Genomic DNA, 288,358 nt, shown 5'->3' on the forward strand with positions numbered 1-288,358 from the left:
ACACCAGAAAGGATCCAAACAGTTTGGAAACACAAGTAAATTAGAAACCTCTTGTCCAATTTTGGTAACGTGGATGAAACAACAGGCTTCTCTCCGAAAAGTTGTGGAACGTTGGTTAGTTGCAACACAGCGAAAAAAATTGCATTTCACGATGATAAAAGGGACTGTCCAGTCAAGGTTGTATACAAATATCTACTTTATTATTATCACAACAAACAGTTTTAGCACACTTCAAAATACAACCCACCCTGTATAGGAATGCAAAGGACAGACAGTTTCAAAGAAGGAAAAGGGATGCACTCTGGATACTGACAGGAGGGTAGTCGGGATAGTAATCAATTGCAATAGTTCAAGTATACTTGGTTTCAACACAAAGGGAGCAATGGTTCATAAAATGTCACTAGGGGCCTTCGGAGAAGGAACAGGGGGGCAGAACAACAATGTACCTTGTGCTGTAGGAGTTCTTGGTGCTCGACAGGATTGAGTCGCTTTCAGGGCGCATTGCAGCTTCTGCGACAGAGTTCAAGATGGGAGACAGCATAAGGGAATCAGGTGGCAGGCAGTTCGGCAAGCAATGCTTGACGAACAGCTGCAGGTTGGCCTACATGACAGTGCAGGATCAGGAATCGTTGTCTCAGTGCTGGTTGGCCTTTCTGAATTACCGGTCAAGGTGTCTCAGACTGCTTTAGCGACTGTCAACAACGGTCAGTGTTGCTGTCGGTTGCAGCTTGAGGGTCACGACTGTCCCAAAAATGTCCTTTAAGGCAAACATCAATAGATGCTTGGCGATGCACTCCTCCTAGCGTCTTCATTGGGCTTCTGTCATCCTTTAAGGCAGACAGCCCAAAGCTGGGGCGAGTGTTGCAGGCAGCTGCCTTGTCCTTGGTTTGGTTCAGAGACTTTCTGGCACGTCCCACCTAGGAAGCTTGCTGCAGAGCCTAGCAGGGAACAGGTTCTGGATCTTCTAGAAGGTCATCTGGATTCAGTATCTCCCTATGTTCAATGGAAGATAATTAGCAGAGGGATCTTGCCTCCCTCTTGGAGGTTCTGGCCTTCCTTCACTGGTGGAAGATGTAAGGCCGACTGTGCCCTCAGCCAGGGTCCAATGATGATTTCTTCCTTTTGCTTCTGGTGAAGCCTTGAGATGATCTGACAAGAGGGGGTCTCAGCCCTCTATTAAAGCCAAATGGACCCCAGGTACTGGTGCGGGCTAAGCCTACCTTAATTAACTAATCCTGTGTCCCCACCAACAATCTTCTTTATGCATGATGTCATAACCAGAGTGCTTTTCAACAGAAAACATGTAAACATGAAACATGAAAACATCTAATACTATGTCCCACCCATCTTCCTGTCTGTTGTGGATCAAATAGTCTCTCTGGTTAATGGAGCTCTCTGTGGCTCCTTATTAAAGGGGCAGTCCTCCCTTGAAGCTGCAACAAGACCAGACTTTCTGTCTCCGTCAAACCACATACCCGTCTCAGCAACCTAACCCAGTAGACATTTATCGGGTGAGTCTACCCTCCTGCATTGACTTACGACCCCCTCTCAACATATCCAACGTCGGCCGCACCATACTAATTCTACCACCGCGTGTATTGTGCTGAACGTTCATATGTATTCTTAATATCTCTCGACATCCCTACACCGCATAATAGTTTGCCTTGAGGCTCCACTCTTCGTCAGAGTATACCTGGCAACCCATACTTCATGTTACGTTCTATGCCTCACCACATATGGCCTCCTAGCTAATCGCACAATCCCACATGGCATGTTTGCATTTGTATTAATGGCCCCTGTGTTTTCATGTGGCCCACCACGCTGATAGCATTTAATGATGGTAACATTAACTACTCACTGCTGAACAAGTTCTATTTTGTGTAACGCTATCTGCTATCTTTTTCTCTACATTGAACCAAGAATCTCCTGTACATTTATGCCAGACAGCCCACATTGTATTTGTACTGGAGTGAAAATTGTATCGCCAAGCTAGTCATTTGCTTATTATTTACCGAACATACCATTGCTGTTATTGCTGAACCTACCTTTATTGTATCTATGATTAAGCATATTCTGCTTCGGCAACTACATGACTATGCTACACGACAAAGTGGAGCTATTCCTGTATTTGTGCTCACTTCGTAAGTGCTAACACAACCCACTCTTGTAAATGGTGCTTTCACTGTAATGTTGAACTAGCCTATTGATACAGACAATTACAAAATTAGCCCCCATGCACTGCTGTATTGGCCAATATTGTACCAACCCTCCCACCACGACTGAACCAACAACTTACTGGCCCACTGCTATCACTAGCATTCCATCTCCACACCTACCGCTACCCCTTAGCAAAACATGCTCACCTCAGGACAAACCCCTTACATCCCTAGTACAGCATCTACATTCTACCTCCTAATGTGCCTAGTGCAACCCTTTCTTACTAACGCACAAGCCCACACCACAATGACCAGTGCATCAATAGACCCACCCTTTATTGGGCACGTGAACTATCCCATATCTAACTCACTGCTAAGCAGTCCATGCTCTCTAGCCACTAGGAATTCCAGACTCCGGGCTAGATTAAACAAACTTTATGAACCCCTCACCAGATCCCTACCTAGGGTAAATAAGAAAACTAACCTCACTACCTATCAGTGCACAATCAGTGATAACCTCACCACCTCAGCACAGACCCCTACACCTCCACCAAGTATAACAAGGTGCATAAACCGAAGAAAGCATACCCAACGACCAGTCCCTCTACTGTCACCAACTCTCTCAAAGGGGCATTCATAAACGCAAGATCCTTGACTGCCCACGCCACAGAAATTGCTGACTTAATATTGGCAGACAACCTGGACTTCCTCGCCATTACGGAGTCATGGCTGCATAAAGCAGCTTGCCAAATGCTATCGTTAGCAGTCCCAGACTATTTTACCATACTCAGACAGGACAGAGACAATACCGAGGCTGAGGCATTGCTACTATAGCCAAATCTTGCCTCTCCATGAGACTCTCGCCAACCCAAAATTACCAGTGTTGTGACTCCTTAACAGTCAAACCTCCACCAATCAATTCCCAGTCTCTTACTATCCAGTTAATTTACAGACCACCCGGCCCAATTGGGACATTCAAGGAGGATATCTATACCCTTCTCTCTAACACCCTTAAAACCACTTCTCAGTTACTACCCCTAGGCGACTTTAACCTGGGCTTCAATGACCCTCTAGATAAACACGCCAGAACTACCTCCAATATTCGAACCGAACTTGGACTATCCCAAAAAGTCTGCAAATAAACCCACAACAAAGGGAGAACCCTTGACTTGGTGGCAGACTATAACTGCATAGCCAATATCAGCACCATTGACCCCTTACTCTGGACAGATCATTTCCTCCTGTCCTTTGTACTCTCTACGCTCAGACCCCTTCCTCCAGTTAGCCTTACAGCTCCACCCATCCTAACTAAAAATAAGAAGAGCATCACGGCGGACAAAGTGATTCCTGCTATCCTCCCCACCCTTAACTCACTTGCTGACAACCTAGATCCTGCGACGCTTGTCGATTAATTCAATAAAATCATGCAAACGTTACTTGACACCATTGCCCCATCAAAACTCACAGCCAGTAAGCCCAAAACGCATCTTAATAAATGGTACACCCCACAGCTAAAAGACCTATGTCAACTAAAAAGGAGCTGTGAAACTTCTTGGAGATTACTCCCATCAGAAACTAACAGAAACAGACTAACATACATTTCCTCCAAATATAAAAAAGAAATCTGCCTGGCCAAACCCAACTCAACCAACAAACGTATCTCTAATGCTAACTCCAGTATGAAGGAATTATTTACTATCCTTAAAGAACTAGAGTCTCTGATTCCTATGCCTGACATCTGCACTAAAGATAAAACCTGGTGTTCTGACATTCAACAAGCATTAGCTAATAAAGTCACCACCCTCCAAAATAAAATTGCCCTAAAAAAAGCTTCACTAAATTCTCAGCCTGCCTACAACCCCTCGCTCCAAAAACACTCTACCTTCCGACTCTCCCACCTGCTTCACTTTCTCTAAAAATACTACCCGTGAGGTAGAAAAAGTTATTCTCTCACTCAAGCCCTCCAATTGCCAGGGCGACCTTTGTCCAGCCCAGCTCATAAAGGATGCGGCAAGAGATCTGTCTCCCTTCATATCCAAACTTGTCAATGCCTTATTTGCTTCTGGCACCATCCCCACCAACCTTGAACAATCCTGGGTGCTCCCTCTGCTAAACAAACAAACCCTTGACCCACTTATAGCTACTAATTACTGCCCCATCACTAGAGTCCCTTTCCTATTAAAAATACTCGACAAGATGGCTTACCTTCAAATAAAAAAAATTCTGGAAGACCATAAACTGCTAGGGGCTCAACAATCTGGTTTTTGGCCTCAACATGGAACTGAAACTGCCCTTATTGACCTCAAGACACAGGTTGATTGACTAAGAGACAGAGGTAAAACAGCCCTCTTCTTACTACTAGACCTATCAGCCGCATTTGATCTTGTGGATCGCAAGGTCTTATGCAGTCACCTGGACTCTGCTACCCACTTCTCAAAAGCAGCCATTCGTTGGATTGAGTCCTTCCTGGGTGACAGAACCATGAGGGTGTTCTCCCCATCTGCAGCGGCTGACCCCATCCCCATCACATGTGGTGTCCCACAGGGCTCATGTGTTTCCCCTTCCCTATGCAATATATTCACCAAGCCCCTCTTCGACGATCTGGACCTTCTGGGCATCACCTACACTAACTATGCAGATGATACTCAGATTCTCCTCCCACTTTCCGGGGATCATGTTGAGGATTCGGCCTTGGAGAATAGAGTGTATCTCATCATTCAGGCATGCATGGCAACCCATGGACTTTGCCTGAATGATGATAAAACCGAGCTTATCATCCTGGGTACACAAATCAACTTTAAGAAACCTGGCCAGGAGTATGCATCTTTCTTAATAAATGGTAACATCATCCAGGTGGCCAATGAGGTGAAGACTCTGGGGATTTACCTCAACTCCACACTCTCCTTTGCTAAACAAGTAAATGCCATGGCCTCCAATATGGCCTACACATGCAAGCTCATTAGGACAGGCAAACCATTCTTGTCCGATGACAACTGCATGCTTCTAGCCAGAGTCCTCATACTCTCCAGGTTGGATAATTGTAATGCCCTATACATTGGGGCCAACAAAGCAACTGTCCAGAGGATACAAATCCTACAAAACAACGCCCTAAGAGTGGCACTCAGGGTGGCAAGAAGATCTCACATTTCTGACATCAGGCGCCGTAATAATTGGCTCTTTACTCACAACAAAATCCTGCTACAAACAGCCTCCCTCACCTATAAAGCTCTCAACAACGCTGCCCTCAGCTACCTCACCGACAGATTCCACAGGAAAACCTCTATCAGACCCATGAGACTAGCCCACACCAATTGCCTCACCATCCCAAGATTCAAGCTCTCTAAAATTGGTGGCTGCAGCTTTCCCGTTAAAGCAGCCCAACTGTGGAACTCCCTACCACACACCATTAGCGAAAACCAACCTTATCAGAATTTCAGACTTAAGTACATTAACTGGCTTAAATCCACAGATCACTAAATCCCACACATGTCTACAGACTGGCACTCCTCCATCCTTCCTCCCATCTAGTTCCACCAGATTTGTATATAGATCATATATATGCTTATAATTTTCCTTGATGTATGTCAATGTATGATCACGATGCACCCATATTTTTTTTCTGTAACTTCTGTACTCAAGCTTTGCATATTCTTGTGACTGCTGCACCCTGATACCCTTGGGTCTGGAGCACATTACAAATGATTAAACAAACAAACAAGCAAACAAACATACTCCTACCTTCTGAACGAAGTCTCCTTGCTGGGATGACTATTGTACACACGCAGTGCCAGACATGACATTTCGATATTGAAGGTGGGAGCTGGCTTCAGGTTGACACAGTGGATATGAAAGGGTGTTGGGGGTTTCCTGTCTCCGTTGTTAGCCTCTGCAGCCAGGCCCCATGTGGGCATGTTTGAATTAAACACTGATTAGTATGTGAATGCTGCCACCAGCTACATGGCTTAACAAAAGGACAGGGCGGGTCCATGGAGCCTTTGTTAGTTAATTAGGCTGGCCATGGCAGGGGGAAGGTTTGGCTCTCCCCTTTGAGATGGCATTCTGTCATATCTCAACTTAATATGACAGGGTGGAATGCACCTGTAGGCTGTTTCCACCCAAAGTACACAGGTATATGTCTATGGTGTGCAGTGAGCATAAGAAAATGTGTGCGAATTAGGACCACGTATTTACCGCAGGTTGATCTACCATCATTCAATTTCATTTCAAATTTCAAAAAAGCACAGGCAAGCACACACCAACCGTGTGGATGGTAACATTCCTCAAATGGGGTTTTCAACCCCACACACCACATTTAGCTCACCCTTCCTCCCTCACTCATCCCAGTCTCACTACACATACAGTGCACCCCCACCACATACACACATATAGCGCACTCGCCGCCCCCCACATTCATACATGCATACATACACAGACACAAACATACACCCACGCATGCACTTACCTGCTGTCCACACCTGCATCTTCCTTCTTCTGCAGACCGTTGGTGCCTGCCAGCCCTTGCAGGCACTCGTGTGCAGTGTTAGGTGGAGCTTGGCCAGCCTCAGAGGTCTGCAGCCTTCAGTTTGCAGCCTATTTTGCCAGCGGTATTTAGATGGCAGGTACAAGAGGGCCTATCTTACATGTATTTTCATTTTTAATACTTCTCCTTTTTTAGCATCGTAAATGTATTCTCACCTTCATTAGGAGCTCTCATTTTTCTGGTGGGTTGTAATTGTACCTGTTAGCGATCCAGAAAACGAAAAGGAGCGCTTTGGGACCCCATTTGAGCGTGTGGCATGGGGGGTTTTAGGCATGCCAGTCATTTGGGTGCTGAATGTTCAGTCTTCATTTAAGGAGGAGCATCCCGAATAGTGAGGGAGTAAAAAAATGTAATTTGGCCTGTTTCCTCTGGGATATAAAAGGTTAATCCTCAAGCAAGTGGTTCCAGGGCCCTGTGGTCTAGGCTTATCAATGATGAAGATTTTGAAGAACCTGTTTTGGTAAAAATGCTTATGTCAATAAGGCATTTAAAAGAATCCCTGCAATTTTGTATCTTCTCTAAAAATTCATATTGTTTCATTTTTGTAATTTTTGCCGTCTAGATATCCTGATTAGTGATGTGAGTCACTCTTTTTGGTCATCAAAATTTGCAATCGATGTGTCACTTGTATTTCTCTATGTCCTATGTATCTACTTCTCTTGTACACCTAACCGCCCTCTTTTTTGGGCAAAGGCTTGCTGTGCTATTTCAAATAGTGCCTCCTACGTTGCCATTTGTTGACACCGTTTATGCAGGTTGAGGAGGTATCGTCCATGCTAGTAACGCAATCATTGATATTGGTTGCAGATGGTGCTATGATGTCTTGATGTTTGGGGCTGCTTCCAAAGGTTATTGATATGTTTTGGGGGTCTGGACCATACCAGTACTGAAGCCATTGGTAGTGGTTGGAGATGGTAATGTGGTGTCTTAAAACTGGAGGTTTGAAAGGTTATTCAATACGTTTTGGAGGTCTGCGCCATACTAGTACCGCACCCATTAGTATTGGTTGGAGATGGTACTCTGGCGTATTGAAACTGGAGGTTTGAAAGGTTATTCCATGTGATTTGGAGATGTGGGCCAAGCTATTATTGTAGACATTAGTATTGGTTGGAGAGGGCATTATATCATCTTGTCATTGGGAGATAATGTATAGGTTTATTCAAACTGTTGTGGAGGTGTGGTTATGCTAGTACCACAGACATTAGTATTGCTTGCAGAAGTTGCACTGATGTTTTAACATCGTGGGATGGTTTGAAAGGGTAATATAGTCTAGTGTTCATTCTACAGCATTTTAGTGCCATGTGTGACGATTCAAAGGTATCTGTCCCTTCTCCCCATGGGGGAGCAACCAGCTTTGAGGTTAGGGTGTTGAGCCTGCTTTGCAAGACCCTTCCTAGGAGTCTGGGAAAGTGGGACCTCACTGGGTTTGACTCAAACTTAGGGGACAAGGACTTTCATACCCACAAGGAACTCTCTCGGCCATCCACCATATCTGCATTAATGGGTCTGCCTTCCATGAAGAATACTATGTCCTCATTTTATTTGATTTCAGACAATGTGGAGTTAAACAAGTCATTTCAAGAATAGGACAATATCTCTTTAGGATGAGATGTGTTTAGAACTTGGATGAGTGGCTCCTAGAGGAAGAGAGAGTACGGTACACAGAGGAAGCCACCTGACATAATCATGCCTTGGAGAGCCAGAAGAGAGGGAAGTGGCAGAACCCTCCGGGATATGAAAACTGAAGAATACCAACTCAAGAAACCAAAGGAGCGCCAAAGAAGAGGAAAGAGAAGCCGTTTTGAGGATGGGGAAAGAAACACTGTCGGACATGGTGGCGTAACCATGACCATACCATGGTGGAACTAGGTGCCTGTCTAAAAATGATGAGGCCATTGCAGAGGGAATTGCTGATAGCTTCCTCCTGTCAGCGTTCGTAGAGCAAAGTGGACCACAGAGACGCCAGGAACAGGAAACTGAAGTAACTCGAGACCAAGAAGTGAGAAAGCAGAGCAGGTTACCTGATTGAGTGCCGAGCCCGGCTACATCACTAAGGACAGATGAAGGCTGCCGCAGGACCCTATTGTGAGGAGAAGAACATGGAAAAGTCAAGAGGGCAACATTCAATCAGTAAACCAGAGTGACCGACAATACGAGGAAAGAGTAAATAACATAACAAACAAGACTGGGTGGGAAACTGAAGAAAGATGGAAATGAATAGCCTGGGTAGAAGGGAAACAGCCACCTGAATTCAGGGTAGAAGGGGGTGAAACATTACATCCGAAAGTGTAATGGGGGATGCGAATTGAGAAATGCCAAGTGAATTGAATAATAAGATAAGAACACAGTAGAGAGAATCCAGGAGAGAGCGGGATTCCTAATGTGGATCAAGTCATACAAAACCCAAGAAAGGAAGGATCTCAAAAATGTGAGGAACCCAAAGCCAAGCCAAAGGGGGTCATTCCGAGGTTGGAGGTAAGTAACGGTCCTTACCGGCATGGCGCAAATAGCGTGTCTGTGTAGTCAATAGCCCGCTAATAGAGGGCTATTACGACTTTGCGGGCACGAGCTTTGCTGCCATGCCGTTAAAGGCACGAAAAATGCCCTTAACGTCATCATGCATAGTGCAGAAAGCACTACCGGCATGAACCAATGCAGCATTAGCGGTCACCGCTAATAACGGTCACCGTAAATAAGCGGAACCGGAAGTAGCGTCATTGCACAGGAACGGGAAGGAGAACGGCGGCGATCTTTAAAAACACAATCCATTGCGATCCTCAGCACACAGGACCTGTGGAACTCTGCTGTTCATTTGAAAACCTTCATCCAACACACCACAATGCCCAAGGCCCTAAGAAGGGAGCTGCACACCTGCGCAAGGAGCGCTTCAACGAGGACGAGTTGGAGATGCTAGCAGGGACACTGCAGGAACATGCTGGGATTGTGTTTGCCAACATCATGAAGAGGGATGCCATCCTAAAGAAAAAAGAGATCTGGGCACTTGTGGCACAGAAAGTGAGTGCAGTTGGAAACACCCCACGCACCACAAAAGACTGCCGTAAGCGCTGGGACAACCTGCGGCTCAGAGTAGGGAACATACTCTCCGGCAACCAATATGTCCGTCCAAAGAGGCAAGCCATGGCCCAACACACACTCACTCCCAGCAAAGTAGCCGGACGCATCACTGACACATGCAGATGCCTGCAGCAAGGCAATGCCGTACCTGACACATACCACACAAAATGTAAATGCCATAAGTCACACAGCATGCAGGCCCCAACAAATATGCATGTCACATAGCATAGGTCTTGGCCAACATGAGTGACCCCGACGTATGTCTGCATAACCCACCCATCTATCAAACAACGTGATCATCCAAACTCAAATGCTTATTACCCTCGATTGTGTGGATGATCAATTGTCCAAATGTATGTATGATGCCTATCAAAACATCACTCATGCCGTCCCTCTCTTCGACCCCCACAGGCTCTGACTATGACAGCGATGGCCAGGACTCAACCCCCGCAAAGACCACACCCCGGAAGAGGTCCCGGGATGACGCCAACCGCCCTTCCACCTCGAAGGGCCATCCCCCCAAATCTCATCCCTTGACAGACCACACCACCACCCCTGGGAAGGAGCAAATTGAAGGGCACTTTAGTCCAGTAGTCGACTGCATTGAGGTGGAGCAAGACACCCAGGAACCATCCACCTCCACAGGTGCACCAGCAGGGCTGCAGCGTGCAGAGCATCTGACTGCCCTTGTGCGGCAGTTCGTTGAAGACAACGCACAGGCTAGGCAGGAGTGGTGGGAGAACATCGCCTCTCTAGGCAGGACCATCAGAGAACACCGCCTCCATGGGCAAAATATTTGGCGAGAACACTAGCCGCCTCTGCAAGGAGGTATCCGCCCTGCCCAAGGTACTGAGCCGCATAGCCAATGCTATGGTGTCAGGGCGTCCGGCAACCCAATGCGAGCAGGCGGCCACACCATCATCGTCTAGCTCAATCCAGACGAGCCTGCTCCGCAGGTGATCACGCACCCTGCGTCGGCCAGACATGCCGCCACCAGGCCCAGGGAGTGCTAATTAATAGTCTGGCCAGCCTGATGTAGGCATTAGAGACTTGATGGGGCATGTGTGGGGGAGTTATGGGGCGAGGCAGAGGGGGGTTAGGGTGTGTGGGGGAGTTGGGGGGGGACACAGAGGGGGGTGAGGGTGGTGGAGGGTTATTGCGTTTACATTGTTAAATTTAATACACCCGTTGTGTCAAAAGCAAGACCTGAGTGGACATTCATCATAGCGCATGTGTCATTTATTCATATACAGTGCATAGTTTGCATGTACCCACACACCCAGTGGCCTCAGTCAAAATATCATGTCACCCTCTGCAGCCATGTGTGTCAGTAATATTGTGCAATCACTGACTGACGCACAAGCACCTCCCTCCTGTGCTGCCACTTCTTCTTCATCCCCTTCATCATCACCAGGTGGTTGCAGTTCAGTGTCAGGGCTCAGGGGCATGTTGCGTTGGATACACATGTTGTGCAGCATAACACATGCCATGATGATCTTGGCCACCTCCTCATTCCTGTAGAGGAGTGCCCCACCTGACGGGCTAAGGCAGCAAAACCATGCCTTCAACAGGCCAAAGGTCTGCTCAATGACCACACGGGTACGGGTGTGGGATCGATTGTAGTCCTCCTCATGCCTGTTCTGTGTGTTTCGGACAGGGGTGATGAGCCACGGCATCAAGGGATAGCCACTGTCACTTGCATGGGAGGCATAATAAGCAATATGTCAGTCGATTGATGATGGACAGCTGTACTAGTCACACATGCCGGCAGATTATCGTTGGTCACATGCACATGTCCCTGGTTGTATGCACGCCATTTTTTAGGCCCTCAATGTGTCCTGTGCCATGGAATAATGGTGTGGGTTGCATCTTCAAGATGATCCACGGCATGCTCTGCCGTCTTATTGCTCATGCATTGTGTACGCATACAGCTGTGTCCCTGTCCATTTAGTGATGTGTAGCTTTCTGTAGGATTTTCTGATGGGGAGTGTTGGCAGTAGGCTCTGCAATGTTAGACATTCTGTGCTGATTTTTCCCATGGTGATATGCAGCATTCCTGCGGTTGATCCGGGATATCACGCACAACAATGGGTGATGATCTTGCTGGCGTCGCCTACCATATGCACCTTGTTGGAGTGTTACTGCTTGCGATTGCAGTAAACCACCTCCATGGCAAGCGGGGCCACCAACTCCACGTGGTTGCAGTCAAGGGCACCTATAAAATTTGGCATGCCTGCCAGTGCATGGAGGCCACCTTTTGTTTCAAAAATCTCCTGGGGAGTCTGTGGTAGGGATATGTATTATGTTGTGTGCTTGAGGAGGGCATTCAGCACTTGCTTCAGGATGCGAGTGAATAAGGGTGGTGATATGCCATGCATGTGCCCCACTGTGTGCTGGTAGGTGGCTGTGGAAAGGAAGTGGGGCACCGACACTACCTTCAGTAGAGGGGGGATGGCGGTGCATATTTCAATGAGGCTGACAATCGTGTATCATGTCCACGATGGTGTTGATGGTGTCCCGGTCCAGACGGTACAGGGGGTGGTTCTGCTCCAGGGTTGGGTTGAAAGGACTGGCTCTGATGTTTGGGATTGGGGGCTGCAAGCGTGGTTACGCTGGCTGGACGGGTGGAGCATGCTGGGCCTGTCTCACCCTCCTTCTCCTGCTGCGTCTTCTCTTGGTGCCTGCTGTTGCTGTTGGTGTTGTTGCTGGTGTAGCAACGCAAGCATGTCCTCCAGCTGTAGTATTGTTGCTACTATTGGATTGATCTTGGTGTGGAAAGGAGTGTGGTGTGTGGGTGTGCTCCTTTTGTCCAGGCCTAGACTCCATTTCCTCCACCTGTGCTGATGGTGAGCACCTGTGGCAGTTGGGAACACTGCATATGGCATTTTACGGTTGGTCAGAGATGCTGGTATTTACGGCATGCCGGTATCCACTTTTAGCGCCTTTATGATGCCGATATTTGCCTGTCCGCTTGACATGTGATGTCCTCCAGTTTACGGCATGCCACTATTGGTGGTATGATGGGCCCCATGCCCGCGCCCATGCCGCTATTAGAGGCACCATTATTTACGGTGACGCTAATAGCGGTTTGGCTGGTAAGAATAGCCCATAGAGGTAAAAGATGCCGGTAATCCTTTACCGGCATCGTTTTTCCCTTACCTTCAACCTCGGAATGACCCCCAAAGACTGTGAGACAATCATTGGGCCTCATTCCGAGTTTGGCGGTAAGGGTTAACGGTCACTGGTAAGGAGACCGGTGCCGTTAAACCCTTACCGCCCAATTCGAGGTCCCTTAGCGGGAGCCGCAAACAACGTGCGGTCTGACCACACGTTCTTTGCGGGTCCCGCTAAGGGACCAGGGCGCTAATTACGGGCCCGTAAATAGCGCCTTCCCCATTCCCATTGAGCCCTATGAGGGCTCAATGGGAATGGGGAATGGTTGGTTGAATGGGGACTTACTGGGTCCGCACAGGTCGGAATGTCCCGGTAAGTCCCCATTCACCCAGACCGGATACTGACCCGGGTTTGGAGGCAGCCATGGCGCAAATAGCGCCATGGCTACCTCCAAACTCGGAATGAGGCCCAGTATCACAAGGAAAGTCGATATAAGCATAACAGTAAAGAGACTACAAAACCGATGAACAGTTGGGATGCACTACAAGAGCACATGAGGAAAACCTCAAGAGGGTATCAGAGAAGGTGAGCATAAGAATCATATTTCTAAACAGAGACATTTGTTGACAATACAAAGAGCCAAGATCAAAGCCCTGAGAGAAATTCACAACCAAGAAGGCATAAAGGGAAATGACCAAGAGATGAAAGACATTAGTTTGGGTCTTTAGTTGTTCATATTAGCGGTAGGATCAGGTAGTGTTAGGTTTGGGACTGAGGACATTTACTTTGAACTTCCTGGCGGCAGGCAAGCACCTTTATTTACGTTAGATAGGCAGGGAAACCCCTTTAGCAACAGGGAGAGATAGGCCATTTCTTTATAATTTCATTTTTATAAAGTTAACATGTCCTGAGTGTGTCTGACTCCTTCTTCCGACCCGCAACACGTGGCAGACCCTTCAGAGTAGGATGCATGAGATGAATGTTCTTGGTTCTCATTCAGGCTGCACAGATGCCAGGGCTTATTTTGCCAGTGTTTTATGCAGGTTGTGCAGCTGGCACAGGGTGTGCGAGCAAGCTCTACCATGTTTTTATTGGAGATTGTGTACCATATGGATATGCAAGTGTTCATTAAAGCAACGGCGTGGGCCAAGGCACGTGCAGCCAGACGGTCTCCTGATTGTGTGTTACACCTGAGCAATTCCCCAACTAGGTGTATTATTGACGCACTGTCCCGCCTTTCTTTCAGTTATGTCAGAAGGAGGGGGGAAGAGACACATACCAACACAGGTGCATCTCGTGCTGCACCTGATTCCTTCTCACATGCTCTCAAACTTCAGCCAATCCCGCACCAGAGCTCCGCAATGAGTGTCCAAAGAAATCTATTCTGCCAAAGGGGAACTCCCTGCTACATTATGATAATGTATGACGTGCACAAGCCTCAAAGGGAAAATAGGTCAGTGACATTCCCATTCGATGTTTATGTGACCTAATAGATAATTATACAACTCGTGTGTGCTCTAGGATGAGGGAGAGTTGTCCTCATTGCCAAACTGCGAAAAGCTGCTTGTTTTCTGCAAATTACGTGATCCCTTATAGCACCAAAATAATACAAGAGGAAAACAGTAGTTTTTAGGATCGTAAAGGGTTGGTAACAATGCCAGGAAACAGGGCCAGTGCCATGGGGTCCGTCTGACACTTCTCCTGATGGATTTTCTATGTCTATGCTCCTGCGATACACAATCGTCTGTTGTTTGAGAAGACAAGCCTCTTTTTGTTAAACAAAATGTTTTGTGTTTCTTCTATGTTTAAAATATAACACTATTATTTCCTCACCCACCAAATTCTCTTCTGCCTGCCCTGCTTGTGGCATAAATAAGGTTTTACGCACGGGCCACTGTTCTATTGGTCCCTTCATTGCACAACCTTACTCTCAATTTGGGGGTGAGTGTCGCCTCCTTAGAAACATACCAAACACTGAACGAGACAAAAAAGGCTTCAAGTAGACTTATACTTCTCGACTGACCCTCATTTGGAGGATGTCACCCACATTTGACTCATTTTCACTCTCACAACAAGCCCCATGTCTTTCATATGCTTTAATGGTAATACACTACGCTATCAGACCTTCATCACCCTTCAGAAAGTGCTCAAACCAATATTTTTCATCGGGCATAACCTTCTTTGAAGAGTGAACGAATTGAGATGTAGTTGCAGCTCAAGAAGACATCACCTTCCCAGGTAGAAAACTTTGACCATTTATCAATACCCTCCAACAATTATTCACTGGCTTCATTGATTTATAGATCAGTGATCTGCTGCACAATTATACAATTATTAATACAGGTAGTGGCAGGTGTGTGTGTGTGCGTGTGCGCACGCAGGCGTGCTACACTATTGAACATGAATTTTCCATTCGTGTTGGTGGACTGGTAAGGATGGCAATGCCAGTTCACACTGATCCAACCAGGTAACTACACTTTGGCCCTCACCTCTCAGCATCCACTCTCAACATGCACCTCCCATCCCACACTTGGTCTCTAAGAGTTGGGTGACATGGTATGGCTGGCCCAGCGTCAGAGTCTAGTTACATGCTGGAAGATGAAGTCCCTCAATAATGCCCCACATGCCCAGCAGGTTTATTTTCTTTTGTTATTATAGCCTTATAGACTGAGGAATGGTCATTATCACAGGATAATGACCCACCACCAAATTATGTGGGCCCTGCTAATATTGCGGACATTTGTACTGATTGGAGAGGGACCTATGAAGTCTTGCCATTGGGAGATGGTTTGAAGGTTTACTCAATTTGTTGTGGAGGTGTGTTCCATGTTAGTACCAGTGACATTAGTACTTCTTGCAGATGGTGCTATAATGTCTTGAGATTGTGGGATTATTCGAAAAAGTTATTATATTCTAATGGGCATTTTAGTGGCATGGTTGACCCTTCGGAATGAGATGCAGACGATGGATGGTCTTGGTTCTCTTTCAGGCTACATAGATGCCAGGGCTTATTTTGCAAGTAACTCATGCAGGTTGTGCAGTTGGAACAGGTTGTGGGAGCAAGTTCTACCATGTCTATTATTGGAGAGTGTCTACCCTCTGGATATACAAGTGTTCTCTAAAGGCACGGCGTGGGCCAAGGAACGTGCAACCAGATGGTCTCCTGATTGTGTGTTACACCTGAGCAATTCCCCAACTAGGTCAGTCCATTGACGATGTGCACTGAATCGCTTTCAGTAACTGTGCCAGATGCGTCAGAAGGTGAGTGGGAGGGAGGGAATGCCAACAAGGGTGTGCCACGTGGTGCACCTGATTCCTGCTCACATGTTCCCAAACATCAGCCAACCCTGCACCAGAGCTCAGCAATGATGGTCCAAAGTAAAAACTAGTATGTGAAAGGGGAACTCCCTACTACACTATGGCAATATATGAAGTACACAAGCCTGGAAGGGAGAAATAGGCCAGTGGCATTCCTTTGTGATGTCTGTGTGGCCTACCAGATAATTACACAACCTCTATTCTCTCTGGGTGGGACAGTGGTGCTGCTAATGGCATTTTCTGAAGCGAGCTTCAGCAAAGATGGCTAACACATTCTCTGCAAAGTTCACAACTCTTAGTGGGATTAAAGTTATGCAAGAGGAAAACTGGAAAGATAGTAGTTTTTAAGGAGGCTAAAGGGGAGGTAGCATTGCCTGGGATTTGGCAAGCATTGTAGGGCGTATCTAACACTTCTCTCGATGGAGTCATTATATATGTTAATGTAAAGGCCCATTTGACACACATTGGGCCTTATTACAACCCTGGCTTAGGACCATGGTGCTATTAGCACCTTGGTCCATGCCGGTAAAATACCGGCACCGCCTTGGTGGAAAGGGGAATTACCGCCCTATTCCAAGGTTGGCGGGGCGGTAATTCCCCTTTCCCCCATTGCCCTTCCCCATTCCCATTTTTGCCCCATAGGGCTCAATGGGAATGGGGAAGGTGCTAATTACGGTGCTGCAAATTGCGGTACCGTAATTAGCTCCCTGGTCCCTTTGCGGGTTGGTTTTTAACGCCTGCAAAAAGCAGGCGTTAAAGTCTCCAACCCGCAAAGGGAACTCGTAGTAAGGCGGTAAGGGTTAACGGTCACCGGTACCATTAACGGTGACCGTTAACCCTTACCGCCGTCCGTGTAATGAGGCCCTTAGTCTTTTGCCTATAGTTTGTGACCAAAAGTTCATTTTAAAAGTACACTTTTAGTGTTTCTTTTCCACTTAAAACAACTCCTTCTTTCCACATCCACCGGCCTTCTTTTCTTTCTTCCCTTCATGTGGCACCAGTCTAAGAATGCCACGCAGAGAGAGAACTGAAAACTCCTGCCAGTGCAATAAGCAGAGAGGAAAGTAAACCAATGTGGGAGGAATATGTCTCTGTTATAAAATATCAAAGTAGGTTTCCGTGATGGTGATGTCACAGAGACGAAGAGTGACTAAGTGGCCTCCCAAGTGTGTCGGGTAACTTTTACCCGTCGCCTAGAACTCAATTTATTTATTTTGTTCAGTAGATTATATCAGGAGTTGTATGAAAGTAGCTGCCCAGGTCATGCCAGCTCTAAAAGACACCATGAAAACAATGATTGTATTTGAAGGTTTTGTACAGTGCAAAACCTATTAGAAATCAATCGAGTGCTGCACATTATGTAGAGGGTAACAAATGAGGTAAGGATCTGGGGTTACAGTATGTGTCATGGGATACTCCGGCCATGGGCTGGGATGTGATGTAGGAACGCAAGAAATCTAGGAGGCATAAAGGAATTGGTCTATGTGGATATAGGACTGAGTAAGGTATTGAATTCCTTCTAGAACTGAAATAACATCAGCGCGGTCCAGATTTTCAGCGGGATGATGTTTCAGTTGGTAAGGGTATTTTTGTTTTCATGCCAGTTTCATTTCGAACCTAGCAATGGCATGGCACCTGAATGTGCGCCTCTCAACTGAGCTACAGAGTTTTGCAGCTAGGTAAGTAGCAGTGTGATAGACGTAGTATAGAGGAACGGATCTCTCATTTTTAATTTTCTATCTCAAATGTCGTCAGGCCGAGTACCGTAGTCACCTTTCTGTTTCCATTTCCTTCCCACTCTCCCCCTCCCTTCCTTATCTATGTCTTAGCTCGTGCACTATCTGAAACGTCATCAGGCCGAGTACAATAGTTAATTTCACATCCTTACTGTTCATGGCCTGTAAGAATGTCATTGTATTTTCCCTAGTTCCCTCTATTGCCTTGAAGCGCTTTGAAACACATTGTGTATAGGCGCTATATGAATAAACTATTGTATAATATCCATTTATAACCATTATGTGGTACATTTCACTGCCTCACGAGGACTCCAGAGTACTTAGTAATAGCTTATTTTTAAGGTATCCCCCTTGCGTTCTTCCTCTGCTGATTGTAGGGTCCAGACCCCCATAAGGTTCTAAATCAAGAACATATAAGAATCCTGGAATTCCACAAATTATACATTTCAGGGGCGCTTACTGGGATCGGAAAATGACAAATTACCTTTTATATAACACATTTGCAAACTACTAGGAGTGCACCTGGACACACCTTGTCTCTATTTGTATTTTTCCAGCAGAATTACCACCAAACTCATAATGAGGCCCAAATTCTACACAGACAACAGTGAAGAGCATCAGGACCTTACATTGAGGTCTTACACAAACAATATGCCGATGGATGACATCATCAAACCTATCAACCAAATCCAACCAACTTTACAGACAGAACATCTAACAAGAAAGAAATCAACCCATAATCCCAGGGACATACACACAAGCCTGAGGGATCTACCAAAGAACCAGAGGATCCCTCAATGTATGTGACCCGCCCAGGCATGCCCATTCTTTGGCGCTGCCACCTACCACTGGATGAATTGATGGATTTGAATTACACTTCCGTGGTTCTTGCTTCAGCTCAGATGCAACTATTAAGCCTACAAACATCCAGCCGCAGCCTCCTAGCCTGTCCGTCCCCACGTTCCTTTAATTGAACACCTTGCAAAGAAATGTTGTCTCTCACACCGACCATACACCTTGTAATACCATACCCTGTAAAGTAGCCAGTGTCCACCCACACCATCTCCTTGACCTTCATACCACACACTAAACATCCAACAGGTTGAGACACCCACCAGCTACAGTAATCTACCAAAGAACCAAATAATTCTTCTATGTCTGTGACCCGCGCAGGTATTCCCATGCTTTGGTGCTGCCACCCACCATTGAACACAATGATGTATTCAAATTGCCCTTCAATGGTTCCTACCTCTGATTCAACTTTTAACCCAACTAGCATCCCACCCTCACCCTCCTACCCTAATCGTCCCCTACGTTCCTCTATCTAGAACCATGCAGAGACGTGTTGTCTCTTGCACCCGTCATCTACCTTGTACTATTATACACTTTAAGTAGCAAGCATCCCACCAAAAGCGTGCACATGCTTACACTCACACCGGTTGAGATGATGAGCCTGGGCACTAATCAGCATGCAGCAACTCCATAACCCTGAAACACACATACCCACACCTTTCTTAATGCATGGACTTTAACCTGCATACAGAGCACAGTTTCTCTGATCCGATTCACTCTCACAATTTAGCAACCTTGCTTTTCTCTTTACCCCCACTATTCAACCCTTCACCCCATTGCAGGATCCCCAAAAGCGAAGAGGCTGTACAAATAGCAGAAGCTGCACTAGATCAAACCCAATAGTGTGACACATTCTTGGGATTCCATCTCGTACCATGTTGACTTCTTTGCACTGGCTTAGAGTTTGTTTTTCCACTCAATGACTAACTCTCCATTTCATGCATAGAACAAAACAACGATATTTGATGTTTCATGGAAAGCTTAGAAGAGGCATATCCACAATTCCTAATTAGAAGGCTTGATATTTTTGGGTAAAATTGTACAGAATGGACAGACACCATTACAAAATATGAGTGCAACAGAACAGACAGCGCTTTCACCTGAGGAAGAGTGCTCTGATATGCGTTTGGGAATGGGTGACTGGGGTTGGTGAAAGCCTAGGCTCTTGTTATGCTGTTGTCCATAAGACATGTATTAGTACCAAGATGTAAGGATTCAAAAATTACTGCAGTTTAATACACATTTGGTGATAAACATTGCTCAAATATGGAGGGATTTTAACAACACCTTAGATCAAGTGTTTGCAGCCATTGGCGATGCAGATGATTTGGACTACACTTCCCACCTGTCCTATCCAGTGTAGTCCACGCTGAGGGATCATGGGAGTCAACGTCCTAAACATCTGAATAGCCAGAGGTTGCAAACCCATGCCTTAGATGGGGACGTGGGTCTCCCAGGATGTCTTTTGTAAAGCTATGTCCAGTTGCTGTAATTTAAAGCACTTTGGACTAGTAAGCAAGGTAGAACATGTATGTTGTGAAGAAGGGTGTGGATGGTTCTCGCTTAAAGAACGATACTTACCTGTGGACACTGGGATGCCGCATCTCGCTGTAACAAGACTTCCTTCCTCACAATCCACTCTGACTCCCACTCCCCTGCCACGCTAGCTGCCCTGCTACTATCTCCTACTACCCTCACCTATCCAAGAATGGCGACTGGATGGGGGTCTACCTATCAGCAAAGAGACCCCACCCTACCCTTCAAGCCATTTGACTCCAACAGCCTCCTCCTTTGAGTGTATTGGTGTTCAACTCCTTTCTCCAATTCCCCTCACTATTGCCACCCACCATCCACCCCTGCCACAGGTGTGGTCCATGCTGGTACCATAGACATTAGTATTACTGGCAGATGGTGCCATCATGTCTCAACATTGTGGGACGATTTGATAGGTTATTATACTTTAGTGTTCATTTTACAGCATTTTAGTGGCATGGTTGACCCTTCGGAATGAGATGCGGAAGGTGGATGGTCTGGGTTCTCATTCAGGCTACACAGATACCAAGGCTTGATTTGCAAGTGATTGATCCAGGTGGTGCAGTTGGCACTGGTTTTGGGATCACGCTCTACGGTGTCTATTATTGAAGGGTGTCAATGGCAGTTGTGTACCATCTGGATAAGCAGGTGCTCGGTAAAGCCCCGGCGTGGGCCAAGGAACGTGCAACCAGATTGGGTGTTACAACAGAGCAATACCCCAACTAGGTCAGTCCATTGACGATGTGCACTTAATCACATTCAGTAACTGTGCCAGATACGTCAGAAGGTATGGGGCGGGGTAAGGGAGACAAATGCCAACAAGGGTGTATCTCGTGCTGCACCTGATTCCTACTCACATGTTCCCAAACATCAGCCAACCCTGCACCAGAGCTCGGCAATGAGTGTCCAAAGTAAAAACTAGTATGCGAAAGGGGAACTCCCTACTACACTATGGCAATACATGAAGTACACAAGCCTGGAAGGGAGAAATAGGCCAGTGGCATTCCTTTGTGATGTCTGTGTGGCCTACCAGATAATTACACAACCTCTTATGCATTCTCTCTGGGTGGGACAGTGGTGCTGCTAATGGCATTTTCTGAAGCGAGCTTCAGCATAGATGGCTAACACATTCTCTGCAAATTTCACAACTCTTAGTGGGATTAAAGTTATGCAAGAGGAAAACTGGAAAAAGAGTGGTTCTTAAGGAGGCAAAAGGGGAGGTAGCGTTGCCTGGGATTTGGCAAGCATTTTTGGGAGTATCAACCACTTCTCTTGAGGCAGTCATTATATATGTTCATGTCAAGCCCCCCTCCGCCGCTGCCCTTCGTTTCCATTTTCCTTTCATCTGGCACCACTCTCGGTTCCATGTGTTAATATCCCCGCAAAAATATCGCAATACAAAAATATTGCCATATGTTTGCGGCGATATTGACTCATGGACCCTGCGGGGGACACCCCCGCAACCCCTGCATTATTTTAAAATGTGAGGGGGCACCCCCGCAACCCCTGCTCCCACAAATTATCCCCCAAAAAAATATCACCTATGGCGAGACAAACGCCATATGTACAGCAATATTTTTGGTGGGGATATTTTGTAGGGATACCCCACTCTCGGCTTTATGTGACGGAGGCAACAATGCCACGTAGAGAATTGAAGACTAAAGGGGGTAATGGAGCCACTATGTACGGCTATTTTGCCGCCAGTTTAAGGTAACATTAGACAAACACACATACGTATATGTGTGAACTATTGCAAAAGGATTCTGTAGTCACATTTGGACTGGAAGAAGCATACACACGTATAAATCAGAATCAATGTGTTCTGTATTAAGTATAATGAAAATAATTATATATCACATAGAACTCAAAATGAACATCATATGTACAATCTGTTCATTTACATAATGTACTTTCCTGTTTCAAAAGAGTTCATGAGAATGTTGTAACACATAACATAATTAAAACATGTTGACATATAGTTGACACACAGCTGTTTCAACGCTAGGACATGCTCATCATCACAATGTACGCTATTAATAAATGTTGGCCGTGATCATTGCATGTTTGTTTATTTGTTTATTTGGTAATGCGCGCCAAACCCTTAGGTAGCTGGGCGCAACAGATACAAGAATACTTAAGGCAAAGTTACACAATGGCATAAGTGCAGTAAAGGCAACAAGGAGAATGCAGTCAGGTACAAAATGCAGTCAGTTACAGTGATCAGAGTACAGTAGGTAGCATACATAGGCAGGTACATAGGTATATAATGCAGAATCTCCAAGGGATCACATGTCATTAGCTCGCAGCCATTTTAGAGTCTTGTGCCTAAAGCTGAGGTAGGACTGGTTAGTTCTGAGAGCCGGGGGTAATGCGTTCCAGGATTGCGTGGCTTTCACCGGGAAACTTCTGCCTCCAGCCTTGGATAACTTGAATATAGGTATCTCTAGGCAGTAGGAGTTAGCCGCTCTGGAGGGGCGAGTCAAAGTTCTTCTAACCATTCTCTCTGTAAGGTATGGCGGTGCTGTATTGTTAAGGCACTTGAAAGTGAGTGAGAGTGTTTTGAGAAGGATCCTGTCACTTATCTTTAACCAATGGTGATTTCTTCTGATGTTGGAGATATGTTCTCTGTTTCGTATGTTAAGGGCAGTTCTGAGGGCATTGTTTTGTAACATTTGTATTTGTCAAGGATATATTTGTTCGTTCCTAGGTAAAGGGCGTTACAGTGATCCAATTTTGGCAATATTAAGGCGTTGGCGAGGATGATGCAGCTGGCTTTAGTTTAGAAATGGTCTGCAGGTTCCAATGAGCTTGCAGGTGTAAGCGGTAGAGGATGCCATGGAGTTTACCTGTTTCCTTAATGCTAAGGTGGAATCGAGGTAGAAGCCTAGTGTTTTTACCTCTTTAACTACTTTGATTGTGTTGCCATCTATATTGAATGCAGAGTAGTTGGAGTTTAGTTTTTTTAGGGTGGCATCGGAGCCAAGAATCAGGATCACTGTTTTATCGTCATTCAGGCAGAGGCCATGGGATGCCATCCATGCCTGAATGAGGAGGTATATTTTATTTACCAAGGCCGTATCCTTGTCAAAATTGCCCGAAAGGGGAATGAGGATCTGCGTGTCATCCGCATAATTTGTGTAGGTGACACCCAGTCTGTCCAATTTGTTGAATAGGGGCTTGGTAAATATGTTATACATAGTGGGGGAGACACATGATCCTTGTGGGGTGCTGCAATTAGTCTGGATTTGGTCTGCTGATGCCGAGGGAGAAAAGACTCTCATCGTTCTATTTTTTAAGAAGGACTGGACCCAGGCTATTGCATCACTCGAGAAGTGGTCTGCCGACACCAGGTGTTTACACAAGACTGCGTGGTACTCCAAAATGAAGGCCGTTTTGCCTTTGTCCTTAAGCTCATCAATTTGGGTTTTTAGGTCAATTAATCCAGTTTCCGTGCCATGTTGTGGCCTGAATTCGGATTGGCGGGAGCCAAGTGGGTGGTTTGCTTCAAGGTAGTTCTGAATTTGCATGTATCACACAAATAATGTTATGGCTATTAGTGAAACCCTCCACGTCTTCTTCAAGGCAGGGACGTCATTTCACCAAAATGCCAGGGGTAGCAGAAGTGACATCGCACGGCCCTTTACCTCTGATGACATGACATGAAGTGATGTCATTTGACCGCTCCCCGAAGTGACATCACGGTAAGCAATGGAACACGACCTTTCACCCCTTGACAAAACTGGAAGTGGCATCACATAGCATTGTTCCTAAGTACACTACCAAAAATATGGTTAGGATGTCACTGTAATGTGATATACATTTCATACAAAAATGGATCACCATATGTATCGTTAATATCTGTCTATAGGCCAATATTACCAAATTACTGTGAATGCAAGCAGATGTCCAAGGCCAAATCATGATGTGTTATTATATAGTACTTACGATCACGTACACATCCCAGCAGCGAGCGCTCAGCTCACTGAGCTACCTTACCGGCTATAGTAAAATGAGCAATTACAAGTCTGAATGTTCTCAAAGTCAGAAAGCAAATTACACCCTGAAGTGGATACCATTAAACTGGTAACTGAGATTTAACAGCAGGCCAGTTCATCTGCAGGTCTGGTGCAAAGTTGGCCACATGTCAAGCCTCGTGGATCTACTTTTCCGGCTTCAGAGGTTGGCAACATACATACCATTGGGAGGGTGCTGCGACCCCTGGTGACCCCCAAATGACGTCCCTGCTTCAGGGTGGTCGTTTGTCTTTAGAGAATTGAAAACTCCAGTCGGTGCAGTAAGCAGAGAGGAAATGCAGACCAATGTGGCAGCAATATGTCTCTGTTATAAAATATCAAAGTAGGTTCCCGTGATGATGATGTCACAGAGATGTAGAGTGACTAAGAGGCATCCCAAGTGTGTCGGGTAACTTTTACCCTTTGCCTCTCATCTAGGGCAAAACCAGCAACCCTGGGATGTTCGGGCCATGGAATGGGATGTGATGTAGGAACGGCACACAGGTATTGGCTGAAGAGTAAGGTCTTGAATTCCTTCCTGAACTGCAAGGGCGTTGGCGTGATCCAGATGGCCCCCGGGATGATGTTTCAGCAGGCAGGGGCATAGCAAGAGAAGGTCCTTTCCTGTTTTGGTTTGTTCCATGTCAGTTTCATTTTGAGCCTAGCAACCTTCGTGAAGGGGGCGCCTCAACTGAGCGTCAGGGTTTTGCAGCTAGGTAGGCATGTGTGCGATACAGATGTCAGATCTCTTGCTTTATTGTACACCCTGATGTGGTGCATTTCACTGCATTGGGAGGAATTCCAGAGAACTTAGAAATAGGTCTCGGCTTCTTTTAAAGGTGCCCAACTTCCTTCCATTCTGCCTCCGCTGGTCAGAAGGCAGAGTCCACCAGTAGGTTTTGAATCCACTGGGTTAATGCATAAGAAGATACGAATCCTAGAATTCTACAGATTACACATTTCAGGGGCGATACCTGGGATCCAGAAAATGCAATATTTCTGAGATTTCACTGATGAATCCAGGGATGCCCCATCCAGCTTTAATACTCAACTCAGGTGCCATTTCCTTATTTCCATACCGGAAAATAATCCTGCCATGTTGTTGCATAGTCGGCAGTCGTTTTTATTTTCACTTTCTTGTTAGAAGTTATTTTCCTGAACACTCATGCCTTATATTCTGAAGGAGGGACTCTATCATTATACCACTGGCTTTCAAACCTGGAAAACCAAAATGATGTTAAAATTCTGTATCCCAGAATGAGCTTTCTTGACCCCTTTTACGAAGAAGGGGACAGTCCCCCAAAACCCAAGGTCAACGACCCCCTACAATGCCCTACCATGAAATAATCCTGGAAAGCAAGCAAAACACCAGCACCAACTCACCCAAACAAGTCCCCCCGTGACGCAAATGTCTGGTGCGGTTGCGCGGCCGTAAATCATAACACATCTCTAACCCTCTGCACCAAAGCCGCCCGATGCCACTGTCCCCCCCGCCCCCCCGTCACCCCCCCGGCAACACAGGTGCAGCCTCTCCTTCCACTCTCCTTTCACCTACCGTTCTCCCTAAAGTTTGTGTTTCAACGTCCACAGGTTCCTGGAGTAGAAACCTTGTTACTGGTAAGTGCACAATCTCTGTCAGCGGAGGCCTGTGCATAGTCTCCAGGGTGTGAAGTTCCCAGGTGTTCTCTTCCAGGTACAAACGAATAAGTCATGTAAATACAGTAAAAACGCATACTCACTAATGAAGAACATTTAAATGAAACCACTGTGTGTGTGTTCATTTCTACCACTAACCTCCCTACTGCCCTAAATCTAGTGCTGCAACTAGGCCTGTGTCTATATACAACTCCATATATGACCAGGCCCGTTAGGGCCGGGGGAAACACATGCATCTCAAGGTAAGTGGTCCTGTGATTGAACACTGCCTCCTTTAAGATTTTAGAATAGCGCAGGATAAGGGAAACAGGTCGATGGTTTTGGCTGATGGGGTCAACTATAGGTTTTCATGAGAGGCAAGGCAGTGGCCATCTTACAGCAGGGGGAGGAGATGCCAGACGACTGCGGGAGATTGAAGAAAGGCCTGGTAAGCGCAATTAAGTAGTGTGATTTCCTTGATTGTCTGGGGTGCAAGGATCCGCAGGGTTACAGGCAGGATTAGCTGACGAAAAGCTGGGTGCCAGTTCAGCCGGAGTGGTGGATGAAGTGTCAACAATGGAGGAGGAGGTGAGAGTGGTGATTAGAGGAGAGGAGAATGTAGTGGGAGGGAGGGTAGCTGGAGTGCTGCAAATTGTTGAGTATATAATAGAGAATAGTAGAGAGGTTGCTGGCATAGCCATCAGCAGAGAGAGAGAGAGAAATGGAGAGCAGGCAAAAGGGTGTATGTACGGACTGGGGGGCCCTAGATAATGTGGGGATTAGAGTAGAAAAAGGAGCTGAAGTTGGTGTAGTAGCACAATTTGGCTGACTCCAGGGAAGAAGGTAGCATGTGGCCATATTCCGCATATGTGGTAAGGAAAGCGAGGTGACCTATATGGCATTCGCCTGCCTTGGGGACAATCAGTGCAATAGCGAGGCATGTAATTACCTAATGTCACATGCAGTCCCTGGCTGCTCGGTCCAACGTAGTCAGTGAGTGCCAGGCGATTGCGCGGAACCCGTCAGTGTCCCCATGACGAATCAACATCCGGGGCATCAGTGGTCCAGGGATGAATATCAGTTTCTAAATCATCAATCAGCCCCACACCTCTAATATACCACAAGGGATCCGAACAGATTGGAAACACAAGTCAATTATAAACCTCCTTGTCCAATTTTGGTAACGTAGATGTTATGGTAGGCGTATCTCTGAAAGGTTGGAGATTGTTGGTTAGTTGCAATACACTGAAAATACAATTATTACCCAATGATAAAAGGGACTGTCCAGTCAAGGTTATATAACAATATTTACTTTATTATTATCACAACAGACAGTTCTAGCAACTAAAAAATACAACCCACCCTGTAAAGAAATGCAGAGGACAGACAGTTTCAAAGAAGGAAAAGGGATGCACTCTGTTTACTGACAGGAGTGTAGTCAGTATTTTGATTACTCAAAATAGTTCAGGGACACTTGGTTTCAACACAAAGGGAGTAATGGGTCGTAAAATGTCCGTAGGGGGCCTTCGGAGAAGGATCAGGGGGACAGAAAAACAATGTACCTTGTGTTGTAGGAGTTCTTGGTGCTTGACACGGCCGAGTCGGCTCAGGGTGCTTTGCAGCTTCTGCGACAGCGTTCAAGACAGGAGACAGCTATGGGCATCAGGCGGCAGGCAGTTCTGTGAGCGAAGCTGGATGGATGGCTGCAGGCTAGCCTACTCAGCGGCTCAGGAGTCATTGTCTCAGTGCTGGTCGGTGGTTCTGAAGCACTGGTCGAGGCGTCTCGGACGGTGTTAGCGGCTGCAGTATAACAACAGTCAGGGGTGCAGTCGGATGCAGCTCAAGGGGCTCGACTGGCTCAAAAACGTCCTTTAAGGTGGAAATCGGTAGATGCTTGTCAATGACCTTCTCTTAGCTTCTTCACTGAGCTCATGTGGTCCTTTATGGCGGACGGCCAAAAGCTGAGGAGATTGTTGCAGGCAGCTGCCCTGTCCTTGGTTTGGTTCAGAGACTCTGCCACTTCTCAACAAGGAAGCTTGCTGCAGAACCTAGCAGGGCACACTGGGTTCCACTTCTGGAGCTGCTGGAGAGTCTTCTGGATTCAGTATCTCCCTCTGATCCCTGGGAGATGTTTAGGGGAGGGATCTTGCTTCCCTCTTGGAGGTCCTAGCCTTCCTTCACTGGCGGAAGATGTAAGGCATACTGTACCTTCAGCCAGTGTCCAATGCTGAGTTCTTCTTATTACTCCTTAAACAGTCTTCAGATGACCTCCCCAAAAGAGGGGCTCAGCCATCTTTTAAAGCCAAATGGACCACAGGGCTTGGTGTAGGCTTAGCCTACCCTAAAAACCAGTCCTGGGTCCCCACCAAGAATCTCCTGTATGCATGAGGTCATAACCAGAGTGCTTTGCAACAGAAAACATGTAGTACTAAGTCCCACCCATCTTCATGTCTGGTGTGGATCAAAAGGTCTCTCTGGTCAATGGAGCTTTCTGTGGTTCCTGATTAAAGCGGCAGGTCTACCGTAAAGCTGTGCTGAGACCAGACTTTCTGGCTCTGCCAATCAACATGCTCATACCTTCTGAATGGGGTCCCCCTCCGGCGATGACTACTGTAAGTATGTAGTCCCAGACATGACATTTCACTGGCAATCAATACTAAGGGCGCAAGATGACTTCAGGCTGACACAGTGCATATGGAAGGGTGTTGGGGTTTCCTGTCTCCTTTGTTAGCCTCTGCAGCCAGGCCCCATTGGACCTGTTAGACGGATTAGTATGCACATGCTTCCACCAGCTAGATGGCTCAACAAAAGGACAGGGTGGATCCATGTAGCCTTTTTCAGTTAATCCGGCAGGCCATGGCAGAGGGAAGCTTTGGCCCTCCCCTTTCTGGACATGTCTTGTGTACGCCACCTGTCAGATCCCAACTAAATACGACAGGAGCGACTGCGTCTGTAGGCTGTGTCCACCCAGAGTACAGAAGTCTATGTGTATGCCATGCAGATTAGCCCCACACATTTTCCAGAGCTTGATCTACCATCAAACAATTTCATTTAAAATTTCAAAAAATCCAGGCGAGCATGCACCCACCTTGCGGATGGTCAAATTCCTCACAGATACCTCTGTGGATGATACACAGATTACTCAAAATCATGCATGGTGGCCATTGACCAATGTATATGTGAAAACCGCTGGAAGCTTAGTGACAGTAAAGGTGAGGTACTACAGATTAGCAGACCATTGGTCTGCATATGTTTCGTCACTGTGTATGGGGCTTTGTCCAAGCTCAGTCAAGCTGGTAAAAAACCTGGGAATAAAAATGTATGCCCCACTCTCTAGGTCAACGTAGAATTCCTTTGTAGCGCAAGCAGGCTTTTTTCAGCTAAGGCTGCTGCATTCGATTCTCAAGCATTGCTCATTAGGTGGACAGATTGCTCTTGTAGATGCCCTGGTTTCTTCCAGGATTGATTATTGCAATGCAATATACCTCAATCTTCCTGAGTCATCTATTCATAAGCTCCACTGGGTACGGAATTGAGCTGCACACTTGCTTAATAAACTGGGACCCTGCATCCACGTCTCTCCTGCCCTACATTCTTTGCCCCAGAAGTACAGAACTCTGTTTAGGGGTCCCTCCTTGGTCCCTAAAGCCATATATGGCTCTGTTGGGACAAACTCCCAAGTATGCCAGAGAGCCACTAGGAGTTTGCAGACTCTCAGAAGGCCCAAAACCTTCCACAGGATAAATAGAGGACTCTGTCAACAGCAAGTTCAAACTGTGGTTTATTACAGACAAAACCAACAGGGACAGGAGAAATCCATGCACGTCTCAAATTCTCCTGGCTCGCAGACCAGTTTTGATGCAAAATTATGTCACTGCTCCATCATTACATGGGCATTTTTCCACAAACCTATCGGCCCTGATAAATGGATACTGCACCTCTTACCACCTATAGTAGACACTATACATGTTATTCTGCTGGTCCTCGCATGTCAGGTGGCTAGCCTGGACCATCCCCAAGTCACTATCTATAACAGTGTTCCAGTGTGGTGGGCCTACCATTGGTTGTGACCCATTGCTACCCACTCCTTGGATACTGAACTGTGGTGGGCTGGAGCTGTCGTCCCCAGGCCTGTGATCTGTAAAGGTTCTCAGCTCTCGGTGTACCTTTTCAAGGTAATAAGAATGACTATGTGTTTGCATTGTGACTTGTGTGTACCACCTTAGTTTATGAGAGTGCTCTTTTGATCAGTGTTACACATGCCTCACATTGTAGCATATTTGTTGCAGTCCTCTGGTAACCTGAGATCGGCTCCCTTTCCCAGCGCTGCTTGCTGTCCATTGTCTGCGTTGGCCAGGTCACATGTTCAGAGATCCTGATTTTGAGCTATGCAGCTCTGAATTATGAGGAATTATTTGTATTTACTGCAGCTGTTGACTTTGTCGATCAGGTAATGGAATGTCATCTGTATCTAGTGGCCTTGGCAGCGGATCCTGTCTCACACGTTTTGCTCTTTGTCCGGGCTGAATTAAGCTCAGCTTGGCTCTTGCTGAGAGACCTATGGCCTGCTGTAATTTTCCTAAACCATTATAATGCGGATTATACAATGTTCGTGCTATCATACATTCTCCATAGTTTAGTCACACTTGGTTCTGTCAGGTCCCATAGGTGCTCCTGCAGTTTCAAAGGGTTATTTGCATGTAAGCATCTGCAAGCTTTGCTCTGGATCTCTTGCTTCTTTCGGTCTCTGCTTTGCTGCGTTTAGTTACTGGCAAAAATAATAAAGCAATAGTAATATGTATATGTGTCTGTACTCTAACTATAGAACTGTATGCTTGTGTTCTTCATGTATTCGAATGTGTGTTTATGTCTCGGAGTGCAGATGGCACGTGTGCTTCATGTCTAATGCTGCTAGGTCGTGGTGTCTCTAACAACGTCAGCAATCATGGCTTCTTGGCGATTTAATCGAGACTATCAATTGAGGTGTCTTTGGTTATAGCCTGGGGCTCCTCATCCACTCTGGGGTAAATTTGTACCGCAGCTGATCTGTAGGGCTGGTTGTGGACATATGGCTGGCTGAGGGGTTATCTCCCGAACATGTTTGTCAACCATTGGTCCGTTGGGAATTCGTCCGAAATAGAATGGGTGATAGTGGTGTTTCCTGGCCTTCTTCCGTGTCATGAATATTGTAGGAGGCGGAGGGCGGGGTAGGCTTCCCCATCCCTCTTCAGTCCCCCCTCTGCTCGATCTGTCGACCACATTCTTATATGACAGTCCTGTTGCTCTGGGCTGCCATATCTTTGTTATTCCTCCAAGATGTCCACAGTAGTTTGTGTGGTCGTCGAATGACCAGTTGCATGTAGCAACACACTCCTTCAGGCTTAAACCAAAGCCACCTCCCTTCATAGTACTTTGGGTCATGCAGATTGTCAAGCTTCATGGATTCAGTGGGAAATAGTTGCCACTGTGTGATTTTTTCTCTGAGCTTGTCCCTCTCTGCTACAATTTCGTCTTTTGTTCCTCCTATGTTCACATCAATCAGGATCTGCATTCCGATAGCCTCTTCTGCGGTTTTCTTGCATCTTGCCACGCAGAATTTGATCCTGCACATAGATGCTGCTCCCAACACGAAAGTTCCCGCTATCACCTTCAGTCTGTCTGACAGTCATGATGGCATCCATGACCATATGTATGCTAGCCATGCTCTTGTGCTTCCCAGTTCCTCCTGCCTCATTTTCCATTTTGGTGTGCATCTGTGTCATTTGCGCCACTGCAAAACCTTGAAATTCAGTGAAAACCTTTAGTTGAAGCACCGGTAGGGTGAAACAATCTTATGCAACAAAACCCTTAAATTCAGTGAAAAAACATTTGTTGCAGTGACGTTTAGTTAAGGTGCTGTTTAATGCAACAAACCCCTTGAAATTCAACAGGTGCTGGAAGCTATACCACTGTAACTATGAGGCCTGATGACATCACACATTACATCACTGATATGACATATAACATCACCTATGGCATCATGAGTAACATCACTGGTACAGCAGATCACGCGAGAGATGCAACATTTAAAAAGTGTGCTTCTGATTGTAAGGGGGATTCAGGAACATTCTCCTTTCATGGGTGGGTTTTTCTTCAAACAGGGTTTTGGAAGAGTTTCTTGTCTCCCCTTTTCCCCTACCAGTTTCAGTCCTTATGCTGCTGCCCCACTGCTTCCATGTGGTCCATTTGGCCTTTTGGTGGGTTTGGTGTATGGTGCTTCATTTAGCCTTGGAACTGGAATCCCCAGTCCATCCCCATTTTGGCAATAACTCCATTACTCTTGCTCCAGGCGTAGGTTTGTTGGGCCCTGATAGCTTGTGGTATTGGTAGTCTGCAATTTCATTCAGTGGTTCCTGGTTCCATGGATCCAAGACCCATGCCAGATTATTGGGTGCTCAAGTGTTTGCTGGACTTCATGTTCTCTGAAAAGGAAGAAAGAAAGTCTTCACCAGGACAGAGGCTAATAAGTATTATTTCAGAGAGAGCGGCACCAATATTCATACACAGCTCCAGGCCCTCCAGGGAGCCGTGCTTGCTCTCAAAGTGCCTCTCCTTTGACAGGGTCACAGCCATGACCCTTTAATATCTATTAGTCAAGAGAATTAAAACTTGAAAAAAGGAAATAAGAGCATACATGGCGTTATCATTATCATCTTGGAACACAGAGTCAAGCTTATAAGAATAGCCAGAGTCTATAGAAGACATTGCTCGAACTAGGAAACGCTATTATCAAAAAAAGATTTTAGCAAGCCACCTGAGTGCCTATGGAACAGTTCAAAATCACCCAAACATTTCAAAATTCAATGGCTACAAAAATTAAGATTGCACAAAAAAAACACTATGTAATATTTCCCACTATTTAAAAATAAAGTTGTAGCTATACGGAAGGAAACTGCTTTGAAGTTCCCTCAGTGCCCTACCTCTGCGGAACCAGAAAGTGGAGTTGCTGCATATAAACCCATCCCCACGTTTAGCATATTTGATCCACTTGATGATGTACACTATATTAATCTGGTAAAGAATAGCACAGGCTCTTCAAGATTCTATAAGGAGTTGGCAGGTATGATATGATATGGCATTTGTAACGCGCCTATACACAAGTGTTTCAAGGTGTGACCAGGCAAGGAAGGGGGAACAGAGAGAGGACAGAGACAACGATCTTACTAGGCTAAGTGACATTGAGATTGCGCAAGTGCAGGGCAGGGCGGGGGGGGGGAGTGCCATGGGAAAGGGGCGGGGGCAGTGCTGTACATGGGATCAAAATAATAACAAGAAATGCGGCCAGCAGGGTGGCAGGTGCAAGGGTAAGTGCAGACAGCAGGTGTCCAAAAGTGCAGGTATGGGGACTGTAGGGTTACAGATACAGACCCAAGTACAAGGGTTGGCAGGCGGCTGTGCGAGTGTGCAACTGGGGGGGCAGGGACCTGGGCCCGAAATCAGGTGGTAGCCAGGTGACCAGTGCAGGAAATCAGCAAGGGAGAGGAAGAGAGAAGGCAGAAGAACAGAGATGGTTCTCCTCATGTTTCAGAGAGGCAGGGAGGCTGTTCCAGAGGGAGACTCCAGCCGAAGAAAAAGATCTATCACCAAATTGTTGCTTGGAGAAGGGACTGACACTGAGGGAGTTGAAGGTGGAGGAGCGAAGATCTCCAGTAGGAACGTATTCACGAAGAGAGAGTTGGAAGTATTGAGGACCAAGGCCCCAGAAGGCCTTGTGGACAATGCAAGGGTCTTGAACTTAATCCTTGCAGCCACTGCGAGCCAATGCAGAGATTGCAGTGCTGGAGAGACACAATCCCTGATCTTGAGGCCAAATACAAGTCTTGCAGTCCTGTTCTGGGTGAGTTGCAGAGGGCGGAGAGTAGAAGCAGGCAGATTTAGAAAGAGGCTGTTGCAGTAGTCCAGCCTAGAGAAAACCAGAGCTCTAGAGACAGTGAGCTTCTGGGTGAAGGAGAGGATAGGACGAATACCTCTGAGGAGGTGCAGTTGGTAGTTTGACCTCTTAGAGACGTCAGAGATGTGTGGAGAAAAGGAGGGTGTGGAGTCGAAGATGACCCGAGGTTCTTAGCCTCACAGGTGGGAGCAGGAAGAGGGCCAAGGGAGGCTGGCCAGAGAGTGACAGGAAAGGAAAGGAGGGTGCAGGTGTGCCGATGAGGAGAATCTCTGTCTAACTGGCATTAAGGCAGAGATTGGAAGCCTCTTATCTGAGAGTATCATTATTACATTGCCAATAACAGGTGCAGTCCCTGATGCATTGAAACTTGCAAACATTACTCCACTTCAGAAAAAACATCTTCTGATCAGAAATGACATATCATGTTACAGGGCTGTAGCTAACCTGACCTATCATGCAATTGCAAAGCTTTTAGAAACGTCACAGCAGTTACAAACCTACTTGGATACCAACGTCCTCCTGAATGACGTCCAGGCTGCCTTCCGTCCATTGCATTTCACAGAATCAGTAATTACATAATTGCTGGAAGATATGAGATGGGAGCAGGGAAGATGGGGCTGTTAGATCTCTCAGCTGCTTTCAACACTTACATCTTGCTGACTCGGCTGGCTCAGATTGGAATCAGGGATCAAGCAGGACCTTGGTTTAAATTATTTTTTACAAGACAAAGAAATTCCAGCTCCTTTTGAGTGCAAATTAGGATGCATGAGTTGTGGAGTTCCCTTGGGTTCTGGATTGTCTCCCTTCCTTTTTTCTATTTCTCTTACCCATTCGTATCGCTCATTAAAAACACAGTAATACAGATCTGTAAATTATATGAATAATACCCAGCTGATATTTAAGATGACTATTACCCCAGAAACCCCCAAACAGGATTCAGCATTGTGCATGCTTACAATCAGCAATTAGACAGGCCGTAGCAACCTCAAGTTAAATCCTGCAAAAGTAGAGATCATAGTAGTTAGAAATCCACCTGCAATATAACCCAAGGAGATCTGGCCTGCAACTTGAGGTCTGTCTCTCTCCAGTCACATAACTGATGCTGAACACTCGATGGCCCCATTAGTAGGGGCCGTAGTGAAGAAGTGTTACTTTCATCTAAAAATGATTAAAGATATACTTCTGGTCTTGAAAATGCACGTAATTATCACTTGAGTGCAGGCACCTACAAACTATACTAATAGCATGAATCTTGGTGTTCCTCACTACCTGGGAGCCCTCTTGCAAAGGTAACAGAAAGTGACAGCAAGTGTCCTACTGAAACTTAGGACATTTGCATACACTTTGATTCATGCTTTGGTCACACATCAGAGACCAAATTTTGTTGAATACGCTGTGCATGACACATCGGGTATATTATCTACATGACTCCAAATTCCTCAGAAGTAAAGTAAAATAATACTAACAGACATGTTCTCTACGGACAAACCATGGTACACTCCTGAGCGTAACCTAGATTCAGAAAGTGTGGAGTGGGTGTGCGCTCCTTCACGGTTCAAGACAGCAGATAATGGAATGATCTCCCAAGGAACCTATGAAATATTGTAACAGTCTGCAAATCTGCTGTTTATATTAACATCCCCAAACAGGATAGTCCCCTCTTCATCCTGAATGGAGTCAATGATCTGAGTATTTTGCTTACTCTTGGGGGCCTGTGCTAACATATGTGAGGGCCCGTCAACTTCTGCGTAGGGTTGAGTCCTTCTGGTAAAGGATTTCTGTGGTAAAGGATTTCTGTGCACGGACAGTGGAGATATGTGTGATTTCAGAGCGAATTTGAACTGTTTGTGCATGGAACTTAGGGATGTGCGTGTCTTTATGCACCTGCTCAGCCTATGCGTAGGTCTGAAATCAGTTGAGATTCATGAGCCGCTCATGATTTGCATTTGAGTGCCCACCGTAAAATGCACTGTCCACGCAGATAATACTTATAGGCATCCCATCATCTGTGAGCAGTGTATTTGCCCGTCTCATTGAGCTGCCAAAAGCTCTGCGTATTATGTCTCAGGTGCTCGATGATGTCTGGGGCCCTCATTACGACCCAGGCGGTAAGGGGTTTACGCCGGCGTAAACCATGGCGCCCCTTACCGCCTGAGTACGAGTTCCCGTAGCGCCATGGTGATTTTTACGCCTGCTTTTTGCAGGCGGAAAAATCCATGGCGCTACGGGACCTTGTTGTTAATTACGCCACCGTAATTTACGGTGGCGTAATTAACGCCTTCCCCACTCCCATTATGCCCTATGGGGCCAGAAATGGGAATGGGGAAGGGTAAATGGGGATTGGGGACTTACCGCCCCGCCAACCTCGGAATGGGGCGGTATGTCCGCCAACCCCCATGGCAGAGTTGGCAGCTTAGCGCCATGGACCATGGTGCTAATTGCACCATGGTTCTCCGCCAAGGTCGTAATGAGGGCCTGGGTGTTTAAGGACCATCAGATTAAGCCTTCAGGACGGAGTACGAGGAGTATCCTCTGGGAATGCGAGTGTCATGATGACCGGAGCCTGATCTGAGATGGTCATTGGTAGTATGTCACAGCTAGTAACCGTGTGTATGATATTGGATGGAACCAGCCAATAATCAAGTCTCGAGTAACTGTTATGATGATTGGAATAAAAAGTATGGTCCATCCCCTCTGCGTGCCCATGTCACAAAACGTCGACCAGCCGAAGCTCATTCATCAGAGTGCGGAGGGTTGTATTTTTCTCAGGAGTGTGCTGGGCATTTTGTTCCCTACCCCGCGGATCTAGGTCTGGAATCAGGGCAACATTAAGGTCCTTGTACAATGAGTATCAAGCAGCCCATGCAAGCAGCGCATGATGCAAAGGTGTGGGTAAAGAAGCCAGAAGAAGGTGTCAATAGAAGGTACATAAATGTTGAGAAGCATGATATGTTGTTGGTATAAGGTCCTGCGTAACAAAACATACCGGTCCTCTTAGTCTGATATGGTGTCTAATACTGTAATGGGGACATGCTTATGAATCAGGATTGAGACACCCCGCTTCTGATGGTAAGGCGAGTGGCTGCCACTCCCACCCATCCCTCATTCATAGCCTTTCTATACTTATGGAGGTCAGGACTGTTCCAGCGCCTAACTCAGTACAAAACTGTTCTTAGGGCCAACATGTGCTCTACCCGGGGCAATCCTGTTTCTTCGTGTATGAGGAACGTGGATGTACCAATTAGGAGACCTGCGGGCTGTGTAGCTTGGACTTTATATTCCTGCATTGGTGGTCCCATTGCTCCATCACCTTACTCAATGATAACTTGGTGATGGCCCGCCATATCTGGAGAGCGATGCTCCAGATCTATTTATATGCTTGGTCTACTTGGCAGAGCTGGCGAACGTCACTCCCAAGTAATCATAGAATCCCACTTGTTCAATCCTTTCCTCCCTGAGAGCTTTGTCTCCAAAATGTAGTGCTGGGTATCTTTCCCCATCTAGATATGGGACATCTACTGGTGCAGCCAAGATTGTATCTATTAAATTATTTACATAGAGCAGAAATAGGGTTGTGACCAGCACACAGTGCTGGTGCACGCCCTTTTCATTTTGAACAAGGCACTATTTTCACCTCTATGCCCCACCTAACTACAACTTTGTTTTCTCTGTGTAACAATGATATAGTCGAGAGATGGGCATGAGGGACACCATAATCCTCAAGTGTTTCCAAGAATTTCAAGCAGAGTACTGCATTGAATGCTGTGCGTAGATGAACAAACAGGACAAAAATATTGACTTTTCTAAGGACAACAAACTTCTCAATTATTAGCGATAGTCTGTAACACTGGTCCACAGTACTTATTACCTCCTTGAACCCGGCCTATCGATGGTTAATAAGGGCGAGACTTGATATCCAATTATTCAAATAGTCAAGAACCACCTTAGTGTAAATTGTCCCCACTGAGTCGATTAAGGAGATAGGTCGGTAGTGTAAGGAAGGCAGGGTATCAACAGTAAGACAGACACAAGTGCCCACAGTTCAAGGGTGTTTATTGAACTTCAGAAAGGGTTTGAAAAACACCTTTATAATCCTAAATCTACATATGGGAGCAAGCTACAACCATCAAATAATAATAATGCAGTCCTAGTGGTGTCTCATCAAAAGAAAAGGGCCTATACTAATAAACCTATTGCTAATCCTTACCTCTAAAAACAAATAGTGTGGGAAACAATGTTATGTAAAAGAAAGAAGTGTTCTCTGTTGGCCTCCCTTCCCCATGTTTTCAGCACTGGATAAGCTGGTACACTTGAGCTTAGTACAGTCTCTGGCTTCTCTAGCATGAGGGTGCAGTTCAAACATTAGCATCAGGGCCTTTTGTGCCCAAGTTTCTTTGTCTTCCAAAGTCTCTTCTTGCAGCGGGCCTGTTGCGACAAACAAAAATATGTTCTATTTCTCTCGGAATTTCACACATACTCAATTTCTCAGGTTATTGACTATTCACCTCGGATCCCCGTCAGCCGGGCTCAGATCACTTTTAACACAATGTTCAATTAGTCTCCCTCTGGCAGGCTTGGATGAATTTCATTCACTTTAATCGTATCAACATCGAAGACTTTAGATTGTGCACAGGATTTTACTTGACGCGTTGCAGGACCACTTCTATGTACAATTCCTTTTAACACAATGTTTAATCAGTCTCCCTTTGCTGGGCTCGGACCAATTTAATTCACTTCAACACAAACTTGCTTAATCCCAAAAGCTTTCAATTGATCTCCCTTGTTCGGGCTCAGACCAACTTTCTCTATTTTGTCATCAACTTGCTTGGCACTATCAACATCGAAGACTTTCGATTGTGCACAGGTATTTAACTGGCCCGTCTCAGGACCACTTCGATGTACAGTTATTTGCCACTCTTTCACCTTTCTCAACTCTGAGTTGGATGCCTTACAGAGACCTTAGAATGAGCATGCAGGCGGTGTCGGACCGCTCTGTCAAGAGTATCGTATCTTGGTTTAAGTTCAATCACTCATCTGTTGTGTTCAGTTTTTACTCGCATTTGTTATCACATGCGTTTCATACACTGTTTGCTTCAGCGCTCACCATACAATGTTGCTGCTTGCAACCTTGGCTCCAACACAGACCGGTCTGGTATCAGTCTCCACATTTTACCGGCTCTGTTGATTTCACTGGTGTTGCTTTGTTGTAGAGGCGAAGGACAGTAGCACGGCAGAATGTGATTCTCCCCGCCTTGATTGTCAACGCGGGAGGGCCCAGAGTACCGCCAGCAAACAACACAGGATAATTCAGTCTGGTTTCCTGGTCTTACGCTTTCTATACTTGAGGCTTTGTTAAAGTAACGGTTCTTCGTCAAAAAGGTAAAGGGCACTTCCCTTGTTGCGAAACCCTTCTGTTTTGTCGTCTTTCTCCTTATGTTGAACTGCCATTTAACTCAGAGTGTGCTCTCATGCACCGCCTTTTATCCAATTGGGGAAGTGTAATGGAAGTCAGGTATGTGTGATGGTCAGTAATTGCCTGACCCTGCCTGACCATTGTATTGGGACATGTCAGGTATGGTGTTAGTCCATTTTCTCTCATAGCAAGCTGTCAGTGAGAAAGTGTTTGTGTTGTGAAGGGGGGTTTGAGTTCCTAAATATCCTACATGGTAGGATTGGGTAAAGGTGTTACAGGGCAGGGAATACCTCATTTCACCATCTGGTGTCCCACTACCTGAAGACCCCTCACCCAGGTGATTCTCCCGCACTGGTCCACCCCCAGGAACTGGATCCAAAAGAAATGGCTGTGTCCTGGACACCTTGATGACAAATCCCCAGGCACTAGCAGGTGAGACACCTTCAGGTTTCTCACAGTAGTTATATTTATTTGCATTTATAAAGCGCAGAAGCAGGCCAGAGGCATTGTGGCACTGTTACATGGAATCAGCTTAGTTACAGGTAGGTGAGCATAATTGGGTACATGATGTGCTACATGGGTGGCAGTACGGTTGGACATGAGTTACATATTGTAGAGCATATCAAACCCTAGCAAATTTCATAAACATGGAGTCGGCTTACATGGGTACATGATGAGTTTTAAGGGTAGCGATATGGTTACACAGCGGTTACATAGTGTAGAGCATATCGTGGCATAGCACTTTACATATAGCTGCAATGACATGTGTGAAATCGGGACGTAGCATGGGAAACTGCAGTGCTTGCTAGAGAGTTTATGGGAATAGCCATGTTTTGATGGCTTTGCGGAAGGCGAGGCGTCAGGGTTCCGATCTGAAAATGAGCGGGAGAGAGTTCCATTGTCTGGCCGCAATGAAAGGGAAGCTTACCCCACCCTCCTCTAGTCTGCTTGTCTATGGGTACAAGAAGCAGATTGGTGTAGGGTGTTCTGGTAGTTCTGGAAGAGGGGGTTATGTTAGCTCTCTGTGAGACGTAAGGTGTGGCTGTGTGGTGGATGCACTTGTGGGTGAGGGCAAGTGTTTTAAAAAGGATACGCTTGCAGACAGGCAGCCAGTGGGCTTGTCGTCTGGCTGAGGAGATGTGTTCCCTCTTAGGGATGCCAATAGCAGCGCAAAGGGCATTATTTTGGATGGTTTGAAGTTTGTCAAGGTTTTTTTTCGAGGTGCCTGTGAAGAGGACGTTGCCGTAGTCCAATCTCGAACCAATAATGGCTCTGGCAATAGTTAAGCAGTTTGCGGTGGTGAGGAAGAACCTGGCTACGTTTAGCAGTTTAGTGTGGTAGGCTGCAGAGGAGGCAATGGTGCTGATTTGCTTGGACATGCTACTCAGAGACTCACGGCCACCCTTATGATAAAGGCGGAACCTTTCCACCGTTGGCCATGATTTGGGGTCTAAGTTCATGATCATTACTACAGTCAACAGTTGCTATAAGGAGAATACCCAAATTGTCACTTCAGGCTATATGTCATCCGGGATTTTCTCGGGTCACAGGGCTTTATTCGATTTTTCTGCCAAGAAAGCTGCAGTGACCTCATTGAGAGTACAATTTAAGGCATCATGTGTTTGGGGCTTGAGATAGGGGATTTTTGTAGCTGGGAATACTCTTATTTCTTTCTAGAGATTACCAAAGTGCTCACGCCAGCATGTTTTGCTAATATTTCCTTGTAAAGCATTTCTGGTCTCACTTATCAGTGCTGTCATAAGGTGCCAAGACTTACGTGAATCTTTATTTTGGATCGCTTCATTGATTTGATTCCAGATCTTATCTGGATGATCCTTTTTTTCCCAGCTATAATTCTTTTATTATTAAGTCTTGCTTCAGAGAGCTCATGTCTCCCTACCCCATTTATGTTTTTTGGAAAAATATTTAAGCTCCCTTTTGCCTCCCTGCATTCTCCATCATATCAGGGGGTTTTCTCTATTGTTTCCTCTCTGTCGAAAAGGATTCTAGGATTTTAGGATCTGTTATATTGTGGTTACCCAAGACGCGAGTAAGAGTTCATCATACAGACCAGGTAGTACTTGCTCCAACTCCAAGTTAGCCAATCCGACACACGGTCTGGCATTCTTCGCTATTTCAATTGGAGCATAATGCTTAGTATTAGGGGATTGCTGGGCGATACCTGTAGGTAAAGACGCTACTAATCGTTTGTGGACACTTTCACACCTGGGAATCACCTCACATTTTTCAACCATAGCCCAAGATTGTACATTAAGCATAATGTAATCAATATGGATAGTACAAATATTTATCACAAAGGTGGGTTTGGCCGGGACCTCACGTTTTAACCTCCCATTACATGCTCTAAGATTTAAACTAAGCCATATGCGTCCAATCTCCAGGGCATGTTTGTGCTGCCTCTTAGAATATGAGGCGACTGGGTCCGGTATGTCCGATACTAGATCTTCTTCATCTGCGCGGCCGTCAGTTAAGCGGAGAGGCTCAAACTTAACATTCTGGTCGCCTGCTACAATGATGGTCCAAGTGTTGGTATGGTTTGCTTGACAAGCCTGTATTTGCTCTTCTGCAAGAAGAATTCCTCTAATTCCTTGTCCAAGTTCCTGCCTGTTATGTAAGTAGTAACACACCAGTTGCATTGTGTAATGCAATGGATGCTTCTTGGAGATCTCTAGAATCATGTTCTACCTCAACAATATTTGACATAATGGTCAAGTCGACCCATATTACCAGAAGTCCACTTGGTCTCCCCCTGCATAGCCTTGGAAACTGCGACTGCCCGTTGCCCAAGTCTCCTACAAGCAAACGATATGGTGCAGCCTAATACAGTTTCACCAGTCATTGTCCTCTATATTCTTTTAGGCCTGGAATGTTCCAAGAGAGGGAGCATACCACGTGCAGCGCAGGAGTGATCGCTGTCCTAAGCAATCGGGTACTTTCTGTTGGCATGGGGCACGCAATGCATCATTCCCCCTCCTCCAAGTTCGAGAATGTGCTAGACTCCAGAGGCAACATATGAGGGTCACTTCTAGCAGGTGGAAGGGAAGCTCTTACTTGAAGGCTTACTCCTTTGAGGGGAAGTGATCTTAACTCTAGCCCAGAGCATCCCTCCACCAGATAACTACCTACAAATGAAACACTAATATTATCTATATCTTTCTCAGTTGAGCGGGGGATACGGGCAACATCTATAATATCCTTTGTAATAATTTCACAACAACCGCTATGGGATCTGATCCAATGATTTACTTTGATTTTTAAAGCATCTTTGGTTTCCCTTATGTTGCAATTTAATTTGGTTACATTCATCAGAAAAACAGTATATGGTTGTAGTTTTATCAGTGCTTGTGCTGGGACCTTCTGGGAATACCTCCCATACTGGTAAAGAGGCCCTTTGTTTCCATACCTTCGACCTCCAAGAATAGGGTTACCAGATTTTTTTTTTTAAAAGGGTCAGGCAATAGATTTAGAAGTGGGACTAAAGTAAACACAAATAAAACGGTAGTCCTACTTCCGCTCAGAAGTCTGGAGATCCTCTTCTTACTAATGCCATAGTAGATGGCGTTGCAGTTATCTAGGCCTAGGCCAGCCCCAATAATGGATCAGTAAGGGTTGCATGAATTATTTGGCGAAATTACATTTTATTTGACCACTTTTACAATTTTGTTACTGCAAAACGTGGGTGAAAAAAGCCTGCAACCCCTCTCACCTAACCCCTCATTCCCCTTTTTATATACCTACACCAAATCTATCGGTTTTGCATATTAAAAAAACAGTACAGATGCAGCAACATGTAATTCAGCCAAATTGTAGTTCAGCAAAAGTGTGTAATAGCCCAATCATTGCAATCAATGCCAGTATCTGACTTGGCCACGCTGACTCAGATCGGAGAGAGTTGAGAGCATTCTAAGTCCAAGGCAGGATTAGCACAAGTTGTCCAATGCACGCATGAGTAGCTCATGCAGCACTAATGCGATTCTTCAGATTCCAGTTCTTTTATTTCATTAGCAAGCAAAGCTCCAATGTTGTATCTCTTGGCACAATAGTTGGCATTAGTGTAAACTCTATTGGTATAAGATGTGTGAATGACATTTTTCCATGGTGGTAGTGGCACACTCTATCCGGTGGTGCTTCAAACCTGAGGCACACAGCCATTTGTTTACTGTGCATGAAGTGTTTAAAATGCACGATGTTCGAGGCACATACATTATTTCCTGAATTGAAATGCACTTCTGTGCTGTTAAAGGCTACCATCCGAGGAATTGTGCTTCAGTACTGACCATATACACTCATTCCGAGATTGGAGGTAGTCATGGTGCTATTTGCGCCATGACTGCCTCCAATAACTGTACCGGCACCGGTCTCGTTCCAGTTACCAGTGTAGTCCGACCTTTGCGGGACCAGTAAGTCCCCATTGAAAAAGCCATCCCCCATTCCCATTTGAGCCCCTATAGGGCTCAATGGGAATGGGGAAGGCGCTAATAACGGTACCGCAAATTGCGGCACCGTTATTAGCCCTGAAGTCCCTTAACGGGTCCCGTCCATAACGCCTGGTCAGACCAGGCGTTAAAGGAGGGACCCGCTAAGGGACCTCGTAGTAGGGCGGTAAGGGATTACCGGCACCATTCTCCTTAACTGTGCTTGGTATCCCTTACCGCCCTACTCGGAATGAGGCCCTATGGCTTTTTATGTTACGTGGGATTCTGTATAGCGCACTTCTGCCATTTACAAAACCTTGACACGCGGACAATCATCCCATGCGATCACTACATTCCTAAGATGTAATAAGCAGTCATGCTTAATGTCTGAGAGTGGATATGGGGGCATCCCTCTATTAGGGTGAGAAAGAAGTAGGAGGGCCTTGCCACCACCTTCCAGATGTTTTGTGAGGAGTTGGTTCCAGCCCACCAGAAAAGTAGTCACGCAGTAGCACGCACATCACCTCATTAACTCATCAAACCCAGTTTCCAGGTGAGGCCAGGGACCTGATAACTCTGCAGTCACCCTCAGGCCCTGGTTTGATGATGTGATGTGATGTGTGTGCTTTTGCAAAACTACCAGTCTGATGATGTCAGATAAGGGGCCAAGGTACCTGCAGGGGCCTCCAAAGCCTCAAAGAAGTATGGTGCTGTGTGGAAAAGGGGTCAGTGACAGCTGTTGAGAGTGGACTGGTTTGGTACCCCATGGTAATGGTTGCAGTGTAAGTGGCATTACGTAAGTGTGAGGAATTGTCATCTGGTATGGATGTACAAGCCCTTACTTTTGAAATTTTTGTTAAATAATAAAATGATGCAGGTAATTCCATCTCAGAAAGAATGGTCTGCTAACCAGAGCCCCCTTTCCTTAAAGTCCAAAAGCATAGTATACACCTTTGACCGGCTGCACCAGTATTCTGATCTGCAACTCCTGCTCTCGAGTTGCACAGGGCAGGTGCAGAGTTCACAGGTGACCTTTTTGAAAGCTGCTGTGTCAGCCATGTCACTGCAGTGCAGAGGTTGCATTTAAGTCTACACCTCGGTTCCAAACCCATCAAAAGCATTATAGACTACCCACCGCGTGGCAGGATAATCTGAAATTAAAAGCCATACCTATTCTGTATGGTGGTTGGTAGTTCACATAATCATTAAAGCCACCTCTGATTTGTAGCATACCAGTGTCAACCCTGTGAATTCAGGCAGCTATGGGAGGCTATGTGGATTTTAGGCACCTGCTTGTTTGTATTCCAGGGAATGAGACAAAAGGCAGGATGCATGCCTCTAATACTCTCTGGAGGAAATGTAACTCCTCCCTTGCCAGCCTGGCATCTCCTAGGTTGAGACGCCTTGAGAGGTTGGCTTCAAAGAGCCATTTCCATAGCAGAATACTGCCTCAAACTGTAGGGCTGCACACCATAGAGGCCTTGTGGCTGCAGGCTGGAAAAGGGGTGGGGTTCAGACAGTCAAGGAAGCTCAAGTGGGTTTGAGGAAGGGATCCTACATCTTACATTTCAGTGGCTTTTCTCTGATTCCTGTCCCCTCCACTCCCTGCGTAATAAGGCACTTTGGGTATGAGATCAGAATGCAAGCGGCACTTGTCACAAAGGACAGAGACTGGATCCCTTAAAGCAGGCTTGTTTTCCTCCAATTATGTGTGGCATTTTGCCTATACAAGAAGGGATCTCTGACTCCTTCTTTGATCCTGTTTTGCACCTTCAACGACTTAAGAAAGAGTTGGTCTTGATTGCTCGAAGGTACAGGAACGTTCTGCTCTCTATCCACATCCAGGGCTCATTGGAGGTGACTCTTGTTGACGATCAAGGCCTACAACTCTGCTTACAAACCTCTCTTGGCTGGAAGAAGAGAGACTGAAAAGGGCCCAACTTGTCCTGGAGAGCCCAGCAGTAGGTCTCACAGTATCCTGAAAGGCAGAACATCCAGAATACCTGTTTACGCCATTCAACCTGATTTGATTCATCTTTGAATCACGTTTGACCTTTGAAACAACAGGACCCAACGGTGCTGCCTTTGGCACTCACTCAACTTAAGAACTGCAACTAAGAAGGACCTCCCTGCCAACCTGAACTCCTCAATCAATTTGTAAACACAGCCAGCATGCACAGAGTTGCAATTTAGCAAACGCCACATGTTGGGACGAAACACAAGCAAATACCGCCAATCAACCTACAGAACAGCATGGGCAGCTGTGTCGAGAACCTCAGAACCAACCTCATCACCTTATTATGTGGAGTCCGACCTATTATGGAGTCCAGCACAAAAACAGTACTTATCATGGCATAAGATGCGAACAGCTAAGTGGTGGTAACGCTCAACAAGGAGAGAGCAAGAGGGTTTGTATGATGTATTAGTACAGGAACACCTGCACAGGTTTCATTATAATTGTAATACAATATGTATCGGCTTGGAATGCCAATCCTCAAATTTTTCAAAGAGTGTCTTTTTCAACAACACATGACCAAGGACTAATCCCAGTGGACACACAGACCAACGCACACACCGTAGCTCACAGTACAGTGGTACTTGTAAAAGATGTCAGGCCAAATGCTGACTACCCACACATTAGATAGCGCTCGACTGCTCTCAAGCAAGGTCCGCAATTTAAGCAATAAAATAAACAAAAATAAATTAAACGCATTTACTGCACCAAATTTCCCTGCAACAATTTTGAAAAACATCCACTGAGGAAAGGATTACGCATACTTATGCCTTGGCCATGGCAAGGGCAGCATGTTATTTGCAACCTGTATTTAAGCTCTACAGCCACTTTTGCTTGAGAGTCAGTGCGAGACAGTCATTATGCCATTAGTCGGCCTAGGTAGTGCACGAACATATCAATGGGAAGCTTAGGTTGTGTGGGATATGTAATGGTGGTGGCTGACTCAACAATGGTAGGGGAGGCACTGGTTCACAGGATCTACTCAAAGTACAATGAGAAATAAGAATTGCTAGGGTCTGAAAGGGTTTGGGTACAACTCTCTGGATGGTGTGCGTACAACTCCCATGATCCCTCAACATTGACTATGCCGGCTACGGATAATAGGGGTTGTAGTCTAAAAAGTCAGAGTAACAAAGTTTGGTGACCCTAGTTTGTTTATGTTGCGCCTGAAAATAAATGTCCTCGTTGAGTTACGTGCTCGTTCCAGAAATCTGTGTGCAACCTGAACTCACGGATTTTAATAGCACAGGGCAGACTCAGCCCTTTATCCTTCCAAGGCCCAAAAATCTAGTTGATTTAATATTAATATTAACACCTTGTTTAACAGCATTTAGAGACTGTACGAATTTGGTATGAAGCGCTATATGAAAATGTCATATAATGATTATTATAGCCTATTGCAAATATTTTTCACCTCCCTTGATTAAATGTGTCAGGCATTTCAGAGCGTGAGAGGAAGGGACATACATTCGCAAGTCTTGTGTTGGAGCTGAATCCTGCTGCCGTGCTACTAAACTTTAACCAATCTCAGAGCACCACTAAGGAATTAAGAGTCTCTAGTTAAAGTATTCAACAACCGGGAAACATCCCTGCTACATTCTGATAACATGTGCAGCCAACTAGGAAGTAACATTCCTGAGGAATGTGTATGTGACCTACAATACAGTTACAGCACCTCTTAGCCATTCCATGAGTGGGGTAAAATGCTAGCATTGCTAACGTGTATATCATTTGTGTCTCAGGAATTGAGAGAATTATAAAACCCCGTGCAGTCTATACAGCTATCATATTGTGTATGGACTTTGGCATTTCCCTCTGGTTTGTTATGAGCTTTGGCACTTGTCTATGTACTACTATCTACTACTTGACTCCGCTCAACACATAGGCTACTGTAAACTATAGAAGGAATATGGTCTCAGGATCCCCTGATTCATCTATGCAATCTTTTTCATGTCTTTCTAGCCAAAGGACTCTGATCCTGAGCCAGCAACCAATAAACCCATCATTAGTGTCAAAGTGCACGATTACTCGTACAAAATGCATTTTCATATATTTCTGAGGATTGCCCTGTTTCTCTCTCTTGTATGATTAGTGATAGACTTCCAGACATTGGGTTCCCCTATTAGGAATTGTCTTCATTCCTGCATCTCCGCCTTCTATTGGATTGCAGCAGACCTGAGCTTTCCCCATAGCGTGTGAGGTTAGAGCGGTTTTGGAAGGTAGTTGCAATTATGCTGGTGTAGGATATATGTATATGTGTTCTTATTTTATTGATTTATAAAAATCTTTAGCTAAAACGCTGTACAGTAAGATAGCGATGCAAAAGGTAGCAATGCAAACATATAGATATAGTCCACATTATGCCAAAGAGGAAAGAAAGTGAGCTCTAGGACTAGAGCAGAAGGAGGAAAGAAAAGAGAGGATGCAGACTTAATAGAGATGGGTAAGGAATTATAATGCTCAGGGGCAATAATTGACAATAGGCAGACATAGGAAATTGTTGTATATTGACTACGGGTTTCGAATTGCCCAGTCCTCCTCTGGTTGTGGTGTCTGAGTTTTTAGAGCTACAGTTATTTGTTGGATAGGTTGAAGGGTAGGAATAATTTCATTGTCAATGTACTCTTTATTCGTTGTGCTATCATCGTTTTTTAAAATTCATTTAGGCCATGCATGTTGTAGTTTCTTGGCGATCATGTTTGTATTAATGTCTACTTTGCAGCACACAAGCTTTTTATGCTCATCTCTACTTATCTCTATGTTAAGATGGGAGGTAATGGGGCAGCCATTGGGTGCTGCAGGTAAATATGCCATTGCAAGTTTGGCGATTTTGTTCATTGATATGATCAGCACCGTTTCTATTTTGTCCCAGTGGGAGATCAACTCGTTTGTATCATTTCATCTATTCATTGCATCCAGCACATGATGGATAATCTCACAAAAAACCGAGCAGAAGGGCCAGGTGAAAAATGAGTAGGTGAACTGGTAATTCCAGCTGTGGTCTGAGGAAGACCGTGGTCTTCAGTACAAGTGTCATATTCTACAACCGCTTATTTTAAGGTGATCGCCCTGAAGGAAGCATTTTCAGTCACTCACAGTTCTTTGAAGTCACCAGGGTCTGGGGACCCACATGCAAATGTTGCTTACCATTGTATGCCATGCGGGGCATTAACCACGGGCATTAACCACTGAGCATCCAGATGACAGTTGATTTCTTCTCCATCTATCATCAGTTTCCTGCCAACACATTTCCTTGTTGGGATTATTAACTTGCCCAGAATGTGGACTATTGTTCTCAGTTTGAAAGGCACTTTCTCTTTCTCACCCACTCTTGCTCTGTCTTTATCTTTTTGTCTCCATCCGTTCTCTATATCTATCTCATTCTCTGTATCTTCAGCTGTCTGTTTCTCATTCTCTCTCGGTCGCTAAGCGTTTGCCCCAGTCATTGTCTGTGCCAAGGTCAGTAGGACTTTCATCTTCTCTATCACGTATACCCTGGGTGAACCCTCTCTGCCCCACTGGTTTCACCATCTTGCACGCAGCAGCCCATCTAGCCATTTGCCCTGTTAGCTTGGGCAATGCTGACTGTCGGCATCAGGCCTCTGTCCACTTCCTCCTTTGTGACCATCTTCCATCTCCTCTGTCCCTTTCCTCTGATGTCCTCCATCCCCTCTCCTCTTCTTCTATCACCTCCTGTTGTAACTCCTGTTGTAACTCTCCTTCTCCTTCTTCCTCATCTATCCCTCCTCGAAAGCCAACCATTCCCTCACAAAATTGCTTCTCGCTCTCTCTCTCTTTTTCTCTCTGTCTCATGTTATTGGTCTGCTCTAGTTGCTGGTGATGTCATCGCCGATGTCACAGGTGATGTCATCTGTGAATTTATCAGTGTTCTTATGGGCTTCGTAATGGGGTGGAAGATCAGAGTTAAGGTGATGTAGCTTCAAACACTTATCGAATTTTAAGGGCTTTCTTGTGTTAAACCATCACCTAAATGTCACTTCAACAAATGTTTTCTTCACTGAATTTGGAGGGTTTTGTTACACTATATCCCATACGGTCTGTAGTATTCATTCTTTTTCTTTTCATAGCACAGTTGCCCTTTTAAATATTATTAGTATGTGTATGAACCGCATACCATATACATTTTAGTCATTTCGGGTCTGTGCCACATTTTGATAATGAGGAACTGGAACGAGAAAGCCTGTGATATTTGCTTTTTTTGCATCCATTTTGAGAATTGTTTTGTGTGACGCCCCATATTTTCTCACAAAGCAAACGTTTACTGTGAACATTTCTGAGAGACCTCATGCACAGGATTCCATGTTCCTGGATATACTATTTGACTCTCAACTTTAGTTCTATTCTGTTGTAATTCTTGTGCTTCTATTTTTGTTGGTGTTCTTGATGACACACTTCTCCCTGGCCAATCTGTGTTGCATTCCTCAGGCCACATTTTATATTATCTTTCCTGTTCTACTCATCTTTCTAACTTTTTGCCGTCTAAGTTGGCTTCAAATTCACTACCATTTTCACTTTCTCTGTGTTATCTTTTAGTACATTCGCAATCTTGCTCTCTTTTGTCTTTTTTTCTTATGTCACTCTATCATCCTTCCTGCGCCCTTTGGTCAGCTTCTCTTGGACTACTGATAACCCCAACCCTCTTTGTGCTTGGTCAAGGTTTCACTCGTTTTTTATGTTTTATTTTAGCACCCTAACTATGGAACAATCTACTGATATATTTATATTTGACATTTTCTGTCTTTATATTCAAGCCTCCTCTTAGGTGCTGTCTTATTTCCCAAGCATTTCACCATCTCCCTTCCTTTTGCCTGTTTCGTTTCTCAAATTTGTTTGGAATTTTGTAATGGACTATGTCCAACGATTTGGATAATAACGCAGTATTAATTAAACAAATAAACAATTAACAACATGTTCAATGGTCATTTGATATCACTTTCGCTGATGACATTGGGAAGGGATCAAAGGCACATGATGTCAGTTTTGCTGCCACTCTCACTTTGGTGAAATGATAACAGTTCCCCATGGCAGATGCCTGGCTGCCAAGCAATGATGGAATTAACAAAGGACCTACTTAGTCATTTTCATTTTTGTCTCGCTGTTGGGGTGAATTCCTTTGGTATTGCTATATATAGTTTCTGACTCAACAGGCTGTTTTCGAAATGTTAGGTTATAGCCTTGCTTGACATCCTCATCCTCATTGGTTAGCCCCGTGTGTGACAGCTGTAGCAAATGAGGGTACCTATGACTCATCTTATTGTTCATGGTCTAGATAAGGTTCTCCTGCAACTGAATCAGCAATATACATTTTTGTGTGGCTATGGACAAGTGACCATTTTGAGTGGCAATATGTCCTAAGCACCTAAAGGTGACAAGCAGACATGATGTGAATGTGCAACATCTGTCAGGATTACCGGCTTCTCAATGTCATACTTGGTTAGATGTATCTTTGCCTTGGATGGAATGGTTCACATATATATAAAGAAATGCCACTGAGAACAGCTACCCCCCTACACACATCGTGGGTGTGTCTATTTGCAACAGGTGCTATCAATCATGTAAGTCAATCGATCAGAACATGAGAGATAGAGATAAACATATTTTAATTTATAAGTATAAAAACACTCAAAATATTTCATAAAAAAGACAAAAATGCATTTTGTTTACACGAAACATCACATAAAAAAATACACAATTTATGAAAGTCGATATTTTCTAACAAACCAACCCTAACAAGATTATTAAATTGAAACAATATTGTGAGGTTAGTAAGAATGTGAGGTAGACATGTTGCTATTACATATATCCTCAATTAATCATTCATTTGTCCTTGACTCTGTTAGGGTTGGTTTGTTAGAAAATATCGACTTTCATAAATTGTGTATTTTTTTATGTGATGTTTCGTGTAAACAAAATGCATTTTTTTCTTTTTTATGAAATATTTTGAGTGTTTTTATACTTATAAATTAAAATATGTTTATCTCTATCTTTCATGTTCTAATCGATTGACTTACATGATTGATAGCACCTGTTGCAACTAGACACACCCACGACGTGGGTAGGCGGGTAGATGTTCTCAGTGGCATTTCTTTATATATATATGTTTACACTTGGTCCTCAGCCACACAGCCCCCTAAAAAAGAGGACTCCCTAGCTCTAATTGCTTTTTCTACTTGGATGGAATGGAACATTGTTAACAGAGTCCTTCAAGTGATGATTTCAGTGTAACATGTCTTGGCATATTCATGCTTCTGATGTGTGTGCATTCAAAGGATGTTGATCCCACTGACTCTGGGGCAGAACGGAGGGAGAATTTAGAGATTGCATCTACTGACAAGTTGGGAGAAGCAAGTGCAAAGGTGCCGGGATATTGGATGGTCCTCATCTCCTCCACCACCCACAACCACTGATGAAAAGGAGGATAATGAGGATGACGACAAAGATAAAGGTGATGACCAAAATGGGTTCTGGAGGCAACACTTCATTTGGACAACCAGTGATATAAGCAGGAGAAGGAGAAGGTTAGTACGACATATACAGAGATGGGAGGCGTGACAAAGTCTCCTGCTTTGAGCAAGGCCACAGGGTGGTAAAGCCAGAGCAAAAACAAAACATCAAATTGTATGGTTAGAAGGGTTTTATTCTCCTCTTTAAAATTAGGATAAGGGTTTTACACAGTCATTTAAGTACTAGGGAAATAGTTTACAAACAAAAGGGAAACGACTAGGAAAAACAATGTTCAGGAGGGCGCAATGTAAAGTATGATGTTTTGGTGTAACAAACAATTAGGTCTGGTCAGCATCTTCATGATAAAGCTCAAAACCTATCTCCACTAGTCGTTCTCCCTCCAGTGATGTTCTACTCTTCAAAGAAACATTCCCACAATGCACAACTGAAAGTTAAAAATAGTCTTCAGGGAGTGCTCTTAGCCCCCTGGCTATCCCCAAGTGTAACAAAAGAAATATTCCAATTCCTTGTCAATGGCTTCTCAGGGCCTCACCCCTCCCAGGGCTTGTGTCTTCCTTCTGGTAGACCTCTCCAAAATCACTTGATTTCTTCCAGAGGGAGTAGTTCTCCACCCTCACTCAGGGCCCTCTGATAAATCCTATGGATCCCTCACTAAACTCCTGCCTAAAGTCTCCTCCCAGGTGTCCAGGGAAAGGCAGATGCTTTCTGATCCTGACCTTGTGGGTGGTGTTCTGCGGGAGTATCACCTGGAAGGAGAAAAGGCCCAGAGGGGTGAGTGGAATCTGTGTGAAGAGACACAGAATTTGCTTCCTCTGAGGAGGATGGCTCCGCAATACCCAAGTATAAAATGGCTTGTTGTAATAACCATCTTGCTGTTCCACAAGCTATGCATATAAATAGGGGTGAACTCAATCATACACTCCTAGGACTTAGGAACATTCAAAACCCTTCTAAAGTTCAGGAGATTTCTAAAACTGTAAACCTCCTTAACACCAAAAGGGCCAGTGGAAGGAAATTTGGGAAGAACATCAGCATAAACTAATTGCCTTCCCATATGCAATCAAAGCTAATTACTAACTTGTCTGATGTCCCTTTTAAGAATGTGATAAAAAAATAAACTGAGGTTTAAAAGTAAAACAACAGAAATGAGAAACTCTGACCTGCTTGCTGGGGACATCAAGTCCCATAATTCGCTTAGTACTGGGACCAAGAAGAGGGATGAAGAGGCACAATGTTGAAGGTGCGATGGGTTAATTTGAGCAGATTACCCACACCTGTGGGAGACTGGGAGGCTTAAAAGCCCCCCTTAGGTGCAATCCAGAGAGTTGGTGTTGTTGGTGGATAGTAGGAGAAGTCAGCAGCAGAAGCAGCATGGTTTGTGCAGTCCTCCCAGGCCAAAGCTGGAGGAGCAAGAAGACACCGGGACCATTGCTGGACAGATATCAACTGCCGGTTCTGAGAGGGTCTCTGCCCCCAGAAATCTGAAATGCAGAGGTTGTGCAGCAGAAGGAATATCGAAGGAAAGCTTTCCCCCTTATGACCTGATCTGCAGAGTTGGCGTAGTGGGAAGCATCCAGTAGGCTGTCTCAGATGGCTGGTGCGCACCTGAAAGCCTTGAGGCTGTCTCAAGTGGCTGGCGTGCACCAGAGAGCCTCAGGAACAGGAGACACTCCAATTGAAAGTGACGTAGACGAAGGCAGACTGACCAGAGTGGATAGCCACAACAGCTGAAGCCCTGTGATCAGCGAGGGAAACAGGCACGTGTCTGATCCGGTGAGCGCACTGCTTGTGAGTTACCCCGGAGTACTCTGTACCCGCTCGCGTTGTGAAAGCAGGCACTCGGCGGGTAAAGTGCGCTCACGTAGAAGCTGTATTGGTAGAAAGAAGCAGAAGCAGAATGTACATGTGACAAAAAGTGAGTCACACATTACTGATACATATCAAACTATTGGAAAACAGAAGCAGCAGTATTCCTTTGTGAAGTGATTCCCAAGTTGGTTATAAACATCAAATCAGAGAAAAACAGCAAAACCATTGCAAATCAAAGCCAAATGATTGTAATTCTGAAACTGTGAGGCTGTGGAGAACCCAACCAACTGTGGAGGCGACTTTGTTAAGAGTTGACAAGCATTGTCCAAGCCAAGAAAATCTGAAACCAAGAAAACTACCATTTAAACAATATTGCCAACAGCAGAAGGGGGTTGATGCCAAGTATATATATACACTCTAAATTGTGTTCCCCATATTATATACATCATAGAGTACAAGTTGTGATACCCACACATTGCCAAACTCAGGGGAGAGACAGGAAGAGACTCTATCCTTATCATATCATTCCTTGGTTGCTTGTGCAGTAGGAAACCATGCGACGCCAAAGGGCTATCGTTCTTGGAGCAGTTAGCCAGAAGGAAAGAAGCATCATTTGCAGAAAAGTATTGAAGAGCATCAATGTGAATCTTGGTTTACCCGAAAAGTTTGGTGAAAGTTTTAATGTTTTTTTAAATGTATTATTTATTAATTTGTTTAGTTGAAAATACAACTTTTCAAATTATTTTTCTTTATACAAAACAGACGTAAAACAGACACGAAAGATGAAAAGGAGAAAGAACAACATAATACATTTTCAAATTAATCAACCAATATGTGAAAATATAAAATTATCAAATTAATTTTCCATTTTGGCATAAAAAGATATCAATCCTCGATAAAAGCCATCAAATAATTAATTAGGGCCATCATATTATTTACATTGCATTACAATCTAGCAGCTCCTAAATGAAATATCAAATGTGTCCCTTTCTATATGAGTTGGCCATTTCCTAATCGTTCTGATTTTCTATAGCTGGTAACACTATGTCAAGATATTGTACTATCGCTATTTGTATCATGACTCTCGGATTTGAGAATAAAAGATGCCATAATTGTTCTCTATCCAGATAATCCTGCACAACCAATTTCCCCTCAAAACATTTCCCTCTTACATCATTTAGAGCAGTACAATCAATTATGAGATGTTGCAATGTCTCCCTTTGATTAATGTTCAAGCAATAAGGACAAAAGTTCAACTTGAAGGTAATCTTCTTCCTTCTGCATAATATATCCCTGGTGTTCCACTGATTCAATCTGAACTTCAAGAATTTCCACCGGAAATACTGGGAAGGGCATTTTGTGAGATAGTCAGCCATAACTCCATATTATTTTTTAGTACCAAACAAATATGTGCTAAATTCCTTATGTTTGGAGCACTTCGCCAAGTTACCAGACCAATCGTGTTGAACATTTTTAACCTTTGCTTGATCTGGGTCATCTATGAGAAGGTCAATTGTTACAGCAGCATCGGCTGCGGCATTCAGGAGATGATTTCGCCACCTGATCGAAAAAGTTTTCTTAGATGTGATTAAATCAAGCGCTATAATTTTCAAGCTAGCCCTTCCAACATTTTACGGAGGAGAGCGCACTGCTTCCATGTCACCTGTGAATACAGCGACAAAAGACCTAATTCATATCGCAAAATCGCTATTGGGGTACTACAAGGCAGTTGCAGAACAGTTATCCAATACTTGAACTCTATAACATCCCAGAACTTGCGATCTTGAGGGAGTGAGGCTTCCACTCCATACAAATTGATTGGTGTGACTTTCATTTTTATAAAAGGTTAAAGTGTGTTTTAAAGAAAACTTTCCAAACTTTGCTTGGAGTATCTTTGATTGAGATGTTAAAGATTGTAATTTATTTTTAATCTCACAAGTAAATTGCCTCATCGTTTTCTTGTGCTGGATTCTTACACCTAAGTACTTGTATTGATACACACTTGAAAGTTTACATAGTTGTAATTGCCATTTATATTTATATTTTCTCGACAAGTTGCTATTATTGCAAACCACGATTTGTGTTTTTTGGGTATTGATGACTAAATTGTTGTCCAATGCATAGGAGCCTACTTGATCAAGCATATTATGAAGCCCCCTAGGGGTTTGGGACAACAATACCAAATCGTCTGCATATAGTAAATATGGTATTCTTTGGACACCTAATCGCGGGGGGTCACCCAGACAACTCATAATCGACTTCCCTATGTCCAATATAAAAAAATTAAACAAAAAGGAGGCTAAGGCACAACCTTGCTTCAATCCTCTTTTGGTCGCCATTGCCAGGGCCAATTTTCCATTAAAGTTAGTTCTCACACGCATAGATGTATCTGTGTGGAGCAACATTATTAGAGCTAATAAAGAAGAGGGATATTGATGTTTGTGCAGTTTTGCAAATAATAGCATCCTATCTATCGAATCGAATGCAGCTTTGAAGTCAATAAAACCCAAAAATAATGATTGACCACAAGCTGCTTGCTGCGATTGTATCATGGTGAGAGCTAATATATTTGGAATTGTACCCAGTCCCTTTACAAAGCCCGATTGGAGGGGATCTTTCACATTTTTTGCATCAGCCCATGCATTGAGTTCACTCAGAATTATTCTGCAAACATTTTTTCCCGGGGCATCTAATAGAGAAATTGGCCGATAACTGACAGGCAATTGACGGTCACCCTTTTTATAAATTGGGACCGTGATTGATTGAGTCCATGTTTTCGGCAATTTCTGTTCCCGGTTTACGGCAGAGAATATGTTGAACAATAAGGATGCCCAAATCTCTGGATGAGCTTTCATAACATGATTCGAAATGCCATCCGGGCATACAGCTCACAAATTGCTCGCTGATTTCATTAATTGCATAATTGCACTTCGATCCAGGTTAAGATGGAAATCAACTGATGACGATAATAGATCTTGAACCCTGCAACCCAGAGGAGGTGAATACAGATGTTCAAAATATGAGACACACTGCTAGGTGTCGACTATAGAGATTTGTAGATCTAATTGAGGCACACCAAGTGCTTGATTCAATACAGTCCACAGTTTAGCAATGATTTTCTCTGCCAAAGTCTTCAGCATAATGGCACCATCTCTCTGATAGAGCATTGACCTGTGTACTTTCATCCAATTATTATGGGCTGTTCGAATTGTGAGAATCACTCTGATTGAAGGAGGAAGCCTTGAGAGCTTTTCTTGTGTGAACTAATTTGTCAAATGTATGCAGATGACTCTTGTAATTTGTTGAATGCTGTGCAGCTGTTATAAACTCTTATCAGTTGACATTGACCACAAAAGGACTTATAGTAATGAAAAGCTGTTCAGGTAGGGGGGTATATAGCCAGATGGTCAACCTTTAAGCCTGGCAGGGAAGCAGGCCAAGGGCGCGAGTGCTAGAAGGTGGTCTTGATACTTTATGTTGTTTGTGGAGTCTGAGGAAATTTGATCACAAAAGCACTTTTAGTAGTGAAAAGCTGTTTGGGCAGAGTAGTATACCCGGATGGTCAACCTTCAAGCCTGGCAGGGCAGTAGGCCAAGTGAGAGAGTGCTAAAAGGTGGTCTTGACACTTTATGTTGTTTGTGGAGTCAAAGGAAGAGCCAAGCAAGGCTTTTACAGAGATAATTTATTTCTTAAATTGTTAAAGTGGCAATTCATCCTGACAGAGACTATCATTGTTGCTATTGAGGAACTGAGAACTAAGAAGAAGAAGAAGAAGAAGAAGAAGAAGAAGAAGAAGAAGAAGAAGAAGAAGAAGAAGAAGAAGAAGAAGAAGAAGAAGAAGAAGAAGAAGAAACCTATATCTTCTTTGTTGGACTTAATGTTAACAAGTGGAATCAAAATTGAACTGTGTTAGAACTTTTGTTGTGTTATCGCTTGAACTTTGAAGCTGAAGTATGTTTGAACCTGTGGAAAGGGAGTCAGCCCAGATTATGAAAAGAGACATTGCTCATATTTCTAATTAATTCATTATTGTTTTGTACTGCCATATATTTTTCTTTGTTTCTTTGGTGTATGTATAAGTGTGAGGGACAGATAGCCTCTGTTAGAGTGTTTCCTTTAGTTTATTTTAGGCAGGGAAACCTTGTCAGGTTAGGGATAGGGATGCGTTTATCCAACCTCATACTAAAACAAAATACCATTTGTTGAGAAAACTTCACAATGTGGTCCGCCTCACATTTCTGACCCCTCACAGCCCTTTCAGGCAGCTTATATTACTCTCCTGTCAGTGGTCTCCTCTTTAAACCTCCTGCAAATCCCATTGTTTAGGTCTTCCTGCCTCTCTGAGGATTCTGGCATAAAGGCCTACTGTGGGCTCCTCCACCTCTTGCACACCAATGGGAGTGGCAAGGACCCTACAGTGGATTTCTATCCTTGTTTAATGCTGTGTACTTCCTTAGATTTACATTTATCTTTGATTTTGAATTAATAATCACACCTTGATTTTTGTAATGACAGAAATATCAAATCAAAATGAATGAGTCCCGTCCGATACCACAACAAGTTGAGCCCTCACTTTGACATTTGTGCAGAGCCTGCTGACGCAGGTACGAATCCCGGCAGAGCCAAACTCAGCTTTTCATCCTTCCGAGGTCAATAAATGAGCACCACACACCGTAAGTGTGGGTAAGCAGTGCTCAGATGCCTGAGGGTTTGTAGCGCCATATAAATGCTAAATTATTATTATTATTATTATTATTATTATTATTATTATTATTATTATTATTATTATTATTATTATTATTAATGAGTTATTTTAAGCATTGAATGTTGATGAGTATTAATTTATAAACAATTGTCTATTTGATGTCTACTAGTGGATTCTGTTCATAATTAATACTTATGACTACTTGACGTAGTAATTTCTCAGTAGGAACGCCTTTCTGTGTGACTAAGGACTCTACCTTGCAGCAGGCAGAGTAGGCTGCAATGCATCCTAAATCAGGCCACCTTCTTCCAAATATCTGGCACCCCATGCTCCCAGGGAATGTAGAGCAGCACATTTGCTTCCTCCAGGTCCAAGACATTGACTAACTTGTCCCAGCCGCTTTTCTACAAAAATGAATGTGGGTTTGTTTGTGTGGGATTGGTTTCTCCCTCTGGAAAACTGTCTCAGCCTTTCGAATTGACCCCTGTCTACTTGGTTCTTTAGGTGGTGGCCATGTTTTTCATTACTTCACCATTTATATTGGGTATGGAGAATATTGTCATAATTAGCGTTAAGGGATGGCCGAGTCGCTTTAACTATAGCCCGCAGCCTAAGCATCATCTTGGCTTCTCTCCTTTGCTCATGACATAAACATTACAGGTGTATTTGCAGAGCACACGTTCCCCCCTAGAGGGGTGTCCTGGTACTAATGACAGATCAACAGATGTTTATTGTTATCCAACTCAATGTTACCTATTATATTGATCTCAGAAGAATGAAAGATGATACATGGTTCCATAGTGCTCTACCAAAGTGGGAAAGCATCTTGCAAGCCTAGCGAACAGCAAAGACCTATGTATTTGACCTATTTATCCATCCACACACTCCAGTGGGTAAGCATATCTATTTGCTAGCAGTTTTTCCCTTTGGGTCTGCAGTTCATTCTGCTTAGTCAGGTTTATGCCTACTGGGATGTGTGATCCTTTCCCAGCATGTTCTCTGCTCACACACTCCTTATATTTCTGTCTGACTCCCCCTTGGTGTTTCTAGAAGAAATCTGCCCAAGTCTTTCCTTGCTTCACAATAAATGTGTAGTGCTGTAGGCCCAGTGATCAGCTAATCACCTAATTGTATTCATGGGGATAAAGCCTCCTGCTGGTGTAAAGAATCTGATGTTGCTTCACATCATACGTTTGAGACAACACAGCTCCCAACCCCACTTTGAAGGTATCTGTCTAGATCAAAAACGCTCTGTTCAAATCTGGCATTCATAACAAAAGAGGGCTACATAGACAGTGGTTTTTAATTTGTCAAAGGCAGCTTCTCCAGTTTATCCTTACACTAACGTAGGCGGCTGATAGTTTCTTAGCGTATATGTTAGTGGGACTACCACCATGGAGAAATCTGGCACAAACCTTCCATAATAACCCAGGAAGCCTAAGAAGGCTTTGTGTCACTGGTATCATGCACTCCATCCACTTTCCTTTCTTGAGGCTGTAATAAGACATTGCCACAAAGAAACCTATGGTCTTGACTGAGCTTTGGGACAGATGACACTTTGTTAAAGCACACACCAGCACATCTTGCCTGCGGCAGTGGGGCTCTCCCACTCTGGGGCATAGGAGATGTCACTGCCCAGGGGCTTTGCCGTGTCTGTCTTCGACTTCCCTGCAAGCCCACTACACAGCGCTTGGGTCCTTGATAATCCTTTGTTGCTTCCAGAGGGTATACTGACTGATTCCAGTTTCACTTCTTGCCCTGTCCTAGTCTTGTCTTGCGTCCTTACTTTTCCTTTTCCTCCTTTTCCTTCTTGCTTCTCTTGGACCGTACCTTGGTCCTTCTTCTTGCTTCTGCCTCGTCCTCCTTGGCACTATTCGAAATGAAGATTTCAATTACACTGCTGCTGTGCAGTGCTTTCACTCTGCTGCCACCATGTAAATCAGGATGGTGTTGCTGTTGGAGAGTCACTGAGCCTCATTAAACGTGTGCCAGTCCACAAACAACGGTGCCGGTAAGCCTACCGGCACCGTTGTTTCCAGACCAGCACACTACAACTCTAAGGGTGGGTGCCGTCCTGCCCGCCAGGGTCAGACCTGCTGGGCAGGACAGCACCCACTCACAGAGTTCTCATGGAAGCACTGCCACTGTTGTTAATGGTGCCGGTGCTCCTCTGTCCCCATTCCCATGGAGTACTATTGGACTCCATGGGAATGGGGACCATCAAAATTACCAGCGCCTGACTTCCCGGGCACCAGATTCGGAATAGCCGGTGGCACCGGGAAGTCAGGCGTCGGTAATTTGTTTCGGATCTGGCAGCAACCCACCTGTAGCACTGGCAGAGCTACCGCCAGACCCGTAATGAGGCCCACTGTCATCTCTGATGTGGGTTATTGCACTCCCAATCAGAAGTGTGAAGGGTTCTACCATGCTGCCTGTTCACCAGGTTGGATGAAAAGCACCTTCAATGTGGAGCCATCGGACCGCCTCCAGAGCTGAATAGCTGATAAGAGAGTGCAGCGTGGGGCACAGTTTAACACACTTGCTGGGATTGGCTGTCAATCCTGCTACTCTCAGGGCCCTGGTGATGTCCTATAAATAAGAGAAGGGTTCTGGCCAGGTCTTGGCTAAATACCACAATGTGATCAATGAATATGCTCCACGGAACGCCTGATGATGTCTGAGCAGGAGATCCATAAGACGACCAGAGCAAGGGGAACCTGACAATATCTCTTCAACAAAACCAAGGTGAAGATCCATTTGTCATTGTGGGCTTCATTTACAGGCCCTTACAGAAATCTATGTCACCTGAAAAACTACATTAAACATTGCCACCAAAAATGGCTGTGCGATGTTCCCTGGCACATGTGTGGCAAGAATTTGAACCCTGCATTGAGAACAAGAAGTTATGCACTGCATTGAAAAAATGGCCTTGTGTTTGCGGTATTTCCTCTGAATGTCAAAAAGTATGCACTCCCTCAAACAAACTGCCTTCTCTGACTGTTAATTCACATGAGGGGCAAGGATTTCATCAAAATGGAACCCGACACGGCTTTTGTTTTCCCTTTCATGCAAACTGCAGTGCTCAAAACACTGCAAATGTAAAAAACGGGTTGGCTTTTCCTTTCTATTTCAAGTCACATCAAAGAACCCTCTGCTCTGTACTCCTCCATGTCCATGAACCAACAGTTATTGCAAACCCACTCAAAAGGTCAAACTAAAAGAAAATCCCATGACCTACAGAACCACATTTCAAACATTAAATGAAATAGGGCTTGCACACGTGTGAAAGAACATAAGGAAAAATGTTGTTTAAAAGCCGATGTCAAATGGTAGCTTTTGCTTGCACAGAAATGTCAGTGTGGGTGGGGGGTTGGCTACACATGTACAGTATGGTCTCCCTAACAAAACATCAATCACCTTGAGACTCAGAATACCAGTAAAATCAGTTTTTGGGCTCAGGGATAAAACTCAATTGAAAGCCTGGCCTCCCACTGGTAGTCGCATTAATAAGTGAGCCATTCCGCAATGACATGTGATGTGGCGGAGGGCATGATGATCCTCTGCTCTGCCAGACTAGAATGCAGTACTGGCAGAAAAGACAAAGAAAGCAAGTGTGGCTAGTGCTTGACCAAGAAGTGTGAGTTCCTTTTGCACCCACTCCCAAGGACAAACTGACAAACTTCAAAGGGTACAATAAAAGTATTTTTTTGCAAGATGAGCCAAGGGGTAGACATTTGGCTGTCGGGAATAAAGCACCACCCTCCCATATGTGACAGATCCTCCAAATTGACATTAAAGGATTTATGCATTTTGGGCATGTTTCCCCAGCACTCAGAATAAGAAATAATTTAATTTCATGATATTTGTCCTTGTGATTTCCAGGCGGATTGTTAGAGACTAAAATGTATGTTTCTAGACTTTGTGTACTGAAAAGGCCAGTCAAGATTTGTTTCTGGCTGATTTTAAAATGGCATAAATATCACAGTTTGTGGAAAGATGGAGATGCACATTATGAATATGCTTGATCATTTGTAAAGTGATAACTATTATACATTTTATGAAAATGACCAAAAGGTGCAAAGGGGCCATGCTACCTCGCACAGAGTCAGCGACTGGCTTGTCTAATTCCCAAAGACCCCCTGAAACCACCTTTCTATTTCTTATGTCGGTGTCTAGTATAAGTTGTAAGTTATGATACATAACTCAGTTTTGTAAAAAGTTGGCCAAGAGAACAAAGAACTGTCATAAATGCAAAATAGACAGATGGTGCCTCCTCCCCTTGAACCAATGACGCCAGTGGGCGGGGAAGGAATGGTATACTGTCCTATACCCGAGGTAGGAGTAATTCTAGGGTACTACCACCAGATTGTAAAATAAATGATGTCATTTGGCTATTTAAGGGGGGACTGTACTAGACACACAAGGACAGAAGAATCCAGTGAGACAGGAGAAAGAGGACGGAGAGGAGGCAGATGATCCCATCCAAGAGAGTGCAGAGACCAGACCCTTGCCTAGCTGACCCCATCCAAGAGAGTGCAGGGACCAGACCCTCGCCTAAACTGTCCAGAGAGTCCTGAGATCCAGCTGGATGTCCAGAATCCTATCCACGAGAGTGAAAAGACCAAACCCTTTGCCTAGCTGTCCAGAAGATCCTGAGATCCAGCGGGCTGTCCAGAATCCCAAACCAAGGCTTACTTTGTAAGCAGCAAATAACCCCAGCCCAAAATTACATAAATCTCTCACTTTGTAACATAAATCTCATTGAAAATCCCATTGTAAATCCCAAATTGCCAGTATAATTCATTCACCTTTCCATAGAAGAATCTGTATTAGGCTGTGTATGTTAGCACATTCCTTTGATAAATCTCTTAGTTATCTGCATAAATCCTTAGCATTATTTTGAAGTAAATCAATTAATTCCCCTATAAGGAAATTCACAGTGTAAGTTGGTTAAAATTCGAAATTAACCCCATTGTGCCTATTTCTTTAATAACTATAGTAATCAAAGTATAGCCTCAACAGAGTTAGTCTCCTTGTCACTGAAAACCGAATATGCCCATGTACTGTGGGCATTCCTACGAATTCCTAATTTGCATATGTCCCATTGAAAAACCCAAACCCTAGTCCCATTGACAGCAATCCCTTTCTGTTGGAATCCCATCTGTTATGTGCCTCTGTCCTTGTCCTTAAAACCGATTTCCGATATTGACAGCTAATCCCTTTACTTAGCTACCTGTCATTACAAATCCTTCGTAAACCGAATTTCCATTTGCTGTTTATATTTCTCTTTTGCATTTGCTTTCTTCCCCAAAATTGATTTGCATTTTGATTAAATCCTTGCTTCTCGTGTCAATTAACAGTCAGAGAAGGCTGTTTTTTTGATGGAGTGCATTCTTCTTGACATTCAGAGAGAATAAAGCAAACGTACCTTGGTCCTTCTTCTTGCTTCTGCCTCGTCCTCCTTGGCACTATTCCAACTGAATTGAAGATTTCAATAACACTCCTCCTGTGCTTGCTAGAACTCTCCTGCCACTATGTAAATTCAGGGACGGTGTTGCTGTTGGAGAGACAATGGGCCTCATTACACTTGTGCCGGTCTGGAAACAACGGTGCCGACATGCCTACCGGCACTGTTGTTTCCGGACCCGCACACTACAACTCTGCGGGTGGGTGCCATCCCGCCCGCCAGGGTCAGACCTGCTGGGGCAGGACAGCACCCGCATGCAGAGTTCTCACTGAACCGCCGCTAACGTTGTTAACGGTGCTTGTGCTCCCGTGTCCCCATTCTAATGGAGTCCTATGGGATTCCATGGATATGGTGACCATCCAAATTACCAGCACCTGACTTCCTGGCCACCGGACTTGGAATAGCCCGGTGGCACCAGAAAGTCAGGCACCAGTAATTTGTTTCAGGTCTGGCAGGGTTATGGCCGGACCCGTAATGAGGCCCACTGTCTTCTCTGATCTGGGTTATTGCACTCCCAATCAGAAGTGTGAGGGGTCCTGCCATGCTGCCTGTCCACCAGATTAGATGAAAAGCACCTTCAATGTGGAGCCATCGGACCGCCTCCAGAGCTGAATAACTGATAAAAGAGTGCAGCGAGAGGCACAGCTTAACACACTTTCTGGGATTGGCTGTCAATCCTGCGACTCTCAGGGCCCTGGTGATGTCCTATAAATGAGAGAAGTGTTCTAACCAGATCTTACTAAATACTACAACACCATCGGAATATGCTGCATGGAACACCTGATAAGGTTCAAGCAGGAGATTCCATAAGACGACCAGTGCGAGGGGAACCTGACAATATCTCTTCAACAAAACCAAGGTGAAGATACATTTGTCACTGTGGGGTGCATTTACAGTCCCTAAAAGAAATCCCTGTCCCCTGAAAAACTACATTAAACATTGCCACCAAAAACGGCTGTGCTTTTTTCCCTGGCACATGTGTGGCAAGCAATAGAACCCTGGATTGAAAAATTACCATGCGTTTGCTTATCTTTCATCTGAAAAACAGGAGGCTATGCACTGTATTGAAGAAAGGGCCCTGCGTTTGCTGTAGTTCATCTGAATGTTTGCTTCTCTTTCATTGGCATAACAAGAAGTTATGCACTGCATTGAAAAATGACCCCGCGTTTGCTTTATTCCCTCCGAATATCAAAAAGGATGCACTCCATCAAAAAAACAGCCTTCTCTGACTGTTAATTCACATGAGGGGCAAGGATTTCATCAAAATGCAACCCGACACAGCTTTTTTTTCCCTTTCATGTAAACCGCAGTGCTCAAAACACTGCAAATGGAAAAAATGGCTTGGCTTTTCCTTTCTATTTCATGTCGCATCAAAGAACTCTGTGCCATATTCCTCTGTGTACATGAACCAACAGTAATTGCAAACCCACTCAAAAGATCAAACTAAAAGAAAATACAATGACCTACAGAACGGCATTTCAAACATTAAATGAAATACGGCTTGCACACGTGTGAAAGAACATAAGGAAAAATGATGTTTAAAAGCCAATGTGAGATGTTAGCTTTTTCTTGCACAGAAATGCCAGTGTGGGTGGAGGGTTGGCTACACATGTACAGTATGTTCTCCCCCACAAGACTTCAATCACCTTGAGACTCAGAATTCCAGTAAAACCAGTTTTTGAGCTCAGGCATAAAACTCAATTGAAAGCCTAGCCTCCCACTGGAAGTCGTTTAATAAGTGAACCATTCCCCAATGACATGTGATGTGGCGGAGGGCATGATGATCCTCTGCTCTGCCAGACTAGAATGCAGTACTGGCAGAAAAGACAAAGAAAGCAAGTGTGGCTAGTGCTTGACCAAGAAGTGTGAGTTCCTTTTGCACCCACTCCCAAGGACAAACTGACAAACTTCAAAGGGTACAATAAAAGTATTTTTTTGCAAGATGAGCCCTCCCATATGTTACAGATCCTCCAAATTGACATTAAATGATTTATGCATTTTGGGCCTTTTTCCCAAGCACTCAGAATAAGAAATAATTTTGTTTTGTGATATTTTTCCATGTGATTTCCAGGCGGAATGTTAGAGACTAAGGGCCTGATTCATGGAACGTTTTCCTATGGGATTGTGCCATTATTAAACACTTCCATGAATCATGCCCTACGTGTATGTTTCTAGGACTTTGTGAACTGAAATGGCCAGGCAAGACTTGTTTCTGGCTGATTTTAAAATGGGACAAATATGACAGTTGGTGGAAAGATGGAGATGTAAATTATGAATATGCTTGATCATTTATGGAGTGATAACTATCATACATTTTCTGAAAATTACCACAAGGTGCCAAGGGGCCATGCTACCTCTCACAGAGTCAGCAATTGGCTTGTCTAATTCCCATTGACCCCCTGAAACCACCTATCTATTTCTTATGGCGGTGTCTAGTATAAGTAGGAAGTTATGATACATAACTCAGTTTTGCCAAAACGTTGGCTAAGAGACCAAAGAACTGTCATAAATGCCAAATAGACAGGTGGTGCTCCCTCCCCTTGAACTAATGATGCCAGGGGGTGTGGAAAGGAATGATAGGCTGTCCTTCACCCTGGGTAGAAGTAATTCTAAGGTACTACCACCAGATTGTAAAATAAATGATGTAATTTGGGCTATTTAAGGGGGTACTGTACTCGACACACAAGGACAGAAGAATCCAGGGAGACGGGAGAAAGAGGACAGAGAGGAGGCAGCTAATCCCATCCAAGAGCGTGCAGAGACCAGACCCTTGCCTAGCTGATCCCATTCAAGAGAGTGCAGAGACCAGACCCCTTGCCTAGCTGTCCAGTGGGTCCTGAGATCCAGCAGGGCTGTCCAGAATCCCAAACCAAGGCTTACTTGGTAAGTAGCAAAATAATTCCATCCCCAAATTGCACAAACCTCTCATTTTGTTACTTAAATCCCATTTAAAATTCCATAGAAAATCCAATTGAAAGTTCCAAATTGCCAGTATAATTCATTCACCTTTCGATAGAATAATCTGTATCCGATTTCCGATTTTGACAGCTAATCCCTTTCCTTAGCTACCTGTCATTAGAAGTCCTGTGAAAAAGGAATTTCCATTTGCCGTTTGTATTTCTCTTTTGCATTTACTTTTTTCCCCAAAATCGATTTTCCTACCTTGTTTTCATGTTGCCCTGGTGTGCTGATTAGTAGTCTTGAAGCTTCCTTATCTCCTCAAGTGTAGCAACATGAATTTCCTTTCTAAGCTGTCCTCACAGTTGTGAGTTGCTGAGCGAGTAATAAGCAAATCCAATTCTGCCATTTTGCCCTAGAAACAGGTTTTCATTTTCTTTTCTGTCTTCCCATCTTCTGGTGGTGGGCTTGATTCTAAATCCGATTTTCTCTCTTTATCCTTACTACTTGCCACTGCCTTCCATCCTAAGGGAATTAAGTTAACTGATGTTTGGGTGTGAGTGTTGCAGGGGGAGTGCTTCTCCTTGGTGCTATAATTTGCCTTAAAACCGTTGTTCCTGTTTTGTCATTAAAGATCCATGTGAACTGTGTTAGGATTTTGCACCCATTGTTCTTTAGGAATCATTTCATTTGTGTTGCCACAACATCGGTGGATGTTGTAAAATAGTATTTTGAATATTTTTCCTTTTTCCATTAAATAATACATTAATAAATATCTTATTGATACACATCGGCCTGGTTCCTAGTCCATTGTGGCACAAGGTATTTGTGAAGGTTGGGTGCATGACGGGTTGGGGGCCTACTCAAATAAATGAACACGTGGGTTATTCAAGATAAAAAGCTTTTTTATTGTGCGCCACATTGATTGTCAGGGGAACAAGTCCCTAGCTGCAGTGTGCCGTGTTATAAAACCGTGACATTATGCCTTTGCAGCTTAATCAGCTCTTCTCTTCTAGGCATGAGATTGTCATCAAGTGCTGGGAAGGCATTGACCCTAACAAAGGCTAGAAAGAATCTCCCTGACCCGATCAGCTTGCTCACCATGACTATGTGAGAAAACCATAAACTGGACGAGGACTCGATCACCTGGAATTTTACCATCTTCTCCACTTCTTCCTTAATGACTTATCACTTCGATTTAAGAATTCTGAAGGGCTTTAAACAGACTATCTGGCCTGTAAACGTTTTAATGTAGTGGAGAAACCCTTTCACCCTTCCTGAATCCAAAGAGAAGACATCAAGAAACTGGTTAATTATGTCCTGCAGGTCTTGTTCCTTTGTTGATCCAAGTCTCCTAAGATCAAGGAGGATGTAACTTCCATGGGTAGTAACATGGCGGTACATGGAGTGGTCATCCCACTCTTTCAGCATGTTGGCATGACAGACCTGTTTTTTTAAATAATCTATAAGGTTGTTTAATTCGGTAGTTTACTTGTCCTGCCACCTCCATTACTTAGGCAACTTGTTTTCTAAAGTAGGCAAAACGACCAGAACCCGAACTTCCACCTCAAAACACAATAGAAGGGCCCTGCAGTCATGAAGTGTCATTGTTTTCTTGCGCCATACTGTGATGTTGTTTCACAAGGTCCCATATGAGGGGTATCCAGGTTATGGCGGCTGGGTAAATCCTGCTATATTTCCCCTTTGATCAGTCTTGCAATCCCAACTTTCGTTAAGCATGTCTAATATAACTCTGCATTCTCTCCCGTATAATAGCTACAATGGGAAGGAGGGGATAGAGCTTTTGGAGATCATAAATATTGCTCAGGGAAACAACACACCCCAATTTCTCCAATCTATTTTCCCCAGTTTCCTCAGTACAGTGTTTAGGGTCCTATTGAAATGCTCCACATGTCCATCAGTATGGGAGTAATACACAAATGCTCATAATGTCTTTCATCTTTCTCATCAGGCAAGACAAAATTCTCTCATGATTCACGAGGATCTCTTCAGGGAAACCTACAAAAAAGAAAAATTAGAGGAGAGTTTTACAAATGTGCCTAGAAGTGTTTGATCTCAGTGGGAGGACCTCTCGGTATCGTGCACCAGAGTCCACCAAGTTATGAATGTATTTTTTTCTTTACTTTGATGGTTCCAGTGGACCAACTATGTCCATGGAAATTCTGGAAAAAGGTACCTCAATAATGAGTAAGGGTTGAATGGGAGATGGAGGGATTTCTGTGGTTGTGGTCTTCTGATATCTCACAAGAGGCTATGCACTGTTTGATATATCTATAGACGTTAGGCCAATAAAACCTTAAGAGGGCATAGTCCTTGATGCCTGTAATAACGCGCACCAGCAGCTTAGCATCCACTGAACTTTGACATATATTCAGGCTCTGTCTGTATTGGGGCATCATACGCTCACTGTATTAGTGCCCAGAATCCCACAGCTGACACCACGGTTGATAAGGTGACCAATGATACAACACCAGAGCATATGGTTACAATGGTTTTGTTCTCCTTTTTAATATTAGGGGTAAGGATTGGACAAACGCCTAGAGGTAATATGAAAATCATCTACAAAAAAAATGGACACAACTAAGATAAACAGTTCACAGGGAAGGCCAATTAAAGTGGGATCCATTAGTTTAGCCAAAACCTGGGTCTATTCAGCATTTTCACCATAAAGTTCAGAACCTCAACACAAGTACTTAAGAAGACCTCTTACACCCCTAGTTAGGCCCAAGTCTAACAAATCAAATTTTTCAAATTCCAGTGAACGTCACTTCTGGGATAGAGACTTGCTGTAGGCACCTCCTTCTCCTGCACACCAAGAGGTAATGACAGTGACTACACCTTGCCGCAGACAGATGGTATTCCACTGTGTATTGAGCAGCAAGGACACTGTCTTCCACATAGTTGGTTCCCTATGCTCTCAATGAGCATTGGAAAACATGTCACTGACTGACTTGTTATCACACAATCAAGGGACAATGCCACAAATATTTTATAAAAATTGCAACAACAATCACGTTCTTCCAAATGGGATCCTCATAGGAGAACCGATGTGGAACACAGCATGGTGAGCCCCAACTTCAGCTTGCATCATAAACCCAGACAGAAGGGACAGAAGGATATACGGAGGTTCTAGCTATCCCTACCTAGTGTCCCTCTTATTCTAGGTTGCACTGGTGTGCCACTTATCTAAAAGCAGACAGTAAACGGAGAAGAAATTGAACACAATTATAATAAGCAGCTGATGGTGGAATGCTGGTGCTGAAGCTAACCTCTGCTGAAAAATGACGTCAAACACACTGCTTTGGAAATGCTATGTGTGGCGTCATTGGCAATATGTAACAAAGCACACACAATTGAATGATCTACTTCTGGCAACTGATTTCTTTTTATTAGCCTGTAGACCCAAGCTGGTGTGTGCTACTGTATATAAAAAAGATAATTTCGTGTATCTATTTTCTTTCACTGTGCAGGGTTTATATTAACCCAAGAAGGTTTTTTAACATAAAACATGTTCAGACTGGCATAAGATAATGCAGTCAGTAAAGAAGATGTAGGAAATGGTGTCACACACTCAATGGCACCTACAAAATGCAGTGCTCAAGGGGTGTGGCAAAGCAAGAACCTGTCATTTCTGTTGGTTCTCATTCTACCGGTTTCAGTGGTTTTCTAAACAAATTTACCCACTTTCTTCAGGACTGTCTTCAATTCACTATGGATAGGTGAATAAGTATGGCAAGGACAGAAATCATGGAGCTTCAATCTTCCTCGCCACTCTTGCCATCAAGCACGTGAATATGTAGTTTGTCCCTGGCTACGCAAGGTGTTGTCATAATCAGGGCTGACTGCAGTGCTGGTAATTAGTGGCTCAGCAATCTGTAAAGAGCACTCTGCTCATGTCCTATTCATGGCAAATGGCAACTCGTAGAATGGCCCTGTAGGTGGCCACGTCCAAAGTATGGAAAGAATGAAAAACCAGACCGTTTTATGTGCATTGGGCTGTGGGTGTGCTTATGTGGGATTTGTCCCTGCCTTTGGCAAACTGTCTCAGCCTCTCTGATTGGCCCTTTCCACTTTGGTTTTTTAAGTGGTGATTATTGTGTTGATTAGTTCTCTATTCAGATTGGATATGAAGGGGATTGTCATAATTAGCGATAAGAAGTGGCCCATTTTGGAGACTTTCTGGTGCTCTACCATGGTGGGTAAGTGCCAAGTGAGCAGCAAAGATCTCTCTAACTGTGATATTGTTGATCTTCACTGGCATCCTCTGCACACTCGAGCAGATAAGTATCTCCGTTCACTAGCACATTTCCCAAATTATTCTGCAGCTCATTCTGCTCAGTTAATTTCAGAGCCTGTTGGGACTTGCAGTCCTTTAAAAGCATGGTCTCTGCCTGCAAGCCTTTACAGATCAAAGAATTACCATGCCTCAAAGAGGGTGACATACTTGTCACAACATTCTCTGGGTACCCAGACATGAGACTGGCCTTTTAAGAGCTTCAGTGGAGTACGGGTGTCACCACATTGCCCTTGATCATTCCAATCCTCCCCTGTGCTTCCGTGGAAACAATGGAACAAGTAGAGAGGCACATTTAAGGGAATCAGTGTTCCCAAAGAGCGGACAAACCTGGGTGCTTAGTTCCCTTCCCAGTGGTGCATAAACTGTTCTTAAATCCACAAATAGAGGAACATGATATTATGCCAAGGAACCCAGGAGGCAGTCAGTCAGCCCCATGTCACGCCTCCTAACTGGAAACCACCATCAGTGGATGGACCTACCATTCAGCTCCGATACTGGCATCCTAGAGGAAGAAGTAGTTCAAAACTGCAAGTAGGTTAACACAGACTAGAGACCTACCCAGGCCAAGAGAACTATAGCTCCAGAATTTCCTATACCAAGCATGCATAACCAAATACCCTTACCACAAATAGAGGCTTGAAGGCAGGACAAAGGCCTTATGAAAATTGAAAGGATCCCTCCATTGGTGTGGGAGTTTGAAAGGAGGTCAGAGTTTGGAGGTGGTGTTCAGTTTGGAGCAGTGTGGAGAGAGAGGAGTTTGAAGTAGGAGTAAAGAGCGGGGCCCAGAGGAGGAGACAGCCATGTAGACGTTTGGTAATTATAAGAATCTGGTTAGCTTTACTAAGTAAGGATTGGTGAGATATCAGGAGACTATGTCAGCAGATGTTAAGGAAGTGGTTAGTGTGTGTAAGAAGGATTCTATGTTCATAGATATTTGCTTTACTTTACTTTAATTCATTTGTATTGTGAAGCCATGGGCCCTGAGGAGTGAGGGCACAGACAAGATCAACTAACAAGAAACAGAAAGGGACAGAGTCCCGGTGGGTCAGACTAGGCCACCTAAGCAGTATCTAAATGAGGGATCAATAGAATAACGAGGTCTTGAGCTCCTTCTTTAACAGCATCAAGGAGGACTGTTGTCTTAGGTTCAGCGGTAACGAGTTCCACAACTTAGGGGCAGCGAGGAAGAAGGCACCATTCTCCACCTTCTTCAGTTTACAATGTGGAAGCACCAAAAAGTTTTGCTTGCTAGACCTTAGAGACCTGCTACTGACCTTCTCAATAATAGGCTCTTGCAAGTAGGTTGGCATAATTATAAGTCTACATTTGAAGACAATGGTGAGTAACCTAAACTTGGCTCAGGTCTCGACTGGAAGCCAGTGTAGGGCATGGCTGGCATCTGAGACATGATCGCGGCGGGCTAGACCAGCGACCACTCTTACTGCTCCGTTCTGAACTACTTGGAGTCTATTAGAGTAAACCTTGCGGACTGACCAAAAGACTGCTGCAGTAGTCGATCTTTGCCCCAATAATAGCTCTGGCTATGGATTCCGCATTGGCCTGTGAAATAAACGGTCTCAAGTGGGCAAGAAGTTTCACGTAGTAAACGGCTGCTGAGACAGTATTGCTCACGTGGGCCCTCATGTTAAGCATCTGGTCTAGAACAACACCCAAGATTTTTAGTTTTGTTTGGGGGAGAATTTTGACCGACCCTATCATGAATGATTTGTAGGCAGAATCCTGTTTCGCTAGGTTCCTAGAGTTACCCGCTTTCATATTGCTCAGTTTTGCCTTTATTTAGAGCAAGGTTACTGTACATCATCCAATTTTCGATAAGAGCAAAGATTCTATTGAGCTCCTGTTCATCCCGAGAATGCACGCCAGATAACAGGACGACACACTGGGTGTCATCAGCGTAATTCGAATAAGTGATCCCTTCCTGCTCCAGCATATCGAAAAAAGGGGCCATGTAGATGTTATAAAGACAGGGAGAGGTTCTAGCTCCATGTGGCACTCGAAAAAGCACAGAGACAGGAATGGCCTCGGCTTCTCCGAGGCAAACCCTGCTTTGTCTATTATCCAGGAATGATCTAATCCAGGATGCTACATAGGGGGAAAAGGTGGCAACCTCGACCATTCTGGCCCCCATACTAGAATGGTCGACCAAGTCGAAGGCTGCCGACAGATCCAAAGAAACTAGAAGAGAAGATCGCTCTTTATCCATACGTCCTAAAAGTCAGGACTTCAGATCCAACAAAGAAGTCTCAGTGCTGAAGCCCTGTCTGAAACATGTCTGAAACCTGACTGATAGTCGTTAAGGATTGATGACTGCTTCAAGTGCTGGGAGATCTGCATATGGGTGACTCATTCCAGGATCTTTAACAAGATAGGGGTAACCCATGCTTGTTTAAGATCATCCAGAATCTGTCCCTCGAGTAGAGATCCATTCACAAACTTAAAGACTGCCTTTAAGAGTACCGGGGGACAAGATTTAATAATCAAGGAGGTGCATTTGGTTGCCTTGAGTTGCTCAACCACGATCTTCAAATCAGCCTCTGATATCGGATGGAAATTAAATAGAGAGATTAATGGGCTTCTGACAAAGGGCTTCTGACGAAGGGCTTATGGTAGCTCAGGACTGGAGCAGATGGAAGAGTGTCTTTTTTTGCCTGCGATATACTCTCTAATGCCTAAGAGTTTTTTCTGCATTCCATTTTGTACTTGTTACCACCAATTGGCGTCAAGTAATGGAATAAGCCCCTGCGACTGGAGTGGACTCTAACTCCTTTAGGATCCTGAATAGTTCCTTAGTATCGCTGTTTTATATAGCTTGGCAGCTAATCTATAAGCAGCCAATGGAGTAGGACTAGGATTAGCTTTCCAGGAGTGGAACAGCTTCATGGTTGATGATTTATGTTTTTGTAAGTCATGGTTTACTTCTTTTGTCCCCTGTGACTTTTTTGAATTTCAGAGGGGCGAGGCATGAGGAGATGTGGTCTAAATTGGTAGTTAGGTTTCTGGACATGTCTTGAATGGAAGTTGATTCTGTAAAGTTAATTGCTGGATCCAAAAGAGGTTCAATTTTGTCCAGAGTAAGGTGTTTAAGGTTACGAACCCAGATGACTTTGGACATTTTCTTTTTGATTTTAAGAGGGAAGGCAACCGTAATGGTAAAGTGCACAAAGGCATGATCTGACCAAGGACAGGGATGATATGGGTGTCTTCCCAGGTGACGTTGGCCCCTGAATCCCAATCCAGGGTGTGACCCAGAAGATGGGTAGGGGCGTAAATATGTTGTGAAAAGCCTAGATCGGAAAGAGCCTTTTCTATTTCTGCAAGTAAAGGGTCCTCAATGTGTCTAAGCCAGTAATTTAAATCTCAGAGGAGAATCGAACACGTATTGGGCTTCAGCAACGGTAACAGATAATTAGAAAGGACAACAGAGATGTTAGTTGTCAGCGAAGGCGAGCGGTATATTACTAAAACATTCACTGTAGTTTCTGCATTCATTCCAATTTTAATGTGGAGCAGCTCAGTACCTTCAATAGTTTGACCTTGAACTTCCCAAATAGAAAGGGTATCTTTACAAATAGAGGCGACACCGCCACCTCTCCCCTCTAGTCGGTCGTAATGTGACATAGAATACCCATCAGGGGTTGCTAGGTTGAGAAAGGGACCAGAAGAGCTAGTAGCCCAAGTTTCCATAAGGGCACTGACGTCTAAATCATTATGTTCAATATAGTTGTTAACTTCGTGGGCATGCTTATTCAGTGAACGAGTATTCAATAGCATGCAACGTAGATTTATTATTGGGAACAACTGGTCGACAGAGTCCGTGGAGAGGGACCGCATTCGGACAGAAGGGGGGAGGCGGGTGCATAATCACATCCGTAGACTGAGCCTGTTCTCCAACGTCTCCAGCCGCTGTGTCGCAGGGCTTCGGTGGCAGGGGAGGAGTCGGCTTAGCAGCAACAGACAAGAATGCCTCACTAGGAGCACTGGGCATGGGAATGGCGGCGGACAACATAATAGGGGGCACAAGTGTACCTGTCTGAGCTGCCACTTTAGGCCAAAAAACTAATCTAATTGAAAAATATATATATTTGGGGGTTCTGGGGCCTATTCCCCACATTCCCTACCGCTTATATTGTCTCAAACCCCGACCCCATATTTTTCAGTGAGTTTTTTCAATTAACGTTTTTGCCAAAAAAAGTCAATGGAAAAAAGCCTGTTGATGTAAAAACGTTGTACTGTAAGAAGGAGGTTGGAGAGTATAAAACAAAGGTGACAACATTGTCAGAAGAGATTAGCAGAGTCAAGGTGAAGATCATGAGGTTATTGGCGGAGGGGGTGTTCAAGTTGGAGGAGGAGGCTGGAGAATGTAAGGATATGTTTGAAATCACTGAAGCCGTAAGTGGCCACCCAAAAGAATTGCTTGTGCAGAGTAGGGAAGGTGGTAAGGATCCTTACGAGGCAGTTGGTGAGCTTAAACAGCTTATTATACGTTTCCTAGGAAGGAGGTTGTTACATTTTAGGAAGAGATTATTGAGATTGAAGAGGAGATTTGTGAACATCAGAGGTAGGTGATTTTAAGGAGAAGGCTGCTAACGATCTGGAGGAGGCATTTGGTGAGAGTAAGGATGAAGGAGGATATTGTAAGGAGGATGTTGATGAGATTGAAGAGGTTGAGTAATATTTAAATTAGAAGAAGCCATTTGGAGAACATCAGAAAGAAGGCATAGGAAATACTGAGAAAGGGCCGACATTTGAAGAACGTCAGAAGGGGATATTGAAGAAGTTGAGCAGAAGTTTGGGAGACTTCAAGAGGAGGTATAAGGAGATACTGAAAAGAAATGTGGAGACTATAAGAAGTTGGTAGCAGAAAATAACATGGCGATGTTGGCGGAACACCGGGAAAATGGAACCAGCATAGGAAGGTTCTGTTTAGCACTAGCCAGGTATTGGCGGTGGGAGGAGAAACGAGACGCTGGAGTGATGGTTAGGAGTGAGAGTACGGCAGGTCTAGAAAGGTGCTAAAGGTGAAAGAATCCCACATATTAGAAACTGGAAGATGATGGAGCCTTTTGGCAGAATCTGTAAAATTGAGAAAGATTCACTGCATCTAGCACCTGCTCCTGCTCAACCAGAAGCTATTCCTATCCCTCAAACTGCTAGAAAGACACCCAAAAGAGACTGGCAAGATATTATTGAGGTGAACAACTCGAGCACACCTTGAGCATACAAAAAAGGAGCCAGTTCCAAAAAGGTTGCTTGTACCACTGTGAACTCCCCAGCCAATGAAAAAACAAACAGGAGTGACTTATTGGCACCTCCAGAAGAGGGCCCCCCTCAGAGGATGGAGAGAATTTGTTGTTTTCATCATCACTTGGAACATTAATTGGGGTCCACCCTATACTGAGATACCTTGTGTTGCTTTCATCAACCTTTTCAAACCTTAGTTTGGCCCACCCTGTACACTTTATACCTAAAAATTTGGTCTGACTGGTCTGTTGAACCCCAACACCTATATTTCAGAGGGTAGGACAAAGCTCATCTTCTACCTTTCAAGGAGAGCCTGTCAGATTGGAAAGTCAAAACATGAGTGTGGGGTAACCACAACACCAACTCCACCATTGCCACCAGCACCTTCATGGCCAGAAGAGTGTAGGAGGACATGTTATCCTGCTCCAGCAAGTGTGGAGGTTCTTCATTTTACAGGACAAAGAACAACAGAATATTCACAAAGCTAGTAGCACATATTTAAGGTACCATATGATGCAACATCATGGGCAGGACTGGGATGGACCCAGATGCCTATACTGCAGTTCTCCCACCAGTAGCCAGGCACCAAACAACCCCAAGTCCATGCTATCACCCCACAAAATGTTGCTTATGTTCGTCATGGCTCTAGTGACTGGCTAGTTATGGATACTGATGGTATTCTGTTCTTGAGTGCCGCTTATTCAAATGTATATCCACAGTAATGCACAGAGAAGCACCTTCCAACCGGTAGCACATAAGTACTGGTATTTATTTCAGTTATTTGTGTGAAATGAGATCTGTAAATCTAAACATTTTATTCTACTCTAGTCTCTGATGCACCGGAGCAGAACAGTTGGACATGACAGCAATAATTTGCTGTGGTGAATTTTCATGTTCTACAGTATAACCCGTTTTCTTGCGCTTTTCTAAAATTGAAAACATCTAAACTGTTGCTTAAAAACATACTGTCAGACCCTGGTCATAAATGACAAACGATTGCTAATTTGCCCAACTAACCAATATGACATTCAAGCATTCTTACTAGCTTTCCCGTGTGTGATTTCACCTCACACTTAAAAGTGTTACATTTTTGATTTCTGCTTTATTCACCCCAGGTAATACGGGTATTGAATTCCATGGCTAGCAGATTAATTTCTCCACCATGTCAAATACACATCCATGACAGAAGACGGAACATTGCAAGCCGCCATTCCTGGCCAGCAGTGTTTTGCGTACTACCAATGAAAACTGAAATTATGTCCAGTAAAACCAGGTGGAATGTAATTCATTGTACTTTTCCATCAGAGAATTTTGTCACTGTGTTGCAGTGCGCAACTTGGTGCTATCACAGGACAACATGTGGGGCCTCATTCCACGTTTGGCGGTATTTCAGCTGTAAATGTGCTGAAATACTAACAAACGGATGTATGTTACTGCCACTTGGTCATGCAGAATTACCGCCAGAATGCAAGTGCCCATTTATGCAGTCCATAGGACTTCATCTGGGGGGAAAAGTGGAATTACCACCAGCAGTAATTCCACCGGCAGTAATTCTGCCCAACTGGCTGCATTTTGGCAGTAAGGTGGTGGAATTACCTCCAGCATTTTGCTGGAGGATTTTTCTCCACCTCACCTCCAAAACTACAGTTGGGCGATGCGGTAATGCGGCAGTAATGCAGCGGTAACTCTGTTACTGCCGCCTTACCGACTATTTTTGCTGCACCGCCCAACTTGTAATGAAGCCCTTCATTTATCAATTTGATTCCTGTCTTCTTTAACTCCAATTAGTACCCGGTGAGGGTCAACCAGAATGTAACAAACATTCTGATTGGCCCTCGCCGGGGCATTACCTGACTTGGAATCCCTTGGCCATGATTCCATTCCTTTGTTCCCGGCGGGGGGCGGGGGACATGGCAGCCCCTCAGCCAATGAGGATGCTCGAAACGGGGCCATCCCAGCTCCGAGCCTCCACACAGCTGGAGGCTGCCATCGTCCCCGCCGGGGATTCAGGTAAGTTCCGCCCCTTCGCCTGCAAAGAATTCCCTCCCTGCCCTCCGAATCCCACTTACCTTCTTTTTTCTTCTTTTTCGGGAGCGAACACACTACGAACACTTCTGTCCCCAGCACGTCCGCTCCCGATGGCCGCAATGGAAAGGGAAAACAGACCCCGTTTTTCTTTTTCGAAATGCCGTTTCATAACAGAAAAAATGCTATTAGTACCACGGTCTTGCGGGCTGGGGTACTAATAGCAATAAGCCCCTCCACGCGGGGGCATTACCGAGTCAGGTAATGCCCCGGGGCCTTTGCTATGCCCCTCGCTTCACTCGGGCCTATAACTATGGGCTTATTGCTTAATTAACTCCTTAATGCCTTTGTCAGCTTTGTTTCACTCCATTTAGAACTCTACAGACTGTGATGCAACTAGGCAGCTTCATTTACTCACTGTGACCAACGTGCAGAATTGGAGAGCCACACCCTATTTATTTGGGGACTATCCTGTTGGCTCTTAGGGCAGTTATTCCAGCGGTCCTTTTGCTAACCTCTTGGCCAATGCCCAGTCACTCACCTACAAAGGAATCGGGTGGTGCTGGAGCATGTGCCCATCAATCACATCCTCCACTGCCATGGGGCCCAGCTCCCCTGACTAATCGTCATCTGGCAATACTAGCAGTGCATGCTAGCATGACAACGTTCCTCCATGCCTGTCCAAATAATAGCACACAGGGAAAAGGACACCACACTGCAGTGGTGGTCCTGGGACAAGGCCCTGCTGGTGGATAGTGAGTGCCTAGGGCCCAGTATCCATGGAGGGCAGACATGCTTGTGGAGGCTGACAGGATGTGGTGACCGGGGGCTGATTCTAGCAGTGTGTCCAGTACTGGAAAAAGGCAAGCATGTCCTCCTGTGAGAACACTCTCTCGTTGCCATCCCCATCGATGGCGGGTGCTGCGGATGAGGGTTCACTGGAAGCTGTTATGAGCATAATAGGACTAGTGAGGCCATGCTTTTATTTGATGTGGTTTGCCTTACCATTGTATCCAAGGAGCTACTCTTCCTGTGTCTACCCCATTAGACTTAGGTTTCCTTATGTTTTCATTATGTTGCTCCTTCACAGTCTTACCCCCCAGCAAGATACATTGGTTCTAGGCCCATGATGAGGTGGGGACTGTCTGGTCCCTGTGTCCCATGTGTAGCCTTTCCTGCCCCCGCCCCTTTGCAAGAGCAGGCACAGGTGCAAAGCACACAGCCTTTTGCATCTCCACAAGCATCTGCTGGGGTACCACCTTTGACTCCTCCACTTCCTCCTCCTCAATCTCCCTGTGCAAACTTTCTCCTCATCCCTCCATATCCAGGTATCCAAACACGTCTGCTACACCCACTTCCTGCATTACCACAATCTCCTCACCAAGTACAAAGATGATTCAGGCAATGTCCAGCAACAAGTCCACTATAGACCCATCCACTACAATATCGTTCCCCTGTATCAAGTCAAACATCCATGCCCAGTACTCTCCTGACACATCCACCACCTCTGGCACAAGAACTCCGTGCACCTGCCATCTCTACCTCAGTCGTCTACCCTTATGGTAGGAGAAAACCCTCCCTTGTCAGATCAGCCTCCTCTCTTCTTCCTATTCCATCCTCAAATTATTCTCCCACCTTTGACAACATATGTTGCGTCTGTGAGCGTCTGGCACCTACAGGGCACACATCTTTCTTCGCCCTTACCTCCATTTGGCACTTAACTTCCTCGACCCTCAATACATCTACACCCTTCTCCTCCTTCCACTCCGACTCCTCTGAATACAAATTATTACCCCGCTTCATGATATCAATTTGTTTGTTAGTACACACTAACACTAAAAAGAACATCAAAGGCAAGTGACTAACTACGGCTAACAAATGGATTCCCACAGGTTCTAAGACATCCAAAGGAAGGTGACTCAATCAGGAATGTTCTCTGGTCCGCACACAAATGGGATATCGCTTTATGTTTCACAAACAAGTTGAAATCACAAAATTGAACAGTTTTTCTATTGTTTTTTTAATTGGGGTTTAAAAGAATGTTTAAGGAAACAAAGGGCAGTTATACAAGGACAAAAAGACATAGGGCCTCATTATACGGTAGGCGGTAAGGGTTTACCGGTACCGGTATTTTACCGGTACCGGTAAACCCTCACCGCCCTACTACGAGGTCCCTTTGCGGGTTGGGGAATTTAACGCCTGCTTTTTGCAGGTGTTAAAAACCAACCCGCAAAGGGACCAGGGAGCTAATTACGGTACTGCAATTTGCGGTGGCGTAATTAGCGCTTTCCCCATTCCCATAGAGCCCTATGGGGAAAAAATGGGAATGGGGAAGGGCAATGGGGGAAGGGGTAATTACTGCCCCACCAACCTTGGAATAGGGTGGTAATTCCCCTTTCCACCAAGGCGGTGCCAGTATTTTACCGGCATGGACCAAGGTGCTAATAGCATCTTGGTCCACCGCCATCCGTGTAATGAGGCCCATAGCCAAATGCGGTCAAGAATACAAAAGTAAGGGTAAAAAGAAAAAAAATATAAAGGAAGTCAAATAAACACACACAAATAGGTGCAAACAGAGATGAATTAGACCCATGGTTTAACGCACTGGCAATAAAGACTACCAAACCCCGCTAAAATCCACCAAAACCCAATCTAAAACATAAATCGTTGACTTGTCATGGACACTCCTGTCTTGCAGCCCAGAAAAAGTCAAAAGGAGAAGTGACAATGATTGGGTACCTATGTAGGGCCCCCGAACCACCAAGAGCACACTAAATCTCGCTGGGTGATTCATTGAGTCTGACGGCCTGCCAAGCAGAACCCCGCCCACTCATTATTGGCTGCTGGTGAGTCCCGTGGGATCCTTTGAGACGTCTAAATACATAGGACTGTGTTCTGTTCCATCCGCAAGGTGCGCCAACTTTAATTTTGAATGGTCTTTTGAATCGGCATCTTTACATGCATAGCCAAAACATGTGAAAAGTTAGCCTACTGGCTGCGAATTGTAAGTATGTTGGCCAGTCTAGTGTGTGCCCAGATTCCCAGCTGCCTGGTGCGGTTACCTTTCGCAATGATCTTGCGCACACATTGAACATGGGAAAACAGGATAGAAATGGGACTATAGTCAATAGTTTTATTGACTACTTTTGGCAACCCTATAAGTTCTGGGCATGAAAGTCAGATTGCCTAATTTCCCAGATGTTGATTTTGCTGCAGCATAGGATCATCTGCCGTCAGATTGGAAGATGATCCAGAAGCATGAATCCAGATGATACACAAGCAATACAGCCCTTCTGGCTGTGTGCCACCACAGGATGTAGCCATATCTGTGCACTCTTGAATGCACTATGTGTAGTTATCAGTTCAAATTATAGAGGACATTTAGTTGGTTAGTTTGTGACAGCTTTATCATTGATTTACAAAGAGAGCATTTGCATCCATTTGCTTACACCATGAAAGCAATCGATTATATTTCCATGGCTGACAGCGTGGGGTGGGGGGATGAAAACTGTGGACTAGCTGGATGGCCGAGCATTATTGTCAATTTCCTGGGAGGGAGCAAGGTGTGACAGGTTCGTCAAATCGTTGGTAAGGAGGCAGCATCAAAGTGTCATTGGGCTGGGAGGCAAGTGAACGAATGCCAATGGACAATTAGGGGAGTTGAGCAGGACTGTCGATGGGCTAAAAGGTAAGGGGGCAGGAAGGGCAGATGTTGGCAAATTAAAATAATAGGGTGGCATAGTGCTTGCCATCCTTTTTTTTATCTCAAGAGGAAACAAACGTGAAGGCTTTCTTCAATGGGGATCCCCCAAGTGTAAAAGGATTTGATGAAAAAAGCAAAGGAAGGCAAGATGAAAGGGATCCACTGGTGTGTTGTCGGTGTGGATGGGGGTGTAGGTTTGTAGTGTTTTGAAATGTATGTTCGCATGGGAAATGTACGCACATTTTGTGGTGCGTACATTTCCCATGCAAACCTTTCTGTCGCTGACTTTTTCCGCGACAGAAATATCACGTAGATCCCTATTTGGCAAGGTCTTGGAACTCTAACATCAGTTGTTCTGAGGGTATTGATGTACCTTGTCAATGATAGCTCTGTACGATGTGAAGGGTGTGGGTCGTGTATTAATGTATAGGCTGTAGAGCTCCAGGAGCATGGGCTATGTGGCAAATATCTATTTTCCACCCCACAAAAATTAAGATACATTGCTCATTCTACAGAGCAAGTTTTATCCAGTCCTGCGCATGACCCATTCTCGTTCAGCAGATCCCAGTAGTAATCAGCACCAATGCTTCAGTGTCTGAAGTAAGTGAAGAATGGCTCAAAGGTAGGTAGGTACATTGCTTCTGATTTTGCAGGACTGGTTCCAACATTTGGCGGTACATGTTTGGGGCTTCAAAAGATGGAATTGCTTTGTTTTTCTTGTGGCTGGTAAATGTCCTTGGTTCTAATTGTAGCTGCTGAAGACCTGGGACCTATTCTCTGCAAGTATCGAGAACTAGTTCTTCAATGTTTGTTACATATGGAGTGTACTCATTCTGGACCTTAAGTCTCTGTTCAAAGAATTGGAAAGTACAGGGGTCCACTTCTCCTGTACTACTGTTAGGTCCACCTCTTCTGCCTATTCCAGATTTCATAAAAGGTTGTAGGAATGTTAGCATGAGGGAGTAAGCAGCAGCAACTGACAGGATCATCTTCGTACACAGGTCACAAGCTACCAGATTTCCAACCATGCTGGAACAGAGCTTAGGAGTGGGTGTCACTGGTGCAATTATGTATCAATAGGGAAACACCCCAAATGAATTGTAATAATATACGGAGCAATCTAGGCCTGATGAGTGATACAATGTAGTAACATTTTGCTGTAATGTGTATGCGCCTTAGACATAGCTATACAACGTCTTAATATTTTCATTGGTGGAGAAGAATAGGGAAGGACACAGTGGAGGGCTATCATTACTAACAAGACAATAGTCAATACAGATGACACAGAGATTTTTGTGCGTTTAAATAACTCCTCTGACTCCCTTAACGTATTTCTGACTCTGCATAGGAAATAAAACGCTGGCTGATGTCCAATATGCTGCAGTTGAATCCTTCCAATCCTTCTTTTTGGCCCAAAACATCTTTTGGATAATCCATTTAAACTACCTTCATGTCCCATTTTATTTAACCTTCCAACATCCTACGCACATCAGATAAACAATCTTTGCTGCGTCTGGCAGCCCAGTTTGGACTGCAATTAGCAGGTCAGCGAAACAGGGAAGTCTATCTATTACCGCCCCAGACTTCTGTGCCCAATCCTTCCGCTTATTGCAGAGATTGATTGTCCAGTGGTTGTTGGCTCAATGATAATCCCAAATTGGATTACTGTAGTTCCATCCTTTCAGGGATTCCCGCAAAATAAATCCATTATCTTCAAAAGCCCAAAATGCAGCTAAAAGACTTCTTTTTCATGTGCCGAAATATGTATCTATTTCTTTTCACCGTAAAGCACTTCACTTGCTGCCAGTGCAACAGAGGATTCTTTTTAAGATCCTCTGTCTTGTTTTCAAGTGCCTTCATGGCATTGCCCCCACTGACCTTGCAACTAAGCGTGTGCCTTACCACCTTGTACGGTCTTTACAATTTTCCGATCAACACCTCTTAGTTGTACACTCTTCCCACTTTGTGCACAGAGGCACAGCGGTGATAGGTGTTTATTCGTGATGGGTCCCCATACCTGGTACTCGCTCCATTGTGACAAGCTCATTGTCCCTCGCCGGGTACTAATGCAAGATCAATAAGTCATCAAAAACAGACATGAATGGGCACCACGATAAAGTTACAAATATTTATCTAAAGTAAATAAATGATATGGTCCTGTAGACAAAGACGGCGGCTATCTTTGCACTGGGAGCCCAACAAAAAGAATACATTGTATCCTGACTATGTAGCCAGAAATGTTGGAAGCCCCTTATATGTATATATATGTGACAGTAAATAAACGGAATTGCCCTAAAATATCGATGAAAAAAAGCTGAATGTGCATTTACTATGCATTGAGCAATGACCCAAAAAATTGAATGCCATAATGCCGAAAAGGGAAAGCGGGGGTGTCTGTCGTGTCCCCTGCTCCCCTTGTACGGCATTATGGACTTTAGTGGTTGCGGGGGTGTGCCCCGCTTCCATGGCATTGAAAGCGGGGGACAATAAAGAAAAAAGAACAAAAAAAGAACAAAATAGTTAAAAGCATCCTGCGGCGCCAGCTTTGGCCCACGCTAGTGATAGGGAACTGTCGCTGCAGGGGTACATGAGAGTCGGCGGCACATAGTAAGTGGGGGGAGGTGTAGGGGGATGCAGGATGGCGGATAGTGATCTATGTGATCACTGCGCAACAGGATTTTGTGATTCGATCTTTTCGGATTCGCAATTCCCCGATGTGCAGTATTTAAGTAGATCCAAATAAACTATCTTTTAACTCTGTTCCAAAAATCTTCTAATGATATGTTCTAGTCGCTGTCGTACACAACAACATTAGCTAGAGGTACATTCTGTAACGATGTCACGTGATTGCTAACAGCCCTCAGATGTCCAGAGAAACAGCACCACGATGCCACGTGGCACTTTACAGAATTTACCTCTACCAAATGTTGCATACGACACGATGAGAGCACATCGTTAGAAGATTTCAGAAAGGCAGATCTTGGTCCCTGAGGATGGACTTGCGTCCGAAGTTTATTGGACCTAATTCTATGCCTGTGTCCCGGAAATAAATATATTGCCTTTTAAACCTGGAGATACGTTCATCATTTCATATTGATTGACTTTTCAGAGAAGAGCAGTAACCATTCTGGAAATGAATTAGAAAGATAGTTTATTTACTGGCACACGTATTTACAATGCAAGGGCCTTCCTACATGTCTGGCTACACGGCCAGGATACAGTGCATGAAGATCAATAAGTCATCCCACGCTGGAAGATGAAGAGTGTTTGCCCTCAAATATAAGGAACACAAATGCGGAACTGTGAGCAGGTATCCTTTGAACATGGATAACAAATGCGAGCGCAAACCCATTTGGTGCGGCATCTGCCCCACCACTCATGTTTTATGTTGAGCTACATATGACTAATGTATTTGCAGCAATCGTGGCTAGAAATTCATTTCGGTAGGTTTTCACAAGTATACATGGGGAAAAACCTAGGGGTTACAATCCAATTATTTTTCCAGGAGTATGTGAAATTTACTATGCAAAAATGTGGGAGCACGCATACTAAGAAGGAACACAGCCAAATTGTCCTATGGGATGGTTCCCACTCAGAAGGGTCTAGAACCCTGTTTAGCTCACTGGAGGTTTTACTCTTCTGGACAAGAGTACCATTAGCAACCACAGTCACGCGTTTCTGCCTGGTTGGAACGCAACAAAGACTGCCAGAGAGTCCCTGAGAACAGGATCGCCGTTTGTACTCTTGTTCAAAGGAGAATTCCCTAGCATTTTGGTGCAGTACTGTCCTTGCACTTTTTTAAAATAAAATGTAGCGGTTAGCCCTAGGTTACTACCGGGACCCGGGACCCCTTGATCACTGTGTTTCGAGTGGCATAGCGTCACCTCACTGATGAGGCCCGACTAGGCCGAAACACGTGCCTGGTCTTGCTGTTGGTATTCTTATACAGAGGAGTGAAAGGTACACTGACAAAAAAGGTTTTTCTAGCACCTCCTGAGTAGGCAGGTACATTTACAGGGACCTCAGGGTCCATTAGCGCACTCCTTAGGTCCTTTCCACCAACTGCCTTCAGCCCCTGCTTCCTTCGGATTCCCGCCACTCATTACATACACCCATGGTGATGATAACGTGCCAACGTGAAGACGGAGTGACACCATGAAGATGGGGTGACACTGCGAAGATGACATGACGCCGTGAAGACATGGTGCGCCAGGCCTCGCTATGTTCATATGAGACAGCATTACAAACCCTAATTGATTTCCTTCTTTGATAAATCGCAAAAAATCACTTTTGGACATTTATTAACAAATGTTCATCTTTAACCCCCATGGTTGCAGTTGAAGCTGCTGCTATCTGATGACTTATATGGAGCTAAATAGTACAGGTTTCAAATTGAAGGGTTTGAGAATGCGGATTGTGGGACATTTGCTGTTATTAATGCACTGCAGTGCATTCTTTTTCACATGTTACTACAGCCACAATGCCAAACCAACACAGCTGTTCAACAGCTGAACACAGGATATTCACAAATGATGCATTTACACACGCAAGCGCGGGATGGAATTGTGGGCTTGTCTTTTGTAGACGTGTCTACTTGTTTGTGAGAAACACTGTTAAAAACGGGTACCCTCCCTAGGGAAGCCACTCTCACAGCTGGTGGGCCTTGTTCTTGGCAGCCCCTTTTAAGGGAGCTCTCAACTCGGGGTACAGCCTTGGCATCCCTATCCTTGGGGTCTCTGGTCTTGGTGAGCTCGATCTTGGGTGGACTTGCTTTGAAACCTCAGACTTTTAGAACCCCAAAAAGACCCGGCAAGAATTTGGGAATGCAACCATATTCAGTTGCAGTGTAAATACATCACACTAATATGAAGCACAGTAAACTCTAAAATGAAAGATCGGACAGTAACATTCCTCTGTAATGTCTCCATGACCTACTTAACAGTGTTTGGCGAGTGGTGATATAATTCCTAACGCGTGAATCTCTGCTTTTGTTCTGCACTGTTGTTTGTCAGGTTGCCCCACATCGTTGTGTGGGTGGACCCCTGTTGGGTCCTCAGGACATGACGTCCCGGACGTGACGTCAGGGGAAGGGGGAGGGATGAGGGAGGTTTCGGCAGTTCCGCCGATACAGTTAATAAAGAAGGTTGAGCACAGTCCCGGCTCCTGCGTACTATTCCGGCATGCGCCGGATCAGCTGCCTGGGCCCGCTTCAGTGCGGAGCAGGGACCCAACACTGGCGACGAGCGGGTGCGGACCCCGCAGGCGCCGTGCCGAGGTCTGCAGCCGAGCCGTTTAGCGCGTCGGCGTGCCTCGGGTGCCTACCCTGCAAGCCCCCCCCTCCCGCGTGACAGATGCCTCACATTCAGCCCGTTCACCCTCGGCAACAACGGGTGCACCGTGTGAGCGCGGCCCCGGCTCCCGCGTGACATTACTTGCAAGCCGGGACACGGGCGCTCCGGCACCGCCGGGCACGCGTCACGAGCGGCCCCGCCCCCGAGGTCGAGCGCGCCGTGTGAGCGCGGCCCCGGCCCCGTGTGGCACAGCAAACACCCGATCAGAGACGCCCACGGGACACGGGCGCTCCGAACCCGCGGAGGCACCCGCCACAAGCGGCCCCGCCCCCACACGCGGGTGTTCAAAAGAAGACGTGCTGGCACCCTGCACCCAGCAGGAGTACAGGCCAAAGGCCACAGGACAGGCCAAAGGCCACACCACGAAGAAGCACCAACGTAGGTGCACACAGTGCATCTCACATAGCACAAAGGTCAGTGCCACAACACCCTTACTGCGGCGCAGTCATGTCGGACACTGCGACCACCCCGGCGTCCTCCTCAGGAGGAGCAGGACAGGCATCTGGAAGCGCCGACACTGCGCAGGACAACAACCTGCATGCACACCAGGAAGGAGCAGTCCAAGTCATGCAGATGCCCAACCCATTTGAAATCAGAGACACCTCCAACCTGGGGCCCAGATGGAACATATGGTTACGAGACTTCAAGTTCTACACAGGGGCCATAGGATTGTCGGACGACACGAGGCTGAAAAACACACTGTTCATGGCAGTGGGACCGGCGGTAAGAGACATTGCAATACTTCGCTCCGCATACAAACGTGGATTATGAGCGCCACATGTTCCACACAACAAGACAGGAAAAAGGGGAGTCCATAGACAGTTTTGTGATGCGACTACGCATCAAACTGAAACATTGTGAATTCCACAGGTACTCCAACGAAGAGGCGCTCAGGTCCCAAGTGATAGCTGGATGTCTCTCACAGCCTTTCCGCAAACAACTGTTACAGACACAACGGTCACTAGAAGAAATCCTGGCGCTGGCCCGCATGGAAGCAGCGGTGGATTCGCAACTGGACAACCTCGGCAAGGTGTCCATTCACCAACCCAGTGACAACGCAGAAGTAATCAACAAGATATACACCCACCCAAGTCTGACCAACAAACACCCCGACGCCACGTGCTTCAAATGCGGCTACGAATATCCACACACAGGTACATGCCCAGCCATAGGGCAGAAGTGCGCCGCGTGCGGGGGAATGGACCATTACAAAGCCATGTGCAAGAATGCCCCGACCCACTCAACGCCCAAACACCGATACCAGGAAAGGCGCAGGCCCACACCACAGAGCCCGCCCAGGCCGCCAGCAGACAGCGAAAGGCGGCGTACCAGGAAAGAAGAAGGAGACAGCAGAAGTCGCTACACACGCGAAGACAAACGGTCATCGGAGGACACTAGAAGATCACACAGGCGGCGTTTCGTAAGATATGTGGAGACCCGATCCCCCACCAGCACGGATACCCTCTCGTCAGTGGAGGATCAGAGAAGGAGAGGGTACGTGTGGGCCCTATAGGACAACACGACGGCCACCCAACACAGCCCCATTTTGACACTCCAAGTAAACGACACACCACTAAAGTTTCTCGTGGACACCGGAGCGATGGTCAATATCATCAGCGAAAGCGCATATCAGTCCTTGACCGCCCCACCAAAGATCCGAAAAGCCACAGTGGACATATACCCCTATGGATCCAGGACACCCCTGCCATGCAAAGGCATGATCACAGCCACATGCACACACAAAGGACACTCGGCGAAGATCCCACTGTACATTCTAGACACAGAAGCCAACAGCGGGTGCATACTGAGCTTCCGGACAGCAGTCGACATGGGACTGGTACACATCTTATACCAGTTGATGGCCCACAAGTACTTCGCGAAACCGGACTCAATTGAACAATCATTCCCCAGACTCTTCACAGGTCTAGGCAAACTACGCAACCGGAAAGTGCACCTCCACATCAACCCTCAGGTCAAACCGGTAGCCCAACACTACCGAGGCATCCCGTTCAACATCCAGAGACAAGTAGAAGAGGAATTGGACAAGCTCATCAAAATGAATGTTATAGAACCCGTTTCAGGCCCGACACCATGGGTTTCACCCATCGTCCCCGTCCTGAAGAAGTCACCAGAAGGATCCATACGGCTATGCATCGACATGCGCAGAGCCAACACAGCCATCGAAAGGGAGCGACATCAAGCGCCGAGAATCACGGACATGATTCACCTCCTCCACGGAGCAAGGATATTCTCCAAATTAGACCTCACAAAAGTGTACCACCAGATCGAAATAGCACCGGAATCCCGTTACATCACCACGTTTGTCACTCATCTCGGCCTGTTTCAATACAAAAGGCTCAGCTTTGGCATATCCTCAGCCGCTGAGATCTTTCAGGAGGAGATTCACAAGGTGATCAGGCACGTTCCCAACTGTCTGAACTATTCGGACGACGTCCTGGTATACGGCAAATCGCAGGAAGAACATGACCTGGCACTGCACAGAGTATGTCAGGCGCTAGACGACGCAGGGCTCACCCTAAACAAAGCAAGTGCAAATTCTCCAAAGGATCGCTGAGGTTTTTCGGGCACATCTTCTCAGATAAAGGCATGAGGCCAGACCCAGAGAAAGTGGAGGCACTGCTGTTAATGTAATCCTGAAACTATTTTAAAATAAAATTGTCAAACTAGAACATCCTTAGTTATATGAGATGAAAGAGAGGGTTCGTCAGGTTGCTTCATAACAGGGATCAGGCTGCAGAGCGTGTGAGCAAGAAGGTGTTTATACACTGAATGGTTTTTGCGGGGAAGAGGGTCTAAAAAGCTGGTAGAGCATTGGCCCACCAGGACCTCAAGTCTCAAGTCTTGTTCAAGGTCATTCTGTGTGCCCGGAAGCATGCGGTGGGGTGTCCTGCTGCTTGTGTGTTAGATCTGCAGAAATTCACGAATAGCTTGGCTTGTTGTGGGTGTGGACCGCCTATATTTTGGTAATTCTATTAGGCACATCAGAGGGAGGAAGAGGCAGAAACTGACACGGTTGTTCCGTGTTAGACCGGAATCCAGCTCACATGCCATGGCGTCGCTTGGCACCAACAGCGGACCTCTCAACTAGTTTGTGAACATATTGAGAGCAGACTAGTCTCAGCAGGCAAAGTAGGTCAGTGACATAACTCTAGCAATATCTACGTGGGTAAGTTACACAACTTTTCTATGGAGTAATATTGCAGGTGACGCAGAGGTGCGTTCTTTTGTAACATGGCATCCGGTCCAGCATTGGCAATAAGTACATTCAGTAGAGCTGCCAAATTATGACAGCTGTGTGGTTACATGAAATGAAAACTATGCTGCCATAAGAAGTGCTACAGTGGTAGGTTTCCTTGCAATCTGTCCGCAGTAAGACGCCCATCTAGCATGACTCTTAACTTTTCAATAGGTATGTTAATGTCACCGTTTTTGCGCTATACCTTAAGGGATTGATATGATGTGATAGGTTATTTATAACGCGCTTAAAACCAGGAGGTTTCTTAGTGCGGACCCGGGGATCGAACCTGTGTTGCTCCGTGTCGTCTTGCTTCCAAGGCGAGCATCCTCCCGTGATTTGTTAGTAAGTGGTCACTAACCGTTTACTGCACATCAAATACAGCTTCCGCATCAGCCTCCTTTGCCTAAACACATAAGGAAACGTGGTCTTCCTGCCTAGACCCATGGCTCTAGGTCCCCTTAGATTTACGCGAACCACTGAACTGTCCAAACCTCTCAAAAGACAACTCCGAAGGTGGTGATGCGAGCTCCTACTTGAAGCTGTCCCCAGACTGCAAAGCAATGCTGTCACAAAGGTGATTTCCCACTTCTTAAGCGTTGGGCAGGGTTTCGTTCTCCTCCTCCTGAATCACCACAATGTTCTTCTGGTCCTAGCAGTAGCCTTTCCACATCTTGGTCCCGATTTTGATGGTAATCGCTCGTTATTTGACTCCTTCAGTATTGCCATTTGATTTTTACATAAGTGTCAGAGTAGTGCAGGTTACTGCGTTTTCAGGGTTGGTCTGTTCCACGCCGACACTGACAGCGATTCTTTTCTGAGTCCGCTAGAGAAATGACTGTTGTTGGTGCCTTGTACTAGGCAGCTTTTTTTAAGGATGTCAGCAAAGTGCCTACCGTGTGTGAGCATGCACTTTCCCTGGTCGATACAATGCAAGCTACTGGCTCTGTAGCCCCAGGACTTCAGGCAAAGAGGCCGTATAAGGAGGGGACATACAGGGGGAGGATGACTTCGTTTGGGATGGGCTCTGAGCAGGTGCTGAAATAGTGCAGAATGGACACCTCCTTAATCCCGTTTGAATTGGACATGGTGCACTATTTGAACGGTGGTGTCTCCCTACTTGTGAAAGTATTGTCTTACATGTATGCAAACAATTATTGTCATATTCTTTACATTTTCTGTGCACGTGGATCTTTCTAGATGTCACTTGCAATAGCTGCTGATTTCAGCCAGTCGATATTCTCTAAAGACCGGACACAAGTTTGGCATCTATGATGAAGCGTATCAATCATTTAATCAAATTTTCAAATTTTAGATTGGTGCCACCCTAAACAGGTCAACAGGTGGAACAGATGGAGAGTATGACATTTTATATCTATAATTCGCTATGTATGCTTATTTTTAACTCACTTACCACTGTATTTGTAACCTGGATGAAAAAAAAATAATGTTATTGTTTAATGGTGAAATCTGAATAACACTCTTTGAACTGAATTGGAAAATAATTTAGATGACTCAATAACTTGTAACACATTTGAAAATAAATAATCTAGTGCATTACTACAGTAAACACACACAGGTGTCTGGTAAATACAGTGTGTACATTTCACTAGTTTTGTATCTCATGGGGCCAATGGTTGGCCTTGTGGTCTTGTCTCTAGGGGTGATGCTTAATATATAATATTAAAAAAATCATGCTACCTTTTTTGTATTAAGGATTTTCTGGGCTCAAGCTGCACAATGTGTTTGACCTATTCTCCCCTTGTTGTAGGAGATGCTTCTTCAATGTATGTTTTATATATGATGCACTGTTTCTGAGATTAAACGTGTATTGTACCAAGCATCGGGCACAAGGGTAGTGCACTTCACTTGTCCTATCACTGAACAGATCCCCCTTTAGGGAAGACTAGTTAAGATTTAGGAAACTGTGTTAGTCATGAGAGAGTGAGGTAGAAAGCAACATGAACCAGAATGAATATCTCTGGTGTTAAATACTGGCCACCTGCTACCAAACTTCAAATCTTCCCAGACCAGAGATTTGGAATGGGTGTCAATGGTGCAAATATTCAGTCATAGGCGAACTTGCCAACTATATTAAAATAACATATGGATCAGTCTAGCCTTGACGAGAGATAGAGGTCAGTAACGTTTGACCCTTTGGTTTGTGGCCTAGGACAAAGTTACTCAACTGCTTAATATTCTCATGGGTGGTTAAGAGTAGGTAAGGGATTGGTGAGGGCTGTAATTGGTTAAGAGTAGGTAAGGGATTGGTGAGGGCTGTAATTGGTTAAGAGTAGGTAAGGGATTGGTGAGGGCTGTCATTTCAAATAAATCCATATCTGATTATCTCCAGCATTGGGGGCGGCACATTTTATAAAGCTTTGAAAATCTAATGAAACTGTAGCTAAATGGGATATGAACTACCATTCTCCAAGATGCCCCATTATAGCTTTTGGTGGTGGGTGCAGAATTTTGAGTGGAAGACAGCGCGTGGCAGAGATACTGGGACATGAGCTCCAGCAGAACTCACTGATGCTCTATGACATGTAATGTGCATTTACAGGCGCCATAAGTGCATTGAGGAGCTACAACACAGACCTTCCCACCGAGATACTGCTCGAAACAGAAGTCTAGGATATATTGGCAACCAATGAATAACCTACAGAGGATCCAGGAAGTAGGGAGGGTATTGGGCGATGACGGTTAGTGGGATCCTCATTCCCACAATGGATTATCTTTTTCGTTTTTTTCACTCTTTTCTTTTTTGATGTCCCACTTGTTTTTACCTCCCCTAGCGTATCCACTTCTTTCGCTTCCCTGGGTATCCTGGAACGTGCACTGGACTGGTTGACCTCTTTCCTCACTAACCTCTCTTCCCAAGTCATCCTGGGCTCCTTCTCCTCTCCTCCTTCCCTCTCCACCTGTGGTGTCCCCCAGGGTTCTATACTCCCCCCCCTGGCTCTTTAACATCTACCTTGCTTTCCTTGCACGCCTCATCGCCTCCTTCTCCTCCAACTTCCAGTGTTACACAGATGGCACACAGCTCTTTTTCAAACTCCATGCTGACCCCCTTGCACCCTCCATCATCCCTACCTGCCATCCAGTCCTGGTGCGCCTCCAATGATCTCTGCTTCAACACTTGTAAAACTGAGATCCTTCCCATTGTGACCCCTGTTCCCTCCTTCTTACCCCTCACTCTGGCCTTCCTTCTTGGACTCTCCCCTTGCGCCTTCAACTGAAGCCAGAAACCTTGGAGTCATCTTTGACTCCTCTCTCTCCTTCCTCCCTCACACTCAGGACATTGCCAAGAAGTCCCACTTTCAGCTCTTCCTTTTCAAAGGAATTTGACCTATTCTCACTTTCCCTCAGAGGCTCAATGTGACCCACGCCCTGGTTCTCTATAGGCTTGATTATCGAAATCGCCCTATCCTGAATATTCCATCTTCCTCTCTGCGACCCCTCCAGCTATCCAGAATAGGGCAGCAAGAGTTATCCTTGGCCTTAAGCCCGGGGACCGCATCTCTCCTGCACTAAAAAGTCTTCACTGGCTGCTGGTTACTGCACGGATTAAATTCAGATCCCTCTACATCATCCACAAGGTTGCCTGGGCCTGGGGACCACACTATCTTCAACTTTATCTCACTAAATACTCTCCCTCTAGACCACTACGTTCCTCTGGCACCAACTCTTTGTGTGTAACACATTTTGCTAAACAGAGAGTAGGTGGTCGTTCACTTAACTCTACAAGCTCCCTCCTATGGAATAGCCTCCCTCTCCCTCTCCGCCTTGAGGAGGACCTTCTCAAATTTCAAGAGCTCCTTAAAACTTTCCTCTTTTCCTCCTCCTTCCCTTCTTCTATCCTCTGCTAATACCACAGTTGCTGTGATCGGGTCCTGGGCCCTTATGCATCCGCAGGCCCCTGACAATCCACATCAATTCTGCCCAGCTCCTGTCTATCCACAGCACTTGCAGCTGCGCACCTTCCGCCCTGGAGGTTCGCACTTACACCTCCTGCGGCCTCAGTCCGTGAAGCACTCAACATTCCTAGCACTTCATCTGTGGCTCACCCATGACCTCGGACTCCCGAGCACTTACCCCCTCTTCCTTCTTCCTTGCTGAATACTCACAAGGCATAGTAGGTCCATATCTTCTACTTTTTCCTCCCTCTGCTCTTAAATATTGTGTTTTTAATGTATTTCCCACCCTTGCCCCCTTCCTGCCCTGTGGGAGCTTTGAAACAATATTTTGTTATTGTATAGGCGCCTAACAAGCAAACAATAAAGAAAGAAATTCCCTTGACACATAATCCAGTAATCTGATCGCTTGGATTCAGTAACCTTTTTTTTTCTTATAACACTCCTAATTCAGGTTTCTAAGTACAGATCCGGGATTCGAACCTCCCTTGCACTGCATGGTCTTGGTTCCAAGACCAGCGCGTTTTCCCTGTACTATTGGATCATTGGATGTTGTAAGGAGGTGATACAGTGCAAGACAACAGAACCTTTGCAAGATCCAGTTATTCACACCTTAGACCATTTCACCACAAAAGGGGCATGTACCGCAGATGCTGTTCCCTCATGACATTTTATGTCTAACGATGACTAATATGCAAGAACACTGCACGTGTTGGGCTCAGTACTGGGGCTTTGCTTTCTGTCTCTCCCATTGTTTTGGCTGTTGACAAACAATGCTGATCGCAGAATTAAATATAAGATTGTAAAAAGTAAAAAACCCATTGTTCAAAGTGCAAAATCGTCTAGTTTCATGCATCTGAACACCTAGAAGAATCTATGTTGATGGGTGAATTTTATCCGTACTCTAGAACGCCACCTGTGATTCTCTTCCTACGCATCTCCCCCACACTATCCTTATGTCTTATCAGAATCCTCTTGCATCAATGGTTAAGTTAAAATCTGTTTTTAAGAAGATCCTGGTGCAGAGCCCGAAGTAAAGAGGTGGAGGAAGTTATTTCAGAAGAACTAAAACAACAGGTTTGTTAGTTAATCTTATGGGTTGCACTCAGAAAAGTATAAGGTAAAAATAAACTACTGAAAATACCACGATTTATACTGATACATATTTTAGGGGTATTTGAATATCCTGATCTTGTTAATTATCATAAGGGTGTTTTACTTAAAAAATCTGCACACTACTTTGTGCAAATTATGATCACCCCTCCAATCTGGAGTGATGTAGTAGTAATAGTTTGTCATTTATATAGCACCTTTATCCCAATTTTATGTCCTCAATTCGCTTGTGGGAGAACGGCCTCCGGGACCGGTGTCCCAGTATGTGGATTGCTGGATTTAGTAGAATGCGGGTGTGCATTTGGCTGAGATGGGGATTAGGTGGCCTGGACATGCTCCATTAAGCAACCCAAGATGGTCAGGCATATGGATGGGTGCTGGGGGAGATCAGGAGATTTAGATAGTTCAGGTGATTTGGTATGTGACCAGCTTGACCAAAATCTGCCATAGGTCGAAGCTGCATGCCAGTGCCGGAGATTCATTATGTGTCCAGCTAGACCGAATTTTGTCGTAGATCGTGGCTGCAGTCGTGGCTATTGTGCTTTGTGCATTAGAGTGGAGTACATGTAGGTTGATAGCTGTGCCTGTGGCTGGTGTCCACCTAGTGCTGCTTGACTACGTACCATGATGCCTCGCTCAGCACTTTGCCTTTGTTTTTGCTGAGCGAGTCCGAGTCTTCCCGACTTTCTGAGAGTTGTACTTTACCTTGCAGTGGGAAACATTCTGGATTTAAATGAAACTGTAACAGAGGCGCATGGTGCCATGAAGAGGGCCATTCTGAAGGAGAGGCAGTCTTAATTGCAGCAGATGTGTAATGGAAAGGAGTTCCAGATGGTGAGGGCTTGGACGGAGAAAGTGTATCCTCCCATTCTGGTGGAGTTGTAAGGGGGATCGCAAGGAGTACTTCAGAACCAGATCTAAGGTTTTTGGTGGGTTGGTAGCATGTGAGCTTGTCCTGGAGGAATTCTGGGTAAGTATTGTGGATGGTGCGGTTTGTGATGCACATGGCCTTAAAGGATGCCCGTCGGCTGATAGGAAGCCAGTGAAGTACTCTAAGGGCTAGTGTGAGGTGTTCTCTGGGTGAGAGGGCAAGGCAGAGTCCGGTGGCAGAGTTTTGGATTTGTTGGAGTTTCCTGCGCTGATACACTGGGGCGCATGGATAGAGGGAGTTGGCATAGTCGAAGAGGGAGAGGACAACGGCAAGGATTACAGAGACACGATGTGTGTAGGAGAGGTAAGGGAAAATTTGCCTGAGGACGCGTAGGTGGAAGTGGCAAGTTCTGGACATGGTGTTGATGTGGTGAGAGAGTGATAAGTCTGAGTCCAGCATGCATCCAAGATTCTTTACAGAGGTGGATGCTGCAGGTGGGGCCCCTAAGGAGTGTGGCCAATGGGTCGGTTGGGGAAGGAGAGATCTTTTACCACATATTAGGATTTCGGTTTTGCCAGGGTGGAGGAGGAAGTGGTTAGCTGTCATCCAGTGGTCGATTTCAGAGAGGCAAGAGGCGAGGTCAGGGCTTGGGGGAGAGGGAGCAACTTAGGGATCTTGAAAATGATCTGGGTGTCATCTGCATAGTTATTGCAGGTAAGGTTGTGAGAGCGGATGAGTGCCGGGATGGAACTGAGTAGTAAAGGAAGTGATATCTCCTTTAATACTAAGCAATATATAACCGATGGAAAAACTGCCAAATAATGGTACTAGCTTACCTACAATTACAGCCACACAAGAAGCCTTAATTTCATGGTTAGAAGATAACAATCACAATATATGGTTACATAGCAATGCATCAATATGGCATAACCCAGTGCTTCAAATTGAAAACAGAACATTATTTTGGCGGAGCTGGGTCACAAGAGGAGTGATAAAGCTTGGTGACATTTTCGAGAAGGAACAAATAGTAAGCTTTACTGCATTATGTAATAAATACCATTTAGGAAAACGTGAATTGAAGAGATATACAACACTCAAGTCACTTTTGTCACAGAGGTTAGAAATGTTGAACGCCCCTCTGATGTATAAACTAGAACTTTGTAAAATATTTGATGCCGCTTCTAGAGGCCACAGGGAAGGGTTGCAGAGCAAGATGGCCGCGTGAGAGGAGAGCTTTGTGTCTGTAACAGCGATGTAATACTATCTATCACCCACAAGAAGCCTGAATTGTACCCATAACGCTTCTGCTGGAGGCCTGAGAATCGAAGGGCTCACCGAGAATGAACTGCAGGTATTTTGTGCAGATCAGTGTGACCAGAGGCACCCCACCCCGCTCCCCTGCACCGCGTGTAGAGAGCTGAAGCAAGGAGCAGTTGGATAGAGGCAGAGTTGCGCTTCCAGAGCAGGAGCCGCGTGGACGAAATTGATCAGTGACCCCCTGAGACTGGGTGGTTACCCCCAGACCATAGTGGGGTACCGCCGCCAGGAGGAAGAGAGGACAGAAGGCCTGTGAAGTTGGTGAAATAGAGAGGGGTCCTCAGTGAAAATGTTCCAACATCTCTCTTCATACACCCTGGACCATAGACGAAAACGCAGACCCCTGACAAGGTTGCTCCAGAAAGAATGAATAAGGTATTGTATCGTATTTTCCCACTCGGTAATTCCTGAGGTAGATGCGTTTTCACACGCAAGAGGGTTGATTAGCAACCGCGAGCGGCTACAGTGTTTAAATCTATTGGATATATTTTTGCCGTTGATGATGCCATCAACGGCAAAAACATTGACATCTTTTCCCCGACTCGCACTCGTAGATGCATGGAAGCTTCTTTATCCCGATTCCCGCTCCTACTCCTTCTACTCCTCAGTACACAATTCATACTCCCAAATTGATAGATGGCTAGTGTCTGACATACTGATAAGGAACGTGGCTCATTTAACGATCCTCCCCAGAACCCTCTCTGACCATTCACCTGTGACTATCTCCCTTTGCTGGGGCCCAGACCACGACCGTATTAGTCAATGGAGAATGAAACCTCATTTTCTCCTCGACTCCGTCTTTAGCTCCAAGTTGGAGACTGAGGAGTTCTTCGAAATTAACACTGACTCGGTGTCGTTGCAGGCCACCCTCTGGGAATCATTTAAAGCTTATATTAGGGGTATCTTGAGAGCAATTCGAGGGGATATCGCTGAGAGCGAGGTCACACTTTCCACCCTGGAATCTCAAGGTGCACTACATCAAACCCTTGAAATCCTAGCATCCATAGGCACGGAACTCGACATGTTTCGCTCTCTCGCGGACTGTGAGCTGAAGTTCTTAGACAACCCTGGCCTCGCTAGGAAATACGGTGAGGGCGAACGTCCGGGCCGCTTTCTAGCCAGGCTGTTCTGCCGCGAGTCTGGCTCCCCACACATCCCTGGAGTGGAAAGACCCGATGGCTCCGTAGCCACTTCGCCGCAAGACATCAACTCCGAATTTCTAGCCTTTTACAAATCCCTGTATGCAAACGCGGACAGTGTGCCGACAGTGGAGATTGTCTCCTACCTCGACAGCTTTCCCCTCTCGATCCTCTCCCCTGAAACCATCAGTTCTCTCGAGTGTCCGTTCACCCCTGAGGAATTTTCAGAGGCCATAGATTCACTGTCGTCAGGCAAATCCCTGGGCTCAGATGGCATCCCAATTGAATTCTACAAACACTTCAAATCGCTCCTACTCCCTCACCTGATGGCCCTTTGGGAGGAATCAGTGGAGGTAGGTAAATTTCCCCCCTCTCTTCGTGAAGCCACAATAACTGTCTTACTTAAGCCCGGCAAGCCCCCCACCCAATGCGACTCGTACTGTCCACTGTCGCTCATTAACTGCGATGTCAAAATCTACGCCAAACTATTAGCCCTACTCCTGGCCCCCTTTATGCCGCACATTATTCACCCAGACCAAGCAGGTTTTATTCCGGGACGCTCCACCTCCCTGAACTTGAGGCGGCTCTTTAACATAATAAGTAGGATCAACCCATATGTTCACGCAGTAGCTGCCACGCTCGATATGAAAAAAGCATTTCACTCTGTATCGTGGATGTACCTCTGGCGGATCCTTGAAAAATGCAAATTCGGTCCCCACTTCCTCTCCTGGGTCAGGCTGCTATACTACGACCCAGTTGCCAGGGTCCGCACTGAGGACAGATGCTCTACCCTTTTTTGGATTGCTAGAGGGACGAGACAGGGCTGCCGCTTCTCTCCGCTAGTCTTCGCCATACCGATGGAACCATTTGCGAACATGTTGCGCCAATCCCATGCACACAGAGGCTTACGAACTGCCAGCCAATCGGATATAGATTCCCTATATGCTGATGATGCCCTTCTCTTCATTCGCTCTCCGCCCACCAATTTAGCTCCGATATTGGGAGATGTTGTCCATTTTGGGCACATCTCCGGACTCAAAATGAATTGCTCCAAATCTACCCTCTTCCCACTCACTGACTGCACACGTCCCTTCCCTGACACCATGGGATTTACATGGGCCCAGTCAAAGTTTACCCATCTCGGTATAGAGGTGGCTCGGTGGTTTGAATTGGTTTTTGAAAAAAATTATCAAAAATACCTCACAAACCTTGCAGTAAAGACACTAGGCGGGGGTAGGCTCCCAATTTCCCTTGCGGGCAGGATAGGGATACTAAAGATGGTGGTATTACCCCAGCTTCTGTATAGGTTCACTAACATCCCCCAGTGGCCAGGTGAGGGGTTCTTCCAGGCGTTAACTCGCACCCTTAACACTTTTTCGTGGCACTCAGGCGCGGTTCGACTTAAGCTCGGGACCTTAGCCACCCCAATGGAGTATGGTGGCTTTGGTGCTCCTGATTTCCTCAAATACTGGCTTGTAGCGCAGGTCCAATTTGCCTCGCACTGTTTCAGCACATCGGACCCCCCTCCCCATGTCAGGTTCGAAAGGTTGGCGGTCAGCGATCGTGATGTCTGCTCCCTAGTTAGCACACCCATGCCAATAGTCATAGACTCACTTGACCTGGTAGCTTGCACGTCTCTGGCCTTATCTAAGACATGGAAACTACTAGGCACTACCCACCCCTTTCATGGTGACCTACCAATTTGGAACTTCCTCCCGGAGGTCCCGCATGTACCACCACTCATCATGCGCCGATGGGCTGAAGCAGGTTATGAACTGATCCGGGACGTCTTTGAAAAGGGCAGCTTTGTTGAATGGCCAGACCTCCCATTGTCCCTGAGACGGAAACCATCCGCATGGCTCCAACACTCATGCCTCCGAAAAATTCTTAAACGCAAATACCCCACTTTCCCAGCGATACCACCAGATGATCCTGTGGTCGCAGAGCTAGTTGCTCACACTCCCTCGAGGGGTAAGGTATCCAGACTCTATGACATGGTCCAAGCCAGATCTGCCCCTGCATTCACTAAATTGAGACACGCATGGGAGGACGACCTAGGGGTGGAGGTGACCGATGAACATTGGGCCCTTATGTGTGCATGCATTCATGGGGTATCTTTCAATTCTCGCTTCAAGCTGATTCAGTTTAAGGTGCTGCACAGATATCACTACACCCCGAACAGACTACAACATATGTCGAATGACCACTCCCCAAGATGTCCCAGGTGTGGCTGTGGTAACGCTGTCTATATCCACATGATCTGGTCCTGTCCCGTCTCTGTCAAGGGTGGCACTCTGTCAAGAGTGGTACTGGGCACCCAGGTAGGTTTTGGGTGGCTGTGCTGATGTAAGGTGACAGATAAGCACACACAGCAGGAAGCTCAACAAAAAAGAGGAATAGGTAACAGTAGCTGTGAACAAAAAGGGGCAGGGAATACAAAAGGTACAAACAAACTGGATTCCCTCTTGGGGTGTATGCAGAAATGGGAAAGAGTGTTCCACAGACCTTTAGAAACCCCAGCCTTCTGCACAGATTGCTATTACAGGAGCCCACTCTGTATGCTCATGGCTGGGAACAACAGCTGTGGGTGTCTGTACAGAAAACAGTATAACTGAAATGGATAACCTAAGGGAGGACAAAAGACTCAAGGAAGAGAAGGACAGGGATCAAGAACAGGGGGTTGAAAATAAGGAAGAGAGTAAGGGAGCAGTAGCCAGGCAACAGGGGGGTTGCAAACAAGGAAGCAGGGCTGCAGTAACGGATGGCACAAGGTGCAGGCAGACTGTTGCGGACTGCAGAGGGCTGTAGTAGGCTGCAAGGCAGGGAGTCCAGAGGAGCAGGTCAGCAAGGAGTGAACCCACAGGAGCAGGGCAGCGAAGCAGGAAGCCCAGAGGACCAGGGCTGAAGGCAGAAGAGTGTAGCAGGCTGCAAGGCAGGGAGCCCAGAGGAGCAGGGCAGCAAGGAGTGAGACCACGGGAGCAGGGCAGCGAGGCAGGGAGCCCAGAGGGACAGCGCTGAAGGCAGAAGAGTGTAGCAGGCTGCAAGGCAGGGAGCCCAGAGGAGCAGGGCAGCAAGGAGCAAGCCCACAGGAGCAGGGCAGCGAGGCAGGGAGCCCAGAGGACCAGGGCTGAAAGCAGAAGAGTGTAGCAGGCTGCAAGGCAGGGAGCCTAGAGGAGCAGGGCAGCAAGGAGCGAGCCCATGGGAGCAGGGCAGCGAGCCCAGAGGGACAGGGCTGAAGGCAGAAGAGTGTAGCAGGCTGCAAGGCAGGGAGCCCAGAGCAGCAGGGCAGCAAGAAGCGAGCCCACAGGAGCAGGGCAGCGAGGCAGGGAGCCCAGAGGACCAGGGCTGAAGGCAGAAGAGTGTAGCAGGCTGCAAGGCAGGGAGCCCAGCGGAACAGGGCAGCAAGGAGCGCTGGAATCAGAAGCAGAAATAATAAGGCAACAGGAACAGCGTACAAATCATGGCTCAAGGCAAAAAGGTTCTGGGAGAACTCTTAATGAAAGAGACTGAGCTCCTGCAGGCAGCTTCTTAAATACAGCCCTGCCCTGTACTGAGGCAGGCTAATTGCCAGCACCTGGAGCAGCACACCTGAAGGTAATCTGCCTCCTCCCTCTCTGGTCCTGAGAAGGTGGAAGCAGCACTGATCGCTAGGGCTTCTGGGAATTGTGGTTCCAATACTGATGAATGAGAATAGCCAGGAATTGATAACTGTAGCAATGTGCATTATGGTTCATGTAGTTAGCTGGATTAAATAAGCAAGTACCAAAGTCGTGCAAATGGAAATTAAGGACCAAAGTGTGAATAGGGGTTCATCAAAGAGTATTATGAAGATAAATGAGTTCCAAATAGTCCATGATGGTTGCCAATGTGTGCGCCAGTGGCACAGGCATGACAGTCTCGCCCAGTTTTGGAGTGCAGTATGCTCCACCATGTCAACTATTCTCGAACACCACATCACCCCATCCCCAATGAGGTGTCTCTTCCATGACTTTCCTGAGCTTCGCCGGGACTCCAAAGAACTGGCTGGCCTCTGTATGCTACTCGCAGTACGCTGCATTTTACTCTGCTGGCTCCGACCTGCACCACCCACCCACGCGCAGTGGCTCAGGGTGGCCACATTGTTGTTTATTTGTTTGTATTGGTTATTTATTTATAGAACGCACCTGGCCGTTAAGCAACTGGGCGTTTGCAAGGAATAAAAGCTTAGGTTACAGGTAAAAGAATATTATACATTTCTTAAATTACAGGATCACATATCAGGCATTTCTTATGTTACAATGTCACATGACTTGCAGTGACACAGCACTTACAAGTAAAATGTGTTGCAGTTTCAAATATCTACATTAAATATACATAATGTTAGGTGCAGTTGAGGCATTTAACAGTCGTTAGTGTGAAGCCAGAGTTTGGCGTTAGCTTTGAACACATGGAAGGAAGGGGTAGCTCTGAGTGAGTCTGGGATAGAGTTCCAGAGATGAGCTTCTAGTACTGGAAAGCTGGTCCCTCCAGTTATTTTCAGTTTGAAGTTGGGGAATTTGATACTATTTGAGTGGGCCTTTCTGATGGGGCGTTCGGAAGTGTGCTTTGTGAATTTCTCTGTGAGGTGTACAGGTGCTTTATTGTTCAGACAATTGTGTGTGATGTTCAGAGTTTTAAGTTTAATACGGTTGTTGATAGCCAGCCAGTTGACAGCTCTTCTTTGGTCAGATATGTGATGCCCTTTGGGAATTCCTAGAACTGTTCTAAGGGCATTGTTCTGCAGAGTTTGGAGTTTGTTGGTGTTGTGTTTACTGGTGCCTAGGTATAGTGCATTGCAGTAGTCTAATTTGGAGAGGATGAGGGCTTGTGCTATGGTGGTACAACTGTCTGTGGATAGGTAGGGTTTGCAGGCGTGAATAAGTTTACAAGTGGAGCTAGTTGCTGAGGCTGTAGCATTAACTTGCTTGTCGAGGGTGAGAGCTGAGTCTAAGTAGAATCCTAAGGTTTTAACTTCCTTGGCTACCTTGATTTTGATACCATCAATAGTGATGGAATTGTACAAGTGGGATAATTTGTTGAGTTTGCTGGTAGACCCGATGATTGAGAGCTCAGTCTTGTCGTCGTTAAGACAAAGGCCATGTGTGGCCATCCAGGTTTGGATGATTTGGTAGATTTTGTTTATGAGGCTGGGTTCATTGTCATAGTCTCCCTGGATTGGGATAAGAATCTGGGTATCATCAGCGTAATTGGTATATGAGACCCCTAGTTTGTCCAATATGTCAAAGAGAGGCTTTGTAAAAATATTGTACAAAGTGGGGGAAACACATGACCCTTGAGGGACACCACAGGTGATGGGGACTGGATCCGCTACTGATGTAGGTGAGAAGACTCTCATGGTTCTCTTATCCAAGAATGAGTTTATCCAAGTCGTGGCTTTTGTGGAGAAGTTGGCAGCCGATTTGAGGTGGTTACAAAGTACCTTGTGATCTACCAGGTCGAAGGCGGCTGATAGGTCTAGGAGTAGGAGAATAGAAATTTCTCCTCTATCTTTGCGTTCATCTAGTTGGTTTATGAGATCAATGAGAGCCGTTTCGGTCCCATGTCTCGGTCTAAATCCTGATTGTCTGGTCCCTAGTAGATTGTTGATCTCCAGGTAAGATTGGATCTGTAGATATGCGGCTTTATCTAAGATTTTGAGGAGGAACGGGACAGTTGTTATAGGCCTATAGTTCGTTGGGACATTAGGGTCCAGGTTTGCCTTTTTCAGGAGAGGTAGTATCCAGGCATCTTGGAGGTTGGTAGGCACAGAGCATGATTTAAATGATGCGTTGATAAATGCTGTGATGAAAGGGGCTAGTTCATGAACAGCCTCTTTAATACTAAAGAATCCTGGGCTGTGCAACAGCCAACTCACTCAAGGCCCAGAGACATTTGGTCAAAGTTTCAGTCCTATATGACCTCCAAGGATGCTGCTTCAGACACTGAATCTCCAGTCCCCCCCTCCCTGCACCGCCTCCTGAATTACTGTTTCTCCAGCCCCGCTCTTCATGTATCCCCCTCGTTCATAATCAAGTTGTATATTGGCTCTCTATACCTGTACTGCCTGCACTGCTTTTAATGTGTACTTGCCTTGAATGTTGCTCGCCTGTTCTTTGTGCTGCCAAGCTAAATAAATAAAAGTAAAAAAAAAAAATGACGATAATGCTGAGATTTCTTTACCTATTCCAGATGCTCCCAATCATGGACGAGGCTGTATACAGAGACGCAATAGTGAGGCTGGTGTTATACCGACAATAGTGAGGGGATGTTCTACTGAAAAGGGGAAAATGGGCTAAGAATCTGCACAGAGAAATAATGGACGGAATGTGGTCCAGTATGGGCAGGGGAGTAGCATATTCCACGGTCTCATTGCGATATAGGATGCATGCCATCTAGCTCTTAGACCGAGGCATATTCACCTTCTGCATTTGCAAAAATGTACCCAGTGGCAAACTCCCGATGGTGGAGGTGTCGGCCAGGGACGTCATTTAGGGGTCGCCAGAGTTCACAACTCCGACCTCTGTGGTCTCCCCTTGCGACCTCTGAATAAAAAAGAAACAAAAAAAAAACATTTGTAATGCAAGCTCCTGGGGTGTGGCCAGCACTATTTGGCTCTTTAGTTCTGGGGTGGCTGGCTTTCTTGTTTAGGCTCCTTTAAAAAAAAAATGAGAACAGAAGTGCCACAAGTCTAACTTTCAGCACTGACCCTAAATAAGAAAGAATAGGAATACCAAATAATGTGTCTTTCTGGAATTCTATACAATAATTGCAGGTTTATTTCAGGCACACTTCAGGGGGTGAGTCACTGATTTAGTCTGCTCTTAAACGCCTCAACTCAGCCTTTCATCCTTCTGAGGTCGATAAATGAGTGTGGGGGTGGTTCAGGGTGGGGTTACAAGCATTGGGGAATGGGGGGTTGCGGAGGGGACCCCCATGGGGAAATGGGGGAGGGGGCTTGCAAGACCCCCTTTCCCCCCAATACAAAAAACATTTTCTTCGTTAAAATTGCATTCGGTAACATCACATGGAACCGGGCCCATAGTCTGATGCATCACACAATCTCACATTTTGGCTTTTCTTAACAATTGCGTGCCCTACACTATCATAGTTTCAGATCAAGCATCCTGGTATCGGGCGACCGCGCAGGTGGTACGATCCTTAACCGTGAGGAGGTTGCAATTGGGAATGTGGATGAGGTAACATTTTTTGTTCGCAGTGGATAGAAGTGAGATTTTAGATACATCTACAACTGCAAAGCCGGACCGACAAACCAACAAAGCTGTTTAACAATTATAGGTTGTCTGCACGTCACGTATGGTCGCACACACACACGCAGATAAACCCACTCACCCACACAAAACAGTACCCACACATACATATGTCATGGCTAATGGACTTGACTTTTTGAGGATCTTTCTCTCTGGTGGAGGCATTATTAGAAGCTAGTGCACTATGTGGGGCTGTGGGGTATATGGAACTGTGGCCCCTATTATTGGCAGCTATGTATTAGGGATCTCTCAACTTGGGACCCAAGCCTGTCCATGGGGTGCCAGTCCACGAGACCCAGTCATCACAATAATATATACAGAAAACAAAGCTCGAAGGGAAAATACGACAATAGCAGTCCTCTGTAATGGCTCCCTGACCTACTAAACAGTAACAGAGCTCAACATCTATTTTTGGGGGGAGGTCATGTCATCCCTAAAACATGACGCTCGGCTTACCTATGGCTAGGTGATTAAAGAAATTCCAGGTACATTCTGTACAGTTGCCAAACTAGAAAGAAAAGCCTCGTCTACCTGCGATCAAATGTTCTTCAAGATCAATAACAGAGGGCTGGATGCACAGTGTAAGGACGCACAGTGTAAGGATGCATAGTGTAAGGACGCACAGTGTAAGGATGCATAGTGTAAGCCGTGTGGAGGAGTGACAACAGTTCATCTTTTCTTGGAGGGCATAGGCGCTAAAAAGCTGGAGAACTCTTCCATCAAGAATAGGAGTATTCAGTGAAGTCGCTATAGGTGCCAGGAAGTGTGTAGTGTGGTGCCTTCTCATTATGTGTTGCACTTGAATTAATTCCCTAATAGATTAGAATTTTACATCTGCACCACACCTGCCTTTTGTCAATTCAATTAGACACATAAGAAGGAGGAGGAGACAGAAACTGACATGGATGTCCCGTGTCAGATATAAACCCAGCTCAGATCTCCTTGGAAAAATAGATAAACGCCTATTTACCTTCGAAAATAGAACAAACGATGATCACAAGCAAACTAGGCCAATGACATGATTCAGTAATATGTATGTGATCTACAAGAAAGTTGCACATCTTTTTAGGTATTGCCATAACGAGGTAGTGGTGCTTTCATTGCTAAGAATTGAAGGACTGCTTATATCCAGTTTGACAATAAGGAATCCTGCCAAATCCTGGAGCGCTGCCAAATTATTCCAGAACTGTTGTTATGTGAAATGAACACTCTGATTCTTCAAGAAGCGCTACACCAAGTGCTTGGTTTCCTTGTAAAATGGCCTTTCTAATATGTGTGTTCTATGGGTTTGTTGATGTCAAAATATGTGTCTTGCTTGTTTTACAAGAGCATCGATGTAGATACTTGGAACTGTTTGGTTTAACTTAGGGAGGCGGTCAATAACTATTTACTAATTATAAGATGATATCTTTGGTCTTCCCTACTCAACTCTATCTACAATGCCTCTGTCCATCTCCTATATTCTTTGTCTGTCCATGACTCCATCTCCTCCGCACTTTCCTTTCTCTCCGCTGGCTTCTCTTTCATACTCGGCTTAAGTTTAGCTTTTTATGCCTGGTTTTCAAATCTGTCCATAACCTTTATTCTCCCCATCTCTCTTTGCTGCTTTCCTTCTATTTGTCGTCTCGCTCTATGCGCTCGCAATATCTATTTTTTCTTACCGTCCCCAAGACCCCATGCCCCTGCGTTCCTTTACTCTATTAGCCCCTCTCCATTGGAATGCGCTCCACTGGCTCTTCGCTCTCTTTCTTCTTACCCTTTGTTTCACACCCGTCTTAAAGAACACTTCCTTTCCGCTTGATGATTTTATTTGTTTTCCCATATTGACTTTTGATGTACCATTTTTATTGTACAGCACTTTGGTGCAATGCGCTATATCTAAATACAAATGAAATACAAATACAAATAGAAATACTTTTGCCTAAATACATCGAAACACTGGTCTTGTTTCTTGGGTCAATACAACAACACCCTCTTCCATTTTCGAAGTTCATGCTACTTGACCCATCAAGAATAAACTTCGGATGGCGATGTGACTTTCAACATGCCTTTAATTCTTCAAATGAACACGTTCAGGAGGCCACCAGGGGGTGCGAGCAAGATGGCCGCCTGAATCTCAAGCTCCCCGCATGGCCCCGGGAAACTCACGGAAAAACATGCCTTAAGTGCTTTTTAACCCCATCTATCAGCGATCGTTGAGAACGGGAACCGCAGTAGACCACCCAGAAGCTGGTCCAGACTTCGGAGATGCCCCTGTTCCCGAGATAACGACCTGTGAACGGCGACCCCCCTGCACCTGAGGGAAGGCCCTGCGTGGGAGCCGCACATTGCCTAGCTGCGTAGCGGTGGGAGGAGTCGAAATCCCCACCCGCTATGACTCGTGCACCGAGGCCTGAGGTCCTCTCGACGGCTTGGGCGGGCCCTGCGGAGATCCCCTTCAGCGGCTTGGGCCGCACGGCTGACGGCCCCCGCCTCTCCAGACATCTCAGAGCAGTCCCCACGCCGGATGCGACGGGTCATCCGACCCTACCAGAGAGGAGTAACGGCCCGTGCGACCGACACACAGGCCCCAACGCCGGGCGGGCCTTCCAAGAAGAGCCAACGGTTGCCGGCGAACGGCCCACCCATCATTGGTGATACGGGGGCACCACTGCCACACCTACCGCTCTCACCACCAGTGATTCGTCTCTGCATGAGCCGAAGCGGCGGCGCATCGCGGAACCACCTCAACGGCCTACGTTTCCACACCTGACCACCGCGCTAACGGCCTACCTCCTCACAGCCCCCACGGGGCTCCGGATTAGTGGCAGAGGTGACCACCCGACCACCGGAGAAGGCTCAGGCCGTCGCGGGAGCGCCCCTGGGCCACCCGCCACCCGGCGGACACCTCAGGAGAACCTTATAGCTTGGTGCGATCGATACCCCATGAACTGGAGGGAGACCCTTGCGCAATACCAATACACGCCTGGGTCCCTCGAAATGGAGACCGGCCCAGCAGCCTCGCCACCCCCGGACATGAATGCCCTACAGAGCAACATCCAAACGATCTTAGAAGAGATTAGGGGTATGAGGACAGACATGGGAGCCAAGTTGGCTGACCTCACGGCCAAGGTTTCAATGCTGGAGGATCGGGTAGAAGGGGTTGAGTGTAACCAGGTATCGACGGACATCCTCGAGGCACAAATGGAAACTAGATTTCAGGAACTGAGCCGCCGCGAGGAGGACCTCCAGCTCAAGGTCGACGACATGGAGAACTGGGAGAGGAGAAACAACTTGAGAATTTTTGGCCTTGAGGAGACGGAGGGAGAGACCCCGGCTGGACTCGAAAGCAAAATCCAAGACATCATCAGGATTGTCCTGGGGTCGGACTCGGGGGAGACTCTCCTGTTTGATAGAGTCCATCGGGCCTGTGGGGGGGGGGCAGAGGTCCACGCTCAGTTCTTGCAAGATTTCACTATTATAAGGACAATATAGGGTGTTGGAGAGGGCTAGAACCCTACGGGATATTCAACATGGTAACTCCAGGGTGACGATTTACCAGGATCTCTCGGCCCTCACTCTCCAGATGCGAAAGAAATGCGGCACTATCACCAGGTGGCTTCAGGAAAAGGGGACACGCTATCGCTGGGGCCACCCATTCCACCTAACATTTGAATGGCAGGTCCAGAGGTACCAACTAGTCACGGAGGCGGAAATCCAAAGTGCCACCGAGGATCTCACAGGCGACATCGCGGGACCATCAGAAACTCGGGATGAAACCAACGGTGACCGCCCTCGTGCCCCTCGAGGCCCGGACCTCTCCCAGGGGAAGCTAAAGGTCAAAGACTCACGTAAATTCCGAAAAACCAGACATCCACCCACAGACCGAGGAGATCCTACATGAGCGTACGAGCAGCAACCAAAGCCCGCCGTTCATAGTGTTTTCGCCCCACGACCCGTGGGGAGTTCTTTGTTTAATCGACTTCGGTCAGGGTTGAAGTGTTGCCCATTTAGAGGCTATTGTATGGTTTCATAGGAAGTAACACGGCAACTCCACACGGACAACGGCCGACGCCTCTCCGGGCCTCATGTCGTGATACGCCTCACCAGGGGCAAAGGAGACACGACCAGGTACCAGAGCCGGGGGGGCCTGGCTCGGGAGTCGCTACAGCCAGTTCCCCACTGCGGATCAGAAAGGGCCGGTACTTAACAAAGAGAGACAGGTTGGAAAGCGCTACACCTAAGAAAATGTTTTCCCGGGGCCAGGGAAGCGACCCTGGTGGTTCTTTGCCAGTCACATCTCCACCCGGGGACCAGGCGGCGAATGCCCCACAAGACGGGTAAGGGGAGGGGAGGAGGGGGGCAGGGGGAGGGTGGGTTGCCCCACGGGGGGCTCGAGGGGAAAGGGGAAACCAGCTCAAACTATGGACACTTTTTTTGCAATGGGCTCCGTGTAGCGGACACTTAGAGGCGATATCAGTGCGCGTAACGAAAAATGACAATGATTGAAGCAAAGATAGGCATGTTGAACGTCAAGGGCCTTAACTCCCAGAATAAGAGATCTCTCACGAGCAACATGTTCCGTAAGCAACACCTACGGTTCTTTTCCTACAGGAGACACATTACAGGCAAGGCAGGGAATCGAAGATCAAGGGGAAAGACATTGGGTGCAATTACTGGGCCTCACACAGAAGTTCTAAGAAGGAAGGGGTGGGAATCCTCCTGAGCAGGGCATTCCATCTCACAGACATAGACACCATGAGGGGTTTTGGTGGTCGTTTCTTGGGCATTAAGGGAACCTGTGAGGGTGAGCGCGTTACCCTGGCCACTCTATACGCGCCCAACTCAAAACAAATACACTTTCTCACCCAGGTCTTTCATGTCATGGATTGGTGGGCAGAGGGAGCCATGATACTGGGGGGGACTTCAACCTTATAATGGACCCAAGGCTCGACTGGTGGTCCACGAGAGGGGGGACACCCAGGGGCATCTCCAAGGACAATCTGGCCCTGCAGGCCCTCCTGAGAGAGCACTATTGGGTGGACATCTGCCGAACAGCAAACCCGAACCAGGGTGGGTACACCTTTTTTTCACCCCCTCATTGCACCTACACCAGAATCGACCTTTTGTTAATCTCGGAGGAGGGGAACGGGGTGGCACAACAGCCGAAGGTGGAAGCCATAACTTGGTCGGACCACAAACTCCTCATAGCGAATTGGTCACTGCCCATCTCCCCAAGATCCTCCTGATGGCGTTGCAAAGATACACTCCTCAGGGACCCAGTATTTCGTGATTTCATGAGGCAGGAAATGCTGGCCTATTTTGAGGCAAACAATACCGGCGAGACGGATATGTCCATGGTGTGGGATGCCGCAAAAGCCACCTTCAGGGGCCTTCTCATAGCGGAGGGTTCGAGACGTAAACGGGAGAGAGGCCTAATCGAGGGTAAACTCTGCGCAGAGCTGGGTGCTCTGCGATCCAGACTGGGCCTCCCTGGGGTGGATCGAGGGGCTCTCCTGGAGGAGATGCAGGGCAAAAGAAAGGAACTCCATACAGTCCTCATGGGGGAAGTCATCAAGAAAATGAGATACACTAAGCAGAGCTACTATGAACGGGGAGATAAGGTGGGGACCCTACTGGCGCAGAGGGCTCGGGCTGCAGGGTTGAGAGGGGAGTCACTCGTCTCAGGGATGGAGCGTGCGGGATTCACTGGGGCCGCGAGGAAATAGTGGGGTGTTTCGCTGACTATTACAGCAAACTCTACTCCAAAAAGGCAGGCGAATCACTGGAGGATATCCGTGCCTACCTGGCGGAACACCCTCTGCCTAGGCTGTCCGATGTGGAGCTAAAGGTCCTGGAGAGGGAGATATCGGAGGAGGAGGTGGAGGGCGCCATCAAAAGATTGAAGGTGGGAAAGGCACTGGGGGAAGACGGCTACACAGCCGACTTTTACAAACAGTCCCAACCCGTCCTGCTGAAGCCCCTGGCCAAATTGTTTAACCAGATCAGGGAGTCCATCCCACCGACATTTTTGCAGGCCCTCATCACTGTTATACCCAAACCCGGCAAGGACCAGACGGAATGTGGGTCTTACAGACGCATCTCACTCCTCAATCTGGACGCTAAGATCTTTGCCAGAGTCCTGGCCACCAGACTTGAGGGCTGCCTCCCGCGCCTGGTACACCCCGACCAAGCGGGATTTGTCTTGAACAGGCAGAGTTCTGATAATATGCGGAAGACGCTCCATGTGCTTGCCTCGAGAGGGGTCCGCGACGAGGGCGCGCTTCTACTGGCCCTTGATGCAGAGAAGGCCTTTGACAGGGTCAGCTGGGCCTTTATGAGGGAGGTATTCACAACCCTGGGTATGGGCCCGAGGTTGCTGGGTTGGATCTCCGCGCTCTACTCCTCCCCCTCCGCTAGAGTGGTGGCAAATGGGACCAAGTCGAGGACATTCCCCCTCGAGCGTGGTACACGGCAGGGATGTCCTTTGTCCCCCCTAATTTAGGCGCTCATGATGGAACCATGGGCAATCTCGATCCGCAACGATGGGGCCATCAGGGGGGTACAGGTCGGAGAGATGCAGTTCAAAGTCTGCCTTTTTGCCTACGATGCACTGCTCTATATCACAAACCCATCCCAAACAGTCCCCCGAATGCTGCAGGGCCTCTCGCGATATGGGGACCTATCGGGGTACAAAGTTAATCTGGAGAAATCGGTGGCGTTCGTAGGGGGTGATTTACCAGACTCAGAGATGACTTTTGTTAACGGGCTCCCCTTCAGGCTGAGAGACGACGGATTCCGGTACCTTGGAGTCCAGGTCACCCGTGACCCCGAGGGCCTATACCCGGCCAATTTACCCCCCCTCTGGTCAGCAATCCGGAAAGACATAGAGCGATGGTCAGGGTCGGGGCTCTCCTGGATGGCACGTCTCAACCTCATAAAAATGGTAATCCTCCCCAAGTTTTTATTTCTTTTCCAAATGCTCCCTGTGCTGATCCCCAAAACGTTTTTCAAGGAAACGAAGCAAGTCCTCCTCAACTTTCTCTGGTCAGGGAAGAAACACAGAATCTCCTACAAGGTGCTGACCAGACCGAAGGAGGATGGAGGGGTGGGATACCCTGACCTTGAAACATACCATAGGGCCTCCCATCTGAGGGTCCTGGTCGACCACTTTGCCCCGGGGACGAAAAAACAATGGGTAGCCATGGACAACGGGCCTCTCGCGCCCGTCACCATAGAGGAATGGCTCTGGGTCCCGAGGAAAAAGATCCCCAGAAGTGTCTTGTGTCACCCAGTCCTAAAAGTGTTGTGGTCCCTATGGAAAGAGGGAGGGGGTTACTACCGCTGGCTCACAACCTGGCCCTCCCCCTTGAGCTGCATTTGGGCCCCCCCCTTCCTGGCCAAGATAGCGGAGCCAGCGGCGTACCAGACGTGGTTCGAGGCAGGCCTTAGCAGGACTGGTCACCTCTGGGTGGGGGGCTCTTTCTTACCCTTGAAAGATCTGCCGGGGGAGGTCCTGGGGATAGGCACCCTGACCCCCTTTCGCTATCTCCAGCTTAAGGGAGTCCTCACCGGACCATTCTGGGGGGGACCCTCAGGAGAGACCTTACAGACTTTGAAAAATTACTCCTTTCGGCGAGGGGCTCCGAGGGAATAATATCCCGCCTCTACAAGCTCTTCCTCTTTTTGACCCACATTGCTGGAAGTGTAGGACCGGAAGGAGGGATTATATTCACATATGGCGGAGTTGCCCGGTGGTCCAAAAGTACTGGGAGGAGGTTTTGACATGGATTAAGGGGATAGATGGGGTGGAGCGACCTGCCTGCCCCTGGCTTCTCCTTTTCGGAATTGACATTGGGGACGATCATGAAAATACCCATGACCACATGCTCCAGGTTATGTTGGTGGTGGCCAGGTGCTGCCTGGCACAAAAATGGAAGAACCCCGGAATGCCCGAGGAAAAAGCATGGGTAACCAAGGTACGGGCCATTTACGACATGGAATTCCTCACGCATTTACTCGACGAATCTAGATCCAACATCGAGGAAATATTGCTCCCTTTCTTCGAAAAATACGGCCGCACAGTGTAATCCTAGGCTCCAGACCCAGGGAACCCCCCTCTGGGGACCTCGGGCCAGCGTTTACTAGTCCAACTCCGAGTCCTTCAAAGCTCGGCCCATGACTTCGGTGTGCCAAGTGCACAAGACGTAGACTTTGCTATGCTCTTTTCGGAACCCGTCAAATATGCAATTATTGAGAACTTGAACTGGTGGAGGATGGAGGGGGTGGTAAGGGGTGGAGGGCGAGGGGTTATAACTGGTTTCCCGTTTATTCATGTTTAAATATGCTCTGCATTGTTGTAACACTGGTGCAAAACCTAATAAAATTTGATTTAAAAAAAAAAATGAACACGTTCGCTAAGGTGGCTTTCAATCACCTGAGGCCCATGTGGTAGGCCATAGGCCTCTTATTGAAATGCCACATTAATTTGCTGCTCCTAGCCGTAGACGCTGCGTGCCTCTAGTACTGCAAGGCCACCTACTTGCTGTGGGAAGACGAATCCCCGAACATTATAGAAAGTGCCCATTTAACCTTAGACCTAAGAAGTTCTAATCAGATCTCCCCAGCAATGTTCGTCGGTTGTCCACAATACGGCACATCGGCTTCAGTACTCTCCGGCCGACCCACATGCCATCTACAGCTAAAGGCTGAGCATCTTTACTGGTCTAATAACACAGTGCAGCTCTATCAAAAGGCATAGGTTGGCATCACAAAACCGAGTCAGTATTGCCAGTCAATGAAGAAACGTTGCATTGGTAGAGGCATCCTCTACCATTCCTCTCCCTCTAGAACTTTCTTCCAGATGCACCCGAACACTACAAGAGCACTAGAGTCATCTGCTGCCTTCCAATCAAATGCTACTGACGTTCTGTTAAATAAGATTCTCCACACCTGAATCACTCTGTTGTTCATTTAACGAGTATACTTATCAGAGGTGGGCCTTGACCTCCATGTTCCTCACATATGCGACACTCTCTACAAACAACAAGAAAACTTGTCGCCAGGCATAATACGTTGATTGTTGTAACCCCCACTTGAATTCAACATAACCTGTTGTTCATTTAGCTGCCTGCCAAGGTCTGGCCACATTGTAGTATTAAGAACTAGCCTTATACTAACATATGTATCCCATAAAAGCTCATGATCAATAGTGTGATGTAGTTTGTGAGTGCACTTAAAACTAGGGGTGTGCAAAGTTTTTTTTACTTCAGCTGGCGTGATAGCAAAGTTTCTGACTTCGCAGATACATGAAGTTGTGAAGTTTGCCTGTTTATTTGTTTATTTCCACCTACTATTCATGTAGCAGATCAAGTCTCCTGCCAATTCTCTTTGTAGCTAAACATCATCACACACATGCATGCATGTGAAGTGGGTCAGAATACATCTTCATGAATGGGACAACGAAGACCCGTACCTCCGCACAGGCCTACTTACTAAAAGCAGATTTCACTGAAGACTCAAGAGCATCCGAATTTCAGGCCTGACCATTGAAAAGCCTTATGCTAATCAACACATTTTAACAAAATTAAAATGCTATAATCTCGCCTATCACTATAGCAACTGGATCAGGAGGTAACGACCTGAAGCCCAAGTTGTAGGCCTGAGCGCAGCAGGTTTTATTGCTATTAGCACCCCGGGTTTTCAATCTGAAAATCCAGGGTGCTGACAGCAATGTCAGCATCCCGGCTCGTGGCGTCCAGTTCATTCAAACAAAATACTTACCTAGGATAGCCGCTGTGGCGATGGAAGGAGCAGAGCCCCTCTCCCTTATCCATGGCATCCAGGAGGCTGGAGCGGTGGTGGCAGGCATGTGGGGTAGGAGGGTGGTGCAGAAAGCATGCAGAGACTGGAGGGAAGAAGAATGGGGGGGGGTGTGGCAAGCTCCAAGCTGGTTCGGAACATAGGCTTTGATTGTGGGATTCAGCCCACGATCTGAGGAAACTGATTGGCTGTGGCGCCCAAGGAACTAATACAGGATACCAATTGAAACGTGTACTAATTAGAGTTAATTAGACCCGACGGCATCAACAGGCCTAGCCATTATCACAACAGTAACCGAACGATCACCAAGCTCTCTTCTTCAACCCTATCACGCTCTCCCACATCAGTGGCTAATCAGACCCAAAGTGCTGTAGACTATTAAACACTGATGACATACTCCCACGTCTCTCCACTAAACCCATAGAAAGCAGATGGCACAAAGGATTCAGGTTCGTCCGACCTGCACATATCAACACCACAGGATCCGCATCTGCCTCTCCCGCTGTTCCATCAATGTCCCTGCTTTTTCCTTTGGAACCACGCATAGCAAAATCACCAAATGGGATTGGAGGGCATTATACATGTTTACTTAGGTACCATCATGTTCCATAAAATGGCATTCCAGCCTGACACGAGTTCCATGTTATATTTGCACCAATTATCAAAATGACTTGTAAATACCAATTTCCATGTCCTTGCATGACTGACAGAATGTACCTGATTCCCTATGAAATACTCCCGGTTGTTGATGGAGCATGATATTCCATGGGGATTCGTGCATCTCCGCATGCATGAAAATTTAATGCAGGAGGATATGCTTGCGGTTTTTGTCACATGGAGCAGAAGGGGAGGATGTATTGCTCTTTACATGATGTTGTGTGACAGAATCATGAAAATCGCATGGCTCGTAAATTACAGGCGGAGACCATGTTCGTGCCAGAATATTATTATCTGCTCACTCGCCATCTCTAGGAAAGTGAATGCCTATGAATGTGACGCTGAAGTCCCGGAACCAAAGTGGGCCCTGTATCATAATGGAGACTAGTGCGACCCTGACAAAGGATCTAATTTCCCTGAGGCTGAGGGACTTTGCCAGGATAGGGAGGTAGGGGGCCTAGTCCTCGTTAGTCCAGGCCATCATCGCGGGACCTGTACACTTTAAGGGGCAACCTAAAGGTGAAGATCCATCATTTACACAGGGGCTCACTTATTTGTCAATGGGACTCATTCAGAAGAGGCCAGAACTGGATTCCATTGAGGGTGATCCATATGGAGTAATGAAACAGTAGATCTATTTCCAGAGTCTATTTTCAGAAACTGCTACTGGATTCGGAAATGGGCTGATGAAAGAGGGTTGTGGTGGGAATATTACCGCCACTAAGGCTCAGAGGTGGTGGTAGCTCCTTTCTTTCTATGCACACTGTGCCAGGGAACTCTTGAGATTCCCTGATGGATGTGGTGGGAAGGGGGCTGCCTCGGCCAGCCCAGAACAAACAACCTTTATTCTGGGAAATGGCATGGGGTCCAGTGGTACTGGGAATCTGCCTAGCAGAAATACTTCATCCAAGATGGTTCCCGTCTTGTGGACACACGGCCCATTATTTGCGGAGCAGCGATCTGGCTGGGGAACTCTAAATCACAGACTAAGATTTCACCAAGATTTCAGCAGAACTAGTAGTACTTATTATAGTGTTGAGTTTGCCTATGTATTAACACTATGGGCTGCTTGTGCCTTCTTGGTATCGAACCTTGGGCAGACTACTTGGATCCAGGCTTCAACATTTGGGAAGAAGGCTGCCAGTGGAGTAACTTTGCTGAAAATGTTTGGGGGGACATGACATCTGAAGAAAAGTTTACCCAGCCAAATGAATGGGGACAAAGTGGGGTGCCATGAAAGTTGCGGGGGACAAACACCCCTGACCCCTCCTACAATTCCGCCCATGAATGCTGCCTTCTCTGGCCACTTCCTCTCCACCCTGCTTGCCACACTGTTTCAATACATGTAGTGCTGGAATTGGTGAGATGTAGGAGGCTATGTGGGGTGGCTTGTAAGAGTGTCACTGCACACATTAGTGTGTGACACAAAATGCAGAAAAGGATACAAGTATATACAAAATTAATACAAAATGTTCCATAGATTGCATGGTAGAGCGAATGCAATTCACTAGTAGATCAGAGCATTGCAGAAATGTGTTCTGCCCTCTCATTGCCTGATTCAGACAAGGGAGAAGGCGGGCGCAAAGAACAGAGTAGAAAGTAGCACATATGACTCATCTTTTGCCATTGAATGCTGCACAAGCCTTGACAAACTGCAACCAACGCCTCGGGTATAGACGCCATTAGTAACAATATTCAGCGACGGGGGAACTCCCTAGTAGTTGCAGTCTAATCATGGATTACATAATTCCATGTAACCAGCATGAGTCAGTCCGAAACATTGCCCTGTGATATCCCTGTGACTTGCTAAGTAGTCACACTTAGGTGCCAAACATGTAAACTATTCATGGGGGAGTGAGAAAGAGAGAGAAAGAGCGAGACAGAGAGAGAGTGCAACCTGCACCCGTTGAGCCTATGCCCCTTCCCTACCATGACATACATGAAAATCCGATGTGTTAGGCTTGGAGCGCAAGGTTTGTGCCTAATGATACTCCCAGTTTGCCTCTTGACAGAGAATCTAAGAGGTTGGACTTGTTAGAGATAGAGTTTGAATCAGACACTCTATGCCTTCCGGCTGGCAGTGGTTCATATACTTTATTGGGGGACTACCATACCTTACTGAGAGGCTGCCCAACCTAACCATGAAGAATTTTACAAACTCTGCTGGAGCGGGTGTTTAACCACAAGCAGTCGTGATGCTGTTGCATACATGTGTACATCTATGGATACAGGTCTGGCCGTTACGTGTCATTCCAGGATTTCCTGAAGATGTTCAAGATATGCCGATTGAGAAGCCTTTTTATGGAGTGCATCATTTTGAAACTAAGGCTCATGAATCCCTGGAGAAATGTACAATATGTAGAGCTACTGCGAGATAACTGAGGTTGCCCACTCCTGCTTCAAGCAGGACTAGTTCTTTTAGACTCTTCTCAATTCAGAGATACTGTTTCCCGTACTAGGAAGCAGGGGCTGCCCAAACCTCAGTAGTGTTTCGGGCTTGCAAGATCAGAGGTCCCAATCATGCCCTCGGGGATGTCAAAACGAAACCTCTTTGACGAGAGCACTTTCATCACCATAGGCTGTGGGAGCCAGGAATCATAGGTTTCTGAGTCAGTGGGAGCAGACTGTTTTGAATTAGTGGTTATTGAAGATAGTTTGGTATGAAGTCTAGGTTCCATCCTAGTTGTGGCTCATCTCACAGCCATCCTCATGCTCCTCCCAAGACATCCTTCCTCTCATCGTCATTAGAATTATCGTCATTAGAACGAAGCAGTCTCTTACTCTGCGCGACCTTAAGTCGGTCTGAGAGATACCGAGGTGCGTTATCGTTCTAGCATTTGTGAGTCAATGTCAATTTTGTGAGCTATTTTTTGCTTTATTGACAACTAAGGAAGAGCTAGTCTGCCTTTGGTAACATGGTCCTGCCCGCCTATGCCTCGAATGGTCCTTACTGACCCATTTTTAATGGTCTGCAATTTTTGAAGATTAGCAAGAGAGGTACCAGACACCAGGCTATTACAGTAATCCAGTTTGGAATTGATTAAGGTACAGGCCAGACTGGATCTATTTTCTTCAGATAAGTAATGTCTAATCTGTCTCAGTAGTTTAAAGGCATAGGCACAGGAAGTCCGCAGGAGAGAATTATGCTTCTTCATAGATAGCTGGGAATCTAAATATACTGCTAATGCTTTATCAAAGGGAGCCACTGAGATGGTACAGTCGCCTGGACATTTTGATTTGCTTGATTTACTCACTTTAAATAGGATTCTTCTGTCGAAGGAAGAGGAGGGGGAAAGGGAAAAGATTCTTCATTCAATACATCAAACCACTCTGAATCCTCCTGAATGCCTATTTAGAGGCTGGGGTGCTGCCAGTAGGGGTTTTCAGAAGGTGTTCCTGATGTGAGGCTGTCAATCAATGCCCATAGATTGAAGATGATTTCCTGTAAATGTCGTGCTAAGGTTATTGACTTAGTCTTGTGGTCCGACCTACGGCTGCCGATTTAGACCTTTTTAAAATGTGTCATATGTTGGAAATCTAGTTGCCATGCAGTTATTGAAAATATTTATTAACGCCTTCCTGTACAAGTAATTTGTTGTTAGATTTGAATTTGGCATTTACATTCTTGATTATGGATTTTTTCGAGCCTGTGAATTGTGTCCCCTGGGACTCCTGGTAATGGAAAGGATTTTCTGGCACCTATCACTTTTGCCAGGCACGTGAACGAGCTACAAGTGCTGTTTATAAACCTTCAGTTTCCATGAAAAGTTTCCTAGTAATTAAGAGTTGTGTTTGAGGGCGACACAAATCTTTCTTTCAAAGACAATCTCTGATGTGTCTCTTTCCCAATAGTTTTATCTTCTTCAAAGAAGGTGGAGGAGATGACTCATCATTTTGACCCCAAGAAGGCATTCAGCATTTGTGTACCTGTCCAATGAGTACCGGATTGATAATCCCATTTGTTGCAGTTGCTGTGCCCTAAAAGATCAAAGCCATTAATAAATAAACCATCTCCCACTAGAGGATCGTGTGCATCAGGACTTTATCTTAGCTGGTGAGCAAAGACACTTATAGAGGCACTAGGGCCCAGTCAACCATGGCACAAGCAGCTACTTCTGCCTTGTAGAGGGGGGTTGCCATGCTGGACATCTGCCGTGCAGTGTGGGTGTTTTTTCAGCGCGTGGGTGTTTTTTCATACTTTTTCAAGAATTACAGACTGGGCGTATTAACAGGTGGGGCAAAGAGTTAGAGCAGTTTGTCATTTTTCTTGCACTGGCTCCTTGTAATCTATTGTCCACCATCATTCCCACTTGGGAAACCTTTCGAAAGAGGGGGATACTATGAGAGGAATGTATCTATTAGAAAAACAAATTACGTACCTTCTGTAAATATAGTCTTCCTCCCACATATTCCTCATCGCCCTCCGTTCAACCCATCATTTGATTGGCACTCAATAATTACTCACATCATGCTTGCTGCAGCCATGTTGCTTTTCAGTTCAGCCATTTCTATACTTGTTTAATATCCCTGCCACTGGTAGCTGATCTTGCAGCAGTTTACCCAGCCTGTGGGAGATTTCTGACCTATCGAGGGCTTCCAGTAGACTTTCTCCTTTTGCTGGTCTGATCATTTTCCATGGATTAACCTTTCCTCTATTGTTCTCAGTGAAATAACATACTGTACAGCTGTTCCCAGTTGGCACAATTTATCTGTTTGAAGTTAGGGCAACCACGTAACTAGCCAATGTTACAATTTATAAGTGTTTCTTCACGTTTTGAACCTTGTAAACATTTTCTAAGTGAGATAAAACAAATTAGGAGAGTACTCCAGGCTGGAATTTGTCATTTATTCCCCAATGGTTATTTGCTGGGCTTTGAAGCATGAAATCATTGCGAGAGGTCTCCATCCATCAAAAGGCCGCACATGTCATATAAATGAGGGGTCAGTAAGCACCTGATGCATTTGACCTATCTTTTCGAACTAGTACGTTTTCCATTTTTCAACTAGTCGACCGAGTGATCATATTAGATAAAACATTCTCATGACAGGCATGATGGCCGTGTCAGAAAAGAGAATGCCAATGTTATATGCTTGTTTTCAAAGTGTGTATCTCCTGAATGTAGTGGTTGATGGCATTGGGCCTCATTACACGGTAGGCGGCAAGGGTTTACCGGTACTGGTATTTTACCGGTACTGGTAAATCCTTACCGCCTTACTACGAGGTCCCTTTGCGGGTTGGGGTATTTAACGCCTGCTTTTTGCAGGCGTTAAAAACCAATCCGCAAAGGGACCCAGGGAGCTAATTACGGTACCGCAATTTGCGGTACCGTAATTAGCGCCTTCCCCATTCCCATTATGCCCTATGGGGCAAAAATGGGAATGTGGAAGGGCAATGGTGGAAGGGGGAATTACCGCCCCGCCAACCTTGGAATGGGGCGGTAATTCCCCTTTCCACCAAGGCGGTGCCGGTATTTTACCGGCATGAACCATGGCGCTAATAGCGCCATGGTTCTCCGCCTACGGTGTAATGAGGCCCATTGAGTTGGCGGCATTGTTTTCAGTGGGTAGATCTTAATTGCGGATTTCTAAATGTGGACATTTTGCATAGTAATAATTTTGCTTCTCATGTGCTGAAGGAGAGGCTTCACCCCCTCCCACATGCAGAAACTCGAGAGAGAATGCTCTTCCCTGCTCAAATCACAATACCCATAACGGCATTGCACTACCCAAAATTGCATTTCTGGAAACAGAACAGACTTTTTACCACTACCCTCAAGATGCCTTTGCACTTCTAACTGCTTAGCTCCATAAATTAACCGGTGTAAATTCCTGGGTTTAGCCCTGCGGCCAGACATTGTCATGACCACTGACTTTGCAGGATTACATTCCAGATTATTATTCCTTAAATATCGATCTAGACTTTCAAGAAGACAAAGAAGCCCCATCCAGGTCTTATCCAACAGGATAATGTCATCCACAAATAATGCCTGATAGGATGATATCCCAGCTTGGGTGCAAATCAGTTGCACCAGGACAGGCGCGCTATAAAATCAGATAAATATAAGATGAAAAGCGCTGGGGCAGGGACGCAGCTCTGCCTGAGTCCCAAAATGTTTTCTAAGTGAGTGCCATAGTGCCTGTGTTCTTCAATCTCACCTGTATTGTTGTTTTAGAGTGGAGATGCACAAGCAGACTCAATAGCCCCCCAGGTATCCCCTAGTCGTATAACTTGTTCCACAGTTCCACACGATCGACACAGTCAAAACCACATGAGCGGTCCACTGATGCCATATATAAATTCTGACCTGTGATTTTATTTTTCCACGCTCGACTGTGGAGTATGATTACCAACAGGCCATTCAGAGATGTATCATAACATCCCTGACAGCCTGTTTAGAACTTTGACGGGTGATTTATTGTTGATTCTCCAGGTTATCCAGAAGTAATAACACAAAGAACATTTAAGAGACATTTTGTAATGCAATATGACAATCATTTCCTGGGCTTTGACATCCCCCTTCTTATATATTGGCACAATATAGGAAGTGTGACAGGTTGATGGTAAGGAAACTCCCGCTAAGATATTGCTGAAAAGAGCAGCCAACACCCCTGCCCATAAATCTGGACATTGCAGGAAAACTATAATTGGGATCTCACCTGGGCCCTTAGCTGGGGAATTTCTAGATTTCTTGATCTTTCCAACAATTATCTGGTGTGTATAGTGCCCAGTCCAGGCAACCAAAGTATTTATATCAAAAGTTAGGCTAGTAGACCTTGGGGTGCCAAATGTGTTCTTAAAATGGTTATACCAGACAGAGTTGTGTATTACGTTGTCGATGGTGGATGGCAGTTGGACGTAACTCATGTCTGTTTTAACAATATTCTTTCAAGAAGATTCCTGTGTCAAGTGTATGTAAAATACACAGCATATGCTGGCTATCAAGTGAATCTAGTTCGATCTTGTGCCGCTTTACCCAATTCCTATACGTTTGTTTGAACAGCTTGGATTTTGAGATTTCTTCTGGAGTAGATAAGTCACAAGCAATTCCCCTCAAGTTCCTGTGAAGGACCTTCCTCATATCGGCAACAGTGCTATCATATTTATGTCTATGTGTACATTTCCCACCGGACCCCTTGAGAAATGTGTTGGATACAACCTTCAGGACTGAAAGAGAAAGACAACAAGCCCATACTCGCTCTCCTCACAGACTCTTTGATTCCCGGAAGATCTCAAAGGATGATCCCATTAAAATTCTTAATAGCTTTGTAAGACCAATATAAAATATTTCTTTGGATTGAGATTGCCAAATCCTTGGGACTCTGGGTATTTTGCAGTTGGGATGTATGCACGACAAACTGCAAGAACAAGTTTGCATGGTCACTTGATTGAGTTGTGATGATACCTAGAGACCTTATTTTAGCTAATAAAGGTTCTGATGCAAAAACGAAATCGATCGTAGACCTGCTATTGCTTCAGTACCAGGTAGGACTCCCTGGCATAACGCCGGCTGCATTGCCATTCACCTTATACATATGCCAATTTGACCTGAACTCATTCCAAACTATCCCACTCTTGTTGTGAGATACATTAGGCTGGGCCATAGTTTGGGAAATGCAATTTGTATATGTGTCAGGTATTGAACAATTAAAGTCCCGTTATTATCATTTTTATTTATTTATTTATAATGCGCCAAAAGCCCGTAGGCATCGGGCATTATTAAATTGTCGCCCACCCCGTCGGCATCATACCAGTCTAGGATAATGTTTTCTAGTGACGCTAGAAAGGGGAAGAGTTTGGTTTGCATGGGATTCCAGTTAAGTTAATTATTAGAAAAGAGGTTGACTTTTCAGGGCTTAGATAACATTGTGGCCATTATGGAGACGGACGCCAAATCCCATATTTCCACAGGGGGGCAAAAGGAGTTTTTAGGCCAAATGTATAGTCCACCATAATATCGCTCTCGATCACCTTTTCTCGCCTTATTCAAATATACAGTCTAACCATCCAGGATAGGGGTAACAGTCAACCAAACCCCATTGGAATGAGTACATTTTATAACTAAATCAAGCAGACCTTGAGAGCGAGTAGTAAAACTGGAGAAAACCCTGGTGTTCCATGATAGAAGAGAACAGTCCGTTGGGCCAAAGATGGTTTCGAGGCCACCAGGCCTCTCACTTTTTTCAGTGAAGAGGTTAACCACCGACAATCATTTTCATAAGGTGCAACGGGTGGTTTGTGCAAATGTTTTTGTACAACTCTAGTACTGTCCCCTTGGAGTTTGCAGTGTAAATAACTGCACAGACCTCCAGAGGGAGCAGTTTTCACTAGAATAAAGGAATGGTTATTAGATGACTTGATGTAAGCAGGGACATCCAAACCCATTCCCGATAGAGTTGCCATTTTCTTCAAGATCAGATTTGAGATCAGTTTTGATTTTAAGTGGCGCACAACTCTATCTGTACGATGATTGAACCTGATGGAAGTCAGAAGAATCCAATAATCTCAGTGACGGAATAGCAGCAAAGAGGTCCAGGATCTGTGCTCTGTTTAGAGGTAACGAATCTGATTCAGAAAAAATGTATTCTTTAAGGAAAAGCAAGGGCTCTGGTTTCTTGGCCCCCAGCTTTTGCCTCTGCTTGGCAGGCTCCATAGAGAAAGGTGCCCCTAAAAGTTGACTGGCTGGCTTTAGGTTCCACAGGTGGCGTTTCGGGATAAGACATTCCTTGGATAGACAATGCCACCGTATTCAAGAGACTGGTGAGCTAATACAAGTGGTTGCAGTGGTTTGTCCCCCTTCAGAATATTTTGTCGTGACCACCCTAGGGTCAGCCACTAGACAAGAAGATGGTGTGGGGCTGGCCAAAGGAAAGCCAGTTTCATTTAACTCTGTGCAGGGGACTTCCGTTAAGCAATCTTGGCTGAGGCTTGTGCCGTGAAGTAGGCCAGAATAGAGTTTTTCCAGTGGTAGCTTTAGTGACTGTACCCTTTCTGGTAGATTTAGTTTTCTTTTTCTTGGTTTTCTGAGTTTGAATACCCACAGCTAATGTGAAAGGGTTGACGGAAGCTTTCCCTGTTAGAACCATTACTTTCTAATCTGCTGGATTTAAGGACCGTAGGAACTTTTTCGAGTGATGCCTCTTGCGAGTTTGTCTCTGTTGGATTTTCTTTGCTTTGGGTTGTTTTTCTTTCCTAGCATCCGGCACTGGGGCCGTGTCAGACCCCGAGTAGGCAGGCCACTTACAGTGACACTAAGGACTTCCATTACACTGGTATTGACGTCACAAGTTCTTGTAAAAATCAGTGGATGAGGGAGCCACACAAGGAGGATCAATTCTGAATTGATCGGAGGAGGGAGTGCCAGTGATAAAGGTGTTGTCAAAGGTGGAGCAAGCTGATAGGTAGGAAATCCCCGATAGAGGCAGGGTTTTGGGGACCATGTTTATGTGCCCAAGTTGTTTGGGACTAGTACCCAAAGGATTCCCAGATTTTTGTTGTGATCTTTGAATTGGTTCGTATATCATCACTCATGGTATCGTAGAGCCTAACAAGAGATTGAGGTGTAACAAAAATTGCCATGTCCATTAGGTTATCTGCACTGATTTTTTTGTTGGTGAAAAGTCCACTGTGCGTTTTACCATCTTTTTAACAGTAGACTTTACTGTTACCGATGCAGCGAGAGTGAAGTTCTCAAATACAGCTGGAGTAGCGAGGAGGGAGACGGTCGCTCTGTGGGGACCAGACTTTTGCCCTTCATTGTTCAGGCTCATACAGAGCTCCCAAAAAGAATGTTCAACCTCCATTAAGGGTTCATTTTAGGGACGGATCATTGATCCTCTGTGGACTTGAGCCCCTAGTTTCCCTGGAGTTGAGCGTGTGGCAATACAAAACGTGGATGTAATGGGATCCTGTGACCTGAGGGGCGACTCTGATGTTGTGGTTACCGCAAAACTTCTTGATGGAGATTTCAGAGTCACAAAAGGGAGAATTGTAGAGCCTGTAGGAGATTCCATGGGGCGGCGGGAGGGGTGATGGTTATACTTGGCCCGCTTCGTAAATTATATCTTGGCAACTTTATAGATGGCATGAATGAGTACTGTGGCAACAAGCAAAAACAATCAATGAGAAGGCTTTCATACCAAACTCCGTTTTAAGATTCCCACGTACCCATCCCCATTAATAAGACCACCACTCACACAGTGGGGGATTCAAAGAGCACTCAAAAGAACTACTGTGAAAATCCGGACTCTAATGATACACGGTTCAGGTCTCGCTCTTTTCAGTTCTCCACACATGAAAAGGCTACAGGAGACGATTACCTTGCATGCTGGTCATAGTTCAGCTCTTACATCGGTGCTGCTTATCTTAAGGACCAAAAGCCGGCTACACTCTGAAACCCGGATGCTGATTCGCCTCCACATGGTCCAGGATGGGTAATCAGGAGTTGGAAGGAAGAGCTTCCCCCCTCGATAGTCTGTGCCGACTCAGTTGATATCTCACTGCAAGCCCTGTTTTGACACAAGTAAGAATTGGTCCTGCAGTCATCGGCTCAGCCTCAACTTAACGGGAGGTATCTCACTCACCCACACGGCCCTTCAGGGGAACTGCCTGCTACTGCTGATGGTTAGGATACAGGCGTTTTTAAGCATCAGGGCAGCAGGGCATCAGTGGGTTCACTCGTTTCTCTGCTCCGCTCCGTAAAATGCCAAGTGATTAAAAGAGCTTGTTCTGCTAGAAAGGTTCTGCTCTGTTGGAACTGCCCGCTACTGCTGCTGCTACGCTGCACAGATACTTAGGATCCAGGCATTTTTAAGCATCAGGCTATATGGGCGTCAGTGCGTTAACTCATTCACTCATTCCTCTGCTCTGCTCCGCAAAATGCTAAGTGACTCAAAGTGCACACTCTACTAGAAAGGCTCTGCTCTGCTGGAACTGCCCACTATTGCTGCCGGTCAAGAACCAAATTTAACATGGGGCCACAACAGATACCCATACAGACAAAGTGCTGGCTCTCCACCCTATCAAGCTCATCACAACAATATTGTTGTCCAACTGAGAACTGCACACCCCAGAACCACACTGAGCCCACTGCCCTCATGCTTAAACCCAGTCATGACGTTCCAGATGCCCCTTGGGCTCGAACTTTCCAGATTATCTCATGGAACAGATGCCCAGACATAACAATATGTCCCTCTCCCCTTCCCAGGACATTGTGCCCATCAGGAAATGGTATGACCAATTAAGTGGGGTGAGTTTAAAAAGTATTAAAACTCCCAAGATCAATCATGATTGGGTAACCAATGAATTTACTGCAAACAACACTGAAACATCCAGACATCAAAAACGATTAAACGATCAAACTCCTACCTGCACTGAAGGGGGCTCAAAAAGATCCTAATCCGCAGGTTTCCCTGGGGACACATGAACAACGAATGAGTCATTGAATTAGTCAGCACACATAGTCGAAAGCCAACAGGTTAAATAATTCTCTTACCAACAAAAGAGACTGTAACAATGCAAACCCAACTTTACAAGCAAGAAGGGTGCAGGCCGAGAGAGTGGAGACAGACAAATTCTGTCACCAAGAGACTATTCGGGTGCAAAACTACTCGGCCTGCACATATTCCTCTTCAAAATCTCCATGACTACATACAAATTCTCAGCAACCATGCGTTAAAGGAACCACATGAAGAAAGACCCGAGATTGCATTGCACAGAAGCAGAAAAGGGGGATTCCTAAGTGCGAAGATATACAGAAGAAGTATATGACCACTCTACGGTGGGAGAGAGGATCTTCTCATACATGTTAGCAACTTTGAAATAAAACGCAATATTGCATCAATATCTGATTTACCAACTCTGGCAATGAGCTTGAGTTTGATAGACCGCGGAGGGGGTCTAGAAATAAAATGGGCGCCTCTATCGCATATGGCCTTTCTCGGGAGACCATGACAGAATAACTAAACCAAAAACACAGGAGCCAGCTCTGTAGTAGGCGGGAGCTTCTCCAAAACGATATACTGTAACCAAAACACCTGAACGTACATCAAAGATAGGTTAATGCCACAACACTACGTTTAGCTATACTATGGCAGAGGTTCGGTGCTATTTCCAAGCGTGGTCCAAACCCCATCTGTCATTGATGAAAAGGCATCTATTGGGCACATATAGGATTAGATGTAACATACATGTGGGCACGTAATGGCCATATCATGTTCCTCGTCTTTGGACCAGCACCAAACTAAACTTTTCCTCCAATTCTCTTAAGGAGCAGAAGCATGATGTCATTGCAGCACATCTGACTATAATTCAGGGTGCACAGAGATCTAATTTACACTTTCTCGCTCAGTCAGGTGCAGCTTTGAGGTGATAGGAGATCAAACTCCTCGATCCATATTTGTCACCCACTTCACCTTAGTGAGAAAAGAGCATGCCAACCCAATAGCCTATTCTGGACACAGTATTAACAGAGCTGGACCATCTTTGCCAGCCAACTCTGGGTGCTTCCTGTACAATGAGCACTAATGCAAAGCATGATCAGTACCTTGGAGACAGTTTAGGGGTTCTCACGGAGGAATGATGGAAATTGTAATGTTCTTCCAAGCCGGGATCTATATAAAGGAATGGTCAGACTTTGCACCCCCCACTTGAAAATGCATTTTTAGTTCTGCTGAGCTGCAGTGCCTATTTTTGTTTTTTACATGGACCCACTGGGTTTTGCACTGATTCTTCTACAAGGTTGGAGTTTCTGGTGGAAATGTACGCTTGGCTGAACGACTTAACTGCACCTTTGTTTTCTTCAGGGACAGCGCAATCCCCTCTACTGGGACAGCATGCAACATACATTCATAGCTAAATCTGAATAAAACAGGCCGCTGCTAATCTACCATATACAACATGCAGAAATGCATTAAAGCTCAATGCTACCTTCTGAACATGCTTCTTGCTTGCTGTACGGCCAATGCTTGGTTGTGTGTGTTTAGTCATTGTTTAGTACCTGGGTGTGTTTTTACACTGTTTAAAGGCTGCCATAGGTGGCACTTTGCCCCAACACCACTGGGTGTTTCACTTTCAATTTCAGCCAGTATATGATGCCTTAATGAAGGGCTTTCCCTGCTTGCTCTATGGTTAAGCTGTAGCATGGCGTGAGGAGCTCACTACAGCTATAAGTAATAACCTGTCTCATGGTCAGCCTCCTAGTCCGACTATGGAGAGTCTGCAGGAGATATAGACAAGCCTTCTGCTGCTGTAGTGAGCTATAGGTTCCCTGCTACTGACAATTAGCATCCTACCCAAGACAGCGCTGTGCATGCTGAGGCTCTCAGGACCAGCTAAGTAGTTTTAGAAGGTTTGGATGTGGGAGCTTCGAAGGGGCTTGCTGATCTATAGTGAATTGACAATCCTCAGCATGCAGGGTGCTATGATGAGGCCAGTGCAAGAATGATCCTAGCTAAGAATGCAGGGGAAGATGCACACTTCTTCTTGGAAAGGTTAAGTGGTCTTCTGACAGAGTAACTATCCACCAACACTCTAGTCTAAAGTGGCCGATAATGAAAAGGATAGGAAAGTCACCATTAGCGCTGCTTTGGCAAATTATGGTGTTTCTTCAATATAAATATTGCTTTGAAAGCTTATTCTACATTTAGATTCATTTCATTTTAAAAGACATACTCATACATCTGAGAAATTGTTAATTTCTGATCATTGCATTCCTTTTTATGCTTCAGCTGTTATGCACACAGTGGCTCTTCTTTCCAATCCTCCCATCCCCTCTCGGCCATCGTTCCTTCAAACCCAAGACTCCCGAGGCACGTCAAGCGCTTCTTCTACATCTGGCACACACACTGGTTCTGCACACACACACTGGTTCTGCACACACACACTAGTTCTGCACACACACACTGGTTCTGCACACACACACTGGTTCTGCACACACACACTGGTTCTGCACACACACACTGGTTCTACACACACACACTGGCTCTGCAGGCTCTGGGGGGACGGGCTGGCTCTGCAGGTGTTTGAGACCTAGTTCCACCCTAGCTCCACATGCTCTAGGGAAAGTTGACTGACAGGCAATCACTTCTCACCCAACGTTAGGAGAGGATGGAATCCCTAGTTCTGCAGATATGGAGGCTTTGAATAAAAATGTGCTGTGTGAGTCTCTCATGTAAACATGTTACTTCATGTTACTTAGCAGGAGGCGGGGGCGACACACGACTCCACTTAAAGATGAGGAGGGCTCTTTCTTGAAGTGACAGGTGCATGTTTTGCCTTCAGTGGTATCTCTTGGTGTTGAGACTGAAATAACAAAGATGCCATAATTGATTCTGCAGCGGATTAATCCAAGTTATACTGGAGCTCATTTGGAGTTGGGCATACCTTGTGTAAGGCTTTTTTGCATTTCGTTTCTGTTCCGCCCCATTTACATTCATTTGTATGGCAGAGAGGAGGGGTGGATCGCACCTTACGATGTCATCACCTCCTTCCTCTCTACCATACAGATACTACAGCATGTGTGCCTACATAGATTTTCATTCCGGCCTAAATGCTGGGGATTGCTTTTCACCACCAAAAAAACAGGCTGACTCAATAGGAATCCATTGTAAATGCTGCCTGCCTTTTATGCATGGCAGGCAGCGTTTATTTAATTTGCATGGCAGCAGTGGTGGAAATGGAAAAAATGTGGTGGGGGATCCCACAAGTGCCGGGGTGGGGGAGGATTTGGGGGGGACAAAGGGGGTGTGGCCATCCGGTCAGATAAATACTTCAAAAAAGAAAGAAAAAAAAGCGCCCCCAAAGACAACATTGCCTTTTACCGCCGGCCAGGGCTTTAAGTGGGACGGGGCCTGCCGGGGCTCAGTCCCAGCAGGCTCCGAAATTTCGATTTGAGGCGGGGCACTGTCGGGCCCACTAATCTCCCCTGCCAGCCCCAGCCACTACACGAAAATTATTTTTTTCTGAAGCCTGAAGCACTCCCTCTGTGCGAAAGCTTCAGGCTCCAGAAAAAAATGCCTTTCAGCCATAATGGTGGCGTCGCACCTGCGAGGCATCCCTTTAATCAAGTGATGCACGTCGGCCGGCGCCACCATTATGGAGAAAACGTGAGGCCACTGGAAGCAGAGACTTTGCTTTCTAAATACTGAAGCTCCCGCGGATTCACCGGAGTTTCAGTCTTAAGGAACAAGGCCTCTGCTTCCAGGGGCCTCACCTTTTCAGCCTTAATGGTGACGCTGCCCCTACCCAGCTGGCAAGGGGCAGCACCACCATTAAGGCTGAATAGGCGAGGCCCTGTCCCCTGCCAGGCAAGCCTATAGAAAATAAATGCAGAGATCAACACCCTCTCCCCAAAGGGGAGAGGGTGTTGATCAATACAAAAGGCTGCCTGGCAGGGGTGCCAGTGGCCCATTGAGCCGGGGTTCCTCGGGGGAGCGTGGCCTAACGGGCCAGCAGGACCCTTGCAGTTAGGCCAGGCCCCCTTGATGAGCCCTGGCTCATTTTGTTGTGCCAAAAAAAGAAAACGAAAAAAAAAACGCCCGCGAGGGCAGCATTGCTTTTTATGCAGCTCTGGCACTGGTGTGTAAAGCGCAATGCTCGCTACATGTACAACTGACTCCTTTCAGTTGTACATGTAGTGAGCATTGTGAATTACACATCAGTGCCAAAGCCGCGGTAAACGGCAATGCTGCCGTCGCAGACGCTTTTTTTTTTCTTTTTCTTTTTTCCAGCGTGGTTCATGGGCTTGGGTGGCTTACTCCTGCCGGATCCCGAGATCCGGCTCCACATCTGGTGCCGGATCTCGGATCCGCCGAGAGCCGGCCCAATGACCAGCACTGCATGGCAGTGTGCAAAAGGGCCAGCGGACAAGCGTGCATGCTGACTTTTTACATTCCCCTTTTGCACTCTGCTGTGCTCCTAAAATTTGGCAGCGGTGTCCTGTCTACGCTTCAGTGTAAACTTAACAGGTCCCCACTGCCAAATCACAGAGAACTCGAAAAAAGCCCTGTTGTCTGTGCAGGTGGTGATAAATGGTGATAATGGTCTTACAGACTTGGTGATTAGTCTTGGTTCTGATTTAACTAACACAGAGGACAAAACCTTTATGTTATGGGCTTTTGTAGAGCACTATGAACCTAAAGACACTAGTGCCCTAAAAGCAGATCAGTGACATTACTGAGCACCTAGCGGAAGGAGCGTTTCCTAAATAGGTTGGTCAATTGCAAATGAAAACGTTCTGCATTTTGGGAACTATCACAGATGTCAGAGAAAAAAGAGGAAGGTACCAGGGATGCGTGCCTCGTGTTTGGCCGGATTCCTGATCACATGCTTTCAAACTTCAACCAATCCTTGAGCGAGGCATGCCAATGGGTGTGTGCAGTATAAAAACATTGAACAATAGGGGAACTCTCCGCGAACATTAGATTTATCTATGAAGTAAACTGACCTCAAATGGAACAAGCAATGACAAGGCCAGCTGTTAAGGGCTTGCGGAGGGGGCCTCACAGCATTTGTCCAGGTACCTTGCAGAGAAACCTGGGACCATCAAAGACTCCCCACTTTATTATCCAACACAGACAGGGATCTAACAGGACAAATAATTCTCTAGCAGTCTCAGCTTCTGAGCCTCTGTCACACGGTTTTATGCATGGATAATATCACAATAATCGGGTCCACCCCAAAAACCTACAGGGTGTCCTCATAGGTTAGTTTGGTCTAACTATGTATATAAAAACTATACATTAGTCTGTTTATTGGTCCCCCATATCAGGTGGCTCGGCCTGAGACTACCCCTAAAAGTTACATACTACACTGTTGCAGGGTCACAGAAAGACCATTGGCCGATGCAACATTTTATACCAGCTCACAAAAGGAGATTCTGAATTAGCTAGAGCGGGTCCTCCCAGGCTTGGGACCCTTTCTGGTCACATAGCTCGGTGTACCTTTTCAAGGTGGTGTGAAGGAATATGGAGGGCTGTCTGTTCTATGTTGTTGCCACTGGTCTGATCACCTACCCTGAGAGAGTGCCTACGGGTTGCAGTTTTGGTGGGCAACACTTAAATCATTCTGCTCTGTCTCACTAGGAACAGCTTCTCTTCCCATCTCGAGTAAATGAGCATAGTCCTGTTCTGCTGGGTCACCTGTGAGGGGGCCGCAAAGCGAAGTCCTTCTGTCTGCTTTTATGAGGATTTAATTCTGAATTCTTGCAGGTGCCTTGCTTGCTCAGGAAACGGCCATTTTCCAGCTGCCCTTGTCCTTGCCTGTGAACACCATCTCTGCGAACACCAGCTCTGCGACTTGTACTGCAGGGATTTTGTCTCCACTTTCATGTATCTGAGGCCTGTCTTTCCAACCTGATTCACTTCAGTTTCCCTAAAGGATCCATGTGTGTCTTCATGGCTTCTTATGGTTAGTTGCAATTAAGCATCTGCAAGCTTGGTCCACAGATTTTTTGCATCTTGCTGTTTTGCTTTGGCGAAAGAAAGGAAAGGTTCTTAGCAGTATGCAAATGTATCCCTCCTCTGCGTACAGTAGTTATAAGCATGTTTTTCATGTCTATAAGTAATAAACTAGTGTCTATCTGTGTAACTACATGAATGGATGCATATTTGCCTCATTGCTAACGCGGCTATGTTGTGATGTCTCTAATGATGTCATCAATACCTGGCTTTGATGTCAGTCGATCTAGTCCATTGATGAGACCGCTGTCTCCTCGAAACCATCAACTGGATATGGTTTAAATGGCTGTCTGAGAGAATATTTCTTGTCATATCTGGGATACATTGGTGCAGTTAGTTACTGGCCAAACAGCAAGTTACACTTTTCATTTTTCATTCTGACGGGTTGACAGTCGCATAGGGGACATAAAGGCCATTCCTGGCACCTTCTCTTCAATCCCTCCTCCGGTCGACTTGTCGACCACACCTCCAACTCTATTCAGCTTCAGTTTCGGGAGCCAGATCTTTGTCACTCCCCTTAAGTGTCCATATAATCTCGGATGATCAACCAAACTACATGTCACGTAACTGCAGTGTCCTCCATGGTTACACCAAACCCATTTTACCCAATAGTTTTTAGTGTCATAGAGACACTCGAACAATACTCCCGCCGGAAACAGAGTACAGTCTGTTATCTGGCCCCTTAGTGTATTTCGAGCCTTATTATATTGTCATCGTCCGCTTCCAAGTCTACTAGCACTTTCATCCATATACTCTTTTCAGTCGTCTTTTGGCATTGTGTGATGAGATTATTCTGATAACCAGAAAGTCAGTAATACTAATACTAGTACTGCTGCTAATACATTCAGTCCGTTAGCCATCCATGTTGGTACCCATGAGAAAATATATGCCAGCCAACCTTCATCTTTTCCAACAGCATTTGTTTCTGCCTCCATTTTGGCATACATCTCTGATAACCTGATAACCGCCTCAGTGAGTGTTCCATTGTCTTCATCATTTTCTGGAAGAAATGTACAGCAAGAACACCCGAACCTGGTGCAAACTCTGCCTTCCATTGCTGTTAGTAGATCTAAAACATATCTATTCTGTAGCACCATTAACCTCACTGCACGGAGCTCTTCTTTGATTGTATTGAACCCCTTGACAGTCAAATGTATTACCTGCATCAGCTCCCACCTAGTAATCTAGAGCTATTTTGCATTTGTGTTGGCCTGCACTGCTGGAATGATGGGTGCAAAGAATATTTCTGTTCTGCTAAACAGTCTATGCCCTGGTGGTATTGCATCCAGGGACTCGTCCATTTTTGATGATGCATAGTTATCCCTCTTCACACTTGTCAGTTGTAGAGACCTCTTCTTTCTCTTGCTAGAGTCCACCTTGGGGAATCCATATACTTTGACATCCTTCTGGGGGTACTACCAGCGCTGGTGTGTTCAGTTATACTAGTTAGCACGTCCTCCCCATTTGGGTGGTAGTTTCATGTATGCTTTTGATCCGCAGGCCCAATTACGATCCATCAATACTGCTGTTCCAGCCTTCATACTTGGAACTTTTACTTTCTGCTTACATTCCTTGTTTTCTCAAACCTTTACTGGACCATCGTTCTCAAAGCATACTACTGATCCTTTGATTGATATTATGGGCATTGGTCCAACTTAGTTCTCCACCCATATTAGTACCTTCACACTTGCTTCCCATTCCTTCAGGAATGTGTCATTTTCCTCTCGTTCTATAGGAACTGGAATTGTTAGGAGTGCATGTGCCTTGCCCCCCACCACTCCTTCTTTCCAACTGCGCCTGTGTATAATTGTCCATACACCAGTATTTGAGGTCTTTCACAGCATCCTGGTTCTCATCCTATCTCTACTGGTCCTCTTTTGGGACATGGTAACTCTTTTTGTGTCACTACCCTTGTTTATCCCTTTTGTGGACCTTTTGTTATATATTCTACGGCCTGATCTTTCTTCCAGTAATCATCCACCATTTCCTGAGTCTACATATAGTTATCGTCATATGGAAAAGTCTTTTTGGACATCCATCTAAAGGTAGCTCTTTTCCCTTGAAATCTTCCCGCTGTGGTGGAAAACGATAAATGCATGAGGCATTGTGCCCTTGCTGCTGGGATTTCAGTTGCCACAAACGTTTTGGAGGCCCTCATGGCATAGGGGATGAGAGAGCAGGCCTAAAAGCTCTCTCCAGTGGTTTGTTTACCTTCTTTGGTCATGTGCTTGTACCACATTTTATTAGACACCCGGCCAGAATCAGTTAGATATTAATCAACCTGACTTATATCTAAGTCTGCATTGCATCTCCTTCTCTTTACTGGTTTGGCAGTGCTTATCGCCCGTCCTGATATGGTGGCCATGTCTGCCTGGATTGAGTTGACATTAGTAGGGGTCACAGCTTGTGCATCTACAATAAATAATCTTCGTACGAAGATGAGGGTAAAGAGGTCGAGACAACAGAAGGCACAAAATATCACAATTGTACTTTTAATAATGGTACCAATATCTTAAAAGCTCTTCGGTATCTTGTGTTGCTCCAAATGTAGTGAAGAACCCGCCTGAAATTCCTCAGAAATGCGTGATTATATTGATAATGTATGTTAGATGAAGCTCTATGGGTGTAGTATTGTGTGAGTGCGATGAAGAACAGTTGTTCCCACACAATACAGATTCTGGGGTCACAGAGCACTTTTATGACAGATGGGCTTCCACAATCAAGTTGTGGATAGGTTTGGGCCAAATAAAGCAAAAAAGCATAAACAAATAAAGCAGCAGGCGCCTTTCTCTCTTGTTCGGACTGTATGACGAATTGGATAAAGTAATCCTGGAAAGTTAGGGACCTTTGGGAAATCATGGCACACAGGAATAAAAATGGTTACTTTCAAGCTATTTTAAAAAGAAAGACAGTGGGGGTCATTACGAGTTTGAAGTGCCATGGCTGCCTCCAAACCCAGGTCCTGACCTTGGAGGACCCGGTAAATCCCCATTCTGTAGACCATTCCCCATTCCCATTTGAGCCCCCATAGGGCTCCATGAGAATGGGGAAGGTGCTAATTACGGTCCCGCAAATAGCAGGCCCGTTATTAGCACCCTGGTCCCTTAGCGGGACCCGCAAAGGACGTGTGGTCCCGCTAAGGGAACTCGGAATTGGGCGGTAAGGGTTTACCAGCACCGGCATCCTTACCGGTGCCCATAAACCCTTACCGCCCAACTCGGAATGAGGCCCAGTGTGCCTAATCTGGATGTACGGAAGTCCTTGCCCAAGTTCTCTTGCTCTAGAGCGTGTGAGCCTCGGCTGCAAGTCGTCTGCCTATCTTTGTTTTGGTTTGGTATTTTGTTCTTCCTCTTGCCTCGAATTGCCCTCTTCTTCGCAGCTGGGAGAGGTCTCTGTCCGACAATGTAGTCCCAGGCTCTCTTTCCTCGTATTTTCACTGTTCAATCAGTTGCTTCCTACACGGTATAGGGGTCACTAAATCTGGGCTTATACTAGGTTCAGGTAAAGTTCTGTAGCAGCACAGAATCCCCAGGGTAAAGTGGTGGCAGTGCCAAGTGATTTTCGTTGGCCTCTGGGATGTTGTCCTCCTCCCGCTTCTTTGACCTCTCCCGCTGTGCCTGCAGTTGGTGAGAAAGAAAAGATGCACTAGCCATCAAAGAAGCCACGTACTCATACACCTCTTTACCGAACAGATCAGCAACAGAATTGGCATCTGTCAATGCCCTAGTGCGAGGAGCCAGGGCGTTAAATGGTGGTCAGCCCAAGGCTGGTTGCGCAATGTGAACAGGGCTAAGGGCAGATAATGTAGCCAACTCTTATTTAGAGTTGCTTTTATTTTGGCTATTTTTTCTTTCAATAGGCCATTTAGACTGTAGGGGAGGCATGGTATCACATGTATGGCACTGACACAAAGGATACAATTTTTAAAACCTTTATTGAAGTTGTTGGGGCTGGAGAAATTCCTACTTTGCCCGTTAACTTAGATGGGAGTAGTCTTGACCATCATACAATAAACAAAACTGTCCTAGTGCAATGTGTCAAATCAAAATGGCCTATGCTAACAAAACCTAATGCCTGCCCTATCTCTTGTACAAAAAGTGTAAAAAGCAAAAATGTATGCAAAGGCAAAATCAGTGTTCAAAAGAAGAAATGTGGTTGAACCAGCTCTCCTCCCCATGTTAGACCTCACGGAGTATGGCTGTTCCCGTAGGCAGGATGAGACACTCTGGCTCGGTTTTTTACACAATGAGCAGTTCCAAAACGTGGCCCAAGGCCGCCTGGCATTCCACATTAAAGTCTCTTTTCCTGACATCCAAATAATGTTTCAGCAAAAAGTTGAGACCCTTCACAACAAAGTCCATGTAGGTCTCCTTCTGTTGGGCTCAGATCTCACGCATAAAAAAGTTCAACAAAACTTGCAAGGGGGCTCCCTTGCCCACGCTTATTATACTTCAGGTATCCCTCTGTTGGGCTCGGCCTGCTTTCGAATGTGCATGGCTTTCTTTACAGACTAGCACAAGACCACTTCAACTCAAAGTTCATGTTTTAACTTTCCCTTCTTTAGGAGTTCATCTTGCTTACTTCACTTTTGCTGTTCATTCGCTTTATTGCTTCAAACAACATACCTTTCACTGAGACTTTCGAGTGGGCTACTTATTTTCACCAGACCACTATGTTTCTTAGTATTGCTGATCTCACAGCTGTCCTTACTTTAAATTTCATTCACCGGTCTGCATTTCTTGGTGTCTCATCCACACGTGTGCAGCCTTCACTTGCGATATAATGTTACTGCAACAAACTTTAACACACACCGGGCTCTCAGGTCGCTTGCCAGTTTACCGGCTGTATGCATTTCTTTACTAGTTTTAAGATTTCCAATTCACAAGTCAAGGTTAGTACTGCAGGCTTGGCCTTGTTTCCCCAACTCTGCCGTTCACATTGGAGGGTCTCTGGCATCTTTGAAACACAATGCAGCCTTCTGATGTGAGATCTGGCCTTCTTCACGTGTCTTTCGCATCATGTCAGAGCCAATGACCTCCATTAGGGAACTCTTGTGGTTTTCGACCTGCTGCTCTCGTCCCTTGGTCTGTCGCTCTGTTCCAGTAGGTTTGCCTTCATCCCAGAAGTTCTGTTCGTACTCATGTTTCACCTTGAACAGAGTGTGTGTGTCTCTAGGTTCTGCCTTAATTCATGTGAGGCGAGCTAATTGGTATCAGGTGTATGCACTTAGAGTTAAGTGCCTGACTTCGCCTGAGCCGATTAGCGGGACATGTCCAGTACGATATGGTGAAGGTTATTGTTGTTACTCTCCGTCACCCTCTTCCTCAGCCCAGTCTTTGTGTTAAAAGAGTTGGGGGGAGTTAGGACCTCAGAGTGTCCTAAAAAATAGGATGGGTTAGATTCACAAAATAGGGGGGAATACCGTGTCTCTCCATCGGCTGCCTCACCCCCACTCTCCAAAGTCCCCTCACCCAGGTGATCCTCCCGCCCTGGTCCAACCCCAGGAACTGGATCCAAAAGCGATGGCTTTGTCCTGGGCTCCTGGATGACAAGTCCCCGAGGAACAGCAGGCGAGACACCCTTTGGTTTCTCACACTACCCTCAAAGTATGCCCCACAGTAAAACTCTTACAGGTAACACAATTGTCTACAAGGGCAGTCACATGTTCCCCTAAATTGGGACAAAAACATTATTTTCCATTGTGAGCAGCAAGTACATCTTTCCCCATGTAGGTAGGATGGTGTAGTTGTGTGAATGCAGTCTGTAATAACAGTGGCATCACCAGCTTGCCAGTGCTTTCCTGTGTCCATAGGGCATCTGATGGAGATATAGATTGTCACCTTCTCACCCATACTTCTTTTTCCTCCCTGGCTTTACTTCCCTGTAACTCCATTATCTGTGTCACAGGTAACCTGATGTACCCTTTCTGTAACACCATCGTGCACACACGAATACATGTGTGGGATGGAGTGTCAAAGACTGGACTATCAACAAAATATGCTGTGCGCTTCGCTTCTGCATCTGCTGCTTTGCTGCCCCTGGGGATGGGGTCCTCCCCCCTCGTGTGGGCCTTGCACTTCACTACCGCTTTGCCTACTAGGAGTTGAAGTGCCTCTATGAATCTGCCCAATAGGGGCGCGTGCTGCACTGACATGCCTGTCAGCACGTCAGAAGCCCCTCCTCTGCCACTGTGACAACCCAGAGTGTACTGTAGACGTCAGGTAAATGGAATCCAAATAAACCGCCACTTCCTGGTCCTTGCTCTGCCCTAATGCCAATATTAGAGCCACTAATTCTGCTTCTTGCACTGACAAATGTGATGGTAACCGTGTGCATGCTACTACTTCAGCTGTCCCGCCTGCCTTTATTTTCACTACCGCCGTCCCAGTGTGTCTCTCCCCCATGGTCTGATCTATCGTTGAAGAACCGTCAATGTAAAGCACTTCTCCTCCCTCAAGTAGCTTTTCTCCCACTCTCGGAATTTCATCATACTGCTCCATGAATGTCGTGCAATTGTGCATGTAGTCTTACCTCGTACCCTGAAGACCTCTATGTGGTCAGAATAGTCTTGGGCCTTTCGAGTATTGCAGAGATGGCATGCTCCACAAAAAGGGTGGTGCTACACCCCATTGTGATACTCGCTACCTTCTCTACAGCAAATGCAGAAGCAGCCAGTGCTTGCTCGCAAGAGTAATGTCCCCACATTACTGGATCTACTTTCCTACTATACTATGCCAATGGCTTGTGTCCTAAAGTAGAGTTCTGTGTGAGCACATCGGTCATCACTACCCCATTGGAGTGTGGGAACAAATTAAATGTGTCCTGTTAATCTGGGATCCCTAACACAGGAGCTGTGCATATTGCTTCCTTCAGCTCCTCAAATGAATCTGTCATCTCTTCTGTCCATTGTAGTGTGCCCTCCTCTCTTTGTGCTTCTTTGAGGGCACTTAACAAAGGCCTTGTGTAAGTGCTGTAGTCAAATACCCAAACTCTGCAGTAATTACAAAGACCTAAAAACTGTCGCAACTGTCTCACTGTCGTAGCCATCGTGTCCTACGGATTGCCTCCATCCTTTCTGCTGTCCCTTTCCGCTCTTCCTGCAATATTAGCTGTCCAACGTACAGCACCTCCTTCTGGCAATACTGTAATTTTGCCTTATCTACCTTGTACCCTTTCTCTGCTAATACTGTCAACATGTGCACTGGGTCATTTCTGCACTGCAGTTCTGACTTGCTGCAGATCAAAATGTCAGCAACGTACTGTATGACGGTACTTTCCAACTGTATGTTGTCTAGATCCACCTGGAGGACCCTATTGAATATGAAACGTGACTCACAGTACCCTTGTGTGAGCCTGGTGTGCTTCCACTTCCAGTTTCTATATAAGAAGGAAGTCAAGTCCTGTGACTCTATGTGAAGTGGTATAGAGAAGAAAGCATTCTTCAAATCTATTACCATGATGTGGCAGCTTCCATGGGAATGCTACATAGAATTGTTGCTGGGTTTGGAACTAAAGGACATTTTGCCTCAACAATCTGGTTCAAGACCTGTATAAAACGCCATGAGCCCCCCTGTTGCCTTTTTCACATGGTACACTGCAGTATTGCACTGTGATTCTGATGATACCAGAATACCTTCTTTCACTAATGCTGCAATTGTCTCATATATGCCCTCATCCACCTCTCTTGATAAGGGATACTGGGCCTCATTACAAGCCTGGCGGTTATCCTGCCGGTGCTACCGGCATGTTTGCTGCTGGACTTGCAAGATTTACCGGCACCTGGCTTGCCGGTAACTCCGGGGGATTACAACTCCAGCATTCCAGAATGTCAGGCACCGGTAATGTGTAAATCCCCATTCCCATTTGTGTCACATAGGACACAATGGGAATGGGGACCACGGAAGCACCGGCACCGTTAATAACGGTGTTGGTACTTACGTGTAACTCTGTGGGCGGGTGCCGTTCCACCAGCCTGGTCTGACCCTGGCGGGTGGGACGGCACCCGCCCACAGTCTCGTACTGTGCCGGTCCGGTAGCAACAGTGCCGGTAGGCTTACCTGCACTGTTGTTATTGGAACAGCACAGTTGTTATGAGGCAAACTGTTTTGCCCTTGGAAAAATTTCTCCTGGTTTAAGCTTTATCTTTACTTCCCCCATCCATTTCAGTATCCTTATGTCTTAGGGACTTGTGGTCCATAAGACACTGGGTACCCTCCCCAAGTCTTCCTCGAGAAATTTTGATGGTGCTTTCTGTAACATAGCCATTCTATTTGGTACTTTCCTATAGTGTATTCGCACCCAATATGTAATGCTGAGGTCAAACACCACTTTGTGATCTGATCGATCGTCCTACAACAGTTCTTCATCAGTCACGTCAGTCAACCTGTAGCTTGCCCCTACTGCAACTATTGTCCTCCAGGATAGTCCTGTGTCATCTTCCCCATGTAATTATTTCCTGTCTTTCCCACTATTACCGCCCTCCGAGTTCTACTGACACCACTTTCTGGCTCATCTAATGGAACTTGTGGCCTGAATGCATACTTGTTGCATAATCGCCATAGCTTTCCCTGAATCCCTGCAAGCAATGCTATCAATACCTCCACTCCATATTGGAGCAATTCAATGACTGCTGGCACTCTGTACCATGTGCCCAAAATATGCTTGAATAATCTCTCTCACATTCATGTAATGAATTCCTGGTGTTGAACACACTACCCGTGGTCTGTAAATGAGATGGTCATATTGAGCTTACTGATTATGTCTCTTCCCATTATGTTCACTGGTATCTGTTGGGAATATAATAGTGGTAAAGCTAAGTCATGCTCCCTTACAGAGAGTGAGATTTTATCTGTAAAAGCAACCAAATCTGTCACCCCAGAAAATCCCTGCGCATTCATGGCATTGCCTGACATTGGGTATCTCCCTTCCTTAAAACAGGATCTAGTTGGCCCCATGTCCACGTGAAAGAAAAAAGTCTTGTCACCTATCGTCACCCCTATATGTGGTGCCTCTGCCGAGTTGGGTGTAACCGATAGGATTGAACACATCAGGTCTGTCTGTGGGATGTCCTATTGTGGGTATAATGACATCCCTGTCCCTGTAAACAGGTTGAACCCAACAACAGTCACTTGAGTCTGTGAGTGTCAGTGTCGCAGCATCTTGCTGAGCTGTTTGTAGGGGATGCATGTGTCTCTGCATCTGCGGTGCAGGTGGTGCCTGTGAGTATGGCTGCATGAGTCCCTGCATTTGTAGTGCCTGCATCATAGGCTGATATGCTTGCATATACGAGTCTTGGGTTTGTGCCTGTCGCAGTGTTTGGTCTTCGGCATAATAGTCAGTCTGTTCTGCCTGGTATGTGGTTTGGTGTTGCATCCCCCCATTTTGTTGCATCCAACTCTGCTTCGACACACTCGGGAAATGTGCCCTATCTGTCTGCACACCCAACACTGTGATGGTAACCCCGTTGGTCTCTGATAGCCCCCTTGGAATCCCTCTGGTTCTTGCTGTATTTGATGTCCATACCCTCTTCCCCTGGCTGCTCTTACTCTCCCTCTAAGCCCTTGGTGCATGTCTCCCTGCCCGCGAAGCCTCTCCTGCGGGTGATGGTCTGTACAGCGCATGCAGCACACCTGCTCATTCTGCACTGGTTAACATTGCCCCTTCTGTTGTATACTTTGATAATTTCTCTGCACTAGCTTAGCTTCTTCCTGTTTCTGCCTGCACACTCTTGCATTCTCTTGCATTAGCCTACAATAGTGTACTATAGTAAGCTGAATTTCTGAGCAAGGTTTGGCCTCCACCCCCACTAGTATTTTAAGGTGCATTTGCACCTGTTCAGGTAACCAGTGACACAATATATGATCAAGTAAAAATGAACGCGTCCCCAACATCCATTTCTCTTGAATAGCTTGAATATATTGAAGTGGATCCGCGTCACTACCATCATGTGAGGCCGGCACAAGCAACACTGGGGTCATCCGACAAGGGGGTTACTATGAGATGGAAGCATATCCTCTCTTTTGTTTCCTGGGGTTTAGGGAGGGAGTCGTCAATCTTTCCAGGACTATATCGTTAATGACTGTTAAACGTTGTTTGGAGGTCGTGAGGCTGATGGTCAGCCCCCACGATGATGGGACGTTTATAAATAGTAGTGGGGAAAGAACATTCTAAGACAGTGTAAACATCCTCGCATGGGGAATAGGTGTCTGAGGTGAGCATGTTTTTTATGGGATCCCCAAAAAATACTGAAATGAACAGCCAGACCTTGGGGCTGTATACCTGCTACAGATATGTCAGCCTCACTAGAACGAAAATGTGCTCATGGGTATGGTTGACATTTTGTGTAGGTTTGTAAATGGTGGTCAAGACATTTAGCGGGGTATGGATTTCTACAATTTGAATTCCTAATACTAATGTAGGCCAAAGGTATGAGAGTGTTCCGGGTCCTGGGCCCGGTCCAGACAAAATGGTGCACTGATGGGCTTGCTATGTGTGCCCGTACTGTAACGAGGATTGCACATATAAGTGATAAACTTTAACAGAATGTTCACCCCGCATCATGGTGGGGGATGCCAAAGACTTAGAGAGAGAAGGCAGATAAACTAAGCCGGATGCTAGGGATGGGAAAAAAGGGATAAACAAATGTAATGTAAAATCAATTTAAAACAATCCAAAAGAATTGGTGAGATCAGGCAATCACCTTAATACAAGGAAAAACATGGAATTAAAATAAAGTAAAAACAGAGCAGTAAAATGAACTGTAACGAGGCGAGGGAACGCAAAAAATACAAGGTAAGCACCATGGTGAAATTAAATCTAGAAATTGAAAGTTCAAAAATGCACCTATTTATATACTTTGCATTGGCATTAATTTGAATTGGAAAATGTAAATTTGGAAATCGTTTTTTTCCTGGTGCATCTAATTTGTTTAGTTTTTTGTATATGTAAACTATGCTACAGTTTTCTGTTCCCGCACTCCTGACAAATCCTTGCCCCATCCTCTCTCCTGTCCCCTAATTAATTTATGTTGGATATTGCATAGCCCAGGGGCCCCGACAGGCATGCCTTGCCCACCGCCGTGCCCATCTCTAGAATGCAGACCAATGTGAGTCCTAGCTCCCGCAGTACCTGGCGGCAGAGTTTTCCTAAGGTATACCCTTTTATCAGTTGGTTCCTGACCATGCCCTCTTCGTTCTTCCACGCACATGTTGCCGCCAAATGGCTGAGCCTGCCATAGAACTTGTCCAGGGACTCCTCCTCCTTGTGTTTGGCAGGGCACATGACAAACCTCTCATAGTCCTGGTTTGCCAGCGGTAGCATGTGTACTTTCAGGCAATCCTTTGCCACCTGATACGAGTCATCCACTGGGGCGAGAGGCTTGAAAATGTTGCGTACCTCGGAACCTGCGGAATAGATGAGGGTGGCTATTTTGGCCTCATCATCGGATTCTCTGGTGGCTTTAAAACACGTCCAGCTTTTCTATCCATAGGAGCCACTTGGGCCCCAGACCGGATGGGTTCCCTGAAGAATCAAATTCTGGCATAAGGACCAATGTGCTTTGTTGATATGGGGATCTCCTCACCCGCAGGGGTCTTGGTGCAGGACCTTGTACTCCTGGTTGCTGATCTTCTTCGTCACTCATGGTAGTGATTGTGTGTCACTGGTGTATGATTGGTCCCACAGGCACCTCCTGTGAGTGTGGAGGCCGCAACTTACACGTGTCTCCGCACCCAGGGACTGGCCGGTCTCAGTAGGCCACTGTTGCAAACTCACACTTCCCCCAGTGCCGTGTGACTGGACCACCACCCTCCACCGTAAAGACATTTTTGTCCCTCCCATTTTTTATTTCTTGAAATGAGCTCGTATTGGCTTTCAACCAGCTCCCTGTCCTGTGGGCACGGATTGAAATGTCCAAAAATGTACCACATGGTGTATGAGCACTCCACATGTGAGCCGCTACCGTTGGAAATACAATATGGTGGCTAGCCTCTTACCGCGATCGTTTTGCATCTGACAGACGTCAGAAGGAATCATTGCTGCTTCATGTTATGCCAGCACACCTGAGAACTCCTTCTCCCCGCCCAGGTGCATCCTCGTCGCCAGTGTTGGATGCTGCATAGTCCAGGGGCCCTGACATGCAGGTTTGCCAACCCCTGTCCTGAAAGGAACACAGGTCATGCTTTGTCAGGCTCCCGACGCGCACTGACTTTGTGCAGGACCACCCACTTTATTTCAATTGCGTGCAACGGCTCAACGCTGCCGTCGCACGCCACGTAACAGCATCACTATTTACTTTCCTGTAGCCCTGCTTTATATTTCAAAATTACTGGGGGAACACGCCCCACAACCCCGCCCACCCCCCTTTTCCCTGCAGGCCATGCCTACATCATTCCCCAAATCTTCGTGTTATTTTAGCCCTCTTTAAAATGCAATTCTTTTAACATTCGTGTTGTCAAACATTTTGTTTCCCCAACTGTTATTTCCCTAACTGTAATTCGTCAATTTTTTCTTTTTTAATTTAGCAACATATACTGCATTAATCTGGATCAAGCGGTGATGGATGCTGGTCCAAGATGCAGTTCACGTTTGTTCCACAGGAAGCCTATGCGGGTTCCAGACACACATGGCTGATTCGGACTCCATGAATGACCAATGCTAGCTACACAGGTGGATCACAAGGTTCCCCAGGTGGGTCCAGGATAGTGCTTCATGCTAATTGCACAGACGATCCATGCAACTGCTACATGTTGTTCATGCTGGCTCCACAGGAAGGTAATGCTGATTTCACACGAATGCCAAGCCTGTTCTAGTGGCCAGTGGAAATTGAAATATAAGATTATGGAGGCACTCAACACAACCTCGCTGGGCGTGCCAACTTGTTAGGTCTGGTCCGGTCTGCAAAAATGTTCTCGCCCAGAAGTGACATCAAATTAAGTGATGTCACAGAAAAGGGTCTTCTGTCCATAAACAGGTCAAGCTGGGGCAGGGAAGGAAGGGGATGGCACACCTATTTGGGCATCAAAATCATCGAATTGTATGACTTTTTATCCTGGCTGAACTAGAAATACTTTCCTTCCCTCCAAATCTTGATCCTACAAATACCAATAGACTGGAGGAAGGGAGACTAAAGGCTATGCCACCAAAAGTGCTGCCTATTTACACTGAGTTTTATAATTCTGTGGTATGGAACGAAGTCTCATATTATGCACGACTCTTTTTTTTCTAGCAGCAAGCACATTTTGTGTGAAAAGAAAACACGACCACTTCTACAGCCCTTTGCTTCATTGCCTCCCCCCCTTTAGTGCCCTCCAATGATGCACCCTACGGAGAGCGCCAGCATCCTAGTGAATACAGACATTAAACTGTGTGCCTGTAGGTGTCTGGCCTTTCTCAGACTGTCTCTACTTCCATTACCTGAACATATTGTCTCAGACTGTCTTCACCATTTAACTGCTCCTCCTTTCACTGGATGCCTTCTACTTCTTTAGCTGTCACTACTCTCGCTAGATCTAGCTTCAATTAATTTAACTAACAACTCCTAATGATGCCTTGCCTTCATCTCTCTCTGCATACGGCTTTGTATTTTTTTCAATATAATATAAACAATGATTTACTTGTTAGGTCTGCTTAGAGGAAGCTTTAGCTTTCTGTTAAAGCTCTTGACGGTATATGACGGGTGATGGGGGGCTAGTGTCAATCAGCTGCTCCATGATCCAGAATCTGTTATGGTAGCCATTTTCTAGAATTAAATAGAACTGTTGTTGATGTTGATTTTAACAGCTTATTATGTTTCCATTTGCCTTGGTACCTGGATGTGTTTTTCGCTATTGTGGTATATTACATTGTGTTTGTTATTTTTGTTCTGGTCATTATTATTATTACTCATACATATGGTTGTGTCTGTTTGCATGGTTAACAATACTGGCCAAAAAGGACTCAGCCCAGCACCCATCTGCAGGGGAAAGGTGTTAGGGAGAATTCTCTCTTTGGGCTGAATTTCCTAACCTAGTGAGTCCCCCAGCAGCTTTGCTGGATTTCTGGAGTTGTTTTTTTTTTCCTCTTGACAAGAGTGAGACTCTTTTTCTCCCACTCTTGGACATGATTTATGGTATTCCTTTGACTGGTAATGTGTTTTATGGGCTATGGGGTCCTTTCTCCATAGGGTCTCATGTGTTTTTCCTATGTGTGTTACACAGCACCCTCCGTGCAGTAACACAGGGGTGTCATAGTGACACCCCACCATAGACTCCATACCCTGGGACTGACTACTGTCTCCCAGGGCATGTAAAGTCACCATTGGCTTTACTAGTCCCAAATTATTAACAGAAACCAGTACAAACCATCATATTGTGGATGTACTGGTCGGGGCAATTCGATTGCCCCGGGGTCTGTTAGTCGAGGGGGCACGTCTCCTTCCCCCCTGATCGAGTTTTGGCTGGTGGCAGTGGAAACTACTTTTTATATTTGACCGCAAATATTTTCCTATGGGATTTTCCCATTGTTCGAGGCTACCAACTTTAATTATTTAATTCTCATAGCCTCGAACATACCGCCGGTTTATTTGATTAATATTAATTTGCCGGTTGGTATTTTTTGCCAAGACTCGATTCTAAAATGGCGTTTGTGTTCTCTTCTGTGACTCCAACCCAAGTCGAGCCCTTTGTTCCACTTTTTGGCGGGCTTCTCCACAGAAGCCTCCAAAAGTGGTGCCACTCTGTCTGGGTACCACAGGGGGTGTGGGAGGGGGTTTAGGCACCCTGGACTGCGTTACCTTGGTAACTCAAGTCGCACTCTTGTGTGATTGGCCCAAGTGGTGAGCCGGCCGGCTCACCACTTAGCATGTTTGAGAAACAGCTAGGCTGAGTGAATGGGGGTTTTCTGCATAAAAGCAGGGCTTTGGGGACTGGAACTTCAGAAGTCGCCACAGGACCTGAGAATCCGTCGAGGGAGAAGCTGAGCCGACCTACCACGACGACACCACCGGTGGAGCCCTGCAGAACCGACTCACCACTTCCCGACGACAGAGAAGATCTCCTGGCTGGAGAGGCTTCTTCCCCTGACTGGTGGGCACAACCAGTTTACCCTCCTTTCTTCGCACCCCAGCCCGGTTTGTGGTCGAACTGCCCGTGCCAAGCACCCCGGCAGCCGGATAGCCACTCACCACTGAACCGCGAATCACCGGACCGCTCCTTGTACCTGAGAAACTCCGCGGCTGGTTTCTTCTCTGGCAGTGCAACAGGCTCCTGTCTTCCTCCATGACGAGATGCCCTCTTCCCCCGGACGAATCACCGACTTGCACCCGCTGCCAGGAACAACTGCCCCCGCTGGAGCGTTCTCACCCCTTTAAGGTACCGTGTCCGCCAGGCCTCCCTTTCTAAAGATTGCTACAAGGTAATAATAACCCCTTAACCTTCTGGACTGGGCTGGCCACCTTGACCCTCTAACTGGTCCCCTTCTGTGGTCCAACTCCTTTTTTAACCTTTACAAGACTTTTGTGCACTGCAACCGTGTGACCTTGGACACATTTCGTTTGGATCCTCTGAAAGTGGATCCGGCCTCTTGAACTCTAACTTCACGGTTTTACTTTGCCTTCCTCACTTGTTATGTTCTGGTAAAAGTGTTGGGATCTGTTTCAACTTGTTCTCTGCTCTTCTCTCCCTTTTTAAAACAAACAATTAGAGTGCCATCTACGTTAAGCGCTCACCGCTGTCTGAAAATAAGTGGGGCTTTACTTAAGACTTGTCTAATATTCTTTTAAGGGAGTGTATATCTTTTAGTGACCGTGTTTTTGTATTGCTTAGTATTAGTGCCTGTGTGTTTTTCTAGATGTGGTTTTAAATAAATAATTATATCTCTTTTACACCAAGCCCTGGTCAGCTTTTACTTGTTCTACTGTGTTCTCTTGACCTATTGTGAACACTCTGTATACTGCCTAACTCTTCTTGAGGGAAGTCTGACTGCTCAGCCACAGCTACCAAGTGAATTTGTGTGGTACAGACTGCTACCAAGTGGGTTTACTGCCAAACACCTGTAGTCCTAAATCTTTTGCAGTGGTCCCAGAGGGACCTGCACAGGTTTCTGCCTAACACTGGTGTACAGCGGTGGGATTTGTATTGAGTATACACTTTAGTGTGCTTGTTGGACACTTTAGGACAACTAACCACAGAGCTTAGCACTAAAAAGCTGATTTTCTAACTATGTCTACTATGGAGAGTTATACCCTAGAATCATTGTCTGCCAAAACTGCTGATTGCTTAAAAGTATTGTGTAGACATAAGAATCTCTCTGAGAAGGGCAAGAAAATGGAACTTATAGAAAGATTGTTAGAAAACCAAAGTATGGGTGGTACAGAGGAATCTACCCCCCCCCCCCCCCCCGCAAATGTAGAAAACAGTAATGGTATTGATCTGAATCAAAGTCTTGAGAATGAGTCAGAAGAGGAAAGTGAACCTAATGAAGTTAGCCACTCTGAGCCTCTGTCTGCCTTACCTACTGTACCTACTGGGCCCATACCAGGTCCCACATGTAACCCTGCTTATTTTGAACTTGAAAAAATGAAGCTTGAATTAGAGTACAAACGTTTTTTAGCTCAATCTGAAAGAAACCAAGAGCTAGAGTTCAGAAGAATGAATGCCCAGGCTGAGCAGAAGCAAGCTGAGTTAAGACTCAGAGAAATAGAGCTTAATCATGAATTAGAAATGAAAATGTTGTCTGTAGAAAATGTTTCTCTCTCCTCTGGTTCTTCTGGGAGTTCCAGTCCCAAAAGACCCCGGATGCCTAAAGAATGAGTGGGTATGTATGAACCTAGATTGGATGTGTTGGATTGGTTGAAAATGTTTGAGTATAATCATGGGCTCCAGGACATTACAGGGAATGAGTTACTTCCCTGGTTGTTCTCTAGGCTTCCCCCTGTTGCAACTGATGTGGTAATGGAGTTGGGGGAGGTGGATAAGAAGGATTATGAATGTGTGAAGCTAGCTTTGATAGCTAGATTTGGGAAGACCCCTTAAGAGGTTTAGGACCCTCAAAAAGCATGATGGTACCCCTTGGGCTACCTGGGTGAGTGAAAGTTTGAAAAACTTAGAGGGATGGATTAAGGGTTACAGAGTTAACACTTATGAAGGAATGAAGAATCTTGTTATGTTGGAGTCAATGTATGATGCCTGCTCTCCTGAGCTCAGACAGCACTTGGCTGATTCAAAGGAATTAGATTCCAGGAAGTTAGCTAAGGCTGCTGACTTGTGGGTTGCCAACAGGGCCACTCACAAGGATTCTGGGGATACTCAGAAAAAGGATGAGGGAAAACAGACAAAAAAGGACTCCAAAGAGAATTCCAATAATTCCAATTCCAAAGAGGGCCCAAACAGAATCAAAAGGGTAAGCCACCAGGGAAACCAAATCAGGCTAGTATGCCTCCTGGTGCCAAACCAGAAGGACGTCAGAACAAGCCACCATTCCAGAAAGCATTTGGTAAATGCTTTGTTTGTGGCTCTACTGACCATGTGAAAGGATATCCCAGGTGTAAGGGTAAACCTTCAGGGGTCCAGCTTGTCTCCTTAGCCTTTGCTCCAGAGGAGGAAGTACAAATGGCAAGTGGAAACTTTCTATTACTGGCTGATGAACCCATTGGAGTCTCAGCCAGTGTTTCTTTAGTGTCTCTGGGCCTGTGGGAACAACAGATCTTAGATGTCTATAATTCTATCCCAGATAATACTAAAGAGTATTATAAGGACAGTGTCCAGGTGAATGGTCAGGAGACTCCTGCCATCAGGGACACTGGGGCCAGCATAACTGTGGTGGACAAATTGTTTTTTCATGCGGAGGATGTTGCTAAGGCACCCAAACGCCTCACCAAGTTAGCTGGAGGGCCTGTGCAGATGCTTCCCCAATTACCAGTTCTCATCCAGTGTAATGACATGACTGTGAAGATACCTGTCAGCATACAAAGTGAGATGCCAGGAAGGGGTCTGCTGGGTAATGACTTGAAAACTCTTGGAGAAGTGTCACACACCCCCAGACCTCCTAGTAAAAGGTTACAGGAGCTCACCAGACCTGCAAGGGAGAGAACCATGAGAGGTACTCCCAAGGAGATGATGAAGAAAGAGATCACTCCTGCTCCACTGGAGATGTCAGCTGCTGTCTCTAAGAAACTAGAAGAAAAAGGGAAACCTAAAACTTCTAAAAAGAACCTCACAGCCATCACCCCAGTGCAGCCAACAAGGACTTCCCCTAGGTTGTCTAAAGTTACACCAGTAACTCCCCCTCCAGCTGAGGCTGAGAGGGAGGTACAACCCTGTGTGGTTGAACTAGACTCTGAAGAAGAGCTAGTGGAAGGCCAGGAACTCATTGGAGATCTGGATCCTGTTGACCATCCTGAGCTGCAGTCTTTACTGGCAGAAGGTGGACCCAACAGGGCAGACTTCAGTAGGGGACAGAGAGAATATCCAACTCTGGAAGGTCTTCGCCACCAGGCAGATGCTCAGGCTGAAGGGCAAGAGCCTGGGAAATATAGGTTACACTGGGAAGATGGCCTCTTCTACAGTGAACCAACCGAGTCTGCACCTGGGGACAACAAACGACTTGTAGTACCCCAAGAGTACAGACCACAGTTCTTGCAGTTAGCCCATGGGATTCCTTTGGCTGGTCACTTGAGTTTCAAGAAGACTAAGGAAAGGCTCTCACTCTACTTTTATTGGCCAAAGATGGGGGCCGAAAGTAGATAAATACTGCAGGAGCTGCCACACATGCCAGACTTCTGGTAAGGTTGGTTCCAAGAATGTGGCACCTTTAGTGCCTCTCCCAGTTGTGGGAGTCCCATTTGAGAGAGTAGGGATTGACATTGTTGGTCCCCTTGATCCTTCAACTTCCTCAGGCAACAGGTTTATACTTGTTGTAGTAGACCATGCTACTAGATACCTTGAGGCAATTCCTATGAGGACTGTTACAGCTCCGGCTGTGGCTAAGGCCCTCCTTGGTATTTTTATCAGGGTTGGGTTTCCTAAGGAAGTAATCTCTGACAGGGGGTCAAACTTTATGTCCCACTACATGAAAGCCATGTGGAAAACCTGCGGAGTTACTTACAAGTTATCAACCGTATACCACCCTCAGACAAATGGGCTAGTTGAAAGGTTCAACAGAACCATGAAGAGCATGATAGGTGCTTTCGAGGACCCCCTTAAAAGAAAGTGGGACCTTCTACTGCCATGCCTTCTCTTTGCTTATAGAGAAGTCCCTCAGGGGGAGTAGGTTATTCTCCCTTTGAACTTCTCTATGGTCATCCGGTCAGATGTCCATTGGCCCTGATCAAGGAGGGGTTGGAGTGTGCTCCTTCCCCCAAGCCAGTCAGAGTGACTGACTATGTGATAGGTCTCCGGAGGAGAATGTCAAAAATGAGGACAGAAGCTAGTGATAACTTGAAAGCTGGACAAGCATTGGTCAAGCACTGGCATGACCAAAAGGCTAACGTGGTTGAGTTTACTCAAGACCAGCTAGTTCTTGTTATGATTCCAACAAGGCAGAGGGCCTTGCAAGACAAATGGATGGGACCCTTCAAAGTTGTGGGTAAACTTGGAGAGGTCAACTATCTGGTGGACTTGGGCAACCCTAAGGAGGCTCCAACAGTCTTCCACACCAACAGACTAAAAGCGTATGTCTCCAGACCTGATGTAGGAGCTTTGCTTCTAGCATCATCAGAGGAAGAAGAAGAGAGTGAAGCTCTTCCTGATCTCCTCAGAGGCTTACCTTTAGAGGAAAAGATTGAAGGAGTAAATCTCTCTTCAAATCTGACACCAGAGCAACAGGAAGAGTGCAAATCTATGTTGAATCAGTTTGCCTCTCTGTTCTCCCTTTCACCAGGCTTGACCCCTTGGGGACAGCGTGACATACTCACTGGTGACTTTCTGCCAGTCAAAAGCAGAGGATATTGAATGTCAGAAAATGTAAGAACCCACATCAAAGGTGAGGTCAACAAGGTGCTTGATCTCGGGGTAATAGAGCCCTCTACTAGTCCATGGTCTAGCCAAGTTGTGTTAGTACCAAAGGCAGGATCTAAGGAACTTAGGTTCTGTGTGGATTACAGAGCTCTTAATACAGTCACTAAGACTGATGCCCACCCTTTGCCAAGGACAGATGAGTTGGTGGATAGACTTGGTGCAGCCAAGTTCCTCAGCACATTTGACTTGACGTCAGGCTATTGGCAAATAGCCCTGACAGACCATGCCAAGGAGAAAACTGCATTTTCTACCCCAGTTGGCTTATACCAGTTTAAGGTTATGCCTTTTGGATTGAAAAATGCACCTGCTACGTTTCAAAGGATGGTAAACCAGGTTCTGAAAGGGATGGAGGACTTCTGCATGGCATACTTGGATGACATAGCAGTGTTCAGCAATTCCTGGGAGGAACATGTGGACCACCTGAGATATGTTTTGCAGGCTCTTGGAAAGGCCAATCTGACCATAAAGGCAAGTAAATGCCAGATTGGACAGAGTAAAGTGGTCTACCTTGGACATGAGGTAGGAGGTGGAGAAATAAGGCCTTTGCCCAGTAAGATTGAAGCTGTGCAAAATTGGACAACACCTACTACTCAGACCCAGGTGAGAGCCTTCTTAGCTTAGGTCTCACTGGGTATTACAGGAATTTCATTGAGAACTATGGGTCCATAGCTTCTCCACTGAATGTCATCTCCTCTCCTAAGTTCCCTAAAAAGGTTAGATGGAATGAGGAATGCAATCAGGCCTTTGAAACCCTGAAAAAGGCTCTTTGCCAAGCCCCAGTACTCAGAGCTCCTGACTATCACCAAACTTTCATTGTGCAAACAGATGCTTCAAATGTAGGAATAGGTGCAGTCCTCAGTCAACTGGATGGGAAATGTAGGGAGCACCCCATTTGCTTCATCAGCAGAAAGCTGAAGGATCCTGAGACAAGTTGGGCAACAATCGAAAGAGAATGCTTTGCTATTGTGAAGTTTAGGCCATACTTGTATGGTTCTACTTTCGTCATTCAGACTGACCACCAACCCTTGAGATGGTTAATGCAAATGAAAGGGGAAAATCCAAAAGTATTGAGTTGGTCAATCTGCCTTCAAGGGTTTGATTTCACCATTGAGCACAGGTCAAGGTGTCACCATCAAAATGCTGATGGACTCTCTAGGATGTATGTCATCGACTAGAGGTATGAGGTTCATCCAGGAGTGGATTAAATCCTCCTGTCCCTTAGTCTGGGGGGGGCAAGTGTTAGGGAGAATTCTCTCTTTAGGCTGAATTTCCTAACCTAGTGAGTCCCCCAGCAGCTTTGCTGGATTTCTGGAGTTGTTTTTTTTCCTCCTGCCAAGAGTGAGACTCTTTTTCTCCCACTCTTGGACATGATTTATGGGATTCCTTTGACTGGTAAGGTGTTTTATGGGCTATGGGGTCCTTTACTCCATAGGGTCTCATGTGTTTTTCCTATGTGTGTTACACAGCACCCTCCGTGCAGTAACACAGGGGTGTCATAGTGACACCCCACCATAGACTCCATACCCTGGGACTGACTACTGTCTCCCAGGGCATGTAAAGTTACCATTGGCTTTACTAGTCCCAAATTATTAACAGAAACCAGTACAAATCATCATATTGTGGACATACTGGTCGGGGCAATTCGATTGCCCCGGGGTCTGTTAGTCGAGGGGGCACGTCTCCGTCCCCCCTGATCGAGTTTTGGCTGGTGGCAGTGGAAACTACTTTTTATATTCGACCGCAAATATTTTCCTATGGGATTTTCCCATTGTTCGAGGCTACCAACTTTAATTATTTAATTCTCATAGCCTCGAACATACCGCCGGTTTATTTAATTAATATTAATTCGCTGGTTGGTATTTTTTGCCAAGACTCGATTCTAAAATGGCGTTTGTGTTCTCTTCTGTGACTCCAACCCAAGTCGAGCCCTTTGTTCCACTTTTTGGCGGGCTTCTCCACGGAAGCCTCCAAAAGTGGTGCCACTCTGTCTGGGTACCACAGGGGGTGTGGGAGGGGGTTTAGGCAACCTGTACTGAGTTACCTTGGTAACTCAAGTCGCACTCTTGTGTGATTGGCCCAAGTGGTGAGCCGGCCGGCTCACCACTTAGCATGTTTGAGTGACAGCTAGGCTGAGTGAATGGGGGTTTTCTGCATAAATGCAGGGCTTTGGGGACTGGAACTTCAGAAGTCGCCACAGGACCTGAGAATCTGACGAGGGAGAAGCTGAGCCAACCTCCCACGATGACACCACCGGTGGAGCCCTGCAGAACCGACTCACCACTTCCCGACGACAGAGAAGATCTCCTGGCTGGAGAGGCTTCTTCCCCTGACTGGTGGGCACAACCAGTTTACCCTCCTTTCTTCGCACCCCAGCCCGGTTTGTGGTCGAACTGCCTGTGCCAAGCACCCCAGCGGCCGGATAGCCACTCACCACTGAACCGCGAATCACCGGACCGCTCCTTGTACCTGAGAAACTCCGCGGCTGGTTTCTTCCCTGGCAGTGCAACGGACTCCTGTCTTCCTCCACGACGAGATCCCCTCTTCCCCCGGACGAAGCACCGACTTGCACCCGCTGCCAGGAACAACTGCCCCTGCTGGAGCGTTCTCACCCCTTTAAGGTACCGTGTCCGCCAGATTGCTACAAGGTCATAATAACCCCTTAACCTTCTGGACTGGGCTGGCCGCCTTGACCCTCTAACTGGTCCCCTTCTGTGGTCCAACTCTGTTTTGAACCTTTACAAGACTTTTGTGCACTGCAACCGTGTGACATTGGACACATTTCGTTTGGATCCTCTGAAAGTGGATCCAGCCTCTTGAACTCTAACTTCACGGTTTTACTTTGCCTTCCTCACTTGTTATGTTCTGGTAAAAGTGTTGGGATCTGTTTCAACTTGTTCTCTGCTCTTCTCTCCCTTTTTAAAACAAACTATTAGAGTGCCATCTATGTTAAGCGCTCACCGCTGTCTGAAAATAAGTGGGGCTTTACTTAAGACTTGTCTAATATTCTTTTAAGGGAGTGTATATCTTTTAGTGACCGTGTTTTTGAATTGCTTAGTATTAGTGCCTGTGTGTTTTTCTAGATGTGGTTTTAAATAAATAATTATATCTCTTTTACACCAAGCCCTGGTCAGCGTTTACTTGTTCTACTGTGTTCTCTTGACCTATTGTGAATACTCTGTATACTGCCTAACTCTTCTTGAGGGAAGTCGGACTGCTCAGCCACAGCTGAATCTGTGACACAAGACACAAGTGAATCTGTGTGGTACAAACTGCTACCAAGTGGGTTTACTGCCAAACACCTGTAGTCCTAAATCTTTTGCAGTGGTCCCAGAGGGAACTGCACAGGTTTCTGCCTAACAAAAGGCATCAAGCAGTGTGCAGCAGATCAAGTTTCCCTTCACATCTCCACTCACAACCTTCTTAGGGAATTTCTGGCAGGCGTTTGTCTTTGGCATGGCACCTAAACAGCCACCATGCATGAAGTGGATGATGGCACTCACATTCTAAATGACAAAGGGAACTGTTTGTTGGTGCTTCTTAGTCTCTCATCTGCCAGTGATAGGGAGAGACATGAGGCGCTGACTAACACATAGCTCATATACAAAGAATTGGCTGGATTTATACTTGAAGGGTACTCCTCTTATTTGAAGATCAGACACAGTTTATGCAGGTAGATTGCATGGCAATGTTCCCTCGCACTATGCATGGTGGCGTGCCTGTGGGAGCCATTCGGTCGCAGTCTGCTGGCAAATTTGATTGCTAGCAAAGGCCTGTCTGCACACCAGTATGTGAATTACACTTGGCTATCTCAGAATGTCATCTGTGGCACACATTGTCCATTTGAGGTACTGTCTCGGTGTTATTGAGGGATGGATGTTTTGATGCTGAACCTCACAAAAACACAATTTCACTTAGTTTCTTATTTATTTCTAGGACCACCCATTCAAGAATGGCTAATTTCTCCCTTTTACAAAAATATCAATTCCTAACTTAAACTTTTAAAATATTAACGCTATCTTCAAAAATCACATTGCACAACTCATAGAATATGTTTTTCCAGCATGACTCAGGGAGGCCCTGTGGGTCATTGCTTGTTGTCTGGGCTTTCGGTCGCTGCTTGTGGAGCTGGGCAGACAGATTTGGTTAAGAACCTAGTTTACAGCACCCTTACGCACCACATGTCCCCATTATAGCTGATGTCTGCACAAGCATGAACTATCTGAGAATCTATAGGAGGTGGGAGGAACTGGGTTTATCCATGTGGAGAGATATGTACTACTGCAATTCTCTTCTAGCAGGGACCTCTGCCAAAAACATCAATAAACTTCAACTGCTCCAAAACAATGCCGTCTGAGCAGTTTGGGGACTAAAGCGTTCGGACCAGATCTCTCACATCAGACGGGAGGCACACTCGCTCCCCATCAAAGCCAACAAAAAATAGGCTGTGAACCCTCTGTTTTGGTTACAGGGGGCCTGGCTCATGAGGGTATAACAGAGATATAGGAAAGGTTTGAGTCCAAGCTACCTCACCATTAAAGCGCTATGGTAAATGTTGACACACAACAACCAAAGGCTAATGTAGCATGATTAGACTACACTAGTGTAAGCACACATGTAGTTAAAACAAAGTTTATTCTAAAACAGAAAGTAAAAAATGGTGACAGCAAGCATGCGCACGGGACTGTAACTTCTCCTCCTTCCCCGCGGCGACACGACACCCGCAGACGAACAACCCAGATGAATACTGAAGGACTTTGAAGCACACGCTGCTCGCGCACGAGATTTACCACTCTAGGGACTTGCTCAATGTCAAGATCTGAATGTTTCTGCTTGCACAACTGCTGAAAGAGACGCTTGCTCTTCTGTGCACTAGATACTCCACTCAGGAGGCCGCTCTTGAACAACACTGCACCTTTTGCAGAAGCCTCCGTGGATCAATTTTTTGAAGCGTGACTACAGGACTGAAATTAGAAAATGATGTTGAACCTTTCCAGGACGTGACCCATTCGGCACCATCGTATCGTATTCACCCCAAAGGCGCTCTCCACCTATTACCCACTGACTAATGGTCGACTGGTGAAGCACTCGCCTTCTGTTTCCACACCCTGATACCGATCAGCTTTGCGAGTCCTGATGACAGTTCAGAACTCTTGGGTGACTCATGGCATTAGATGATTGCATCCCAGACTAGACACTTTCTTCCGAACTAGAAACACAAAATATAGTGTCGACAGACCTCTTCTGAGACGGGCTATGTAACTAATCCATGGCTCATAAACTATGTTGTGTATTAAACACTGTGACAAAACTATGAATTGTAATGAGATATGCTTGTGCATACACTACTGTGTTGTTATATTGCTTGCTGTCACAATTCTTTACTTTCTGTTTTAGAATAAACTTTGTTTTAACTACATGTGTGCTTACACTAGTGTAGTCTAATTATGCAACATTAGCCTTTTGTTGTTGTGTGTCAACATTTACCATAGCGCCTTAAGGTGAGTCAGCTTGGACTCAAACTTTTTCCTATATCCCCATCAAAGCCTGCATTGAATATAAACTCTTGGCCATTACCCACCACTGCTTACACAATACTGCCCCCCTTACGTCACCAACCGCATCACTAAGAAACACAATTTGCGTAACCTCTGCTCTTCCACCACATCAGCCTTGAACATACCTAGATTTGCCAGAAAGAAAGCAGGGGGCTCATGCTTCACTACCATCGCTCCCACACTCTGGAACGCTCTACCCCAACAGATCCAAGATGAACCTGCTTATGCACCCTTTTGTAAGAAAGTAAAACCCTCACTCTTAAACAAATAACTGTAAATAATCTGGACTGTCTAAGTACTCTGAACTTGACTCACGTCCTATGATGTAACGCAACGGCCATATCCTGTTTGTTTCACATCACAATTGTAATGTAATTTACCACTCTGTTTCCAACGATTCCTAACTTTGTACCTTTATCGCTGTTATACCTCCGGGCTGGGCGCTACCAACAAATAAAATAAATAAATAAATGTACGAAGATGGAATGTTTAGGAGAATGGCGAGTTAGATGCAGAAGGCAGGTCTTCCCAGGAGTCAATGTTTGCGGCATATGAAAGTAAAGAAAGTGGCCAAGAGCAACTGGAATGAATGGCCTGTTGAACTGGAAGCGCCAGTGTTTTTAAGCTTGATGTATGAGCTGAAGGATGGTTGGCACCCTGTGTCCAGTCTGCATGGCTGCTTATTAGACAAGACTAGTGTCAGTGCACGACTGAAAGAGAAACGGGATACTGATGTTGGTATTGAAATCACTGAGGTGCAATGGGATTACACATTTTTTTAAATTAAAAATGTATCGCGGAATGTACAATTCCGGTTGATACATCTTAATGTACTCCACCGCACGTACATGACCCCTACCAGAGTGGTTACATTTAACAAAAAAGTAACGCCAGTCTGCCCGTGGTCTCAAGGGGAGGAGGCTGATTTAATTAATATGTTCCGAGTTCGTGTGAGGGGCTTTTGGTCCCCAAATTGAACTTGCCTGCCCAATGGCCGGGATTGCCTGACACAACTGGAATCCACTTGGATGCTTGTTGGGCGCATACCCCAAATAAACATAGATATGTGACTAAATGTATGGATCTTGCATGTGTCTTGGCAAAAAGGTGCATAGCTATGTCGTGGAAAGCTAAGTAGGGCCCTCAATACAAACTGTGGCACAGACAACTAGAATGCTGGTGCTTTGCTGAGACAACGGTCTGTCTCGGTTCCGCTGGTGGAGGTACTTGTGAACCGGTTGCCAATATCGAGGCCTGGAGGGCCCTCGTTCTTGCAATGTTTACCCATCAGAGGACTTGCCCCCATGAACACTGATTTGGTTTGCTACCTGCACTATCACCCATATCATGAAGTTGATATCACTGATGTGTCAAGAGCCCACACCTGGAACATATGGACCGAGTCCTCACGCATCCGAACTTTATTAGGTCTGTTACCCCGCCTGCACCTGGATCTGCTCTTGAGTTGTGAATACTTTCCAAACCTGGTTTAGCCCTGTTGGATTAGTCTTTATAGTTATGTATTTATTTATTCTCTCCTGGGTAGTCAGAAGGCAGTAATTGCTTTGAATTATGTAATATTCTGTGAAACACATTATGGATATTGATATGATTTGTTTCTTTTCAGGAAATGTATACTGACTATAAGTTACTGCTCTTAATAAAAACTGAATTTAAAATAAAATATGTTTTTCCAGTTATATTTATTAAAAGAAAATTCAAAATGAAAATTCAAAATGTTAATTCATTTGTCAGTCTTGTGCATGGCTGTTGTTTTAAAAGTTAGTTTTGTCTTGGCTAGACAAAGGTAATGCCATCATAATGGGACTTGTAGCATCTCATCGTGGCCGTTTAAGGTATGTTCACTCAGCGGCTCAGTTGATTGCATGACCACATTTCACCAATTTTTATTTCATTTTACTGGTTGCCCATTCACATGCACATTTTTTCTCAAGATCTGTTGCATCGCTCTCTAGGCAGCGGTACTGGGGAATCCCACCTACCTGTCTGATAAGTTGCAGATGTATGAGGGCCTGGGGAGTATATAAAGTCAGGACATCCTTCATTAACTTTTAGGCAGTGGTTCTACGGAATCCCACCTACCTGGCTGATAAGCTGCGGATGTATGTGGCCCTGAGACGTTTACAAAGACACGACATTCTCCATTTCAATATCTGGGATTTGAACATGCTCGATTCTATACCCAAGCCGTTATTGCAGAAGCACCCAACAATCGGATTCTTTCCCCACTGCCATCCTCCTTCTCTTGTCGTTCATTTCTTTTCATAAACCCATTTAAGTTAAGTTATGCTTGAGTTTTTACCTTTAGCAAACATGTCACCATTTGTCTTAGCAGTTGTTTTAAATGGATTTATGTAAGTGTGTCATGGCACATTTCCTCTTAAGGCACTGTTTATTGATGTATTGTTCTGTAGAGAGCCCTGGTACCTTTGGGTGAGGGTTGTGCTTTATACATTTTTAAATGAATAGTACAAATATTATATGTAAACTTTTATGATGCTCGTAATCCATCATGGCCACCCTAATCACGAACATTTGCAAAGTCAATAATAGGTCTGTTTTAGCAAATTTAAAAGATAGGATTGTTTTTTATAACACCTCCACAGGACAAAAATGTATCACCCTCTCTAATTGCAAACCCAGACCTATTGGCCTTGTCAATATACTCTTTGCTTTCCCTTCTGATCCCATCACTTCTTTTGCTCTCTGATCCATTGCATTTGTCCATGAACACTAAGTTCTTCTCTGATTCCAGTATCTAGATTCCCACAGAGCCCCGGCAGATATGCTTCCATGTTCTACCATTTCATCAATGAATCCTTTTTTACATCAAAACTTTGTCATACATTTGAATCTATCCTTCTTGGCCACCAATATTTCTTATTCTTTAAAATATGCTACATTCTATAATGTTCTAGAAATCCCTTCTACTGACCCCATCCCTCCTGTCAATTTAGTTCTTATCTCCCTCTTCTCCGATTTTTTCTAAACTTCTTGGGCAGCTGGACTATAATCAGGGCTTTAACTGGTTGATCTCTGCCTTTGTTCACCTCTCCAATCTAGCTGTTGGCGGTTCACTAGAGCAAATCTTATCTATTGTTGTCAGAAGTTTCTTTACTGCTATACAGCACTCTAAACTGTCCTGTGTTCCAAGTCTTGACCCATCAGCAGGGTTGAAAAGTTTTGATCACACTCTTCTCTCTTCTGCTCTTTAATTGTTTTGACATTTTATAATTGACACTTTCTTGGTTTACTTCTTGCTTTTTAAAATCCACCTATTCTGTATCTCAGGCTAGTAAACCATCTCTGACTTTTCCCCTTCAAAAAGGTGCCCCCAGGGTTCAGTTCTAGGGACCCACTTCCACAGCATTGGATCTTTCATAAATTCACATGCCATTGAATATTACTTGTCATCAGGCTGGGAATCCTCTGTAAAATTCAGCAGTTTCAAATACAAGAAACGAAATTCACTTTAGTGTTGTCTTAGCATTGTTTTGGGTCATTTATGATTTAGCCAATAAGCAGTGCCTTCCTTCGATCCACTCATCAATGCCATCTTCTGATTTCCTACTGGATGTTTAGAGTTGGGTATCCTCGCCAAGATTCACAGTTTATTCAACATTTTCTCCAAGAATCTTCATCACTCAGCTTTACTTCTAACATTATTTGAAAGGTACAGATACGAACTTTACTATTGTGGTGTTTGGAACTTCCTGCACATCTGCTGGATCTTGAGAAGCAGGGAGAAGCAGTGTTGCTTAGAGCGAAAGCACTTAAAAGGCCCATTGATGCAGAGTACAGAGGTACCTGGTCGTGGCTAAACATGCCAGGAAGACATAGACAGCAGTTTTCTCGAACGTCCGACATCTGGTGATCAGAGGTCTATAAAGATAACAGATTTGTAAGGTGGGCCAGGTTAGTTTGATTGGGTTCACTATAGGCAGGATGCCCTGTTCCTTGACTTGCAAGCCAATGAATAATATAACTCTGAATGCCATCAACTTACCTTAAGTGTGAGCCTGGTTTCTCCAACATTTTGTATTGCTCCTAAACTCTATAATCCTCTAAATTGTCCAATTGATCTGTTCATAACTCGGTATAGTGCTTTTTGCAAAACTACGAAGACATTCAGAAAATGTAATTAAATGAATGTGTGCATTTTCTCTCAGATTGACTTTTCTCCCTTTAAATGCCCTCCTCTCCTGTTCTATCATCTCTTTAACGTTCCATCCTCTTCTAGGCTGTCTCTTCATTCTGAAATGATCCCTTATTTTTCATATCTTTCTCACATTACTCTGACTGCACCAACTCTCTCAGGCTTAATCTTCTCTCTTTACCTGACCCTATTCTCCAAGTATGTCTATTGCCTCAATAGCTGTCTCCCTCCCTTACTTGAGCTGTCTCACTTCTATTTAATTGCACCAAACCTCTACAATTGTTTTGCCTCTGTTACATTTCATGTTAATGCAGATCAAACACTAGAAGGCAAAGGAAAACAGTACAGGATAAACAATCCAATCCAACATGGATGGTCTTCACATTTCCGGTACAATCTTCTTGGCAATGGGTTTCATAAAACGCAAACAATATTGTCCTTGTTGATTCAAGGAGCAAATGGCCATGTTTTAGAGAGCTTCAGATTTACCAGGTTTTAATCTACAGGAGTGCAATAACGCAGTTTTCTAATTGTCTGATAAATCTGAGATTGTCGGGGAGTCATTCCAGCTCTTAAATTCAAATTATCTAAATACCTGGTGTCTGTCATCCTGGGATTCTAATGAATAAAATAGAACTACAAGATAGCACAATATACTGTGACCCAATATATATATATATTACACTCAAGCCAGGGCTCTGCTGAGGGTCCTGGTCTGATTTCCCCAAACTGAAAATCCATGTAAAGATGATGATTAACAATATCGCTCTTCACCAGTAGATGTAACTTTTACCCGTTTCGAAAATCACATAATCATTTGGAGTTTTATAATTTGTTTTGTAATATCATGAAGTAAAAATATGAAAAAGAGAATACATTGATTTGACTTTTGAAACATATTAACTAGAAGTCTTATGATTAGAATTATTTAATACAATGGATTAATACACATGAATCATGGATTTCCTTCAAAGGTGTAGAGGAGGTCCTGGGCATGGCCTGCACCCCTGCTCCCATTTCGAGGTACCAGGAGCATACTCGCCAAGGTATGTGATATATGAGGAGCAAATGAACCAACAGAGAGCCGCGCTGGGACTCTGCCCAGTGTACATCAGAAGAGCCGTACATGTTGAGACGAAATGAAGAGTACCTACAGACGGTCCACGAAGAGACCAAAGAGCCTTAATGGAGGGCCAGTGGAAATGACACAAGGGCCTGGACAGACTCGCGAATGAACGAAAATGGCTAACAAGGATAGCACGTCAGTGCGAGCAGCTATGGAAACTAGATATAATGGACACAGGAAAGAGACGATGTTAAACCATAAGAAAACGTTGTGATGAGACAAGATGGAAGTAACCAACCAGTTAACGCATGTAAATAGGCTTGAAACGCAAGAAGCTAAGAGACCGATACAGCTTGCAGTGCTTAGTAAAAGAATAGAGCGGCAAACACCAACCATATATCCACCTCAATAAGGCACATTATACAAGTGCGACTCCATTTTGTAAGCAGAAGTAAACCCAGGCAGCCAAAGGCCTACTAGGCCAGGTTTCATATTCCAGCTGAGCCAGGAAGGAGAGCGGAATCGAAACTCAACAAAGAGCAGCTCATGCCTGGGAAGTCGAGGTCAACCCAAGGAAAGGGGGAGAGCGGCAATGCTGGAGAATCGAAACTGCAGAGCATACCAGCCTGCCCTGTGAAGGTCAAGATAAGAGGGGCCCAGGCAGGGGGCGAGGCTAAAGGAGAATCAAATACACGAAAAGCTGGAAACTGAAGCAGATTCACAGTGAACAGACATGTGACCAGTCAGGCGCAAAGAATTACCAATGTCTGATGTCACCCAGATCCAAGGGTGCCATAACTTCTCCAGATAAGAGGCTACAGCTTGAGGCCATACCCAGCCAACTAATTGACACATAGCTCAAAAGCCCTGATTGATGGAAGGGAGGCAGGGTGAATCTTGGGACACTAGGCATCTGGGTATCCAGTCTGTATGCTGCTAATTAAAATAGAGATTTACGTCTAGGGCTGTAACCTGCCCAATCACAATGGACCAAGTTATCTAGGGTCCTATAGATAGTAGAACCAATGGGATGTCGTAGTTGTAGTGACGTCTATCACGCGTGATGTAGAGGGTTGGGCGTAGACGTCCACCCGATAAGAGTTATCAAATCCACATGCTCTGTTACCATATACAGATATAACACCTATACTTAAGTTACCTTTCCTAACCAATTATATTGCATGACGAATTTGTAGAGTTAGATGTCAATGATGATGAGTTTTATGTATAAAATTTGCTGTTCAACTGAAGTTCGAGGAAGTTGAAGCGAGACAGGTGATCGCCATGATGCTGATTTCCAATTGTTTCCCTGTTTGATGTACTTGTCATTAAACGGACTTCCCTTTGCCAAACTACTGAGTCCTCGTTATTGAGTCGTGTTGGAGTAAGTGAATCCTGCACCCCCATTCCTCACGTGGTGCAGCTATCTTGTCTTACAGGTACTAGAGGGAGAGCACTGACCTATGGGCCCGTCAGTGGAAACACACCCTCCTGTACACTTGGTAGCAGAGGGTGGTTTCGGCCATCAATATTGATTATTGATTATATAATTCTAAGACACCTAAAGACCGACAGCACAAAGTAACTCTAGGCCTTCAGCAATATCACGAGTCCTTTCGCCATTCCGGCTAAGTAGACTGAGAAGCTTCCCATGGACAATAATAGTGTAAGTCCATAAAATCTGCAGTGGGTCTGAAGGAACCCGCCTTTCCAAGCATAACCCTTCTCATTCCCACAGGCAGCCAATCGGACGAAAAGACCGCAAGAGGCTGGAGAGGAAGGGGCGGTGAACCCGAAGCTCCAGAGAGGAAAAGATGCGAGCGGTGAGTGAAACAATAAACTTGTTACTTTGGCAAAAGTCTTGTAGGCATTAGAAAAAGTAAGGGAAAGGTAACGGAGGGTGGCAGAAATAAAATAGTCAGAAGTAGAGAAGACTGTATATATATATATATATATATATATATATATATATATAAGGGGTTAATGACTCAAGTACGAGATAAAGAAGTAGTTACCGGGGGGACACCCGAGAGAAAACGAATGGTTACCGGGATAGACACCCGAGATAAAAAAGTAGTTACCGGGGGACACCCGAGAGAAAACGAATGGTTACCAGGATAGACACCCGAGATAAAAAAGTAGTTACCGGGGGGGACACCCGAGAGAAAATGAAGGATACCAGGAGGGACACCTGAGATTAAAAAAGTAAGGATTCGCCTTGTTCCTGCGCTTTAATACAGAAACGTGTATTTCAAGAAACGTGAACCCAGAGCCCACATAATAGGGGACGAATAGGCTACGGTGACGATTAAAGACGGCGCAAACAGGGTTCGTTTAAACCCCATGACGGGGTATTGATTAGAAGGCAGGTATATGTATGACCAGCTGGTGTTCGTCTAGTCTGTCAAGTGTCTGTCATATGTTATTGTTATTATTTTTACATTTATAAAGCGCTCACACAGCCCGCAGGCATCGAGGCGCTGTTACAGGAATTGTTTTTTTTTTTTAGTTGCGTAATTGTGTTTTTTTTTGTTTTAGTTACGTATTTATAACGCGCTTAAACACCCAGAGGTTTTTAAGCGCGGACCCGGGGATCGAACCTGTTGTTGCTTCGTGTCGTCTTGCTTCCAAGACGCGCACGCTGCCACTGAGCTATCCACCCGGGATGTGTTCTGTTGTACGTCAAATGTAAAAGAACTGCATTATTGGTTGTTTGAAATGAAATTTGTTTTTACGTGATTCTGTAACTAAGAGGGAATCGCCAATGAATTGATGGTTTCGAGTAAATTGATAGTATACATTTTGGCGGGAAAAGAATGGATTGGAGCTTGCGTATTTGGTGCTCGCTCATACTATTGGCAGGATAAAAACTTGCATAAATACTGATGGTAACGAAAGTGAGAATGGAAGAGAATGCGCATCTGTGTAAGCAGTTACCTAAACATGCACCTAAACTTAAAAAGTACACCACAGAGTGGGTTAAGGGTACCGCCCACAAGATGTTTATGCCTTGGCCACAGAATGGGTCCCTATCTAAAGCCGTCTTACAACATATGACGACTTACCTGCATCCCACATATACGGGCAAAATATTTGAGAAACGCCTCGCTGTTCTAGAACATTGGAAGATGTTCGAACATACGAAGGAGGAAGAACCGCTCGCTGACTGGATATTAAACTTATGCACGGAGGGGGTGAGACGTCTACCGCGCCACCAGCCCCGCCTGAGCCAGTCATCGAGGGAAGCAAGTCAGAGGGACTCTACCCGCTAAGAGAACTTAAGGCAGCCACAGGGTATAGCAATCCCGCATATGAGTCACCTACGTACAGTAGTGACGACAATAAAGGAAAGGAACAGGAAAACAATCTTGCCTCCGCAGTCCTGATAGACAAGGAGAGACGCGATGATGAAAGGAAGGACCAGGCACAGAGTTGTGCACCTCTCATTAAGGAGAGAGAGGGAACGAAATGGAAAGGAAGTGGAGACAGAACTGATGAGATAGCATTCGCAAAAGACGAATCGATGGGAGGACAGATATTGTTGATATGGATGGAAAAGGAAGTGATGATGTGAGACCGAGAGAGAGGTCTGATGAGACGCAAAGGAGGGAGAGAGGAAAAGAGATGGAAATAAGGGACGAAAGGATAAGAAGGAAGGATAGGCTGAGGCGAGAACAACTAGATCGAGAAGAGCAAGAGAAACAGCTCGATCGCAAACAGAGGCAGCCTATGACCAGCACAAACAGAATAAGCAACGGTTGGAAGAAGAGCAAAGGATACGTGAGAAGAGAGTGAAGAGAAGAGAAGATGAGGAAATTAGAAGGGCAAAGGAACGTATAATCGAAAGGATGAGGGAAGTAAATAAGGCTAGAGAAGAAGCGAGGAAGCGCAAGGAAATAGATGAGGAAGTAGAACGTAAGTGCAGACAGAGGGCACGGGATCTTGAATATTTGGAGCGGGAAGTTAAGAAAACCCAATCCTGTTATAGAATGGGAAGACATAGAAGAATTCTTTCCTGCGAACGACTCGGTGCAAGGTACAAGTGGGACAAATATTGAGGATGACTTCGACACCAGAAGCATCGGGGAAACGATCGATGAAATATATGATGAGATGGGGTTGGAACAAATTTCCCAAGGGGGAAGGGAAGACGAGCGATTGGAGAGCACTCAGCTGTATGACACTGAGGATGTCACTCAAAGTAGTGGGAGCAGGGGACTGTCCCTAGACAGGCTAGAGATTGGGCAGAACGAAGAAGATGCAAGGAGTTGTGTAAACTGGGAGTATTCAGAATCTGACTCCGGTGGGGAAACGGAGGGTGAAGCACACGAAGAAGGGAGACGGTGCGAAAAGCGGCTCCCAAGGTACCAAGGGGTACGATGGTCAGACGCCAGCGATTCCGCAACTAGGACACCGAAGTCAGCCACACAGTCTGGCCAACATGAAGGAACACCCCACGGTCAGAGGGGGGCATCAGCACCTGCCTATGCAGACAGATTGAGGGCATTGCCAGGTAGACGGCAAGGCAGGAATGCTACCCCAGCGGTAGACAGGAGAGCTATGGGAAGAGAGAAGTAAGGCTGCGCATTCCAATTCCTGCTACTAGAAAAGGGGGGAGCAAGACCACAATATATTCCATGGCCACACATGGATCGAGAAAACCTGAAAAACAAGCTTCCAATGCTGACATCGGGAGCCGGGAAGTGGATACATGAGTTAGAGAAAATGACAGGGGGTGTCACCTTAGCTATAGGGGACATTCAGGGCCTCCTGATCCCCATACTTGGTGAAAGGGCAGACGATGTATGGAAGCGGGCAGGGTACCCTAGGGTAACCATAATTAACACCTCCCATGATGGAGCGCCATTTAACAATTGTAGAACAGCAGTGTGGAAAGCGCTACGAACGCTATACCCAGACACTTCTGATATGGGAGCTATAATGACTCGAAAAATGAAAGAGTCAGAGGATCCGTTGATTTATATCCAGAATTTTCAAGACACGTGGGTGCTCGAAATGCATGAGTCTTGGACGAAATCTATCCCTGTATTCTACCACATATTGTGCCAAGGGTTGCCCGAACCGGTGCAAAAACAGCTCAAGAAATTAGTGGGTGTTGAAGCTAAACCTTGGGCTTTGAGAAACTCTCAAAGTATGCTCTTGAGGGAGCCATGTTGAAGAGCCCAGCTGAACCAAGCACATAATCAACAGCTAACCCATCCCAGAATAACCAGGGTAGTGTGGGATTTTACCCGAGGGGTAGGGGTTTCGGAGGAAGAGGATGGCAGAGTAACCAGGGAGGGTTTCGAGGTAACCAGGGAGGTTTTCAGACCAACCAAGGTGGATTTCAAAACGGATAATCTCCCAGTCTCTGTAGGAGAGTGCAAAATGAATGTGCCCTTATTGTCAGACCCCAGTAAACATCCTGGGTCAGGACTTGATGACAAAGCTAAATATGACAATCTCGTTTACCGAGAATGGTCTAGTGTGCTCCACTCCAGGAATGCATTATTCAAACGTGTACGAAATGTTCAGAGCATACTCAAGACATATAGCCATGAGAGCTATACCGTTAGAGCCAGAAGTCTTCGCATATGGCGTGCGGGTGCTCATGGCGGGATGGCCAGGCCTCACAGATAGAACTATGAGGACACCTGATGAGTTCCTATTCAGACCAAGAATACCAATGCATGAAGAAGAGGGTACAAGTATTTCCCTTAATGATACAATCTGCCACACTGCGAGGGAAAGTGCTATTGGTCAAAGGATACGATGACAAAGGTAGACAATGGTGCGTGATTATCGCCATCGAAGAAGGATATCGAGTGACTGACGTCACCGCTGACGATCTGTTCGTAGAACACCATGAACTAGAAGAGACAAGGGTGGAAGTGAGTCTCATATTTTGGGTCAAAATGATCAAACGAGAAGTGCCACAAAGAATGATGTTGGCACTGGTACAGCCAGAATACTTTGATGATGACATGGCCCAAGTACCTGTCACAGTATGGACAACAGGGCCCTATGACGTGGGCCTCTTGAAGGGGGCAGGTGAAGTGAAAATTAAATTGAAACCGGGAGAAATTCTACCAAGAGTGCGACAATATCCCATGTCCAGAGAAGCAGATGATGGGATTGCAAAGACAATTTCCGCTATGATGGAGCAGGGCATCCTAGTGACGTCAGAATCACCTTGCAACACAGTGATTTACCCCGTCAAGAAATCGAAAGGAGGGTCTTGACATTTAATCCAAGATTTAAAAGCATTAAACGATATTGTTGAAGCTGAGTTCCCTCTAGTCCCTAATCCATCCACAATTTTTTGCAACATACCCACTGAGGCAAAATATTTCACGGTGATCGACTTGAAAAATGCCTTTTTCTCAATCCTGTTGCACCGTGATTCGCAAGGCCTGACATCATTTACGTTCAGACAAATGCGTCTGAAAAGCACAAGATTGCAACAGGGTATTGAGTCTCCGTCCATTTTCAACAGAGTCCTGCAAATGGACCTAAGCAATATTGTGGTAGACAGTGTTGTTTTGCAGTATGTGGATGACATTCAGATCTGCAGCATCATTGAGGAACAATGCAGGCGCGACTCTGTCCAGCTGCTAACTGTCTCGGCTGAAAAAGGATATAAAGTTGAGAAGGAAAAGTTACAATACTGTCAACAAGAGGTGCTGTACATAGACCAGCTAATCTCACATGAAGGGAAAAAGGTAACCCCAGAAAGGGCTGAAGCTATCATGAACACAGCTAAGCCGCTCACGATGAAACAAATGCAAAGCTTCTTAGGCCTGTGCAATTATGTCAGAGCATGGGTCTTCGACTACAGCTCGTATACCAAGCCCTTGCTTCAGGCCCTAAAGAAGGCTCAGGCGACAAAAGAGAAAATGGAATGGACTGAGGAAATGGAGAAGGGGTTTTCAGAATTCAAGGGGGCGATTTGTAAGGCCCAAGTTCTCGGGATTCCTAATTATGCAGAGGAATTCTACCTGTTCTCACATACCGATGGCAATTTTATGACGGCAGTGCTCGCTCAGCAAACCTCGCTGGGATACAAGCCCCTAGCGTATTACAGCGGGAGTCTGGACCCGGTCATGAGAGGCCACCTCCCATTCAAACAAAATCTAGCTGCAGCCGCGTTCGGCATCATCCATTGTAATGGGGTGCTCCATGACTTTGTACGTCGAACACTCATTATTCGCCATACTAAAGAAACCAAAGAGCACGCTGACATATCAGAGAGCATCCGCATATGAGGTGATCATCTCTAACCCATCGATCAAAATAGTTCGATGTAAAACAGTAAACCCAGCTACGTTCATAGCTGAGCCAGTCACAGAGAGAGAACCTGTACATGACTTTGCGAATTATGAGGAATTCTATGATGAAATCCTCAGGGTAAAGGAAAATGCCCTGGCGGGTGGAGAGATCGTGTTCATTGACGGTTCATCAAGAATCGACCAAGAGGATGGACAAAGATACACAAGCGTGGCTGTGGTGAAACACCTAGCAAATGGAGAGTTTCAGGTACTCGTCAGTGCGTGAATACCATCTCACTATTCAGCACAAGCTGCAGAACTAGTGGCACTATTACTCGCCATTGAGAATCATGCAGACCAGGAAGTAACGGTGTACAGTGACTCCGCCTATGTGACATCTACCGTGCACGCAGGCTTAGCACGTTGGAAAAATAGGCGCTACCTCCGGGCGGACGGCACCCCTGTGCAACATGCAGCCTTATTGGGCAGGCTGATAAAAGCACTACAGCTCCCAGTGGGCATAGCGGTTGTGAAATGCGCCGCCAACACCAAAGGGACGGATTTCGTGTTGCGTGGAAATCATGAAGCGGACACGGAAGCCAAGCGTATGGCATCCAAGAGTGAAACAATCATGGACGTGGAGGTGGCACGTACCCATGAAAGGATGATGGTAGCACGAGCCACACCCGAGGCCTATAGCAACATGGGGCAGACTCAGCTGATGGAGCTCCAGGGGGAGGCACCTCAAGAGGAAAAGAATTTATGGAAGCGTCGAGGGTGCTCTTTAAGCCCCTCTGATGGATTGTGGAGGCAAGACAGCACTGGTAAACCAGTAATGCCTGTCGCCCTACTAAAGGTAGCATTGGAGCAATTACACTACCCTATACATATGTCAAAAGAAAACCTCGCTGCAACGCTCGCAGAAGACTGGTTTACACCGGATTTAGCGGAGCATGTTGCATTTTTCATGGTGAACTGCAGTATCTGCCAGCAATTCACCGCTGGGCACACATTAAAAGTAATGAGAGGAGTTATCCCCCAGCCCAATGGGCCATTCCAGCACTTGCATATCGATTATGTCGACATGATTCAAGTGTGCAATGGGTACAGGTATTTAATTGTGGTGGTGTGTCCATTCTCTAGATGGGTAGAAGCAAGTCCCTGTACACACCCAGACTCTACCTGTGCTGCCAAATTTCTGGTGAGGGAAGTGTTCCCTAGATGGGGGGTGTGTGAGGTATTGAGGTCAGATAATGGGGCTCACTTTGTCAATTCAGTGTTCGAGCAAATCAGCTTGTTGCTTGGTATAAAGCACACGTTCTCATCGGCGTATCATCCGGAAGGGAATGGCATATGTGAGAGGCTCAACGGCTTGCTAAAAGAAAGGATAGCCAAGTTGAAGCTCACATTAAAAAAGGGATGGCTGCACTGTCTACTACTGGCATTGTATGCACTTCGGAACCAACCCGGTTCCGACCATCATCTCACGCCGCACAAGAGATAGTCACGGGCAGAGGAATGAGGACCCCTCTTACCCCCCGAGATAGAGCTAGATGTGATGCCCAGCCAACAAAAGAGGTCTTGGGGACAGAGATGTAGGATTACTTGAACTGTATGACATCCAGCGTCTCTGTCATTTCAGGCCAGCTGCAGCGACGGAGAAAAGGGTGCAGCACAGAACACAACAGGAAGTGCTGAAACAGACCCCATTCAAAGTCTTTGTGCGCCTCTCGTCTTCCCTGGTGATGCTGTACTTATAAGGAACTTTACAAAGAAAAGGTGGGACGAGCCACGATTCATTGGCCCTTTCATCGTGGAGGACTGAACCCCTTCAGCCATCAAGCTTCAGGGAAGGAGGACATGGCTCTTCCGAAATGATATTAAACCATACATAGGGGAGATCCCTCCAACTGCATCTAACCAGGAAGAAACCACAGACGACGGGAAAGAACGTCAGCACGTGCAGACAAGGTCCATGGCATGAGCAACAAAATAAAGGTAAAAGAACTCTGTTATAAATTGTGGCTTTTAAACAAGACATTTCCTCAAACCAGAGAAAGATGAAAAAGAACAATAATACAGACACTCTGTGCACCACAGTTGCAGGGTGAAGAAGAGAACTACACATGCAAAGCCACAACAACATTTATAAAACGAACTTTTGAAATCATGTCACGCTCAAGTAGTATAAAGAATCAAAACTCTGATAGACTGCAAATAAGACATTTTCTGAGAGCGTAACACAGCATCCTGAAGCAACCAGTGTTGAGACTTTGTTTACAGAACGTATGACATCCCCCAACAGAAATATCACAAGGGATGTGCTGTCCTGTTTTCAGTTGGTGCTAGAGACATATCCATTGCTTGTAGGGAGAGTGACCAGTATCACAGACTTTGTCCAAGATCCAGCCAACAAGAAAATAATCTGGCAACTACTGACTGTCATCGCGGAAGCCTTCATTGTACTGCCCGAGTACGGTGATAAGGACACAGATGCTTCCACCACAAATGATCATTGATGAGCTGACATACATGCTCTTCTTTTGCATCATAGAGAGGTGCCCAGCCATTGTCGGAAGAACCACGGACACACGCACTTTCATCAGAGACCCAAGAAACCTAGCGCAATTGAACCAGCTGTGGACTAAACTAAATTACCTAGTGGCAATCCACGCAACAGGAAAGTGCAGAAACTGTTCGAGTCAAAAGAAAAGCTTGTGATCAGGTCCCAGCAAAACTGGACAAATGTCCCTATCGCCCGAGGACACCCAGCTGGCCCATAATGTCCTATTTAGGCTAGTCACAGACTATCCGTAAATGGTGGGAAGGCCTGCAGATGTTGACGTCATCACCTTCCTTAGAGATCCAGCCAATATCCCACATATTGGCACACTCCTCCACAGAATAATGCTCCAGGTAGAGCTGTCCACTTTCCAGCGAGAATACTTAAGGAGATTCCAGTGAGACTTTCTGCCGTGGGACAGATCGAGGAGATAGAGACACAGGTCATCGTCTTTTGTGCCAAGGGACAGATCGAGATGAGCAGAAACGAGAACTACACCATCTGATTTTTCTTTTTGCTTTTATTTTTTCTTCTATTTTTCTTATTTTTATTCTTATTTTTCCATGTTTACCTTTATTTTTATCTTGTTTATATTTCCATGACATTTTATTTTTGTGTAATTTTTAACAGTTCCATATTTTCATTCCTTCGCATTGAATAGGTTCCAGCAGGTCCTCAGGACCAAAGCAAATTCGAGGACTGCACCAGGATCTTACCTGTCATAGATATGCATAATGAATGTGACGTGCCAAAGATGCTAGCCTAACCTTTTTCCATAGTCTAGCAAAAGAACTATACACTATATCCAGAGACTACTGTCATCACTTGCAAGAGGGGGGACACTTGAGGAACACTCGTCACTTTAGAAATTCACAAACTTTTGAGCAACGAAATCAGAGTAATAAAAGAAGTAAATGCTGAAAATATACTTATGTTCGAGATGGGGGCCCATCACAGTAACTTGGTTTTACCACCAACAGAGGGATTCCCCCGCTTCCCTGGAAGGAAATGCTGCCAACTGTCCTACAAGTCGATAATGTTGATATGCGTAGTAATTATCATTGTATTTCTGTCTTTGATGATCAGAACTGCATTTTCTATCGGTGCACGAAGCATCCCAATTTCAGTGCACCCACCAGATAATGAACGCATGGGTCCCACGAAAGCACCCAGACCCTATATAGTTATCCCAGTTCTAAGAAAAGCTGATGGTAAAGTTAATGAACTAAATTGAATGTAATTAGCAGTGGTACATACACACTCGAGGTGATGAATGAAGAGAAAAGCTGGAGACAGGGTCAGCACAGAATGAATGAAAACATAGCAATGACCACTACACGCGCACACACACTGAATGCACATGAACAAGGGCAAGTGTCAATGGCTGCAGAACCTCGAACAATGGCAACAGAAAATAAGAGACTGCCTACCGAACAACAAGTTCCAGAAAATAGTGGAAGCAACCAAGAGTATCCAAGAGAAAAACCAAAGAGAGAGGGCTTCGCAAAATCCCTCAAAAGAACAGAAGTAATCACAAAGGAACTCACAGAGAAAACACAATTGCTGATAAATCATTTGTTCCCGTTCATAATTAGAGCAAAGAAACTGCACGAGGAGCTGAGAAACAAAACTACAGAGACTGTAACAGCAAGCACGCCAGCTCCAACACAAGGAACAAGCACCAGGCCTACAACACAGCCACACGTTGGGAAGGTGGAGAGCCAATGGTGGCTAGAGGAAGTCTATATAAAATTACAAAAGGGAAGGAAAGGGAACACAAAACCTTCTCCTACCACAGCGATACAGCCAAGGCAACCCGCTCCACCAAGACGCCCAGAGTGGAAAAGCAGCATAGACGCATTTAAAGACATAGTCATAGCAAACTACAGAAGAACGCTGAGAATCAAGAGAAGCCCGCATGAAGATAACTGTCAGAAACCCACGGCCTGCATCACGCCCACATGGTAAGAATAAAGGTAGGGTGGTTACTGGGATTGTGGGTGGAACGTTTCTGAGTCGCTGCCACCTTTGTCCCCATTGCAGATGTACTTGGTGTAGGGGTACAGGGTGTGCAGGACACAGAAAACCAGGAAGACTACGCTTCCCAGCAGCCCCGGGCCTGAAACTACAGCTCCAGCAGCCCAGGAACGCCCAGGACAACGCCCGACACAACGCGCATGCGCGAAGGAACTAATGCGCATGCGCGATCCCAGAAAGCTCGTCCGTGCTTGACTCTGCTGCCGAGAGGACGCATCTCACGGAGCTCCGGTGAAACTTCTCGCGGGGCCGCCCTCGACACTGGACACACCTCCAGGCCCCGCGATGTCAAAGATAAGTACATTGCCTGCTTTTTTAAGTTAACCAGAGGGAAGTGTGCACTGGAAAGAGACTCCGCTTACCAGTGACTTTTGAGAAAACGTACACACTGCGGGGGAGATACGCGAAAGCTCGCGAACTAACTAACCCACTTACCTTTCATGTGACATGCATTCGCCAGTTGCGGGTGCAAACGTAGCAGTATGCTCGCCTGTTGCTGGCCATTCTATGCAGTATTCGCAGTAGCGAGCATTTGTGAAAGGCCACAAGGCGTGAAAGGGCAAAGCTAATTTTCTCCCTTTTCGTCAGGAGTGAGCCGCTATCGACAACGACCAGATCGTTTCGCAACGCACAGTCTGCGGAGCCGGCGGGCGGAAGAAGCGCGCTGGAAGACTCCGAATACTAGAGCTAAGTGCATTATGTGACCAAAGCATTGTATCTGAACATATGTTTACTTGTGGTGTATTTAACAAGGGGCAGATGTGATTTGTAGATAGAAGCCCGATAGAATATTGTGTTTTTACAGAAAAAGCCAAGACCGGGCAAACTTGTGAATGTGGAGAACAAGTGCTGGGTTCCAGTCCGAAGGTAAAGCATGCATGTGGTAAGAATACATGACTGAATGAATGCCCAAGGAGTTACAAAGGCAACTACCAAGGAGAAGGTAGTCCAGACTCAGAAGGTCAGAGCCTGGGAACAACTTGACCCTAAAACCCTCTCCCTATCCATAACATCTCCCTAAACCTCAATCCGGTTATCCTACCATCCCGAAACCTATCCAATCCGTGGACCCTAACCCTCTTTCCCCGTGGGGGTTGCGGTGACCTGTGTTTTAATTAATCCAGGCGCCAAGACCGTCAAGGGGAGGTAGGAGTTCTTGCTACTTCCGCGTTGGGACGGACTTCGCCTTGACAGAAGCACGGACCCACGTATTTCCACACGCCCAAGTAGCACGAACTCCGGCACCATGGAAGACATAGCTCGCGTCCTACATGAACTAAAAGATGCTTTAGAAGCGACAAGGCAGGATTATGCTACACTAGCTCACCGTGTGCAGGAAATCACGGCACAAGGTAGACCCCTGCCAGATGGGCCTCCCCCTACTCCAGTACAGGTTCAAGTGACCACGGAGCCGCCCATGCCCTTAGCCACCCCAGAAAGGTACGGGGGAGACCCACAAAAATTCTCCATATTTATGACCCAATGCCAGTTGCATTTCTTGACTAAATCAACAATCTTTCGTTCGGCCCAGTCCCGCACAGCCTTTGTGATTTCCTACCTCACGGGGGATGCAGCGGCATGGGCTACCCCCCTAGTACAAAAAGACGATGCTTTACTGTATGATTGGGGGGAATTTCAGGAGGAATTCGGTAAAATGTTTAATAGGAAGGCGGCCTCCTTGATCCGGGACCGAGAGTTACTCGCCTTACGGCAGGGAAGTAGGGAACTCATTTGGTATGTGACAACATTCAACAGATTAGTGGTTGAAGCAGAGTGGCCCCATGAAAAAAGACTGGCCCTTTTTTATCAAGGCCTTAGGGAGGAGTTGAAAGACCTAATAGTGCAGGTGGACCCGCAACCAACCACCTGCACGGGAATGATAGAGTTAGCCCTACGTTTAGATCACAGGCAAGGAGAAAGGAAGCAAGACAGACGTAAATGGGAGACCAAACAGTATTCGACAAGAGCAGATTATCCAAGAGCAGCACCTGGTTCAAAAGCAACAGAGAAGACTTCGGAAGTTGAACCCATGCAAATCGGAACGATCCGCGGACCACTCTCCAAAGAAGAAAAAGAGAAACGCAGAAGAGAAAAGCTGTGTATGTACTGTGGCAAGTCAGGACACTTTGTGAAGGAATGTGGGGCTAAGCCAAAGAACACCACTTCGTCGGGAAACGCCATTGCTCGCCAGTAAGGGGGGGGGGGGATCTGCCGAGCCAAAATCATCACAGTGCCCCAAAGTATTTATTGGGTAACGTGACACAGGTACACAAAGCCCATGTTACCGTTGCTGGAATTCTTCAGACACGGCAAAGGGATCAAGCCATCACGTTAATGGTGGATTCAGGAGCAACCGGTAATTTCGTGGACTCTGATTATGCTGTTAAATTGGGTTTACCAGTTGCCACTAAGAACATACATGAGGAGGTTCGATCAGTCGATGGATCCCTGTTGACATCAGGACCAGTGACACAGCAAACGGGGGAGATGATTTTGAACATTCAAGGGCATAAAGAGCACATTCGATTCGATGTAATCGCCGCCCCCCAGTTCGGTTTCATCCTGGGGCTACCTTGGCTGGCGTTACATAACCCGGTGATTGACTGGGCACGTGGAACAGTGTGTTTCTCTTCTAGTCTCTGCCGTACACAGTGCACGAAACAATTGGGACATATGGTGCAGGTTCTAGGGGCCACACAGGAAAACAAGGGAGAGCCGCTAGTGGGATTACCACAAGAATACCAAGAGTTTCAAGATGTTTTCAGTAAAAAGGTGGCAGAAACTCTACCACCGCACAGGTCATTTGACTGTAGGATAGATCTGGAACCAGGAGCCGCCCTGCCGTGCAGCCGGATTTACACCTTGACGGAATCCGAGAACCAACATCTCAAAGAGTATATAGACACCAACCTCCAGAATGGGTTTATCCGGCATTCCACCTCTCCCGTTTCTTCACCATTATTCTTCGTTCCGAAGAAAACTGGAGATCTCAGGACGTGTATCGACTACCGTGCGATAAACCGCATAACAATCAAGAATCGGTACCCCGTACCATTGATACCGGTCCTGTTGGATCAAGTACGAGGAGCCACAATGTACACTAAATTGGACTTAGGAGGTGCTTACCATCTGGTGCGGGTGCGTGAAGGGGACGAATGGAAGACCGCCTTCAGAACGAAATTTGGACTGTATGAGTACCAGGTCATGCCATTCGGTCTCTGTAACGCACCCGCCGCCTTCCAACACTTCTTGGATGAAGTCCTACGTGGTTCCCTAGATATTTTTGTCGTTGTTTATATCGACGACATACTGATCTACTGCCGGAATAAGGAAGAACATGTGCAACATGTCAGATCCGTTCTACAACGTTTACGAGAGCACCATCTGTTCGCTAAATTGGAAAAATGTACGTTTCATTGCACCACAGTGGAATTCTTGGGCTTTATACTCTCTCCCGAAGGCGTAAAAATGGATACGCATAAGGTACAAGCAATTCTGGATTGGCCAGCCCCGCAGAATGTTAAGGAACTACAGTCAGTACTAGGATTTGCAAACTTCTACCGAAGGTTTATCCAGGGGTTTGCGGAGAAAAGCTTAGCCATGACCCGTCTGCTCAAGAAAGGGAAAAAATTTGTGTGGGATACGGAGGCAGAACACAGTTTCAAGGTACTAAAGGAGGCATTCACTACAGCCCCCGTTCTGTTACATCCGGATCCAACGTTACCATTTCTGGTGGAAACAGACGCTTCGAGCTATGCGTTGGGAGCGATATTATCGCAACGAGACCAATCAGGACGTTTACACCCAGTCGCTTATTACTCAAGAAAACTTAACCCTGCAGAGCAAAACTACACCATTGCAGATCGCGAGCTACTAGCCATAAAGGCGGCTTTCGTAGAATGGAGGCACTATTTGCTGGGAGCAAGGCACACCATAACGGTGCTGACGGATCACCGCAATCTTCAGTTCCTGAAGTCAGCAAGAGCTCTCACTCCACGGCAGTTACGATGGGCAATGTATTTTGCAGACTTTGATTTCATGGTAACATACCGACCCGGACAGGAGAACAAGAAGGCAGACATACTTTCCAGATATCCGGAACCATCAGTTTCTCCTAGACCTGAGGAAGCGGCAAAACCCATTGTGCCCTTGACCAAGATCGTAGGAAGCGTAATCAATACCTTGTTGGAACAGGTGGGGAATGCCACGACAGCGAAAGAGTTACTTCAATGGGAAAACCCACAGTTAAAATGTTCTTTACAAGAAGGCATACCGTTCCAAGGCAAAGAAGTATATTTACCGACTAAGAGTCTACAGGCTCAAGCCCTCAAATGGTGCCATGACTCCCCACTGGCTGGCCACCCGGGGGGGCACAAAACACAAGAATTACTTCAACGACACTATTGGTGGCCCAACTTACACAAAGACGTGCGAGAATATGTGGCAAATTGCGAAATATGTGCTCGAAATAAAACAGATCATAAGAAACCAGCGGGACTATTGAGACCTTTACCCACTCCCTCACAGCCGTGGCATACCATATCATTAGACTTCATTGTTGAATTGCCCACGGATCAGGGTCAAACCACGATATTAGTAGTGATAGATTCATTTACTAAACTCGCTCACTTCAAACCCAGTAGCGGCCAGCCGACGGCAGAGGAATTTGCAAATCTTTTTCTACAACATGTCGTTCGCCTGCACGGAATACCACAACACATAGGGCCTCATTCCGAGTACGGCGCTAACCAATGGCGCTATTAACGCCTTGGTTGACGCCGTACCCGGACCGGCAGCGCCTTGGTGGATGGCGGAATTACCGCCCCATTCCAAGGTTGGCGGGGCGGTAATTCCCCAATCCCCATTTACCCTTCCCCATTCCCATTCTTGCCCCATAGGGCATAATGGGAGTGGGGAAGGCGTTAATTATGCCACCGTAAATTACGGTGGCGTAATTAACATCAAGGTCCCTTAGCGCCATGGTTTTTAACACCTGCTAAAAGCAGGTGTTAAAACCTCCATGGCGCAAAGGGAACTCGGAGTATGGCGGTAAGGGATTACCGCCACCGCTCTCGTTAGCGGTGGCCGCTATCCCTTACTGCCATACTCGGAATGAGGCCCATAGTCTCGGACCGGGGAACGCAATTTATGTCAAGGTTTTGGAGGCATTTCTGTAAGAAAATAGGAATACAGTTACAGATGTCTAGTAGTTACCACCCCGAGACCGACGGACAGACTGAGCGACTGAATCAGACGCTAGAACAGTACCTTCGCTGTTTTACACATGGCACTGAAGGGGGTTGGGTTGAACTCTTGTGGTTAGCAGAACTAGCCTATAACAATTCTCAACATGCCTCCACAGGATATTCTCCTTTTTTCATGACTTACGGATACAACCCATTCGTGCAACCAAGTGGAGAACGAATTCCGGATGCATTGCCCTCAGTACAAACCAAAGTAGCCCAGTTAAAGCAGGTCTGGAAAAAGGCCCGACAAAACCTGATCACAGCCAAGAACACAACCAAGAAGTATGCTGACAAAAAGCGCCGTGCTAACCCGGATTATCAAGTGGGTGATAAGGTTTGGCTCTCAACACGACATTTGCACCTCTCAGGTTCCCGAAAATTGAAGCCTCGCTTCATAGGCCCGTTTCGCATTACACAAGTGGTTAACCCAGTAGCGATGCGACTTCGCCTTCCAGACCACATGAGGGTTCACTCTGTGTTTCACGTAGCGCTCCTAAAACCAGCAAAACCCCATATGCGCATGGAAAGACCACCACCTGTCCTCATAGAAGGGTACCCCGAGTACGAAGTAAAAGCCATACTGAACTCACGAGTGAGGCGAGGTAGATTGCATTACCTGGTTGATTGGGTGGGGTTTGGCCCTGAGGATAGGTCCTGGGAACCTGCCACCAATGTGCATGCCCCGAGATTGGTACGTTTATTTCATCACAATCATCCCACAAAACCTGGCTCTTCTGCAGGGAGGGGATGTACTGTCAGAAACCCACGGCCTGCATCACGCCCACATGGTAAGAATAAAGGTAGGGTGGTTACTGGGATTGTGGGTGGAACGTTTCTGAGTCGCTGCCACCTTTGTCCCCATTGCAGATGTACTTGGTGTAGGGGTACAGGGTGTGCAGGACACAGAAAACCAGGAAGACTATGCTTCCCAGCAGCCCCGGGCCTGAAACTACAGCTCCAGCAGCCCAGGAACGCCCAGGACAACGCCCGACACAACGCGCATGCGCGAAGGAACTACTGCGCATGCGCGATCCCAGAAAGCTCGTCCGTGCTCGACTCTGCTGCCGAGAGGACACATCTCACGGAGCTCCGGTGAAACTTCTCGTGGGGCCGCCCTCGCCACTGGACACACCTTCAGGCCCCGCGATGTCAAAGATAAGTACATTGCCTGCTTTTTTAAGTTAACCAGAGGGAAGTGTGCACTGGAAAGAGACTCCACTTACCAGTGACTTTTGAGAAAACTTACACACTGCGGGGGAGATACGCGAAAGCTCGCGAACTAACTAACCCACTAACTTTGCATGTGACATGCATTCGCCAGTTGCGTGTGCAAACGTAGCAGTATGCTCGCCTGTTGCGGGCCATTCTATGCAGTATTCGCAGTAGCGAGCATTTGTGAAAGGCCACAAGGCGTGAAAGGGCAAAGCTAATTTTCTCCCTTTTCGTCAGGAGTGAGCCGCTATCGACAACGACCAGATCGTTTCGCAACGCACAGTCTGCGGAGCCGGCGGGCGGAAGAAGCGCGCTGGAAGACTCAGAATACTAGAGCTAAGTGCATTATGTGACCAAAGCATTGTATCTGAACATATGTTTACTTGTGGTGTATTTAACAAGGGGCAGACGTGATTTGTAGATAGAAGCCCGATAGAATATTGTGTTTTTACAGAAAAAGCCAAGACCGGGCAAACTTGTGAATGTGGAGAACAAGTGCTGGGTTCCAGTCCGAGGGTAAAGCATGCATGTGGTAAGAATACATGACTGAATGAATGCCCAAGGAGTTACAAAGGCAACTACCAAGGAGAAGGTAGTCCAGACTCAGAAGGTCAGAGCCTGGGAACAACTTGACCCTAAAACCCTCTCCCTATCCATAACATCTCCCTAAACCTCAATCCGGTTATCCTACCATCCCGAAACCTATCCAATCCGTGGACCCTAACCCTCTTTCCCCGTGGGGGTTGCGGTGACCTGTGTTTTAATTAAGCCAGGCGCCAAGACCGTCATGAAGATAACAACAAACTCAATGATTATCTGGACAGCACAGCCCATCTCGGAAACAACATATGGTATCAGCACATGAAGGAAGTAGGACGAAGGCAATCAGAAGGAGAATGCTTCATCTGTGCACTCCTACCGTACAGCATGGGAAAATCCAAGATCTTCGTGGCTGTAGAAATTGATGTCCCCACAGCACACTGTATGTCACACGTAGCAATGTGCAATACCATAGGACAATTTATGGGAAGAGACGCCTCGCTGATATGGGGCAACAAAAAGGATTACCCAGATGAAGATGGCTACGTCCAGGACATTAAAACAAAAAACAAGACGCACACCAGGAATCATGTGATCAGATACGAGAATCCTGAAGTTAAAAGATCAGGAACAAGATGGGAAATAAACCCGAGACTGAACGTTCAAAGAAAAACTGCAGAAGAGGCTCAAATTTGGAAGAACAGAGGCCAAATGCAGATCTGGGGAACAGCAGTTTCCCCTGGTGGATGGGAAGAAGGAGTAGTAATCTGCTGAGCTTGGATGGTCTTTGGAGTCTGCCGAGAAGCAATAGAGAATTTGCAGAGGTTATGCAAACCTCTATGGCCAAAGTTGGTAAAGCTGCTGACATGGGTCGAGGACAGGGGAGGACCCCTGCAAATAGTACCACTGGAGAGCCGGAAACTATGCTTCAGAAGCAACGGCACGAGAAAGATGGGGAGGAATCAAAACTGCGGACGAATTTATGACGCCCCAGGAATGACACAAGGAACCGCAGTTATTATGGACCATTACTGGGCGTGTGGATCCAAGGCATACATAAGGTTGCTGAAAAATTGGGGAGGCATATGCACACTAGTGAACATCCACGTTCCTGCACTAGTGATCCCAACAAATGACCTGAGCATTGACAGTTTCCCGAAAGCAGATGCTCATCTAAGGAAGAGGAGATCTGTGGAATTGGTATCCCGGATGAAGAGAGAGAATTACTTTTCTACCAAATCAGAAGAAGCATTCCATGCAATCCCATACAAGCACAGACTGTTTAGCCTCACCTCAACAGTATTCACAACACTACTCCTGCCCCACGTCCAAGTTGGTGTAAATACGAAATGGTTGAAGATAACCAGATGGGAGTTATTGCAGACCATCAACTCTACCAGACCATCAACTCAACCATAACCCGCCATGGTGCTAATTGCGCCGCCGTAATTTACGGCGGCGTAATTAGCGCCTTCCCCACTCCCATTATGCCCTATGGGGCAAAAATGGGAATGGGGAAGGGAAAATGGGAAATGGGGATTTACCGCCCCAATCACCTTGGAATGGGGCGGTAAATCCGCCATCTACCATGGTGTAAACATAGTTTACACCATGGTGGTAAAGTTGGTGCACTTAGCACCAAGGTCGTAATGACCTCCAATGTGTGATGATAACTAACACAATGGCCCTCATTACGACCCTGGCGGAAAGTGACTGACCGGACCGCCACAGCGTAAATAGCGTTTCCGCCATTGCACGATGGAGCAAAGTGCGGCTCATTCCGACCCATCGGGCACGAGCACGACGCCATGGCGGAAGTGCAAAGTCCGCGATGGCAGAAATGACCCCAAAACGGCCCACACCGCCGCCGTATGGCGCCCTAGGTGCAATACCGCCACCCATCTTAGCGGACACCGCAGTGAGCGCCAACCGGAAAGTACGGTGACCGTAAATATACGGAAACGGAAGTAAAAGCATGGTCCCGGAACGGGAAACATCACGCCGTACACCTATAAAACCACAAATTCCACACAACCATTAAAAATACTACCCTGAGACACATCCCAACCCGTCATCCACCCTAGTGAAACCAAGAAAAATGGGAAAAGTAGCGAAGAAAGCGTGCGACCGCAAGCGGCAGGTCCACTTCTCCCGTGAGGAACTCACCGTGCTCACAGAGACCCTCCAGGAGAATGCTGCCGCCGTCTTCTCCACGCAAATGACCAGGACGGCACTTGCGAACAAGAAGGCCATATGGGCCCTGGTGGCACAGCGGGTAAGTGCGGTGGGGACCGCACCCCGCAACCCACAGCAATGCAGAAAGCGATGGGACGACCTGCGGATACGCGTCCGTAGCATACTTTCTGCCAACCGCAACATTGCCACAGCCACCGGGGGAGGATCGGAATCACCCATCAAGTTGACCCCCTGGGAAGAAATCTGTGCCTCCACCATAGGAATGGAGAGCATAGAGGGAGTCGGAGGGATGGAGAAAGGAGTGCAGACATCCGAAGAATCAGGTAGGTGGCCCAAATAAAACAATGCCAAAACCACAATGTCCAATCATGTGAAGTACCACATGCCCACATAGTGCAACAGTAACACATGTCCAGGAGAACGTCCACATACATAGGCCTGATAGCACACTTTAAAACTCACATCAAATACATAAATAATTAAAAATCCTAAAAACACCCTCTACACGTGCAGCAGGCACACCCTAACTGCAGGCTGCCAAACAACTGCACCCTCACTCCACACACAAATGAAACCACCTCCAAGGCCCCGACCCAAATCACCCTCAGGTACCACCCCAATGCATGTGATACATTGCCATTCCAATTCCCACAGACCCATTAATAACGCTCGCCCTCCTTTACTCCACCACAGGGTCCGATCCAAACGACGAGCTCCAGGACACCCCTACCAGCACACCTGCAAAGAGGGCCAAGACCAACGGCCAAAGACCCTCCACCTCAGCTGCACGCATCAAGACACGGAAGCAGCACAAATCAAGTGGCAGCACAGAGGAGGGAACTCCAACAGGCACCCCAGCAGCCAGCATGCCCACAACACCACCACCACAGGTCCCCCCAATGGATGCCACAGTAGGCACTGCTTCTGGTGGCAGCAGCACCATAGGTGACACTGCATTAATGGCAGCATGCTCCGACACAGAAAACGGGGATGTCGAAGTCAGATCCATCCATGACCTGTCCCAATCCCCCTGTCTGTTCCATCCCGTACACCATGAGGATACCACGCAGGGGCACCCACAAGACGACGACTGGCCATCCCCCACAAGCCCTGTGGCAGGGCAACATGAGGCGAACAGCCACTCTGTGACACCACCGCAAATGGCCATGGCCCAGCAGAGGCAACAGTCCCTCGACCAGTTAATCGTGCAACAGCAGCAACTGGCCATGCTCCTCAAGGACCATGCCGATGAATGTGGGGGCACTAAGGCAGACATAGAAACATCAACTGAGACACTTAGGGCAGAAATGGAGAGAAGTACAGAGACACTAAGGGCACAAATGGAGAGTAGCACCGAGAGCCTGAGAGTACAAATGGAGAGAAGCACCGAGAGCCTGAGGGGGGAACTGCATGCGACGTCCAAAGACGTATGTGCCGAACTTGCCGCAGTGCGCCGTGTGCTCACTGAGCTCTCACAAACCCTTAGGGACATGCATGGACGTGAGCAGGCAGAGACATCATCCGTTGCAAGTTCCGTCCAGGGCAGCCCCCAACGTAGATCTGGGAGGAACCTGCGCTCCACAGGCAGGGGTGCCCCTGATACCCGCAGAGGGGGCTTGCAATAGCGACTGCCCACTGACAATGAGCATCTTTGGACACTGGTGTTCGGGGGGGAGGTAGGAGGGTGGAGGGGGTGTGTTGGGCTCACTTGGGTGGCGGGTCGATAGGGTGTTTAACATGATATCACATATGCCATAAACAATGCACGATCATCCAATGAGATGTGTGGACATTGATCTTTGTGTACGAGGCCATTATAGGCGTACAGTCCATATTGTGCATGTACCAGACACACACAGTGCCACGAGTCCCGTGTCCATGTATCAGCCACCAGGCGTGAGTGCTAGAAGCATGCATCTATGAGATGCTGACGAATGTCACGGCCCTCCTGTGCCTCGCAGACTCCTTGAGGTGCTGCCACATCCCCACCCTCATCATGACCATCTTCAGGTGCTTGCAGTTCTGCGTCAGGGGGCATGGGCACATTTCTACGTACGCACATGTTGTGTAGCATGACACATGCCATCACCATCTTTGCAACCTTCACATGGCGGTACAGGAGTGCCCTGCCAGACCTGCTGAGGCATCGGAAACGAGTCTTCAGTAGGCCGAATGCCTGTTCTATGACTACACGGGTACGTGAGTGGGCATGGTTGTAGTCCTCCTCATGCTGGTCCCGTGGGTTCCGGACTGGTGTGAGGAGCCATCTCTTCAGTGGATACCCGGCATCACCTGTATGTGGACGATAAACGAATTATGTGGAATGCCATTGCTACGTACGCACCCCCCCCCTTCCTGCCAGGTCATTGCCGCATCACATACCCCACATCATCATGCATGAAATGAGACTCACCGAGTAGCCAGGATCTGTTCCCTGCGTGTCGCTCCATGTAGCGTGGTATTGTAGAGTTCCTCAAGACCATAGAATCATGGGTTGATCCAGGGAATCGGGCACAACAATGTGTAATGATCCTGTTGGAGTCACACACCATTTGTACATTCAGAGAATGAAATTGTTTACGGTTGCGGTACTGGGCCTCCATGGCATGTGGGACGACCAATTCCACATGGGTGCAGTCGATGGCACCAATGCAACCCGGTATGCCGGCAAGTGCATGGAATCCCACTTTTGTGTTGGTAATTTCCTGCTCCGAGCGTGGTAGAGAGATGTAGTCGTCTGCGTGCTGCAGGAGGGCATCGAGCACTTGCAATAGTGTCCGTGAGAACAGTGGCTGTGAAATGCCATGCAACTGTCCGACTGTGTGCTGGTAGGTGCCTGTGGCCAGGAAGTGGAGTACAGACACCACCTTCAGTAGGGGTGGGATGGCGGTTGGGCTATCTATCATGCTGACAAGGTCAGCCTGTGTCATGTCCACAATGGCGGTTATGGTGTCCCGGTCCAAACGGTAGAGGGTGTGGATCTGCTCATCAGTGAGGTTGAACGGATGTGCTCGGAGGCGTGGGATTGCGGGCTGCCTGCGTGGTGGTAGTGGCTGTGCTGGCGGCCCTTGCTGGCCCTGCCTTGCCCTCCTCCTCCTCCTGCGTCTCCTCCGTGTGGCCGGTTGTAGTTGGTGTTCGTCTTCTTCTTGAAGTTGGAGTACTTGCAGTGCTATCAGGTCCCCCAGGGCCAACATAGCTAGTCCTGCCGGTAGCATTTCGGAGTGGGTGTGGTTGTGGGAGGAGACTGGGTGTGCAATTTATGTGTTTTCAGGCTGTATGGCCTCCACCTGTGGTGATTCATTCCACCTGTGCAAGCTGCTCTCCCCTTTGGGCGAGCACGTCCCGCACACAACGCTGCAATTCGACGAATGGCATCTTGCTATTACAATCATGTATTTGTACCCGATGGCAGTGTAACATTGGTTGATATGTTCATTCGGCTATGGTCCCATTGTTTCACGTACTATCTTTGCAGTCGCGAACAGACTTGTGAAGGGTCAGTGGAACGTAGTACTCGAGTAACGGTGGACCCTCATGCAACACTGTACCGAGGTTCAACGACGGGCGGGGCGTCCCATTTGTGAGTGAAGGCAGTTGCCATTTTCACACACAGCCGCACTAGATGGATTAATTTGTGATTTCAAGCGGCCACAGATGCCTTATCGACGTGATGTTGCAAATGAGGAATTCGAAGGGCGGCGCTTTCGGTTTTCAGCTAGCGGCGAGGAGATGCCCACAGGTCTGACTGCAAATATAACGTTCTATTGTTTAATGTCCTTGGGACAGGGGCCATGGCGAGGATGCAATGATTGATATGAATAGTTTGGGATGCGCAATAGCGAAGTGGGCGATGAGGCCGGACGTTCCCAAATACATGTTACTTCACAACACTGGAATTACGGGCTGGGGCACAGTGGATTTTGCAGGCTGCATAACGCACAGACTCAATGGAAATTTCACATGTTATGTGAGTATGGAAACAGGCGTTTTCATTACGGGATGAGGGAATGATGAATGGATGCATGGACAGATGATTTAATACAGAGTTTGCCATGTACAGGGCTTCTTGGAATCTATCCGCCTCCCCTGCGCTATGTGATGCAGGGCTGCCATAGTGGGACCATCGTCTATCTGGCCTTGTTGAGCCCTCCCTGTCTCGACGCGCCTTCAGACACTTGTGTCTATGCACGTTACCAATCCCATCTGATGGATTCTGTTTTAACAGACGCATGCACAGGTACACTCGTTTGTGATGGTGTTTTCACCTCGATATAGATAGTTATGATTCGCAAGTGGTTTTTGGGTGGTGATGATCCTTTGGAGTGGGCTAGCATGCATATGGCTGTGGATTTGGTGTGATCATTGAAGTGAGTAATTCAAATGTAGTTCTGATGGCCATACTATTCTTTTTCATTTCATTTGGTTGACAGGTATCTCCTCCCCTTTTGCCACTGCCATCTGTATGCCACTCCTGCAGATGGATTTTACTCCCGACACCTGCTGCTTCGTGTTAATCAGTGGAGCAGCATTACGATCTTATGGGACGATCGCCAATGGGCCACATGCCCTTACGCAGTACTAGTGGCTAGGAGCAACATTTCGGCCTTTCAGCTGGACTAGTGCCTCCCTATTGGGACGGCCCTGCGGTTCTAGGCGCTTCCATGTTGCCTTTTCGTACGAGAATGTAGCCCCTGTGTACCATGAAGGAACAGGGCGTCACACAAGAAGTAGCTGGTCATTTATTGCGGATGCAGCCCACAATGGTGAAATGTGTTTTGGAGTTCATGGCCTAATGGCTGTATGGGCTTGGTGAATTTGTTGTGCATTAAATTTCTATTCTGATATGAACCGTGTAGCGTTCTTCTTTGCAAGTGATGTGGCATATTCCTATTTGGGGAGCAATGTATTGTGAGGAGATCTGCATTGGGTTCCAGCTTCGGAGTATAGTTGCGTGGTACTGTGCTGGGCGCGTTTGCCTACGAAGCCCAGTGAGGTCAGGGATAAGGGCTGCCAATATGACTGTTTTGATGATGTCATGCTCAGGGGCGGGGGATTAGCTTTTGTGTAACAGATGCCGGTCATCCAGTTGGATTGGTGGAATGATGTGATTATCGGAATATTGCTGGTCACAGGTGCCTGTGTTTGCGTGCGTTTCTTGGTGGGAGACTGAGGTCATGTCCATTTGTATGGCTTCTGTATTCGTGCCATCTGTGCCCTGCAGCTCCCATTGGCCCCTCTTGGTATTCATTTGTTCGTTGGCAGGCATGGATGACTAGTACATTTCACTGGTTGCATTGTGTGACTTCATTGCACCTACGGGGAGTTGTACAATGTGGCCAGGGAGCGGTGTACAGGCACTCAGTGGGGCCGTTTACGGTTGGTTCGCGATGCCGTACTTCTCACCATGGCGGAATGGTACTTTCCGCCGTGCTTGATGGCGTTAGGTGCATGTCCGCTAGGGTCAGAATTCGCGTACCGTTGCGCCATGGTGGTAATTACGGTTTGGCATGGCGCGCGCGCGCGTACTTGGTGCAGTTAGCGTTGGCGTTCACTACGGTGTCGCTAATGGCATCGTACTTTGCGGTGACGGGTCATAATCGCACCAAGCGCTATTCGATGGCAGTATTGCATTTCCGCCATCGTTTTTCGATTTCCGCCAGGGTCGTAATGAGGCCCAATTTCTTTTAACAAGCCCTTTTCTTTATTTATAAGGGTGTTGGGGTCTGGGTTATCAACCAGTCCTCTTGACAACAGTCAACCGGTTTCAGCGGGATTCTTGAGTGGCCGCTTTCTTCAGGACGAATACACTACTTAATTCTGGTATTCTTAAGGTATCTTCAAACCTATTAAGTGTTATAGGATGTCTTCCGTGGTCCAGAGTGGATATAGTGGAATAATCCCTGATCCTATAAGGACAAAGACAAGAAAGACAGGTGGGACTGACGTCAGTCTCAAGTACTATTAAAACTCTTTAAAAAACGTACATTGGAAGGTGCTTCAACTTTGAAATGGAGTTCTCCTTACCTCTATATATCAAAGTACTAAATCACGTAGTCCGTTATATGCTGCGGGTCTCTTGGCCTCAGCTGCATAAATGGTTAGGTCTTTCACGTTCAATTCTGTGTGGGGAAGATGTGTCGCTCTCTCTTCTCTCCAGAATTGTTCTCACTGTAATAGGGAGGAGTATCAGATTGTAGTATAAATACTTTTATGGGCATTCTCAAGTGTCTGCACTCAGATATTTTACATGTATAGTGCCTCTCATTCACTATCATTTAACATGCTTGGTGAACTATATCTAGTGTTTCTCAACTCTATTACAATTTATGGTGTTTAAGGGACATCCGTCTGCTAATCAGGATATTCATTTATCTCGCAGTCGTGGAGCATACTGGAGCGTATAGATACAGAAGGTGGGGGCACCGCCAGACACGCTTACCTCTGTCTCCTTATCTTGCCGCCTCTCGTTATGCGATCCGATTCGGCGCCATCTTGGGCCATGTTTACATATATCACTGTGTTACGTGCACGTGATCGCGTATTGACTACAGATATAGTGCAGGTTTACTTGGGAGTTGTAGTCTATTATTCCAGTGCCATATTCACATAGAACATTCTGTGACCCGTAATGGCGACTATGTTCGCGTCTATTGCCACGTCGTGTTCACTGTAAAAATAGCTCGAAATTACCTAGGAATTGTAATCAGTGATGCTATGCCATGTTAGTATAAATAGCCGCATTGTATTCACTCGAACGTATAATTACTATAACAGATGCCCGGGAATACCTGGGGGTTGTAGTTAAAGTTTAGTCCACTTCGGATCACCAATATTCTCAAAGTGTTTAATGTCACTCCTCCATTGTTGTTGTATAAAAAAAGGAAGAATTTATGTTATGATGTATTACACATATATCCAGCATATAGCTAATTCATCCTCTATAAACGGGGACCATTAACTTTATAGAACCGCCAGGGTTTGCCAACAGATCTCCTCATTTAAACCTATCAAGTGGCTGCGGGTCCTGTATATCCATTGTTGTTCTCTTTTCAATAAGAGGGCTGTGATGTTTCCACCTCTTTTGGGTAATCTGACTTTCTCTAATATGGTCCACGTTAAGTCGTTTTCAGTATGTTGTATCTCAATGTAGTGTTGTACTAGTGGGGCAGTTCTTTTTTGAGTCCTGATGTTGGATCGGTGCTCCCCTATACGTATCTTTATGGCTCTGGTCGTCATGCCAATGTACTTCTTATTACAGGGGCACTGTATTAGATACACTACATTTGTCGTGTTACAATTCGTCAGACTCCTCTGGTCCCAAGGATACTTCCAGCCTGTGTCTATGGCTGTAGTGCGCTGTGTGTATTTACACACAGTACAGGTCCCACATGGTGTATGGCCCTGGGGTCTGGGTCTATTCCAGAGTGTATTTGTGTTGGTGGTAAGGGTTGTTTCTTTGTAGGTCTGCACCAACGAGTCCCTAAGATTCTTTCTCCTTCTTATGGCGAACTGTGGTTCAGGTAGTTGTTCTTCAATGTTGAGTATGTGCCAAGCTTTTCCAATTTCTTTCTTCAAGCGGTTAATTATTGGAGAATGACTAAACACAACTGTGATTGTATTGTCATCTCTTTTTCTTCTTCCATGTTGGTTGAGAGTTATCTCTCTCGGTATACTTCTCGCCCTCTTTTCGGCTTGGTTGATAATTCGATGGGGATAATTTCTCTCCTTTAGGTTATTTGAGAGTCTTGTTGCTTGTAAATCATACTCAGTTCTTGTGGTGCAGTTCCTCCTGAATCGGAGGAACTGCCCGAGGGGTAGATTCTCTTTCAATGACCTTTGGTGGAAGCTGTTATAATCCAGTAGGGAGTTTCTATCAGTTGATTTCTGAAACACCGTGGTTTCGAATGTCTAATCTGTTCGGGTGATTTTCAAATCAAGGAACGTAGTTGTTGTCTTACTTGCCTCATAGGTAAATTTGAGGAAAGGGTTTAGTCTGTTAATCCAACCCATAAAATTGTTCAGGGTGGCATTGTCTCCATCAAACATTAGGAATACATCGTCAATATATCTGCGCCAACTCACAATGTTGGTGGCGAAAGGGTTCGTCTCTGGGTATATGTGGTTTTCCTCAAAATTGGCAACATATAGATTCTCTAGAGGGGGTGCAAATGTTGCACCCATAGCTGTTCCGTCTATTTGTTCATAATAGCTATCCCCGTTCAAGAAATAGTTCTTTGTCAGAGCTTTTCTGCTAGTTGCATAATCAGTGCCACAGGCATGTCTAGTGTTTTAGTTTGTAACACACTTTCAATTACCCTCAAGGTTTCTCCCTGAGGGATTTTTGAGTATAATGACTCTATGTCCATGGTCACTATGTAAACGTCTCCACTTTCAAGGACAAGATTGTTTAAGTATGTCAAGATGGCTGTAGTATCTTTAGTATAGGAGCACATTTTACTCACCTCTTCTCTTAGGAAGAAGTCAGTGAACTGAGAGAGAGGTTCTAAAATGGAACCGATTCCAGATACAATAGGGCGTCCAGGTGTTGGGAGGACGCACTTATGTATTTTGGGTAATGCGTAAAAGGCGGGTCACCTAGGATATTGTGGAGTCAAAAAAGCTGCTTCTTTAGCGCTTATATGTCCTTCCGCCTTCGCTTCTTCAATAATCGGGTTAATCAGATTCCTGAGTCGTTCAGTGGGGTCACTTCCAAGTTTTCTATATGTGGTCCGGTCATCTACCAAGGTGTTCACCATCCCGTCATAGTCTGTTCTATTCATAATGACGATGGCTCCCCCTTTGTCAGCGGGTTTTATAATCATTTCTTCGTTTGTCTTTAGTTCCTTTAAGGCAGTACGTTCCATCTTGGTCATGTTATGGAATACTCCAGAGTTGTCTTCTGCCTCAATCTCATCAAGTTTTTTGAGAATCAGTTTTTCAAAAGTCTGGGATTCCACGCTTATAGTATGTGGTGGAGGATAGTACATAGATTTGTTATTTAGCCCGGTCACATCTGTTAGTCCTGTGTGGGTATTTTGGCAAAGAATTGTTTTAGCCGTATTTTCCTCATCAATTGAGTAATCTCAATTCTTGTCTGGAACGGGTCATGTGTAGATGTAGGTAGAAATGAAAGGCCCTTTTGTAATACATTCAATAGTGTGCTTGAAGGGGTAAAAGTAGATAGATTGACCACTAGGGATTCTAGGTATTAGGGGTCGTATTGTGGGATGGCATTCTGTTGGTACCATCCCTTCCCTCTGTTCCTGGTGACCCTGGGTGATTGGTTCGGCCACCAACCTCTGGCTCTTCCGCGTCCTCTTGGGGCCTGAAAACCCTGGGTTTTTCCACCTCTATTCTATTGGTTGTCGAATCTGACGTTGCCGCCAGTTCTACCTGAATCCTCATCGGAGGTACCGCTAGAAAAATTCCAGTTACCGGGGCTCGGTCTGTTCCTTTGTTGTCTGCCCCTCATAGGTCCTGTATTAAGTATATTTGCATTTCTCTCTTGTTCCTCATAATACGCATCAATTGAGTAATCTCAATTCTTGTCTGGAACGGGTCATGTGTAGATGTAGGTAGAAACGAAAGGCCCTTTTGTAATACATTCAATTGTGTGCTTGAGGGGGTAAAAGTAGACAGATTGACCACTAGGGATTCTTTTTCAGGTATTAGGGGTCGTATTGTGGGATGGCATTCTGTTGGTACCATCCCTTCCCTCTGTTCCTGGTGACCCTGGGTGATTGGTTCGACCACCAACCTCTGGCTCTTCCGGGTCCTCTTGGGGCCTCAAAACTCTGGGTTTTTCCACCTCTATTCTGTTGGTTGTCGAATCTGACATTGCCGCCAGTTCTACCTGAATCCTCATCGGAGCTACCGCTAGAAAGATTCCAGTTACCGGGTCTCGGTCTGATCCTTTGTTGTCTGCCCCTCATAGGTCCTGTATTAAGTATATTTGCATTTCTCTCTTGTTCCTCATAATACGCATCAGTAGTGTATGGGTACTTTTTTTCGTGAGAGAATGCCGCAATGTCCTTCTTGAGTTTAGTCACCTTTTTATTTAGGTTCAAATCTTTGAACTCCTTTATTGTTGCGTCCAGGGCTGCCATACTTTTTTAATCTCCCACAATCATTTTAGTTGTTATCGCTTCCTGCTTTGTAATTATCTCAGTCATTAACCACTCGGACACCGTTTTTGCTGTATTAATAATTAGTATTATCCAGTCCCTTGTGCATTTGTTCGAGATGAAACTCCAATCCTTCCTAAATTTAAGTTCTTCAAGGAAGATTCTAGGTTCAATCCTAATAATCAGTCCATTGGGGGCTATGTGTGCCCGTAGGTATTCCGTCATGATTCCCCCGTGGAGTTCAGTTCTGATTAACTTTTTGCGTAATGCCTCCAGTTCATTCAAGTCATCACCTTTTGTAGCTATGGCAGCCTGTGTTCTGCACCAAGTATAGAGGGATTTGCGAGAATTCCCTCTATCAATCCCTCAGCGAATGCCAGGTACGTTGCTTCTGCCATCTCTTGTGTGTAGTATCAATTTTAAAAAGTACTTGAGTCTGTAGCCCACATCTCTTCTCGTAAGTTATTTATATCTTTTTAAGTGCCCTATTGGTGCACTAACTTGCCGTTTTTGATGCCGCCAGAAGATGAAGTAACCACAAAATGGAGTTCAAAGGCGATTGCCTCCTGTTTATGCCTCAGTATTATAACACTCCAATAACAGAAGGCTAAATAATGTACAAAGTTATTCATAACGCTGAATCCCTAGCACAAAGTTAAATGCCCCTATCTGTAAAAAATCTCGTATCGATTGATTGAAGGCCCTAGTGAGTGCTGCTGAGCCTACTACAAGGGATGCCGAGATCCTGACCCTAAACTCTCTAAAACACTTTTCTAGTGTCTACAAGTGCACACAACATGGAGGTCGGTATTCTGTGTTTTAATCGTTCCGCCCCCACAGCGTGTGTCTTATCGTTAAAACAACAAAGTGACTCTATGACCTGAAGGTCAATAGAAGTATTCTTAAAAACAACCTATTTTCTAACCACTGTGGTGTAGTGGAGAGAAAATGTGTGATGATAAATAAAACAATTTCTTTTAACAAGCCCTTTTTTTATTTATAAGGTGTTGGGGTCTGGGTTATCAACCAGTCCTCTTGACAACAGTCAACCGGTTTCAGCGGGATTCTTGAGTGGCTGCTTTCTTCAGGACGAATACACTACTTAATTCTGGTATTCTTAAGGTATCTTCAAACCTATGTCTTCCGTGGTCCAGAGTGGATATAGTGGAATAATCCCTGATCCTATAAGGACAAAGACAAGAAAGACAGGTGGGACTGACGTCAGTCTCAAGTACTATTAAAACCCTTTAAAAAACGTACATTGGAAGGTGCTGCAACTTTGAAATGGAGTTCTCCTTACCGCTATTTATCAAAGTACTAAATCATGTAGTCCGTTATATGCTGCGGGTCTCTTGGCCTCAGCTGCATAAATGGTTAGGTCTTTAACGTTCAATTCTGTGTGGGGAAGATGTGTGGCTCTCTCCTCTCTCCAGAATTGTTCTCACTGTTATAGGGAGGAGTATCAGATTGTAGTATAAATACTTTTATGGGCATTCTCAAGTGTCTGCACTCAGATATTTTACATGTATAGTGCCTCTCATTCACTATCATTTAACACGCTTGGTGAGCTATATCTAGTGTTTCTCAACTCTATTACAATTTATGGTGTTTAAGGGACATCCGTCTGCTAATCAGGATATTCGTTTATCTCGCAGTTGTGGAGCATACTGGAGCGTATAGATACAGAAGGTGGGGGTGCCGCCAGACACGCTTACCTCTGTCTCCTTATCTCGCCACCTCTCGTTATGCGATCCGATTCGGCGCCATGTTGAGCCATGTTTACATATATCACCGTGTTACGTGCACGTGATCACGTATCGACTACAGATATATTGTGCAGGTTTACCTGGGAGTTGTAGTCTATTAATCCAGTGCCATATTCACATAGAACATTCTGTGACCCGTAATGGCGACTATGTTCATGTCTATTGCTGTGTCGTGTTCACTGTAAAAATAGCTCGAAATTACCTAGGAATTGTAATCAGTGATGCTATGCCATGTTAGTATAAATAGCCGCATTGTATTCACTGAAATGTATAATTACTATAACAGATGCCCGGGAATACCTGGTGGTTATAGTTAAAGTTTAGTCCACTTCGGATCACCAATATTCTCAAAGTGTTTAATGTCACTCCTCCATTGTTGTTGTATAAAAAAAGGAGGAATTTATGTCATGATGTATTAAACATATATCCAGCATATAGCTAATTGATCCCCTATAAACGAGGACCTTTGGGCAGTTCCTCCGATTCAGGAGGAACTGCACCACAAGAACTGAGTATGATTTACAAGCAACAAGACTCTCAAATAACCTAAAGGAGAGAAATGATCCCCATCAAATTATCAACCAAGCGAAAAAGAGTGCGAGAAATATACCGAGAGAGATAACCCTCAACCAACATGGAAGAAGAAAAAGAGTTGACAATACAATCACAGCTGTGTTTAGTCATTCTCCAATAATTAACCACTCGAAGAAAGAAATTCGAAAAGCTTGGCACATACTCAACATTGAAGAACAACAACTACATGAACCACAGTTTGCCATAAGAAGGAGAAAGAATCTTAGAGACTCGTTGGTGCAGACCTACAAAGAAACAACCCTTACCACCAACACAAATACACTCTGGAATACACCCAGACCCCAGGGCCCTACACCATGTGGGACCTGTACTGTGTGTAAATACACACAGCGCACTACAGCCATAGACATAGGCTGGAAGCATCCTTGGGAACAGAGGAGTCTGACGAATTGTAACACGACAAATGTAGTGTATCTAATGCAGTGCCCCCGTAATAAGAAGTATATTGGCATGACGACAAGAGCCATAAAGATACTTATAGGGGAGCACCGATCCAACATCAGGACTCAAAAAAGAACTGCCCCACTGATAGAACACAACATTGAGAAACAACATACTGAAAACGACTTAACGTGGACCATATTAGAGAAAGTCAGATTACCCAAAAGAGGTGGAAACATCACAGCCCTCTTATTGAAAAGAGAACAACAATGGATATACAGGAGCTATTTTTACAGTGAACACGACGCGGCAATAGATGCGAACATAGTCGTCATTACGGGTCACAGAATGTTCTATGTGAATATGGCACTGGAATAATAGACTACAACTCCCAGGTAAACCTGCGCTATATCTGTAGTCGATACGCGATCACGTGCACGTAACACGGTGATATATGTAAACATGGCCCAAGATGGCGCTGAATTGGATCGCATAACAAGAGGCGGCGAGATAAGGAGACAGAGGTAAGCGTGTCTGGCGGCACCCCCACCTTCTGTATCTATACGCTCCAGTATGCTCCACGACTGCGAGATAAACAAATATCCTGATTAGCAGACGGATGTCCCTTAAACACCATAAATTGTAATAGAGTTGAGAAACACTAGATATAGTTCACCAAGCGTGTTAAATGATAGTGAATGAGAGGCACTATACATGTAAAATATTTGAGTGCAGACACTTGAGAATGCCCATAAAAGTCTTGTACTACAATCTGATACTCCTCCCTATTACAGTGAGAACAATTCTGGAGAGAAGAGAGAGCCACACATCTTCCCCACACAGAATTGAACGTTAAAGAGCTAACCATTTATGCAGCTAAGGCCAATAGACCTGCAGCATATAACGGACTACATGATTTAGTACTTTGATATATAGAGGTAAGGAGAACTCCATTTCGAAGTTCCAGCACCTTCCAATGTACATTTCTTAAAGGGTTTTAATAGTACTTGAGACTGACGTCAGTTCCACCTGTCTTTCTTGTCTTTGTCCTTATAGGATCAGGGATTATTCCACTATATCCACTCTGGACCACGGAAGACATCCTATAACACTTCATAGGTTTGAAGATACCTTAAGAATACCAGAATTAAGTAGTGTATTTCTCCTGAAGAAAGCAGCCACTCAAGAATCCCGCTGAAACCGGTTGACTGTTGTCAAGAGGACTGGTTGATAACTCAGACCTCAACACCCTTATAAATAAAGAAAAGGGCTTGTTAAAAGAAATTGTTTTCGTTATCATCACACATTTTCTCTCCACTACACCACAGTGGTTAGAAAATAGGTTGTTTTTAAGAATACTTCTATTGACCGTCAGGTCATAGAGTCACTTTGTTGTTTTAACGATAAGACACGCTGTGGGGGCGGAAAGATTAAAACACAGAATACCGACCTCCATGTTGTGTGCACTTGTAGACACTAGAAAAGTGTTTTAGAGAGTTTGGGGTCAGGATCTCGACATCCCTTGTAGTCGGCTCAGCAGCACTCACTAGGGCCTTAAATCAATCGATACGAGAATTTTTACAGATAGGGGCATTTAACTTTGTGCTAGGGATTTAGCGTTAGGAATAACTTTGTAAATTATTTAGCCTTCTGTTATTGGTGTGTGATAATACTGAGGCATAAACGGGAGGCAATCGCCTTTCAACTCCATTTTGTGGTTACAACAAACTTAAAGAACCAGATGATCGATGACAGTGATGAGGTGGACGATGACAACTGGTTTGGAGCCCTGTTCTCATGGGTCCCACAATGGATGGCGGATATATTCAAGTTTCTGGGAGCCTTACTAGCAATGATACTGCAAGGATGCTGTGTTATCAAGATAATCATCACACAGTGCCAAAAAACTGCAAACAAAGCCACGGGATGAAAATAATGGTCGATGTTGAACCAGGATGGAAGCCCAGAGATTTGACTGATGAAGAAATATGAGACTTTGTGAAGGCTAGGGAATTTGCGCCAGAAGGAACAAAGTTTACATAGCCCAGGAAACGAAGAAAGTATGAAGGGAAATGGATCTACTGCAGCCCAAATGGACAATGCCAGCTAATGACATGGAATAAAGATGAACATGTAAAAACCGCAGGAAGTTTGAAGGGTGTGATAAAAATATGGACTCCAAAGATGCACACATTCACACCATCATGTACAAACCCTGAAGACGATGAACAAGACACTGAAGAAACTAGGGAAATAAATACAAAAAAAGAAGCAGAAGTGGTTGATGAACCAACCAGAGGGGGGAGTGTAGAGGGGGTCCCGGGCATGGCTACACTCCTTCCCCCATTTCGAGGTACCAGGAGCATACTCGCCAAGGTATGTGACGTATGAGGAGCAAATGAACCAACAGAGAGCCGCGCTGGGACTCTGCCCAGTGTACATCAGAAGAGCCGTACCTGTTGAATCACCCATAACCAGACAGCCATGGGCTGCACGATACCCTCTTAGGCAACCATACCAGCAGCTGAGATGAAATGAAGAGTACCTACAGACGGTCCACGAAGAGACCCAAAGAGCCTTAATGGAGGGCCAGTGGAAATGACACAAGGGCCTGGACAGACTCGCGAATGAACGAAAAACGGCTATCAAGGATAGCACGCCAGTGCGAGCAGCTATGAAAACTAGATGTAATTGACACAGGAAAGAGACAATGTTAAACCATAAGGAAACGTTGTGATGAGACAAGATGGAAGTAACCAACCAGTTAAAGCGTGTAAATTAGGCTTGAAATGCAAGAAGCTAAGAGAACGATACAACTTGCAGTGCTTAGTAGAAGAATAGAGCGGTAAGTGCCAACCATATATCTACCTCAATAAGGCATATTATACAAGTGCGACTCCATTTTGTAAGCAGAAGTATTCCCAGGCGGCCAGAGGCCTACTAGGCCAGGTTTCATATTCCAGCTGATGCCAGAAAAGAGAGCGGAATCGAAACTCAACAAAGAGCAGCTCATGCCTGGGAAGTCGAGGTCAACCCAAGGAAAGGGGGAGAGCGGCAACGCTGGAAAATCGAAACTGCAGAGCATACCAGCCTGCCCTGTGAAGGTCAAGATAAGAGGGGCCCAGGCAGGGGTCGAGGCTAAAGGAAAATGAAATACATGAAAAGCTGGAAACTGAAGCAGATTCACGGTGAACAGACATGTGACCAGTCAGGCGCAAAGAATGACCAACGTCTGATGTCACCCAGATCCAAGGGTGCCATAACTTCTCCAGACAAGAGGCTACAGCTTCGAGGCCATACCCAGCCAACTAATTGACACATAGCTCAAAAGCCCTGATTGATGGAAGGGTGACACGGTGAATCTTGGGACACTCGGCACCTGGGTGTCCAGTCTGCATGCTGCTAATTAAAATAGAGATTTACGTCTAGGGGTGTACCCTGCCCAATCACAATGGACCAAGTTATCTAGGGTCCTATAGATAGTAGAACCAATGGGATGTCGTAGTTGTAGTGACGTCTATCACGCGTGATGTAGAGGGTTGGGCGTAGACGCCCACCCGATAACAGTGATCCAATCCACATGCTCTGTTACCATGTACAGATATAGCACCTGTACTTAAGTTACCTTTCCTAACCAATTTTATTGCATGATGAATTTGTAGAGTTAGACGTCAATGATGATGAGTTTTATGTATAAAAGTTGCTGTTCAACTGAAGTTCGAGGAAGTTGAAGTGAGACAGGCGATCGCTATGATGCTGATTTCCAATTGTTTCCCTGTTTGATGTACTTGTCATTAAACGGACTTCCCTTTGCCAAACTACTGCGTCCTCATTATTGAGTTGTGTTGGAGTAAGTGAATCCTGCACCCCCATTCCTCACGTGGTGCAGCTATCTCGTCTTACAGGTACTAGAGGGTGAGCACTGACCTATGGGCCCATCAGTGGAAACACTGCCCTCCTGTACAAAGGGATTGGGGAATTTTAACCTGCAGAGATCTTTTTTATTGTATTTCTTCTTTACATTGAAATACATTTTATTTTGATCAATTGTTTTTTTACTGTTGATTAATTATATTATATTTAACACACTTTTTAAAATAGAATTTGCTCCCTTTCATGCCAGGTATGAACATTCAAATGTATCTGTTCGGCCACGTATTTAAAAGATTCCTTGGCTACTTGCAATTCTTAGGCGAATCAGACACTTCTTGGGCCCTAAACTCTTTAGGCCTCTCCCACCTCTGATTTCCTATCCCACTAAAAGTACAGGCGATGCATAGAGTTTTGCAAATGCTACATGCTGTTGGCTATACACACAATTGGAAAACGGTGTTCTTGATAACATAGAGAAATTAGTAATTATGTTTCCAAGCTGTGGAGGTTGTGGATCTGACTACAGGAGTGAATATTTCGGCCAAATAGCCCTGTGTCTTGATGAGTGATACTTGCAGCCAGTACTGGCTCTTCAACATCAGCACTTTATCTGCATGGATAGAATTAAGTCATCAGAATATCGTGTTTACAAGACTAAAAAAGACAGCCTGTTCATTTGGAAATAAAGGCCCTTGCAATGATGATAACTTTAAAAGGCTACCCTAAATCTTTGCTAGCTTACAAAGGTATGTAGTTCTCTTTCTCGTGGACATGCATGGTCATACGGCTATTGGGAAATAAAGAATCACAAGACTAAGAATTCAAAGCTGCAAAACCATGATTCGCTGAAGCAGTCAAACAAATCATAGCACTGCTTGGGAGCACCAGTTCCCCACTGTACGGAGGCAGTGGTGGTGTGTTGGAATGCTATCTGGTGAGGGCAGGAAAGCCAGAGTGTTGTGGATTTTTACAATAAAATGATGCTGGTAATTCTGTTTCATAAGTGAAATCTTCTAAACAAACCCCACCATTATAATGCTCTATGCCAAAAGCATAATGCAATCATGTGCCTTGCTGTGACAGCCTGCTGACATCCCCAGCCACTCCAAAGGTCGCTTATGGCTTTCTAAACACAGCTGCTGGAACTCAAAGTTCCAGCAGGTAGAGGAGGCTTTTTAAATGTCTAAATCTCTGGTTTCTCTGGTTTTAAACATAATATCATACACCGAAAGCCTTGTGGCGGATTAATATTTCAACATACGCGGTGTCTAGTTTTGAAATGGTGGCTGGCTACTGAAATAACACAATTGGGCAGCCACGTGCATTTTATTTTAAGATGTATCCTTATCAGCTTGCTGAGCAGTGACTCATTCATAAGACCTGATGTGGTGTGTACACTGCAAGTGCTCTCTTCAAACCTTCCTGGTTGGAAAGGGCAGGAGAAAAGGCTTGTGTAGTATTTCATTGTGTAGGTCATGTAATGGTATTATGCTTTATATGGTTATTCACATGTACAAATGGGCTACAGGTATGGAATGTAGAATGTACTAGGAAGCCAGAATACTAGAATGTTAGAATGTACTTGTTGAAGGAATGCTGCACAGGAAAGCATCAGTTATGTAGCTGTTTATGATGTGACCGGTGGGTTATTAATCGTGTACTTAAATAAAGTCATTCAAACTACAAAAGTGGTGTGAGAAGATATTTTAACTTGCCTTCTCCCTGAGACAACAGCAAACTCTGTCTCCCAGCACCCACCAAATCAAATAAGCACCCCCTGGCTCTCCCTGCATCATGAACTACAAGTTTGGGCACCTTTGTTGCTGTCCAAGCAGCTGCAAGGGAACTTCTGGAGTCATCTTAACCCTTGATTACCTCTGCATCTCTATGTTTTGTTCGATGCCAAAGCTTTGCTGTCTCTGCATCAAAGACCTGCTGTGTCTTCTAGCATCGCCAACTCAACACCACCTGTCTGGTTACCAGGCTGTTCGAGCACCAAGACGTTCCCACTGCAGTACCCCGACGCTGTGTTGAAGCAGTCAAGCCCGCTCACCACCATTGGTAAAGTCTCTGTTTTCCAACTCCAAGGCTGCTGAATCTTCTAGCGCTGACAGCCCGATATGACCTGTCGTTTGCCAACATCTTTGGCCATCAAGCCATTATCACTGCTTAACTGCACTGCGTCACTGAATCCAGTCAACACTCTAACATGATTCAACTGTGAGTTGGCACTGAGAGTGCGCATACTCCGGTTTCAATGCCAAAAAAGCCTGGCTTGATGCTGTTGAGCCCTGGAAGACATTTTGCTACTGACATTTTTCCTTGAGAAGCCCTGTCTTCAAACCCAGAGTGCCCCTATGTTTTGAAGTCTGCTTCCTCTGTGTTCTCCGTTACAGGGGTGATCCTCCAGTATTTTTATTAGTTATGTTCATTTTATTAAGAATCCTATTTTTATAGACACTTGGTTGGTCATTCTTTCAGTGTGGTACCACGGTACTATATTTGTTTGTCTTGCTACTGTGCCAGCTCACACCGCTCCTGAAGAGGATAGTCTGCCCTTGGCCCCAAAAGCGGTTAACAAGGTATAACTGTCGGGCTATGCCTGTTTCACTTCCATGATTTGGATAATTGCTGGTTTAGTAGTACTGGGGGGCTGAGTAGGTGCTTTAGTCACTGCTCTTCCCTGTACACCTGCAGAGAAGTGGACATTCCATTACAGGAAGCTGAATCTTAGAATCAAGGGACCAGTTCTCCAGATTATGGAGGTTGCTGGTGGGATGTGATCCTGGTGACAGCAAAATATGGAGGCAGTAGTAAGAATTGATTGTGAAATAGGACAGCAGTTCTCCAGGGTATGGAGATGGTGAGAGAGGTTTCCAGCACGGTGGGTTCCCAGATCTCCAGGGTCTGAAAGCAATGTGTCTGATTTGGACCATGTAGGCGGCCATGGGAGCAGATTGTGGGACAAAATCCTGCCATTTTCAGGCATAGGGAAGTGGTTGGATTTAATTGTGGGATATGAATGTACAACAGATCTCCAGGCAATGTCGGAGATGGACACCAGTTTTTGGGGTATCGTAGTACTTTAAAAGGCATTCCACATGATCTGACAATGACCCTTAGGATTCTCCACAAACATCAGTTTCGCGTTTTTCTTAAGAACTCTCATTACTAATGTTACACAGTCCCCCGAGTTATTGTATATGCTGGAGACACCTTCATATGCTCATGTTTTGCAGCACAGAAGTCATCTTTATGTGAAGAAGCATAACATCACATCTGCTGGGTATTAGAAGTCAAAGAATTTAGCAATGCTGACAGACCACTGCGCATTTTTCTCAACTAAAATCACTAGAAAGCAGCAGAAGGTGACACCAAAGCTTGCATAAAAGCTTAAAAATCGAATTCGGCAGTCCCACCTTATTTTAGCAGGCCATGTGGCATGCTTTCACAGTGCGTGTCGCTTTTTTCTCGTAATGAATGCATACTTTTGTCAGCATTTCGAAATTACTCCAGCCACCACTTTCCTAAACACCCGTGGCTTACACCACCTGTGCTTTGGGGAAGGATGTGAAGGGGGCCCTGTTTGTGGGGTTGGTTGATCGGCACGTGCAGTTCCAAACGTATGGACGCAGTTGAAAGGTGATTGTGCGGGGCGGTCGAGTATCAGCCGGCAAGGTCTCTGTCCAGCCACCGCCACCGCAGATGCCAAGAAACGTGCAGTGAGGTCGCAGTACAGAGCGCCCTATTTGTCTGACAGCATGAAACATCCTCCAATGGGTCAGCTTGTTGCGGCGGCTGCACGCCGCCTCCCTCTCATTCATCTCTGCCGACATGTGAGAGGCAAAGAAAGCGGAGCCAGGCGTGCACAAAGGAGCCTCTCGTGTTATCACGGAACCCGGCTCACGTGCGGGAACATTCCCACCAATCACGAAACACAGCCAGGGGACGGCCTCCCATTGGTGGAAAGCTCCAGCGAGGTCGGGACACCGCCTCCGTGCTGAAATCTCTCTGAGAAGCTGCTGCCTGCGGCACGAGGACGGATGCTGAAGGCCACCGTCTGAGGTGGGTAGGGAAGTGGCGTCCCCACCTTTGCCACACACACACACAAACACACCGACTGCTCCTGGGGTTTAGATCAGTGACAGCGCAAGAGCAGCCCGGCGTCTCGACATTTCAACGTTTTGCTCTCTCCCACACCTTGGAGTGCCCAGTGCAGGGTTAGGCGTGGGTGGGGGACGAGGGGAGGGGGCTGCGAGTTTGACAAAGAAAGTCTATTTGTTTTTCTTAAGCAGCGAATAGGCAGGGGTTCAAGTGAGGTAAGAAAGCGAGGGGGCCCTCATTTGGGGGCGTGACTTTCAGGATGGGCGTGGTGGCCTGGAAAAGTATACCAACCATAGTAAGGTACGAAAAAAAAACCTATAAATTGTATGTAAGTATTTATATATGTGTATGCATAACTTACTATGGTTTGTGTACTGTGTAAGCCATCTTTTATAAACATAGAAATATCTTACATAGTTCTATGTTAATAAAAGATTTCTTGAAAAGTACGCAAACCATAGTAAGGTACGCAGATAAATATATAAATGCTTACATTTATATATTTGATTGCGTGCCTTACTATGGTTTGTGTACTTCACAATGGCTTGTAAAGTACACAAACCATAGTAAGGTAAGCACACAAATAAATAGCACACAAATAAATAGCATGGCTTGCATACTTTTCAAGCCATCTTTTATAAACACACAAATATGGCACTGAGTCCCCAGGTTCGCCAAGGGTCAAAGACGCCTCGGTGACCTGGGAACGGGGAAACAAAAGGACACTAACTATCTCCTGTGACCCCTCGTTCCAGGGGTCACAGAAGGAAGTTACACAGACTGACATAAGTGGCAGCCAGCCACAGATGTGTGGCCAGCCAGCCACAAATGTGGCTGGCTGGCCACACCCCAGGTCATTGAGGGTCAAAGATGCCTCAGTGTCCTGGGGAGAGGGAAACAAAAGGACACTAACATCGTCCTGTGACCCCTCACGCCAGGGGTCACAGGAGGAACTACACTGACTGACAGTCAGTGTAACTGAGGCTTCTGTTGGGTTGCCGAACTCGTAGCTGGGACTTCTGTCAGCTTGCCTGACTCGAAAATGGCAGCCACATCTTCCACTGCAGCCATGGCAGGATAATGTGTCCCACTGTGGTGTGGTGGGACTGGGGGGGCCCCAGCTCAGCCCCACTTTTTGGAGACTGCCAGGGCCTGGCCCCGGGCCCACTTAAGCACTGCGAATAGGGTTTTTCTGCTTAGCTGCTAGCGGTCTTTATTTGTTTCTGCTGGGGAACACAATAAACATATAAAAGTATCAAAACACCCAGTGGAATAATTGTATATTTATCCCCAGAACCAATGCAAGCCAAGGCTGTGGTGTGCGGCTATCCCCTAAGAAAGCCACACGTTTTGCCTTATATTGATCTAGAAGAACTTCAATCTAGTGAGAACATTGTTAACAAAAAATGTTGCAAAATATGAGCAAAACAGATAAAATAATTTCCCAAGGAGTCTTCCCATTCCTTATAATAGAATGAGGGACAGCGTCGGGCCTTTCAATCTTTTCAAATGAGAGGGGCCTCGAGGCTCAGGAGGTCCCCCAGCAACTGCCCCCATTTTGCCAGTCAGCAGTGATGTAATAAAGCAATACAATAATTTTTTTTTTTTTTGCTCTGGCACTTAAAATGTGTGCTTTGCAGTGCTCGCATTACAAGCTGCATTTTCACTTCCCACAGGATATACAGAGGTGTTATCACCTGATTGTCTTTTAATACTGGTTCCTCGGCATCAGCCACTTGCTGACAAAGAAGGGTTTAAAGCTCTGCAGTAGGAAATTAGTGTTTAAATTCCCTGCTGGCTGGCTGTCTCCTGATAATCAGCGGCTATTAACATCATCTTGGTCGCCATTGTAAGATATGCTCCCCACGGGTGCCTCAGACTGTTTTTGCTCTAAGATGGGGTCCCCCAACCATCATGTTGAAATGGGCACCCAATCAGCTTCAGCTGGGCCTTAATAGAAAAATGATGTGATTAGTTTATTATTATTATTAGGGTATTTATTGAGTGTGGACCTAGTGTCACAAAGCAACAGAGTGCTTTACAAGTCACATGGGGAAGCACACAATGAGGGAAGTAGATTGCAAGGGATCAATACAAGGAAGTATAGAGCTAACACCAGGGAATGGGTCAGTCAGTCTTTTTCACAGCAAAGGATCTACAAGCAACCAGGTGAGGAAACGGGGTTTGGGGTGCAGATCTCCAAGTCTCAGGTTAGGTGGGGAGTGAAGAGTGTGTAGGCCTAGGTGTTATAGGAGGAGCCATTTCTTGAAGGGGGGTGTCTTGAGCTCCTTCCTGAAAAATGTAGACGTGAGGGGGAGAGTCTTAATGGGGAAGAGGTTCCAAAGTGTGGGGGCTCTTGCTTTCCCGCACTGGCGTAATTCAAGTTTACACATATCCTTGCTTTTGGTGGATCGTAGGCCTCGGGATATGCTGAGCTTTACAGCCAGGTAGCGTGGAGACTGGAGAGCAAGGGCCTAGCAGATGATGCAGCTGGGATTGAAAGTAAAACGTGATTGTAGCGGGAGCCAGTGCAGTTCAAGGAGGTTTGGGGCGATGTGCTCGAATTTGCAGAGTCCTTTGATGAATCATGCTGCAACATGTATGAAACATCTATGGAGTGCCAGGGCAGCTGTCCAGGTGGGAGAGGACCAAAGCTTGGACGGCAGATGGGAAGCTGTTTACTGGGATGAAGGGCTTGATTTTCCACAGGAGGGAAAGTTGGTACCAAGCACTTAGTGTCTTCCTTGCTATGTGTTTCTTGAATAATGGGTGTCTGTAAGGTATTACCCAAATTGACCTTTTACAATTGACCTTTTGTCCTAATTATAGTGGTCCTAATTGACTATCTGCACAATTGATCTTTATATTATTTTCGTTATTTTATATATGTATTGTGTTGGTTTTGGATTATAAATAATATAAGGGGATCAGGTGGGGGGGTTGCGGGGGGTTTCCCCCCTCATATATGTCCTAATTGACCATTTTTCGCAAGGTCAATTGTGAAATGGTCAATTAGTATACATCCGTCTGTAAAAGTAGTACGTAAGGTCAACTGGCATATGAAGCCCTCAAGGTTTATAGCAGAAAGCCAGATCTGAATGTCAGGGCGTTCGGAGTTGTTGGTCAGTACTAGGAATTCAGTATTTAAGGGGTTGGGCTTCAGGTAAGTACTGCACATCCAGAACTGGATCAATGTGAGGCAGGCATTGAGCCTTTGGAAGTCTCCAATGGAGGTTAATAACACATGTACTCCTTTTTCTACTGGCCTTATGCTTTTAAAAACTTTCGAGTGCACCAATGCAATGTTGTTGCCGGCATGGAGGCAGGTTTTCCTGGCTGATGGCAAAGGGGCCCCAGACATTATTTTGAAATGGGCCCCAGCACACCTTTAGCTGGCCTTGGTGCAGTGTGAGATGGAGTAAAACTTTAAGTGGCAGTGAAATTAAAACACGCATTCTACACACCTCACATCACTCCTCCATGTGTCAACCTTATATTTCACAGTCCCCCAATCTCCGACGAATATGAACAAGTAATGCCAGTGAGGCCAACTCCTTGCCTGGTGGTTTTGTAGTCAGGCGTGGCAGCGGGCGGGTTTGTCGGGTGCGATGATCTCGGACCATGAATCGGTTGACATATGTTATTCACTTGAACTTAGCTTAATGATCGCAAAACCATAGTCACCATTACAAAACAGTCTTAGTAAACATCATACATCTAAATCATACATCAAGATCTGCCAGCGTAATTCTAAAAGTTATAAAATATTAACAACAGAATAAAACATCTCTCACTCTGGGCTTTCCCGGGAGAGAAATCACAAGCCTGTAAAGAGCCTTGCAGTCTGGGTAGCCCAGAGCCTTCAATAAAACACTTTGTCGCTTCCAAGCTTTCCAAAATAAAATAAGGAAATGCAAAATAATCACTGAGCTAGCTTTTGAATATGCTCGGACAAGAGCCTCATGTATGTGCCTAATATTGCATTGCTCAAAAGGGGCCATAACTAAATCTGTCTGAGATGTCGGTTATATAAAAATGAAAAGTATGCCACTGTTTCCTGCCCATCCTACATGAACAGAGGCAATCCATAGTCTCCAGGCTGGCACAATTTGCCATTACCGCCATGAATGGTAAAACACCCAATCAAAGCTTGAGGTGATCACAGTTCCAAAATCTTATTTCCTGAAGATACGGTTCCTGGCCTTTGTGGTATTTATGCTCATAATAGAGATCCAGCCTAACATTCGCCTGAGCCCGCTTCACCCTTCACGTTCAATTGAGGCGGCCATGACCTAACAGGTTAATTTCATTATTTTGAGATCAAGCTTTTTGATGGAGTTGGGTGAGTCTCAATATTGCCTATGGTGTAAAACTGCCTAATAGACACTTTACATGGGCAGCCAAAGAGTGTCTAACACAGCTGTTGACATCGATACGAACACCAGCTTGGGAGGGGCATGGGTTTATTCAATCAAATACCTTATTAAGAGCCCTGTACTAGCACGACCATTAGCGGCCCAGCCCAACAGTCTTCTGACGGAACCCACATACATAATATAGAACTTGGGGTCAACCATGTTCCATATTACAACAACAGCATTCAGGAACTTAATCTCCTGCAGAGGGACCACAGAGAGTGTCCTCCTTTGTGACCCACACATTGGACCACAGTCGGACTGGTCTTAAAAGCTTAAAAGCTGCCTCCTTACTAATTGGCTTCTGCTCCGCTAAAGCCATAACTTTTGAGGAGGAGGTGGGGAGGTGGGAAGACCCAGTAAGGCTTTGTAAAATAGGTTCTCTGCTTCAGCTTCTTACAGCTCGCTGTCATACAAGGCCCTCGATACAGCCATAGCCTTGTACATTTGGAATGGAGCAGGTCGACTAAATTGTAAGATACCACCTCCCACTCTCCTTAAAGGAATAGTGCGCTCAAAAATATTATTGTCTCGAGGGTTCGGGCATGTGTTTTTAAGCATACGTTGATCGACCGTACAAACATTTCCTCTGCACCGTACCGTAGTTTTCCTCTTTTTTACACGTGCGAAAACAAGTAGCAGGGTGCAGCCTTCTTGTGATAATCTTATCCGTTGCCGCATCACCCAAGGTGGACTGCCCTGGCGGTACTAAATCATATCGCCCACCCCTGAGGCTGAGATCACAGGACGCCTCTTTCCACAATAAGTATAAACAGACCGCTTCTCAACAGACAACATCAGATTTGCTTTTCCAATCATTTCACTGTCTTTTTTTGAGTATTCTGTTCCTCGTTTCTGTGCTCTGGTCAGCTACCTTCGTTACTCGTAGCCCGTGCAAACAGATACTAGTACCATTACTATCCATTTTTATTTTGCCCCATAATGGCAAAAATACAGCCTTACCAGTACGAGCCAGGGTATTCCGAGGTGGAATTACTCGAAAGAGAAAGATGCGCAAACGATGGGACTTTGGGCGACAGTTGGGAGGCCGATTCAACAGATCAAGAGCCTGAGCCTAGTCGCATGGACGACGTTTCCACCTGGTGTACCTGCAATCGGTACACGCTAATGCCAACCGAGGAGGAGAACTGCTGCTGCCGAGAAAACTCTGGCTGCTTGTCCTACATATCGGAAGGCGAGGCACGGCCGCAATGCGTTACTGAGCTGCCAGACCTCAGGGCAGCCTGCCTCACACGGTCCGTGTTGAGGATTATGATGGTGCTTTTGCACGAACTTCGAGCAGCAGTTCGCCCTCGCAATCCAAGTAACGAGTAAGTGTACTCTAGTTGTGATGTCACTTAGGCCACTACCATTTCATGGTTGTCCCTTATATTGTCGTAACTTTGATCTATCAATGCCAAACGAATGTTGTCTTGCAATTCTATACATCACTCACAATTTGGGGAAATCATAGTGGTCTCCTTATGTTTATTCATGTACAGCCATGGAGCAATATTTCTTTGTGTCCCAAATGTAATCGAATGCATAGTCGTTCAATATTGTACAGTATCTAAGTAACATTTGTACTGGCAACAATGCCATTGGATACAAGATTTGTCATTGTCAACTAAGGTTTAATACACTTATCTTGTTCTTTTAAAAACAGTTTGTATCTTTCTCTTTCACAGGTGATAAAGGATGGTGGCCTATCGTTCGTTTACATGGTGGCTTCATGGGAGGCTTGGACGCGTTCGACGAGTATTACCCGCCTGTGTCGTATGTGCCATTAGAGAAACTTTCCCCAGTGACAGCGGTCAGTACAGGGGATTTTTCCCACACTGTGCTGCAACCAGAAGTTTATAATGTGTAGTACATTTGTGCCATCAAAATCAGCAACAAAATAAAACACAACAGAACTTTTATCAATGGTTGTTTCAGTTTTTCAGTGAATCAAGTGTGTCTCCATTCAGCAGTGTTCTGGCCGTTTCCTGCACGCCTCATGCCCGTCCATCCCTCCTCCATTATCAAAGGCAGTTGGCACCGGTGAATGGGCGCTGCCAATGAGGGCTGGCAGGGGTGGAAACGGCCAAGGTGCCAAACACCATGTACCCTTCAAAGGTATCTAAAGTGCAGGGGTCATTGTTCACCTGCCCTGCTCAGACCCAGTGTCTCCAGGCAGGCTCCCCTTGAAGCAGGCCGCACCCCTGCAATCCACATAAGTGTGTCTCCATTCAGCAGTGTTCCAGCCCTTTCCTGCACACCTCAGGCCCCTCCATCCACCCCTACAGAATCAATGACTGTTAGCACCTGTGGATGTGCCCTCCCAATGGGGGCTGGCAGGGTCGGGAACGGCCAAGGTGCCAAACACCATGTACACTTCAAAGGTATCTTACGCACAGGGGTCAATTTTCCCATGCCCTCCTCAGACCCAGTGTCTACAGGCAGGCCGTGCCCCTGCAATCCACATAAGTGTGTCTCCATTCAGCAGTTTTCCGGCCCTTTCCTACACACTTTAGGCCCTTCCATCCACCCCTCCAGAATCAATGACTGTTAGCAGCTGTGGATGTGCCCTCCCAATGGGGGCTGGCAGGGGTGGAAACGGCCAAAGTGCCAAACACTATGTACACTTCAAAGGTATCTTACGCGCAGGGGTCATTGTTCACATGCCCTCCTCAGACCCAGTGTCTCCAGGCAGGCTCCCTTTGAAGCAGGACGCGCCCCTGCAATCCACATATGTATGTCTCCATTCAGCAGTGTTCTGGCCCTTTCCTGCACGCCTCATGCCCATCCATCCCCCCTCCATTATCAAAGGCAGTTGGCATCAGTGGATGTGCGCTGCCAATGGGGGCTGGCAGAGGTGACAACGGCCAAGGTGCCAAGCACCATGTACACTTCAAAGGTATCTTACACGCAGGAGTCATTGTTCACATGCCCTCTTCAGACCCAGTGTCTCCAGGCAGGCTCCCCTTGAAGCAGGCCCCGCCTCTGCAATCCACATAAGGGTGTCTCCAGCAGTGTTCCGGCCATTTCCTGTACGCCTCATGCCCATCCAACCCCCCTCCATTATCAAAGACAGTTGGCACCAGTGGATGTGCGCTGCCAAAGGGGGCTGGCAGGGGTGGGAACGGCCAAGGTGCCAAACACCATGTACACTTCAAAGGTATCTTACGCGCAGTGGCCATTCTACACATGGCCTAGCCAGACCCTGTATCTCCAGGCAGGCTCTCCTTGAAGCAGGCCGCGCCCCTGCAATCCACATAAGACCATACCATATACACGTCATTCATTCATATACACACCCACTTTTCTAATTGTTTATAAACCACTTGATATTTATCATGAGAACATCTTTGAGCACTCCAAGTCAACTTGTGAACGTGCTACCTGAGAACTTCTGTGACCACTGCGAGTCAGCTCATCATCGTGCTACCTGTGAACATCTCCATATTTTCCTGCTACTAACTACCCTGCTTGCTGAATCTAACTGTTTGTTGGTCAAGGTAAGGGCAGGTCACCTAAACATATCTCCTTGAGCTTTAAATTTCTATCTATTTCGAACGAATGTACCCAGTAGTGTAATGTTCATTCATCTCATTGCCATTAACTTGAGTTTAATTTGTTAAGTTATCGATATAGCAATTGCCATCAGTGTCAATTGGGATCGAATTGCATCCTTCGCGGACCGTGTCTATAAGCATGTTTCCTTTTGATGCACAATAGTACATTCAAGGGACGAGTAACATGTTACGATTTGCGTCACACCAATAAATTGTGTATGAAAGTTATCCTATAATACAGCCAGCTACGCTACACAGGTTTTGCTTCCGTGACCAAATCATAGATTGCATAGAAAAATGTATGATATAAATCCATCTTTCTCATGCTTTTATGCAAAGTCATTTTCTAATAATGTTGACCTTTTTTTTACAGAATTTCCAACAATGCCTGCATGTACGGTTTACGGTTGCCGCTCTGAGACCCATAACAAACCTAAAGGCACTACAATGCATGTATTCCCGAGGAATATAAATCTAATAAGAGAATGGGTCAGATATTGCGGATTTGTACTGGAAGAGCTTGAAAGTAGAGCCCATTAAGTCTTGGGGGACTTCGAGGAGTTATTGATTCCGCATCTGCAGCCTGTACTTTGCCACGAATATGTACGACCAATCTCAGTACACAAAGAAGCATTGACTCAGATTGTCTCGTAAATTGCTTCCAAATGCAATTCCGACTCTATTCATGCACACGCTGCCTCAGGTGAGTCACGGTTCCTGATTTAGCTGTAGGCGTTGGGGTACTGAACTGAACAGGTAACTTCATGGACGGATTGGTGTTTTAGGTGTAAATGTCCCTTATAATACTTTTCATATTTACAAGATTATATTGCTTTATAACTAAACCCCATTTTGCTAAACATCTTGCCCTTGGTTTTAGGAGCATCATAGAAAATGATTTTTGGGCACAGATAACTATGCTATAGTGCCCTTGGAAATAAGCATTATCTTTTCGTAACCGGTTGCTTTACATGTCAATTTTTTTTAGCTTAGCATTTCTAAATCAAATCTAATTTTCTCTTTACAACTCCATGACAATGTAATGAATATGAAGCAGCAAGATTCTGCATCCATGTCTTTCCTGGAGTCAACAACAACCTAGAGCGCCCATTAGGTAGTTTTATTTAGCTATTCAGTTCCGGAAATGTTTTATGCATGGAATTTGAGATAATATGACAAAATCTACGTATCCTGTCATTTGTTTACATAATGTTTCATTTATGGGTTTTTATTGACATGTACCATTGTCTGCATCACATTGTGTGTGTTCAATTTCACTTTCTTTCATCCATACTAAAACAAGTACTGTTTTACAGAGTGATGCTGGTACTTCGGCTACAATTACATCATCCTTCGGAGCTGATACAGAGCCAGAGGTATGCGCACTGACAGTTCCCGCGAATGAAAGAAAGTTGGTCCTAGATCTGATACCATTAGGCATTGACATTATTACAAACGAGCATCTTTTGCAAATTGCTTCAGTGCAACATTTAAATCAGTGGGATTCGCACAGTCATCTTTAATCGAGTAGACTAGCCATCAATCAGGTGAAATTCGAAATGTATATTTTGACTAAGTGACATTCACGGTGTACAAGGGTATCTGTGTAAGCCATGTGTGTGATGGAATAATTTGATTTCAAATACCAATGACTTATTTTTAATGGATACTCTTTTCTAGGGATGTATACAAGATTGGGATATAGAAGAGGACGCACGTGGATCCGAGTCGGTGGACCAGCTTGCTGGTGCAATCGTTACAGTAAAGAAGAAGAAGGTTTCACAAGAAAGCTACAGTAATTTAAAATCTAAAGTGCCATATACTTTATGTCGGATTTACATGTTTTTCCAACCTGTCTTCTAGTTTCCCGATGGTGTACGAACTATGCAGACACAGACAGCTACAGAAATCAGAGATGCTGCTTGCCAAACTGATTTGACCATGGAGCATCTATTAGTTGAGGTGCACCGTGTTCAAATCAATAAGCAGACTCGAGATGCTTTTTGCCCAATGGCCAGAAAATGAATTTAATGTGACCCGCAAAGCCATCAAAGTGTTGTTGGACCATTGCTACAATGCGAGAGCTCCATCAGATGAAGATGAAACTGAATGTAATGAAGATGCTTTAGAAATATGTGCAGACCACTTGCCGCAATCGATACCTGCCAAAAACGGGCCACCCAAAAAACAATCGACACTGATGTTTTCTCTGATTCGTGTTCAAGTAACAGGAGCTGAAATAAGAGACTGAAGCATCAACACAATTGACCGAGGAACTAGCCAAAGATCTCGACTACAGTTTGTCCAGTTGGGCTGATATGTCAACCACAGTTGAGTCAGAAACAACATTCATGCAGGATGACAGTCTAATAAAGGAGCCAAATATATTTGACAGCTGCTTGATGGAGATTATAATGATGCTGAAATGTGTGCATCCAGTGAGAGGGGAAGTATGCGGGAAGCCATTGTTGAATGTGACTCGTGTATCACAAGGCAGTAACCTCAAAATACAAGCCACCTGTGAAATGCTCCATGCAAAATGTTCATGGTCCGCTCAACCGATGCTGGGGAAACTGCCAGCTGGAAATCTACTGCGTGCAGCTGCTTTACTTTTCAGTGGCTCTAGTTTCAGTAAGTTGTCCAGTTTTCTGTCAATTGGTGGGACTTCAGTTCCTTTCTAAAATGCAGTACTAGAAATATCAATGTCAATATGAATTCCCTGCTATTAGTGAAGCTTGGAAAATTGAACAAATGTTTATTCAAAGTACATTCTCCAAAAAACGTTTCAGGCTAGCTGGCGATGGACAGTGTGACAGCCTCGGATTTTCAGAAAAGTACTGCACATACCACTTTCAGGACATGGAAACAAAGAAAATTGTGAGTTTCTGTGGTCAGGCAGGTGTCCGAATGTAAATCCTCAGTGGCCATGGAGAAACCTGGTTTTATAAAATCCCTTGAAGATCTCCAATCAAGGGGAATGCAAATTGACCTCATAGCCACGGACAGACATATTTCAATAGCCAAGACAATGAGAGAGCAGTTTCCCAATATTCGTCATCAATTTGATATATGGCACGTTGCCAAATCAATCAATAAAAAAAATCTCAGCTGCAAGAAAAAAAAAGGTTCAGAAAATATTTGACAGTGGTCTCAGTCTTTCAGCAACCATCATTGGTGGAGTTCCAATTCTTGCGATGGGTCTGTGGAAATTCTACTAGAAAAATGGCAGTCACTAATGCACCACTGTACCAACGTCCACTCTTGGACAGAAAACCAACATTTCCACCAATGTGCACATGGCCCTTTGTCGCCGGAGCAGGAACGGAAGAAGAAGTGGTTGATTCCATCTTCACCTCCACAGAAAGCTCTTGAGAAGATTGTGTTTGATAAGAGATCCAAAGGGATTCACAGAAGTCTGTCACATGGGAGATTTGGAGGTGTTCCTCAATATGTGCCTAAAGTACAGGCCCAAGAGATTGCATTTCGGCATAGACAGGATGCAATATAGGACTTTACTAGCGGTATTAGCGCATAACGAGAATGTAGAGCGTGAACAATCGAGGACTGTGGGAAACTTTGGGATGCTTCGCTACACAATGGCCTTTACGAAAAGAAGCAGAAAATAGGTGGTCGAGCCAATATACGAGGAAATGGAATTCGATTTTGTGAAAGATTTTATTATGACTGTCTTGGACATACATACTCACAGAATTGCGCGCAATTTTGTTCCGAGGACACGTACATTGCCACAAAACATTTTAAACGTGCCCTGTCCACCTAAAGCTGAGCTCGTGCAACAGTTCACTTCCAGGTAAAAATGATGACAATCTGTTTTTTTGATCAACAATGTTTATAGAAGGTGTCCAAATAAAGCATCCAATTTGTCTTTTGAAATACGTCCTCTTTGTCCATTTTTTTTTCAACAAGTACCATTTTTACGAATGCCATACAATGTAATGCTGTGCTTTCACACTTCCCAGTTTCGTCGAACTACTGTGGGACCTTCACTGATCGTGGAAAGGCCAGATGGATAACAGCATGAAAGCAACTTTGGGGTTCTGCAGTTGCCTTACCAAACAGTTGCCCAAATAGCTGAATAATTACTCGTTTCACAAAAGGGATGCAACCTAGGCTAGATAAGATACTCGGCACGCAAGAACTACTGACTGTGAGTGAAACAGCGCATCAAAAGTGGTTGTTCGTGAGAAATAGCTGCACTCTGACCAATCTATTCATGGGGGCATGTGATGGGGGTCATTTCTAATGAAAAGAAGGAGTGGGTCGGTTGACCCACCAGGCCCCATACATTATACGCGAAAGTGACACCCTGCTCTTGCACTCCACTTCCTTTCTAGCTCTGATGTGCCAGACCTGTCAGCTATCAATCCCAACCCCTGCTGGTTGCCTCAGGGGCAAGACCCCCACAACCTTCACCTCGCTAGTGACCCAAAGTGGGATAGTACAAACACACATGTGCAATTTATAGGCCTCTAATGTATAACCGCAGTCATGGGTTCAGGCGACCGCAGACTGGCAGTAGGGGGTTGCAGCAGGTCTTGCTCGGACATTCTCGAATGAGCACATTTTGTCAGGGCTCGAGACTTGCTCCTTGCGAAAAATGTTTACGTGATTTGCTGTGTGAACACGAGATGGGCTGAACTGACAGGTGGTGTGGGCTGGCTGTGGGAGTCGCTGGGAGAGTGCGAAGTTCTCCAGAGGAACCAAGTAAAACACTAGAAATGTTGTGCCCCATTGGTGGATGGCAGCAAACAATTGATATGTTTTTCAAAAATATTTCTAATGCCACTGTGGTCTGAAGGGTTATTGGCTCTCATTCTGAGTAAAGGTCAGTGGCTTTGAATTTCTGCTTGTGAGCTGAGCAAACCCACGCATCGCACACTTTATAAGGTTCAATTGTTTTTCGACCTTGAGAGAAAGGGATGATTCTAGAAGGAATGAATGAAGGGAGGGGTGTAATACCATCAAATATGATCAGTGTCACCATTCCAAAACTGGACAAAGGAACATGTAATTTCATTTTATGAAAAATCGTTGATCTGAACGGAGTCCCTGCGTTACACTGAGAGAATGGAAATGCCGAATATTATGAAAGTTTACTTTCAATGATTTTATAGACCAACGAGTCAACTTATCATTAGCCGACCGTTATTGCTGGCTTACATTGTACTGGGTTGTTCTTTGTGGCATATTGCAATGACACGCAAATACAACCTGTGTGTGTACTTGTCTTTGGCCAGTTCTCCCTCTGAGAAAATGTTGTCAAATAATGATTTAACATGGTCCATGGTATAGCACACCTTTTGTGAAAAAATGGGTAAAAAGCAGAGCAAATTGTAGGGTAACAGCCCTTAGGACCATTTTCCACCATAGTTTGTATGATGCCTTTGCCCACAACACTTGTCAGCATTGTCATTGTAAACAACACCTCATGATAGCTGTGTCCACAATATATGCGAGTATTCTGCCAGTGTAAGAAGATACTTTCATGCAGGATGTGCCAATATATGCCATATATTCCAGTATGTCAATTTGCCCTGTTAGAATAGTGCTAGACTTGTACTATACGAACAAACCCAAGTATGTTATGCCCAATAATGCCAGTATTGTTTGATAAGAAAATACTCATGATGCCACTATAAAAACATATTCATGTTGCTCTACGCAGGAATGCCATATTGCCACTATAAGGCAGGTCATGTTGGCTGCACCAATATATGCAGTAGTAGTAAATGCTATGTATGCAGTAGTAGTTTTTCTGTGCCCCCGATAATGTTGTGCTGTCTTTATAGGGAGACCTTAGCATGCTGGCTGTGCCAATATATACGGTAGAAGTGCCAATGTAGAGCACGTTCATGTTAGCTGTCCCCACTAATTACCTTATTGTATAGTACTGGTTCAGTGATGTTCAATTTGCCCAATATAACCAGCATTAAAACATTTCACACATTTTTCTGTGGCCTCAAGAAAGCTGAATTGCCACTATAAGAAGACAATATCATGCTGGTTGTACCAATATATGCTATCACTGCCCTGTAACGGTTGTCTTGCAGCAATAGAGCAACGTATGGAAGGTTTTCCATAAGTGCTCGAATCTTGATAACATGCCTATTAAACTTTTCCACACAATCAACAGCCCCCATCCGCTGGCCAGCACCCACATTACACATATACATTGAACTTGCACACACACATTCACACGCACAACCCTCTGCATGCACAACACACACACATTTATTTTCTCGTACCTTCTCCGCCACCTTAGCTCTGAGCTTGTGCCACTGCCCAATGCGCTCTCTGATGGCAAGCCCAGCCTACTCTGCAGACTCGAAGCAAGGTATTGTGCAGACATATGTGAAAATGCTAGTGTGGCCTAAACATTGTTCCACATAGCAGCCTGTCAGATTGTATTTGGTAATTGTAATGGGTTATTTATAACACACTCAAAACCCAGCGGTTTCTAAGCGCAGACCGGGGGATCGAACCTGGGTTGCTCCACGTCATCTTGCTCCCAAGGCAAGCACGTTGCCCCTGTGTTATCTTCCCGATAGTGTGTCAATCAACACTTTTCTCTGAGCCCTAGTTTCTGGCATGCCGTGGGGGAGAGATCTGAACGCCCCTTACAAGCCTTCATTGCAAGCATATGTGCAGGAGATCCCCTACACCATTTTGGGCTTGGAATACCTTAATCTGCATGCTTACTGGGCTTGCAACACTTCTGGCCTTTAAAGGCCTATTGGGTATGAGGTCCAGGGTACTCCAAGCCACGGGAAACCTGATTACCCCGCAACTCTGGCAAGCCCAGGCTGCTTGCTGCAGCTGGGGGAGCACTAAGGTTTTTCATTGGGCCTGCTTTGGCTTCTCCATAATGGGCGGCAGGTGAACGCTCTGTCACCAATGGAGAAGAGAACAAAGGGAAAGCCATCCTGGTGTGGTGTTCCATCCATAAAGTCTTGATGATACTTGCTTAGTAGATCTGCTTCTCTGTTCCCCTTCTGCAAAAGGGCATGCCACTCACCCCAGACACCTCTTAGGCCTGGCGGCAAAGCCAGTACATACTGGCCCACAAAGCTACCCCTATTGGACTGAAGGGCTGGGGCGACTCTGTTGAGCTGTTCGGCGGCTTTGGTGCGTGTGCTGAAACCTGTCCAACTAAAGGAATTGCCGTATTCTGAAGCAGACGGCGGAGATCCAGCGTGTGAAGTGAAATGAACAAGGACTACAAGTCAAGCTATCAAGCAATCAAGTAAGAAAATCTACGAACAGTGAAGCGGGGGATTCGCACTGAAAGTAATTTCATTGATTAAGTATTTCCCCGATTTAGGAACATCTCACCCAAGCAACATTCACGTTCGTGGACAAGATGTTTTGAGTTGAAATACCTGCTGAAACACATCTCTTCTCAAAACGCATTTACCTTGCGGCCCTGATTCGTCCCCGAAAATGGAACTTCCAAAAGTTTCCTAGCAGCCTCCACAAGTGTGCGAATTGACTGCTTTCTCTCCAAACTCCTGTGTTACCAACTCCCATGCTCCAAAGAGCGTTTTCTGTGTCCCAATGTCGACTCACATGTTTACAAAAAGCACTCTGAAATCTGATTTAAAAAAAACTCTTATGTGATGACAATACCCATAATATCCACAACATTGACACGGAAAACGGCAAATGGGACAGCTGGTTAGCCGACCGTGACCCATTTACAACGTTCTTGCACGGCAAAAATCTTAAGAACCCAACGGTATCAAAAGGAATCGGAAACACGGAGTGTAAAATATCCCATGGTGCTACCCTGATTCCAACTTTAAAATCTCTTACATGACACACAGTGCCAAAACTTACACAGAAGTGTTCTGGTAGCAAGAATGTTGTTAGCTCCCAGTTGCCAATACCGACTGCCATATCAACTAGCCAAAACCAACTGGAAGGGAAAAACCCAGCACAGAGTTCCAACTCAGAGATCGCAGATGAAGGTATTGCCCACGTGTTGTTGAGGCCGGTTCATCTAAGGCCCCTGTTAGAGCACGGCGTGCTGCCATCTGAAACAAAGTCTCCTAGCACTGTCTGCTCTGATGTACGTGAGCTATGTCCCGTGATGGAAAACTTGGACCATCCGAATACCCCTGTACGTCGCAACTCACTTATGGTGGCGGACTTGCTAATAAAAAACTTAAAAGAAATAAACGCTTCTATTTCCCACCATTCGAAACTCAAACCTTCGACTCATGAACTAGAAGCAAAAGAAATTGCAAGTTCTGAACAAAGAACCAACTCAGTTAACTTGTCTAATAATCACAATGTTTATTTGAACCAGAGTCAATCAAACATTCCCCCCAAAAGAAGGAAACTTGATCTTTGCGCGATGCCCTTCATATCGTGCTCTCAGAAAAGACTATCGTCCCACAAGCCTAATGCAACAACTCCAGTCTTAAAACCCAAAGGCAAAATTACTCCAATTCGTGAGCAGAGCACAACTTCTTCTAACGACTCCTCTGGAGAAGGGCCAACAGACTCTTCCTTCATGGAACAGGATTTCCCAAAAATCCGACGGCATGTCCCAAGAACAGAAAATAGACCCCAACTTGGGGTCGACCGAGAGTCATGTACAAATCTGGTGGAGCAAGTAATAAACGAACTGCGGCCAAACCTGGTGTCTGCATTGACAATCACAGTGGCTCCCTTATTAAAACTTTATGAGCACTTGAATGAAGCTTGTCGTGATCAGAATAGCCTCCTTGCAGCAATGAACTTAAAAATCATTGAAATGGAAGGAGTACTCCACGATTTGAAACAACAGGACTCCAACCACCTTAAGAAAAACGAATTGCTAAACCTTCTACTGAGAGACCAATTGAAGAACAAGTCTGAAGACAAGTGGCTACTGGCAGGGGTTGCCAGAGAAGCCCTTGTAATTCTACAAAAACAACAAAAAAAGAGCGATGCCGATCAAAGTGAAAAAAACAGCCAAACGCCACGTTTTGACTCAGAGGTACTGTCCAGAGGAGGTGGTGCGTCGTGTGTCAGTGAGGCACAGACCACAGACATTAGCCCCCAAAACGACTTGGACTGGGATTCTAGCCAACCTGAAAATGCATCTGATCCAACCTCTTCAAAACCTCAAAATGCACCCTAGCAGATTGTTCTAACAACTTGCCTGGAAGTAGACGCCCAAACTACTGATGTGCTGCTCGGCATTTCCACTGCAGAGCCCCTATCAGCAAACACTGAGGGCTCTTCAACTCCTTTCACTGCTGCTACGAATCCAAGCGACGATAAGACCGTGCCGAAGGAGCCGACTTTTGCTATCTTTGAAAAACAAAAACCCAGAGATGTTGCTTAAAAAGAGCCCCTCCTGAAAGCTCCAATTCAAATACAAAAAACAAAAAATGTAAAAAACAGCAAAAATGTTCGGGCGAAAAATTCAAACACATTTTTATGAAATATCACAGCTCTAAATGTAACAATTTTTACTGAACAAAAGAAAGATTCTAAAATTGACCACCCGTAAATAGCTGACAAAATTTAAGAGATGGGGGTAAAAGTTCTCTTAAATGTTTCTAACAACTCTAACGAACTAGCAAGTCAAAAAATGGAAGACGAGCAAATGATCGATTTACTATCAAACTTGTCTACATACGAAGTCGAATCGGAGAGTGAATTGAGGAATAACGAAATTGGTGACGATGTTGACATCAGTCAAATCCCAGATGAGGAACCTGCCCAACCCCCTGATCAATCTTCCAAGGAGAAGTATGTGCCGAGTGGTGCCGCAAAACGAATATGTACCTTCTCAAGTCCACCTTCCGATAAGAGAAAAAATGACCACGTGAATCGTGGAAGTGCACATGGATTTACGACAATTGCGGAAATAAGAGAAAGGGCTGTTAAGAAAATGGACGTGGCAGCGGTGCCCACAAAACCCCCAAATGTCCGTGACAGCGATAAAAACAAAAGGCTCCAATCGAACAAGGAAAAGAACCCATTGTAGGCAACCCTGAATCCGCTAACCAACCTTTTTCTCCTCAAATCAACTGTCCTCAAGACTGGAGAAATGACATCAAGCTAGCCGAGCGCCGTCTAATAAGAGCAAAAGACTCAATACATTACCCGAAAATCATCTGTTAATCGAGAGACTATTTAGATCAGGGGACCCCTTTATTCTGAACAGACATAACGTGCTCCACCTGCTTGGCCACATACCAAAATTACGCGCTTTCTCAACAGATGACATAAAAATTGTAGAATTTGTTGACGAGTCTATAACAGACAGAGTCCTATTGCATATACCATCTAGAATCGTTAACCTAATTCTTAATTGTGACTCAGAGCTAAATTCCCTAGGCTTTGACATCAAAGAAGTCTCTGTCACTCCAATGTCATTACATGAAAGAACCTTAAAAAGTGATAAGCCAAATGGAAATGGAAGTGTCAAAAGTAAACCGGCCTGGGAGGACAAGACTGTAAACCCTTGCATGGTTTTGTCGGTTCCTCTCGGGACAATGAAAAGGGTGGGCTGGCAAAGTCTCCATCATCTGATCCCATCCTCTGGCAAGTCCCTTGAAATTAATTAAAATCACGATGAAGAATGACCTGAACGAATCAAATGGTACCGATAAAGACTCTAGAGTCGATGACGCTGATATCCCTCAGAAAAAAGTGAAGTTGGCTGCCTGGGTCTTTGAACAACAGAGAAGTACTATAACGTAAACCAGAAAAGACCTCTCAATTATTACAAATGGGATCCTGGAACACGAGAGGTTTTAACCACCTATTTGGAAAAATGTTGCTTGAACACGAGAAGTTAGATTTAGTTTGCCTCCAAGAAACCTGGATCCAGGACGTTCCCTGTGCCGAAGGCTTTGAAATTGTTCTGAACCCAGCAATTAAGCAACGGATGGGTAGACCGATGGCTGGTTTACTAATTATGGCAAAAAAGTAGAATCAAATCTGAAAATAACAAAATTTGCAAATCCTTCACCATACTTGCAAACAGTGCCCATTGTACAAAATGAAAGCTCACCCAACGCATCAACAGTCCTACACATTATCAACATATACTGGCAGCACGCTGCCACAGATGAATTAGAGTTTCTCGATCTAATCTGCGATTCAATTGACAGCATAATGAAGTCCTGTGCAGCACCTAACATAATTATATGTGGTGACTTGAACATGGAATGCTTAAAATTGAAATCTGATATCATACTAAAATCCAAATCAAATAGAAAAACCAAAGAGGCTTACCAAATTAAAACTGCGTGGGAAGACGAGATGGAGGACCACAAATTCACCCTATTAAATGGAAACACCCGAGGAGACATTCCGCCTGCAGCAACTTGGGCGCAAGATTCAAAAGCCTCGATCTCGGACTACTTTTACGCCTCGAGTGCCATTGCAGGAAAAATATCCCAGCTAGTAGTGGTCCCCACGGAACAGAGTGACCACAACTTAGTGACCATCCAAATTTTCGGCCTGGAACGTGTAGAAAGAGATGCCTGGGAAGCAAAGATAAGTGTGGTGCCGGGTCGAAATAGAGTACGGATCAACAGAGAAAACATCATTAACATTGCATCGGCTCTTAAGAACACCAATGTTAGCACATCATGCGACCAAATTGACAAGCCAAGACTGTTGGAGAAATACACTGAACACGACCTCGCCTCTCAAAAGAAAGGATTTCATCATCAGCACACCTACGACCCTGAAATCGTGAAAAGAAAAAGGGTTCTGAGAAAATCTTTAAGAGACGCTAGGATGCTTTCCGTTCAAGATCGCCTACTAGCAACAAAAAAAGCTAAATCATCATACAAGACCTGGCTCCGGGGTCATAAAAATCAAATCCTACAAAACGATACGGAGGCGATGTTAAAGAGTGTGACACAAAAAGAATTAAAATCTTTTTGGTCTCTAATAAACAGCACAGAAGCAAGTCAAAGAGCCTTGCAGGTCTCAATGGTCACGGAAACCCAGTGGATCACACATTACACGGAGCTATTTATGAACCAACGGAAGGCCTGCCAACTGAGCGATGAACATCTCGCTCCCTGGGACTTTGTGATCGCCAAAGAAGATATCCTGAAAAACATCAAAAGGCTATCTTTGTCCAGAGCCCCGGGTCCTGACGGGCTGACAAATTCAATGCTCAAGCAAAATCCAGATCAATGGGCCGATTTTTGCTATAACCTCTTCTGTAACATCATAAAAGAAGGAAGACTACCACTAATGTGGAAAAGAGCACTGATTGTCCCAATTTTTAAAAAAGGCCTGCGTTCTGATCCCAAAAACTTCCGACCTATAGCCTTACTTGATGTGATCAGGAAAATCTTTGTTACCCAAGTCCTGAACCATTTAACAACTTGGATTAAGGACGTAGAGGCCATAGACATTCGCCAAACTGGCTTCTCTAGAGGCGTCGGTTGTTCACTTAATCTGTTTATCTTAAACGTAATCAAAATGGAGGCGATCAAGAGAAAAACTAAGATATACCTAGCTTTTGTAGATTTGGCTCACGCCATTGACAGCGTCGACCGAGATTTGCTCTGGACAAAGATGACACATTATAAATGTCCACCGAGTCTAATGAAAGCTGTACAAGAATTGTATTCTGAAACAACAGTGAAAATTAGATTAGACCAGAAGGGCTCTCTGTCCTCCGCTATAAAGACGTCAAGAGGCGGGAAACAGGGCTGCCTTTTGGGAGCAGCCCTATTCAACTTTTTCATACACGACATCCCAAAAGACCTAGGCGAAGCTAGATCCTTTCCTCCCAAGATATATGGACTTCACATAGGACACATGCTATACGCTGATGACATAGTTCTCATCGACGCTACGCCGGTCGGCCTCCAAAGAAAACTGAGGAACAAAATACAGCGAAAAATGCTCTTGAGATCAATGCCTCAAAAACCGAGATCCTCGTTCTCCAAAGTCTAACCGGATCAACTTCTTTAAGAAGAAAGAAATCCAAATGGGACGTCGGTGGTAAATCGATCAATTGTGTCAGCCAGGTACATAAACGATGAGCCTATGGTCCAACAGATTAAAAGAAAATGTAAACTTCTGTCAGTCCAAGGTTAAGTAGAAACAGGGGGGGCTTAGAGCCTTCTTTTTTGTTGGAGGGGGGCCTGACTCAAAAAGGCTAATATAATAGGAAGACAAAAGAAGAGTCATAGGCTACCCCTAATCTGACCATATAAAAAGGTAGGCTGAGAAAGAGCAGGTAGCCAGTGTGTCAATGCTGGCGAAAAAAGAGGAAAGGAGCTGAGGAGATTGCAGCAAAAACAACAATTTATTTACACACTTTTAAAACAATGGGTCTAAACACAAAACCTATTTGAGGGTTTTCTTGAGTCAAAACCTCAACATAACATTGAAATTATTTTTAAACATCACAGTATGTAATAGGTGGAGGTTAGTAGCATATTAAGTGAAAAAAGAAGTTTGCATTACTACTTTGAACATATAGTAGTATTGGTTGCCGACACATGAATATGTTTCCAGTCCGGGATAGAAATGCGACTTCACTTAAGCGTAGTGGTGTAGTTTAGTGAAGGGTCCGGACTTTCATCAGGACGAGGTTAAAGGGGTTGGGTTTCTTGTGCAACATGAACGGAAAAGTAGTAATGCAAACTTCTTTTTTCACTTAATATGCTACTAACCTCCACCTATTACATACTGTGATGTTTAAAAATAATTTCACCCACCGCCTGTACTCTCTACGAACTAGGGCTGACATCCATTAATGCCATAGCAACATGGAACACTTTGTCTCTATATAGAAAGATCATTGGCACGGAAGACCTTCCCCAATTTAAAATCTTGAAAAAAGGGGAAGGAAACTCACCCCTGGATTCAGTCCAAGACGAATGGAAGAGAAGATGTTCAACCCTTTTAGGCCAATTAAATTCAGACAAAGAAACTTTGGTACAAAACCCCAATAAAGTCAAAAAGAAATTGTGGGATGCCGATTGGTGTGAAACTTGTGACATTCGATCTGACCACCGCTGTATGAACTTTGCAGCATCCGAAGCAAGAGCCCGCGGATCAATCCCGAAATATTTGGACTTATTTCCCTGCGCAACAAAACGAAGATTTTATATGAAATTCCGTCTAAACCTTTTTTTTACTAAGGAGGTTTTGAATTTATGCCTTCATCCTCCGAAGCTGGTCTATCCTTGTAGATTTTGAACCTGCGAAAATGAGACATTGAAACATCTGATCCTCTTTTGCCCCAAATTAGTTGAAATAAGAACGATCACGATGGGGAAACCATTGGAGGCCAGTACGTGCTTAAACGCTGACGATTGGTGGAAGAGGATGTCAGACAGTGCGGACAGGAAGCTAATCTATGCTTTTGTTTTCTTTTTGGAAGCATTAGAAAAGAGACTACTGTGTCATGAGGTGGATCAAAGCATTTGATACTTATACCTCAAATGCTTTGACGATCAAACATTGACTAGTGGTAAAGTTCCCCGTGTTGTATGAGCTTGATTGAAGGAAAACTGACCTCTTGTCCCTTCCTCTGCTTTCTCTTTTCTATAGCTTCCTAGTCCGCTGTCGGTCAGTATCTGTTTTTTTTAAAGTTTGTAAACAGACTAATAAAAAAAATAAAAAAAAAAATAAAAGCTACCCTTATTGGGGACTGAGGTCACACATAATGGTACTTACATTTATCAACCTCCACAGCTCTACCAACAATCTGGGACCACCACATTTCTGAAGTATAAAAATACTATTAGTTAACAACAATTACTGAGTCTTTTACAAGCAATTGTAGTCATTTATTGAAAACTAATGCATTCTAGGAGTTGTAATCTTGGTTAATGTAACCTAGTCAAATTGGACCAATGATTTTCAAAAGAACAGGAAAGGACTAGAAAAGTAGTCACATAGTGACATGGGTTATAAGGTTTCATAACCCAGTGACAGCATGCCAAATGGGGGTTAGTGGGCACTGCATCTATTTTTAAATCATATGCAGACCCTCGCTGTTCCTGGTGCAATGCAACAAAAGATGCATTATGGAGCGAACATTTATCTGACATTCACTTCTTGTGCAGAACTCTAAAGGATTCCCTTGCCATTCACGAGATGATAATCTTGTTCTGAGTTTTAGTTTGCACCCTGTGCCTTGTAGTTCTGAATTTTAAAAGGGACACTAAATCTATATGTTTCTGAATGCAAAGAATAAATCATAGCAATAGCCAACTTGAGAGAGTTATGGATTCATTGGAAATGCATAGTCTGGTGTCCCTTGTACCATGCCCCGGTCTGTGCATGTGTCATGGGCTGTCTGTGCATTGAAGTGCTTTTCTACCACGGACACCCGAGGCTCCCAGATCCAAACCCCGGCAGCCTCCCTGATGATTATTTGAGATAAGAAAGCGCTAGGAGGAGAACAACTACAGACCACAGAAATGCAGCCGAGGGATCTAACCCTGTTATTACTGAGTACCTGATTTGCAGCAAGGGATCTAACCCTGTTATTACTAAGTACCTGATTTGCAGCAGAAGGGATCTAACCCTGTGAATTTTTGTCCATTTTGGGATTTGACCCAGCTACTTATTTTTTACAACAGGTTCAATTGACCAGGACCAGGAGTGCGCGCCTCACCCACCTTCTCTTTTGTACTGAATGCTATGGGAGTCCCGGGCTCCAGAGGCAGCGCCACGGGGTGACTGTGCCCCACTTTGGAGAATCATAAAGATGGTTCTCTCCCCTCCCCCAAATTTGGGAAGGACTTGTGCTTTGGAGGGGTGTCGGTTGCTGGTCACCTGAACAGAAAAAAACGTTTTCACTACAGCTACCAGAATCCTTTGAGTCTAATTAGACACACCTGCTCAACAGCCTCCCTGATGATTATTTGAGATAAGAAAGCGCTAGGAGGAGAACAACTACAGACCACAGAAATGCAGCCGAGGGATCTAACCCTGGTATTACTGAGTACCTGATTTGCAGCAAGGGATCTAACCCTGTTATTACTAAGTACCTGATTTGCAGCAGAAGGGATCTAACCCTGTGAATTTTTGTCCATTTTGGGATTTGACCCAGCTACTTATTTTTTACAACAGGTTCAATTGACCAGGACCGGGAGTGCGTGCCTCACCCACCTTCTCTTTTGTACTGAATGCTATGGGAGTCCCGGGCTCCAGAGGCAGCGCCACGGGGTGACTGTGCCCCACTTTGGAGAATCATAAAGATGGTTCTCTCCCCTCCCCCAAATTTGGGAAGGACTTGTGCTTTGGAGGGGTGTCGGTTGCTGGTCACCTGAACAGAAAAAAACATTTTCACTACAGCTACCAGAATCCTTTGAGTCTAATTAGACACACCTGCTCAACAGCCTCCCTGATGATTATTTGAGATAAGAAAGCGCTAGGAGGAGAACAACTAAAGACCACAGAAATGCAGCCGAGGGATCTAACCCTGTTATTACTGAGTACCTGATTTGCAGCAAGGGATCTAACCCTGTTTTTACTAATTACCTGATTTGCAGCAGAAGGGATCTAACCCTGTGAATTTTTGTCCATTTTGGGATTTGACCCAGCTACTTATTTTTTACAACAGGTTCAATTGACCAGGACCGGGAGTGCGCGCCTCACCCACCTTCTCTTTTGTACTGAATGCTATGGGAGTCCCGGACTCCAGAGGCAGCGCCACGGGGTGACTGTGCCCCACTTTGGAGAATCATAAAGATGGTTCTCTCCCCTCCCCCAAATTTGGGAAGGACTTGTGCTTTGGAGGGGTGTCGGTTGCTGGTCACCTGAACAGAAAAAAACGTTTTCACTACAGCTACCAGAATCCTTTGAGTCTAATTAGACACACCTGCTCAACAGCCTCCCTGATGATTATTTGAGATAAGAAAGCGCTAGGAGGAGAACAACTACAGACCACAGAAATGCAGCCGAGGGATCTAACCCTGTTATTACTGAGTACCTGATTTGCAGCAAGGGATCTAACCCTGTTATTACTAAGTATCTGATTTGCAGCAGAAGGGATCTAACCCTGTGAATTTTTGTCCATTTTGGGATTTGACCCAGCTACTTATTTTTTACAACAGGTTCAATTGACCAGGACCGGGAGTGCGCGCCTCACCCACCTTCTCTTTTGTACTCTCTAAGAAGAGAGCTGATAATTTCCAAGGAGCGAACAGAGGACCTCGCTAGGCAATTGCTACAAACGCAGGCAGGACAGACACCTTTGCCCGCTCCAGGAGGTAGTTATCCTTCTGCATCATCTTTAAATCCAGTGCAAATCAATCTACCCGGTAATGTGCCATTGGCTCCGCCCGAGCGCTTTTCTGGTGACCCAAAGAAATTTGCAGTGTTCATCAACCAGTGCCGCCTACACTTCTTATGTCGACCAGCTGCATTCCCAACAGATCAGACCAAGGTGGCTTTCGTGCTTTCTTATCTCAGTGGCAGCGCAGCAGATTGGTCGATCCCTTTAGTCACCCAGGATGATCCGGTTTTACATGATTTCCAGGCCTTCCAGTCCAGCATGGAGAAACTGTTCGCAAGACATACGCAAGGGCAGGCCTTGGACAATGAACTTCTTTCATTATGACAGGGTAATCAAGACCTCTTGACTTATATAGCCTCATTTAACAGACTTATAGTGGAAACTCAATGGCCCGAGGATAAGAGAATAACGCTTTTCTACCGAGGCTTGCGTGGAGAGCTCAAGGATGTGTTAGCTCAAGTTGTGAATCCTCCACAAGAATGCTGAGACTATATTGACTTAGTTGTCCAATTGGACCACAGATTACAGAACAGGAAGGCTGATCGTTCCAAATTTGATACCCAAGTGTTTTCTAAACCACAGACCTCTACTAGGGGAGCTGACACTGTGGAACCCATGCAAATAGGGGGCATGAAAGGACCTTTAACCCAAAAGGAGCGGGAAAGAAGAAGACAGCTGCAATTATGCCTCTATTGCGGAAACTCAGGGCACTTTCTTCGAGACTGTCCAGTGAAACCAGCTAAGAAGGCTGTAGGAGCCGCAGATACCTGTACCACAAATTCTGAGCAGGGAAACGACCTAGCCCGACAAGTGTAGAGGTCCTCTTGCCGAGCGTTAAGATCTGTACCGTGACCTCGCATTTCGTGGTGCCCATGGTCCTCATTAGTCCTGATCGTCCGGATCGTTTGCATGCAATTGAAGCTTACATCGACAGCGGTGCAATCGGTAATTATGTGGACCGTGAAATGGTATCAAGGATGAACCTACCCCTTATCCCTAAGGCAGTAAAAGACGTCATTACTACAGTGGATGGCACGGAGATAGCCTCCGGACCAGTAACGCACACCACCCAAGAAGTGACGCTAGTGAGCCAAGATGGACACCGGGAGAAAATCGTGTTCGATGTGATCAAGGCCCCTCAGTTCCAGATCATTCTGGGAATTCCTTTGTTAGAGAAGCACAATCCTCAGATCGATTGGCGAGCAAAGACGGTTCAGTTTCCAGAATGTTTTACCACTTGTTATCCTCGGCCTGATGTTTCACTGGCGGCAATCTCTTCTGAGGTTCCCAAATTACCTCCCGAATACCAGGAATTCCAAGACGTCTTTCGGAAGGATCAAGCTAACACCCTGCCTCCTCATAGGTCGTACGACTGTCAAATAGATCTGATACCCGGAACAACTCCTCCTTGCAGTAGGATTTATGCCCTCACCGAGCCAGAGAATCTTCACCTCAGACAATATCTGGACCAATACCTAGCCAACGGGTTTATCCGTCGTTCAAAATCTCCAGCTTCCTCGGCTTTGTTCTTCGTTCCGAAAAAGGAAGGAGACCTTAGGACTTGTATAGATTACCGCGCCCTGAATCAAATCACCGTTAAAAACAGATACCCGTTACCTTTGATCCCTGAACTCCTGGATCAAGTCAAAGACGCATGTATATATACAAAGTTGGATCTCAGAGGAGCCTACCACTTGGTACGAATAAAAGAGGGCGATGAATGGAAGACGGCCTTCCGCACCAAGTATGGGCTGTTTGAATATCAAGTTATGCCCTTTGGACTTTGCAACGCTCCTGCCGCCTTCCAGTATTTAATGAATGATGTCCTTAGAGAACTCATAGATGTGTGTGTTGTTGTCTACATTGATGACATCCTCGTCTATTCATCATCTAAAGAAGAACATCGGAAACATGTTAGAGAGGTCCTCAAGAGACTACGTCAACATAACCTTTTTGCTAAACTCGAAAAATGCGTTTTTAACGAAACTGAAGTTGAGTTCCTGGGATTCATATTGTCACCCAATGGAGTCCATATGGATTCAAAGAAAGTCGATGCAATTATCAAGTGGCCTTCACCAACCTCTATAAAAGGAGTCCAAAGCATGTTAGGCTTCGCTAATTTTTACCGCAGATTCATTCCTGAATTCTCTCGAATAGTCCAGCCCATCACTGCTCTGTTAAAGAAAAACAAACGTTTTGAGTGGTCTACTGAGGCGGAACAAGCTTTTCGGGACTTAAAAACTAAATTCATTTCGGCACCTGTTCTAAAACATCCTCGTCCAGAACTCCCCTACATCGTAGAAACAGATGCTTCAAGTCTTGCTATGGAGGCAGTTTTATCACAAAGAGATCCGGTCACACATCAGTTACATCCTATAGCCTTTTGGTCCCGCAAATTCTCGGCTCCCGAGATCAACTATTCAATTACAGACAAGGAACTTTTAGCTATCAGATCGGCCTTTAAAGCCTGGCGGCATTATCTTTTGGGAGCCAGACACACAGTCACCGTAATGACTGATCACCGCAACTTACAGTATCTGAAGACGGCCAAAGATCAGTCTTCCAGGCAGCTTCGCTGGGCTCTGTTTTTGGCGGAATTTGACTTTATAATTACTTATCGACCTGGCAGTAAAAATGGAAAAGCAGATGCCCTTTCCAGGATGGGAATAGATGAACATTTGACCAATCCAGAACCAATACTCATAATCCCTGAACAAAGGATTTTGGGTTTGGTCAGCGCTCAATCCTTTGAAGACATCAAGACCACAGTCAAATCACTTCTAACTCCGGCCGACTTACAGAACTGGCAATTAAGGGGAAAAGAATTTTCAGTGGATCAAGATCTACCTTTTTTCCGAGGACGATTGTACTTGCCCAGTGAGAAGATACAAAGACAGGTAATCTCCTGTTATCACGATTCACTAATGGAGGGTCACCCTGGCATAACCAAAACCATGGAAAAGGTCAAAAGACATTTCTGGTGGCCATCATGGAAAAAGGATATTAGAGACTTTGTAATCTCTTGCGGTGTATGCGCCCAAAATAAAAGTCTGAAGGAGAAACCAGCCGGCCTCTTACACCCACTAGACATCCCTCCCTGTCCATGACATACCCTGTCCATGGATTTCATCACGGACTTACCTCCATGCTCAGGGTATAATACCATTTTAGTAGTCGTGGATCTATTCTCCAAGATGGCTCACTTCATTCCCCTGAAGGGCCTACCTTCAGCTTCAGTATTGGCCCGAGAATTCTTAGAAAACATCGTTCGGTTACACGGTTTTCCCTCGGTTTTGGTTTCCGATAGGGGAAGTCAATTCATCTCCCACTTTTGGCGAAGTTGCTGTCGTTTAGCCCAAATAGATGTGAGACTTTCTACCAGTCATCATCCCCAGACTGACGGACAAACCGAGAGGACAAACCAAACTCTAGAGCAATATCTACGTTGCATGCTCCAACAAACTGAAAACCCTTGGAAGGACATTCTTTGGATTGCTGAATACGCTTATAACAATTCGACTCATTCTGGAACCGGAAAGACTCCCTTCTTCTTATTATACGGACACCATCCTAGAACCTCTAACCTGGATCCTCCCCAAGAATTCGAGGCACCTGCTGTGGATCACTTGCACTCGGAGATCACTCGTGCTTTTAAGGAAGCCACTGACCATCTGCAAAGAGCTAAAGTTCAATTCAAGAAAGGAGCAGATCAGCACCGTAAAGAGGCCCCTCACTACGCAGTGGGAGAGCAGGTCTGGTTATCCACTAAGCACCTACCTCTAAAAGGACCCCGCACTTTTATCCTGAGATACCTTGGACCCTATCTTATCTCTGCCATAATTAATCCAGTGGCTGTTAAATTGGAATTGCCTTCGCATATGAAAATAAATCCAGTATTCCATGTCTCCTTACTAAAACCAGTACAACCAGGAACCCGATTGACCGAACTCCCAGAACCTGTTTTAGTAGATGGAGAAATTGAGTTCGAAGTAAAGCACATCCTAGACTCCAAAATCTCCAAATCTAAATTATATTACCTGGTTGATTGGAAAGGATACAGCCCCCAGGAAAGGTCTTGGGAACCCTCAGAACATGTCCACGCACCTCGTCTGGTCAAGAAATTCCATTTGAATCACCCCGACAAGCCAAAACCCCCGGAGAAGACACGCTTGGGAGGGGCCTTGAGGGGGGGTGCTGTCATGATCACTGCTTCCAAGGAGTCAGGAACAGCCCAACATCCTTGGAAGCAGGCCCCTAACCGTTATGTTAGGCACCAGCCGGTCCCCACTGGGACCTTTTGGGCCTTGTCCTGGCGCCGGTGGCACCAGGCTCATCAAAGTCATCGGTCCCGGCACTGGAAGCGCCGGGCTCATATTATGTATGAAGATGCTTGGGTGGACTTACCTGCAGCAGACCATGCTGCTTACTTAACAGCCACTTAGAAGTCCTCTGTGAACAGTAACTACTTTCTTACCTGGGTGGGGCAAGCTCCACTCCCTGGATACAGCACTGGAACACTTCTGGAACTGGAACTCTTTTCTTACCTAGGCGGGGCCGTGGAGGAAGACGCCTCATCACTCCAAGGCTATTTAAACCACACCCGATAGATGAAACGTGCTTCGCGTTATTCTGCATCTGCAGCAGAACGCTCACCGAGTCTGTTCCGGCCTTTCTTCTTTCGATTCTGAACCTGCAAGAATTATACTTACCATTCCTGTATCCAGTCGACAACAGCACCTGCAAGGACAAGAAACAACAGGTTAGCAAGGCAACCTTTACACGCAGTGCTTACTCACCTGATCCATCGGCTGCAGCCATTTCTTCACGCTGCACCTCCGCCTGTGAAGACAAAAGCATTGTTATTACTCACCGGCACTCCGCGAATTCCGGATTTCTTCATGCTGCACCTCCGCCTGTGAAGACAAAAGCATTGTTATTACTCACCGGCACTCCGCGAATTCCGGATTTCTTCACGCTGCATCGCCGCCTGTGAAAACAAAAGAAGAGACATTAGACAGGTATTTACTTACGCCCATCGCGCTCGTCAATAGAATGCCTGCAAATACTCCGGCATCTCTTCAGCACGGACTAAGCAGCAAGGGAAAAAGACAGTTTGAGCGCTTGCATTTACTTACTCATTTCCAGGCGCTTCACTCCATCTTCCATCTCCAGAGTTCTGCAAGACAAAAAGGGAAAAGCATTATACAGAGTCCTGTACAATATTAACGCGCCACGCACCTAAAGACTATAAAGACTAAAAAGGTGCCCGGAAACTCACCGCTCGTGCAGTTAACGACGGTAACGATCCTCTGAGTTCAAGAGGCCTATGTTTCACCAGTGAAGGAACTGGCAACGGCACCCTGCACCAGACGCAGATGGAGAGTCCAGCATTCACCTATCTAAGAAACCTCACCCTTCGGGTTCGACACACAGTGAGAAGAGGTTCGACCCCAGAAGCCAATCGAGTCCTGTACATCACTTTTCGAGCCACAGACACCTTCCTGCCAAGACCAGCGCCTCTGTGGGAATCAGGTGAGCGTTAAAGCGACGGAATAAAATTATACCGGTGCCGTGCCGGTTTTACCGGTACGGCAACCGCCGGTCTCATAATGAGGCCTATGGTCTTTTTTTGGTGGCAAAGTGAAATGAGAATATGCCTAAATGCAGCAACACTAGCATGTCAGTGTAGTATCACAATTTTTGGGAGACAATAGACGTATCAGTATATTTGATATTGGGACAGTGTAGAAACTAGTATGCCACTGTGATTAGCTGAGGATAAACCTGGCATGGCACTGTTCTGCTTTGCATGTTTATTTTCAAGGAAGAAATATGACACTGGCATTGGCATTTACTGGGAGAAAAGTGAAACTGACATAACAATTTTCTGAGTTCAGTGTACAAACAGGAATGCGGATTGTTAATCTGGGTTGAACGTGGCACAGCACTGTATAAACTGGTATTGCAATTTTCTGGAGACAACATATAAACTAATGTGTGGATGGGCCTTTAATCACTTAACCCAAACAGGCCAACCACTTAAGAAGTCAGTACATGGTTGTACATAAAGCAAGTTTATTGTTCATTTCTCCGGGGAGCAGTTAGATGGTGTTTGAGGACCAAACTAACCCAAGTCTCAACAAGCCACATCAGTTCACATCTTTTATACCGTTTTGCAACACGAAAATCCTCCCAAATACTTTATTGCAATCCACATGATTGGACAAAACCCTCTTCAAAGAACCCCCATATTTTCCCAATTCCTACGTTTTCATTGGCCAGTTTTATCTTAATAATTAACTTCAGGTCATATTCATAACACACCTCTTAGGATTCGTCTGTAGTAGGTAATGACATCAACACTTGGTTTAACATTGTTATTTAAACATAATTCATTACTAGCGATACCTGGCCTAAGCTGTTTAAACCCTAACTCTTGATTTGCACATGGCTCGCATGAATATTCCCCGCGATATGAGGAAGGCTGGGTGAATGATTTCTCTGTGTTAGTGATGCTATCTCATGCTAGCTCATTCCCCAGGTCACCGTTCAATTAATACTTTCCAATTTACAAAAACTCCCACTTCATTGCACAATTGAAACTCCTGAATAGCTTCAGGCACTGGCTTACCCCGCGTTTTACTGCTGCATTTTACTATTGACCACAATAAATAACAAAAATTAGACCATAAAAACTCATGGCTATTTTCTACAGCTCTCTCAATAGAGGAACAACCTGTTAGATTACCTCTCTCCTGATATTTCTGCTCTGTATATAACGGTTTAGCTTTATAGAAATGCATCTAATCTTATTCATTATGTCTACCCCTTTTTTTTCATGTGATATTTCATCAACAGTCCAATTGGGCTTTTGAAGAAGAGGAATACCCTCGAAACGAGTCAGTTGAATATATTGGATTATTGGACACATTCTGCTTGCATATTCCTCACCAATAAGTTGCCTGTATTGTGGCACAACATTTGGCTGAACTAATTATTCCTGAATTTGACTGTTGGAACTACTCATTAGCACAAATTGAAGGACTTTTTGTTCAAACTGAATTACTAACTGCCCATTAGGCGGTAGCTAATAGTGTGCAGGGGACGAGAGGATTCTAATCTTGGATCCTCTTTTCTCTTCTTCAAGATTTCCTCTATAACACGATCACACTCTCCCATATTAGCGGCTAACTAAATCCAAGCACTGCAGTCAATCATATCTTGGGCTCTTTCCTATGGATAACATACACCCAAATCTCTCTGCCAAATCCATAGAAAGCAAATTCACACACAGGAACCAGGAACTTCCGATCTGCACCCACTGTCCCACTAATGATCCCCCACCCTATTTTTTTAGAGAGCCAAGCAGCAGCGAGGCCACCAATAGAACCAGAAGGGTCATATACAAGAACACTTACAATGCCACTTACCTCATTTCAGCAACATACAGTCATTATTTAGCACACTGACATGAACTCTGGAACTAAGCTGTGTGGGGTGGACACATAACTATGCCCAGCAGTGCTGCACTTTCTCTTGAATTTATGGTTGTTAAAGTGAAGAGAAAAGAAATTAAATGTATTCACAGCAGGTGTTAAGAAAGATTTCATCAATGTGTAATTTGTCCTCCATTTATGGACCCCCCAATTTGTTTGCTTTGTGTGGCTATCTTGTCCTGACTTTTTGCCAGTGGAGCACAGTCTTCAGCTGCACTCCCCCGGGCTTTTGCTCACTTGTTATGGGGAAACTGACACGTCCTTCAGACTGTCAGTACTGGGAATCTATGTTTCCCTTAGTCTTTGACTATGTTGTCATTTCGTGGTTAATTTTTAACAGTGCATAATGTACCTTCCAGTACTGTGCGCTGGGGTCCTTTTTCTATTGTGGCCCTAGATTATGGCCTAAAATGATTTTTTGGTGAATGTACAAGTGTGCCTGGGACGAGCTGGTGGCAGCAGTTACTTTTTATAAGTGTTTACTTTTTTACTGAATCTCATTACGTTTGGTTCAAGACTGTGGCCAGTTCCGAAAATGGCTGAGCCACAAAGTCTTTTGTTCTGTCCCATGGCTATTTTGTCCCTTGCCTTCACCCAGGTCAAGCAACTCGGGTTTTCCTTATTTGGGCATGCAGCCTCCCGCGAAAACTGATCTCTTTTGCGGGTTACTGCATGTCACGTGTGTGTGCCCAAGTGTGAGAAACCTAGGACATTCAAAACCACTGCACCCCCCTTTTCTGATATGAACACTTTTGCACGACACACCAGAGAATAGACTAACACCCGAGCCATTTACCTGACATGTCCCAATGCAGGCATCAGGCAAAGTGAGGCAATTAATCAGAAACACACACACTTGACAGCCCTTTCTTTTCCCCACAAGGTGGAGCAGGAGAGCATAGTACGAGCACGGCAGACAGCACAACGAGATGGCTAATCAGGTGCGCAGTTGAAGAGAAGGAGAAGGACGGCAGGAAGCGAGAGGGTGGCGAGAAGAGAAGTGACCTTGCCCCTTTCATCCCAGGCCTGTGGAAACGTTGTGGAAGAGAGCCTAAAACCGCGAACAATAGCACAAATGTCTTGCAACAGATGTGAATGGTACACGGAGCGTATTGACGCTTATAAGCAGGAGTGAGGGAAACTCCTGCTACCGTGGTAACGGCCTTGACTCCAGAGAAGAAGAAAGCTAAGTGGTTCATCACAGCCAATGAGTCGAGGGGAGAGCTGGGCTGTAGTGAATGAAAGTCACAAAGTGGCAAATTTACCTAAGTTCAAATAACTTTAAAAATTGTTAAAGGGGAGACTAGCTGCATAAGGACCCGGCACCACGTAGGTGTTAACCTTGAGAGATTCTGGTCGATCTCCATCTGAGTAAAACTACAGGAACCAGAAGGCCGTAAGAGAGCAGTCAAAAGAGGTCAAAGTGGTCATACAGGAGTTCGAGCAAAATCCCAGTACAATCAATAGACTTTGATTTTCAAACATGGTGAAAGTAAAAGGGGAGTGAATCCCGTGAACATTGAAAAGAAATACAAAGGTGAAGTTGCCAAGAGTAACCCCAAAAGAGGGGTGCTAACAAGAAAGGGGCAAAATCTAAAGTCCAGAGAAACAGTGTGTTGACTAAGGTAAACCCAGCTAAGGGAGGTCCACTGGAACTGTTTAAAAAGGAAATTAAAGATTGTGAGTAAGGGGTATGCACCTACAAGAGAGGGACCCCAGGGGTGAGCCATTCTCACCCTGATCACGTGAACCCGAGAATGGGAGGTTCACAGCAGACTGTTAAAAATACTTTGTATGAGAACGATAGCAGATTTGTTGAGAGCTATAGTGAACCAGGCGGAGGGAGGCCAACAGTCAAGACGGGTCTGAGCATGAACGACGGAGAACCAGGGGGGAAGTTGTCACCCAAAACCTATAAACAGAAGGAACTGTTATTTGATTTTGGTCAAAAAATGATTGAGAAGGGTCAGCACCCAGAGGAGGGGGACCCATGGGTGAAACCATCACCCAAAGTGTTCTGAAGGGGTCAGCACCCAGAATAAGGGGACCCAAGGGTGAAACCATCACCTGCCATGAACTACAGAAAGGAACTCTGTTGTGTGTTTGTTTTATTAGTAAAAACATCAGGCCCTTGAAGGCAAGAGACTTTCAAGAGGAACTAGACTTGGCCATTGGCGGTCCTGATTGCTGCAATTGGAACTGTTTAACACGTGCTGGAGAAAGCTCGGGTGTACTGTGCTCCAAGCTCCCATCTTACTCTGTGCACAAAAAATGGACAAGGCAGACCCAGGCTACGGCATCATGACATATTATTTGAGAGCACTTCTTTCTGTCCTTGAAAACCACCCCTTACAACCTATTAGTTGTAAGGTTTGGCAATAGGTTTCTTAGTGTAGGCTCTTTTTATTTGACAAAACGCCACAAGGACTGCCTTATTTTAATTTGATGGTCGATGCTTGCTCCCATCCTAGATTTAGGTTTAGTTTAGGTGTTTTTCCACCCTGCATTAACAGTTAAATAAACACCCTTAAGTGTGATCACTTGTGTCTGTCTTTTCTGATGTAACCGTGAGTTCCTCACACCAGGAAGCAGGTCGGGACTGTCTGATCCCAATCCACACTACTGGTTCCAGGATGCCTGGAGTGCCTGAATGACTGGGACCACCATGGGCCGTGATTGGTCCATGACTGGGATGCCTGCATGAGTACAGATATTTGATTGGAAGTCCTTGATTTTGGCATGACGCTAATCTTGGAAAAGATAAGGGGCTCTGCATCCATTCCAGGTCGATCACCTGAGTTCTTCCTGATCTACAGAAAGAGCCAAGTATCCTGCACCGAAGAATTGGACTTGTGAACCCGCCGGAGGCACTTTTAAAGGTTTGGCACCGTTCGCCCTCTGTTGCCCTGTCAGACCCATGTTTTCTTCATCGATCAAGATGGCCTGCCAAGACGTTTCACCCCTTTGGAGTAATGAGAACAACTACTCTCGGGGGCCCCTGCTTACACACCGAAAGAGTCTATTTAGAAGTGTTCCTGGGCCATCCAGTGAACTGTCCAGCTGCACCTTGTGGTATCCCGCAGAACCGCTGCTGTCTCGATTTGAAACACGAGACTTGGGACATCGCTTACTTGTGGTCATGTGCCCTCTCCCGCCACATTTCATAGGCCTAGCTCTCTGGGTCCCGAAATATGAGAGTATGTAACACTGCACACATCTGTGATTCCCACATCACTACCTGTTGATGACGGTCGCTGTAGGTGCCTTGCTGACCTGCTCTCCTATGTTCTGACGCCTGCTGCACCAGAATGTTCTTAGTATCTTGCAAGGAGAGAAAAGTCAACTGTCCCGTCATGGGCAATCGTTCTGTCCCGCAGCCACTGAGAGCTGGAGCGCTGCGAAACTGCAGGACTCGAACCTACTAGCAACCTCGACTAAACTGGCAAAGTTTGGTCCATACTGTGCTGAGGGTCGGTGAGTACTTGCATCACTTGCCAGTGGCCCCCTGGCACAACCGATCCATTTTACGCACGAATATCCCTTAAAGGTATTCGCTTTTGGCTGGGCTAGTCTGCACTCCCCAGCTATTCCCACCATTTGGAAACTGCTCTGCTGCCAAGGGCAGACCCTACTCGAATAGTGGGAACCAATTCTTCATCACCACAAGCCCCTTCCTGACCCGCTACAGGACCCTAAAGTAGACCAGCTTTCTGCTCCATCTGCGCGACTGTGCTTTTTTAAGCACAACTGTACTGTTGAGCACAAGGCTCCCCACTTCTTAGGGCTGGACTCGAAAGCAAGGGAACGACTAGTGTGTTAACCAACATTTTCCCTTACAGGTTATGGATGTATTTTACCCCTTTGTCGCATTAGGAAATTTACTGCACACTCCTTCCCCCGAAAGGCTCTTACGACACAGACTCACTTATGCTAAAAAGAGTTCACTCTACAATACAGTCATGGAGGGCAACTAACTACCTATGCTTAAACAAAGACAAGACTGAGATCCTATTGCTAGGCTCCCCCGCAGTGCTAAAGAAACCCAGCCCACAATTCACATCCTTCCTGATAGACGAAATACAGGTCTCTACCTCAGACGCAGTAAAAACCTTACGTGTACACCTGGATACCTCCCTATCCCTCAACAAACAAGTCAGTGCTATTGCCTCATCACCAGCTTATACAGCCAAACTAATCAACACAGAAAGACATTTCCTTACCAAAGAAAGCTTCATGTCCATTGCCAGAGCAATTACAGGGGTGAAACTGGATTACTACAATGTCCTCTTTGTAGGTACTTGCAAAAGGAACCTAAACAAACTACAAATAATACAGAACAATGCACTCAGAGCAGCACTAAATATCTTTAAAAAGGACCACATCACAGACGCCAGAAAAAAGGCACTTTAGCTCCCAGTCAGGGAAAGGATTATCTTCAAGGCTCCCCTTATCACCCACAAATGACTGAGTAAGACTGCCCCACAATACCTGTCCCAGAAAACCGAAATAGCTAAATCCAACAGGCCAATAAGATCCATACATGCCCACAAACTAGCCATTCCAAGAGTGAAAAGAGCCCAAGGAGGGGGGATAAGCTTCCCAACAGTCGCAGCAAAACACTGGAACCACCTCCCAGCAGATCTAAGAGCGGAGAACTCTTACTGGGTCTTCTGAAAACCTGCCTCTTTGTCTATTTCCTACCGAGCCGATGCCCTGCATGCAATCCACTTCTTTTCTCCTTGATTGTTGATTTGTTTACTGTCATGACTCAAGCCTGTGTATAAATGTTACTGGTCTGCAACAGTGCCCTGGTGCCTCAGGGTTTAGGTGCTTTACAAATGAAATCATTAAATAAATAAATAACTATGTTACTTAGAATAGGAATTGTGTGATAACAGTTTTTACATAACTAAAGTTTACGTGTGTCAATTGTTCCGGCCGATAATGCATGTATAGATATTTTTCATATACACTTGTCTAAGAGTAATTTGAGGTTCATTACTGTGTGTGCTCATTGTGGGCTTCCGATCACTCTCACCCCTTTTGGGACTTACTCTTGATCGCCTGCCAAGCTACCGTAGATTGGTGTGGCTTGTCCAGATGGTTCCCCTGTTTCACTAAACTTGTGTGGCCTCCTAAACCTCTGCCCACCAGGTCAAAGTTTAGAAATCCATCTTAACAGCATGTTTTTACATTTTCCCATGTTTGTACAATCAGAAGGTAGGCAGCTACATGCCTTGAACCTAGGGAGGACGCATTACTGATAATGCTTTCCCGCTTCATCAGCGTTAAGAATGTAATATTACATCCTTTATCTACTTTCCTTGTTAACTCACTGGCCGTTAGCTGGGTATTGGGCTTTCAGTACAAGGGTCTAATAGAACACAACACAGTTTGTTATGAAAGATAGGTTTCACATTATGAGAACATTTAACCTTGGACTGTCTGTGTATTGATATAAAAGCTTGTTAGACCCGGAAAGGGAACTCACTCTTTACTGTTACAGGATTTCTTTCTGTCTGTTCTGAGTTTGTCCCTACAGAAAATTAAGATTCAGTCTTGAGCTGATCTTACCCAAACAGATCTCTGTCTGATTTATGCGCCACCTGACTTGTAGTGGTTGGACCATTGCAAATCGGGCAAAGCAATTATTTTATTTTAAATCTGAATTGTCTTTTAGCAACTGCCAGGGAAGACAGGGATTTATTGAGGATAAAAGAGGTCACAGGAAACAGTAAGGTGTAGGTTGTTCAGGTGCGGTCAGAGCAGGTTAAACAAGAGACCAGAAAGAGGAAGCATTGAGGCAGTTTATAGAAAAGGAGAAGTATTTGCTGGTGGGAGAAAGTGGTGCTGTGGTGTAAGTGTGCATGCACGGGGTGTGAGTGAGATTTGTAGTAAGAGTGTATGGAGTGAGTGAAAGGGTGACAAAGGGAGTGAAAGGAGGGTGACTGGATGGAAGGATAGGAGAAGTAGGCGCAAGGAAGTGGAGTATTGTAGAGCGTAGGAGTAGATGGTGTGGGGGAGGGCATAGTAGTGTGGGGAGAGGAGATTAGTAATGGTGTAAACGGGCAAGAGTATAGCAGCAGAGTAGGAGGGGCGAGAAGTAGAAAGGGAGGACACTAAGATGCCATCAGAGTGACTGCTGGAGAGACAAAGAGAGAGAGAAAGAGAGAGAGAGAGAGAGAGAGAGAGAGAGACGAGAGGGAGGAAGGGAGTAGGCCTGCAAGAGATAGAGTATATCATCAGGGAAAGTAATAGACAGGTGTGGAAGACCATCTGAGTGTCTTGAGTGACTGAAAGGCATTACCGAACCGGGGCCTCTGATAGGTGTAACTTAGATTGTTCCCTGAAGAAGTCTAGATAGATGAGGCATTTGCCATTAGGCTATCGTGAGAAGGCATATGGCTTTTAGTTGGTATTACCCAATTTGATCTAATGCCAAATTGACCTACTCCGAATTGACTTCATTTTTTTGGTCAAATTCGTTAGGTCAATTGGTACAATTTAATAAAAAAATAGACGTGGGGTGGGGTGGGCTAAGGGAATAGGTTAAGGTGGGGGGAAGTCAAGGGGTTGTGGGGGGTCTCCCCCCACATTAGTCGGGGCAGCGGGGGGTCTCCCCCGACAGTAGGTCAAAAAGAATTTGACCAAAAAATGTCAATATAGCAGTAGGTCATTTTTATTCGGTCAAACAACCCATATCCTTCTAGTCAGCTGGGGTTACCAATCTTTAGTACCAGTATGGGGTCGAGGGATGCCTGGGCTAGGGTGGGACTGCCCATCCCTATGTTAGAGAGAGATGGACAGCCCGTAGGCCTGGCTTTGATTTCAAAAATAAAAAACATTAAACTACATTTTTGAGTTGTATTCTTGAGGCCATCTGTGACACTTATCTAATACCTCTAAAAGAGCTAAACTGTTGGCCTTGCCAATGGTTGCTTTTACAGGAAGTATGTGCAAGAAACAGATTTAAGGGCATACATATTACATATAAATAAAGTGGCCGAGTGCATAACTTGCTAAAGTCATTTCTATTACATCAAGCACTGATTTACAGCTGCAATTGAGCCATTACCTTTCAGAATGCTGCTAAGAAATATCAGTGGCATGTCCATAAAAGCCCATGTTACTAAGCTATGGAGCTAGCCCAAAGAGATCCATGGAGGGTGTGTTTTGATGGACATGGGTGCATACTGGGTGGGAAGCATCATAGAGATTAGAATGGCCATTGGGATCAATGGGTGGGTAGAAAGCCAACAGCACCACTGGCTGTGTGTCCCCCTCGCATCCAATCTCCCCCAATTGTTCTCCTAAGACAATAGTTTTGGCTTTATTTGTGACACTTTAATAGCGAAAACGAATGAATAAAACGAAATACCTCCCAGACTCTGCTCATCAAGTCTTTCGAAAAAGTCTCCCCATCTCTTTTTGTCTACCAGCCCATATGTCTCCCTGATTCTTACTTTGGGGGTCATTACGACCTGGGCGCAAAGGGATATCGGGCACCGGTAATGACACTGGTGCCGGTAATCCCTTTGCGCCCTATTCCCAGGTCCCTTTGCGGGTCCTCCCTTAACGCCTGGTTTTACTAGGCGTTATGGACGGGACCCGCAAAGGGATACCGGGATCAATAACGGTACCGCAATTTGCGGTACCGTTATTGGTGCCTTCCCATTGAGCCATATGGGGGCTCAAATGGGAATGGGGAATGGCTCTGGTGAATGGGGAATTACCGGGTGCGCCAACTTCGGACTGGACCGGTAATTACTCCCTTCACCAGACCGGAGTCGGACCGATTTTGGAGGCAGCCATGGCGCTAATTGAACCATGGCTACCTCCAAACTCGGAACGAGGGCCTTTGTCTCCGCTGTGCTTTCTTTTCCGTCTCTCGCTCCCTGATGTGTGGCTCATTTGTCTCTTCTGTTCCGTCTCATCCGTTATCCTTGCTCGATCTTCGAACCACCTGCTTCCGCAAGAATGTTTCTCAGGTGTAGATTTCAGAAGTCTGTATCGCATGCCGCGGAATGGATGCACAGTCATTTCACTAGTATCATTCTCCGTCCCCGACTATATTTACACACATGTAGAGATATAGCGAGACTTGCCGGTCTCGGGAGATCTCGGCCCCGAAAGCGGAAATGCGGCTCCCGCGCTTCCCGCGCGGCAGACGCTGGGAGTGGAGGCACGGAGCAACATCAGCTCCTGTGCGCTCTTCCATTGGACTGGCCCTAGTGCCTCAGCAAGGACCTAATGACTCTTATTAGAAGCTCCACATTTGCAGGGCCTGTTGCCCTATTTGCATTGCATGAGTTATGATACTTATTTAAGAGGAAGTTACATGTTTAATAAAAGAACATCAACCCCAGCTACAGAGTTTCCTGTGCATCATTGCATTAATTATACAACATAATTGGCGACGAGGATCACCACTGAATCCCACACAGTGCCATGCAAGGAGCAACACCACCACCGCCTTTCCTGCAAACGCCAGGTAGGCCTGCCATTCCGTGGCCACAATGGCAACCCTTATTCACCACGTATGTGGAGGCCTTGAGTGGTGCAGGCTACTCGGCAGCAAGACGCAGAGCGATGCTACTAAACGCCTTGGCCATTGAAGGACAAAGGATGTTCGAGAGTCTCACACCGGAGCCAGTCGCCGGCGACAACGAAGACGTATTTAAGGAGGCCATGAGAAGAATCGTCAAAAGGTTTGCCAGCAAGGAGAATACCGTCTTACACAGAATATGGTTTTACAGTCGGAAACAGGAGGCGTCAGAACCGGTAAACGATTATGTTACCAAACTGCGCGAATTAGCAGCGCTATGCAACTTTGGGAATAACGCGGAAAGTCTGATATGCGACATGCTGGTGGTCCACACCAACAGCAGGAAGGTACAAGACAAATTCATCCTAGAGAAAGAACTACAGCTGGAAAGAGCAATTGAAATAGAGAGAGCGGTGGAAGAAACGGCAGGTAGAAGGAAACAATACGCAAGTGGGCACAGCCCGGCCGAAGTGCAAGCAGTAGCTTTCCGCCTAAGGAAGGAGAGGACGGTCATCGATGCGAGAGAAGGGAAATGGGTGAGCAAAGAACCGTTAAAATGCCACAGGTGCACCAGCACGAAGCACTTGGCTTTCGATAAAGAGTGCTCAGCAAGGGACAAGGAATGCTCAGTGTGCAAAAAGATCGGACATTTTTCAATTGCATGCCGATGGCGAAACAAAAAAGTCACCAGCGTCAACGCTGAACACAATACGGAGAGGGAATCATCCTCTGAGGATGAAGGGAGACCTACCGCCATAATGGTGAACAGCACACGGGCCAGAAATGAAAAGCCCCATTGCACCATCAAAATCAATGGATTAGAAACAAGAGTCATGGCCGACTAGGGCTCTGACCTCACCATAATACCGCTGCGCACGTACAAGGGAATGATGGGAACAGAGATAGTCCAAGTACTCAGCACGCGGCACAGGCCTACAGTTTTCAGTGGTTCGTCAGTAGACCTGCTGGGCTGCCTCAAAGGTAAAGTAGAATTCAAAGGAAGAGAAACCACCACAAAAGTTTATTTTAGTCAAGAACGCCAAAGAAATTAAAATTCTATGTCTGCTTAATGTACCTGCAACTGACCGCCTTACGATGTAACTAAGTAATCGCATGTTCCAAAGTCGTATTCTTGCCTACTTACAGCTTCTTGAAAAAGCGCCTCAATGCCCGTGGGCTGTAGTCCGCTATACAAATGTAAAAAAATAAAATAAAAAAATAAAAGGCCCAGCAGTGCAAGGGTGGGCGACCAGGCCAAACTGAAAATTAAGCTAGACCCCAGCACAGAGGACCAGGAACTGTCGGTCAGTTTGCGAGGAGGGCCAGTAGCGAAAAGAGACTTTCCAAAACTATTTTCGGAAGAGCCAGGACACATCAAGGGTTTTGTCCACAAAATACTACTTAAGACCAACGCAGTCCCGGTCAAACACAGGGTAAGACCGGTACCAGCAACCACAAGAGATACGCTTAGAAGCTAATTGGACAGAATGAGGAAAGACGGCACCATCGAGGAAATTGAAGCATCAGAGTGGCTGAGCCCAGTGGTACTCATAAAAAAACAGAATTCACAAGAACTAAGGGTATGCATTGATCTCCGCAGTCTAAACCTCGAAGTAATTGCGGACAGCTACCCCCTGCCGAGCCTCAACGAGCTAATCCTCATGATGAAGGAAGCCAGAGTGTTCTCGAAGTTGGACATGAGGAATGCGTACCATCAAATACAACTACACAAGGAATCCAAGCCACTGACGGCTTTCATAACTCTGTTTGGCACTTATCAATTCACAAAGATGCCGTTTGGCCTATCATTCGCGGCCTCTGCGTTTCAATGCATGATAGACGCCTTACTACGGAACATCAAGAACGTGTCCTACTTCCAGGATGACATCCTGGTATACGCAGTAGATGAGCAGACGCATGATGCCAGTTTGAAAACTGTCCTCACCAAGCTTCAAGAAGTGGGAGTCCGACTAAGGTATGAAAAATGTGTATTCAAGGCGAAAGAAGTTTAGTATTTGGGATACAAGATATCAGAGCAAGTCATAAGTCCCAAGCAAAACCTACTACAGGCTATAATTAAAGCTCCCGAACCCACCAACAAAGACGAAGTGAGGTCATTCCTAGGACTGGCGGAATACTATGCCAAATTCATCCCCAAATTCTGTGAAACCTCAGCGCAGCTCCGCGAGCTTCTCAGAAAAGGTTCAGAGTACACGTGGCAAGAAGCCCAGAAGAAAGCAGTGGAAAGCATAAAATGACACATTGTGGAAGCGCTGTGCCTGCAACCATTCAACCCAGACTGGAGTACAGTCATCACTACGGATGCCAGTGCATATGGTTTAGGAGCTGTCCTCACCCAGAAAAAGGGTGACACAGAACATGTAGTAGCATTTGCCTCTAAAGCCTTACAGTCAGCCGACCAAAACTACTCCACCATCGAGAAGGAGATGCTGGCATGTGCATGGGCCATGGAACATTTCAGGACATACGTGTGGGGCACAAAGTTCAAGTTGGTCACCGACCACAATCCCCTCATCCATATGCTCAGCCCAGGCAGCACCAAAGTGTTAACACCCAGATTACCACGTATAGCAGCTAAACTACAAGAATACACTTTCGAGGTACAACACATCTCGGGGTGGAAGAACTCGCAGGCGGACTGCATGTCAATACTGACAGAAGGCAAGGACAATGCCACCACCTTCTTGCACGAAGAATGCATTGTGGCATCCATCATAGATCTCAAGGCCCCAGACTACCTAGAACTGAGTGAGAGACATTGGATGGAAGAAGACAGAAAATACCCCACCATGGCAAGAATTAGAGAATGGGTCAAGAACGGATGGCCAGATGAAAGGGCAGTATCAGAAGGAATGAGACCATATTGGAAGATTATGAAGACTGACCTGGAGATTCTGCCTACAGGCATGAGGAAAACCATCCTGTGCAGAGCTCATGCAGGCCATTTGGGGAACACCAATGACACGCCGCAGAGTGAGAGAAGCCTACTGGTGGCCCTCCATGTATCAGGAGATCCGCACCATGATTCAGAGATGCCATGAGTGTCTCAACAGTGACACACGCCTAAAAATCAGACAAGCACCCATGATTCCCACGGAAACCCCGGAAGGAGTGTGGTCAAAAGTGGGTCTGGACTTTATAGGACCATTGGAAGCAATGGCGCCTGAACATCGCTATGGCATAGTGCTAGTGGATTACTTATCAAAGTGGATAGAGGCCGAGTTTATCCCCAACATCACGACCGCCACCGTAATAGAAGTCCTCACTGCCATCTTCCAGGTGGAAGGGCTCCCCAATGAGTTAGTGACAGAGAATGGGGTACAACTTATATCCAGAGACATGGGACTGTTCCTGAAGAAGCATAACATACACCAGAAGAAAGCAGCGCTGTACCATCCCCAAGCCAAAGTGGAGAGGGAAAACAGGTTTATTAAGGGAGCCATCCAATTAGCGACCACCTCGGGAATTAATCCTCTCAAAATGACCAAAGAGGCCATCGCAGCTCACAGACTGACTCCCAACGGGATCACCCAAATCTCCCCTTTCCGCATGTTGAGAGGGAGGAAGGAAGCCTCCACACTAGTGCCACCATGGTTGGCTAGAGTAAGAGAAGATGAAGAAGTAGACATGTCGGAAGTGGTGTGGAGAATAGAGAACAGCAAAGCACGCATGAAAAGGTGGAACGACAGAAGAAGAAGGACAAAACAAAGTCTGACGTACAAGAAGGAGACTGGATCAAAATACGTTTGCCGACCAAGGATCAAATGAAGGGCTCAAGGTTTAGCAGAACCAATAAAGGTGATTCAGAGAGGAACCAGCCACGTCCTCACCAAAGTCGGGCACACATGGAACATGGAGAGAGTAGCCTTATTTGAAAAGAGACAAGAGAGAGAAAAGGCTCATGAAAGACCCGAAACCGAGGAGATAATGGACAATGAGAGAAAGAACGAGAGACAGAGACAGACAGAGAGAAGTCGAATAAAATGAGATTGAAGCTGATGCACCCATAGTAGAGCAAGAAGAGGATCAAAAGCAGGATGCCCATAGCCAGAGAGGTGACCGGCCGAGAAGGGAACACAGAAAACCGGTGAGATACAATGACTATGTCCTACAATAAACTGTTTTGAATTATCAGGGTGAGGTGTGTAGAGATATGGCGAGACCTCGGCCCGGAAAGCGGAAATGCGGCTCCCGTGCTTTCTGCGTGGCAGACGCTGGGAGTGGGGGCATGGAGCAACATCAGCTCCTGTGCGCTCCTCCATTGAACTGGCCCTAGTGCCTCAGCAAGGACCTAATGACTCTTATTAGAAGCTCCACATTTGCAGGGCCTGTTGCCCTATTTGCATTGCATGAGTTATGATGCTTATTTAAGAGGAAGTTACATGTTTAATAAAAGAACATCAACCGCAGCCACAGAGTCTCCTGTGCATCATTGCATTAATTATACAACAACACACACAAATCAATGATGGAGCACGGGAGTGCACCTCTTTCTGGCCATAAAGAGCAAGAAGGGGTACACCAAGGCTCTCCATCTATACAGTGCACAAAAGAAATGTGTTCCGAGCTCGCTCCATCGGAGACACTGAGTCACGCACTCACACGTCACTCCCACATAACACAATAGGTGTCACTTTTGCTTGAAAGGCTTTCAGGCAACAAGGACATGAATGGTCCATAAATGTAAATTATTTCCTGCTACTTTCAGCTTCTACAAGAGGACAATGGGCCTCATTAGGACCCAGGCGGAGTGGGTTTCCGCCAGCGCTAATCGCGGCGGACCCGTCCGCCGTACTACGAGTTCCCTTAGCGCCATGGAGGTTTTCTCCGCCTGGTTTTACCAGGCGGAGAAAACCATGGCGCTACGGGACCTCGTTGTTAATTACGCCACCGTATTTTACGGTGGCGTAATTAACTCCTTCCCCACTCCCATTATACCCTATGGGGCAAGAATGGGAATGGGGAAGGGCAGAATGGGGATTGGGGATTTACCGCTCCGCCGAGGTCGGAATGGGGCGGTAAATCCGCCAACCCCCATGGCGCTATCGACGGCTTTCCGCCGTGCTTCGCGGTGCATTTAGCACCGCGAAATCCGCCTGGGTCCTAATGAGGCCCAATGTCAGCCGGAAGTATAGTCTATCACACACAGACACACGTACGTGTGCACATGCACACCTCCTCTATTTCTCTCTCTCTCTTTCTTTTTCTCTTACTCTCTCTATCTCTTTTAAAAAGTGCACCTTGTCAAAACCAATTCCAATGTATCAATTTATTAAGGAACATTAAATAGGGTTAATTCTTAAATGGCCGGGGAAACGCCTTCCATTTTGTGCTGTTTCCTCTCTTTAAGACTGTGCATATCCACAAAGAACATTTCCACAAAGAATCCATTTTGTCTGTTGCTGTCTGTACTTTCATTTTACTCTAAGGTTCGCCACCCTCACAGTGGCCCAGAACTTGGGAGTTACCATTCTTTCAGTAGTCAAGATAACCAAGGCATCCTGCTGCAGGCTGTGGGTTGTTCTGCGTTATATCTTGAAACCACTCCCCGGGCTGCTCAATTCCAGCCTCATACCAACCCTATGAACCCTTCCCAGGACAATTTAAAACCTGTCTCATACCTACCCACTGAGCCGTAGCGAGAACTGTTCAATACCAGCCTCATACCAACCCCCTGAACCGCTGCCAGGGCTGTTCAATTCCAGCGTCATACCAAGTCCCAGAACCGCTGCCAGGACTGTTCAATACCAGTCTGATGCCAACTCCTTGAACCGCTGCCAGGACTGTACAATACCAGCCTGATACCAGACCCTTGAACTGCTGCCAAGCCTGTTTAATACCAGCCTCATACCAGACCCTTGAACCGCTGTAAGCACTGCACAATGCTAGCCTGGTACCAACTCCTGAACCGCTGCCAGGACTGTACAATACCAACCTGGTACCAACTCCTGACCCGCTGCCAGGACTGCTCAATACCAACCTGATACCAACTCCTTGAAACTCTGCCAGAACTGTTCAATACCAGCCTGGTACCAACTCCTGAACTGCTGCCAGGACTGCTCAATAGCAACCTGATACCAACTCCTTGAAACTCTGCCAGAACTGCTTGATACCTGCCTCTATGACCACTGCCAGGACTGCTCAATACCAGCCTGATACCAACTTCTTGAACCCCTGCCAGAACTGCTCAATATGACCCTGATAGCAACTCCTTGAGCTACTACCAGAACTGCTCAATGCCAACCTGATATAAACTCCTTGAAACACTGCCAGAACTGCTCAATACCAGCCTGATACCAGCCCCTTGAACCGCTGCCAGAACTGAACAATACCAGCGTGATACCAGACCCTTGAACCGCTGTAAGGACTGCTCAATACCGGTCATGATGCCTACCCCCGGGCATCCGGACCAAGCCCATCAGCCCCGGGAGCAGGCATCCAGGTGCTTACTAAAAGCCCAGCAGCCCCGGCTAGGGGCTGTCTGGGTACAGTCCTGGCGCCATTGGCACCAGGCTCATAGAGGAAATCAGTCCTGGCGCCACAGGCGCCAGGCTCATGTACATTACTTACCTCATGCAGACCATGCTGCAATGAAGTCAAGCCAACGTGAGGCCTGAATGGGACTACTTTACTTCAGGGACTATTTTTTACTCGGGTGTAGTTCTGGGGGAACTTCTTACCTGGGACTACTTTGAAGGCTATTTAAACCACGCCCGAACAGCAGCACATGCTTCGCGTTATTTTGCATCCAGCAGCGTAACGCTCACCGTGCCTGCAATCAGCATCCAGTCTTCTGCCACGCCCGCCTCGAATCCAGAGCTCCTAGAAAAGGAGGAAAGAAGAAGGAAAGGTTAGAGCACGGACATTATTTTAATTCCTTACCTGATTCCGGATCCATCACGTCTTCGAACTAAGAAAGGACATTATTTCTGCACGTGTCGCATCGCCAGCTGCAGCGCCGTGGCATACTCACCAGTCCTCACAGCATTTTTCGATTCAGCGCTGCCTCCATCATTTTCCTCGCCGAACTCCAGCATCTAGGGGACAAAAGAAATATAAGGTGAGCCGAGAGAGCCAAGAAATACAATCTCTTTTTTACCACCATAGACTTACCTGATTTACCACCGGAGGCATTATTCTTTAACATCCCGCAACTTCTTACACCGCACCTGTAAGGAGAGAGAAAACAACAAGTTAAATACATGCATCTTCTACCGGACAGTGTTGGGTAATACAGACTCTTACCTAAAAGCCATCAGCTGCCACAAGACAATCTTCTCTTGGACCCAGCTGCAACACAAGAAGGGAATGGGACAAGAGTGAACATCGGACATATTGAACTCTTTGGACTTTATACTTACGGGTTCTCGCCAGGAACCTCAGAGTCAATATTCATCCGGAACTCTTCCAACGCCTTCGAACCAGTGAAGTAACTGGTATCTAGGCGCCCCTGCATTCCACGCAGGATGGAGAGCTCATCATTCAAAAAAATAAGGTGAGATTACTGAAAGGGAATATCGGAGGTGATTAGTGGGGAGAACAGTGGGGTGCAATTACTAGAATCCACGGGTGGCTAAATCCCTTTCTCCACTTGCAGGAGAATACTTCTACGGGTCAAGCAGACGAGATTAGGTGGGCCAGTCCAGTCTGTCATCTCTGCATTATGCTTCACGTTGGAGGAGACCGCAGCTGTCCGGGTCCGATCGATCCCCCTGTGGGAGCCAGGTGAGCGTAACAGAAGGCGAAGACTATCTACAAATCCCCACCCGGCGTTATGGAAACCTCAGAAACCAACCAACTAGCCCAATTATTAGGGGAACTTAGGGCGGAAGTGCATTCTGCGCGCCAAGAAACTAATGCCCTCAGGAGAGAACTGATTGTGTCAAAGGAACGCACTGATGATCTTGCAAGACAACTTCTGCAAAACCAAGCTGGGCAAACACCCCTACCTGGACTCGGGGGGAACCCAACTCCTGTTTCATCGAGCAATCCGGTGCAAGTAATTCTACCAGGGACTATTCCTTTAGCTCCACCTGGATGCCTGCTCCCGGGGCTGATGGGCTTGGTCCTTTAGCTCCACCCGAACGCTTTGCTGGGGACCCAAAAAGGTTTGCAGTGTTTATGAACCAATGCCGCTTGCACTTTTTATGCAGACCTGGATCTTTTCCAAATGACAAAGAAAAAGTAGCCTTTGTACTATCATCTCTTAGTTGCAGCGCAGCTGATTGGTCAATTCCACTAGTCAACCCGGATGACCCTCTTCTTCAGGATTTTCAGGGTCTTCAAAGGAGCATGGAAAGACTATTCGCCGGACATTCACAGGGACAGGCCCTGGATAACGAACTTTTATCCCTACGACAGGGTAACCAGGATCTGCTAACCTATATCGCAACCTTCAATAGGTTGGTGGTGGAAACCGGATGGCCTGAGGAGAAACGAATTACATTATTTCATCGTGGACTTCGGGGAGAACGCAAAGATGTTTTGGCTCAAGTTGTGAACCCCCCTCAGGATTGCGCAGAATATATAGACTTAGTGGTCCAGTTAGACCACCGACTTCAGAATAGAAAAGCTGATCTAGCTAACTTGAGAATCGGTTATGGTTTAAACCCAACGTTACCCCCAAAGGAACAAATGCATCAGAACCTATGCAGATTGGGGGTGTTAAAGGACCCTTAACTCAAAAGGAAAAAGAAAAGAGAAGGCAGATGCAATTGTGTCTGTACTGTGGAACCGCAGGGCATTTTCTACGGGATTGCCCTATAAAACCACCCAAGAAAGTAGTAGGAGTTGCTGACAAAAGCCAAATAGAGCCTGATTCGGGAAACGACCACGCCCGACAAGCGTAGAGGTCTGCTTGCGAGCTTAAAGAAGGACACTCAGACCTCGCACCTAATCATACCAATGGTCCTTATTGATCCAAGGCAGCCATCACGTATGCACACAGTAAGGGCATACATTGATAGTGGGGCCGTAGGAAACTACATGGACCACGAATTGGCCTGAAGGATGAATCTACCCCTTTGCAAAAAGACCGCTTCGGATGTCATCACCACAGTCGATGGAACTGAAATTGCCTCTTGGCCCGTAACTCATTCCACTACTGAGATGACACTGTTGGGTCAAGATGGGCATCGAGAAACTATTGTGTTTGATCTAATCAAGGCCCCGCAATTCCAAATAATTCTGGGAATGCCATGGTTGGAAACACATAATCCTTGTATTGAATGGCGAGAGAAGAGAGTGACTTTCCCGGATTGTGCACACACCTTTTACCTGGAAAAAACCTTGAACAAAGGCCTGGCCATAGTCACTAATCCAGTCGTGCAGTTACCTCAGGAATATCAAGAATTTCAGGATGTTTTTCAAAAAGAACAGGCAAACACCTTACCACCTCACAGATCATACGATTGTCAAATCGACCTCGTACCCGGTGCACAACCTCCATGCAGTAGGATCTACGCCCTTACGGAACCCAAAAATCTTCACCTTTGACAATACTTGGACCAATACCTTGCTAATGGCTTCATTCGTCCATCCAAGTCTCCTGCATCCTCAGCTTTATTCTTCGTGCCTAAAAAGGAAGGTGACCTTAGAACGTGCATTACGGTAAAAAACCGATACCCATTGCCTCTGATCCCCGAATTTCTAGAACAAGTAAAGGATGCTTGTATCTACACTAAGTTAGATCTCCGAGGGGCATATCATCTGGTACGTTTAAAGAAAGGCAATGAATGGAAGACTGCCTTTCGCACCAAGTACGGGTTATTCGAATACCAGGTGATGCCCTTCGGGTTGTGCAATGCACCAGCAGCCTTCCAGTATTTTATGAACGATGTCCTTCGTGAACTCATTGACGTCTGTGTTGTCGTATACATAGACGATATTCTAGTGTACTCCTCCTCAGAATCAGACCATGTTAAGCACGTTCGCGCAGTCCTTGAGAAACTACGCCAGCACAAGTTATACGCAAAATTGGAGAAATGTGTTTTTAATTCTACAGAAGTTGAATTCCTTGGATTTATCCTGACTCCAAAAGGATTTCGAATGGACTCTCGAAAGGTGGACGCAATCCTCAAGTGGCCATCACCCAGTTCAGTTAAAGGGGTACAAAGCATTCTTGGATTTGCTAACTTCTATCGCAGATTTATTCCTGAATTCTCACATATTGTACACCCCATCACAGCACTTTTGCAAAAAAACAAACGCTTTTTGTGGACTGAAGAGGCTGAAAGAGCCTTCCAAGAGCTAAAATTGAAATTCACGTCTGCACCTGTCTTAAAGCATCCACGCCCTGAGCTACCATACATAGTTGAAACCGATGCATCCAGTTTAGCCATGGGAGCTGTCTTGTCCCAGAAGGATCCTGAAACCGGTCAACTTCATCCAGTAGCATTCTGGCCAAGAAAGTTCTCGGCACCCGAGTTAAACTATGCGGTTACTGATAAAGAGTTATTAGCCATCAAATCAGCCTTCAAGGCTTGGCGGCATTATCTTCTTGGTGCCAGGCATACCATCACTGTAATCACCGATCACAGGAATTTGCAGTATTTGAAAACAGCCAAGGCCCAATCATCGCGTCAACTTCGATGGGCATTATTCTTTGCCGAATTCGATTTCGTGATCACTTATTGACCAGGTTGTAAAAACGGCAAGGCAGATGCCTTATCCCGAATAGGGATGGGAGAAGCATATTCGAACCCGGAACCGGTGGCTATAATTTCAGGACAAAGAATTCTTGGCATAACTACTCTACAGACTTTAGAAGATATTCATTTAAAAATCCAACAACTTTTCGATCCTGTAGCCCTGCAGGACTGGGTAAAGAAAGGCAAAGATTATTCAGTCAGCAATGACCTACCTTACTATCAAGGGCGTCTATTTCTACCACACAAGGAACTACAAGAACTAGTTATCTCCAATTATCATGATGCTCTGATGGAAGGAGACCCAGGTATCGCAAAAACTGAAGCTAAAATTAAAAGACAATTCTGGTGGCCCACCTGGCGAAAAGACGTAAAGCCATTTGTTCTATCTTGTGGTATCTGCGCCCAAAACAAAAGTCAGAAGAAAAAACCAGCTGGTCTTTTACAACCTTTGGATATTCCACCTACACCATGGCATACTTTGTCTTTAGACTTTATTACGGATCTTCCTCCATGTAATGGATTTAACACCATTCTAGTTATTGTGGATCTTTTTTCCAAGATGACCCACTTTATTCCTTTAAAGGGATTACCTTCCGCTTCAATTTTGGCCAAGGAATTTCTCGAAAACATTGTTCGAATACATGGATTTCCTTCTGTATTGGTCTCTGACCGAGGTAGTCAATTCATTTCGCAATTTTGGAAGAGATGTTGTCAATTAGCGCAAATCGACGTGAGGTTATCAACCAGTCACCATCCCCAGACCGATGGTCAGACGGAGTGGACCAACCAGACTCTTGAACAGTACCTACGTTGCATGCTACACCAAACCGAAAGCAATTGGAAGGATATTTTATGGATTTCCGAATACGCATACAATAACTCTGTACATTCAGGAACCGGACAAAGCCCCTTTTATACCATATATGGACATCATCCTCGAACCTCAGAACTCGATTCGCCTCAACACTTAGAAATGCTGCAGTGAATCATCTGCACTCTACTATTACACAAGCCTTTAAGGAAGCAACAGAACATTTGAAACAAGCGAAAGAGAAATACAAGAAAAATGCTGATCAACATAGAAGTGATGCTCCACAATACCAGATTGGGGATCAAGTTTGGCTGGCTACAAAACACATACCTCTAAAAGGGACTCAGACTTTTAATCCTAGATATTTGGGACCTTACACTATTAAGGCCATTATCAACCCGGTGGCCGTCAAATTGGAATTACCCTCTAATATGCGGATTCATCCTGTCTTTCATGTTTCACTCCTGAAACCAGTTCAACCCGGGACAAGACTAGCCAAACCACCCAACCCCATCCTAATAGATGGGGAACCCGAATTCAAAGTTAAAAATATCCTGGACTCTAAAATGGTTAAATCAAGACTTTTTTATTTAATCGACTGGAAGGGTTACGGACCACAAGAAAGGTCATGGGAGCCTAGTGACCAAGTTCATGCACCTCGGTTGGTGACAAAATTCCATCGGAACTTCCCAGACAAACCAGGACCACCTTTAGGAGGGGCCTTGGGGGGGAGTGCTGTCATGATGCCTACCCCCGGGCATCCGGACCAAGCCCATCAGCCCGGGAGCAGGCATCCAGTTGCTTACTAAAAGCCCAGCAGCCCCGGCTAGGGGCTGTCTGGCTACAGTCCTGGCGCCATTGGCACCAGGTTCATAGAGGAAATCAGTCCTGGCACCATAGGCGCCAGGCTCATGTACATTACTTACCTCATGCAGACCATGCTGCAATAAAGTCAAGCCAACGTGAGGCCTGAATGGGACTACTTTACTTCAGAGACTATTTTTTACTCGGGTGTGGTTCTGGGGGAACTTCTTACCTGGGACTACTTTGAAGGCTATTTAAGCCACGCCTGAACAGCAGCACATGCTTCGCGTTATTCTGCATCCAGCAGCGTAACGCTCACCGTGCCTGCAGTCAGCATCCAGTCTTCTTCCACGCCCGCCTTAAATCCAGAGCTCCTAGAAAAAGAGGAAAGAAGAAGGAAAGGTTAGGACACAGACATTATTTAAATTCCTTACCTGATTCCGATCCATCACGTCTTCGAACTTGGAAAGGACATTATTTCTGCACGCGTCGCATCGCCAGCTGCAGCGCCGCGCTATACTCACCAGTCCTCACAGCATTTTTCGATTCGGCGCTGCCTCCATCATTTTCCTCGCCGAACTCCAGCATCTAGGGGACGAAAGAAATATAAGGTGAGCCGAGAGAGCCAACAAATACAATCTCTTTTTTACCACCATAGACTTACCTGATTTACCACCGGAGGCATTATTCCTTAGCATCCCGCAACTTCTTACGCCGCACCTGTAAGGAGAGAGAAAACAACAAGTTAAATACACGCATCTTTTACCGGACAGTGTTGGGTAACACAGACTCCTACCTGAACGCCATCAGCTGCCACAAGACAATCTTCTCTTGGACTCAGCTGCAACACAAGAAGGGAATGGGACAAGAGTGAACATCGGACATATTGAACTCTTTGGACTTTATACTTACGGGTTCTCTCCAGGAACCTCGGAGTCAATATTCATCCATAACTCTTCCAACGCCTTCGAACCAGTGAAGTAACTGGTATCTACGCGCCCCTGCATTCCACGCAGGATGGAGAGCTAAGGTGAGATTACTGAAAGGGAATATCGGAGGTGATTAGTGGGGAGAACAGTGGGGTGCCATTACTAGAATCCACGGGTGGCGAAATCCCTTTCTCCACTTGCAGGAGAATATTTCTATGGGTCAAGCAGACGAGATTAGGCGTCCCAGTCCATTCTGTCATCTCTGCACTACGCTTCACGTTGGAGGAAACCGCAGCTGTCCGGGTCCGATCAACGCCCCTGTGGGAGCCAGGTGAGCGTAACAATACCAGCCTGATGCCTACTCCTTGAAACACTGCCAGAAATGCTTGATAGCAGCCTCTTGGACCACTTCCAGGAATGCTCAATACCAGCCTGATACCACCTCCTTGAACCCCTGCCACAACTGCTCAATATGACCCTGATAGCAACTCCTTGAGCTACTACCAGAACTGCTCAATGCCAACCTGATACCAACTCGTTGAAACACTGCCAGAACTGCTCAATACCAGCCTGATACCAACTCCTTGAAACACTACCAGAACTGATCAATACCAGCCTGGTACCAGCCCCTTGAACCACTGCCAGGACTGTACAATACCAGCATGATACCAGCCCCTTGAACCGCTGTAAGGACTGCTCAATACCAGCCTGATACCAGCCCCTTGAGCCCCTGCCAGAACTGCTCAATAGGACCCTGATCGCAACTCCTTGAGCTACTACCAGAACTGCTCAATGCCAACCTGATACCAACTTGTTGAAACACTGCCAGAACTGCTCAATACCAGCCTGATACCAACTCTTTGAAACACTGCCAGGACTGCTCAATACTAGCCTGATACCAGCCCCTTGAACCACTGCCAGAACTGCTTGCTCAATACCAGCTTGATACCAGCCCCTTTAACGGCTGCCAAACTTTCCAATACCGGCCTGGACCAGCCCCTTGAACTGCTTCCAGACTGCTCAATACCAGCCTCATACCAGCCCCTTGAACTGCTGCCAGGACTGCTCAATACCAGCCTGATACCGACTCCTTAAACGCCTTGCCAGAACTGCTCAATATGACCCTGATATCAACTCCTTGAACCACTACCAGAACTGCTGAATAGCAGGCTGATACCAACTCCTTGAAACACTGCCAGGACTGCTCAATACCAGCCCATTGAACCACTGACAGAACTGTCCAACACCAGCCTGATACTAGCCCCTTGAACTGCTGCCAGGACTGTACAATACCAGTCCATTGAACCGCTGCCAGAACTGCTCAATACCAGCCTCATACCAGCCTCTTGAACCACTGCCAGAACTGCTCAATACTAGCCTGATACCAACTCTGCAACCGCTGCCAGGACTGCTCAATACCAGCCTAATACCACCCCCTTTAACGGCTGCCAAACTGTCAAATATCAGCCTGAACCAGCCCCTTGAACCGCTGCCAGAACTGCTCAATACCAGCCTGATACCAGCCCCTTGAACCGCTGCCAGGACTGCTCAGTACTAGCCTGGTACCAACTCCTGAACCACTGCCAGGACTGCTCAATACCAACCTCATACCAACTCCTTGAAATGCTGCCAGAACTGCTCAATGCCAGCCTGATACCGACTCCTTGAAACGCTGCCAGAACTGCTCAATACCAACCTGATACCAGCCCCTTGAACCGCTGCCAAGACTGTACAATACCAGAATGATACCAGCCCCTTGAACCGCTGTAAGGACTGCTCAATACCAGCCTGATACCAACTCTTTGAAACACTGCCAGAACTGCTTGATAGCAGCCTCTTGGACCGCTGCCAGGACTGCTCAATCTCAGCCTGATACCAGCCCCTGGAACCCCTGCCGGAACTGTTCAATATGACCCTGATCGCAGCTCCTTGAGCTACTACCAGAACTGCTCAATGCCAACCTGATACCAACTCGTTGAAACACTGCCAGAATTGCTCAATACCAGCCTGATACCAGCCCCTTGAACCGCTGCCAGGACTGTACAATACCAGCATGATACCAGCCCCTTGAACCGCTGTAAGGACTGCTCAATACCAGCCTGATACCAACTCTTTGAAACACTGCCAGAACTGCTTGATAGCAGCCTCTTGGACCGCTGCCAGGACTGCTCAATCTCAGCCTGATACCAGCCCCTGGAACCCCTGCCGGAACTGTTCAATATGACCCTGATCGCAGCTCCTTGAGCTACTACCAGAACTGCTCAATGCCAACCTGATACCAACTCGTTGAAACACTGCCAGAACTGCTCAATACCAGCCTGATAGCAACTCCATGAAACACTGCCAGAACTGCTCAATACCAGCCTGATACCAGCCCCTTGAACTGCTACCAGAACTGAACAATATCAGCGTGATACCAGCCCCATGAACCACTGTAAGGACTGCTCAATACCAGCCTGATACCAACTCCTTGAAACACTGCCAGAACTGCTTGATAGCAGCCTCTTGGACCGCTGCCAGGACTGCTCAATACCAGCCTGATACCAGCCCCTTGAACCCCTGCCAGAACTGCTCAGAATGACCCTGATCGCAACTCCTTGAGCTACTACCAGAACTGCTCAATGCCAACCTGATACCAACTTTTTGAAACACTGCCAGAACTGCTCAATACCAGCCTGATACCAACTCTTTGAAACACTTCCAGGACTGCTCAATACTAGCCTGATACCAGCCCCTTGAACCGCTGCCAGGACTGTACAATACCAGCATGATACCAGCCGCTTGAACCGCTGCCAGAACTGCTTGCTCAATACCAGCCTGATACCGACTCCTTAAACCACTGCCAGAACTGCTTGGTACCAGCCTCTGGTACCGCTGCCACAACTGCTCAATACAATCCTGATACAAGCCCCTTGAATTTCTGCCAGAACTGTCCAATACCAGCCTGATATCAACCCCTTCAAACACTGCCAGAACTGCTCAATACCAGCCTGATACCAGCCCCTTGAACCGCTGCCAAGACTGTACAATACCAGAATGATACCAGCCCCTTGAACCGCTGTAAGGACTGCTCAATATCAGCCTGATACCAACTCCTTGAAACACTGCCAGAACTGCTTGATAGCAGCCTCTTGGACCGCTGTCAGGACTGCTCAATACCAGCCTGATACCAGCCCCTTGAACCCCTGCCAGAACTGCTCAGAATGACCCTGATCGCAACTCCTTGAGCTACTACCAGAACTGCTCAATGCCAACCTGATACCAACTTGTTGAAACACTGCCAGAACTGCTCAATACCAGCCTGATACCAACTCTTTGAAACACTACCAGAACTGATCAATACCAGCCTGGAACCAGCCCCTTGAACCGCTGCCAGGACTGTACAATACCAGAATGATACCAGCCTCTTGGACCGCTGTCAGGACTGCTCAATACCAGCCTGATACCAGCCCCTTGAACCCCTGCCAGAACTGCTCAATAGGACCCTGATCGCAACTCCTTGAGCTACTACCAGAACTGCTCAATGCCAACCTGATACCAACTTGTTGAAACACTGCCAGAACTGCTCAATACCAGCCTGATACCAACTCTTTGAAACACTGCCAGGACTGCTCAATACTAGCCTGATACCAGCCCCTTGAACCACTGCCAGAACTGCTTGCTCAATACCAGCTTGATACCAGCCCCTTTAATGGCTGCCAAACTTTCCAATACCGGCCTGGACCAGCCCTTTGAACTGCTTCCAGGACTGCTCAATACCAGCCTCATACCAGCCCCTTGAACTGCTGCCAGGACTGCTCAATACCAGCCTGATACCGACTCCTTAAACGCCTTGCCAGAACTGCTCAATATGACCCTGATATCAACTCCTTGAACCACTACCAGACCTGCTGAATACCAGGCTGATACCAACTCCTTGAAACACTGGCAGGGCTGCTCAATACCAGCCCATTGAACCACTGACAGAACTGTCCAACACCAGCCTGATACCAGCCCCTTGAACTGCTGCCAGGACTGTACAATACCAGTCCATTGAACCGCTGCCAGAACTGCTCAATACCAGCCTCATACCAGCCTCTTGAACCACTGCCAGAACTGCTCAATACTAGCCTGATACCAACTCTGCAACCGCTGCCAGGACTGCTCAATACCAGCCTAATACCACCCCCTTTAACAGCTGCCAAACTGTCCAATACCAGCCTGAACCAGCCCCTTGAACCGCTGCCAGAACTGCTCAATACCAGCCTGATACCAGCCCCTTGAACAGCTGCCAGGACTGCTCAGTACTAGCCTGGTACCAACTCCTGAACCACTGCCAGGACTGCTCAATACCAACCTCATACCAACTCCTTGAAATGCTGCCAGAACTGCTCAATGCCAGCCTGATACCGACTCCTTGAAACGCTGCCAGAACTGCTCAATACCAACCTGATACCAGCCCCTTGAACCGCTGCCAGGACTGTACAATACCAGCATGATACCAGCCCCTTGAACCGCTGTAAGGACTGCTCAATACCAGCCTGATACCAACTCTTTAAAACACTGCCAGAACTGCTTGATAGCAGCCTCTTGGACCTCTTGGTATCAGGCTGAGATTGAGCCAGGACTGCTCAATCTCAGCCTGATACCAGCCCCTGGAACCCATGCCGGAACTGTTCAATATGACCCTGATCGCAGCTCCTTGAGCTGCTACCAGAACTGCTCAATGCCAACCTGATACCAACTCGTTGAAACACTGCCAGAACTGCTCAATACCAGCCTGATAGCAACTCCATGAAACACTGCCAGAACTGCTCAATACCAGCCTGATGCCAGCCCCCTGAACTGCTACCAGAACTGAACAATATCAGCGTGATACCAGCCCCATGAACCACTGTAAGGACTGCTCAATACCAGCCTGATACCAACTCCTTGAAACACTGCCAGAACTGCTTGATAGGAGCCTCTTGGACCGCTGCCAGGACTACTCAATACCAGCCTGATACCAGCCTCTTGAACCCCTACCAGAACTGCTCAATATGACCCTGATAGCAACTCATTGAGCTACTACCAGAACTGCTCAATGCCAACCTGATACCAACTCATTGAAACACTGCCAGAACTGCTCAATACCAGCCTGATACCAGCCCCTTGAACCGCTGCCAGGACTGTACAATACCAGCATGATACCAGCCCCTTGAACCGCTGTAAGGACTGCTCAATACCAGCCTGATACCAACTCTTTGAAACACTGCCAGAACTGCTTGATAGCAGCCTCTTGGACCGCTGCCAGGACTGCTCAATCTCAGCCTGATACCAGCCCCTGGAACCCCTGCCGGAACTGTTCAATATGACCCTGATCGCAGCTCCTTGAGCTACTACCAGAACTGCTCAATGCCAACCTGATACCAACTCGCTGATACACTGCCAGAACTGCTCAATACCAGCCTGATAGCAACTCCATGAAACACTGCCAGAACTGCTCAATACCAGCCTGATACCAGCCCCTTGAACTACTACCAGAACTGAACAATATCAGCGTGATACCAGCCCCATGAACCACTGTAAGGACTGCCCAATACCAGCCTGATACCAACTCCTTGAAACACTGCCAGAACTGCTTGATAGCAGCCTCTTGGACCGCTGCCAGGACTGCTCAATACCAGCCTGATACCAGCCTCTTGAACCCCTGCCAGAACTGCTCAATATGACCCTGATAGCAACTCATTGAGCTACTACCAGAACTGCTCAATGCCAACCTGATACCAACTCGTTGAAACACTGCCAGAACTGCTCAATACCTGCCTGATACCAACTCCTTGAAACACTGCCAGAACTGCTCAATACCAGCCTGATACCAGCCCCTTGAACCGCTGCCAGGACTGTACAATACCAGCATGATACCAGCCCCTTGAACCGCTGTAAGGACTGCTCAATACTAGCCTGATACCAACTTCTTGAAACACTGCCAGAACTGCTCAATACCAGCCTGATACCAGCCCCTTGAACCGCTGCCAGGACTGTACAATACCAGAATGATACCAGCCCCTTGAACCGCTGTAAGGACTGCTCAATACCAGCCTGATACCAACTCCTTGAAACACTGCAAGAACTGCTTGATAGTAGCCTCTTGGACCACTTCCAGGAATGCTCAATACCAGCCTGATACCACCTCCTTGAACCCCTGCCAGAACTGCTCAATATGACCCTGATAGCAACTCCTTGAGCTACTACCAGAACTGCTCAATGCCAAACTGATACCAACTCGTTGAAACACTGCCAGAACTGCTCAATACCAGCCTGATACCAACTCCTTGAAACACTACCAGAACTGATCAATACCAGCCTGGTACCAGCCCCTTGAACCGCTGCCAGGACTGTACAATACCAGAATGATACCAGCCTCTTGGACCGCTGTCAGGACTGCTCAATACCAGCCTGATACCAGCCCCTTGAACCCCTGCCAGAACTGCTCAATAGGACCCTGATCGCAACTCCTTGAGCTACTACCAGAACTGCTCAATGCCAACCTGATACCAACTTGTTGAAACACTGCCAGAACTGCTCAATACCAGCCTGATACCAACTCTTTGAACTGCTGCCAGGACTATACAATACCAGTCCATTGAACCGCTGCCAGAACTGCTCAATACCAGCCTCATACCAGCCTCTTGAACCACTGCCAGAACTGCTCAATACTAGCCTGATACCAACTCTGCAACCGCTGCCAGGACTGCTCAATACCAGCCTAATACCACCCCCTTTAACGGCTGCCAAACTGTCCAATACCAGCCTGAACCAGCCCCTTGAACCGCTGCCAGAACTGCTCAATACCAGCCTGATACCAGCCCCTTGAACCGCTGCCAGGACTGCTCAGTACTAGCCTGGTACCAACTCCTGAACCACTGCCAGGACTGCTCAATACCAACCTCATACCAACTCCTTGAAATGCTGCCAGAACTGCTCAATGCCAGCCTGATATCGACTCCTTGAAACGCTGCCAGAACTGCTCAATACCAACCTGATACCAGCCCCTTGAACCGCTGCCAGGACTGTACAATACCAGCATGATACCAGCCCCTTGAACCGCTGTAAGGACTGCTCAATACCAGCCTGATACCAACTCTTTGAAACACTGCCAGAACTGCTTGATAGCAGCCTCTTGGACCGCTGCCAGGACTGCTCAATCTCAGCCTGATACCAGCCCCTGGAACCCCTGCCGGAACTGTTCAATATGACCCTGATCGCAGCTCCTTGAGCTACTACCAGAACTGCTCAATGCCAACCTGATACCAACTCGTTGAAACACTGCCAGAACTGCTCAATACCAGCCTGATAGCAACTCCATGAAACACTGCCAGAACTGCTCAATACCAGCCTGATACCAGCCCCTTGAACTGCTACCAGAACTGAACAATATCAGCGTGATACCAGCCCCATGAACCACTGTAAGGACTGCTCAATACCAGCCTGATACCAACTCCTTGAAACACTGCCAGAACTGCTTGATAGCAGCCTCTTGGACCGCTGCCAGGACTACTCAATACCAGCCTGATACCAGCCTCTTGAACCCCTGCCAGAACTGCTCAATATGACCCTGATAGCAACTCATTGAGCTACTACCAGAACTGCTCAATGCCAACCTGATACCAACTCGTTGAAACACTGCCAGAACTGCTCAATACCAGCCTGATACCAGCCCCTTGAACCGCTGCCAGGACTGTACAATACCAGCATGATACCAGCCCCTTGAACCGCTGTAAGGACTGCTCAATACCAGCCTGATACCAACTCTTTGAAACACTGCCAGAACTGCTTGATAGCAGCCTCTTGGACCGCTGCCAGGACTGCTCAATCTCAGCCTGATACCAGCCCCTGGAACCCCTGCCGGAACTGTTCAATATGACCCTGATCGCAGCTCCTTGAGCTACTACCAAAATTGCTCAATGCCAACCTGATACCAACTCGTTGAAACACTGCCAGAACTGCTCAATACCAGCCTGATAGCAACTCCATGAAACACTGCCAGAACTGCTCAATACCAGCCTGATACCAGCCCCTTGAACTGCTACCAGAACTGAACAATATCAGCGTGATACCAGCCCCATGAACCACTGTAAGGACTGCTCAATACCAGCCTGATACCAACTCCTTGAAACACTGCCAGAACTGCTTGATAGCAGCCTCTTGGACCACTGCCAGGACTGCTCAATACCAGCCTGATACCAGCCTCTTGAACCCCTGCCAGAACTGCTCAATATGACCCTGAAAGCAACTCATTGAGCTACTACCAGAACTGCTCAATGCCAACCTGATACCAACTCGTTGAAACACTGCCAGAACTGCTCAATACCTGCCTGATACCAACTCCTTGAAACACTGCCAGAACTGCTCAATACCAGCCTGATACCAGCCCCTTGAACCGCTGCCAAGACTGTACAATACCAGAATGATACCAGCCCCTTGAACCGCTGTAAGGACTGCTCAATATCAGCCTGATACCAACTCCTTGAAACACTGCCAGAACTGCTTGATAGCAGCCTCTTGGACCGCTGTCAGGACTGCTCAATACCAGCCTGATACCAGCCCCTTGAACCCCTGCCAGAACTGCTCAGAATGACCCTGATTGCAACTCCTTGAGCTACTACCAGAACTGCTCAATGCCAACCTGATACCAACTTGTTGAAACACTGCCAGAACTGCTCAATACCAGCCTGATACCAACTCTTTGAAACACTTCCAGGACTGCTCAATACTAGCCTGATACCAGCCCCTTGAACCGCTGCCAGGACTGTACAATACCAGCATGATACCAGCCGCTTGAACCGCTGCCAGAACTGCTTGCTCAATACCAGCCTGATACCGACTCCTTAAACCACTGCCAGAACTGCTTGGTACCAGCCTCTGGTACCGCTGCCACAACTGCTTAATACAATCCTGATACAAGCCCCTTGAATTTCTGCCAGAAACTGTCCAATGCCAGCCTGATATCAACCCCTTCAAACCCTTGCCAGAACTGCTCAATATGACCCTGATAGCAACTCCTTGAACCACAACTAGAACTGCTCAATACCAGGCTGATACCAACTCCTTGAAACACTGCCAGGACTGCTCAATACCAGCCCCTTGAACCGCTGACAGAACTGTCCAACACCAGCCTGATACCAGCCCCTTGAACCGCTGCCAGAACTGTACAATACCAGTCCCTTGGACCGCTGCCAGAACTGCTCAATGCCAGCCTCATACCAACTCTGCAACCGCTGCCAGGACTGCTCAATACCAGCGTGATACCAGCCCCTTAAACCGCTGCCGAACTGTCCAATACCAGCCTGAATCAGCCCCTTGAACCGCTGCCAGAACTGCTCAACACCAGCCTCATACCAGCCCCTTGAACTGCTGCCAGGACTGCTCAATACCAGCCTGATACCAACTCCTTGAACCACTGCCACAACTGCTTGATACCAGCCTCTAGTACCTCTGCCACGACTGGTCAATACAATCCTGATACCAGCCCCTTGAATTTCTGCCAGAACTGTCCAATACCAGCCTGATACCAGCCCCTTGAACCCCTTGCCAGAACTGTTCAATATGACCCTGATAGCAACTCCTTGAGCCACTACCAGGACTGCTCAACACCAGCCTGATAGCACCTCCTTGAACCACTACCAGAACTGCTCAATGCCAACCTGATACCAACTCGTTGAAACACTGCCAGAACTGCTCAATACCAGCCTGATACCAGCCCCTTGAACCGCTGCCAGGACTGTACAATACCAGCCCCTTGAACCGCTATCAGAACCGCTCAATACCAGCTTCATACAGCCGCTTGAACCGCTGCCAGGATGGCTCAATACTAGCATGATATCAACTCTGGGTCTGCTGCCAGGACTGCTTAATAACATCCTGATATGAGCCGCTTGAACCGCTTCCAGGACTGCTCAATACCAGCCTGATACGGACTCCTTGAACCACTGCCATAACTGCGTGATACCAGCCTCTAGAACCACTGCCAGGACTGTACAATGCCAGCCTCATACCAACCCCTAGAATCACTGCCAGGTCTGTGCAATACCAACCTCATGCCTACCCTCTGAACCACTGCCAGGATTATTCAATACCAGCGTGATCCCAGCACCTTGAACCACTGCCAGAACCACTCAATACCGACCTCATTTCAACCCCTGGACCTCTGCCAGGAGTGTTTAATGCCAGCCTCCTACACTACCACCTGAACCACTGCTAGTGCTGTTTAATAGCAGCCTCCTACATACCCCCTGAACCGCTGCCAGGGCTGTTCAATTCCAGCCTTATACCAAGCACCAGAAACGCTGCCAGTGTGTACTAGGACCCCAACCGGCCCTTAAAGCTGGGGGTTGCCCAATAGCACTTTAAGATGAAATAGCAGCACCCTTGAGATGGATGGGGATGCAGATTAATACTCTCTCTAGCATCAAATAAATAATGACAACTCAATGGTTTGGCAAAGGGAGTCCGCTTAATGACAAGTACAAATAACGGGGAGTTTCATGAATATCAGCGGTTGCTTGATCTTCCTTCTCGCTTCACAACTCCAACGAACTTCATAAAAAACACATCATTTATACTTAAAATTCGTCATCACTGATGCGTAACGCTTAAAATGTTGCATGCAATTCTATTGGTTCTAAGATGGTAACTTTAATATAAGTACTATATCTGTATATGATAACGGAGTGAGGGGATTGGGTAAACACTGTCAGGTGGGGCATCTAAGCCCTACCTTAAAAATGACTACTGTAGACGTCACTAAAAGTACGATGTCCCATTGGTTCTACTAACTATAGGACCCTAGATTACTTGGTCCACTATGATTGGGTTGGCACCAACCCCACTCATACTTTTCCACTTTGCCTAGCAGTATGCAGAATGGACGGCCTGGTGCAGGGTGCTTGTCAGGCCCCCAGCCTTTCTCCAATTATTGCTACAATCAATCATCACTTCAGTGGTCATGTGTCAATTATTTCACTGTGGTTGGCCTTGAGACTGCATCTCTGTCTGGAAAAGTTCTGATATCTTTGCTTGGCACACTGCCATGCGTAGTGTCCCCCTTCTTCTCGCTCGGCTCGTCACATGATTAAGACACCATAAAATTGCCTCATTCTCCATGTAATTTGTGTATTTGATTTTCGTTTTGTCCACCACCTGCCTTCTGCTTCTTATCTTGACCTTTCTGAGTAGGATATTCTGTTTCTTGTTTCATTAATTGTAGCTAATGTTAGTCTATTTGAGCTGATATGACCATGGCTTTTTGGCACGATTCGCTTCTGTCTTTTATTCTTCATTTATTAACTATGAAACTCTCCTCATGAGACCTCTGTTAACCTTTGGTTGATTCTGCCCTTGTGCGTAGTGGAAGTATACTTATATAACGTGCTTCTATTGAGGTAGGTATGTACAGGTGGCACCTGCTGCAATCTATCTTACTACTAAGCATAGCAAGCTGTACAATTTTCTTAGCTTTCTTGCGGTTCCAAGCATATGTACACGTGTAAACTAACTGAATATCTTCGCCGTGATCATTGCATAAGCTTCTTACATTTGACATCGTCCTTTCACTTTAGGTTCACGTTGTCCCTTATCCATGGCGTTTTGTCTCCTTTTATCATTCGCAAGTCATCATATCTTCTATATGTGAGTCAGTCCGGGTTTTTGTGACATCACCATTCGTCTTCCTTTAGGACCTTTTTGGCTTCTTCAGGCACTATACTCTGACAATCTTCATTCCGTTTCATTTGTTGATATGGTTTTTCTCAATGGATACTTTATTGTCCAGGTTTTCTTATGCGTCGGTACCTCAATGGGTGCGGTTCTTCTGATAGGTACTGGACAGAGCCCCACTGCAGGTCTCTGCTCGTTTATTTTCTCCTTCGGCGTGAACGTTCCTGGTACTTCAAAATGGACAATTGAACTGCGGGCCATACTTGCGACCTCCTCTACACACCCCCCTCTGGGCGATTCATCGACCACTTTCATTTCTTCATTTGTATCCATCTTCTTTGGATCCTCTATATTCACTTTAAATTCATCCTCTGGGTCCATTTTTCTTCGTCTTCTGGGTTCATGCATGACGGTCTGAAGAAATGTCTCTTTGGGGTCCATATTTTTATGACTCCTTTTAGACTTCCTGTTGTTCTTACGAGTTCATTTTGTTCTACGTCATTAGTTGACACTGTCCATTTGGGCTGCAATAGATCCACCTTCCCACATAATTTCTATGTTTCCTGGGATATCGAAACTTTGTTCCTTCTGGTGCATGAATGCTGGCTTTCACAAAGTCTCTTATTTCTTCATCAGTCAGGTCTCTGGGCTTCCACCCTTGTTCGACATCAATCATGATCTTTATCCCTATGGCCTTTTTCGCAGTTTTCTGACACTGAGAGATTACTATCTTGATAACACAGAATCCGAGCAATAGCATCAATAGCAGGGCTTCTAGGAACTTGAATGTGTCTACCATCCATTGCGGAACCCATGAGAATAGTGATCCAAATCAACTGTCATCGTCCACTTCATCAGTTTCCTCAATCATTTGGTTCTGTAGCTTCGTCAGCATACCTACTGCCTCTGTTAGAGTTCAATTTTCTTCGTTGTGAGAAGGTATACATGTGCAACATGAGTCTCCGATTTTTGCATAAACGCCTCCATCCATGGTTGTGATAATTTCAAGGACATATCTGTTCTGGAGAGGCATTAGTCGAATCGCTCTTAACTCTTCCTTGATTGCGTTGAATCCCTTTAATGTCGTGTTGATGATCTGCGATAACTCCCATCTGGTTATCTGCAACCATTTAGTATTTGCTCCAACTTGAATTCTTGGCATGAAAATTGTCGTGAACACTGAAGAAGTCTGACTGAACAGCCTATGTTCATAAGGGATAGCATCAAAAGCTTCTAGGGATTTGGCAGAAAAGTAATTCTCTCACTTCATTCGGTTCATCAATTCCACAGATCTCTTCTTCCTCAGTTGAGCATCTGCTTTCGGGAAACTGTCAATATTCAGGTCACTTTTCGAAATCACCAACGCTGGAACATGGACATTCACTATTGTGCATATACCTCCCTAGTTTCTCGGCAGTCTGATATATGCTTTAGATCCATATTTCCAATAATGATCCATGATCACTGCAGTACCGTGTACCATTCCTGGAGCATCAAAGACTCATCCACGGTTCTAATTCTCCCCCATCTTCCTTGTGCCATTATTCCTGAAAAAGAATTTTGGGCTTTCCAATGGCACTATCTGCACGGGTCCTCCTCTGTCTTCGACCCATGTTAGCAGTTTTGCAAGCTTCGGCCACAATGGCTTGCATCCATTTCGTACTATGTTGATGGGGAGCTCGTAGTTACCGAAGACCATCCATGCCCTGCATATCACTACTCCTTTCTCCCATCCGTCTGGTGAAAGCACTGTTCCCCAAATTTGCATTTGGCCTCTGTTCTTCCACTTTCAAGCTTCTTCTGGCGTCTTTCCTTGAACGTTCAGTTTGTGATTTGCTTCTCTTCTGATTTCTGCTCCTTTAACTCCAGGCTTCTCGTATCTGATCACAATGGCCCTCATTACGACCCTGGCGGAAATCGAAAAACGATGGCGGAAATGCAATACCGCCATCGAATAGCGCTCGGTGCGATTACGACCCGTCACCGTAAAGTACGATGCCATTAGCGACACCGTAGCGAACGCCAACGCTAACTGCACCAAGTACGCGCACGCGCGCCATGCCAAACCGTAATTACCACCATGGCGCAACGGTACGCGAATTCCGACCCTAGCGGACATGTACCTAACGCCATCAAGCATGGCGGAAAGTACCATTCCGCCATGGTGAGGAGTACGGCATCGTGAATCAACCGTAAACGGCCCTACTGAGTGCCTGTACACCACTCCCTGGCCACATTGCACAACTCCTCGTAGGTGCAATGAAGTCACACTATGCAACCAGTGAAATGAACAAGTCACCCATGCATGCCAACAAACAAATGAATCCAGGGGCTCCAAGTGCCTTGTGAGTGGGCATCCATATCTGCCATGGCACCATTGCCGCACTGATGCAGCACAGGCATTTGAAGGTCCAAGTACAGCAACATGACCAGAAAAATGAGACAAACAAAAACAGAATAGACATTTAATGCACCACAAAACCACCAAGGGCCATACAGCCATTAGGTCATGAACTCCTAAATACATTCCAGTATTGTGGGCTTCATCCGCAAGAAATGACCAGCTTCTGCTTGTGTGACGCCCTGTTCCATCATGGTACACAGGGGCTACACTCACGTCCAAAAAGGCAACACGGAAGCGCCTAGAACCGCAGGGCCGTCCCATCAGGTAGGCACTAGTCCAGCAGAAAGGACGATATGTTGCTCCTAGCCACTAGCACTGCGTAAGGGCATGTGGCCCATTGGCGATCGTCCCATAAGATCGTAATGGTGCTCCACTGATTGACACGAAGCAGCAGGTGTCGGGAGTAAAAGCCATCTGCAGGAGTGGCGTACAGATGGCAGCGGCAAAAGGGGAGGAGATACCTGTCACCCAAATGAAATGAAAAAGAATAGTATGGGCATCAGAACTACAATTGTATAACTCACTTCAATGATCACACTAAATCTACAGACATATGCATGCTAGCCCACTCAAAAGGAATATACCCACCCAAAAATCACTTGCGAATCACAACCATAAAAATCGAGGTGAAAACAGCATTACAAACGAGTGTTTGTGTGCATGCGTCTGTGAAGACAGAATCCATCAGATGGGATTAGTAACGTGCATAGACACAAGTGCCTGAAGGCGCGTCGAGACAGGGAGAGTTCAACAAGGGCAGAAAGACGATGGTCCCACTATGGCAGCTCTGCATGACATAGCGCAGGGGAGGTGGATAGATTCCAAAAAGCCCTGTACATGGCAAACTCTCCATCAAATCATCTGTCCATGCATCCATACATCATTCCCTCATCCCGGTATGAAAACGCCTGATTATTTACTCACATCACATTTGAAACTTCCATTGAGTCTGTGCGTAATGCAGTCTGCAAAATCCACTGTTCTCCAGCCCGGAATTCTAGTGTTGTGAAGTAACATGTATTTGGGAACGTCCTGCCTTTTTGTCCACTACGCTATTGCGCATCCCATACTATTCATATCAATCATAGCATACTCGCCATGGCCCCTGTCCCAAGGACATTAAACAATAGAACTTTATACTTGCAGTCAGACCTGTGGGCGTCTCCTCGCCGCTAGCTGAAAACCGAAAGCGCTGTCCTTCGAATTCCTCATTTGCAACATCACGTCGAAAAGGCATCTGTGACCGCATGAAATCACAAATCCATCCATGTAGTGCGGCAGTGTGTGTAAATGGCAACTGGCTTCACTCACAAATGGGACGCCCCGCCCGTCGGTGAACCTCGGTACGGTGCTCGCCCAAAGGGGATTGCAGCTGGCACAGGTGGAATGAATCACCACAGGTGGAGGCTATACAGCCTGAAAACACATAAATTGCACACCCAACCCCCTCCCACAACCACACCCGCTCCAAAATGCTACCGGCAGGACTAGCGATGTTGGCCCTGGGGGACCTGATAGCACTGCAAGTACTCCAACTTCAAGAAGAAGACGAACACCAACTACTACAACAACCGGCCGCACAGAGGAGACGCAGGAGGAGGAGGAGGAAAAGGCAGGGCCAGCAAGGCCCACCAGCACAGCCACTACCACCACGCAGGCAGCCCGCAATCCCACGCCTCCGAGCTCATCCGTTCAACCTCACTGCTGAGCAGATCCACACCCTCTACCGTTTGGACTGGGACACCATAACCGCCATTGTGGACATGACACAGGCTGACCTTGTCAGCATGATAGATAGCCCAACCGCCATCCCACCCCTACTGAAGGTGGTGTCTGTACTCCACTTCCTGGCCACAGGCACCTACCAGCACACAGTCGGACAGTTGCATGGCATTTCACAGCCACTGTTCTCACGGACACTATTGCAAGTGCTCGATGCCCTCCTGAAGCACGCAGACGACTACATCTCTCTACCAAGCTCGGAGCAGGAAATTACAAACACAAAAGTGGGATTCCATGCACTTGGCGGCATATCGGGTTGCATTGGTGCCATCGACTGCACCCATGTGGAATTGGTCGTCCCACATGCCATGGAGGCCCAGTACCGCAACCGAAAACAATTTCATTCTCTTAATGTACAAATGGTGTCTGACTCCAACAGGATCATTACACATTGTTGTGCCCGATTTCCTGGATCAACCCATGATTCTATGGTCTTGAGGAACTCTAAAATACCACGCTACATGGAGCGACACGCAGGGAACAGATCCTGGCTACTCGGTGAGTCTCATTTCATGCATGATAATGTGGGGTATGTGATGCGGCAATGACCTGGCAGGAAGGGGGGGGGGTGCGTACGTAGCAATGTCATTCCACAAACGTCCTTTATTGTCCACATACAGGTGATGCCGGGTATCCACTGAAGAGATGGCTCCTTACACCACTCCGGAACCCACAGAACCAGCCTGAGGAGGACTACAACCATGCCCACTCACGTACCCGTGTAGTCATAGAACAGGCATTCGGCCTACTGAAGACTCGTTTCCGCTGCCTCAGCAGGTCTGGCGGGGCACTCCTGTACCGCCATGAGAAGGTTGCAAAGATGGTCATGGCATGTGTCATGCTACACAACATGTGCGTACGTAGAAATGTGCCCATGCCCCCTGACGCAGAACTGCAAGCACCTGAAGATGGTCATGATGAGGGTGGGGATGTGGCAGCACCTCAAGGAGTCCGCGAGGCACAGGAGGGCCGTGAAATTCATCAGAGTATCATAGATTCATGCTTCTAGCACTCACGCCTGGTGGCTGATACATGGACACGGGACCTGTGGCACTGTGTGTGTCTGGAACATGCACAATATGGACTGTACGCCTATAAAGGCCTCGTACACAAAGATCAATGTCCACACGTCTCATTGGATGATTGTGAAATGTTTATAGCATATGTGAAATTATGTTACACACCCCATCGACCCGCCACCCAAGTAAGCCCAACACACCCCCTCCACCCTCCTACCTCCCCCCCGAACACCAGTGTCCGCAGATGCTCATTGTCAGTGGGCAGACACTATTGCAAGCCCCCTCTCCGGGTATCAGGGGCACCCCTGCCTGTGGAGCGCAGGTTCCTCCCAGATCTACGTTGGGGGCTGCCCTGGACGGAACTTGCAACGGATGATGTCTCTGCCTGCTCACGTCCATGCATGTCCCTAAGGGTTTGTGAGAGCTCAGTGAGCACACGGCGCACAGCGGCAAGTTCAGCACATACGTCTTTGGACGTCGCATGCAGTTCCCCCCTCAGGCTCTCGGTGCTTCTCTCCATTTGTACTCTCAGGCTCTCGGTGCTTCTCTCCATTTCTGCCCTAAGCGTCTCAGTTGATGTTTCTATGGCTGCCTTAGTACCCCCACATTCATCAGCATGGTCCTTGAGGAGCGTGGCCAGTTGCTGCTGTTGCTGCTGTTGCACGATCACCTGGTCGAGGGACTGTTGCCTCTGCTGTGCCATGGCCATTTGCGGTGGTGTCACAGAGGGGCTGGTCACCTCATGTTGCCTTGCCACAGGGCTTGTGGGGGATGGCCAGTCGTCGTCTTGTGGGTGCCCCTGCGTGGTATCCTCATGGTGTACGGGATGAAACAAACAGGGGGATTGAGACAGGTCATCCCCGTCTTCTGTGTCGGAGCATGCTGCCATTAATGGGGTGTCACCTATGGTGCTGCTGCCACCAGAGGCAGTGCCTTCTGTGGCATCCAGTGGGGGGACCTGTGGTGGTGCTGTTGTGGGCATGCTGGCTGCTGGGGTGCCTGTTGATGTTCCCTCCTGTGTGCTGCCACTTGATTTGTGCTGCTGCCGTGTCTTGATGCGTGCAGCTGAGGTGGAGGGTCTTTGGCCGTTGGTCTTGGCCCTCTTTGCAGGTGTGCTGGTAGGGGTGTCCTGAAGCTCGTCGTTTGAATCGGACCCTGTGGTGGAGTAAAGGAGGGCGAGCGTTATTGATGGGTCTGTGGAAATTGGAATGGCAATGTATCACATGCATTGGGGTGGTACCTGAGGGTGATTTGGGTCGGGGCCTTGGAGGTGGTTTCATTTTTGTGTGGATTGAGGATGCAGTTGTTTTGCAGCCTGCAGTTAGGGTGTGCCTGCTGCACGTGTAGAGGGTGTTTTTAGGGTTTTTAATTATTTATGTATTTAATGTGAGTTTTAAAGTGCGCTGTCAGGCCAATGTATGTGGACGTTCTCCTGGACATGTGTTACTGTTGCACTATGTGGACACATGGTACTTCACATGATTGGACATTGTGGATTTGGCATAGTATTAGTTGGCCCACCTACCGGATTCTTCGGATGTCTGCACTCCTTTCTCCATCCCTCCGACTCCCTCTATACTCTCCATTCCAATGGTGGAGGCACAGATTTCTTCCCAGGGGGTCAACTTGATGGGTGATTCCGATCCTCCCCCGGTAGCTGTGGCAATGTTGCGATTGGCGGATAGTATGCTCCGTACGCGTATCCGCAGGTCGTCCCATCGCTTTCTGCATTGCAGTGGGTTGCGGGGTGCGGTCCCCACCGCACTTACCCGCTGTGCCACCAGGGCCCATATGGCCTTCTTGTTCGCAAGTGCCGTCCTGGTCATTTGCGTGGAGAAGACGAAGGCAGCATTCTCCTGGAGGGTCTCTGTAAGCACGGTGAGTTCCTCACGGGAGAAGTGGACCTGCCGCTTGCGGTCGCACGCTTTTTTCGCTACTTTTCCCATTTCTATTGCTTTCACTGGGGTGGATGACGGGTTGGGATGTGTCTCAGGGTAGTATTTTTAATGGTTGTGTGGGAATTCTGATTTTATAGGTGTACGGCGTGCTGTTTCCCGTTCCGGGCCCATGTTTTTACTTCCGTTTCCGTATGTTTACGGTCACCGTACTTTCCGGTTGCCGCTCATTACGGTGACCGCTAAGATGGGTGGCGGAATTGCACCTAGGGCGCCGTACGACGGCGGTGAGGCGCGTTTTGGGGACATTTCCGCCATCGCGGACTTTGCACTTCCGCCATGGCGTAGTGCTCGTGCCCGATGGGTCGGAATTGGCCGCACTTTGCTCCGTCGTGCGATGGCGGAAACGCTATTTACGCTATGGCGGTCAGGTCAGTCACTTTCCGCCAGGGTCGTAATGAGGGCCAATGTGTTTTGTCTTTCCATTTTTTGTTGCCTTTATGTCCTGGACATAATCATCTTCATTTGGATCAGTTGCTTCAGTTGCCCATTTCAGTGAGGCATCACTTCACATGAACTGGCCTCTGGTCGTGCACATTGCTACGTGTGATAGACAGTGTGCTGTCTGGACATCAATTTCTACAGCTACAAAGATCTTTGACTTCCCCATGCTGTAAGGTAGGAGTGCACAAACAAAGCATTCCCCCTCTGAATTCCGTCTTCCAACTTTTTTCTTATGCTGGTACCATATGTTATTTCCCAAATGTGCTGTGCTGTCCAAGTAGTCGTTTAGCTCATTGTCATCTCCTTGTATGCTTCTCTTGATTCTCAAGGTTCTCATGTAGTTTGTTATGACTACCTCCTTGAACGCATCCGTATGGCATCTTCTTGCTGGAGGATTCTCTGGCACCTCAATCCATGGTGCAGGCCTCTTCAACTGCACCAATTGAGTAGGCAAACGTCTGGCAATTCTTTCTTTTTTCTCTTGCCCTTTCCTGGCTCTGGCTATGAACGGCCATAATGATTCGGCTATCATTTGTCCATGTGAGATTTTCTCTCGGCTTGCACTTGCCCTTCTCGGTGTTGGATAAGGGGTGTTCTTTAATGCTTTTCAATTGGCTTCCTCTCCAACTCCTTTTGTCTTTTCACTAATTCAGCTTTCTTCATTTGGCTTTTAACTTCACTTATGGTAGAGATTCTCATTGTTGGCTGTCCAACCTTCCTGTCTTCTTTGGCATGTGGTTCTGTAATTATTGACAGTAGACCTGGTGTGTGTGCATTCATCATTTGCGTGCGTGTGGTTGTCAGTAACCTTCTTTTATTCTTACTCTGCCGACCCTGTCTCCGGCTTTTCAATTTGTTTGTTACCATAAGTGTGTGTGTGTCATTGTTAGTCACATCCATCTCAAGTTCACTCATTCTGCTATCAGACCTTCTAGGGACTGGAATGACTTTGTAAGGTCTGGGTGCCTTCGTGGGTTTCATGTGTACATCATTAGGTGGGTGCACTGGAATCAGAATACTTTGCACACCAATAAAATGCAGTCACTGACAATAAAACAATGATGAATACAATGCATAGGTACATGATTCCTCTATAGGTTAATCTATAGCACATAGTTCTGGAACAATAAGAGCGTCTCTCCTCCTGAGGGTTGACAAGATTACTACTTTGGTTGCCCATCTCGATCATCTGAGGAAAGAAAACTAACTTTTAACACATTCTAGGCGATGTTATTATATCCAGATTCTACTGTTTCTGCTTGTAGGTTGCAGATACTGAAACAATTGTCCTTCTTTGCCTGGTCAATGGATTGTCTATCGTCTCTGGATACATTTCTTTTGTTCAGTTATGAGAATATCAAATAAGGTACCAGTTCAGCAAGTTTCTTTACTGTGCATGTTCAAAGTACACAAGCTCCCAATCGATTACTCTTATCTGTTTCACTCCAGAAGACATGTTGTGTCCTTGTCAGCATAACAAGAGTGAAGTCTCTGGCAATATCTTCTCGATCTGTCCCTCGGCGGAAAGTTTAAAATCTACTCAGATAATTCTGTTGATGGTTAGAAAGTTTGACCTGCATCACAATATCATGCAAGAGCATGCTCATCTGTGTAGAATTAGCTTGGTCTCTGATGAATGTGAGGACGTCAACACTGGCAGGTCTCCCCACAAGTTCTGGAAAATCCTCAATTAGGTGAAAGAAGACGTTGCTTGCCAATCTGCTATCATCTGGTGACAGGGACATTTGTCCTGCCCTTGCTAAAGTTTGGAACTGTTTGGCCATCACTCAACGTGAGCAGTTTCTGCAATCTCGATGTGTGTGGAGAGCAACTTGGATGATAATTCCGTTCAGGATTATACTTAAATGTTCTGTGTTTGCTGGATCTCGAAGAAATGTCAAAATGTCTGTGTTTCTCCCGACAAGATCGGGACAGTCTTCAATTAAGCGAAAGAACAGCACGCTGATAAGCCTATTCACTTCTTCTTCTGCTTGGGACATTTGTTTTTTCCTCTCTGTACTCCGGAAGCAGGAGGAACTGCTCTGCAATCACAGTGAGCAGCCTCCTTATTATCTTTTTGTTTTCAGGATCTTGAAGAAATTCAGTGATGCTGGTGAGCCTTCCCACCAATGACGGGTATGACCTTAAGACTAGGTCAAAATAACTCAGGACGTCTTTGGTGATGTCTCTACTGTGGGCCACCATAAGTGAGTCCAAATAATGCTCCTGTTTGAAACATGTCTGGATACTGTATTGTCTTCCAATTTGTGTGTCCTCGATCAAAATTTGGCATATCCTTTTCTTATCAAGTCTTCAGTGTGCCTCAGTCCAAAGTTCAAAGTTAATAACCTCTGTTGTGGCTTATGCATGCAATTCTCTTCTTCACCCTGCAACTAGGATGCACAGAGTGTCCGTTTTTTATGTCCTTATCCCCCCTTTTTTTGCAGAGGAAACGTCCACAATTAAGCCACAACCTTTGCAAAAACGTTCTTTGTCTTTGCTTTGCTGGTCATTCATCCTTCTTTCTCGTCATGGATCTCGTCTGCACATGCTACGGTTCTTCCCCGTCGTCTGTAGTCTTCTCCGATGTATGGCTTGATGTCACCCAGAAAGATCCAAGCTCTTCTTCCTTGTAGCTTGACTGCAGAGGGCATGCCGTCTTCCACTGTAAACCGTCTGTTAAACCTTGGCTCGTCCCACTTCTTTCTCATATGGTTCTTCACCAGGACTGTCTCCAGGGAGGATTGATAGTACACATAAACTCTGAACTGGGTTTGCAGTAGTATCTCCATCTGTGCCCTGTGCTGCCCTGCACCCTTTTCGTCATCGCTGCAGCTGGCCAGAAATTACAGTAAGACAAGATGTCATGCAATTCAACTCATTTTGCATTTCAGACCCTAAGATTTCTCCTGTTGGCTTGGCATCACATCTAGCTCTGTCTAGGGGGTCAGGGGAGTGTGCATCCTTCTGCCTGTTGCTATTTCGTGCAGCGTAAGATCATGGTCAGAACCAGGCTGGTTTCTGAGTGCGTACAGTGCCAAAGGAAGGCAGTGTAACCATCCCTTCCTTAGAGTAAGCTTCAACTTGGCTATCCTTTCCTTTATCAAGCAGTTGAGCTTCTTACATATCCCGTACCTTGCGGGTGATACGCCGATGAGAACATGTGCTTTATACCAAGCAGCAAGCTAATCTGTTCAAATACTTTGTTAACAAAGTGAGCCCCATTATCTGATCTCATAACCTCACATACTCCCCACCTGGGAAATACCTCTCTCACCAGAAATGTGCCCGCACACGTAGGGTCTGGGTGTGCGCATGGACCTGCTTCTATCCATCTAGAGAATGGACATACTACAACAATTAGGTACCTGTATCTGTTACATACTTGAATCATAACAATGTAATCGATATGCAAGTGCTGAAAAGGTCCATTGGGCCTTGGGATGTCTCCTCTAATTACTCATAGTGTATACCCAGCCGTGAACTGCTGGCAGATTATACAGTTCACCATATAAAATGCAACGTGCTCTGCTAAGTTCGGTATGAACCAGTCTCAGCGAGCATTACCGCGAGATTCTCTTTTGTCACGTGCGCTGGATAGTGCAACCGTTCCAATGCTAATTTTAACAGGGCTTTAGGCATGACTGGTTTACCAGTGCTGTCTTGTCGCCAGAAGCTTTCGCAGTGGTTTAAAGAACACCCTTGCCGCTTCCCGAGGTTCTTCTCCTCCTGTGATGCCTCCCTTTGGAGTTCCATTAACTGTGTTTGCCCCATGTTATTATAGCTCTCAGGTTCACTTCGTGCAACAATAATTTTTTCATTTACATAAGTTATTTCCACATTCATTATGGTTTCGTCTTTGGTTGCCATATGCTTGGCCTCTGTGTCTGCTGCTTGATTTCCTCTGTCCCCTTCATGTGGGTGGCGCATTTCATGACCGCTATGCCCACTGGGAGCTGTAGTGCCTTAATGAGCCTAACCAATAGGGCTGCGTGCTGCACTGGTGTGCAGTCCGCTCGGAGGTAGCCCCTCCTTTTCCAGCGCGCTAGGCCTGCGTGCACCGTTGATGTCACATAGGTCTAATCACTGTACGCCGTTACTTCCTGGTCTGCGTGATTCTCAATCGCGAGTATCAACGCCAATAATTCTGCAGTTTGTGCTGAATAATGAGATGGTAATTGTGTACTAATGAGTACTCGAAATTCTCTGTTTGCTGTGTGCTTCACCACAGCAGTGCCTGTATATATTTGCCCATCATTTTGATCGATTCTCGAGGAACCGTCAACGAAGACAATTTCTCCTTCTGCCAATGCATTTTCTTTCACTCTGGGAATCTCATCATAAAATTCTTCATAGTTCGTGCAGTCATGTATTGGCTCTCCTTCAGTGACTGGTCCTGCTATGAACATAGCTGGGTTTACTATCTTACATTGAATTATTTTAATCAATGGATTTGAAATGATCACTTCATAAGCAGAAGCTCTCTGAGATGTCAACGTACCCTTTAGTTTCTCTAGAATAGCAAATAGCGCGTGCTCGACGTACACCGTCATGGAGCATCGCATTACTATGGTTGTAGCTTTCTCTATGGCGAATTCTGTGGCAGCTAAACTTTGTTCACAAGGGAAGTGGCCTCTCATCACTGGGTCCAAATTCCCACTGTAGTATGCCAGGGGCTTGTACCCCAGTGTGGTTCTCTGTGTGAGCACTGCCGGCATAACGCTGCCATTCGTGTGTGAAAACAAGTAGAATTCCTCTGCATAATTGGGAATCCCTGAAACTGCAGTGCAAATGGCTCTCTGAGTTCAGTAAACCCATTTCCCATGGTCTCAGACTATTCAATTTTCCCTTTCGTCACCTGTGCCTTATTTATGGCCTGTAACATGGGCTTGTTATATGAGCTGCAGTCAAAGACCCAAGCCCTGACATAATTGCAAAGACCTAAAAAACTCTGCATCTGTTTTATCATGTGTGGCTTAGCTGTGTTCAGTATGGCTTCAGCCCTTTGAGGGGTAAACCTTTTTGACTCATGCGAGATCAGTTGGCCTATGTACAGCACTTCTCGCTGCCAATATTGTAACTTTCCTTTGTCAACTTTATATCCTTTCTCAGCCAATATGGTCAATAGCTGAACAGAATCGCGTCTGCATCTTTCCTCTGTCGTGATGCAAATTAGGATGTCATCCACATATTGCAAGACAACACTCTCTAATGGAATATTGCTTAAATCCATCTGCATGACTCTGTTGAAAATTGAAGTAGACTCACAGTACCCCTGGGACAACCTTGTGCTTTTCAGATGCATCTGTCTGAATGTAAATTACGTCAAATCTTGTGAGTCTTGGTGCAATGGGATTGAGAATAATGCATTTTTCAAGTCAATCACCGTGAAATATTTTGCCTCAACAGGTATATTACATAGGATTGTGGCTGGGTTAGGGACTAAACGAAACTCGGCCTCTACAATGTCATTTATCGGGTGTAAATCTTGAATTAGTCTCGAAGACCCTCCCAAGATGCCCTGTTCCATCATAGCAGAAATTATCTAGAAAATTCATTCATCTGCTTCCCTAGACATGGGATACTGTCGTACTTTGGGTAAAATTGCTCCTGGCTTCAATTTAATCCTTACTTCTCTGACTCCTTTCAATAAGCCTACATCATAGGGCCTGTGGTCCATACTGAGACAGGCACCTGACCCATGTCGTCTTCAAAATATTCAGGACGATTCTGTACCAACATCATTCTCAGAGGCACTTCTCTTTTGATCATTTTCACCCAGAAAGTGAGATTTACCTCAACTGTTGTTTCTTCTCCATCTGCTTGCTCGTCAAACAGATCGTCATCAGTGATGTCAGTCAACCTGTACCCTTCTTCAACGGTGATTACTGTGCACCATTGTCGGCATTCATCATCGCAACCATCGATCAAGGGCATTTTTCCTCACACTATAGCTGTGTGTATTGTCAAGGGAAATACTTGTCCCTTCTCCTCGTGCATAGGTATTCTTGGCCTAAATAGAAATTCATCTGGGGTCCTCATGGTTTTGTCTGCAAGGCCTGGTAGCCCTGCCATTAACACATGCACTCCATACGCAAATATTTCTGGCTCTACTGGGATAGCTCTCATAGCTGTATGTCCCGCGTATGCTCTAATCATCTTGCATACATTCAAATAGTGCATTCCTAGAGTTGAATAAATTATGCTCTTCTCCGTGAACCAGATGGTCATATTTAACTTTGTCTTTAGGTCTCGTCCCAAGATATTTACTGGGTTTTGTCTCGAATATAACAGTGGTACATGCATATCACATTCTCCTATAGAGACTGGAAGTATATTTGTAAAAGAAACATGACTTGTTGCGCCAGTGAAGCCCTGAGTATTTATAGCATCGCTGGACAAGGAAAACTTGCCTTCACGTATACACGAGCGTGTTGCACCTGTGTCAACTAAGAAGGATATTCTTTATCCCCTATAACGACATCCACCCTTGGTTCCTGGTGAGGGTCTGGTGTCACTGATAGGATAGATCACATCAGGTTTCCCAGTGAGCTGTCCTAGTCCATATACAACTTTCCCCCATTTTCTGTGAATGGACTTCCTCCATCACCAGTGTTAGCTCTTATTCCAGAGTTCACAGTCTGTCCTGCACTTACTGTCTGTACCAGTTGCATCAATGACTGCTGAGACTGTCCTTGTGGGAAACGTATCAAGTTCTGAGGTTGCAAGCTTTGATGTGCTCCTGGCGTTTGCTGTTGCACCATGTGATTCTGTGCAACTTCATTTCCTCCCTGCTGTAAAAACACAGGGGGATTCACCATACCTGATCTTGTTCCTTGGTTGTTCAGTACCATACCTTGATTTCTGCATGTGCGTGCTAGAAGCCCTGTCATCCCACACGTCCAACATTTTGGTGGTGGTCTGATTATTTGTCCATTCGACATATCTTGATTGCCATTTTGAATGTTTTGGAAGCCTCCCTCGTTGTTTTGAAAACCTCCCTGATTACTCTGCCATCCTCTTGCTCTGAATCCTCTCCCTCTGGGGTAAAAACCATTATTGCCCTGATTAACCTGCTGTGGATTATTGACCTGCTGTATGTTTGATCCATCTGTGTTAAAGGAATGGTTCGGTCAAACTTTTTTATTGTCCCTACGGGTCGGCCATGTGTTTTTAAGCCTAAGTTGCTCGATTTTAGAAAAATTTCCTATGGACCTTACCCGAGTTTTCGTCCATTAAACACACGCGAAAACAGGCATCAGGGCGCTGCCATTTTGTGATAATCCTATCACTTGCCCCATCGCCCT

The sequence above is a fragment of the Ambystoma mexicanum genome, chromosome 2p (assembly GCF_040938575.1).
Source record: "Ambystoma mexicanum isolate Mex_15411 chromosome 2p, UKY_AmexF1_1, whole genome shotgun sequence".
NCBI classification, from domain to species: domain Eukaryota; kingdom Metazoa; phylum Chordata; class Amphibia; order Caudata; family Ambystomatidae; genus Ambystoma; species Ambystoma mexicanum.